The following is a 275,075-nucleotide window of genomic DNA, read 5'->3' as shown; positions in this document are numbered from 1 at the left end:
CACACTGCTCCCTGTAGATATTACCACACACTGCTCCCTGTATATATTACCACACACACTGCTCCCTGTAGATATTACCACACACTGCTCCCTGTAGATATTACCACACACACAGCCCCCCTGTAGAGATTACCACACACACTGCTCCCTGTAGATATTATCACACACACTGCTCCCTGTAGATATTACCACACACTGCTCCCTGTATATATTACCACACACACTGCTCCCTGTAGATATTACCACACACACTGCTCCCTGTAGATATTACCACACACACTGCTCCCTGTAGATATTACCACACACTGCTCCCTGTAGATATTACCACACACTGCTCCCTGTAGATATTACCATACACACTGCTCCCTGTAGATATTACCACACACTGCTCCCTGTAGATATTACCACACACACACTGCTCCCTGTAGATATTACCACACACTGCTCCCTGTAGATATTACCACACACACACTGCTCCCTGTAGATATTACCACACTGCTCCCTGTAGATATTACCACACACGCTGCTCCCTGTATATATTACCACACACACAATGCTCCCTGTAGATATTACCACACACTGCTCTCTGTAGATATTACCACACACACTGCTCCCTGTAGATATTACCACACACACTGCTCCCTGTAGATATTACCACACACGCTGCTCCCTGTACATATTACCACACACACACTGCTCCCTGTAGATATTACCACACACTGCTCTCTGTAGATATTACCACACACACTGCTCCCTGTAGATATTACCACACACTGCTCCCTGTAGATATTACCACACACACTGCTCCCTGTAGATATTACCACACACACACTGCTCCCTGTAGATATTACCACATACTGCTCCCTGTAGATATTACCACACACACACACTGCTCCCTGTAGATATTACCACACACACTGCTCCCTGTAGATATTACCACACACACTGCTCCCTGTAGAGATTACCACACACACTGCTCCCTGTAGATATTACCACACACACTGCTCCCTGTAGATATTACCACACACACTGCTCCTTGTAGATATTACCAGACACACTGCTCCCTGTAGATATTACCACACACACTGCTCTCTGTAGATATTACCACACACACTGCTCCCTGTAGATATTACCACACTGCTCCCTGTAGATATTACCACACACACTGCTCTCTGTAGATATTACCACACACACTGCTCTCTGTAGATATTACCACACACACTGCTCCCTGTATATATTACCACAGACACTGCTCCTTGTAGATATTACCACGCACTGCTCCCTGTAGATATTACCACACACTGCTCCCTGTAGATATTACCACACACACTGCTCCCTGTAGATATTACCACACACACTGCTCCCTGTATATATTACCACAGACACTGCTCCTTGTAGATATTACCACACACTGCTCCCTGTAAATATTACCACACACTGCTCCCTGTAGATATTACCACACACACAGCCCCCCTGTAGATATTACCACACACACTGCTCCCTGTAGATATTACCACACACACACTGCACCCTGTAGATATTACCACACACACTGCCCCCTGTAGATATTACCACACACACTGCCCCCTGTAGATATTACCACACACACTGCTCCCTGTAGATATTACCACACACACTGCTCCCTGTAGATATTACTACACACTTCTCCCTGTAGATATTACCACACACTGCTCCCTGTAGATATTACCACACACTGCTCCCTGTAGATATTACCACACACACACAGCTCCCTGTAGATATTACCACACACTGCTCCCTGTAGCTATTACCACACACACTGCTCCCTGTAGATATTACCACACACGCTGCTCCCTGTAGATATTACTACACACTGCTCCCTGTAGATATTACCACACACTGCTCCCTGTATATATTACCACACACACTGCTCCCTGTAGATATTACCACACACTGCTCCCTGTAGATATTACCACACACTGCTCCCCTGTAGATATTACCACACACACCTCCCTGTATATATTACCACAGACACACTGCTCCCTGTAGATATTACCACATACACACTGCTCCCTGTACATATTACCACACACTGCTCCCTGTATATATTACCACACACACTGCTCCCTGTATATATTACCACACACTGCCCCCTGTAGATAATACCACACACACTGCTCCCTGTATATATTACCACACACACTGCTCCCTGTAGATATTACCACACACTGCTCCCTGTATATATTACCACACACACTGCTCCCTGTAGATATTACCACACACACTGCTCTCTGTAGATATTACCACACACACTGCTCCCTGTATATATTACCACAGACACTGCTCCCTGTACATATTACCACACACTGCTCCCTGTAGATATTACCACACACACTGCTCCCTGTAGATATTACCACACACACAGCCCCCCTGTAGATATTACCACACACTGCTCCCTGTAGATATTACCACACACACACACTGCTCCCTGTAGATATTACCACACACTGCTCCCTGTAGATATTACCACACACTGCTCCCTGTAGATATTACCACACACACTGCTCCCTGTAGATATTACCACACACTGCTCCCTGTAGATATTACCACACACTGCTCCCTGTAGATATTACCACACACTGCTCCCTGTAGATATTACCACACACACACTGCTCCCTGTAGATATTACCACACACACTGCTCCCTGTAGATATTACCACACACACTGCTCCCTGTAGATATTACCACACACACTGCTCCCTGTAGATATCACCACACACACTGCTCCCTGTAGATATTACCACACACGCTGCCCCCTGTAGATATTACCACACACACTGCTCTCTGTAGATATTACCACACACACTGCTCCCTGTAGATATTACCACACTGCTCCCTGTAGATATTACCACACACACTGCTCCCTGTAGATATTACCACACACACTGCTCCCTGTAGATATTACCACACACACTGCTCCCTGTAGATATTACCACACTGCTCCCTGTAGATATTACCACACACACTGCTCTCTGTAGATACTACCACACACACTGCTCCTCTGTAGATATTACCACACACACTGCTCCCTGTAGATATTACCACACTGCTCCCTGTAGATATTACCACACACACTGCTCTCTGTAGATATTACCACACACACTGCTCCCTGTATATATTACCACACACACTGCTCCCTGTATATATTACCACAGACACTGCTCCCTGTAGATATTACCACACACTGCTCCCTGTAGATATTACCACACACACACACTGCTCCCTGTATATATTACCACACACAGCCCACTATAGATAGGGCCACACACAGCCCCCCCTGTAGATATTACAACACACTGCTCCCTGTAGATATTACCACACACACTGCTCCCTGTAGATATTACCACACACACACTGCTCCCTGTATATATTACCACACACACTGCTCCCTGTAGATATTACCACACACACTGCTCCCTGTAGATATTACCACACACACTGCTCCCTTTAGATATTACCACACTGCTCCCTGTAGATATTACCACACACACAGCCCCCCTGTAGATATTACCACACACACACACTGCTCCCTGTAGATATTACCACACACACAGCCCCCCTGAAGATATTACCACACACACACTGCTCCCTGTATATATTACCACACACACTGCTCCCTGTAGATATTACCACACACTGCTCCCTGTAGATACTACCACACACACTGCTCCCTGTAGATATTACCACACACACTGCTCCCTGTATATATTACCACACACACTGCTCCCTGTAGATATTACCACACACAGCCCCCCCTGTAGATATTACCACACACTGCTCCCTGTAGATATTACCACACACACTGCTTCCTGTAGATATTACCACACACACTGCTTCCTGTAGATATTACCACACACACTGCTCCCTGTAGATATTACCACACACACTGCTCCCTGTAGATATTACCACACACACTGCTCCCTGTAGATATTACCACACACTGCTCCCTGTAGATATTACCACACACACACTGCTCCCTGTATATATTACCACACGCACTGCTCCCTGTAGATATTACCACACACACTGCTCCCTGTAGATATTACCACACACACACTGCTCCCTGTAGATATTACCACACACACTGCTCCCTGTAGAGATTACCACACACACTGCTCCCTGTAGATATTACCACACACACTGCTCCCTGTAGATATTACCACACACTGCTCCCTGTAGATATTACCACACACTGCTCCCTGTAGATATTACCACACACACTGCTCCCTGTAGATATTACCACTCACAGCCCACTATAGATAGGGTCACACACAGCCCCCCCTGTAGATATTACCACACACACTGCTCCCTGTAGATATTACCACACACTGCTCCCTGTAGATATTACCACACACACTGCTCCCTGTAGATATTACCACACTGCTCCCTGTAGATATTACCACACACACAGACCCCTGTAGATATTACCACACACACACTGCTCCCTGTAGATATTACCACACACACTGCTCCCTGTAGATATTACCACACACACACTGCTCCCTGTAGATATTACCACACACACACACTGCTCCCTGTAGATATTACCACACACTGCTCCCTGTAGATATTACCACACACACTGCTCCCTGTAGATATTACCACACACACTGCTCCCTGTAGATATTACCACACACTGCTCTCTGTAGATATTACCACACACAGCCCCCCCCTGTAGATATTACCACACACTGCTCCCTGTAGATATTACCACACACTGCTCCCTGTAGATATTACCACACACACTGCTCCCTGTAGATATTACCACACACTGCTCCCTGTAGATATTACCACACACTGCTCCCTGTAGATATTACCACACACTGCTCCCTGTAGATATTACCACACACACACTGCTCCCTGTAGATATTACCACACACACTGCTCCCTGTAGATATTACCACACACACTGCTCCCTGTAGATATTACCACACACACTGCTCCCTGTAAATATTACCACACACTGCTCCCTGTAGATATTACCACACACACACTGCACCCTGTAGATATTACCACACACACTGCCCCCTGTAGATATTACCACACACACTGCTCCCTGTAGATATTACCACACACACTGCCCCCTGTAGATATTACCACACACACTGCTCCCTGTAGATATTACCACACACACTGCTCCCTGTAGATATTACTACACACTTCTCCCTGTAGATATTACCACACACTGCTCCCTGTAGATATTACCACACACTGCTCCCTGTAGATATTGCCACACACACTGCTCCCTGTAGATATTACCACACACACTGCTCCCTGTACATATTACCACACACTGCTCCCTGTAGATATTACCACACACTGCTCTCTGTAGATATTACCACACACACTGCTCCCTGTAGATATTACCACACACACTGTTCCCTGTACATATTACCACACACTGCTCCCTGTAGATATTACCACACACACACACTGCTCCCTGTATATATTACCACACACGCTGCTCCCTGTAGATATTACCACACACTGCTCCCTGTAGATATTACCACACACTGCTCCCTGTAGCTATTACCACACACACTGCTCCCTGTAGATATTACCACACACTGCTCCCTGTAGATATTACCACACACTGCTCCCTGTAGATATTACCACACACTGCTCCCTGTAGATATTACCACACACACTGCTCCCTGTACATATTACCACACACTGCTCCCTGTAGATATTACCATACACTGCTCCCTGTAGATATTACCACACACACTGCTCGCTGTACATATTACCACACACTGCTCCCTGTAGATATTACCACACACACTGCTCCCTGTAGATATTACCACACACACACTGCTCCCTGTAGATATTACCACACACACTGCCCCCTGTAGATATTACCACATACACTGCTCCCTGTAGATATTACCACACACACTGCTCCCTGTAAATATTACCACACACTGCTCCCTGTAGATATTACCACACACACTGCTCCCTGTAGATATTACCACACACACACTGCTCCCTGTAGATATTACCACACACACTGCCCCCTGTAGATATTACCACACACACTGCTCCCTGTAGATATTACCACACACACTGTTCCCTGTAGATATTACCACACACTGCTCCCTGTAGATATTACTACACACTGCTCCCTGTAGATATTACCACACACTGCTCCCTGTAGATATTACCACACACACTGCTCCCTGTAGATATTACCACACACACTGCTCCCTGTAGATATTACCACACACACTGCTCCCTGTAGATATTACCACACACACTGCTCCCTGTAGAGATTACCACACACTGCTCCCTGTAGATATTACCACACACACTGCTCCCTGTAAATATTACCACACACTGCTCCCTGTAGATATTACCACACACACAGCCCCCCTGTAGATATTACCACACACACTGCTCCCTGTAGATATTACCACACACACACTGCACCCTGTAGATATTACCACACACACTGCCCCCTGTAGATATTACCACACACACTGCCCCCTGTAGATATTACCACACACACTGCTCCCTGTAGATATTACCACACACTGCTCCCTGTAGATATTACCACACACTGCTCCCTGTAGATATTACCACACACTGCTCCCTGTAGATATTACCACACACTGCTCTCTGTAGATATTACCACACACTACTCCCTGTACATATTACCACACACACTGCTCCCTGTATATATTACCACACACTGCTCCCTGTAGATATTACCATACACTGCTCCCTGTAGATATTACCACACACACTGCTCGCTGTACATATTACCACACACTGCTCCCTGTAGATATTACCACACACACTGCTCCCTGTAAATATTACCACACACTGCTCCCTGTAGATATTACCACACACACTGCTCCCTGTAGATATTACCACACACACACTGCTCCCTGTAGATATTACCACACACACTGCCCCCTGTAGATATTACCACATACACTGCTCCCTGTAGATATTACCACACACACTGCTCCCTGTAAATATTACCACACACTGCTCCCTGTAGATATTACCACACACACTGCTCCCTGTAGATATTACCACACACACACTGCTCCCTGTAGATATTACCACACACACTGCCCCCTGTAGATATTACCACACACACTGCTCCCTGTAGATATTACCACACACACTGTTCCCTGTAGATATTACCACACACACTGCTCCCTGTAGATATTACCACACACTGCTCCCTGTAGATATTACCACACACTGCTCCCTGTAGATATTACCACACACCCTGCTCCCTGTAGATATTACCACACACACTGCTCCCTGTAGATATTACCACACACACTGCTCCCTGTAGAGATTACCACACACTGCTCCCTGTAGATATTACCACACACACTGCTCCCTGTAAATATTACCACACACTGCTCCCTGTAGATATTACCACACACACAGCCCCCCTGTAGATATTACCACACACACTGCTCCCTGTAGATATTACCACACACACACTGCACCCTGTAGATATTACCACACACACTGCCCCCTGTAGATATTACCACACACACTGCCCCCTGTAGATATTACCACACACACTGCTCCCTGTAGATATTACCACACACACTGCTCCCTGTAGATATTACTACACAATTCTCCCTGTAGATATTACCACACACTGCTCCCTGTAGATATTACCACACACTGCTCCCTGTAGATATTACCACACACACTGCTCCCTGTAGATATTACCACACACTGCTCCCTGTAGCTATTACCACACACACTGCTCCCTGTATATATTACCACACACACTGCTCCCTGTAGATATTACCACACACTGCTCCCTGTAGATATTACCACACACTGCTCCCTGTAGATATTACCACACACACCTCCCTGTATATATTACCACAGACACACTGCTCCCTGTAGATATTACCACATACACACTGCTCCCTGTAGATATTACCACACACACTGCTCCCTGTAGATATTACCACACACACTGCTCCCTGTAGATATTACCACACACACTGCTCCCTGTAGATATTACCACACACACTGCTCCCTGTAGATATTACCACACACTGCTCCCTGTAGATATTACCACACACTGCTCCCTGTAGATATTACCATACACACTGCTCCCAGTAGATATTACCACACACTGCTCCCTGTAGATATTACCACACACACTGCTCCCTGTAGATAATACCACACACTGCTCCCTGTAGATATTACCACACACACTGCTCCCTGTAGATATTACCACACACTGCTCCCTGTAGATATTACCACACACACTGCTCCCTGTAGATATTACCACACACTGCTCCCTGTAGATATTACCACACACACACTGCTCCCTGTAGATATTACCACACACACTGCTCCCTGTATATATCACCACACACACACTGCTCCCTGTAGATATTACCACACACTGCTCTCTGTAGATATTACCACACACGCTGCTCCCTGTAGATATTACCACACACGCTGCTCCCTGTACATATTACCACACACACACTGCTCCCTGTAGATATTACCACACACTGCTCTCTGTAGATATTACCACACACACTGCTCCCTGTACATATTACCACACACTGCTCCCTGTAGATATTACCACACACACTGCTCCCTGTAGATATTACCACACACGCTGCTCCCTGTACATATTACCACACACACACTGCTCCCTGTAGATATTACCACATACTGCTCCCTGTAGATATTACCACACACACACTGCTCCCTGTAGATATTACCACACACACTGCTCCCTGTAGAGATTACCACACACACTGCTCCCTGTAGATATTACCACACACACTGCTCCCTGTAGATATTACCACACACACTGCTCCTTGTAGATATTACCAGACACACTGCTCCCTGTAGATATTACCACACACTGCTCCCTGTAGATATTACCACACACACTGCTCCTTGTAGATATTACCAGACACACTGCTCCCTGTAGATATTACCACACACTGCTCTCTGTAGATATTACCAGACACACTGCTCCCTGTAGATATTACCACACACTGCTCCCTGTAGATATTACCACACACACTGCTCTCTGTAGATATTACCACACACACTGCTCCCTGTAGATATTACCACACACTGCTCCCTGTAGATATTACCACAGACACTGCTCCCTGTAGATATTACCACACACACTGCTCTCTGTAGATATTACCACACACACTGCTCCCTGTAGATATTACCACACACTGCTCCCTGCAGATATTACCACACACACTGCTCCCTGTAGATATTACCACACACACTGCTCCCTGTAGATATTACCACACACACTGCTCCCTGGAGTTATTACCACACACTGCTCCCTGTAGATATTACCACACACACTGCTCCCTGTAGATATTACCACACACACTGCCCCCTGTAGATATTACCACACACACTGCTCCCTGTAGATATTACCACACACACTGCTCCCTGTAGAGATTACCACACACTGCTCCCTGTAGATATTACCACACTGCTCCCTGTAGATATTACCACACACACTGCTCCCTGTAGATATTACCACACACACTGCTCCCTGTAGATATTACCACACACACTGCTCCCTGTAGATATTACCACACACACTGCTCCCTGTAGATATTACCACACACACTGCTCCCTGTAGATATTACCACACACTGCTCCCTGTAGATATTACCACACACACTGCTCCCTGTAGATATTACCACACACACTGCTCTCTGTAGATATTACCACACACACTGCTCTCTGTAGATATTACCACACACACTGCTCCCTGTATATATTACCACAGACACTGCTCCTTGTAGATATTACCACACACTGCTCCCTGTAGATATTACCACACACTGCTCCCTGTAGATATTACCACACACACTGCTCCCTGTAGATATTACCACACTGCTCCCTGTAGATATTACCACACACTGCTCCCTGTATATATTACCACACACACTGCTCCCTGTATATATTACCACACTGCCCCCTGTAGATAATACCACACACACTGCTCCCTGTAGATATTACCACACACGCTGCTCCCTGTACATATTACCACACACACACTGCTCCCTGTAGATATTACCACATACTGCTCCCTGTAGATATTACCACACACACACTGCTCCCTGTAGATATTACCACACACACTGCTCCCTGTAGATATTACCACACACACTGCTCCCTGTAGAGATTACCACACACACTGCTCCCTGTAGATATTACCACACACACTGCTCCCTGTAGATATTACCACACACACTGCTCCTTGTAGATATTACCAGACATACTGCTCCCTGTAGATATTACCACACACTGCTCCCTGTAGATATTACCACACACACTGCTCCTTGTAGATATTACCAGACACACTGCTCCCTGTAGATATTACCACACACTGCTCTCTGTAGATATTACCAGACACACTGCTCCCTGTAGATATTACCACACACTGCTCCCTGTAGATATTACCACACACTGCTCCCTGTAGATATTACCACACACTGCTCCCTGTAGATATTACCACACACACTGCTCTCTGTAGATATTACCACACACACTGCTCCCTGTAGATATTACCACAGACACTGCTCCCTGTAGATATTACCACACACACTGCTCTCTGTAGATATTACCACACACACTGCTCCCTGTAGATATTACCACACACTGCTCCCTGTAGATATTACCACAGACACTGCTCCCTGTAGATATTACCACACACACTGCTCTCTGTAGATATTACCACACACACTGCTCCCTGTAGATATTACCACACACTGCTCCCTGTAGATATTACCACACACACTGCTCCCTGTAGATATTACCACACACTGCTCCCTGTAGATATTACCACACACACTGCTCCCTGGAGTTATTACCACACACTGCTCCCTGTAGATATTACCACACACACTGCTCCCTGTAGATATTACCACACACACTGCCCCCTGTAGATATTACCACACACACTGCTCCCTGTAGATATTACCACACACACTGCTCCCTGTAGAGATTACCACACACTGCTCCCTGTAGATATTACCACACTGCTCCCTGTAGATATTACCACACACACTGCTCCCTGTAGATATTACCACACACACTGCTCCCTGTAGATATTACCACACACACTGCTCCCTGTAGATATTACCACACACACTGCTCCCTGTAGATATTACCACACACACTGCTCCCTGTAGATATTACCACACACTGCTCCCTGTAGATATTACCACACACACTGCTCCCTGTAGATATTACCACACACACTGCTCTCTGTAGATATTACCACACACACTGCTCTCTGTAGATATTACCACACACACTGCTCCCTGTATATATTACCACAGACACTGCTCCTTGTAGATATTACCACACACTGCTCCCTGTAGATATTACCACACACTGCTCCCTGTAGATATTACCACACACACTGCTCCCTGTAGATATTACCACACTGCTCCCTGTAGATATTACCACACACTGCTCCCTGTACATATTACCACACACTGCTCCCTGTATATATTACCACACACACTGCTCCCTGTATATATTACCACACACTGCCCCCTGTAGATAATACCACACACTGCTCTCTGTAGATATTACCACACACAGCCCCCCCTGTAGATATTACCACACACTGCTCCCTGTAGATATTACCACACACTGCTCCCTGTAGATATTACCATACACTGCTCCCTGTAGATATTACCACACACACTGCTCCCTGTACATATTACCACACACTGCTCCCTGTAGATATTACCACACACACTGCTCCCTGTAGATATTACCACACACACTGCTCCCTGTAGATATTACCACACACTGCTCTCTGTAGATATTACCACACACAGCCCCCCCTGTAGATATTACCACACACTGCTCCCTGTAGATATTACCACACACTGCTCCCTGTAGATATTACCACACACACTGCTCCCTGTAGATATTACCACACACTGCTCCCTGTAGATATTACCACACACTGCTCCCTGTAGATATTACCACACACTGCTCCCTGTAGATCTTACCACACACACACTGCTCCCTGTAGATATTACCACACACACTGCTCCCTGTAGATATTACCACACACACTGCTCCCTGTAGATATCACCACACACTGCTCCCTGTAGATATTACCACACACGCTGCCCCCTGTAGATATTACCACACACACTGCTCTCTGTAGATATTACCACACACACTGCTCCCTGTAGATATTACCACACTGCTCCCTGTAGATATTACCACACACACTGCTCCCTGTAGATATTACCACACACACTGCTCCCTGTAGATATTACCACACACACTGCTCCCTGTAGATATTACCACACACACTGCTCCCTGTAGATATTACCACACACACTGCTCCCTCGAGTTATTACCACACACTGCTCCCTGTAGATATTACCACAAACACTGCTCCCTGTAGATATTACCACACACACTGCTCTCTGTAGATATTACCACACACACTGCTCTCTGTAGATATTACCACACACACTGCTCCCTGTAGATATTACCACACTGCTCCCTGTAGATATTACCACACACACTTCTCTCTGTAGATATTACCACACACACTGCTCCCTGTATATATTACCACAGACACTGCTCCCTGTAGATATTACCACACACTGCTCCCTGTAGATATTACCACACACACACACACACACACTGCTCCCTGTATATATTACCACACACAGCCCACTATAGATAGGGCCACACACAGCCCCCCCTGTAGATATTACCACACACTGCTCCCTGTAGATATTACCACACACACACTGCTCCCTGTATATATTACCACACACACTGCTCCCTGTAGATATTACCACACACACTGCTCCCTGTAGATATTACCACACACTGCTCCCTGTAGATATTACCACACACACTGCTCCCTGTAGATAATACCACACACTGCTCCCTGTAGATATTACCACACACACTGCTCCCTGTAGATATTACCACACACTGCTCCCTGTAGATATTACCACACACTGCTCCCTGTAGATATTACCACACACACTGCTCTCTGTAGATATTACCACACACACTGCTCCCTGTATATATTACCACAGACACTGCTCCCTGTAGATATTACCACACACTGCTCCCTGTAGATATTACCATACACTGCTCCCTGTAGATATTACCACACACACTGCTCGCTGTACATATTACCACACACTGCTCCCTGTAGATATTACCACACACACTGCTCCCTGTAAATATTACCACACACTGCTCCCTGTAGATATTACCACACACACTGCTCCCTGTAGATATTACCACACACACACTGCTCCCTGTAGATATTACCACACACACTGCCCCATGTAGATATTACCACATACACTGCTCCCTGTAGATATTACCACACACACTGCTCCCTGTAGATATTACCACACACACTGCTCCCTGTAGATATTACCACACACACACTGCTCCCTGTAGATATTACCACACACACTGCCCCCCTGTAGATATTACCACACACACTGCCCCCTGTAGATATTACCACACACACTGCTCCCTGTAGATATTACCACACACACTGCCCCCTGTAGATATTACCACACACACTGCTCCCTGTAGATATTACCACACACACTGCTCCCTGTAGAGATTACCACACACTGCTCCCTGTAGATATTACCACACACTGCTCCCTGTAGATATTACCACACACTGCTCCCTGTAGATATTACCGCACACACTGATCCCTGTAGATATTACCACACACTGCTCCCTGTAGATATTACCACACACTGCTCCCTGTAGATATTACCACACACTGCTCCCTGTAGATATTACCACACACACTGCTCCCTGTAGATATTACCACACACACTGCTCCCTGTAAATATTACCACACACTGCTCCCTGTAGATATTACCACACACACACTGCACCCTGTAGATATTACCACACACACTGCCCCCTGTAGATATTACCACACACACTGCCCCCTGTAGATATTACCACACACACTGCTCCCTGTAGATATTACCACACACACTGCTCCCTGTAGATATTACTACACACTTCTCCCTGTAGATATTACCACACACTGCTCCCTGTAGATATTACCACACACTGCTCACTGTAGATATTACCACACACACTGCTCCCTGTAGATATTACCACACACTGCTCCCTGTAGATATTACCACACACACACACTGCTCCCTGTATATATTACCACACACGCTGCTCCCTGTAGATATTACCACACACGCTGCTCCCTGTAGATATTACCACACACTGCTCCCTGTAGATATTACCACACACTGCTCCCTGTAGCTATTACCACACACACTGCTCCCTGTAGATATTACCACACACTGCTCCCTGTAGATATTACCACACACTGCTCCCTGTAGATATTACCACACACTGCTCACTGTAGATATTACCACACACACTGCTCCCTGTACATATTACCACACACTGCTCCCTGTAGATATTACCACACACTGCTCCCTGTAGATATTACCATACACTGCTCCCTGTAGATATTACCACACACACTGCTCGCTGTACATATTACCACACACTGCTCCCTGTAGATATTACCACACACACTGCTCCCTGTAGATATTACCACACACACACTGCTCCCTGTAGATATTAGCACACACACTGCCCCCTGTAGATATTACCACATACACTGCTCCCTGTAGATATTACCACACACACTGCTCCCTGTAAATATTACCACACACTGCTCCCTGTAGATATTACCACACACACTGCTCCCTGTAGATATTACCACACACACACTGCTCCCTGTAGATATTACCACACACACTGCCCCCTGTAGATATTACCACACACACTGCTCCCTTTAGATATTACCACACACACTGCTCCCTGTAGATATTACCACACACACTGCTCCCTGTAGATATTACTACACACTGCTCCCTGTAGATATTACCACACACTGCTCCCTGTAGATATTACCACACACACTGCTAACTGTAGATATTACCACACACACTGCTCCCTGTAGATATTACCACACACACTGCTCCCTGTAGATATTACCACACACACTGCTCCCTGTAGAGATTACCACACACTGCTCCCTGTAGATATTACCACACACTGCTCCCTGTAAATATTACCACACTGCTCCCTGTAGATATTACCACACACACAGCCCCCCTGTAGATATTACCACACACACTGCTCCCTGTAGATATTACCACACACACACTGCACCCTGTAGATATTACCACACACACTGCCCCCTGTAGATATTACCACACACACTGGCCCCTGTAGATATTACCACACACACTGCTCCCTGTAGATATTACCACACACACTGCTCCCTGTAGATATTACTACACACTTCTCCCTGTAGATATTACCACACACTGCTCCCTGTAGATATTACCACACACTGCTCCCTGTAGATATTACCACACACACACTGCTCCCTGTAGATATTACCACACACTGCTCCCTGTAGCTATTACCACACACACTGCTCCCTGTAGATATTACCACACACGCTGCTCCCTGTAGATATTACTACACACTGCTCCCTGTAGATATTACCACACACTGCTCCCTGTATATATTACCACACACACTGCTCCCTGTAGATATTACCACACACTGCTCCCTGTAGATATTACCACACACACTGCTCCCTGTAGATATTACCACACACTGCTCCCTGTAGATATTACCACACACACTGCTCCCTGTAGATATTACCACACACACTGCTCCCTGTAGATATTACCACACACACTGCTCCCTGTAGATATTACCACACACGCTGCTCCCTGTACATATTACCACACACACACTGCTCCCTGTAGATATTACCACATACTGCTCCCTGTAGATATTACCACACACACTGCTCCCTGTAGATATTACCACACACTGCTCCCTGTAGATATTACCACACACACTGCTCCCTGTAGATATTACCACACACTGCTCCCTGTAGATATTACCACACACACTGCTCCCTGTAGATATTACCACACACACTGCTCCCTGTAGATATTACCACACACACTGCTCCCTGTAGATATTACCACACACACTGCTCCCTGTAGATATTACCACACACACTGCTCCCTGTAGAGATTACCACACACACTGCTCCCTGTAGATATTACCACACACACTGCTCCCTGTAGATATTACCACACACGCTGCTCCTTGTAGATATTACCAGACACACTGCTCCCTGTAGATATTACCACACACACTGCTCTCTGTAGATATTACCACACACACTGCTCCCTGTAGATATTACCACACACTGCTCCCTGTAGATATTACCACACACACTGCTCTCTGTAGATATTACCACACACACTGCTCTCTGTAGATATTACCACACACACTGCTCCCTGTAGATATTACCACACACTGCTCCCTGTAGATATTACCACACACTGCTCCCTGTAGATATTACCACACACTGCTCCCTGTAGATATTACCACACACACTGCTCCCTGTAGATATTACCACACTGCTCCCTGTAGATATTACCACACACTGCTCCCTGTACATATTACCACACACTGCTCCCTGTATATATTACCACACACACTGCTCCCTGTATATATTACCACACACTGCCCCCTGTAGATAATACCACACACACTGCTCCCTGTATATATTACCACACACACTGCTCCCTGTAGATATTACCACACACTGCTCCCTGTATATATTACCACACACACTGCTCCCTGTAGATATTACCACACACACTGCTCTCTGTAGATATTACCACACACACTGCTCCCTGTATATATTACCACAGACACTGCTCCCTGTACATATTACCACACACTGCTCCCTGTAGATATTACCACACACACTGCTCCCTGTAGATATTACCACACACTGCTCCCTGTATATATTACCACACACACTACTCCCTGTACATATTACCACACACACTGCTCCCTGTATATATTACCACACACTGCTCCCTGTAGATATTACCATACACTGCTCCCTGTAGATATTACCACACACACTGCTCGCTGTACATATTACCACACACTGCTCCCTGTAGATATTACCACACACACTGCTCCCTGTAAATATTACCACACACTGCTCCCTGTAGATATTACCACACACACTGCTCCCTGTAGATATTACCACACACACACTGCTCCCTGTAGATATTACCACACACACTGCCCCCTGTAGATATTACCACATACACTGCTCCCTGTAGATATTACCACACACACTGCTCCCTGTAAATATTACCACACACTGCTCCCTGTAGATATTACCACACACACTGCTCCCTGTAGATATTACCACACACACACTGCTCCCTGTAGATATTACCACACACACTGCCCCCTGTAGATATTACCACACACACTGCTCCCTGTAGATATTACCACACACACTGTTCCCTGTAGATATTACCACACACACTGCTCCCTGTAGATATTACCACACACTGCTCCCTGTAGATATTACCACACACTGCTCCCTGTAGATATTACCACACACACTGCTCCCTGTAGATATTACCACACACACTGCTCCCTGTAGATATTACCACACACACTGCTCCCTGTAGAGATTACCACACACTGCTCCCTGTAGATATTACCACACACACTGCTCCCTGTAAATATTACCACACACTGCTCCCTGTAGATATTACCACACACACAGCCCCCCTGTAGATATTACCACACACACTGCTCCCTGTAGATATTACCACACACACACTGCACCCTGTAGATATTACCACTCACACTGCCCCCTGTAGATATTACCACACACACTGCCCCCTGTAGATATTACCACACACACTGCTCCCTGTAGATATTACCACACACACTGCTCCCTGTAGATATTACTACACAATTCTCCCTGTAGATATTACCACACACTGCTCCCTGTAGATATTACCACACACTGCTCCCTGTAGATATTACCACACACACTGCTCCCTGTAGATATTACCACACACTGCTCCCTGTAGCTATTACCACACACACTGCTCCCTGTATATATTACCACACACACTGCTCCCTGTAGATATTACCACACACTGCTCCCTGTAGATATTACCACACACTGCTCCCTGTAGATATTACCACACACACCTCCCTGTATATATTACCACAGACACACTGCTCCCTGTAGATATTACCACATACACACTGCTCCCTGTAGATATTACCACACACACTGCTCCCTGTAGATATTACCACACACACTGCTCCCTGTAGATATTACCACACACACTGCTCCCTGTAGATATTACCACACACTGCTCCCTGTAGATATTACCATACACACTGCTCCCTGTAGATATTACCACACACTGCTCCCTGTAGATATTACCACACACACTGCTCCCTGTAGATAATACCACACACTGCTCCCTGTAGATATTACCACACACACTGCTCCCTGTAGATATTACCACACACTGCTCCCTGTAGATATTACCACACACACTGCTCCCTGTAGATATTACCACACACTGCTCCCTGTAGATATTACCACACACACACTGCTCCCTGTAGATATTACCACACACACTGCTCCCTGTATATATCACCACACACACACTGCTCCCTGTAGATATTACCACACACTGCTCTCTGTAGATATTACCACACACGCTGCTCCCTGTAGATATTACCACACACGCTGCTCCCTGTACATATTACCACACACACACTGCTCCCTGTAGATATTACCACACACTGCTCTCTGTAGATATTACCACACACACTGCTCCCTGTAGATATTACCACACACTGCTCCCTGTAGATATTACCACACACACTGCTCCCTGTAGATATTACCACACACGCTGCTCCCTGTACATATTACCACACACACACTGCTCCCTGTAGATATTACCACATACTGCTCCCTGTAGATATTACCACACACACACTGCTCCCTGTAGATATTACCACACACACTGCTCCCTGTAGAGATTACCACACACACTGCTCCCTGTAGATATTACCACACACACTGCTCCCTGTAGATATTACCACACACACTGCTCCTTGTAGATATTACCAGACACACTGCTCCCTGTAGATATTACCACACACTGCTCCCTGTAGATATTACCACACACACTGCTCCTTGTAGATATTACCAGACACACTGCTCCCTGTAGATATTACCACACACTGCTCTCTGTAGATATTACCAGACACACTGCTCCCTGTAGATATTACCACACACTGCTCCCTGTAGATATTACCACACACACTGCTCTCTGTAGATATTACCACACACACTGCTCCCTGTAGATATTACCACACACTGCTCCCTGTAGATATTACCACACACTGCTCTCTGTAGATATTACCACACACGCTGCTCCCTGTAGATATTACCACACACGCTGCTCCCTGTACATATTACCACACACACACTGCTCCCTGTAGATATTACCACACACTGCTCTCTGTAGATATTACCACACACACTGCTCCCTGTAGATATTACCACACACTGCTCCCTGTAGATATTACCACACACACTGCTCCCTGTAGATATTACCACACACGCTGCTCCCTGTACATATTACCACACACACACTGCTCCCTGTAGATATTACCACATACTGCTCCCTGTAGATATTACCACACACACACTGCTCCCTGTAGATATTACCACACACACTGCTCCCTGTAGAGATTACCACACACACTGCTCCCTGTAGATATTACCACACACACTGCTCCCTGTAGATATTACCACACACACTGCTCCTTGTAGATATTACCAGACACACTGCTCCCTGTAGATATTACCACACACTGCTCCCTGTAGATATTACCACACACACTGCTCCTTGTAGATATTACCAGACACACTGCTCCCTGTAGATATTACCACACACTGCTCTCTGTAGATATTACCAGACACACTGCTCCCTGTAGATATTACCACACACTGCTCCCTGTAGATATTACCACACACACTGCTCTCTGTAGATATTACCACACACACTGCTCCCTGTAGATATTACCACACACTGCTCCCTGTAGATATTACCACAGACACTGCTCCCTGTAGATATTACCACACACACTGCTCTCTGTAGATATCACCACACACACTGCTCCCTGTAGATATTACCACACACTGCTCCCTGTAGATATTACCACACACACTGCTCCCTGTAGATATTACCACACACACTGCTCCCTGTAGATATTACCACACACACTGCTCCCTGGAGTTATTACCACACACTGCTCCCTGTAGATATTACCACACACACTGCTCCCTGTAGATATTACCACACACACTGCCCCCTGTAGATATTACCACACACACTGCTCCCTGTAGATATTACCACACACACTGCTCCCTGTAGAGATTACCACACACTGCTCCCTGTAGATATTACCACACTGCTCCCTGTAGATATTACCACACACACTGCTCCCTGTAGATATTACCACACACACTGCTCCCTGTAGATATTACCACACACACTGCTCCCTGTAGATATTACCACACACACTGCTCCCTGTAGATATTACCACACACTGCTCCCTGTAGATATTACCACACACACTGCTCCCTGTAGATATTACCACACACACTGCTCTCTGTAGATATTACCACACACACTGCTCTCTGTAGATATTACCACACACACTGCTCCCTGTATATATTACCACAGACACTGCTCCTTGTAGATATTACCACACACTGCTCCCTGTAGATATTACCACACACTGCTCCCTGTAGATATTACCACACACACTGCTCCCTGTAGATATTACCACACTGCTCCCTGTAGATATTACCACACACTGCTCCCTGTATATATTACCACACACACTGCTCCCTGTATATATTACCACACTGCCCCCTGTAGATAATACCACACACACTGCTCCCTGTAGATATTACCACACACGCTGCTCCCTGTAGATATTACCACACACACACTGCTCCCTGTAGATATTACCACATACTGCTCCCTGTAGATATTACCACACACACACTGCTCCCTGTAGATATTACCACACACACTGCTCCCTGTAGATATTACCACACACACTGCTCCCTGTAGAGATTACCACACACACTGCTCCCTGTAGATATTACCACACACACTGCTCCCTGTAGATATTACCACACACACTGCTCCTTGTAGATATTACCAGACATACTGCTCCCTGTAGATATTACCACACACTGCTCCCTGTAGATATTACCACACACACTGCTCCTTGTAGATATTACCAGACACACTGCTCCCTGTAGATATTACCACACACTGCTCTCTGTAGATATTACCAGACACACTGCTCCCTGTAGATATTACCACACACTGCTCCCTGTAGATATTACCACAACTGCTCCCTGTAGATATTACCACACACTGCTCCCTGTAGATATTACCACACACACTGCTCTCTGTAGATATTACCACACACACTGCTCCCTGTAGATATTACCACAGACACTGCTCCCTGTAGATATTACCACACACACTGCTCTCTGTAGATATTACCACACACACTGCTCCCTGTAGATATTACCACACACTGCTCCCTGTAGATATTACCACAGACACTGCTCCCTGTAGATATTACCACACACACTGCTCCCTGTAGATATTACCACACACACTGCTCCCTGTAGAGATTACCACACACTGCTCCCTGTAGATATTACCACACTGCTCCCTGTAGATATTACCACACACACTGCTCCCTGTAGATATTACCACACACACTGCTCCCTGTAGATATTACCACACACACTGCTCCCTGTAGATATTACCACACACACTGCTCCCTGTAGATATTACCACACACACTGCTCCCTGTAGATATTACCACACACTGCTCCCTGTAGATATTACCACACACACTGCTCCCTGTAGATTTTACCACACACACTGCTCTCTGTAGATATTACCACACACACTGCTCTCTGTAGATATTACCACACACACTGCTCCCTGTAGATATTACCACACACTGCTCCCTGTAGATATTACCACACACACTGCTCCCTGTAGATATTACCACACACTGCTCCCTGTAGATATTACCACACACACTGCTCCCTGGAGTTATTACCACACACTGCTCCCTGTAGATATTACCACACACACTGCTCCCTGTAGATATTACCACACACACTGCCCCCTGTAGATATTACCACACACACTGCTCCCTGTAGATATTACCACACACACTGCTCCCTGTAGAGATTACCACACACTGCTCCCTGTAGATATTACCACACTGCTCCCTGTAGATATTACCACACACACTGCTCCCTGTAGATATTACCACACACACTGCTCCCTGTAGATATTACCACACACACTGCTCCCTGTAGATATTACCACACACACTGCTCCCTGTAGATATTACCACACACACTGCTCCCTGTAGATATTACCACACACTGCTCCCTGTAGATATTACCACACACACTGCTCCCTGTAGATATTACCACACACACTGCTCTCTGTAGATATTACCACACACACTGCTCTCTGTAGATATTACCACACACACTGCTCCCTGTATATATTACCACAGACACTGCTCCTTGTAGATATTACCACACACTGCTCCCTGTAGATATTACCACACACTGCTCCCTGTAGATATTACCACACACACTGCTCCCTGTAGATATTACCACACTGCTCCCTGTAGATATTACCACACACTGCTCCCTGTACATATTACCACACACTGCCCCCTGTAGATAATACCACACACTGCTCTCTGTAGATATTACCACACACAGCCCCCCCTGTAGATATTACCACACACACTGCTCCCTGTAGATATTACCACACACTGCTCCCTGTAGATATTACCACAGACACTGCTCCCTGTAGATATTACCACACACACTGCTCTCTGTAGATATTACCACACACACTGCTCCCTGTAGATATTACCACACACTGCTCCCTGTAGATATTACCACACACACTGCTCCCTGTAGATATTACCACACACACTGCTCCCTGTAGATATTACCACACACACTGCTCCCTGGAGTTATTACCACACACTGCTCCCTGTAGATATTACCACACACACTGCTCCCTGTAGATATTACCACACACACTGCCCCCTGTAGATATTACCACACACACTGCTCCCTGTAGATATTACCACACACACTGCTCCCTGTAGAGATTACCACACACTGCTCCCTGTAGATATTACCACACTGCTCCCTGTAGATATTACCACACACACTGCTCCCTGTAGATATTACCACACACACTGCTCCCTGTAGATATTACCACACACACTGCTCCCTGTAGATATTACCACACACACTGCTCCCTGTAGATATTACCACACACTGCTCCCTGTAGATATTACCACACACACTGCTCCCTGTAGATATTACCACACACACTGCTCTCTGTAGATATTACCACACACACTGCTCTCTGTAGATATTACCACACACACTGCTCCCTGTATATATTACCACAGACACTGCTCCTTGTAGATATTACCACACACTGCTCCCTGTAGATATTACCACACACTGCTCCCTGTAGATATTACCACACACACTGCTCCCTGTAGATATTACCACACTGCTCCCTGTAGATATTACCACACACTGCTCCCTGTATATATTACCACACACACTGCTCCCTGTATATATTACCACACTGCCCCCTGTAGATAATACCACACACACTGCTCCCTGTAGATATTACCACACACGCTGCTCCCTGTACATATTACCACACACACACTGCTCCCTGTAGATATTACCACATACTGCTCCCTGTAGATATTACCACACACACACTGCTCCCTGTAGATATTACCACACACACTGCTCCCTGTAGATATTACCACACACACTGCTCCCTGTAGAGATTACCACACACACTGCTCCCTGTAGATATTACCACACACACTGCTCCCTGTAGATATTACCACACACACTGCTCCTTGTAGATATTACCAGACATACTGCTCCCTGTAGATATTACCACACACTGCTCCCTGTAGATATTACCACACACACTGCTCCTTGTAGATATTACCAGACACACTGCTCCCTGTAGATATTACCACACACTGCTCTCTGTAGATATTACCAGACACACTGCTCCCTGTAGATATTACCACACACTGCTCCCTGTAGATATTACCACAACTGCTCCCTGTAGATATTACCACACACTGCTCCCTGTAGATATTACCACACACACTGCTCTCTGTAGATATTACCACACACACTGCTCCCTGTAGATATTACCACAGACACTGCTCCCTGTAGATATTACCACACACACTGCTCTCTGTAGATATTACCACACACACTGCTCCCTGTAGATATTACCACACACTGCTCCCTGTAGATATTACCACAGACACTGCTCCCTGTAGATATTACCACACACACTGCTCCCTGTAGATATTACCACACACACTGCTCCCTGTAGAGATTACCACACACTGCTCCCTGTAGATATTACCACACTGCTCCCTGTAGATATTACCACACACACTGCTCCCTGTAGATATTACCACACACACTGCTCCCTGTAGATATTACCACACACACTGCTCCCTGTAGATATTACCACACACACTGCTCCCTGTAGATATTACCACACACACTGCTCCCTGTAGATATTACCACACACTGCTCCCTGTAGATATTACCACACACACTGCTCCCTGTAGATATTACCACACACACTGCTCTCTGTAGATATTACCACACACACTGCTCTCTGTAGATATTACCACACACACTGCTCCCTGTAGATATTACCACACACTGCTCCCTGTAGATATTACCACACACACTGCTCCCTGTAGATATTACCACACACTGCTCCCTGTAGATATTACCACACACACTGCTCCCTGGAGTTATTACCACACACTGCTCCCTGTAGATATTACCACACACACTGCTCCCTGTAGATATTACCACACACACTGCCCCCTGTAGATATTACCACACACACTGCTCCCTGTAGATATTACCACACACACTGCTCCCTGTAGAGATTACCACACACTGCTCCCTGTAGATATTACCACACTGCTCCCTGTAGATATTACCACACACACTGCTCCCTGTAGATATTACCACACACACTGCTCCCTGTAGATATTACCACACACACTGCTCCCTGTAGATATTACCACACACACTGCTCCCTGTAGATATTACCACACACACTGCTCCCTGTAGATATTACCACACACACTGCTCCCTGTAGATATTACCACACACTGCTCCCTGTAGATATTACCACACACACTGCTCCCTGTAGATATTACCACACACACTGCTCTCTGTAGATATTACCACACACACTGCTCTCTGTAGATATTACCACACACACTGCTCCCTGTATATATTACCACAGACACTGCTCCTTGTAGATATTACCACACACTGCTCCATGTAGATATTACCACACACTGCTCCCTGTAGATATTACCACACACACTGCTCCCTGTAGATATTACCACACTGCTCCCTGTAGATATTACCACACACTGCTCCCTGTACATATTACCACACACTGCTCCCTGTATATATTACCACACACACTGCTCCCTGTATATATTACCACACACTGCCCCCTGTAGATAATACCACACACTGCTCTCTGTAGATATTACCACACACAGCCCCCCCTGTAGATATTACCACACACTGCTCCCTGTAGATATTACCACACACTGCTCCCTGTAGATATTACCATACACTGCTCCCTGTAGATATTACCACACACACTGCTCCCTGTACATATTACCACACACTGCTCCCTGTAGATATTACCACACACACTGCTCCCTGTAGATATTACCACACACACTGCTCCCTGTAGATATTACCACACACTGCTCTCTGTAGATATTACCACACACAGCCCCCCCTGTAGATATTACCACACACTGCTCCCTGTAGATATTACCACACACTGCTCCCTGTAGATATTACCACACACACTGCTCCCTGTAGATATTACCACACACTGCTCCCTGTAGATATTACCACACACTGCTCCCTGTAGATATTACCACACACTGCTCCCTGTAGATCTTACCACACACACACTGCTCCCTGTAGATATTACCACACACACTGCTCCCTGTAGATATTACCACACACACTGCTCCCTGTAGATATCACCACACACTGCTCCCTGTAGATATTACCACACACGCTGCCCCCTGTAGATATTACCACACACACTGCTCTCTGTAGATATTACCACACACACTGCTCCCTGTAGATATTACCACACTGCTCCCTGTAGATATTACCACACACACTGCTCCCTGTAGATATTACCACACACACTGCTCCCTGTAGATATTACCACACACACTGCTCCCTGTAGATATTACCACACACACTGCTCCCTGGAGTTATTACCACACACTGCTCCCTGTAGATATTACCACAAACACTGCTCCCTGTAGATATTACCACACACACTGCTCTCTGTAGATATTACCACACACACTGCTCTCTGTAGATATTACCACACACACTGCTCCCTGTAGATATTACCACACTGCTCCCTGTAGATATTACCACACACACTGCTCTCTGTAGATATTACCACACACACTGCTCCCTGTATATATTACCACAGACACTGCTCCCTGTAGATATTACCACACACTGCTCCCTGTAGATATTACCACACACACACACACACACTGCTCCCTGTATATATTACCACACACAGCCCACTATAGATAGGGCCACACACAGCCCCCCCTGTAGATATTACCACACACTGCTCCCTGTAGATATTACCACACACACACTGCTCCCTGTATATATTACCACACACACTGCTCCCTGTAGATATTACCACACACACTGCTCCCTGTAGATATTACCACACACTGCTCCCTGTAGATATTACCACACACACTGCTCCCTGTAGATAATACCACACACTGCTCCCTGTAGATATTACCACACACACTGCTCCCTGTAGATATTACCACACACTGCTCCCTGTAGATATTACCACACACTGCTCCCTGTAGATATTACCACACACACTGCTCTCTGTAGATATTACCACACACACTGCTCCCTGTATATATTACCACAGACACTGCTCCCTGTAGATATTACCACACACTGCTCCCTGTAGATATTACCATACACTGCTCCCTGTAGATATTACCACACACACTGCTCGCTGTACATATTACCACACACTGCTCCCTGTAGATATTACCACACACACTGCTCCCTGTAAATATTACCACACACTGCTCCCTGTAGATATTACCACACACACTGCTCCCTGTAGATATTACCACACACACACTGCTCCCTGTAGATATTACCACACACACTGCCCCCTGTAGATATTACCACATACACTGCTCCCTGTAGATATTACCACACACACTGCTCCCTGTAGATATTACCACACACACTGCTCCCTGTAGATATTACCACACACACACTGCTCCCTGTAGATATTACCACACACACTGCCCCCTGTAGATATTACCACACACACTGCCCCCTGTAGATATTACCACACACACTGCTCCCTGTAGATATTACCACACACACTGCCCCCTGTAGATATTACCACACACACTGCTCCCTGTAGATATTACCACACACACTGCTCCCTGTAGAGATTACCACACACTGCTCCCTGTAGATATTACCACACACTGCTCCCTGTAGATATTACCACACACTGCTCCCTGTAGATATTACCGCACACACTGATCCCTGTAGATATTACCACACACTGCTCCCTGTAGATATTACCACACACTGCTCCCTGTAGATATTACCACACACTGCTCCCTGTAGATATTACCACACACACTGCTCCCTGTAGATATTACCACACACACTGCTCCCTGTAAATATTACCACACACTGCTCCCTGTAGATATTACCACACACACACTGCACCCTGTAGATATTACCACACACACTGCCCCCTGTAGATATTACCACACACACTGCCCCCTGTAGATATTACCACACACACTGCTCCCTGTAGATATTACCACACACACTGCTCCCTGTAGATATTACCACACACTGCTCCCTGTAGATATTACCACACACACTGCTCCCTGTAGATATTACCACACACACTGCTCCCTGTAGATATTACCACACACACTGCTCCCTGTAGATATTACCACACACGCTGCTCCCTGTACATATTACCACACACACACTGCTCCCTGTAGATATTACCACATACTGCTCCCTGTAGATATTACCACACACACTGCTCCCTGTAGATATTACCACACACTGCTCCCTGTAGATATTACCACACACACTGCTCCCTGTAGATATTACCACACACTGCTCCCTGTAGATATTACTACACACTTCTCCCTGTAGATATTACCACACACTGCTCCCTGTAGATATTACCACACACTGCTCCCTGTAGATATTACCACACACTGCTCCCTGTAGATATTACCACACACACTGCTCCCTGTAGATATTACCACACACTGCTCCCTGTAGATATTACCACACACACACACTGCTCCCTGTATATATTACCACACACGCTGCTCCCTGTAGATATTACCACACACGCTGCTCCCTGTAGATATTACCACACACTGCTCCCTGTAGATATTACCACACACTGCTCCCTGTAGCTATTACCACACACACTGCTCCCTGTAGATATTACCACACACTGCTCCCTGTAGATATTACCACACACTGCTCCCTGTAGATATTACCACACACTGCTCACTGTAGATATTACCACACACACTGCTCCCTGTACATATTACCACACACTGCTCCCTGTAGATATTACCACACACTGCTCCCTGTAGATATTACCATACACTGCTCCCTGTAGATATTACCACACACACTGCTCGCTGTACATATTACCACACACTGCTCCCTGTAGATATTACCACACACACTGCTCCCTGTAAATATTACCACACACTGCTCCCTGTAGATATTACCACACACACTGCTCCCTGTAGATATTACCACACACACACTGCTCCCTGTAGATATTACCACACACACTGCCCCCTGTAGATATTACCACATACACTGCTCCCTGTAGATATTACCACACACACTGCTCCCTGTAAATATTACCACACACTGCTCCCTGTAGATATTACCACACACACTGCTCCCTGTAGATATTACCACACACACACTGCTCCCTGTAGATATTACCACACACACTGCCCCCTGTAGATATTACCACACACACTGCTCCCTTTAGATATTACCACACACACTGCTCCCTGTAGATATTACCACACACACTGCTCCCTGTAGATATTACTACACACTGCTCCCTGTAGATATTACCACACACTGCTCCCTGTAGATATTACCACACACACTGCTAACTGTAGATATTACCACACACACTGCTCCCTGTAGATATTACCACACACACTGCTCCCTGTAGATATTACCACACACACTGCTCCCTGTAGAGATTACCACACACTGCTCCCTGTAGATATTACCACACACTGCTCCCTGTAAATATTACCACACTGCTCCCTGTAGATATTACCACACACACAGCCCCCCTGTAGATATTACCACACACACTGCTCCCTGTAGATATTACCACACACACACTGCACCCTGTAGATATTACCACACACACTGCCCCCTGTAGATATTACCACACACACTGGCCCCTGTAGATATTACCACACACACTGCTCCCTGTAGATATTACCACACACACTGCTCCCTGTAGATATTACTACACACTTCTCCCTGTAGATATTACCACACACTGCTCCCTGTAGATATTACCACACACTGCTCCCTGTAGATATTACCACACACACACTGCTCCCTGTAGATATTACCACACACTGCTCCCTGTATATATTACCACACACACTGCTCCCTGTAGATATTACCACACACTGCTCCCTGTAGATATTACCACACACACTGCTCCCTGTAGATATTACCACACACTGCTCCCTGTAGATATTACCACACACACTGCTCCCTGTAGATATTACCACACACACTGCTCCCTGTAGATATTACCACACACACACTGCTCCCTGTAGATATTACCACATACTGCTCCCTGTAGATATTACCACACACACTGCTCCCTGTACATATTACCACACACACACTGCTCCCTGTAGATATTACCACATACTGCTCCCTGTAGATATTACCACACACACTGCTCCCTGTAGATATTACCACACACTGCTCCCTGTAGATATTACCACACACACTGCTCCCTGTAGATATTACCACACACTGCTCCCTGTAGATATTACCACACACACTGCTCCCTGTAGATATTACCACACACACTGCTCCCTGTAGATATTACCACACACACTGCTCCCTGTAGATATTACCACACACACTGCTCCCTGTAGATATTACCACACACACTGCTCCCTGTAGATATTACCACACACACTGCTCCCTGTAGAGATTACCACACACACTGCTCCCTGTAGATATTACCACACACACTGCTCCCTGTAGATATTACCACACACGCTGCTCCTTGTAGATATTACCAGACACACTGCTCCCTGTAGATATTACCACACACACTGCTCTCTGTAGATATTACCACACACACTGCTCCCTGTAGATATTACCACACACTGCTCCCTGTAGATATTACCACACACACTGCTCTCTGTAGATATTACCACACACACTGCTCTCTGTAGATATTACCACACACACTGCTCCCTGTAGATATTACCACACACTGCTCCCTGTAGATATTACCACACACTGCTCCCTGTAGATATTACCACACACTGCTCCCTGTAGATATTACCACACACACTGCTCCCTGTAGATATTACCACACTGCTCCCTGTAGATATTACCACACACTGCTCCCTGTACATATTACCACACACTGCTCCCTGTATATATTACCACACACACTGCTCCCTGTATATATTACCACACACTGCCCCCTGTAGATAATACCACACACACTGCTCCCTGTATATATTACCACACACACTGCTCCCTGTAGATATTACCACACACTGCTCCCTGTATATATTACCACACACACTGCTCCCTGTAGATATTACCACACACACTGCTCTCTGTAGATATTACCACACACACTGCTCCCTGTATATATTACCACAGACACTGCTCCCTGTACATATTACCACACACTGCTCCCTGTAGATATTACCACACACACTGCCCCCTGTAGATATTACCACACACACTGCTCCCTGTAGATATTACCACACACACTGCTCCCTGTAGATATTACCACACACTGCTCTCTGTAGATATTACCACACACACTGCTCCCTGTAGATATTACCACACACTGCTCCCTGTAGATATTACTACACACTGCTCCCTGTAGATATTACCACACACTGCTCCCTGTAGATATTACCACACACACTGCTCCCTGTAGATATTACCACACACTGCTCCCTGTAGATATTACCACACACTGCTCCCTGTAGATATTACCACACACTGCTCCCTGTAGATCTTACCACACACACACTGCTCCCTGTAGATATTACCACACACACTGCTCCCTGTAGATATTACCACACACACTGCTCCCTGTAGATATTACCACACACACTGCTCCCTGTAGATATCACCACACACACTGCTCCCTGTAGATATTACCACACACGCTGCCCCCTGTAGATATTACCACACACACTGCTCTCTGTAGATATTACCACACACACTGCTCCCTGTAGATATTACCACACTGCTCCCTGTAGATATTACCACACACACTGCTCCCTGTAGATATTACCACACACACTGCTCCCTGTAGATATTACCACACACACTGCTCCCTGTAGATATTACCACACTGCTCCCTGTAGATATTACCACACACACTGCTCTCTGTAGATATTACCACACACACTGCTCTCTGTAGATATTACCACACACACTGCTCCCTGTAGATATTACCACACTGCTCCCTGTAGATATTACCACACACACTGCTCTCTGTAGATATTACCACACACACTGCTCCCTGTATATATTACCACAGACACTGCTCCCTGTAGATATTACCACACACTGCTCCCTGTAGATATTACCACACACACACACTGCTCCCTGTATATATTACCACACACAGCCCACTATAGATAGGGCCACACACAGCCCCCCTGTAGATATTACCACACACTGCTCCCTGTAGATATTACCACACACACTGCTCCCTGTAGATATTACCACACACACACTGCTCCCTGTATATATTACCACACACACTGCTCCCTGTAGATATTACCACACACACTGCTCCCTGTAGATATTACCACACACACTGCTCCCTTTAGATATTACCACACTGCTCCCTGTAGATATTACCACACACACAGCCCCCCTGTAGATATTACCACACACACACACTGCTCCCTGTAGATATTACCACACACACAGCCCCCCTGTAGATATTACCACACACACACTGCTCCCTGTATATATTACCACACACACTGCTCCCTGTAGATATTACCACACACTGCTCCCTGTAGATACTACCACACACACTGCTCCCTGTAGATATTACCGCACACACTGCTCCCTGTATATATTACCACACACACTGCTCCCTGTAGATATTACCACACACAGCCCCCCCTGTAGATATTACCACACACACTGCTCCCTGTAGATATTACCACACACTGCTCCCTGTAGATATTACCACACACACTGCTCCCTGTAGATATTACCACACACACTGCTCCCTGTAGATATTACCATACACACTGCTCCCTGTAGATATTACCACACACTACTCCCTGTATATATTACCACACACACACTGCTCCCTGTAGATATTACCACACACACTGCTCCCTGTAGATATTACCACACACACTGCTCCCTGTATATATTACCACACACACTGCTCCCTGTAGATATTACCACACACACTGCTCCCTGTAGATATTACCACACACTGCTCCCTGTAGATATTACCAAACACACTGCTCCCTGTAGATATTACCACACACACTGCTCCCTGTAGATATTACCACACACTGCTCCCTGTAGATATTAACACACACTGCTCCCTGTAGATATTACCACAGACACTGCTCCCTGTACATATTACCACACACACTGCTCCCTGTAGATATTACCACACACACTGCTCCCTGTAGATATTACCACACACTGCTCCCTGTAGATATTACCACACACACACTGCTCCCTGTAGATATTACCACACTGCTCCCTGTAGATATTACCACACACGCTGCTCCCTGTATATATTACCACACACACACTGCTCCCTGTAGATATTACCACACACTGCTCTCTGTAGATATTACCACACACGCTGCTCCCTGTAGATATTACCACACACGCTGCTCCCTGTACATATTACCACACACACACTGCTCCCTGTAGATATTACCACACACTGCTCTCTGTAGATATTACCACACACACTGCTCCCTGTAGATATTACCACACACTGCTCCCTGTAGATATTACCACACACACTGCTCCCTGTAGATATTACCACACACGCTGCTCCCTGTACATATTACCACACACACACTGCTCCCTGTAGATATTACCACACACACTGCTCCCTGTAGATATTACCACACACACACTGCTCCCTGTAGATATTACCACACACACTGCTCCCTGTAGATATTACCACACACACTGCTCCCTGTAGAGATTACCACACACACTGCTCCCTGTAGATATTACCACACACACTGCTCCCTGTATATATTACCACACACTGCTCCCTGTAGATATTACCACACACTGCTCCCTGTAGATATTACCACACACACTGCTCCCTGTAGATATTACCACACACACTGCTCCCTGTAGATATTACCACACTGCTCCCTGTAGATATTACCACACACTGCTCCCTGTACATATTACCACACACTGCTCCCTGTATATATTACCACACACACTGCTCCATGTACATATTACCACACACTGCCCCCTGTAGATAATACCACACACACTGCTCCCTGTATATATTACCACACACACTGCTCCCTGTAGATATTACCACACACTGCTCCCTGTATATATTACCACACACACTGCTCCCTGTAGATATTACCACACACACTGCTCTCTGTAGATATTACCACACACACTGCTCCCTGTATATATTACCACAGACACTGCTCCCTGTACATATTACCACACACTGCTCCCTGTAGATATTACCACACACACTGCTCCCTGTAGATATTACCACACACACTGCTCCCTGTAGATATTACCACACACTGCTCTCTGTAGATATTACCACACACAGCCCCCCCTGTAGATATTACCACACACTGCTCCCTGTAGATATTACCACACACTGCTCCCTGTAGATATTACCACACACACTGCTCCCTGTAGATATTACCACACACTGCTCCCTGTAGATATTACCACACACTGCTCCCTGTAGATATTACCACACACACACTGCTCCCTGTAGATATTACCACACACACTGCTCCCTGTAGATATTACCACACACACTGCTCCCTGTAGATATTACCACACACACTGCTCCCTGTAGATATCACCACACACACTGCTCCCTGTAGATATTACCACACACGCTGCCCCCTGTAGATATTACCACACACGCTGCTCTCTGTAGATATTACCACACACACTGCTCCCTGTAGATATTACCACACTGCTCCCTGTAGATATTACCACACACACTGCTCCCTGTAGATATTACCACACACACTGCTCCCTGTAGATATTACCACACACACTGCTCCCTGTAGATATTACCACACACACTGCTCCCTGTAGATATTACCACACACACTGCTCCCTGGAGTTATTACCACACACTGCTCCCTGTAGATATTACCACACACACTGCTCCCTGTAGATATTACCACACACACTGCTCTCTGTAGATATTACCACACACACTGCTCTCTGTAGATATTACCACACACACTGCTCCCTGTAGATATTACCACACTGCTCCCTGTAGATATTACCACACACACTGCTCTCTGTAGATATTACCACACACTGCTCCCTGTATATATTACCACAGACACTGCTCCCTGTAGATATTACCACACACTGCTCCCTGTAGATATTACCACACACACACACTGCTCCCTGTATATATTACCACACACAGCCCACTATAGATAGGGCCACACACAGCCCCCCCTGTAGATATTACCACACACTGCTCCCTGTAGATATTACCACACACACTGCTCCCTGTAGATATTACCACACACACTGCTCCCTGTATATATTACCACACACACTGCTCCCTGTAGATATTACCACACACACTGCTCCCTGTAGATATTACCACACACTGCTCCCTGTAGATATTACCACACACACTGCTCCCTGTAGATAATACCACACACTGCTCCCTGTAGATATTACCACACACACTGCTCCCTGTAGATATTACCACACACTGCTCCCTGTAGATATTACCACACACTGCTCCCTGTAGATATTACCACACACACTGCTCTCTGTAGATATTACCACACACACTGCTCCCTGTAGATATTACCACACACACTGCTCCCTGTAGATATTACCACACACACACTGCTCCCTGTAAATATTACCACACACACTGCTCCCTGCAGATATTACCACACACACTGCTCCCTGTAGATATTACCACACACACTGCTCCCTGTAGATATTACCACACACTGCTCCCTGTAGATATTACCACACACTGCTCCCTGTAGATATTACCATACACTGCTCCCTGTAGATATTACCACACACACTGCTCGCTGTACATATTACCACACACTGCTCCCTGTAGATATTACCACACACACTGCTCCCTGTAAATATTACCACACACTGCTCCCTGTAGATATTACCACACACACTGCTCCCTGTAGATATTACCACACACACTGCTCCCTGTAGATATTACCACACACACTGCCCCCTGTAGATATTACCACACACACTGCTCCCTGTAGATATTACCACACACACTGCTCCCTGTAGATATTACCACACACTGCTCCCTGTAGATATTACCACACACACACTGCTCCCTGTAGATATTACCACACACACTGCCCCCTGTAGATATTACCACACACACTGCCCCCTGTAGATATTACCACACACACTGCTCCCTGTAGATATTACCACACACACTGCCCCCTGTAGATATTACCACACACACTGCTCCCTGTAGATATTACCACACACACTGCTCCCTGTAGAGATTACCACACACTGCTCCCTGTAGATATTACCACACACTGCTCCCTGTAGATATTACCACACACTGCTCCCTGTAGATATTACCACACACTGCTCCCTGTAGATATTACCACACACACTGCTCCCTGTAGATATTACCACACACACTGCTCCCTGTAAATATTACCACACACTGCTCCCTGTAGATATTACCACACACACACTGCACCCTGTAGATATTACCACACACACTGCCCCCTGTAGATATTACCACACACACTGCCCCCTGTAGATATTACCACACACACACTGCTCCCTGTAGATATTACCACACTGCTCCCTGTAGATATTACCACACACGCTGCTCCCTGTATATATTACCACACACACACTGCTCCCTGTAGATATTACCACACACTGCTCTCTGTAGATATTACCACACACGCTGCTCCCTGTAGATATTACCACACACGCTGCTCCCTGTACATATTACCACACACACACTGCTCCCTGTAGATATTACCACACACTGCTCTCTGTAGATATTACCACACACACTGCTCCCTGTAGATATTACCACACACTGCTCCCTGTAGATATTACCACACACACTGCTCCCTGTAGATATTACCACACACGCTGCTCCCTGTACATATTACCACACACACACTGCTCCCTGTAGATATTACCACATACTGCTCCCTGTAGATATTACCACACACACACTGCTCCCTGTAGATATTACCACACACACTGCTCCCTGTAGATATTACCACACACACTGCTCCCTGTAGAGATTACCACACACACTGCTCCCTGTAGATATTACCACACACACTGCTCCCTGTAGATATTACCACACACACTGCTCCTTGTAGATATTACCAGACACACTGCTCCCTGTAGATATTACCACACACACTGCTCTCTGTAGATATTACCACACACACTGCTCCCTGTAGATATTACCACACACTGCTCCCTGTAGATATTACCACACACACTGCTCTCTGTAGATATTACCACACACACTGCTCTCTGTAGATATTACCACACACACTGCTCCCTGTATATATTACCACAGACACTGCTCCTTGTAGATATTACCACACACTGCTCCCTGTAGATATTACCACACACTGCTCCCTGTAGATATTACCACACACACTGCTCCCTGTAGATATTACCACACTGCTCCCTGTAGATATTACCACACACTGCTCCCTGTACATATTACCACACACTGCTCCCTGTATATATTACCACACACACTGCTCCATGTACATATTACCACACACTGCCCCCTGTAGATAATACCACACACACTGCTCCCTGTATATATTACCACACACACTGCTCCCTGTAGATATTACCACACACTGCTCCCTGTATATATTACCACACACACTGCTCCCTGTAGATATTACCACACACACTGCTCTCTGTAGATATTACCACACACACTGCTCCCTGTATATATTACCACAGACACTGCTCCCTGTACATATTACCACACACTGCTCCCTGTAGATATTACCACACACACTGCTCCCTGTAGATATTACCACACACACTGCTCCCTGTAGATATTACCACACACTGCTCTCTGTAGATATTACCACACACAGCCCCCCCCTGTAGATATTACCACACACTGCTCCCTGTAGATATTACCACACACTGCTCCCTGTAGATATTACCACACACACTGCTCCCTGTAGATATTACCACACACTGCTCCCTGTAGATATTACCACACACTGCTCCCTGTAGATATTACCACACACACACTGCTCCCTGTAGATATTACCACACACACTGCTCCCTGTAGATATTACCACACACACTGCTCCCTGTAGATATTACCACACACACTGCTCCCTGTAGATATCACCACACACACTGCTCCCTGTAGATATTACCACACACGCTGCCCCCTGTAGATATTACCACACACGCTGCTCTCTGTAGATATTACCACACACACTGCTCCCTGTAGATATTACCACACTGCTCCCTGTAGATATTACCACACACACTGCTCCCTGTAGATATTACCACACACACTGCTCCCTGTAGATATTACCACACACACTGCTCCCTGGAGTTATTACCACACACTGCTCCCTGTAGATATTACCACACACACTGCTCCCTGTAGATATTACCACACACACTGCTCTCTGTAGATATTACCACACACACTGCTCTCTGTAGATATTACCACACACACTGCTCCCTGTAGATATTACCACACTGCTCCCTGTAGATATTACCACACACACTGCTCTCTGTAGATATTACCACACACTGCTCCCTGTATATATTACCACAGACACTGCTCCCTGTAGATATTACCACACACTGCTCCCTGTAGATATTACCACACACACACACTGCTCCCTGTATATATTACCACACACAGCCCACTATAGATAGGGCCACACACAGCCCCCCCTGTAGATATTACCACACACTGCTCCCTGTAGATATTACCACACACACTGCTCCCTGTAGATATTACCACACACACTGCTCCCTGTATATATTACCACACACACTGCTCCCTGTAGATATTACCACACCCACTGCTCCCTGTAGATATTACCACACACTGCTCCCTGTAGATATTACTACACACACTGCTCCCTGTAGATAATACCACACACTGCTCCCTGTAGATATTACCACACACACTGCTCCCTGTAGATATTACCACACACTGCTCCCTGTAGATATTACCACACACTGCTCCCTGTAGATATTACCACACACACTGCTCTCTGTAGATATTACCACACACACTGCTCCCTGTAGATATTACCACACACACTGCTCCCTGTAGATATTACCACACACACACTGCTCCCTGTAGATATTACCACACACACTGCTCCCTGTAGATATTACCACACACTGCTCCCTGTAGATATTACCACACACTGCTCCCTGTAGATATTACCATACACTGCTCCCTGTAGATATTACCACACACACTGCTCGCTGTACATATTACCACACACTGCTCCCTGTAGATATTACCACACACACTGCTCCCTGTAAATATTACCACACACTGCTCCCTGTAGATATTACCACACACACTGCTCCCTGTAGATATTACCACACACACACTGCTCCCTGTAGATATTACCACACACACTGCCCCCTGTAGATATTACCACATACACTGCTCCCTGTAGATATTACCACACACACACACTGCTCCCTGTATATATTACCACACACAGCCCACTATAGATAGGGCCACACACAGCCCCCCCTGTAGATATTACCACACACTGCTCCCTGTAGATATTACCACACACACTGCTCCCTGTAGATATTACCACACACACTGCTCCCTGTATATATTACCACACACACTGCTCCCTGTAGATATTACCACACCCACTGCTCCCTGTAGATATTACCACACACTGCTCCCTGTAGATATTACTACACACACTGCTCCCTGTAGATAATACCACACACTGCTCCCTGTAGATATTACCACACACACTGCTCCCTGTAGATATTACCACACACTGCTCCCTGTAGATATTACCACACACTGCTCCCTGTAGATATTACCACACACACTGCTCTCTGTAGATATTACCACACACACTGCTCCCTGTAGATATTACCACACACACTGCTCCCTGTAGATATTACCACACACACACTGCTCCCTGTAGATATTACCACACACACTGCTCCCTGTAGATATTACCACACACTGCTCCCTGTAGATATTACCACACACTGCTCCCTGTAGATATTACCATACACTGCTCCCTGTAGATATTACCACACACACTGCTCGCTGTACATATTACCACACACTGCTCCCTGTAGATATTACCACACACACTGCTCCCTGTAAATATTACCACACACTGCTCCCTGTAGATATTACCACACACACTGCTCCCTGTAGATATTACCACACACACACTGCTCCCTGTAGATATTACCACACACACTGCCCCCTGTAGATATTACCACATACACTGCTCCCTGTAGATATTACCACACACACTGCTCCCTGTAGATATTACCACACACACTGCTCCCTGTAGATATTACCACACACTGCTCCCTGTAGATATTACCACACACACACTGCTCCCTGTAGATATTACCACACACACTGCCCCCTGTAGATATTACCACACACACTGCCCCCTGTAGATATTACCACACACACTGCTCCCTGTAGATATTACCACACACACTGCCCCCTGTAGATATTACCACACACACTGCTCCCTGTAGATATTACCACACACACTGCTCCCTGTAGAGATTACCACACACTGCTCCCTGTAGATATTACCACACACTGCTCCCTGTAGATATTACCACACACTGCTCCCTGTAGATATTACCACACACTGCTCCCTGTAGATATTACCACACACACTGCTCCCTGTAGATATTACCACACACACTGCTCCCTGTAAATATTACCACACACTGCTCCCTGTAGATATTACCACACACACACTGCACCCTGTAGATATTACCACACACACTGCCCCCTGTAGATATTACCACACACACTGCCCCCTGTAGATATTACCACACACACTGCTCCCTGTAGATATTACCACACACACTGCTCCCTGTAGATATTACTACACACTTCTCCCTGTAGATATTACCACACACTGCTCCCTGTAGATATTACCACACACTGCTCCCTGTAGATATTACCACACACACTGCTCCCTGTATATATTACCACACACTGCTCCCTGTATATATTACCACAGACACTGCTCCCTGTACATATTACCACACACTGCTCCCTGTAGATATTACCACACACACTGCTCCCTGTAGATATTACCACACACACAGCCCCCCTGTAGATATTACCACACACTGCTCCCTGTAGATATTACCACACACACACACTGCTCCCTGTAGATATTACCACACACTGCTCCCTGTAGATATTACCACACACTGCTCCCTGTAGATATTACCACACACACTGCTTCCTGTAGATATTACCACACACACTGCTCCCTGTAGATATTACCACACACACACTGCTTCCTGTAGATATTACCACACACACTGCTCCCTGTAGATATTACCACACACTGCTCCCTGTAGATATTACCACACACACTGCTCCCTGTAGATATTACCAGACACTGCTCCCTGTATATATTACCACACACACTGCTCCCTGTAGATATTACCACACACACTGCTCGCTGTAGATATTACCACACACTGCTCCCTGTAGATATTACCACACACACTGCTCCTTGTAGATATTACCACACACACTGCTCGCTGTAGATATTACCACACACACTGCTCCCTGTAGATATTACCACACACACTGTTCCCTGTAGATATTACCACACACTGCTCCCTGTAGATATTACCACACACACTGCTCCCTGTAGATATTACCACACACACTGCTCCCTGTAGATAATACCACACACTGCTCCCTGTAGATATTACCACACACACTGCTCCCTGTAGATATTACCACACACTGCTCCCTGTAGATATTACCACACACTGCTCCCTGTAGATATTACCACACACACTGCTCCCTGTAGATATTACCACACACACTGCTCCCTGTAGATATTACCACACACACTGCTCCCTGTAGATATTACCACACACACTGCTCCCTGTAGCGAATGCCACACACTGCTCCCTGTAGGGAATGCCACACACTGCCCCTTGTAGATAGGGCCACACACAGCCCCCCTGTAGATAGGGCCACACACAGCCCCCCTGTAGATAGGGCCACACACAGCCCCCCTGTAGATAGGGCCACACACAGCCCCCCTGTAGATAGGGCCACACACAGCCCCCCTGTAGATAGGGCCACACACAGCCCCCCTGTAGATAGGGCCACACACAGCCCCCCTGTAGATAGGGCCACACACAGCCCCCCTGTAGATAGGGCCACACACAGCCCCCCTGTAGATAGGGCCACACACAGCCCCCCTGTAGATAGGGCCACACACAGCCCCCCTGTAGATAGGGCCACACACAGCCCCCCTGTAGATAGGGCCACACACAGCCCCCTTGTAGATAGGGCCACACACAGCCCCCCTGTAGATAGGGCCACACACAGCCCACCTGTACATAGGGCCACACACAGCCCCCCTGTAGATAGCGCCACACACAGCCACCCTGTAGATAGCGCCACACACAGCCACCTTGTAGATAGGGCCACACACAGCCCACCTGTACATAGCGCCACACACAGCCCCCTGTAGATAGCGAGACCAAAAGAGAAAATAAATGCTGAGAAACAAAGAAGTAATGAAAATACAAAAATATTTTATTAACATATAATAAGACATGTAAAAAGAATCCATAAACCCACAGTAAAAACACGGATCCTTGACTGGAGCATTAACCAAACCATGTATCTATATATGAACGGTTAGTGAGACACATGTGTATCCCTTGATGGAAAATAATATGACATGAGTGTGTGAGCGTCTTTGAGAGTATAGTCTATTAAAGTAAATAGGTCAGCTATGTGCATATGTGAATGCAAAGTACTGTAGACTAAATAGAATCACACCCTATAGTCAAAAAATAAGTTAGCAGTACTATGGTACAATAAACGTAACAACACACATGTCATTTATAAATGCAATGGGATCAAACATGCAGAGATTCCGTAATAAGGTAAGTAAAGTACACAAAATAGATGAGGTCTCACATACCCATAATGAATGAACAGAATGAATGCAGCCAAGGTCCACCCCAACGCGCGTTTCGGCGCTAATGCCACACACTGCTCCCTGTAGGGAATGCCACACACTGCTCCCTGTAGGGAATGCCACACATTGCTCCCTGTAGGGAATGCCACACACTGCCCCTTGTAGATAGTGCCACACAGCCCCCCTGTAGATAGCGCCACACACAGCCCCCTGTAGATAGCGCCACACTCAGTGCCCCTTGTAGATGGCGCTCAACACTGCCCCTGTAGATAGCGCCACACACAGCCCCCCTGTAGATAGCGCCAAAAACAACCCTACTGTAGATAGCGCCACACACAGCCCCCTGTAGATAGGGCCACATACAGCCCCCCTGTAGATAGGGCCACATACAGCCCCCCTGTAGATAGGGCCACATACAGCCCCCCTGTAGATAGGGCCACATACAGCCCCCCTGTAGATAGGGCCACATACAGCCCCCCTGTAGATAGGGCCACATACAGCCCCCCTGTAGATAGGGCCACATACAGCCCCCCTGTAGATAGGGCCACATACAGCCCCCCTGTAGATAGGGCCACACACATCGCACCTGTAGATAGGGACACACACATCGCACCTGTAGATAGGGACACACACAGCCTACTTGTAGATAGCGCCACACACAGCCCACCTGTAGATAGCGCCACACACAGCCCCCCTGTAGATAGTGCCACACACAGCCCCCTGTAGATCGCGCCACAAACAGTCCTACTGTGGATAGCGCCACAAACAGCCCCCCTGTAGATAGCACCACACCCCCCCCTTGTAGAAAGCACCACACCCCCTTGTAGATTGCTCCACACACAGCCCTCCTGTAGATTGCGCCACACACAGCCCTTCAGTAGATTGCGCCACACACAGCCCCCTTGTAGGGAGAGCCACACACATCACCTTGTGGATAATGCCACACACATCCCCTTGTAGATAACGCCACATACCCCCCTTGTAGATAGCGCCACAAACATCCCCTTGTAGAAAGCGCCACACCCCCCTTGTACATAGTGCCACAAAGGGCCGGCCAGAACGGTGTGCCATTGCACTGGGTGCATCACTCTAGCAGGTGGAAGGGGGCGCTGCACTGGCTACCTTTCCCCTGCTTGTTTCAGAAGCGCCCGCGCCCGGTGACTCAGCATCCGCCTTTCCGCCCATAGCAGTCATAGCGGCGACACCGGGAATGAGGACGCCCATGCTGCCAGTCGGGATCGGCCCCCCATGGCCGGCGGCACCACTAGCAGCTGCTACAGCTGTAGCAACGCCACATTCAATAGTGTCTGCGTGATCAGTACACAGGTACTATTAAATACTATAGCAAAGCAGGAAGGTATCTCCCAGCTCTGCTATCTGCTAGCGCCACTGTGTGGCTGGGGATTCCGCTCCTGGATGAAGCGCTTGATGTAACTGTCCATATATGGACAGTGACATCAGGGGCAACTCCTGAAGCGTAATCCCCGTCCACAGCGTTGCCGATGCAGTGACCGGGGATTCCACTTCAGTAGAGGCCCTTGACGTCACTGTCCATAAATAGACAGAGTCATCAAGCGCTCCGTCCAGGAGCGGAATCTCCAGCCACAGGGGGATTCCGCTCTTTCAGGGAGCTACAGTAGCGCTATGTACAGGAAGGGGGGGGGGGTTCTATCATCTACAATGGGGCTGTGTGGCACTATCTACAGGGGAATCTGTGAGTGGTGGGCTGATGGTCATTTAAGTGAGAGTGGCAGGCTGATGGTCTTCAAGTGGTTTTCACCTCTGACCTCCAATTAAAGTTAATAGGAGGCAGAAAATACCTGTGGCGTTCGTTTGGAGCTTTCTTTGCCTACGTCTTTTCCGTTAGCTTCAACGGCTTAAAAAAAAAGTCAAACAACGCTGTCAATTTAAAATCTGCGTTAAAATTCCTGAAGGAATTTTGGGGGGAGTATGGCACTGTCTACATTGGGAGGTGGGGGGCTGTATGGCACTGTCTACAAGGGGGAGGTGAGGGGCTGTATGGCACAATCTACAGGGGGCACTATCTACAAGGGGGGCTGTGTGTGTGCCAGCGAGGGGAGGGGGGCATTATAAAATTCCTGAAGGAATTTTGAGGAAGATATTTTCTGCCTTACAAAAAACGCTGTGTGAACATATTCTCAGTGTAGTGCTTGTTTTTAGCTGTTTTCTGTCTTTCTCGAAACAATTTTTGGTAGGGGTGCCCTGAGGAAATTTTATTTCTCCAGTGGTGCCTCGAGTCCGAAAAGGTTGGGAAACTCTGCACTAGGCTACAGGATCACGCCGGCCTACGCAAGGATCCCGTCGCGGAGCAGCTCAGTTCCTCTTGGGAACGGGGCCTAGAGGAGTACAATTTTTTTGTGTTTGGGGCACTGTCTACAAGGAGCAGGTGGGGGGTTGGGGGGAGTATGGCACTGTCTACATCGGGAGGTGGGGGGCTGTATGGCACTGTCTACAAGGGGGAGGTGAGGGGCTGTATGGCACTGTCTACATGGGGGAGGTGGGGGACTATATGGCATGATCTACAAGGGGGAGTTGCGGCTCTGTATAGCACTGTCTACATGGGGGAGGTGGGGGGTTGTATGTCACGATCTACAAGGGGGAGGTGGGGGAATGAACAGCACTGTCTACAAGGGGGAGGTGGTGGGCTGTATGACACTGTCAACAAGGAGGGGTGGCGGATTATGGCACAGTCTACAGGGAGGCTGTATGGCACAATCTACAGGGGGCACTATCTACAAGGGGGGCTGTGTGTGTGCCAGCGAGGGGAGGGGGGCATTATACTGTGTGAAGGCCACTAAGCAGACATTATTCTGTGTAAGGGCACTACAGGGGGAAATCTACTGTGTATGGCACTTAGGGGGCAAAACACTGTGTGGGCACAATTAGAGGACAAAATACTGTGTCCTTAAAGGGGTAATAATATATTATATTATTAAATATTATTATTATTTTTGGGGCGTGGCCAGCAAGCAGCATGGATAGTCGTATCTGAGCTGAGCTCCCGGGGACCGTAACTTCTCCTGCTGATTATCCTGTCATCCTGGCTGGTAAATCTTTTTACTGGGACCAGACAAACTCTGGGCATACCTCTCCCCCTCGCAGGCTACCCAGGGACATTCTTCGGTGACTTCGTCGGCCCTGCGGACGGAAACAGTGCACGACGGCCTGGTGTTCTGCTGCAGCCTGCACTCGACGCACTTCCACTTGATATTAACCCAGCCTAGGAGACAACGAAGGACTTGCATCCACTTGCATCGGAGGTACACTGTTTATGCCCGACATCTCTTGCTTCTCCCAGGTGTCTTTTGGTCCTCTCTGTCAGACTCCGTGGTCCTGGTTGCATGGGCTTCTGTTCCTCGTGGCGGCTGGTGGTTAATGGCGGCCTGTCTGTGTCTGCAAGGCACGCATGGTGAAACATTCTTTATCTGTCTCCCCTGACAGCCGGTGAAGGTACAGACCTCAGGCTCAGTTGGGGACGACAGTTTTTATTTCTCTCAGGGGAGACCCTGAGATTCCATTGTTACCAGTATCTGGGTGGTGAGTTGCGGCCTAACGGAGCCATTTTGCATATATGCCTGTTATACATCTATGTCACTGATTTGGCTCACCTGCTCACTATACATTCTGGGACTGCCTGCCTACCCGGTCCTTTGTCTATAGAGCTTACTTACCATATATAACTTCATACCAGTGTGCCATACTCTGTTAAAAGGAGACTGTATCTGCTGCCTTACTTTTCCTGCTACACTATTGGTGGGGTGAGACCTACCTATTTCAGCTATACTGTGCACCATGCGTAAATCTAAACCTCAGTCTGCAGTGGATAAGCTAAAAGATTTTGCTCGTACTGATCAGGACGAAGATAATTCCTCTCCACGTAAAACGAGATCTACTCACCTCAAAAATAAAGAGGACGATGCCCGACCGAGTGGCGGCATGGATTCCGACACGGAGACTAAACCTACGTTACGTCAGGTTTCATTGCAACTTCTATCGGCCATTGATGCTTGCAAAACTTCTTTAACAGGCCAGATTGATGAGATAAACCTTGATGTCAGTTTGCTCCGTCACAACATGCAGAACCTGAAAGGCTGTATGAGAGAGATGGAGGGGCGACTTTCTCAAGTAGAGGACAGGATTGGTCCTCTTGCTACTACCCTGGCTGCTACTACACGGAAGGCGGATGCTTGTCAATCCAAAACGGATGACCTTGAAAATAGACTGCGTCGTAATAATTTACGTATAATTGGCTTACCGGAAAAATCTGAGGGCAAAACTCCTGAACCGTTTATTGAACAATGGCTCAAGAGTAACTTAGAGGCGCCAGCCTTTTCCACTTGCTTTGTGGTTGAGAGGGCACATCGTGTTCCGGCTAAGCCGCCGCCTCAAGGTGCAGCCCCTCGGCTATTCCTGGTTGGGATTCTAAATTACAGAGATCGAGACACGTCTTTGCGTCAGTCCAGGTTGAAAGCTCCATTCAAATTCAACAATTCCACTATTTCCATATTTCCTGACTTTTGTGCAGACCTCTAGAAGCAGCGCGCCACCTTTATGGAGCTCAAAAGAAAGTTTAAGGAGTGAAACATTCCATACTCAATGGCATACCCTGCTCGTCTCCGAATTGCCTATGATGACAAAGTGGTCTTCTTGCATAGCCCGGCGAGAGAGTGGCTCCAGATGCATCCTCCGGTGGCTTGAGTGACTCTTCAGCATTCACCTGTGGGCCCTTCGAGAATGCTCCGTTGATCAGCCTGACATTCTTCACATGATGAACGTTACTGGGTGATATGTTGTATATTTTATGATGTTATACCGTACCTTATGTCGCTATATCTACCATTGGCTATTCAGGTCAGTTGATCCAGAGGGGGATCTCTCTCCTTTCTATATATTGTTCTCATCTGATTCACTGGTAAAAAACAAACAAAAAGACCCAGAACATTTTTCTTATATGCTTACTGATGCCAGGATGGATGCCTGACCAAGACGTAGTCGAGTATTCCCCATTCTAATTTTTCTACCCCAAATGTCTGCCCTACCTATGGTTCTTGGTGGGGACATTTCTGGGTTCTTTTCCTCGGTTACTTTGTTATGTTTGATTGTTGTTCATGTGTATGTCTATGCCACTGACTCTGATAACTCTGTCCATACCTTTTTCTGCTCATCCATTGTATGCTGCTGTACTGCCCAGGACTGGCAATTGATCCTTGATGACGGGCCTCGGTGTTCCCTCATATTAGGCGATCCCGTCCCCCCCTAATCTGTTTACAGGAGACTCACCTCATTAGTGAAAGATCTAGTTACCTTAAGAAACCTTGGATACAATGGGCGTGCCACTCCTTTCACACTTTTTATTCTAGAGGGGTTTCCCTGCTGATACATCGCACTGTACGATGGAATCCAATACAGACGCGAAGAGACCCAGCTGGAGATTTCGTTTTTGTTTATGCTGAAATAGACACGAAGCCATATGTTATTCTGTGTATATATAATCCACCACAGGCTAACACCTCCGTCCTTCAGGCAGCTATTGCTTTTGTACATCAAATTAGGTAATGTCTCCGGCTATAGACCGTTTCTCACAAGATCCCGCCCATAATTTAACACCCACTACTCCTTTGTGTCAGCTGATAGAAGGTTTGGGCTGGATTGATCTATGAAGACATTGTCACCCACAGGTTCTGGAATACACTTGTCATTCTCCTGGGAGACAGGCTCTCTCCAGGATTGATCTATGAAGACATTGTCACCCACAGGTTCTGGAATACACTTGTCATTCTCCTGGGAGACAGGCTCTCTCCAGGATTGATCTATGAAGACATTGTCACCCACAGGTTCTGGAATACACTTGTCATTCTCCGGGGAGACAGGCTCTCTCCAGGATTGATCTATGAAGACATTGTCACCCACAGGTTCTGGAATACACTTGTCATTCTCCTGGGAGACAGGCTCTCTCCAGGATTGATCTATGAAGACATTGTCACCCACAGGTTCTGGAATACACTTGTCATTCTCCTGGGAGACAGGCCCTCTCCAGGATTGATCTATGAAGACATTGTCACCCACAGGTTCTGGAATACACTTGTCATTCTCCTGGGAGACAGGCTCTCTCCAGGATTGATCTATGAAGACATTGTCACCCACAGGTTCTGGAATACACTTGTCATTCTCCTGGGAGACAGGCTCTCTCCAGGATTGATCTATGAAGACATTGTCACCCACAGGTTCTGGAATACACTTGTCATTCTCCTGGGAGATAGGCTCTCTCCAGGATTGATCTATGAAGACATTGTCACCCACAGGTTCTGGAATACACTTGTCATTCTCCTGGGAGACAGGCTCTCTCCAGGATTGATCTATGAAGACATTGTCACCCACAGGTTCTGGAATACACTTGTCATTCTCCTGGGAGACAGGCTCTCTCCAGGATTGATCTATGAAGACATTGTCACCCACAGGTTCTGGAATACACTTGTCATTCTCCTGGGAGACAGACTCTCTCCAGGATTGATCTATGAAGACATTGTCACCCACAGGTTCTGGAATACACTTGTCATTCTCCTGGGAGACAGGCTCTCTCCAGGATTGATCTATGAAGACATTGTCACCCACAGGTTCTGGAATACACTTGTCATTCTCCTGGGAGACAGGCTCTCTCCAGGATTGATCTATGAAGACATTGTCACCCACAGGTTCTGGAATACACTTGTCATTCTCCTGGGAGACAGGCTCTCTCCAGGATTGATCTTTGAAGACATTGTCACCCACAGGTTCTGGAATACACTTGTCATTCTCCTGGGAGACAGGCTCTCTCCAGGATTGATCTATGAAGACATTGTCACCCACAGGTTCTGGAATACACTTGTCATTCTCCTGGGAGACAGGTTCTCTCCAGGATTGATTATGATTTTGGTTCTCCTGCCTTATCTCTTTATGTGTCCTCCATATCACTCTCTCCCAGGGGGATTTCGGACCACAGTGCGATACTGGTCAGGTCGGAATTTCCTGGACAGCGATTGTTACCTACTTGGAAGTTGCATCCTTTCTGGTTGACACTTATTGGACCCTCTGATCGCATCCCAGACCAAATTATACAATGTTTACAAGTACATGATGCACCTATTTCTCATACCCTGAAGTGGGATACCTTTAAGGCGTACTTGCGTGGTTGTTTGCGATCTACAATTTCTTGTATTATAAAGTCCACGGCTCACTCTGAGAGGGAGGCGGGGGAATGTGTGGCCTCCGCAGAGTTGCTGTATATTTCGGATCCCACGGACGCACACAAGGCTAGTTGGTTACATTTCACTCGTTTATATAAACATGTGCTTCACCTTAAGACTAAGCGCAAATTGTTTTATTACACGTCAATATTATTTTGAGATGGAGAATCAATCCAGTCAGTTATTGGCCCACTTAATTAGACACAATAACTCCTCCAATTCAGGATAATGAGGGTGGTCTATTAACAGAGGGGGATGCCATTGCTACCAGATTTAGAAAGGACTATACCATTTTATATAGTTCCACCTCTAATCATACCATCGCAGACGTTGTAGTTTATCTGAGGGATCTGACTTTTCCTACTCTCTCTTCATCGCAGGTTACATTGCTTGACTCCCCTATGATGATGGCGGAACTTCAAGAGGCTATTCAGGAAATGTCTCTCCATAAATCCCCAGGTCCTGATGGGCTCCCTATTGAAGGTTATAGGAGGTATCGGGAACATATGGGCCCCATGTTGTTAGATACTCTTAACCAGGCTTTACTCAGCCACTCACTTCCCTCTACATTTGATGATGCTTCTATTATTGTGCTACTGAAGCCGGATAAAGACCCTGTTGATTGTGGTTCTTATAGACCAATTTCCCTAGTTAACGTGGACTATAAAATCCTACCTAAGATCCTGGCAAAGCGACTGAATCAAGTTGTTCTAACAATGATTCACCCTGACCAAACTGAATTCATGCGCGGTAAATCTACTACTATAAACATTACACGTGTACAGACTCTTATGCAGATGGGTAGAATGCGTCATTTGCCTTGGGCTGTCGCTTCATTAGATACTATGAAGGCGTTCGACTCTGTTGAGTGCTCCTTCCTTCTGGCCGGCCTTCACAGCTTTGGTCCTACATTTATCTCATGGATCCAACTTCTCTATAAATCCCCTATGGCTATTGTGGTGGTCAATGGCATCCCCTCTGATTCTTCTCCTCTGGCACGGGGTACGCGGCAGGGATGTCCCCTCTCACCGGTTTTATTTGCTATTGCCATTGAAGCTATAGCTATTAGATTGAGATCCACCCCTATGGTAACTGGTGTGCAGTGGGAGGGAGGGTCTGCTGTGGTGGGCCTGTACGCTGACGAGAAGGTCCTTTTCCTGCGCAGCCCTCATGAGTCTTTTGGTCACGGTGTCCGCTTGTTAGATGCCTTTTTGCCATTCTCTGGGCTTAGGGTTAATTGGCAGAAGTGCCCCATTTCCTACATAAGGAGATCGGCGCTGTAATGTCGGTGACAGTAATGCTTTATATTTAGAAAAACGATCTATATTTACCACGTTAGGAGCGATTTTACATTTATGCTAATGAGGTTGTTAATGCCCAAGTGGACGTGTTTTTACTTTAGAACAAGTGGGCGTTGTACAGAGGAGTGTATCACGCTGACCAATCACTGACCAATCAGCATCATGCACTCCTCTCCATTCATTTAGTCAGTGCATAGTGACACTGCGTTGTTCACGATCTGCTGTCTTATACTGACACATTAACGTTACTGAAGTGTTTAGACAGTGAATAGACATTCCTTCCAGCCAGGACGCGATGTCTATTCACAATCCCGACACTTCGGTAACGTTTACAGCAGAGCAAAGCGTAATCTCCCTGTAACCTGTCATTTACAGCGAGATCTCGCGAGATTACACTTTGCTCTGCTGTAAGTACCACAGAAACGTTACCGAAGTGTCGGGATTGTGAATAGACATGGCGTCCTGGCTGGAAGGAATGTCTATTCACTGTCTAAACACTTCAGTAACGTTAATGTGTAAGTGACTGAGCCCAGGCTAAGTGTAGAATCCCCAGTCAGAGGGTTGCCGACGCTCTGGCCGGGTATTCCGCTCCCGGAGGAGTGAATGGCAGAGCAGGGAGCGGAGAGTTTCCTGCTCCGCCACAGTATTCAGTAGTACCTGCGTCCTGAGGATGCAAATACAATTGAAAATGGCCGGGACAGTTATTTGCCGGGACTGTCTCTGTAAATTTGGGACAGTCCCGGCAAATTCAGGACTGTTGGCAACTATGAGAATATGGCGACACTAAATAACATTGTTTTCTAACAAAAAGTTATTTCTATGTAAATATCGCACATCATGAAAAAAACCATAGAAATTTGGTATCGTCCGGCAGAATGTAATCCTCGCACCGCGGGACCGGCAGAAAAATAAACAAGAAATAGATCTGAGGGCACAACTAAACCCGTCCTGGTGATGAAGGGGTTAACCTGCGGTGCGGATTATAGACACGCAGGATATCGCATTTATACCGCGGATTCGCTGCGCATTTGTTGCAGAATTTCCCCATTAAGTGAAATGGAAAGTCAAGTTCTGCAACAACCGCCATTGTTCCCAGAATCCTCTGCGGCTCCACCGCGTGTTCACAGCAACGCTGCAGGTTACACATATATAAAAAAGAAGGCGTCATGTGACCCCTGCAGCCAATCACAGGCCGGAGAGGTCACATGTCATTATAGGGGTCACCTGGACACAGCCGGAAGAGCAGGGGCGTGTTGCTATGGTAACGCTGGGAGAGGTGGGGATCGGCCTTGTTGTATTTCCGGAGTAGATATTCGGGGGGATTATACGTCCACCATTTGGGGTGAATATTCGGGTGATTTCCTTGCGTGTTGTGGGTCGTATTCACTGCGTGTGAACATTCCCTTAAACCGCACGGTGAACGACATTAACAAGAAATGTATAAAAGTCAGTGAATAAGTTGTAAGTCCCGAATATTATGTCATTACAAAACACGTCCCACAAACCATCCGACCACTACAAAGACCAGAAATAACCACTTACCCCAAAGAGGCCGGCACTGGAGGGGTTAAATCCGGGCTAGGAGTCCAGTGGGCGGGGTCACTCAATGATTGACAACAGAGAGAACACCCGACCAGCGCTGCTCTTTACCTCATCACGTAACAGCGGAAGGACCTGTGATGACGTCACCACCAAGTGACAGGAAAAGGCGGAGCCTATTAGTGGAGAGAGGCGGAGGTGGAAGGACCTGGGATATCAAGGTCACGTGACCGCGGCATCAGGGGCGGGGAGCTTAGACGTTTGAGCGATGTATGAAGGACCTGTGTGATGATCAAGTGACATGTGGGGTCCTGAGCATCATATGATCGATGAAGGAGTGATCGGTGCTAAACAGTGCAAAATATAATGTGTTGTGGTAAAAGGACCTGTGATGACATCACCACCACGTGACTGGGACGGGTGGAGCTTATCATTTGAGAAAAGTGGTGGAGACCTATGAAGCTGATCACGTGACATGTGGGGGGCGGAGCTCTGTGAGTGGTCCGGTCTCCTGTGCTATGTTGAGAAGCGTTCATGATTACGTCACATGAGGGGTGGGGCTATGCCTCCTCTCCAGTTATAAGCTCCGCCTCTCTTCTCCCGGTCACATGGTGGTGACGTCATTACTGGTCCTTCAGCTGTTGCCGTGTATGATGTAGAGAGCAGCGCTGGTCGGGTGTACGTGACTTCCGGTCACCGCTGTTGTTTAGTGTTCTCTCTGTTATCAGTCAGGAGATTTCCCATGATGCAGTAGTAAGGTTACATGAGGTCATTTCTGTCCGGTTTTGGTGCGTTTTTGTCTGGCACAGTGTTGGTAATTATTATTATTTATTTTAAGTGGTGTAAATATAAAATACAGGAGGGATTAACCCCTTGGTGACATCAGATCTATAGTATTATGCTGTACGTGCGCCGTCACACTAGAAGGAGCGGAGCCTGCACCGTACACGGCTACTGACAGCCGCCTGCAACCGCCAAGATCAGAGACAGCGCAATCCCGGCCGCTTAACCCCTCGTGATTAATAGCGATGGCGGCGTCTGATCAGTTAGAGATCGCGGCTTCCTCTGTCCTCCGAAGAAACTGCGCGATGCCGACCGGTTATATAAACCCCCCTCACACCGCGCAATTACCGGAAATATAAACCCCCTCACACCGCGCAATCACCGGAAATATAAAACCGCTCACACCGCGCAATCACCGGAAATATAAACCCCTCACACCGCGCAATCACCGGAAATATAAACCCCCCCCCACATCGCGCAATCACCGGAAATATAAACCCCCCACACCGAGCAATCACCGGAAATATAAACCCCCTCACACCGCGCAATCACCGGAAATATAAACCCCCCACACCGCCCAATCACCGGAAATATAAACCCCCCCCCACACCGCGCAATCACCGGAAATATAAACCCCTCACACCGCGCAATCACCAGAAATATAAAACCTTCACACCGCGCAATCACCGGAAATATAAACCCCCCACACCGCGCAATCACCGGAAATATAAACCCCCCACACCGCGCAATCACCGGAAATATAAACCCCCTCACACCGCGCAATCACCGGAAATATAAACCCCTCACACCGCGCAATCACCGGAAATATAAACCCCTCACACCGCGCAATCACCGGAAATATAAACCCCCTCACACCGCGCAATCACCGGAAATATAAACCCCTCACACCGCGCAATCACCGGAAATATAAACCCCCCACACCGCGCAATCACCGGAAATATAAACCCCTTACACCGCGCAATCACCGGAAATATAAACCCCTCACACCGCGCAATCACCGGAAATATAAACCCCTCACACCGCGCAATCACCGGAAATATAAACCCCTCACACCGCGCAATCACCGGAAATATAAACCCCCTCACACCGCGCAATCACCGGAAATATAAACCCCTCACACCGCGCAATCACCGGAAATATAAACCCCCCACACCGCGCAATCACCGGAAATATAAAACCCCCCACACCGCGCAATCACCGGAAATATAAACCCCTCACACCGCGCAATCACCGGAAATATAAACCCCCCACACCGCGCAATCACCGGAAATATAAACCCCCCCCACACCGTGCAATCACCGGAAATATAAACCTCTCACACCGCGCAATCACCGGAAATATAAACCCCTCACACCGTGCAATCACCGGAAATATAAACCCCTCACAGCGCGCAATCACCGGAAATATAAACCCCTCACACCGCGCAATCACCGGAAATATAAAACCCCCTCACACCGCGCAATCACCGGAAATATAAACCCCCCACACCGCGCAATCACCGGAAATATAAAACCCCTCACACCGCGCAATCACCGGAAATATAAAACCCCTCACACCGCGCAATCACCGGAAATATAAACCCCTCACACCGCGCAATCACCGGAGATATAAAACCCCCCACACCGCGCAATCACCGGAAATATAAACCCCCCCACACCGCGCAATCACCGGAAATATAAAACCCCTCACACCGCGCAATCACCGGAAATATAAACCCCTCACACCGCTCAATCACCGGAAATATAAACCCCCTCACACCGCACAATCACCGGAAATATAAACCCCCTCACACCGCGCAATCACCGGAAATATAAAACCCCCCACACCGCGCAATCACCGGAAATATAAACCCCCTCACACCGCGCAATCACCGGAAATATAAACCCCTCACACCGCGCAATCACCGGAAATATAAAACCCCTCACACCGTGCAATCACCGGAAATATAAAACCCCTCACACCGTGCAATCACCGGAAATATAAACCCCTCACACCGCACAATCACCGGAAATATAAACCCCCTCACACCGCACAATCACCGGAAATATAAACCCCTCACACCGCGCAATCACCGGAAATATAAACCCCCTCCCACCGCGCAATCACCGGAAATATAAAACCCCTCACACCGCGCAATCACCGGAAATATAAACCCCCTCCCACCGCACAATCACCGGAAATATAAACCCCTCACACCGCGCAATCACCGGAAATATAAACCCCTCACACCGCGCAATCACCGGAAATATAAAACCCCTCACACCGCGCAATCACCGGAAATATAAACCCCCCACACCGCGCAATCACCGGAAATATAAAACCCCCACACCGAGCAATCACCGGAAATATAAACCCCTCACACCGCGCAATCACCGGAAATATAAACCCCCTCACACCGCGCAATCACCGGAAATATAAACCCCCCACACCGCGCAATCACCGGAAATATAAACCCCTCACACCGCGCAATCACCGGAAATATAAAACCCCCCACACCGCGCAATCACCGGAAATATAAACCCCTCACACCTCGCAATCACCGGAAATATAAACCCCTCACACCGCGCAATCACCGGAAATATAAAACCCCCCACACCGCGCAATCACCGGAAATATAAACCCCTCACACCGCGCAATCACCGGAAATATAAACCCCTCACACCGCGCAATCACCGGAAATATAAAACCCCCCACACCGCGCAATCACCGGAAATATAAACCCCTCACACCGCGCAATCACCGGAAATATAAACCCCCTCACACCTCGCAATCACCGGAAATATAAACCCCTCACACCGCGCAATCACCGGAAATATAAACCCCTCACACCGCGCAATCACCGGAAATATAAAACCCCTCACACCGCGCAATCACCGGAAATATAAACCCCCCACACCGCGCAATCACTGGAAATATAAAACCCCTCACACCGCGCAATCACCGGAAATATAAAACCCCCCACACCGCGCAATCACCGGAAATATAAAACCCCCTCACACCTCGCAATCACCGGAAATATAAAACCCCTCACACCGCGCAATCACCGGAAATATAAACCCCCCCACACCGCGCAATCACCGGAAATATAAAACCCCTCACACCGCGCAATCACCGGAAATATAAACCCCCTCCCACCGCGCAATCACCGGAAATATAAAACCCCTCACACCGCGCAATCACCGGAAATATAAACCCCCTCACACCGCACAATCACCGGAAATATAAACCCCTCACACCGCGCAATCACCGGAAATATAAACCCCTCACACCGCGCAATCACCGGAAATATAAAAACCCCTCACACCGCGCAATCACCGGAAATATAAACCCCTCACACCGCACAATCACCGGAAATATAAAACCCCCCCACACCGCGCAATCACTGGAAATATAAACCCCTCACACCGCACAATCACCGGAAATATAAACCCCCTCACACCGCACAATCACCGGAAATATAAAACCCCCCCACACCGCGCAATCACTGGAAATATAAACCCCTCACACCGCGCAATCACCGGAAATATAAACCCCTCACACCGCACAATCACCGGAAATATAAAACCCCCCCACACCGCGCAATCACTGGAAATATAAACCCCTCACACCGCACAATCACCGGAAATATAAACCCCCTCACACCGCACAATCACCGGAAATATAAACCCCCTCACACCGCGCAATCACCGGAAATATAAACCCCTCACACCGCGCAATCACCGGAAATATAAACCCCTCACACCGCGCAATCACCGGAAATATAAACCCCTCACACCGCGCAATCACCGGAAATATAAACCCCTCACACCGCGCAATCACCGGAAATATAAAACCCCCCACACCGCGCAATCACCGAAAATATAAAACCCCTCGCACCGTGCAATCACCGGAAATATAAACCCCCTCACACCGCACAATCACCGGAAATATAAACCCCTCACACCGCGCAATCACCGGAAATATAAAACCCTCACACCGCGCAATCACCGGAAATATAAAACCCTCACACCGCGCAATCACCGGAAATATAAACCCCTCCACACCGCGCAATCACCGGAAATATAAACCCCTCACACCCCGCAATCACCAGAAATATAAACCCTTCACACCGCGCAATCACCTGAAATATAAACCCCTCACACCGCGCAAACACCGGAGATATAAAACCCCCCACACCGCGCAATCACCGGAAATATAAACCCCTCACACCGCGCAATCACCGGAAATATAAAACCCCTCACACCGCGCAATCACCGGAAATATAAAACCCCTCACACCGCGCAATCACCGGAAATATAAAACCCCTCACACCGCGCAATCACCGGAAATATAAAACCCCTCACACCGCGCAATCACCGGAAATATAAAACCCCTCACACCGCGCAATCACCGGAAATATAAAACCCCTCACACCGCGCAATCACCGGAAATATAACACCCCTCACACCGCGGAATCACCGGAAATATAAACCCCTCACACCGCGCAATCACCGGAAATATAACCCCCCTCACACCGCGCAATCACCGGAAATATAAACCCGTCACACCGCGCAATCACCGGAAATATAAACCCCTCACACCGCGCAATCACCGGAAATATAAAACCACACACACCGCGCAATCACCGGAAATATAAACCCCCTCACACCGCGCAATCACAGGAAATATAAAACCCCTCACACCGCGCAATCACCGGAAATATAAAACCCCCCACACCGCGCAATCACCGGAAATATAACACCCCTCACACCGCGGAATCACCGGAAATATAACCCCCTCACACCGCGCAATCACCGGAAATATAAACCCCGCACACCGCGCAATCACCGGAAATATAAACCCCCCACACCGCACAATCACCGGAAATATAAACCCCTCACACCGCGCAATCACCGGAAATATAAAACCCCCTCACACCGCACAATCACCGGAAATATAAACCCCTCACACCGCGCAATCACCGGAAATATAAACCCCCCCCCACACCGCACAATCACCGGAAATATAAACCCCTCACACCGCGCAATCACCGGAAATATAAACCCCCCCCCACACCCCGCAATCACCGGAAATATAAAACCCCTCACACCGCGCAATCACCGGAACTATAAACCCCCCCCCCCCACACACACCGCAATCACCGGAAATATAAAACCCCTCACACCGCGCAATCACCGGAAATATAAACCCCCCACACCGCGCAATCACCGGAAATATAAAACCCCCACACCGCGCAATCACCGGAAATATAAAACCCCTCACACCGCGCAATCACCGGAAATATAAAACCCCTCACACCGTGCAATCACCGGAAATATAAAACCCCTCACACCGCGCAATCACCAGAAATATAAAACCCCTCACACCGCGCAATCACTGGAAATATAAACCCCTCACACCGCGCAATCACCGGAAATATAAAACCTCTCACACCGCGCAATCACCGGAAATATAACCCCCCCACACCCCGCAATCACCGGAAATATAAACCCCTCACACCGCGCAATCACCGGAAATATAACCCCCCCACACCCCGCAATCACCGGAAATATAAAACCCCTCACACCGCGCAATCACCGCAAATATAAAACCCCCCACACCCCGCAATCACCGGAAATATAAACCCCTCACACCGCGCAATCACCGGAAATATAAACCCCCCACACCGCACAATCACCGGAAATATAAAACCCCTCACACCGCGCAATCACCAGAAATATAAAACCACTCACACCCCACAATCACCGGAAATATAAACCCCCTCACACCGCGCAATCACCGAAAATATAAAACCCCTCACACCGCGCAATCACCGGAAATATAATCCACTCACACCGCGCAATCAAAGTAAATATAAACCCCTCACTCCGCGCAATCACCGGAAATATAAACCCCTCACACCGCGCAATCACCGGAAATATAAACCCCTCACACCGCGCAATCACCGGAAATATAAACTCCCTCACACCGCGCAATCACCGGAAATATAAACCCCTCACACCGCGCAATCACCGGAAATATAAACTCCCTCACACCGCGCAATCACCGGAAATATAAAACCCCTCACACCGCGCAATCACCGGAAATATAAACCCCACACACCGCGCAATCACCGGAAATATAAAACCCCCTCACACCACGCAATCACCGGAAATATAAAACCCCCTCACACAGCGCAATCACCGGAAATATAAAACCCCTCACACCGCGCAATCACCGGAAATATAAAACACAACACACCGTGCAATTACCGGAAATATAAAACCCCTCACACAGCGCAATCACCGGAAATATAAAACCCCTCACACCGCGCAATCACCGGAAATATAAAACACAACACACCGTGCAATCACCGGAAATATAAACCCCTCACACCGCGCAATCACCGGAAATATAAAACCCCTCACACCGCGCAATCACCGGAAATATAACCCCCGCACACCGCGCAATCACCGGAAATATAAACCCCCTCACACAGCGCAATCACCGGAAATATAAAACCCCTCACACCGCGCAATCACCGGAAATATAAAACCCCTCACACCGCGCAATCACCGGAAATATAAACCACCCACACCGCGCAATCACCGGAAATATAAAACCCCTCACACCGCGCAATCACTGGAAATATAAAACCCCCTCACACAGCGCAATCACCGGAAATATAAAACCCCTCACACCGCGCAATCACCGGAAATATAAAACACAACACACCGTGCAATTACCGGAAATATAAAACCCCTCACACCGCGCAATCACCGGAAATATAAAACCACCCACACCGCGCAATCACCGGAAATATAAAACCCCCTCACACAGCGCAATCACCGGAAATATAAAACCCCTCACACCGCGCAATCACCGGAAATATAAAACACAACACACCGTGCAATTACCGGAAATATAAAACCCCTCACACCGCGCAATCACCGGAAATATAAAACCCCTCACACCGCGCAATCACTGGAAATATAAAACCCCTCACACCGCGCAATCACCGGAAATATAAAACCCTTCACACCGCGCAATCACCGGAAATATAAAACCCCTCACACCGCGCAATCACCGGAAATATAAACCCCCTCACACCGCGCAATCACCGGAAATATAAAACCCCTCACACCGCGCAATCACCGGAAATATAAACCCCCCACACCGCGCAATCACCGGAAATATAAAACCCCTCACACCGCGCAATCACCGGAAATATAAACCCCCTCACACTGCGCAAACACCGGAAATATAACCCCCTCACACTGCGCAATCACCGGAAATATAAAACCCCCCACACCGCGCAATCACCGGAAATATAAACCCCCCCCACACTGCGCAATCACCGGAAATATTAACCGCTCAGACCGCGCAATCACCGGAAATATAAACCCCCCAACACCGCGCAATCACCGGAAATATAAACCCCTCACACCGCGCAATCACCGGAAATATAAAACCACACACACACCGCAATCACAGGAAATATAAAACCCCTCACACCGCGCAATCACCGGAAATATAAAACCACACACACCGCGCAATCACAGGAAATATAAAACCCCTCACACCGCGCAATCACCAGAAATATAAACCCCTCACACCGCGCAATCACCGGAAATATAAAACCCTCCACACCGCGCAATCACCGGAAATATAAAACCCCCACACCGCGCAATCACCGGAAATATAAAACCCCTCACACCGCGCAATCACCGGAAATATAACCCCTCACAACGCGCAATCACCGGAAATATAAAACCTTCACACCACGCAATCACTGGAAACATAAACCCCCTCACACCGCGCAATCACCGGAAATATAAACCCCCCACACCGCGCAATCACCGGAAATATAAAACCCCCCACACACCGCGCAATCACCAGAAATATAAAACCCCCCCACACCGCGCAATCACCGGAAATATAACACCCCTCACACCGCGCAATCACCGGAAATATAACCCCCTCACACCGCGCAATCACCGGAAATATAAACCCCCCACACCGCGCAATCACCGGAAATATAAAACCCCCCCACACCGTGCAATCACCGGAAATATAAACCCCTCACACCGCGCAATCACCAGAAATATAAAACTCCTCACACCGCGCAATCACCGGAAATATAAACCACCCACACCGCGCAATCACCGGAAATATAAAACCCCTCACACCGCGCAATCACCGGAAATCTAAACCCCTCACACCGCGCAATCACCGGAAATATAAACCCCTCACACCGCGCAATCACCGGAAATATAAAACCCCTCACACAGCGCAATCACCGGAAATATGACCCCTCACACCGCGCAATCACCGGAAATATGACACCACACACACCGCGCAATCACAGGAAATATAAAACCCCTCACACCGCGCAATCACCAGAAATATAAACCCCTCACACCGCGCAATCACCGGAAATATAAAACCCTCCACACCGCGCAATCACCGGAAATATAAAACCCCTCACACCGCGCAATCACCGGAAATATAACCCCTCACAACGCGCAATCACCGGAAATATAAAACCTTCACACCGCGCAATCACCGGAAACATAAACCCCCTCACACCGCGCAATCACCGGAAATATAAACCCCCCACATCGCGCAATCACCGGAAATATAAAACCCCCCACACACCGCGCAATCACCAGAAATATAAAACCCCCCACACCGCGCAATCACCGGAAATATAACACCCCTCACACCGCGCAATCACCGGAAATATAACCCCCTCACACCGCGTAATCACCGGAATTATAAAACCCCTCACACCGCGCAATCACCGGAAATATAAAACCCCTCACACCGCGCAATCACCGGAAATATAAACCCCCCCACACCGCACAATCACCGGAAATATAAACCCCCCCACACCGCACAATCACCGGAAATATAAACCGCTCACACCGCGCAATCACCGGAAATATAAAACCGCTCACACCGCGCAATCACCGGAAATATAAAACCCCTCACACCGCGCAATCACCGGAAATATAAACCCCCCACACCGCGCAATCACCGGAAATATAAAACTCCTCACAGCGCGCAATCACCGGAAATATAAAACCCCTCACACCGCGCAATCACCGGAAATATAAAACCCCTCACACCGCGCAATCACCGGAAATATAAACCCCTCACACCGCGCAATCACCGGAAATATAAAACCCCTCACACCGTGCAATTACCGGAAATATAAAACCCCCCCACACCGTGCAATCACCGGAAATATAAACCTCCCCAACACCGCGTAATCACCGGAAATATAAAACTCCCTCACAACGCGCTATCACCGGAATTATAAACCACTCACACCGCGCAATCACCGGAAATATAAACCCCTCACACCGCGCAATCACCGGAAATATAAAACCCCCCACACCGCGCAATCACCGGAAATATAAAACCCTCCACACCGTGCAATCACCGGAAATATAAACCCCCCCACACCGCGCAATCACCGGAAATATAAAACTCCTCACACAGCGCAATCACCGGAAATATAAACCACCCACACCGCGCAATCACCGGAAATATAAAACACCTCACACCGCGCAATCACCGGAAATATAAACCCCTCACACCGCGCAATCACCGGAAATATAAACTCCTCACACCGCTCAATCACCGGAAATATAAAACCCCTCACACCGCGCAATCACCGGAAATATAAACCTCCCCAACACCGCGTAATCACCGGAAATATAAAACTCCCTCACACCGCGCAATCACCGGAATTATAAACCACTCACACCGCGCAATCACCGGAAATATAAACCCCTCACACCGCGCAATCACCGGAAATATAAAACCCCTCACACAGCGCAATCACCGGAAATATGACCCCTCACACCGCGCAATCACCGGAAATATGACACCCCTCACACCGCGCAATCACCGGAAATATAAAACCCCCCACACCGCGCAATCACCGGAAATATAAAACCCCCCACACCGCGCAATCACCGGAAATATATAACCCCCCCACACCGCGCAATCACCGGAAATATAAAACCCCTCACACCGCGCAATCACCGGAAATATAAACCCCTCACACCGCGCAATTACCGGAAATATAAAACCCTCACACCGCGCAATCACCGGAAATATAAACCTTTCACACCGCGCAATCACCGGAAATATAAACCCCTCACACCGAGCAATCACCGGAAATATAAACCCCTTACACCGCGCAATCACCGGAAATATAAAACCCCTCTCACCGCGCAATCACCGTAAATATAAACCCGTCACACCGCGCAATCACCGGAAATATAAACCCCTCACACCCCGCAGTCACAGGAAATATAAACCCCCTCACACTGCACAATCACCGGAAATATAAAACCCCTCACACCGCGCAATCACCGGAAATATAAAACCCCTAACACCGCGCAATCACCGGAAATATAAACCCCCCCACACCGCGCAATCACCGGAAATATAAACCCCCTCACACCGCGCAATCACCGGAAATATAAAACCCCTCACACCGCGCAATCACCGGAAATATAAACCCCCTCACACCGCGCAATCACCGGAAATATAAACCCCCTCACACCGCGCAATCACCGGAAATATAAACCCCCTCACACCGCGCAATCACCGGAAATATAAAACCCCTCACACCGCGCAATCACCGGAAATATAAAACCCCTCACACCGCGCAATCACCGGAAATATAAACCCCCTCACACCGCGCAATCACCGGAAATATAAACCCCCTCACACCGCGCAATCACCGGAAATATAAACCCCCTCACACCGCGCAATCACCGGAAATATAAAACCCCTCACACCGCGCAATCACCGGAAATATAAAACCCCTCACACCGCGCAATCACCGGAAATATAAAACTCCTCACACCGCGCAATCACCGGAAATATAAAACGTTCTGTCTCACATAATAGCGACGCAAAACTGTTTTCTTTTTTGAACAAATTTTTCTTTCCTTGTCGAAGATAAATCTCAAAATTTGGTGTCGTCGTAATCGTATTGACCCGGAGAATAAAGGTAACAAGTCATTTTCACCGCATGGTGAACGCCGCAAAAACTAAACCTAAAAATCAATAGGATTCACTGCGTTTTCCTCTATTCCAGCCCACAATTGTTTCCTCTTTCCCAGCACATTATAGGGGACAATAAAGGGGTTTTCCACGATCGGACAACTGATGACCTTCACCAGATAGGTCATCAGTATATGATCTGTGGGGGTCCGACACCCGGACTCCGCACCGATCATCTGCTCCAGCTGCCTCCGGGCACCAGAAGTCCATGCTGAAAGCAGATGCTCCGGTCACGGAATAGAGCGGTCGTGCTGCTGTGTTAAAGTGAATAGGAGCAGAGCATTTAGTTCTGCAGAACGGCCGCTGTGCAGTGGTCGGAGCCATTTGCTTCCGGCTCCAACTACTGCATACCGTTCAAAACATCCGGCAGCCGGAGCAGCTGATCTGTTCGGGGTCCGGGTGTCGGACCCCCACCATCATATACTGATGACCTATCCAGTGGAGGTCATCCGTTGTCTGATCGTGGAAAACCCCTTTTAACATTACTTCACGTCCAGCACAAGACATGTTCTCATACGGCTATGCCAACGGAAAAACAAAAAAGTTCTGGCTTTTGGAAGGAGGGAGGAAAAATTTGAATTGGCTGCGTGTCCAAGGGGTTAAGTACATAAGAAGAGACAAACATTAATGAATGACAGACTGGTCCAGAGGGAGAGAGACCCTGCCCTCGTAGACTGCACTCTACAAGAGAAGGAGAGACCCTGCCCGTGTAGACTGCACTCTACAAGAGAAGGAGAGACCCTGCCCGCGTAGCCTGCACTCTACAAGAGAAGGAGAGACCCTGCCCACATAGACTGCACTCTACAAGAGAAGGAGAGACCCTGCCCGTGTAGACTGCACTCTACAAGAGAAGGAGAGACCCTGCCCGCGTAGCCTGCACTCTACAAGAGAAGGAGAGACCCTGCCCACATAGACTGCACTCTACAAGAGAAGGAGAGACCCTACCCGCGTATACTGCACTCTACAAGAGAAGGAGAGACCCTGCCCGCGTAGACTGCACTCTACAAGAGAAGGAGAGACCCTGCCCGCGTAGACTGCACTCTACAAGAGAAGGAGAGACCCTGGCCACATAGACTGCACGCTACAAGAGAAGGAGAGACCCTACCCGCGTAGACTGTACTTTACAATAGGAGAGAGACCTTGCCCGCGTAGACTGCACTCTACAAGAGAAGGAGAGACCCTGCCCACATAGACTGCACTTTACAAGAGGAGAGACCCTGCCCGCGTAGACTGCACTCTACAAGAGAAGGAGAGACCCTGCCCACATAGACTGCACTCTACAAGAGAAGGAGAGATCCTGCCCACATAGACTACACTCTACAAGAGAAGGAGAGACCCTGCCCTCGTAGACTATACTCTACAAGAGAAGGAGAGACCCTGCCCGTGTAGACTGCACTCTACAAGAGAAGGAGAGATCCTGCCCACATAGACTACACTCTACAAGAGAAGGAGAGACCCTGCCCGTGTAGACTACATTCTACAAGAGAAGGAGAGACCCTGCCCGTGTAGACTGCACTCTACAAGAGAAGGAGAGACCCTGCCCGTGTAGACTGCACTCTACAAGAGAAGGAGAGATCCTGCCCACATAGACTACACTCTACAAGAGAAGGAGAGACCCTGCCCACATAGACTGCACTCTACAAGAGAAGGAGAGATCCTGCCCGTGTAGACTGCACTCTACAAGAGAAGGAGAGATCCTGCCCACATAGACTACACTCTACAAGAGAAGGAGAGACCCTGCCCACATAGACTGCACTCTACAAGAGAAGGAGAGATCCTGCCCGTGTAGACTGCACTCTACAAGAGAAGGAGAGATCCTGCCCGTGTAGACTGCACTCTACAAGAGGAGAGACCCTGCCCACATAGACTGCACTCTACAAGAGAAGGAGAGAACCTTCCCACATAGACTGCACTATACAAGAGGAGAGACCCTGCCCGCGTAGACTGCACTCTACAAGAGAAGGAGGGAACCTGCCCACATAGACTACACTCTACAAGAGAAGGAGAGACCTTGCCCACATAGACTGCACTCTACAATAGGAGAGACCCTGCCCGCATAGACACTACAAGAGGAGACAGTAGGTGAGGGTAGAAGCTGGTCATCCGGTGGAGTAGTGGCAGCCGGTTATTTTAGGGTGTAAGCTTTTCTGAAGAGGGGGTGTTCAGGTTACTAGTGAAGGTTTGGATAGTGGGAGAGATCTGATGAGTTGGGCTAAAGAGGTCAGAATGTGGGGGAAGCACGGGAGAAATCTAGATGATGATGTGAGGAACAGATAAAATGAGAACAAAGAAGGTCTTGTGAGGACCGGAGATTATGTGTGGGAAGGTATCAGGAGATTAGGGCAGAGATGTATGGAGGGGATGGTTTGTTGACATCCTTGCATGTCATTTTTAATATGTATAACTTAATTTAGTAGGCAATGGGTGGCCAGTGACCGCAGAGGTGGAATGAGGGGACAAGGTAGATTTATCCTTGCAGCTGAGTTGAGTATGGGTAGGAGGGGTGCAATAGTGTTAGATGGGAAGCCACAGAGAAGGATGTTGGAGTAGTCTAGACAGTAGATGATGAGGGCATATATACTGGCATGTTTGTCTGTTCGAGGAAAGACTGACTTCAAGAGGTTTTTGAGGTGGAGACAGCAAGAAGTGGTAAGCGCTTGGCTGTGCTATTTGAAATTAAGGGTTATCCCAATGCAGCGGACCTGTGAGACCGGGAAATGTGTGGAGCCATTAACTGTGATTTGATAGTTCTGGTAAGGGGGTTGAGTGAAATGGGGAAAAGATGATTCCGTTTTCTCCATGTTAATCTTAAGGAAGTGGGAGGTGAAAGAGGAGATAACTGTTAGACACTCTAGATAACAGGGAGGTAACATCAAGACCAGAGGCACTGGCGTAGCTATAGGGGTCGCAGCGGTCGCAATTGCGACCGGGCCCCGAAGCCAGGGGGCCCACGGCCCCCCGCACCACATCAATAAAAAGTTACTATAGTAACTCGGGCCGCGGGCCCCTGTTACTATAGTAACATACTTTACTTACCTTCCTGGTTCCGGATCGCAGCGGAGGTCCTGACGTCAAGCGCTGTGCGCAGCGCATGACGTCACAGCGCTATGCCGCCGCGCACAGCATCGAGACTACAGAACTCCCGCCGCGGCCGAAGAGGAAGGTAAGGTTAGCCCTGACTGGCGGGGTCTGACTCCCGGGACCCGCCTATCAGCTGTTTTGAAGGGGCCGCAGCACTCGTACGAGAGCTGCTCCCCTTCATTCCTGTCACTTCATTCCGGTCACACTGTGAAACGGTGTCGGCGATTCACAGTGTGGGCGAGTAGTGAAATGAAGGGGAAGCAGCTCTCGTACGAGTGCTGCGGCCCCTTCAAAACAGATGATTGGCGGGACCCGGGAGACACATCAGCTATTGATGGCCTATCCTGTGGATAGGCCATCAATGTTTAGGGACTGCACAACCCCTAAGCCTACGATGTAGCAGGCTTAGGGGGCCCATGAGACAGGATCACAGATTGTGTGATCCTGTCTGCTGGGCCCTGTATCTAAGCCAATCACATGGTAGGCTTAGATACATGGCCCATGCGTGATCCTGTCTGCTGGGCCCTGTATCTAAGCCTACCACACTGTAGGTTTAGATACAGGGCCCCAGCACACAGTAATCTTATACTGTATAAGATTACTGTCTGCTGGACCCTGTAACTAAGCCTACCTTGTGGTAGGCTTAGATACAGGGTCCCCCAGACAGTATCACACATGGGCCCTGTATCTAAGCCTTAGGGTATGTGCACAGACACTAATTACGTCCGTAATTGACGGACGTATTTCGGCCGCAAGTACCGAACACAGTGCAGTGAGCCGGGCTCCTAGCATTATAGTTATGTACGACGCTAGGAGTCCCTGGCTCGCTGCAGGACAACTGTCCCATACTGTAAACATGTTTTCAGTACGGGACAGTTGTCCGGCAGCGAGGCAGGGACTCCTAGCGTCGTACATAAGTACGACGCTAGGAGCCCGGCTCCCTGCACTGTGTTCGGTCCGGTACTTGCGGCCGAAATACGTCTGTCAATTACGGACGTAATTAGTGTGTGTGCACATACCCTAACACATGTGTTACTAATCATTTTTTGTGTGTTTTCTTACAGGTTCGGTCGTTGGACTACGGCGGATTCCAGGACTACTTCGATGACAGCTTTTTTTTTTATTAATAAAATGGTTAATGAGAGTTGTGTGTGTTTTTTTTTTTATTTCAATAAAATATTTTTTCTATGTCTTTGTGTTTTTTTTTTAAACTATATTACTACCGCCTTAGTAATGGCCGCCGGCTGATTGACAGCGTCCATTGCTAAGGCGGGACTTAGTGTTAGCTGCTGCAGAGGCTAACACTAACCCCCTTTATTACCCCGGTACCCACCGCCACCAGGGGTGCTGGGAAGAGCCGGGTACGATCCAGTACCTGACCATCTGCAGTGATGGTCGGCCACTGGGGTGGCCGCAGGCTGGTATTATCAGGAGGGGAAAGGCCAAAAACAGTGGCCCTTCCCATCCTGGTAATGCTGCCTGCTGCTGCTTTATTGTATCTGGCTGGTTATGAAAATGGGGGGGACCCCACGTAATTTAAAAAAATAAATTAAAAAAAATTATTGGAAAGAACGATGTCGGGTCCCCCCCAATTTTCATAACCAGCCAGATACAACACAGCAGCAGCAGGCAGCATTACAAGGGTGGGAAGGGCCACTGTTTTTGGCCTTCCCAAGCCTAATACTACCAGCCTGCGGCCACCCCGGTGCCTGCCCGTCACTACAGATGGTCGGGTACTGGTTTGTACCCGGCTCTTCCCAGTACCCCTGGTGGCGGTGGGTACCGGGGTAATAATGGAGGTTAGTGTAGCCTCTGCACTGGCTAACATTAAGCCTCGCCTTAGTAATGGAGATTGTCAATCAGCCAGCGGCCATTACTAAGGCGGTGATAATAAAGTTTAAAAAGATACAAGCACATAGAAAAAATATTTTATTGAAATAAAAAAACACAACCCTCATTAACCATTTTATTGAGAATAAAAGAAACGCCGTCATTGAAGTCCTCGTATCCGAAGTCCAACAACCGAACCTGTAAAAAAAAAACAAACACACAAAAATAATCAGTAACACATAAAGAAACAAAATTATTATTCTTACCTATCCTGGGTCCAGCGCTGGAGCCGCAATGTCAGCGAGCTGGGCCCTGTATCTAATCCTATCATGTGTGATACAGTCTGCTGAGCTGTGTATCTAATCCAATCATGTATGATACTGTCTGCTGGGCCCTATATCTAATCCGATCATGTGTGATACTGTCTGCTGAGCCACTGTATCTAATCCTATCATGTGTGATACTGTCTGCTGAGCCACTGTATCTAATCCTATCATGTGTGGTACTGTCTGCTGAGCCACTGTATCTAATCCTATCATGTGTGATACTGTCTGCTGAGCCACTGTATCTAATCCTATCATGTGTGGTACTGTCTGCTGAGCCACTGTATCTAATCCTATCATGTGTGATACTGTCTGCTGGGCCACTGTATCTAATCCTATCATGTGTGATACTGTCTGCTGAGCTGTGTATCTAATCCTATCATGTGTGATACTGCCTTCTGAGCCACTGTATCTAATCCTATCATGTGTGATACTGTCTGCTCAGCCACTGTATCTAATCCTATCCATAGTTTATAGGGTCGTAGTGCTATAGATATGCTATGCTGTCTCATATACACACTTTTTTTGGGGGCGGACACATATGTATTGGGGCTATTTCCCGGACATTTTAAGCCCTGAGGGTATGTTCACACGGCAGCGTCCGTTACGGCTGAAATTACTGTGCTGTTTTCAGGAGAAAACAGCACCGTAATTTCAGCCGTAATGGCATGTGCAGGCGTCTTTTGCTGCGTCCATTACGGAAGTAATTGAAGCTGGTTTTCCATGGAGTCCATGGAAAACGGCTCCATTTACGTCTGAAGAAGTGACAGGCACTTTTTTACGCGCCGCCTTTTGACAGCGGCGCGTAAAAAAAAATGACCGTCGGCACAGAACATCGTAAGACCCATTCAAATGAGTGGGCAGATGTTTGCCGACGCTTTTGAGCCGCATTTTCGGACGTAATTCAATGCTAAAACGCCCGAATTACGTCCGTAAATAGTGTGTGTGAACCCAGCCTTAGTGACGCCCCGGCTGCTAGTGCTGCATTGTTGGGTCACTTAGGAGACCCAGCGATGCAGCTGAAAGCGGACCGTCGGCCATGAGAAGTTTGCGGGGGGGGGGGGCCCAGTAAGAATTTTTGCATCGGGGCCCATGAGCCTCTAGCTACGCCCCTGACCAGAGGTAAATTTGACCAAAGATTTAGATGGAGAAAAGTAAGGGATCCAGAACACTGAGACCCATGAGGGAGCGATAGTAAATCTTTAGTTGGTAAGGTATGAGGAGATCCAGGAGAGGGCCAAGTCTGTGATGTCAAGGGACTAGAGAATTTGTATCAGGAGGGTGTGATCGACTGTGCCGAAGGTGGTGGACAGGTCTAGAAGGAGGAGCACAGAGTAATGTAGAAGCAGAGGACAGGTCTAGAAGGAGGAGCACAGAGTAATGTAGAAGCAGAGGACAGGTCTAGAAGAAGGAGGAGCACAGAGTAATGTAGAAGCAGAGGACAGGTCTAGAAGGAGGAGCACAGAGCAATGTAGAAGCAGAGGACAGGTCTAGAAGGAGAAGCACAGAGTAATGTAGAAGCAGAGGACAGGTCTAGAAGGAGGAGCACAGAGCAATGTAGAAGCAGAGGACAGGTCTAGAAGAAGGAGGAGCACAGAGTAATGTAGAAGCAGAGGACAGGTCTAGAAGGAGAGGCACAGAGTAATGTAGAAGCAGAGGACAGGTCTAGAAGGAGGAGCACAGAGTAATGTAGAAGCAGAGGACAGGTCTAGAAGAAGGAGGAGCACAGAGTAATGTAGAAGCAGAGGACAGGTCTAGAAGGAGAGGCACAGAGTAATGTAGAAGCAGAGGACAGGTCTAGAAGGAGGAGCACAGAGTAATGTAGAAGCAGAGGACAGGTCTAGAAGGAGGAGCACAGAGTAATGTAGAAGCAGAGGACAGGTCTAGAAGGAGGAGCACAGAGTAATGTAGAAGCAGAGGACAGGTCTAGAAGGAGGAGCACAGAGTAATGTAGAAGCAGAGGACAGGTCTAGAAGGAGCACAGAATAATGAAGAAGTGGGGGAACAGGTTTAAAAGGAAAAGCACCAAGTAATGTAGACGATGGAGGACAGGTCACGCTTTACAGAAGTCTGTGTGTAAGATGTGACTGCTAAGTGATAAGATGATGCAGAGATCCTGCACACCCAGCACAATACATGCTGCTACCTCACACTAAACTACCAGGACATACACACTGTATTGGTGGGACGTACTGCGCATGCACACTGGTCTGGCGGGACCTTCCGCGCCTGCGCACTGGTCTGGCGGGACCTTCCGCGCCTGCGCACTGGTCTGGCGGGACCTTCCGCGCCTGCCCACTGGTCTGGCGGGACCTTCCGCGCCTGCCCACTGGTCTGGCGGGACCTTCCGCTCCTGCCCACTGGTCTGGCGGGACCTTCCGCACATGCTCGCAGGACTGGCGGGACCTTCCGCACATGCTCGCAGGACTGGCGGGACCTTCTGCACATTCACACGTGACCGCTGGTTCCCATTAACCATGGTTAGTATCTGTCTTTCAGATGTGAATAAAGTTACTATCCGGTAAAATAATCTACAAGGAAAAGGGGAATACTATAATAATTAAGAATTTTAGATGTCTCTGAAGATCCAGGATCTCTGAGGTAACTTCTAATATCTGTAAAAACTTATATTAGGGGTGTATTCATTCATAAAGGGCATCTGTCACATTGACCACCAGTCTGATCTGTTGGCAGCAAATTATATAGCAGGAGGACCTGAGCAGATTGTGTCTCTCCATTCACTTCTATAGGAGCTACGGAAACCGCCTAACAAGGCCACCCAGAGGTGGAGCCGCATCTATCAGACATTTCTGGCATATCCTGGGGAGAAATGTCCGTGTTGGGAATACCCCTTTATTCCATGTGGTGACGGCTCTGAGAAGATGTTTCTCTCAATGATCAATAAGTGAGGTTCTGTATGTCACACATGATGTCCCCTGTATGATCTCCATCTTCTCCTTTCTTCATAAAGACGTCTGCAGTACTAGATCCTCCAGTTCCTCCAGTTTTCTCATCTTCTCCTCCACAACGTTCCTTCTCCTGAATGACCCACCAAGGATGGACAAGGACAGGAATGAGATGAGCAGAAGAATATTAGACTTCACCTTGGAGATCATCTACTTGCTGAGCGGAGAGGTAAACTTTTCTACATTATAGAACAAGTCCCACATAGGGAAGGGACAATACATAATAGGAAGAATCCAGTGTCCTGTATAACAGCGTCCAGACCTTCCAAGTGACGTCAAGAAGCTGAAGGTCAGCCACCAATATGGTCAGTTATGTGTCATGTCACCAATGCAGCAATAGTAATGTTGTAGAGCAATGAGAATGACCAGGAACCAGGAGGATCAGGATGACATCTATATAGAAACATAGGAGATGACGGCAGGAGGAGAGCACATGGTCCATCTAGTCCCCCCAATATTATTTCCTTTTTAGTTTTGGCCTCGTTCTATTTTCTCAATGTCTTTTTGTAGGTGAGGTCTCCAGTATTACAGATGTGGGGTCACTAGAGGTCTATACAGCGGGGTCACAATCTCCCTCTTTCTACTGAGGGGGGAATACTGTGTTCAGTTGTCTAAGTGTCTCTCTCCATACACAGGAGTACACAATAGTGAAGAAGACATCGGGTGACTGTACGACTCCCATCATCCATGAGTCAGGAGGATGGAGCAGTAGTCCCATCACAGAGCCTCCCCCTCACTCCCGGATACATGAGAAGAAGATCTTAGAACTGATCTACAAGATGACGGAGCTGCTGACTGGAGAGGTGACACTGCTGGGAATGCTGGGAAATTCTCCAGTAACAGCACTGGAGGTGTCTGGGTAATGACTGTATCATTGTGTGTGTCAGGTTCCTATAAGGAGTCAGGATGTCACTGTCTATCTCTCCATGGAGGAGTGGGAGTATCTAGAAGGACACAAGGATCTGTACGAGGAGGTCATGATGGAGGACTACCGGCCGCGCACATCACAAGGTGAGAAGAGACAGATATATATTGCCATTACTGTGGGCACAGGCTGGACTGGCGGTCATGTTGAGGCCTTAATACCGTCATGTGCAGCACATATACACGTGTGTACAATGACATGTAATGTAGGAGCTCCACAATTTCGGCTCCTTTTACATCACATTAGATCCCTACATTTCGTGCTGCCGGCTGCTCATAACTCTGCATTACAGGTCACATTACATTGTACAGCGCTGGCGGCCGTTCTGGATACGGGAGCCATGAAGACGAGCAGGACGCGCTGTCTCCTAATGCAGAGTTATGGGCAGCCGGCAGGGTGGACTATGGGCAGTCGTGCTGTAGTCAGAAGTAAACCTGGTAATACAAGTCATGTAGAAAGACGATTATCGGCACACTCCGGCAGTATAATAGTTTCCTATATAATGTCCGTATAATCGGAGGTTCTCTTTAATATTACAAGTTATGGGCACTAGATTCTGGAGATGGGACGCTGATCCAGGGATTTATTCTGATTTCCAGATTTGGAGTCGGGGAGGAGTTTTCCCCTAATTAGACAATTGTCATCCACCTCATGGGGTTTTATCTTCCTCTGGATCAACACGGTCGGATTATAGGTTGGTCTTGATGGACTTGTGTCTTTCTTCATCCTTAGTAACTGTAACACAGAATGTATGAAGCTAAATTTACCTCTAATATAAAGTACAACGTGTTCTGAAAAAACAATCTCACAATGTCTTGGATAAGTAAAATCTTATTCCCACTTCTGATACGTCTCCACATGGCGTAAACACGGCGGAACGTCCAAAACTCATTTTTGGCGCGACGTGTAGATGAGATTTGTTAAAATCTCACCCTCATTGCTACTACTGTAATACGCTGCAGATTTTCTCGCAATTAAATACTTTGCAGAAAATCTGCATCTTATCAGCCCCGTGTGCACATACCCTTAAAGTGACACGTCAGATTTGAGAAATGGTTCTCTTAAACAGGTCAAAAATAGGCCATGGATTCCACTCCCAGAGGAGTCCCTGACATCACTGTCCATATATGGACAGAGACGTCAGGGGCTCCCTCTAGAAGCACAATTTCCAGCCAAGTTGACGGCAACGCTCTGGCAAATGATTCCGCTCCTAGAGGGAGCTTCAGTGGCGCTATCTACAGGGGATGAGGTGCTATCTGCAGGGGTTTGGCATACGTTTGATTAAACTAAGGGGGAGATGTGCCGGCACTTGTGGAGAGAGCCGGCGGACAGGAAAGTACAACCCTGTTCCATTCTGCCAATATTTATTTATGTGACACCTGCCCAGGGCATCAGGAGTTGGAAAGTATATAGCCATGTCGTGAAGGGGTTAATTAATATGTATAGAAAATATTGCCTACAGAGGTGTACACAGCCTTTAAGAGGCTAATAAGCAAGTGACACCCAGACCATTTTTGGTTGCAGGTAACTAAATAGAGGCGTCCTGTGTCCCGCCACGTTCATGTGTATCCGCGTCCACAGAGGGCAGATACAGGTAAATACTATGGTGGAGCAGGGAGCCAGTTACGCCCCGCCGTTCGCTCTGGTAGGGCACAGTCTACTTTAGGCCTGTGGCTTACAAGGTGCAGGAACATCGACACCGGTAGTGAGGACCTCAACATTGTAATTCCGGCTCTGATCAGTAAACATAGAAGTGTAGAGAGAAGTGTCTGATATATAGCCAGATATACAGTAGTCATGTATTCAGTCACTGTGTGTTTCCTACAGATGGATCCAGTAGGAGAAATCCACCAGAGAGATGTCCCAGTCCTCTGTATTCCCAGGACTGTCCAGAGGAAAATCCCAATGTCCCAGAGAATCATCAGGTAGATGAAGCTGAGCCGTATACCAGATCTATTTAGGGGGTGCGGAGCTTTTCGGTCCTGCGGTCATTAGGGATGTCACGATACCAGAATTTGGACTCCGATACCGATACTTCGTGTAGTATTGCGATTTCGATATCAAAACGATACTTTACAAGCAGTAATAAAAAAATAATAAAAAAGTTCTTCCGTTTTCTGATGTGAGACGCGAGGCGTGATGATGAATGTAACCTCCATGTACCTCATTAATAGTAATTAACCCCATCATGTTTCTCAGTCATAATGGGTTAATGTGTGAGGTACATGATGGGGTTAATTACTATTACTGAGGTACATGGAGGTTAAATTCATCATCACGCCTCGTGCCTCACAATAATAAGTGACAGAAATATATACTGATAGTACACAGGCATATATCTATATACTGATAGTACACAGGCATATATCTATATACTGATAGTACACAGGCATATATCTATATACTGATAGTACACAGGCATATATCTATATACTGATAGTACACAGGTATATATCTATATACTGATAGTACACAGGCATATATCTATATACTGATAGCACACAGGCATATATCTATATACTGATAGTACACAGGCATATATCTATATACTGATAGTACACAGCCATATATCTATATACTGATAGTACACAGCCATATATCTATATACTGATAGTACACAGGTATATATCTATATACTGATAGCACACAGGCATATATCTATATACTGATAGTACACAGGTATATATCTATATACTGATAGTACACAGCCATATATCTATATACTGATAGTACACAGCCATATATCTATATACTGATAGTACACAGGTATATATCTATATACTGATAGCACACAGGCATATATCTATATACTGATAGCACACAGGCATATATCTATACACTGATAGAACACAGGCATATATTAGTACACAGCCATATATCTATATACTGATAGCACACAGGCATATATCTATATACTGATAGTACACAGGCATATATCTATATACTGATAGCACACAGCCATATATCTATATACTGATAGTACACAGGCGTATATCTATATACTGATAGCACACAGGCGTATATCTATACACTGATAGTACACAGGCGTATATCTATATACTGATAGTACACAGGTATATATCTGTATACTGATAGCACTCAGCCATATATCTATATACTGATAGTACACAGGCATATATCTATATACTGATAGTACACAGGCATATATCTATATACTGATAGCACTCAGCCATATATCTATATACTGATAGTACACAGGCATATATCTATATACTGATAGTACACAGGCATATATCTATACACTGATAGCACACAGGCATATATCTATATACTGATAGTACACAGGCATATATCTATACACTGATAGTACACAGGCAGATATCTATATACTGATAGTACACAGGCATATATCTATATACTGATAGCTCACAGGCATATATCTATATACTGATAGTACACAGGCATATATCTATATACTGATAGCACACAGCCATATATCTATATACTGATAGTACACAGGCGTATATCTATATACTGATAGCACACAGGCGTATATCTATACACTGATAGTACACAGGCGTATATCTATATACTGATAGTACACAGGCGTATATCTATATACTGATAGTACACAGGTATATATCTATATACTGATAGTACACAGGTATATATCTATATACTGATAGTACACAGGCATATATCTATATACTGATAGTACACAGGCATATATCTATATACTGATAGCACACAGGTATATATCTATATACTGATAGCACACAGGCATATATCTATATACTGATAGTACACAGGCATATATCTATATACTGATAGCACACAGGCATATATCTATATACTGATAGTACACAGGCATATATCTATATACTGATAGCACACAGGCATATATCTATATACTGATAGTACACAGGCATATATCTATATACTGATAGTACACAGGCATATATCTATACACTGATAGTACACAGGCATATATCTATACACTGATAGTACACATGCATATATCTATATACTGATAGTACACAGGCATATATCTATATACTGATAGCACACAGGCAGATATCTATATACTGATAGTACACAGGCAGATATCTATATACTGATAGTACACAGGCAGATATCTATATACTGATAGTACACAGGCGTATATCTATATACTGATAGTACACAGGCGTATATCTATATACTGATAGTACACAGGCGTATATCTATACACTGATAGCACACAGGCGTATATCTATACACTGATAGCACACAGGCGTATATCTATACACTGATAGTACACAGGCGTATATCTATACACTGATAGTACACAGGCATATATCTATATACTGATAGTACACAGCCATATATCTATATACTGATAGTACACAGGCATATATCTATATACTGATAGTACACAGGCATATATCTATACACTGATAGTACACAGGCATATATCTATATACTGATAGTACACAGGCATATATCTATATACAGATAGTACACAGGCATATATCTATACACTGATAGTACACAGGCATATATCTATACACTGATAGTACACAGGCGTATATCTATACACTGATAGTACACAGGCGTATATCTATATACTGATAGTATACAGGCGTATATCTATATACTGATAGTACACAGGCGTATATCTATATACTGATAGTACACAGGCATATATCTATATACTGATAGTACACAGGCATATATCTATATACTGATAGTACACAGGCATATATCTATACACTGATAGTACACAGGCATATATCTATATACTGATAGTACACAGGCATATATCTATATACAGATAGTACACAGGCATATATCTATACACTGATAGTACACAGGCATATATCTATACACTGATAGTACACAGGCGTATATCTATACACTGATAGTACACAGGCGTATATCTATATACTGATAGTATACAGGCGTATATCTATATACTGATAGTACACAGGCGTATATCTATATACTGATAGTACACAGGCATATATCTATATACTGATAGTACACAGGCATATATCTATATACTGATAGCACACAGGCATATATCTATATACTGATAGTACACAGGCATATATCTATATACTGATAGTACACAGGCATATATCTATACACTGATAGTACACAGGCATATATCTATACACTGATAGTACACAGGCATATATCTATACACTGATAGTACACAGGCGTATATCTATACACTGATAGTACACAGGCGTATATCTATATACTGATAGTATACAGGCGTATATCTATATACTGATAGTACACAGGCGTATATCTATATACTGATAGTACACAGGCATATATCTATACACTGATAGCACACAGCCATATATCTATATACTGATAGTACACAGCCATATATCTATATACTGATAGTACACAGGCATATATCTATATACTGATAGTACACAGGCATATATCTATACACTGATAGCACACAGGCATATATCTATATACTGATAGTACACAGGCGTATATCTATATACTGATAGTATACAGGCGTATATCTATATACTGATAGTACACAGGCGTATATCTATATACTGATAGTACACAGGCATATATCTATACACTGATAGCACACAGGCGTATATCTATATACTGATAGTACACAGCCATATATCTATATACTGATAGCACACAGGCATATATCTATATACTGATAGTACACAGGCATATATCTATATACTGATAGAACACAGGCATATATTAGTACACAGCCATATATCTATATACTGATAGCACACAGGCATATATCTATATACTGATAGTACACAGGCATATATCTATATACTGATAGTACACAGGCATATATCTATATACTAATAGTACACAGGCATATATCTATATACTGATAGTACACAGGCATATATCTATATACTGATAGTACACAGGCATATATCTATATACTGATAGTACACAGGCATATATCTATACACTGATAATACACAGGCATATATCTATATACTGATAGTACACAGGCATATATCTATATACTGATAGTACACAGGCATATATCTATATACTGATAGTACACAGGGATATATCTATATACTGATAGCACACAGGCATATATCTATATACTGATAGTACACAGGCATATATCTATATACTGATAGCACACAGGCATATATCTATATACTGATAGTACACAGGCATATATCTATACATTGATAATACACAGGCATATATCTATATACTGATAGTACACAGGCATATATCTATATACTGATAGTACACAGGCATATATCTACATACTGATAGTACACAGGCATATATCTATACACTGATAGTACACAGGCATATATCTATATACTGATAGTACACAGGCATATATCTATACACTGATAGTACACAGGCATATATCTATATACTGATAGCACACAGGCATATATCTATATACTGATAGCACACAGGCATAAATCTATATACTGATAGCACACAGGCATATATCTATATACTGATAGCACACAGGCATATATCTATATACTGATAGTACACAGGCATATATCTATATACTGATAGCACACAGGCACATATCTATATACAGATAGCACACAGGCATATATCTATATACTGATAGTACACAGGCATATATCTATATACTGATAGTACACAGGCATATATCTATACACTGATAGTACACAGGCATATATCTATATACTGATAGTACACAGGCATATATCTATACACTGATAGCACACAGGCATATATCTATATACTGATAGTACACAGGCGTATATCTATATACTGATAGTATACAGGCGTATATCTATATACTGATAGTACACAGGCGTATATCTATATACTGATAGTACACAGGCATATATCTATACACTGATAGCACACAGGCGTATATCTATATACTGATAGTACACAGCCATATATCTATATACTGATAGCACACAGGCATATATCTATATACTGATAGTACACAGGCATATATCTATATACTGATAGAACACAGGCATATATTAGTACACAGCCATATATCTATATACTGATAGCACACAGGCATATATCTATATACTGATAGTACACAGGCATATATCTATATACTGATAGTACACAGGCATATATCTATATACTAATAGTACACAGGCATATATCTATATACTGATAGTACACAGGCATATATCTATATACTGATAGTACACAGGCATATATCTATATACTGATAGTACACAGGCATATATCTATACACTGATAATACACAGGCATATATCTATATACTGATAGTACACAGGCATATATCTATATACTGATAGTACACAGGCATATATCTATATACTGATAGTACACAGGGATATATCTATATACTGATAGCACACAGGCATATATCTATATACTGATAGTACACAGGCATATATCTATATACTGATAGCACACAGGCATATATCTATATACTGATAGTACACAGGCATATATCTATACATTGATAATACACAGGCATATATCTATATACTGATAGTACACAGGCATATATCTATATACTGATAGTACACAGGCATATATCTACATACTGATAGTACACAGGCATATATCTATACACTGATAGTACACAGGCATATATCTATATACTGATAGTACACAGGCATATATCTATACACTGATAGTACACAGGCATATATCTATATACTGATAGCACACAGGCATATATCTATATACTGATAGCACACAGGCATAAATCTATATACTGATAGCACACAGGCATATATCTATATACTGATAGCACACAGGCATATATCTATATACTGATAGTACACAGGCATATATCTATATACTGATAGCACACAGGCACATATCTATATACAGATAGCACACAGGCATATATCTATATACTGATAGTACACAGGCATATATCTATATACTGATAGTACACAGGCATATATCTATACACTGATAGTACACAGGCATATATCTATATACTGATAGTACACAGGCATATATCTATATACTGATAGCACACAGCCATATATCTATATACTGATAGTACACAGGCATATATCTATATACTGATAGCACACAGGCATACATCTATATACTGATAGTACACAGGCATATATCTATATACTGATAGTACACAGGCATATATCTATATACTGATAGTACACAGGCATATATCTATATACTGATAGTACACAGGCATATATCTATATACTGATAGTACACAGGCATATATCTATATACTGACAGTACACAGGCATATATCTATACACTGATAGCACACAGGCATATATCTATACACTGATAGTACACAGGCCTATATCTATATACTGATAGTACACAGGCATATATCTATATACTGATAGTACACAGGCATATATCTATATACTGATAGTACACAGGCATATATCTATATACTGATAGTACACAGGCATATATCTATATACTGATAGTACACAGGCATATATCTATATACTGACAGTACACAGGCATATATCTATACACTGATAGCACACAGGCATATATCTATACACTGATAGTACACAGGCCTATATCTATATACTGATAGTACACAGGCCTATATCTATACACTGATAGTACACAGGCATATATCTATATACTGATAGTACACAGGCATATATCTATATACTGATAGTACACAGGCATATATCTATATACTGATAGTACACAGGCATATATCTATATACTGATAGTACACAGGCATATATCTATATACTGACAGTACACAGGCATATATCTATACACTGATAGCACACAGGCATATATCTATACACTGATAGTACACAGGCCTATATCTATATACTGATAGTACACAGGCATATATCTATATACTGATAGTACACAGGCATATATCTATATACTGATAGTACACAGCCATATATCTATATACTGATAGTACACAGGCATATATCTATATACTGATAGTACACAGGCATATATCTATACACTGATAGTACACAGGCATATATCTATATACTGATAGCACACAGGCATATATCTATATACTGATAGTACACAGGCATATATCTATATACTGATAGCACACAGGCATATATCTATATACTGATAGCACACAGGCATATATCTATATACTGATAGCACACAGGCATATATCTATATACTGATAGTACACAGGCATATATCTATACACTGATAATACACAGGCATATATCTATATACTGATAGTACACAGGCATATATCTATATACTGATAGTACACAGGCATATATCTATATACTGATAGTACACAGGCATATATCTATATACTGATAGTACACAGGCATATATCTATATACTGATAGTACACAGGTATATATCTATATACTGATAGTACACAGGCATATATCTATATACTGATAGCACACAGGCATATATCTATATACTGATAGTACACAGGCATATATCTATATACTGATAGTACACAGCCATATATCTATATACTGATAGTACACAGCCATATATCTATATACTGATAGTACACAGGTATATATCTATATACTGATAGCACACAGGCATATATCTATATACTGATAGCACACAGGCATATATCTATACACTGATAGAACACAGGCATATATTAGTACACAGCCATATATCTATATACTGATAGCACACAGGCATATATCTATATACTGATAGTACACAGGCATATATCTATATACTGATAGCACACAGCCATATATCTATATACTGATAGTACACAGGCGTATATCTATATACTGATAGCACACAGGCGTATATCTATACACTGATAGTACACAGGCGTATATCTATATACTGATAGTACACAGGTATATATCTGTATACTGATAGCACTCAGCCATATATCTATATACTGATAGTACACAGGCATATATCTATATACTGATAGTACACAGGCATATATCTATATACTGATAGTACACAGGCATATATCTATACACTGATAGCACACAGGCATATATCTATATACTGATAGTACACAGGCATATATCTATACACTGATAGTACACAGGCAGATATCTATATACTGATAGTACACAGGCATATATCTATATACTGATAGCTCACAGGCATATATCTATATACTGATAGTACACAGGCGTATATCTATATACTGATAGTACACAGGCATATATCTATATACTGATAGCACACAGCCATATATCTATATACTGATAGTACACAGGCGTATATCTATATACTGATAGCACACAGGCGTATATCTATACACTGATAGTACACAGGCGTATATCTATATACTGATAGTACACAGGCGTATATCTATATACTGATAGTACACAGGTATATATCTATATACTGATAGTACACAGGTATATATCTATATACTGATAGTACACAGGCATATATCTATATACTGATAGTACACAGGCATATATCTATATACTGATAGCACACAGGTATATATCTATATACTGATAGCACACAGGCATATATCTATATACTGATAGTACACAGGCATATATCTATATACTGATAGCACACAGGCATATATCTATATACTGATAGTACACAGGCATATATCTATATACTGATAGCACACAGGCATATATCTATATACTGATAGTACACAGGCATATATCTATATACTGATAGTACACAGGCATATATCTATACACTGATAGTACACAGGCATATATCTATACACTGATAGTACACATGCATATATCTATATACTGATAGTACACAGGCATATATCTATATACTGATAGCACACAGGCAGATATCTATATACTGATAGTACACAGGCAGATATCTATATACTGATAGTACACAGGCAGATATCTATATACTGATAGTACACAGGCGTATATCTATATACTGATAGTACACAGGCGTATATCTATACACTGATAGCACACAGGCGTATATCTATACACTGATAGCACACAGGCGTATATCTATACACTGATAGTACACAGGCGTATATCTATACACTGATAGTACACAGGCATATATCTATATACTGATAGTACACAGGCATATATCTATATACTGATAGTACACAGCCATATATCTATATACTGATAGTACACAGGCATATATCTATATACTGATAGTACACAGGCATATATCTATACACTGATAGTACACAGGCATATATCTATATACTGATAGTACACAGGCATATATCTATATACAGATAGTACACAGGCATATATCTATACACTGATAGTACACAGGCATATATCTATACACTGATAGTACACAGGCGTATATCTATACACTGATAGTACACAGGCGTATATCTATATACTGATAGTATACAGGCGTATATCTATATACTGATAGTACACAGGCGTATATCTATATACTGATAGTACACAGGCATATATCTATACACTGATAGCACACAGCCATATATCTATATACTGATAGTACACAGCCATATATCTATATACTGATAGTACACAGGCATATATCTATATACTGATAGTACACAGGCATATATCTATACACTGATAGCACACAGGCATATATCTATATACTGATAGTACACAGGCGTATATCTATATACTGATAGTATACAGGCGTATATCTATATACTGATAGTACACAGGCGTATATCTATATACTGATAGTACACAGGCATATATCTATACACTGATAGCACACAGGCGTATATCTATATACTGATAGTACACAGCCATATATCTATATACTGATAGCACACAGGCATATATCTATATACTGATAGTACACAGGCATATATCTATATACTGATAGAACACAGGCATATATTAGTACACAGCCATATATCTATATACTGATAGCACACAGGCATATATCTATATACTGATAGTACACAGGCATATATCTATATACTGATAGTACACAGGCATATATCTATATACTAATAGTACACAGGCATATATCTATATACTGATAGTACACAGGCATATATCTATATACTGATAGTACACAGGCATATATCTATATACTGATAGTACACAGGCATATATCTATACACTGATAATACACAGGCATATATCTATATACTGATAGTACACAGGCATATATCTATATACTGATAGTACACAGGCATATATCTATATACTGATAGTACACAGGGATATATCTATATACTGATAGCACACAGGCATATATCTATATACTGATAGTACACAGGCATATATCTATATACTGATAGCACACAGGCATATATCTATATACTGATAGTACACAGGCATATATCTATACATTGATAATACACAGGCATATATCTATATACTGATAGTACACAGGCATATATCTATATACTGATAGTACACAGGCATATATCTACATACTGATAGTACACAGGCATATATCTATATACTGATAGTACACAGGCATATATCTATATACTGATAGTACACAGGCGTATATCTATATACTGATAGCACACAGGCATAAATCTATATACTGATAGCACACAGGCATATATCTATATACTGATAGCACACAGGCATATATCTATATACTGATAGTACACAGGCATATATCTATATACTGATAGCACACAGGCATATATCTATATACTGATAGTACACAGGCATATATCTATACACTGATAGTACACAGGCATATATCTATATACTGATAGTACACAGGCATATATCTATATACTGATAGCACACAGCCATATATCTATATACTGATAGTACACAGGCATATATCTATATACTGATAGCACACAGGCATACATCTATATACTGATAGTACACAGGCATATATCTATATACTGATAGTACACAGGCATATATCTATATACTGATAGTACACAGGCATATATCTATATACTGATAGTACACAGGCATATATCTATATACTGATAGTACACAGGCATATATCTATATACTGATAGTACACAGGCATATATCTATATACTGACAGTACACAGGCATATATCTATACACTGATAGCACACAGGCATATATCTATACACTGATAGTACACAGGCCTATATCTATATACTGATAGTACACAGGCATACATCTATATACTGATAGTACACAGGCATATATCTATATACTGATAGTACACAGGCATATATCTATATACTGATAGTACACAGGCATATATCTATATACTGATAGTACACAGGCATATATCTATATACTGATAGTACACAGGCATATATCTATATACTGATAGTACACAGGCATATATCTATACACTGATAGTACACAGGCATATATCTATATACTGATAGCACACAGGCATATATCTATATACTGATAGTACACAGGCATATATCTATATACTGATAGTACACAGGCATATATCTATATACTGATAGTACACAGGCATATATCTATACACTGATAGTACAGAGGCGTATATCTATATACTGATATCACACAGGCATATATCTATATACTGATAGCACACAGGCAGATATCTATATACTGATAGTACACAGGCAGATATCTATATACTGATAGTACACAGGCAGATATCTATATACTGATAGTACACAGGCATATATCTATATACTGATAGTACACAGGCGTATATCTATATACTGATAGTACACAGGCATATATCTATATACTGATAGTACACAGGCATATATCTATACACTGATAGCACACAGGCCTATATCTATACACTGATAGTACACAGGCCTATATCTATATACTGATAGCACACAGGCATATATCTATATACTGATAGCACACAGGCATATATCTATATACTGATAGTACACAGGCATATATCTATACACTGATAATACACAGGCATATATCTATATACTGATAGTACACAGGCATATATCTATATACTGATAGTACACAGGCATATATCTATATACTGATAGTACACAGGCATATATCTATATACTGATAGTACACAGGCATATATCTATATACTGATAGTACACAGGTATATATCTATATACTGATAGTACACAGGCATATATCTATATACTGATAGCACACAGGCATATATCTATATACTGATAGTACACAGGCATATATCTATATACTGATAGTACACAGCCATATATCTATATACTGATAGTACACAGCCATATATCTATATACTGATAGTACACAGGTATATATCTATATACTGATAGCACACAGGCATATATCTATATACTGATAGCACACAGGCATATATCTATATACTGATAGCACACAGGCATATATCTATACACTGATAGAACACAGGCATATATTAGTACACAGCCATATATCTATATACTGATAGCACACAGGCATATATCTATATACTGATAGTACACAGGCATATATCTATATACTGATAGCACACAGCCATATATCTATATACTGATAGTACACAGGCGTATATCTATATACTGATAGCACACAGGCGTATATCTATACACTGATAGTACACAGGCGTATATCTATATACTGATAGTACACAGGTGTATATCTGTATACTGATAGCACTCAGCCATATATCTATATACTGATAGTACACAGGCATATATCTATATACTGATAGTACACAGGCATATATCTATATACTGATAGCACTCAGCCATATATCTATATACTGATAGTACACAGGCATATATCTATATACTGATAGTACACAGGCATATATCTATACACTGATAGCACACAGGCATATATCTATATACTGATAGTACACAGGCATATATCTATACACTGATAGTACACAGGCAGATATCTATATACTGATAGTACACAGGCATATATCTATATACTGATAGCTCACAGGCATATATCTATATACTGATAGTACACAGGCATATATCTATATACTGATAGCACACAGCCATATATCTATATACTGATAGTACACAGGCGTATATCTATATACTGATAGCACACAGGCGTATATCTATACACTGATAGTACACAGGCGTATATCTATATACTGATAGTACACAGGCGTATATCTATATACTGATAGTACACAGGTATATATCTATATACTGATAGTACACAGGTATATATCTATATACTGATAGTACACAGGCATATATCTATATACTGATAGTACACAGGCATATATCTATATACTGATAGCACACAGGTATATATCTATATACTGATAGCACACAGGCATATATCTATATACTGATAGTACACAGGCATATATCTATATACTGATAGCACACAGGCATATATCTATATACTGATAGTACACAGGCATATATCTATATACTGATAGCACACAGGCATATATCTATATACTGATAGTACACAGGCATATATCTATATACTGATAGTACACAGGCATATATCTATACACTGATAGTACACAGGCATATATCTATACACTGATAGTACACATGCATATATCTATATACTGATAGTACACAGGCATATATCTATATACTGATAGCACACAGGCAGATATCTATATACTGATAGTACACAGGCAGATATCTATATACTGATAGTACACAGGCAGATATCTATATACTGATAGTACACAGGCGTATATCTATATACTGATAGTACACAGGCGTATATCTATATACTGATAGTACACAGGCGTATATCTATACACTGATAGCACACAGGCGTATATCTATACACTGATAGCACACAGGCGTATATCTATACACTGATAGTACACAGGCGTATATCTATACACTGATAGTACACAGGCATATATCTATATACTGATAGTACACAGCCATATATCTATATACTGATAGTACACAGGCATATATCTATATACTGATAGTACACAGGCATATATCTATATACAGATAGTACACAGGCATATATCTATACACTGATAGTACACAGGCATATATCTATATACTGATAGCACACAGGCATATATCTATATACTGATAGCACACAGGCATATATCTATACACTGATAGTACACAGGCATATATCTATATACTGATAGCACACAGGCAGATATCTATATACTGATAGTACACAGGCAGATATCTATATACTGATAGTACACAGGCAGATATCTATATACTGATAGTACACAGGCGTATATCTATATACTGATAGTACACAGGCGTATATCTATATACTGATAGTACACAGGCGTATATCTATACACTGATAGCACACAGGCGTATATCTATACACTGATAGCACACAGGCGTATATCTATACACTGATAGTACACAGGCGTATATCTATACACTGATAGTACACAGGCATATATCTATATACTGATAGTACACAGCCATATATCTATATACTGATAGTACACAGGCATATATCTATATACTGATAGTACACAGGCATATATCTATATACAGATAGTACACAGGCATATATCTATACACTGATAGTACACAGGCATATATCTATATACTGATAGCACACAGGCATATATCTATATACTGATAGCACACAGGCATATATCTATACACTGATAGTACACAGGCATATATCTATATACTGATAGCACACAGGCATATATCTATATACTGACAGTACACAGGCATATATCTATATACTGATAATACACAGGCATATATCTATACACTGATAGTACACAGGCGTATATCTATACACTGATAGTACACAGGCGTATATCTATATACTGATAGTATACAGGCGTATATCTATATACTGATAGTACACAGGCGTATATCTATATACTGATAGTACACAGGCATATATCTATACACTGATAGCACACAGCCATATATCTATATACTGATAGTACACAGGCGTATATCTATATACTGATAGTATACAGGCGTATATCTATATACTGATAGTACACAGGCGTATATCTATATACTGATAGTACACAGGCATATATCTATACACTGATAGCACACAGGCGTATATCTATATACTGATAGTACACAGCCATATATCTATATACTGATAGCACACAGGCATATATCTATATACTGATAGTACACAGGCATATATCTATATACTGATAGAACACAGGCATATATTAGTACACAGCCATATATCTATATACTGATAGCACACAGGCATATATCTATATACTGATAGTACACAGGCATATATCTATATACTGATAGTACACAGGCATATATCTATATACTAATAGTACACAGGCATATATCTATATACTGATAGTACACAGGCATATATCTATATACTGATAGTACACAGGCATATATCTATATACTGATAGTACACAGGCATATATCTATACACTGATAATACACAGGCATATATCTATATACTGATAGTACACAGGCATATATCTATATACTGATAGTACACAGGCATATATCTATATACTGATAGTACACAGGGATATATCTATATACTGATAGCACACAGGCATATATCTATATACTGATAGTACACAGGCATATATCTATATACTGATAGCACACAGGCATATATCTATATACTGATAGTACACAGGCATATATCTATACATTGATAATACACAGGCATATATCTATATACTGATAGTACACAGGCATATATCTATATACTGATAGTACACAGGCATATATCTACATACTGATAGTACACAGGCATATATCTATACACTGATAGTACACAGGCATATATCTATATACTGATAGTACACAGGCATATATCTATACACTGATAGTACACAGGCATATATCTATATACTGATAGCACACAGGCATATATCTATATACTGATAGCACACAGGCATAAATCTATATACTGATAGCACACAGGCATATATCTATATACTGATAGCACACAGGCATATATCTATATACTGATAGTACACAGGCATATATCTATATACTGATAGCACACAGGCATATATCTATATACTGATAGTACACAGGCATATATCTATACACTGATAGTACACAGGCATATATCTATATACTGATAGTACACAGGCATATATCTATATACTGATAGCACACAGCCATATATCTATATACTGATAGTACACAGGCATATATCTATATACTGATAGCACACAGGCATACATCTATATACTGATAGTACACAGGCATATATCTATATACTGATAGTACACAGGCATATATCTATATACTGATAGTACACAGGCATATATCTATATACTGATAGTACACAGGCATATATCTATATACTGATAGTACACAGGCATATATCTATATACTGATAGTACACAGGCATATATCTATACACTGACAGTACACAGGCATATATCTATACACTGATAGCACACAGGCATATATCTATACACTGATAGTACACAGGCCTATATCTATATACTGATAGTACACAGGCATATATCTATATACTGATAGTACACAGGCATATATCTATATACTGATAGTACACAGGCATATATCTATATACTGATAGTACACAGGCATATATCTATATACTGATAGTACACAGGCATATATCTATATACTGACAGTACACAGGCATATATCTATATACTGATAGTACACAGGCATATATCTATATACTGATAGTACACAGGCATATATCTATACACTGATAGTACACAGGCATATATCTATACACTGATAGCACACAGGCATATATCTATATACTGATAGTACACAGGCATATATCTATATACTGATAGTACACAGGCATATATCTATATACTGATAGTACACAGGCATATATCTATATACTGATAGTACACAGGCATATATCTATACACTGATAGCACACAGGCATATATCTATACACTGATAGTACACAGGCCTATATCTATATACTGATAGCACACAGGCATATATCTATATACTGATAGCACACAGGCATATATCTATATACTGATAGTACACAGGCATATATCTATACACTGATAATACACAGGCATATATCTATATACTGATAGTACACAGGCATATATCTATATACTGATAGTACACAGGCATATATCTATACACTGATAATACACAGGCATATATCTATATACTGATAGTACACAGGCATATATCTATATACTGATAGTACACAGGCATATATCTATACACTGATAGCACACAGGCATATATCTATACACTGATAGTACACAGGCCTATATCTATATACTGATAGTACACAGGCATATATCTATATACTGATAGCACACAGGCATATATCTATATACTGATAGCACACAGGCATATATCTATATACTGATAGTACACAGGCATATATCTATATACTGATAGTACACAGGCATATATCTATACACTGATAATACACAGGCTTATATCTATATACTGATAGTACACAGGCATATATCTATATACTGATAGCACACAGGCATATATCTATACACTGATAATACACAGGCTTATATCTATATACTGATAGTACACAGGCATATATCTATACACTGATAATACACAGGCTTATATCTATATACTGATAGTACACAGGCATATATCTATATACTGATAGTACACAGGCTTATATCTATATACTGATAGTACACAGGCATATATCTATATACTGATAGTACACAGGCATACATGTATATACTGATAGTACACAGGCATACATGTATATACTGATAGTACACAGGCATATATCTATATACTGATAGTACACAGGCATATATCTATATACTGATAGTACACAGGCATATATCTATATACTGATAGTACACAGGCATATATCTATATACTGATAGTACACAGGCATATATCTATAAACTGATAGTACACAGGCATATATCTATATACTGATAGTACACAGGCATATATCTATATACTGATAGTACACAGGCAGATATCTATATACTGATAGTACACAGGCATATATATACATACCAGTATATTAGCCTGTGCACTGATAGTACACAGGCAGCTGTTAGGACATACCTCAATATGCCCTAACAACAGGAAATATGGTAGGACAGCCCTGGGGTCCTTCAATGGACCCTGGGCTGTCTGCCCATATATGGTATGTCCCTCAATCGCGTCACAGGGATTCCTGCGATGCGATCCAAGGGGCATCTCCCTTTCTCCTGAATGCTGCAGTCCGCTGTGATCGCAGCATTCAGGGGAATAGCGGCAGAGATGAGAGGTTTCTCTGATCTCCGCCGTTATAGAGCGGGGCTGCGGATGCGTAATACAACCATTGCCCCGCTCCTGACATAAGTCAGAGCGCGGTCAGCATGAGGTGATGCGGCCGGCGCTGCACTATAATAAGCGGCGGTGCAGGCACTGAAGACAGAACATGGGGGTGTTTTGCAGCGCGCCCGCCATGTTCTGTCTTCAGTGCCGGCAATCATTAGTGCAGCGCTGGCCGCAACGCATCATCCTGACCCCGCGCACTCGTCATGACTCAGGAGCGGGGCAATGACTATCACACAGCCGCAGCCCCGCTCTCATACATTCATGTGTTACTATACTGAGCTGTGCGGCCGCAGAGCTAAGTATCGAAATACATGACATAACGGTATCTAAACAGTATGGAAGTTTCGAGGCATCGTGCATCCCTAACGGTCATAGATGTGGTCATAGATTTTGGTGGTTTCTTATGTTGATCTGTTAGATTCTTCGCACTCTCTGCTGTATTGTACTGAATTGTTACATATGTGAAATCAGGGGGAAGATCTGACTATTATTAAAACAGAGGATGAAGAAGAAGAGCGAGTGAGGGTCGATCAACCGTGTAAGAGTGAACCGGAGGAGGAAATTCCAGGAGGTGTTACCAGAGGTCAGTAATAATGAATTTAGAAAGTGAACTCCGTGGTTTATTAAGCAGGACCTGCTGTGTTTTTTTAACCACATTCCTCCCCTTATACTTGGCGTCCTCCAGATTCCAACGCTGTCATTTTCTTTTTTGCCCCCCTCCATGTTGTTCCACTACAGCCCTTACTCCGTTTTGCACCTAACATATGCGTGTTGTAATTAAAGGTACAAAGAGGAGACACCATCTCTCCTCAGTAGGCGTTGCCTCACTTTTTGTTGTGACGCTGTCCAATCAGAGCGGACCGCTTCACAGCGATGCAGAAAACCTGCTGATTTTGTGAAATTTCCTGCAGGTCTTTTGCATCGCTGTGAGGCTGTCCACTATGATTAGATAGCGTCACAGCAATGAGCGAGTCAACATCTACTGAGGAGAGAAAAGGTCTTCTCCTTTCTGTTCTCTTTAAGGTGGGGTTCCTCCTTAGTTCTACATTACAGTAACACGTCAGACAATGTGTTATACATAGTGCAGGACCTGAGGGAGCTGTGACTGCACATAGAAGTTCTCTACAAGGTGTTCTATGAATCCGGTCATGCACTAGGCTTAGCATCAGATTTTGGGGGGCAGCGGCTGCGATTAACAGCTGCACTCTAGGCCGAGATCTAGGAAAGCTCAGTTCAACCACTTACAGAGAATGTGTCATCAGAAAATGATCTATTGTTTAAATCAATTTTCGTTTAAACATATTTTTTATGATTTTTTGGTGCGTTTTTTTTATATTATTTTTTTGTCTTTATCTAATCTTGCAGTTTGCCCTCTGGCCAATGAGTCTCATAGTAGACTGCTCCTTACAGTTCTCAGCAGTCATCTCATTATCATCACAGGCAGGATTACACTGACAGGTAACATCTATATATGTAGATAACAAAGAATCCACCATTCATAATAGACTGACCCTTCCTGTTCTGTAGAGATCATTTCTCAGCACTCATCTCCTTATCATCACAGGCAGGATTACACTGACAGGTAACATCTATATATAGATAATACAGAATCCACCATTCATAATGGACTGACCCTTCCTGTTCTGTAGAGATCATTTCTCAGCAGTCATCTCATTATCATCACAGGCAGGATTACACTGACAGGTAACATCTATATATAGATAATACAGAATCCACCATTCATAATGGACTGACCCTTCCTGTTCTGTATAGATCACTTCTCATCACACCTCTCATTATCATCACAGGCAGGATTACACTGACAGGTAACATCTATATATGTAGATAACAAAGAATCCACCATTCATAATAGACTGACCCTTCCTGTTCTGTAGAGATCATTTCTCAGCACTCATCTCATTATCATCACAGGCAGGATTACACTGACAGGTAACATCTATATATAGATAATACAGAATCCACCATTCATAATGGACTGATCCTTCCTGTTCTGTATAGATCATTTCTCAGCAGTCATCTCATTATCATCACAGGCAGGATTACACTGACAAGTAACATCTATATATAGATAATACAGAATCCACCATTCATAATAGACTGATCCTCCCTGTTCTGTAGAGAACATTTCTCAGCACTCATCTCATTATCGTCACAGACAGGATTACACTGACAGGTAACATCTATATATAGATAATACAGAATCCACCATTCATAATGGACTGACCCTTCCTGTTCTGTATAGATCACTTCTCATCACACCTCTCATTATCATCACAGGCAGGATTACACTGACAGGTAACATCTATATATGTAGATAACAAAGAATCCACCATTCATAATAGACTGACCCTTCCTGTTCTGTAGAGATCATTTCTCAGCACTCATCTCATTATCATCACAGGCAGGATTACACTGACAGGTAACATCTATATATAGATAATACAGAATCCACAATTCATAATGGACTGACCCTTCCTGTTCTGTATAGATCACTTCTCATCACACCTCTCATTATCATCACAGGCAGGATTACACTGACAGGTAACGTGTGTATATATAGATAACACAGGATCCACCATTCATAATGTACCATCTCATTATCATTACAGGCAGGGTTACACTGACAGGTTACACCTATATATATATATATATATATATATATATATATATATATATATACTATAGAACAGGGTATAGGAGCGGCACTGTGTAGATAGCCAAGAAACGGTTGGTGCTAGCTTCAAAAATTAAGGAGTGACGTACTCCTCATACATATATCCAAGAAAAGAGACTAGAAGCAGCACTCAGCAAAAAATGTGAATTTATTCACCCAACACAGCCCTGTGTTAGACAACATATAGGCTAAAACGGCCAGAAAGATATAACTGACAATAGCTGGACGCAATAGTACAATCATGTAGAGGCTGAAAAAGCTAGCACATACCCTGGGACATGATAAGGAGTGCAGGAGATCAAAAAAGTGGATGGATGAATGAACGCCTCGACGCGCGTTTCGCCCTGTAGACCGGCTTCGTCAGAGTTATATCTTTCTGGCCATTTGAGCCTATATGTTGTCTTTGGATGCTTCTAGCTTCACTTTTCATGTATTGCTATATATTTTGTAGGCAATGATAGACCTTATTGTCTATCTCTGCATATTGTCATAATCAGCTGGTAGCTCTATACTACGTGTGGGCCTTATTACCTTATACCCATGGGTTTATAATTCTGTCATATGAACTATCTGAGCGTGGTTTGGTCATCCTTGTATGGTTGACTCTGTTTGTCTATGGTCTATGCCATCTGACCCTGCTGTATATATCTCCGTGTATGATGTATCCCATCTTTTATTCCATTATATGTTATTGGTGATTATATTTAATAAAGATTTTTTGTACTTTTGTATATCATTCAGTATACTATTTCTTTAAGGGCTATGTCCCTTCATGGTTCGCTTCTAGGTTGTCTACTTGCAATAAGGGACCCCAGCATACACCATTTTTTGGTGTGAGGTTTTGTTTAGGTTGTCTCAAATTGAAGAATAGGCCAATGTTTTTGCAGTATTTAGAAAATCTGAGGAGAGCATATATCAAAATTGCCTATGCATCTAATTTGGGGTGATAATGGAGCATTTATCTTCCCTCTTCCATAAAGTAACTCACCTCTAGTGATGGCTCTAGCTCTGGCATAAGCTCTATGTAGGGACTTTTTAGGGTACCCACGTGCGCAAAATTTGTCAAAGTTTGTCACATTCAGATTGGAAGGACTTCTCATCGGAGCAGTTTCTTTTCGCTCTGAGATACTGTCCTATGGGAATACCCTTTTTCAGGGCCGGAGGGTGGAAACTTTCCCAATGTAGGAAATTGTTGGTAGCAGTAGTCTTCTGATAGATGTCGGTGTGCACACTGCCACCAGGGTCCAGCGAGATTTTGAGATCCAGGAAATAAATTTCTTTCTCGTGTATTTCGTAAGTGAATTTCATGCCTATGTCATTGATGTTGAGAATCTCCATAAAGTCCAAGAAAAGTGATTTGTCCCCATCCCAAAAAATAAGAATATCATCAATGTATCGACCCCAGAATAAAATGTGACAGGTAAAAAAACATAAATCATCCGTGAAAACAAAACTATCTTCCCACCACCGTAAAAAAAGATTAGCATATGTGGGTGCACAAACTGTGCCCGTGGCACTGCCTTTTATTTGATGGTAAAATTCGCCATCGAACATAAAATTATTGTGGGATAAAATAATTTTAAGTAGTCAAATAATGAATCCATTGTGTGCTTGGAACTGAGTGCCCTTCGTGCTCAAAAAATATTGAACAGCAGTTAAACCAAGATCGTGTCTAATGTTAGTGTATAGAGATTCAACATCAATGCTGGCTATTAAGGTGGTGGCTGTAACAGAAATCCCCTGGATCCTGGTGACAGTGTCCTTAGTATCTCTAAGATAGGGGGCAAGGCTGTGACAAAGGATGAGAGCATCTCATCTACTTATAACTAATCCCTTGCGTGAGGTTATCGTTCCCCGAAACGATAGGTCTGCCTGGTATTGGACGAGATGTTTTATGAACCTTAGGCAAGGCGTAGAATGTTGAAAGGGTTGGATTAGGATTAAACATTCTTTTAAACTCATCCTGTGTGATGAGAAACTGTGATTTTGCCTCCGAAAGTAAGGAATGTAATTCACTAGTGAACTGTTCGGTAGGATTTTTTGCAAGAATGGTATAAGTGGACACATGATCTAAAAGTCTGTGGACCATAGATGTGTAATCATCCCTATCCATAACGACAGTGTTACCCCCCTTGTCAGATGGCTTAACAATGATGGATTCATTCTTAGAGAGTTCATCCAATGCAACCTGCTCCATATGACTGAGGTTACCAAAGACTTTGGATTTAGCGTATTTTAACCCTCGTAGATCTGCACTGACAATCCTGACAAATATGTCGATGTGGCCATATTGGGAGAACGGTGGTTTCATGTGTGACTTTGGTCGCAAAGACGAGAAAGGACCCGTGGCCATAGTAGCTCCAAATTCATTTTCATTAAGAAGTGCTTCGAGGTCAGTAAGAGTCCTCAATTCATTGGGAGTATTTGGAGTGTTCGGAGAAGGGTTAACTTTAAAATGTTTAAGTAGAGCTAACTTCCGTGCAAATAAATGTAGACCTTTGGTCCAAGTGAATTCGTCATAGCCAGGGGTGGGAGGGTATGAAAGGCCTTTCTGTAGAAGCGCCATCTGATATGGGTTCAGTTGGAAAGAAGATAAATTATATATCTGCATTCTGTCATTTTTAGTCATCAGGTCCCCTGACTTCAAGTCCCTCAACTCACCTGATTCCAACCCAAATTGGGTGGTCCTAAAAAAGGAAACAGAGTATTTAGAGTAGATGGACTCTTCCCAGTGCCACTTGACACTGTAATGCTTGCTCCCAATGGTCCAGTGTTCTTCCCCGCTGTGAAGGGGGTGGTAACCGTATTGGTCGTGAACATAGTGGGTAAAGCATAGGAGGAGGAAGAAGAGGGAGCCGACATGGGTACTCTGGATGGATTTTCTTGGCCAGGTTGTATAGGGCATATTTGTTTATTTACTTTAAGAGGTAAAAAGGTTCTTTTTGGAGGATTATATCTCCTGTTATTGGTTTTTCGCTTTGTCCCCAGTCTCTTATCCTCAAGGGATGGCCTAGGGTCATCTGTACCGGAGATATCAGATTCAGAGTAGTCAGTAGATCTAATTTCACGATGGATAACAGGGTGTGTGTGTTTACGGAATGAATACGCTTGTCCCGTTTCAAAGTCTTTGCGGTCTCGTATATATTTACGGTGTTGCGTTCCTTCATTTCTCTTTGCAGGCTTTCCATATTTCTTTGTAGTTTGATTTCACAGTTGTTATATTCGGATGTGGTACTGAAGATTTTAATATCCTCAATTTCCTTTTGCAACTGGAGGTTAATTTGATCAAAGGCACTTTTTTCAAAGTCCAAGGGGTAGTGAAGCATGCGTAGAGAATTATCGGTTAGAAGGTCTTCCCACCCTTTAAGGATGTGCGCCGACTTTTTGTGCGCAGGCGCGCCCTCCTGGATTTCTGATTGGTGCAGTCCATTGGCCATTCTGATTGGCCTTACGACCCGCTCGTCTCACTATTGACGGCCGGTCTGTTTAGCCTCTTTTCATTGGGTCCCTGCGGACCGACGCCCACTGTCATGGCGGACCGAGGCTTTAAAAGGGTGTGGATCCACAATACGCCGTCAGTAGCCCCATATGAACCCCTGAGGACGCTACGTTCGTAGCGAAACATGTCGGGGGGGCTTCTCGCTATGTTTTATACGCAATGTCTCACTGACTGTCAGCCGCTGCTATGATCTTGTTTTGCAATTTCAGCGTACTGCAGACGCTGTCTAAACACTGACCCATTACACTGGACTGACTGTTTGCATCTCAGCACGCAGATCTTCTACTGCCAGTGAGCATTGGCTCGTTTTTAAACGAGTGTCGTTTTGTCTTTGATCATTTACTTATTTAATCATACCCAATAAAAGTTATATTTTATCTTATTGAATACTCCTGTATCTGGCTGGAAACAAGGGCAACCCTTCTCTATTTTGCCTAACCGCAGATTAGTTTCACTTTGTTACAGTGTTGTGCCTGCCAGCCAGCGGGGTCTCCCTTTCCCTTTTTTGCTATAAAAACCACATCAAAAACCTCTTGATTACACTTGATTTTGCGTGTTTGTGTGTGTGTGTGTGGGGGGGGGGGGGGTGCTTGCCGCTGATTCTTCAAAAGAGCTGATAAGCGGCTATGAAGTATCAGCGGCGCGCGTTAACACTCCGCTCTGCCCCACACACAGCTCTGCAGGCACGAGAAAAGTGTTAAAGGGATCGTCCAGTAAAACATGGCGCCGCACCTGTCCTCAGGTCGGGTGTGGTATTACAGCTCTGTCCTATTCACTTCAATGGAGGTGAACTGCAATACCAGACACAACCTGAGGACAGGTGCGGCGCTGTGTCTCCAATCCGGACACCCCTTCTGTCCTGAGATGACCCGACGGGGGAGGAGGGTGTCAGAGCCACCCACCGCCATCACTGCAGACAGAACCACAACTACGGCATGAGGGCAGGGCACTGTCTCTTGTTATGGACAGATTTATAGTCACGTGAACCCCGTCTGATGAACCGGTAACCTAGGTCCGATCACATGACAGAGGGGGATCACCAAAAACCCTGTGAACCCTCAGCCCATCAATCCAGCCCTTTCCTGGTTATATCTGCTTCTGGGAAAGCTGGGTGACCACCATTACCCCTCCTACTGGAGTGTGAGAGGTTCATTAGTCACATCCCCAAACATACTCCAGTAGGAGGGGTAATTGTCGTCACCCAGCTTTCCCAGACCCCTGAACGGTAAATCTCTCTAGTTGTGCTGAGACTGTTTGGGAATGTGACAGGGGTCTGGGAAAGCTGGGTGACCACACTAACACCGGGCATATTATCACCCAGCATTCCCAGGACAGTTACATCATGTGTCCTTTATACAGAGTCTCCTGCACGACTACAGGGGGGGCCGTCGGGTGTGGGGGGGGTCACGAGAGCGGGGGTCTGTGAGATAGAGAGTGGGACAGACACACACATCTTACATGCAGTGCAGCTGGTCTTCATGATGGCGCCTGCTCTCTCCCTGCAAACAGCTGCTCTGCTGTGTGACTCTGACCTGCGTCTGCGCAGTACAGAGCCAGAGAGCAGATACAATGGACGGGAGCCGTTCATTGACTCCTATGCACTGTAGCTGCCGTATTCCATCTTTGTACGTGTCGTTAATCAACACATACAGAGATGAAAAAAAAAATGGCAGTCCCCATAGAGACGTAAAAGAAAGAAAAAAATAAAAAGTACAACACAAATAAATACAATTTATTTTAATGACCTACTAAAAGCAATATTATATAAAAAATTAAATTTTCCGTGACACCTTAAGGACGCAGCCTAGATTTTTCAAATCTGACATATTTCATTTTATGTGGTAATAACGTCGGAATGCTTAAACCTACCCAAGCGATTCTGAGATTGTTTTCTTGTGACACATTGGGCTTTATGTTCGTGGTAAAATTTGGACGATATATTCAGTCTTCATTTGTGAAAAATTGCAAAATTTTGAGAAAATTTACAAGAAATAGCATTTTTCAGAATTTAAATGCATCTGCTTGTAAAACAGACGGTTATACCACCCAAAATAGTTACTAGTTCACATTTCCCATATGTCTACTTTAGATTGGCATTGTTTTTTGAACATTCTGTTATTTTTCTTGGACGTTACAAGGCTTAGAACATAAACAGCAATTTCTCATATTCTTAAGAAAATTTCAAAAGCCTTTTTTTGAAGGTACCAGTTCAGTGCTGAAGTGGATTTGAGGGGCCTATGTATTAGAAACCCCCATAAAACACCCCATTTTAAAAACTAGACCCTTCAAAGTATTCAAATCAGCATTTAGAAGTTTTTTAACCCTTCAGGCATTTCACAGGAATTAAAGCAAAGTGGAAATGAAATTTGCAAATTTAATTTTTTCAGCTGAATTTCAATTTTATTCAATTTTTTTCTGTAACAAAGAAGGTTTTACCAGAGAAACACTACTAAATATGTATTGTCCAGATTCTGCAGTTTTTAGAAATGTCCCACATGTGTCTCTAGTGCGCTCGTGGACTAAAACACAAGCCATAGAAGCAAAGAAGCACCTAGTGCATTTTGAGGCCTCTTTTTTATTAGAATATATTTTAGGCAGCATGCCAGGTTTGGAGAGGTGTTGAGGTGCCAAAACAGTAGGAATCCCCAAAAAGTGACCCCATTTCGGAAACTACACCCCTCAAGGAATTAATTTATGGTTGTTGTTACCATTTTGACCGCACAGTTTTTACACAGCACATATTTGAATTGGGCTGTGAAATTAAAAAAATGAAATTTTTTCCAATAAGATGTCATTTTTGATAAAAATTTCTTATTTTCACAGGGAACAAAATACCCCATTTTGTTGCCCAATTTGTCCTGAATGCAGCAATACCCCATTTGTGGTGATAAACTGCCGTTTGGGCCCATGGGAGGGCTCAGAAGGAAAGGAGCGCTGTGTGTTCTTTGGAGTACAGATTTTGCTGGATTGGTTTTCGGGTGCCATGTCGCATTTGCAGAGCCCCAGAGGTATCAAAGCAATGGAAACCCACCAGAAGTGACCCCATTTTGGAAACTACACCCCTCAAGGAATTCATTTATGGGTGTTGTGACCATTTTGACCCCATAGTTTTTTCACAGAACTTATTTGAATTGGACTGGGAATTCAAACAAAATTAATTTTTTCCAATAATATGTAGTTTTGGGTGAAAATGTCTTATTTTCACAAGAAATAAAATACCCCATTTTGTTGCCCAATTTGTCCTGAGTGCGGCAATGCCCAATTTGTGGTGATAAACTGACGTTTGGGCCCATGCGAGGCATCAGAAGGAAAGGACCACCATTTGGCCTACTGAAGCTTTTCTGGTGCTAAGTCATGTATGCAGAAGCCCCTGAGGCACCAGTACAGTTGAAACCCCCGAGAAGTGACCCCATTTTAAAAACGACACCCCTTAAGACTAGAGGTGTAGTGAGCATTTTGACCCCACAGGTACTGTGTAAAAGATAATGCGCAGCAGATGGTGCAGAGTGAGATTTGCAATTTTATATATATATATATATATGGCATGTCAGTGTCCGATGTAGTGTGCCCAGCATGCGCCACCGGAGATATACACCCCATAAGATGTAATGTGGGTTCTCCTGGGTACGGCAATACCCTACATGTGGCTGTTATCAGCTGCCTGGGCACACAGCAGGGCTCAGAAGGGAAAGACGAGGGGGGATAAGCTGTGCGGAGTGCATCAGGGTAAGTAAAACTGGGGTAGATTAAAAATCAAGGGATGTATGATCAATTTTAAAACAATCTTTTATACAGAGCTCTGGTTTTTCAGGACACGTGTCACATTGATATATTGTGTCCCTCCTTATCGCCCTCTTATAGCAGACTCTGCACCCCTTTTGACTCTTTCCCTTTCCACCGGTTTTGGAACTTCTCCTGGAAAGTGTTGCCCTGGTACGATGTGTGTGGGCCCGCTTCCAGAAGTACTGGGTGCCCCCCCTTCCTGGTCCCTAAAGATTAGTTTCTTGATAACCACCTCTTGAAATTCCAGGAAAGTTCCCGTCTGGCCTGTACATCGACGTAGCACGTAACGCATTGTACAATGCCATCTGTATGATGTGCCCGGCCAGCTTCTTATACCACACCGCATGGCGCTGTAGGGCTTCAGGACTTGATTTGACAAGTCCATCCCTCCCAAGTACCTACTGTAGTCCAGGATGCAGTCTGGTTTGGGGGTGGCCTTTCCTTCATGTATCCTAAATCTGTAGGTATACCCTGATTCACTCTCGCAGCTCATACATCTTCACGCCATACCTTGCCCTCTTATCCGGCAGGTACTCGCGGAATTGAACCCTCCCTTTAAAATGTACCAGGGACTCATCAATAGAAATACAATTCTCGGGGGTGAATGCTGGGAAAACCGGGCACTGGCACGGTCTAATAGGGGTCTCCGTTTATACAAACGGTCAAAACTGGGGTCATCTCGGGGTGGGCACGGCTCATTATCAGTATAATGTAAGAAGCAAAGTATTGCCTAATTTATTTATTTTTTTAGGTTCCAGTTCAGTTCTGAAGTTGCTTTGAGGGGCCCATATATTAGAAACCCCCATCAAACACCCCATTTTAGAAACTAGACCCCTCAAAGTATTCACAACAGCATTTAGAAAGTTTATGAACCCTTTAGGTGTTTCACAGGAATTTAGAGCAAAGTAGAGGTGAAATTTACATATTTATTTTTGTCAGAAAATCCTTTTTATGCAATTTTTTTTCTATAACACAAAAGGTTTTACCAGAGAAACGCAACTCAAAATGTATTGCCCAGATTCTGCAGTTTTGAGAAATATCCCACATGTGGCCCTAGTGCGGTAATGTACTGAAGCACCGGCCTCCGAAGCAAAGGAAGACCTAGTGGATTTTGAGGCCTCTTTTTTATTAGGCACCATGTCCGGTTTGAAGAGGTCTTGTGGTGCCAAAACAGTGGAAACCCCCCAAAAGTGACCCCAATTTTGAAACTAGACCCCTTGAGGAATTCATTGTAGTTTTCTTGGGGTGCATGCGGCTTTTTGATCAGTTTTTATTCTATTTTTAGGTGGCGTGGTGACTAAAAACAGCAATTCTACTATTGTTTTGTTATTCTATTTTTTTTACAGCGTTCACCGTGCGCTATAAATGACATTCACTTTATTCTGCGGGGCGATACGATTACGGCGATACCGGATGTTTATAGTTTTTTTTATGTATTATGGCGTTTGCACAATAAAATACGTTTTGGAAAAAATCATTCCCTTTTTGTGTTACCTTATTCTAAGAGCCAGAACTTCTTTATTTTTCCATCAATAAAGCCGTGCGAGGACTTATTTTTTGCGTAACGAACTGTAGTTTCGATCAGGACCATTTTTCGGTACATGCGACTTTTTGATCTCTTTTTCTTCAATTTTTTGCGAGGTGAAGTGACCAAACAATTGTGATTGTGGTACGGTCTATTATTATTTTATTTTACGGCGTTCACCGTGCGGGATAAATAACGAAATCATTTTGTAGTTCAGGCCGTTACGGACGCGGCGATACCAATTATGTATAGTTTGTTTGTTTATATATTTTTATTAATAATAAATGACTGATAAGGGAAAAGGGGGGATTTTTACTTTTAATACTTTTTAAAACTTTTATTTTCTTATTTTTACACATCTTTTTTTAACTATTTTTTAACTTTATTACTTTGTCCCACTAGGGGACTTGAGGGCAGGAGGCCCTGATCGCAATTCTAATACACTGCACTACATGCGTAGTGCAGTGTATTAGAACTGTCAGCTACTCACTGACAGCAAGCATAGTGGGTCCTGACGTTGTCAGGAACCACTAGGCTTCCGTCTATGGCATAGCCGGACGCCATTGTTTGGTGTCCGGTTGCCATAGTCACCATCGCCGGCCGCTATCGTGTAGCAGGCCGGCGATGGCGGATTAACCCCTAAGAAGCCGCGATCGCTATTGAACGCGGCTTCTGAGGGGTTAATCGGCGGGGAAGCTTCGCGATCGGTCCCGGCACATTGAGCAGTGATAGTCTGCTGTCGGAAACAGCAGCTATCACAGCTCATGAACGCGCCCCGCGTGAACGGCGCCGTGTTTACTCCATGACCTACTATTAGGTCACTGAGCACGAACGCTACAGTTAGCATGACCTAATAGTAGGTCATGGAGCGTTAAGGCGTTAAAGAACTGCAACAGTGTGTATATATGTATGTGTATATATGTATGTATGTGTATGTGTGTGTATGTATGTGGATATATGTATGTGTGTGTATGTATGTGTATATATGTATGTATGTGTGTGTATATATGTATGTGTATGTATGTATGTGTGTGTGTGTGTGTGTGTATATATGTATGTGTGTATGTATGTGTATATATGTGTATGTATGTATGTGTATGTATGTGTATGTATGTATGTGTATATATGTATGTGTGCATGTATGTGTGTATGTATGTGTATATATGTATGTGTGTATGTATGTGTATATATGTATGTGTGTATGTATGTGTATATATGTATGTGTGTATATATATATGTGTATATATTTATATATATATATAACATACGCACACACACACATAAATAACGGGTAAATCTATTTTAAAAAATTACAAAATTGTTTATTTTTCAATTTTTTTTGTGATTTTTCTGCTCATAATAAAATTGTAAAATATGGAATTAATTAAACTAATCTAGAAAATGAAAGCCTCATAAGTCTTGTAAAAATCAAAGTTAAAATAGTTGTGATATTCAAAGCGGTTGCAAAGTTATTATCGTCTAAAGAAGTGCAAATCAGAAACGGAAAATGTGACCTGGACGCAGGGGCATCAATGACCCCTGGTCATGAAAGGGTTAATTATGTACCGAAAATACAATTGACAAAATCTACAATCAATATATATATAAAGTATTTTTCGGACTATAAGGCGCAGTTTTTAGCAAGAATAAATCTTGCTAACAAGTCCCTGCGTGTTATAGTCGGCAGTGCCGGGCCCCCTGACCGCTCCTTACTTAACCCCTTCCCGACCCGTGATGTGCCAGCACATCATCAGGCGGGGGAGGGGATGATGTATGGAGCGGGCTCACGCGCTGAGCCTGCCCCATACACTGCAGGTGTCAGCTTCTGACACGCTGCACTACCGGCTAGGAACAGAGATGGCGCTGTTTAACTAGTTAAATACTGTGGTCAATAGCGACCGCAGCATTTATATTGGTTTTCCTACGAAGGACATTTATGACATATCCACAGGTGTAATATCTCTAGAACGGGGCCCCCTAAGCCCCATTCCATCTTACCCGGCTCCGCGGTCTTCCGGCCACTTCACTTCCTGGTTACATGTTCGAGGTACGCAAACAGCGTAACTCTCTGAGCTACGCAGTTTCCGCAACTCCCATAGAACTGAATAGTAGTTACGGCTACAGAGTAGCACGCTACGCTGCTTCTATAACGGACATTCACTACTATGGGAGTTCCGGAAACAGCGTAGCTCAGCGAGTTACGCTGTTTCCGTAACTCATCCATGTATTGCAGTGTATTGTACCAGCGATCTAATGATCACTGGTTCAAGTCCCCTAGGGGAACTAATAAAATGTGTGTAAAAAAAAATAATCTAAAGTTAAAAAAAAACATTTCCCATTTTCCCCAAGCACAATGTAAAAATAAAAAAATAATAATAAAATTGGTATCGCTGCATCTGTAAAAGTCCGGAACTATTACAACATGGCATTATTTGACTCACACAGTGAACGGTGTAAAAATGTTTTATTTAAAACCCCCGACTGTCTGTATTCTTCTACCATATTACGTTATAAATGGCCGCTCTGTTGTAACGGTTCACTGGGATACGCTTCTTGTGATGTCATCTAGAATGTGGGCAGATTCTATTTCTCTGAGCGTGACGTCCTCTAGAGAATCTGAGCGTGATGTCATGTGAAGGGCGGGGCCTGTGATCTGCATGTGTTCCGTTTGCACATAATGGCCCTCAGGTTGTGACATCATCAAGTTTATAAATTGGGGTCACACATTGACCGCGGTGTCAGTTTCTCTTGCTGGCTCTCATCATGGACGTGTCTCATATGAAGAAGAGGAGGATGGTGATGTTTCCAATGATGAGTGTTGTAGAGAAGATGGAGGTTGGCGGACGCCAATTTCCGGAGGACGTGGAGATGGAGGAGGAGGATGAGAAGATGGAGGCTGGCGGACGCCAGTTTCCAGAGGACGTGGAGATGGAGGAGGAGGATGAGAAGATGGAGGCTGGCGGACGCCAGTTTCCAGAGGACGTGGAGATGGAGGATGGGAAGATGGAGGTTGGCGGACGCCAATTTCCAGCTCCTGATGTGGAGATGGACGACCTTTCGGGGGCTACGGTTAACATCAGGGCCTCCAACCCCCGAAAGAGAAAGTGGCCATTTTAGTAACATCTGCCACTTGGGGCCCATTTACCATCAGGGCCTCCAACCCCCGGGAGAGATAGCGGCCATCTTATTTCCATCTGCCGCTCGGGGCCCATTTACCATCTTTAGGTGAGGTAAGTGCCGTCCACTGATGATCTTCTCACCTCACGACTCTTCTACAGCCGCCTGGACACTGAATTTCTGATTTGTTTTGCAGTTGTCACCCCAATATTGTGGTCTTTACCACCTAAACCATCAGAAATTCCCATGAAGACTCCTCCAGTGATGAGCAGACGTGAGATCCGGTAAGTCTGACGTCTTCCGCTCGTCTTCATCTTCTCCTTGTGGTGAAGGTTTTGTGAATTTTTTTGCTTATTTGTATTTTTTCCTTTTCTAGGATCCGACTTTGAAAAATATGAAAAACGTTTCCGGTTTCTTCTGATCCAGGATCGAGCTGTGTAAGGGTGGACTGGCGGCCATATCCACGGGTGAAGAAGGACCCTCCCCCTCTTCATCTCACCGATCATCGCATGTTAAAGGGCCGGAGCCACAGAAAACCGCACAGAAATTCTACCAGATTCTATAATAAACAGATTTATTTTTACCATTTTTAGTGTTTTCATTTCTAGATTGGGGAATTTATCCAGGGAACCTGTGTTCTATGGGGGTCCGAAGGTTATAGGTGTAATACTCTGCAGAATATATCACTCTGTATCTGTCAGGAGGTGGAGAGGACAGAGCAATGTTCTGCAGATCTGTAGAGAGGTCAGTGGTGTAATAATCTGCAGAATATATCACACTGTATCTGTCAGTAGAGGACAGAGCAATGTTCTGCAGATCTCTAGACAGGTCAGTGGTGTAATAATCTGCAGAATATATCACTCTGTATCTGTCAGGAGGTGGAGAGGACAGAGCAATGTTCTGCAGATCTCTAGAGAGGTCAGTGGTGTAATACTCTGCAGAATATATCACTCTGTATCTGTCAGGAGGTGGAGAGGACAGAGCAATGTTCTGCAGATCTGTAGAAAGGTCAGTGGTGTAATAATCTGCAGAATATATCACTCTGTATCTGTCAGTAGAGGACAGAGCAATGTTCTGCAGATCTGTAGAGAGGTCAGTGGTGTAATAATCTGCAGAATATATCACTCTGTATCTGTCAGGAGGTGGAGAGGACAGAGCAATGTTCTGCAGATCTGTAGAGAGGTCAGTGGTGTAATAATCTGCAGAATATATCACTCTGTATCTGTCAGGAGGTAGAGGAGCGATGTTCTGCAGATCTGTAGAGAGGTCAGTGGTGTAATAATCTGCAGAATATATCACTATGTATCTGTCAGTAGAGGACAGAGCAATGTTCTGCAGATCTGTAGACAGGTCAGTGGTGTAATAATCTGCAGAATATATCACTATGTATCTGTCAGGAGGTGGAGAGGACAGAGCAATGTTCTGCAGATCTGTAGAGAGGTCAGTGGTGTAATAATCTGCAGAATATATCACTATGTATCTGTCAGTAGAGGACAGAGCAATGTTCTGCAGATATCTAGACAGGTCAGTGGTGTAATAATCTGCAGAATATATCACTATGTATCTGTCAGTAGAGGACAGAGCAATGTTCTGCAGATCTGTAGACAGGTCAGTGGTGTAATAATCTGCAGAATATATCACTCTGTATCTGTCAGTAGAGGACAGAGCAATGTTCTGCAGATCTGTAGAGAGGTCAGTGGTGTAATACTCTGCAGAATATATCACTATGTATCTGTCAGTAGAGGACAGAGCAATGTTCTGCAGATCTCTAGAGAGGTCAGTGGTGTAATAATCTGCAGAATATATCACTATGTATCTGTCAGTAGAGGACAGAGCAATGTTCTGCAGATCTGTAGAGAGGTCAGTGGTGTAATAATCTGCAGAATATATCACTCTGTATCTGTCAGTAGAGGACAGAGCAATGTTCTGCAGATCTGTAGAGAGGTCAGTGGTGTAATAATCTGCAGAATATATCACTCTGTATCTGTCAGTAGAGGACAGAGCAATGTTCTGCAGATCTGTAGAGAGGTCAGTGGTGTAATAATCTGCAGAATATATCACTCTGTATCTGTCAGTAGAGGACAGAGCAATGTTCTGCAGATCTGTAGACAGGTCAGTGGTGTAATAATCTGCAGAATATATCACTCTGTATCTGTCAGGAGGTGGAGAGGACAGAGCAATGTTCTGCAGATCTGTAGAGAGGTCAGTGGTGTAATAATCTGCAGAATATATCACTCTGTATCTGTCAGTAGAGGACAGAGCAATGTTCTGCAGATCTGTAGAGAGGTCAGTGGTGTAATACTCTGCAGAATATATCACTATGTATCTGTCAGTAGAGGACAGAGCAATGTTCTGCAGATCTCTAGAGAGGTCAGTGGTGTAATAATCTGCAGAATATATCACTCTGTATCTGTCAGGAGGTGGAGAGGACAGAGCAATGTTCTGCAGATCTGTAGAGAGGTCAGTGGTGTAATAATCTGCAGAATATATCACTATGTATCTGTCAGTAGAGGACAGAGCAATGTTCTGCAGATCTGTAGAGAGGTCAGTGGTGTAATAATCTGCAGAATATATCACTATGTATCTGTCAGTAGAGGACAGAGCAATGTTCTGCAGATCTGTAGAGAGGTCAGTGGTGTAATAATCTGCAGAATATATCACTCTGTATCTATCAGTAGAGGACAGAGCAATGTTCTGCAGATCTGTAGAGAGGTCAGTGGTGTAATAATCTGCAGAATATATCACTCTGTATCTGTCAGGAGGTGGAGAGGACAGAGCAATGTTCTGCAGGTCTCTAGAGAGGTCAGTGGTGTAATAATCTGCAGAATATATCACTCTGTATCTGTCAGGAGGTGGAGAGGACAGAGCAATGTTCTGCAGATCTGTAGAGAGGTCAGTGGTGTAATAATCTGCAGAATATATCACTCTGTATCTGTCTGGAGGCTTTTTGGAATTTTTCTTGAAAATATAAACAATTGCTGGTAAATTTATACATTTTCTAACGACATAAAACAGAAGGACAGATAAAGTAATGCCAACAAGGGACAATATATTACCCCCCCCCCATAAAAAGTGGGGGTGAAATGTCCGAATGTTTCTCTTATTCTGCAGATATAATTTTATTCCTTTATTTCACTAACACAGCAGATGATAACAGAGAATCACAGCTCAATATTTATTACCCCGATTCTGCAGTGTTTAGTGATATGACATATGTGGCCCTAGTGTGCCATGTGACTTATTGGACTCTTTGCGGAGCAACTCACGCGGCGGCAGAAACGGGAGAACAAATATGAAAGACCCCCAGTTTGTGCAAAGTGAAATTGAGCTGGGCAGCATAAAGCAGCCGTCAGCTGAGTGGACCCCCCTATAAGAGCAGGGGGCCCCGGCATTTGCCCGATTCGACCATGTGTGGACGCTGGCCCTGGTCTGTGTCCTGAGAACGTAGATGCAGTTGACACCGGGACATGCCAGCGGCCGATCGGGACACCACCTGGAATCTGGGAGTGTTCGGAGGTATGGAGACCCTCCCCAAATGACCCCATTTTGGATTCTACACCCCTCAGGGCGAGCATTTAGGGCTGCAGTGAGCATTTTGACACCACAGGTGTTACATCGATTGTATTAGAATTGAGCAGTGGAAATAAAGTCGTTTTAGCTCAAAATTTATTTATATTTAAAAAGAAAGAAACGATAACAAGGAGTACATCAGGGTATATGTAATATGTGAGGAGTATATCAGGGTATATGTAATATGTGAGGAGTATATCAGGGTATATGTAATATGTGAGGAGTACATCAGGGTATATGTAATATGTGAGGAGTACATCAGGGTATATGTAATCTGTGAGGAGTACAGCAGGATATATGTAATATGTGAGGAGTACATCAGGGTATATGTAATCTGTGAGGAGTACATCAGGGTATATGTAATCTATGAGGAGTACATCAGGGTATATGTAATATGTGAGGAGTACATCAGGGTATATGTAATCTGTGAGGAGTACATCAGGGTATATGTAATATGTGAGGAGTACATCAGGGTATATGTAATCTGTGAGGAGTACATCAGGGTATATGTAATATGTGAGGAGTACATCAGGATATATGTAATCTGTGAGGAGTACATCAGGGTATATGTAATCTGTGAGGAGTACATCAGGGTATATGTAATCTGTGAGGAGTACATCAGGGTATATGTAATCTGTGAGGAGTACATCAGGGTATATGTAATCTGTGAGGAGTACATCAGGGTATATGTAATATGTGAGGAGTACATCAGGGTATATGTAATATGGGAGGAGTACATCAGGGTATATGTAATATGTGAGGAGTACATCAGGGTATATGTAATATGTGAGGAGTACATCAGGGTATATGTAATATGTGAGGAGTACATCAGGGTATATGTAATATGTGAGGAGTACATCAGGGTATATGTAAGCTGTGAGGAGTACATCAGGGTATATGTAATATGTGAGGAGCACATCAGGGTATATGTAATATGTGAGGAGTATATCAGGGAATATGTAATCTGTGAGGAGTACATCAGGATATATGTAATATGTGAGGAATACATCAGGGTATATGTAATATGTGAGGAGTACATCAGGATATATGTAATATGTGAGGAATACATCAGGGTATATGTAATATGTGAGGAGTACATCAGGATATATGTAATCTGTGAGGAGTACATCAGGGTATATGTAATATGTGAGGAGTACATCAGGATATATGTAAAATGGGAGGAGTACATTAGGGTATATGTTATCTGTGAGGAGTACTTTAGGGTATATGTAATCTGTGAGGAGTACATCAGTGTATATGTAATATATGAGGAGTACATCAGGGTATATGTAATATGTGAGGAGTACATCAGGGTATATGTAATATGTGAGGAGTACATCAGGGTATATGTAATCTGTGAGGAGTACATCAGGGTATATGTAATATGTGAGGAGTACATCAGGGTATATGTAATCTGTGAGGAGTACATCAGGATATATGTAATATGTGAGGAGTACGATGTGAGGAGCACATCAGGGTATATGTAATATGTAAGGAGTACATCAGGGTATATGTAAGATGTGAGGAGTACATCAGGATATATGTAATATGTGAGGAGTACATCAGGATATATGTAATATGTGAGGAGCACATCAGGGTATATGTAATCTGTGAGGAGTACATCAGGTTATATGTAATATGTGAGGAGTACATCAGGATATATGTAATATGTGAGGAGTACATCAGGGTATATGTAATCTGTGAGGAATACATCAGGGTATATGTAATATGTGAGGAGTACATCAGGGTATATGTAATATGTGAGGAGTACATCAGGGTATATGTAATCTGTGAGGAGTACATCAGGGTATATGTAATCTGTGAGGAGTACATCAGGGTATATGTAATATGTGAGGAGTACATCAGGGTATATGTAATATGTGAGGAGTACATCAGGGTATATGTAATATGGGAGGAGTACATCAGGGTATATGTAATATGTGAGGAGCACATCAGGGTATATGTAATATGTGAGGAGTATATCAGGGAATATGTAATCTGTGAGGAGTACATCAGGGTATATGTAATATGTGAGGAGTACATCAGGCTATATGTAAGATGTGAGGAGTATATCAGGGTATATGTAATATGTGAGGAGTACATTAGGGTATATGTAATCTGTGAGGAGTACATCAGGATATATGTAATCTGTGAGGAGTACATCAGGGTATATGTAATATGTGAGGAGTACATCAGGGTATATGTAATATGTGAGGAGCCCATCAGGCTATATGTAATCTGTGCTGAGTACATCAGGGTATATGTAAACTGGGCGGAGTACATCAGGATATGTAATCTGCGTAGTACATTAGGGTATATGTAATCTGAGCGGAGTACATCAGGGTATATGTAAACTGTGCGGAGTACATCAGGGTATATGTAAAATGGGCGGAGTACATCAGGATATATGTAATCTGTGAGGAGTACATCAGGGTATATGTAAACTGTGTGGAGTACATCAGGGTATATGTAAGCTGTGCGGAGTATATCAGGGTATATGTAATATGTGAGGAGTACATCAGGATATATGTTATCTATGAGGAGTACATCAGGGTATATGTAATCTGTGACGAGTACATCAGGGTATATGTAAACTGTGAGGAGTACATCAGGAGATATGTTATCTATGAGGATTACATCCGGGTATATGTAATCTGTGAAAAGTACATCAGGGTATTTGTAAATTGTGAGGAGTACATCAGGATATATGTAATCTGTGAGGAGTACATCAGGATATATGTAATCTGTGAGGAGTACATCAGGATATATGTAATACGTGAGGAGTACATCAGGGTATATGTAAGCTGGGTTGAGTACATCAGGGTATATGTAAGCCGTGAGGAGTACATCAGGGTATATGTAATCTGAGCGGAGTACATCAGGGTATATGTAAGCAGGACGGAGTACATCAGAGTATATGTAAACTGTGAGGAGTACATCAGGATATATGTAATCTGTGCTGAGTACATCAGGGTATATGTAAACTGGGCGGAGTACATCAGGATATGTAATCTGCGTAGTACATTAGAGTATATGTAATCTGAGCGGAGTACATCAGGGTATATGTAAGCTGGACAGAGTACATCAGGGTATATGTAAGCTGTGCGGAGTACATCAGGGTATATGTAAGATGGGCGGAGTACATCAGGATATATGTAATCTGTGAGGAGTACATCAGGGTATATGTAAACTGTGAGGAGTACATCAGGGTATATGTAAGCTGTGCGGAGTATATCAGGGTATATGTAGTATGTGAGGAGTACATCAGGGTAAATGTAATCTGTGACAAGTACATCAGGGTATATGTAAACTGTGAGGAGTACATCAGGATATATGTTATCTATGAGGATTACATCAGGGTATTTGTAAATTGTGAGGAGTACATCAGGGTATATGTAATCTGTGAGTAGTACATCAGGGTATATGTAATCTGTGAGGAGTACATCAGGGTATATGTAATCTGTGAGGAGTACATCAGGGTATATGTAAACTGTGAGGAGTACATCAGGATATATGTAATCTGTGAGGAGTACATCAGGATATATGTAATATGTGAGGAGTACATCAGGGTATATGTAAACTGGGTTGAGTACATCAGGGTATATATAAGCTGTGAGGAGTACATCAGGGTATATGTAAGCTGTGAGGAGTACATCAGGGTATATGTAAGGTGTGAGGAGTACATCAGGGTATATGTAATATGTGAGGAGTACATCAGGATATATGTAATCTGAGGAGTACATCAGGGTATATGTAATCTGTGAGGAGTACATCAGGGTATGTGTAATCTGTGAGGAGTACATCAGGGTATATGTAATCTGTTAGTAGTACATCAGGGTATATGTAAGATGTGAGGAGTACATCAGGGTATATGTAATATGTGAGGAGTACATCTGGGTATATGTAATCTGTGAGGAGTATATCAGGTTATATGTAAAATGTGAGGAGTACATCAGGGTATATGTAATATGTGAGGTGTACATCAGGGTATATGTAATCTGTGAGGAGTACATCAGGGTATATGTAATATGTGAGGAGTACATCAGGGTATATGTAATCTGTGAGGAGTACATCAGGGTATATGTAATCTGTGAGGGGTACATCAGGGTATATGTAATATGTGAGGGGTACATCAGGGTATATGTAATATGTGAGGAGTACATCAGGATATATGTAATATGTGAGGAGTACATCAGGATATATGTAATCTGTGAGTAGTACATCAGGGTATATGTAATCTGTGAGTAGTACATCAGGATATATGTAAAATGTGAGGAGAACATCAGGGTATATGTAATATGTGAGTAGTACATCAGTGTATATGTAATTTGTGTGGAGTACATCAGGGTATATGTAAGATGTGAGGAGTACATCAGGGTATATGTAATATGTGAGGAGTACATCAGGGTATATGTAATCTGTGAGGAGTACATCAGGGTATATGTAATATGTGAGGAGTACATCAGGGTATATGTAATCTGAGGAGTACATCAGGGTATATGTAATATGTGAGGAGTACATCAGAGTATATGTAATCAATGAGGAGTACATCAAGATATATGTAATCTGTGTGGAGTACATCAGGGTATATGTAATCTGTGAGGAGTACATCAGGGTATATGTAATCTGTGAGGAGTACATCAGTGTATATGTAATCTGTGAGGAGTACATCAGGGTTTATGTAATATGTGAGGAGTACATCAGGGTATATGTAAGGAGTACATCAGGATATATGCAATCTGTGAGGAGTACTTCAGGATATATGTAATCTGTGAGGAGTACATCAGGGTATATGTAAGCTGTGAGGAGTACATTAGGGTATATGTAAATTGTGAGGAGTACATCAGGGTATATGTAATCTGTGAGTAGTACATCAGGGTATATGTAATCTGTGAGGAGTACATCAGGATATATGTAATCTGTGTGGAGTACATCAGGGTATATGTAATCTGTGAGGAGTACATCAGGGTATATGTAATCTGTGAGGAGTACATCAGTGTATATGTAATCTGTGAGGAGTACATCAGGGTATATGTAATATGTGAGGAGTAAATCAGGGTATATGTAAGGAGTACATCAGGATATATGCAATCTGTGAGGAGTACATCAGGATATATGTAATCTGCGGAGTACATCAGGGTATATGTAATCTGTGAGGAGTACATCAGGGTATATGTAAATTGTGAGGAGTACATCAGGATATATGTAAGATGTGAGGAGAACATCAGGGTATATGTAATCTGTGAGGAGTACATCAGGGTATATGTAATCTGTGAGGAGTACATCAGGGTATATGTAATTTGTGTGGAGTACATCAGGGTATATGTAAGATGTGAGGAGTACATCAGGGTATATGTAATATGTGAGGAGTACATCAGGGTATATGTAATCTGTGAGGAGTACATCAGGGTATATGTAATATGTGAGGAGTACATCAGGGTATATGTAATCTGAGGAGTACATCAGGGTATATGTAATATGTGAGGAGTACATCAGAGTATATGTAATCAATGAGGAGTACATCAGGATATATGTAATCTGTGTGGAGTACATCAGGGTATATGTAATCTGTGAGGAGTACATCAGGGTATATGTAATCTGTGAGGAGTACATCAGTGTATATGTAATCTGTGAGGAGTACATCAGGGTATATGTAATATGTGAGGAGTACATCAGGGTATATGTAAGGAGTACATCAGGATATATGCAATCTGTGAGTAGTACATCAGGATATATGTAATCTGTGAGGAGTACATCAGGGTATATGTAAGCTGGGAGGAGTACATCAGGGTATATGTAAATTGTGAGGAGTACATCAGGGTATATGTAATCTGTGAGTAGTACATCAGGGTATATGTAATCTGTGAGGAGTACATCAGGGTATATGTAATCTGTGAGGAGTACATCAGGGTATATGTAAACTGTGAGGAGTACATCAGGATATATGTAATCTGTGAGGAGTACATCAGGATATATGTAATATGTGAGGAGTACATCAGGGTATATGTATTATGTGAGGAGTACATCAGGGTATATGTAATATGTGAGGAGTACATCAAGGTATATGTAATATGTGAGGAGTACATCAGGGTATATGTAATATGTGAGGAGTACATCAAGGTATATGTAATCTGTGAGGAGTACATCAGGATATATGTAATATGTGAGGAGTACATCAGGGTATATGTAATATGTGAGGAGTACATCAGTGTATATGTAATCTGTGAGGAGTACATCAGGGTATATGTAATATGTGAGGAGTACATCAGGGTATATGTAATCTGTGAGGAGTACATCAGGGTATATGTAATATGTGAGGAGTACATCAGGGTATATGTAATATGTGAGGAGTACATCAGGGTATATGTAAGCTGTGATGAGTACATCAGGGTATATGTAAATTGTGAGGAGTACATCAGGGTATATGTAATCTGTGAGTAGTACATCAGGGTATATGTAATCTGTGAAGAGTACATCAGGGTATATGTAATCTGTGAGGAGTACATCAGGGTATATGTAAACTGTGAGGAGTACATCAGGATATATGTAATCTGTGAGGAGTACATCAGGATATATGTAATCTGTGAGGAGTACATCAGGGTATATGTAAACTGGGTTGAGTACATCAGGGTATATGTAAGCTGTGAGGAGTACATCAGGGTATATGTAAGCTGTGAGGAGTACATCAGGGTATATGTAAGCTGTGAGGAGTACATCAGGGTATATGTAAGGTGTGAGGAGTACATCAGGGTATATGTAATCTGTGAGGAGTACATCAGGGTATATGTAATTTGTGTGGAGTACATCAGGGTATATGTAAGATGTGAGGAGTACATCAGGGTATATGTAATATGTGAGGAGTACATCAGGGTATATGTAATATGTGAGGAGTACATCAGGGTATATGTAATCTGTGAGGAGTACATCAGGGTGTATGTAATATGTGAGGAGTACATCAGGGTATATGTAATCTGAGGAGTACATCAGGGTATATGTAATATGTGAGGAGTACATCAGAGTATATGTAATCAATGAGGAGTACATCAGGATATATGTAATCTGTGTGGAGTACATCAGGGTATATGTAATCTGTGAGGAGTACATCAGGGTATATGTAATCTGTGAGGAGTACATCAGTGTATATGTAATCTGTGAGGAGTACATCAGGATATATGTAATATGTGAGGAGTACATCAGGGTATATGTAATATGTGAGGAGTACATCAGGGTATATGTAATCTGTGAGGAGTACATCAGGGTATATGTAATCTGTGAGGAGTACATCAGGGTATATGTAATATGTGAGGAGTACATCAGGGTATATGGAATATGTGAGGAGTACATCAGGGTATATGTAATCTGTGAGGAGTACATCAGGGTATATGTAATATGTGAGGAGTACATCAGGATATATGTAAACTGTGAGGAGTACATCAGGGTATATGTAATCTGTGAGGAGTACATCAGGGTATATGTAATCTGAGCGGGGTACATCAGGGTATATGTAATCTGTGAGGAGTACATCAGGATATATGTAAACTATGCGGAGTACATCAGGGCATATGTAATCACTTTGCGGGGCCGTCGATTGTGTTCTAACCACTTAGAAGCCGCAAACGCTATTGAACGCGGCTTCTAAGGAGTTAATCGGCGGGGACCCTGGGGAAGGAGATGTGACAACTGCTGTTTGTGACAGCAGTTGTCATTGCTCACAGATGGGATGGGGGCGGAATGGCAGTTTTTACCAGGACGTACTATTACTTAAATAGCGAGATCTCGCTATAAATCACAGGTTACAGGGAGATTACGCTTGCTCTGCTGTAAGTACCACAGATACGTTAACGAAGTGTCGGGATTGTGAATAGACATCCCTTCCTGGCTGGGCTGTCTAAACAGGCTATGTTCACACGGAGTATTTTGGGGGAGGAATATCTGCCTCAAAATTCCGTTTGGAACTTTGAGGCAGATATTCCTCTCCCTGCACGCCGATTTTCGCGGCGATTATCGCGCCGTTTTTCGCCCGCGGCCATTGAGCGCCGCGGGCATAAAACAGCGAGAAATACGCTTTCTCCTGCCTCCCATTGAAGTCAATGGGAGGTCAGAGGCGGAAGCGCCCGAAGATAGGGCATGTCGCTTCTTTTTCCCGCGAGGCAGTTTTACTGCTCGCGGGAAAAAGACGTCGACGCCTCCCATTGAAATCAATGGGAGGCGTTCTCGGGCCGTTTTTGCCGAGTTTTGCGACGCGGTTTCTGCGTAAAAAAACTCTGCAAAATACCCCGTGTGAACATAGCCTAAGACAGCACATAGTGAACAACGCAGTGTTAGGGTATGTTCACACGGCAGTGTCCGTAACGGCTGAAATTACGGGGCTGTTTTCAGGAGAAAACAGCTCCGTAATTTCAGCCGACATGGCATGTTGAGGCGCTTTTTCGCGGCGTCAATTACGGACGTAAATGAAGCTGTTTTTCCATGGAGTCAATGGAAAACGGCTTCATTTACGTCTGAAGAAGTGACAGGCACTTCTTTGACGCGGGCGTCTATTTACGCGCCATCTTTTGACAGCGACGCGTAAATTTACGCCTCGTGGGAATAGACCAACGTAAAACCCATTGCTTTCAATGGGCAGATGTTTGCCGATGCTATCGAGCCGCATTTTCGGATGTAAATCGAGGCGGAAAACGCCCGAATTACGTCCGTAAATAAGCTGTGTGAACATACCCTTACTATGCGGTGACTAAATGAATGGAGAGAAGTGCATGATGCTGATTGGTCAGCGTCATACACTCCTCTTTACAACGCCCACTTGGTCTAATGGAAAAACACGCCCAGTTGGGCATTAAGAAACTTATTAGCATAAAGCTAAAATCGCTCCTAACGTGGTAAATATAGAACGTTTTCTAAATAAAAAGCATTACTGTCACCGACATTACAGCGCCGATCACATCATGTAGGAGATAGGGCACTTATAATGTGGTGACAGAGCCTCTTTACTTATATAGGAGATAGGGCACTTATAATGTGGTGACAGTGTCTCTTTACTTATATAGGAGATAGGGCACTTATAATGTGGTGACAGAGTCTCATTACTTATATAGGAGATAGGACACTTATAATGTGGTGACAGAGCCTCTTTACTTATATAGGAGATAGGACACTTATAATGTGGTCACAGTGCCTCTTTACTTATATAGGAGATAGGACACTTATAATGTGGTGACAGAGTCTCTTTACTTATATAGGAGATAGGGCACTTATAATGTGGTGACAGCCTCTTTACTTATATAGGAGATAGGGCACTTATAATGTGGTGACAGAGTCTCATTACTTATATAGGAGATAGGGCACTTATAATGTGGTGACAGAGTCTCTTTACTTATATAGGAGATAGGACACTTATAATGTGGTGACAGAGCCTCTTTACTTATATAGGAGATAGGGCACTTATAATGTGGTGACAGAGCCTCTTTACTTATATAGGAGATAGGACACTTATAATGTGGTGACAGAGCCTCTTTACTTATATAGGAGATAGGGCACTTATAATGTGGTGACAGAGTCTCTTTACTTATATAGGAGATAGGACACTTATAATGTGGTGACAGAGTCTCTTTACTTATATAGGAGATAGGACACTTATAATGTGGTGACAGAGCCTCTTTACTTATATAGGAGATAGGACACTTATAATGTGGTGACAGAGCCTCTTTACTTATATAGGAGATAGGACACTTATAATGTGGTGACAGAGTCTCATTACTTATATAGGAGATAGGGCACTTATAATGTGGTGACAGAGTCTCTTTACTTATATAGGAGATAGGACACTTATAATGTGGTGACAGAGCCTCTTTACTTATATAGGAGATAGGACACTTATAATGTGGTGACAGAGCCTCTTTACTTATATAGGAGATAGGGCACTTATAATGTGGTGACAGTGTCTCTTTACTTATATAGGAGATAGGACACTTATAATGTGGTGACAGAGCCTCTTTACTTATATAGGAGATAGGACACTTATAATGTGGTGACAGAGCCTCTTTACTTATATAGGAGATAGGACACTTATAATGTGGTGACAGAGCCTCTTTACTTATATAGGAGATAGGGCACTTATAATGTGGTGACAGAGCCTCTTTACTTATATAGGAGATAGGGCACTTATAATGTGGTGACAGCCGCTTTACTTATATAGGAGATAGGGCACTTATAATGTGGTGACAGAGCCTCTTTACTTATATAGGAGATAGGACACTTATAATGTGGTGACAGAGTCTCTTTACTTATATAGGAGATAGGACACTTATAATGTGGTGACAGAGCCTCTTTACTTATGTAGGAGATAGGACACTTATAATGTGGTGACAGAGCCTCTTTACTTATATAGGAGATAGGGCAGTTATAATGTGGTGACAGCCTCTTTACTTATATAGGAGATAGGACACTTATAATGTGGTGACAGAGTCTCTTTACTTATATAGGAGATAGGACACTTATAATGTGGTGACAGAGCCTCTTTACTTATATAGGAGATAGGGCACTTATAATGTGGTGACAGAGCCTCTTTACTTATATAGGAGATAGGGCACTTATAATGTGGTGACAGAGTCTCTTTACTTATATAGGAGATAGGACACTTATAATGTGGTGACAGAGCCTCTTTACTTATATAGGAGATAGGGCACTTATAATGTGGTGACAGTCTCTTTACTTATATAGGAGATAGGGCACTTATAATGTGGTGACAGAGTCTCTTTACTTATATAAGAGATAGGACACTTATAATGTGGTGACAGCCTCTTTACTTATATAGGAGATAGGACACTTATAATGTGGTGACAGAGCCTCTTTACTTATATAGGAGATAGGACACTTATAATGTGGTGACAGAGTCTCTTTACTTATATAGGAGATAGGGCACTTATAATGTGGTGACAGAGCCTCTTTACTTATATAGGAGATAGGGCACTTATAATGTAGTGACAGAGCCTCATTACTTATATAGGAGATAGGACACTTATAATGTGGTGACAGAGCCTCTTTACTTATATAGAAGATAGGGCACTTATAATGTGGTGACAGTCTCTTTACTTATATAGGAGATAGGACACTTATAATGTGGTGACAGAGCCTCTTTACTTATATAGGAGATAGGGCACTTATAGTGTGGTGACAGAGCCTCTTTACTTATATAGGAGATAGGACACTTATAATGTGGTGACAGAGCCCCTTTACTTATATAGGAGATAGGGCACTTATAATGTGGTGACAGAGCCTCATTACTTATATAGGAGATAGGGCACTTATAATGTGGTGACAGCCTCTTTACTTATATAGGAGATAGGACACTTATAATGTGGTGACAGAGCCTCTTTACTTATATAGGAGATAGGGCACTTATAGTGTGGTGACAGAGCCTCTTTACTTATATAGGAGATAGGACACTTATAATGTGGTGACAGCCTCTTTACTTATATAGGAGATAGGACACTTATAATGTGGTGACAGAGCCTCTTTACTTATATAGGAGATAGGACACTTATAATGTGGTGACAGAGCCTCTTTACTTATATAGGAGACAGGGCACTTATAATGTGGTGACAGAGCCTCTTTACTTATATAGGAGATAGGACACTTATAATGTGGTGACAGAGTCTAATTACTTATATAGGAGATAGGACACTTATAATGTGGTGACAGAGCCTCTTTACTTATATAGGAGATAGGGCACTTATAAGGTGGTGACAGAGTCTCTTTACTTATATAGGAAACAGGACACTTATAATGTGGTGACAGAGCCTCTTTACTTATATAGGAGATAGGACACTTATAATGTGGTGACAGAGTCTCTTTACTTATATAGGAGATAGGGCACTTATAATGTGGTGACAGAGCCTCTTTACTTATATAGGAGATAGGGCACTTATAATGTGGTGACAGAGTCTCTTTACTTATATAGGAGATAGGACACTTATAATGTGGAGACAGAACCTCTTTACTTATATAGGAGATAGGGCACTTATAATGTGGTGACAGAGTCTCTTTACTTATATAGGAGATAGGGCACTTATAATGTGGTGACAGAGTCTCTTTACTTATATAGGAGATAGGACACTTATAATGTGGTGACAGAGCCTCTTTACTTATATAGGAGATAGGGCACTTATAATGTGGTGACAGAGTCTCTTTACTTATATAGGAGATAGGACACTTATAATGTGGAGACAGAACCTCTTTACTTATATAGGAGATAGGACACTTATAATGTGGTGACAGAGCCTCTTTACTTATATAGGAGATAGGACACTTATAATGTGGTGACAGAGCCTCTTTACTTATATAGGAGATAGGGCACTTATAATGTGGTGACAGAGCCTCTTTACTTATATAGGAGATAGGACACTTATAATGTGGTGACAGCCTCTTTATTTATATAGGAGATAGGACACTTATAATGCGGTGACAGAGCCTCTTTACTTATATAGGAGATAGGACACTTATAATGTGGTGACAGAGTCTCTTTACTTATATAGGAGATAGGGCACTTATAATGTGGTGACAGAGTCTCTTTACTTATATAGGAGATAGGACACTTATAATGTGGTGACAGAGCCTCTTTACTTATATAGGAGATAGGGCACTTATAATGTGGTGACAGAGCCTCTTTACTTATATAGGAGATAGGGCACTTATAATGTGGTGACAGCCTCTTTACTTATATAGGAGATAGGACACTTATAATGTGGTGACAGAGTCTCTTTACTTATATAGGAGATAGGGCACTTATAATGTGGTGACAGAGTCTCTTTACTTATATAGGAGATAGGACACTTATAATGTGGTGACAGAGCCTCTTTACTTATATAGGAGATAGGGCACTTATAATGTGGTGACAGCCTCTTTACTTATATAGGAGATAGGGCACTTATAATGTGGTGACAAAGTCTCTTTACTTATATAGGAGATAGGACACTTATAGTGTGGTGACAGAGCCTCTTTACTTATATAGGAGATAGGACACTTATAATGTGGTGACAGAGCCTCTTTACTTATATAGGAGATAGGGCACTTATAATGTGGTGACAGAGCCTCTTTACTTATATAGGAGATAGGACACTTATAATGTGGTGACAGAGCCTCTTTACTTATATAGGAGATAGGGCACTTATAATGTGGTGACAGAGTCTCTTTACTTATATAGGAGATAGGACACTTATAATGTGGTGACAGCCTCTTTACTTATATAGGAGATAGGGCACTTATAACGTGGTGACAGAGCCTCTTTACTTATATAGGAGATAGGGCACTTATAATGTGGTGACAGAGTCTCTTTACTTATATAGGAAACAGGACACTTATAATGTGGTGACAGAGCCTCTTTACTTATATAGGAGATAGGACACTTATAATGTGGTGACAGAGCCTCTTTACTTATATAGGAGATAGGGCACTTATAATGTGGTGACAGCCTCTTTACTTATATAGGAGATAGGACACTTATAATGTGGTGACAGAGTCTCATTACTTATATAGGAGATAGGGCACTTATAGTGTGGTGACAGCCTCTTTACTTATATAGGAGATAGGGCACTTATAACGTGGTGACAGAGCCTCTTTACTTATATAGGAGATAGGGCACTTATAATGTGGTGACAGTGTCTCTTTACTTATATAGGAGATAGGGCACTTATAATGTGGTGACAGAGTCTCATTACTTATATAGGAGATAGGACACTTATAATGTGGTGACAGAGCCTCTTTACTTATATAGGAGATAGGACACTTATAATGTGGTGACAGAGCCTCTTTACTTATATAGGAGATAGGACACTTATAATGTGGTGACAGAGTCTCATTACTTATATAGGAGATAGGGCACTTATAATGTGGTGACAGAGTCTCTTTACTTATATAGGAGATAGGACACTTATAATGTGGTGACAGAGCCTCTTTACTTATATAGGAGATAGGGCACTTATAATGTGGTGACAGTGTCTCTTTACTTATATAGGAGATAGGGCACTTATAATGTGGTGACAGAGTCTCATTACTTATATAGGAGATAGGACACTTATAATGTGGTGACAGCCTCTTTACTTATATAGGAGATAGGACACTTATAATGTGGTGACAGAGCCTCTTTACTTATATAGGAGATAGGACACTTATAATGTGGTGACAGAGTCTCTTTACTTATATAGGAGATAGGGCACTTATAATGTGGTGACAGAGCCTCTTTACTTATATAGGAGATAGGGCACTTATAATGTAGTGACAGAGCCTCATTACTTATATAGGAGATAGGACACTTATAATGTGGTGACAGCCTCTTTACTTATATAGGAGATAGGACACTTATAATGTGGTGACAGAGCCTCTTTACTTATATAGAAGATAGGGCACTTATAATGTGGTGACAGCCACTTTACTTATATAGGAGATAGGACACTTATAATGTGGTGACAGAGCCTCTTAACTTATATAGGAGATAGGGCACTTATAGTGTGGTGACAGAGCCTCTTTACTTATATAGGAGATAGGACACTTATAATGTGGTGACAGAGCCCCTTTACTTATATAGGAGATAGGGCACTTATAATGTGGTGACAGAGCCTCATTACTTATATAGGAGATAGGGCACTTATAATGTGGTGACAGCCTCTTTACTTATATAGGAGATAGGACACTTATAATGTGGTGACAGAGCCTCTTTACTTATATAGGAGATAGGGCACTTATAGTGTGGTGACAGAGCCTCTTTACTTATATAGGAGATAGGACACTTATAATGTGGTGACAGCCTCTTTACTTATATAGGAGATGGGACACTTATAATGTGGTGACAGAGCCTCTTTACTTATATAGGAGATAGGACACTTATAATGTGGTGACAGAGTCTCTTTACTTATATAGGAGATAGGACACTTATAATGTGGTGACAGAGTCTCTTTACTTATATAGGAGATAGGGCACTTATAATGTGGTGACAGAGTCTCTTTACTTATATAGGAGATAGGACACTTATAATGTGGTGACAGAGCCTCTTTACTTATATAGGAGATAGGGCACTTATAATGTGGTGACAGCCTCTTTACTTATATAGGAGATAGGACACTTATAATGTGGTGACAGAGTCTCTTTACTTATATAGGAGATAGGGCACTTATAATGTGGTGACAGAGTCTCTTTACTTATATAGGAGATAGGACACTTATAATGTGGTGACAGAGCCTCTTTACTTATATAGGAGATAGGGCACTTATAATGTGGTGACAGCCTCTTTACTTATATAGGAGATAGGGCACTTATAATGTGGTGACAAAGTCTCTTTACTTATATAGGAGATAGGACACTTATAGTGTGGTGACAGAGCCTCTTTACTTATATAGGAGATAGGACACTTATAATGTGGTGACAGAGCCTCTTTACTTATATAGGAGATAGGGCACTTATAATGTGGTGACAGAGCCTCTTTACTTATATAGGAGATAGGGCACTTATAATGTGGTGACAGAGCCTCTTTACTTATATAGGAGATAGGACACTTATAATGTGGTGACAGAGTCTCTTTACTTATATAGGAGATAGGACACTTATAATGTGGTGACAGAGCCTCTTTACTTATATAGGAGATAGGGCACTTATAATGTGGTGACAGAGTCTCTTTACTTATATAGGAGATAGGACACTTATAATGTGGTGACAGCCTCTTTACTTATATAGGAGATAGGGCACTTATAACGTGGTGACAGAGCCTCTTTACTTATATAGGAGATAGGGCACTTATAATGTGGTGACAGAGTCTCTTTACTTATATAGGAAACAGGACACTTATAATGTGGTGACAGAGCCTCTTTACTTATATAGGAGATAGGACACTTATAATGTGGTGACAGAGCCTCTTTACTTATATAGGAGATAGGGCACTTATAATGTGGTGACAGCCTCTTTACTTATATAGGAGATAGGACACTTATAATGTGGTGACAGAGTCTCATTACTTATATAGGAGATAGGGCACTTATAATGTGGTGACAGCCTCTTTACTTATATAGGAGATAGGACACTTATAATGTGGTGACAGAGCCTCTTTACTTATATAGGAGATAGGGCACTTATAATGTGGTGACAGAGCCTCTTTACTTATATAGGAGATAGGGCAGTTATAATGTGGTGACAGCCTCTTTACTTATATAGGAGATAGGACACTTATAATGTGGTGACAGAGCCTCTTTACTTATATAGGAGATAGGGCACTTATAATGTGGTGACAGAGCCTCTTTACTTATATAGGAGATAGGGCACTTATAATGTGGTGACAGAGTCTCTTTACTTATATAGGAGATAGGACACTTATAATGTGGTGACAGAGCCTCTTTACTTATATAGGAGATAGGGCACTTATAATGTGGTGACAGTCTCTTTACTTATATAGGAGATAGGGCACTTATAATGTGGTGACAGAGTCTCTTTACTTATATAAGAGATAGGACACTTATAATGTGGTGACAGCCTCTTTACTTATATAGGAGATAGGACACTTATAATGTGGTGACAGAGCCTCTTTACTTATATAGGAGATAGGACACTTATAATGTGGTGACAGAGTCTCTTTACTTATATAGGAGATAGGACACTTATAATGTGGTGACAGAGCCTCTTTACTTATAGGAGATAGGACACTTATAATGTGGTGACAGAGCCTCTTTACTTATATAGGAGATAGGGCACTTATAATGTAGTGACAGAGCCTCATTACTTATATAGGAGATAGGACACTTATAATGTGGTGACAGAGCCTCTTTACTTATATAGAAGATAGGGCACTTATAATGTGGTGACAGCCTCTTTACTTATATAGGAGATAGGACACTTATAATGTGGTGACAGAGCCTCTTTACTTATATAGGAGATAGGGCACTTATAGTGTGGTGACAGAGCCCCTTTACTTATATAGGAGATAGGGCACTTATAATGTGGTGACAGAGCCTCATTACTTATATAGGAGATAGGGCACTTATAATGTGGTGACAGCCTCTTTACTTATATAGGAGATAGGACACTTATAATGTGGTGACAGAGCCTCTTTACTTATATAGGAGATAGGGCACTTATAGTGTGGTGACAGAGCCTCTTTACTTATATAGGAGATAGGACACTTATAATGTGGTGACAGCCTCTTTACTTATATAGGAGATAGGACACTTATAATGTGGTGACAGAGCCTCTTTACTTATATAGGAGATAGGACACTTATAATGTGGTGACAGAGCCTCTTTACTTATATAGGAGACAGGGCACTTATAATGTGGTGACAGAGCCTCTTTACTTATATAGGAGATAGGACACTTATAATGTGGTGACAGAGTCTAATTACTTATATAGGAGATAGGACACTTATAATGTGGTGACAGAGCCTCTTTACTTATATAGGAGATAGGGCACTTATAAGGTGGTGACAGAGTCTCTTTACTTATATAGGAAACAGGACACTTATAATGTGGTGACAGAGCCTCTTTACTTATATAGGAGATAGGACACTTATAATGTGGTGACAGAGTCTCTTTACTTATATAGGAGATAGGGCACTTATAATGTGGTGACAGAGCCTCTTTACTTATATAGGAGATAGGGCACTTATAATGTGGTGACAGAGTCTCTTTACTTATATAGGAGATAGGACACTTATAATGTGGTGACAGAGTCTCTTTACTTATATGGGAGATAGGACACTTATAATGTGGTGACAGAGTCTCTTTACTTATATAGGAGATAGGACACTTATAATGTGGTGACAGAGCCTCTTTACTTATATAGGAGATAGGACACTTATAATGTGGTGACAGAGCCTCTTTACTTATATAGGAGATAGGGCACTTATAATGTGGTGACAGAGCCTCTTTACTTATATAGGAGATAGGGCACTTATAATGTGGTGACAGCCTCTTTACTTATATAGGAGATAGGACACTTATAATGTGGTGACAGCCTCTTTATTTATATAGGAGATAGGACACTTATAATGCGGTGACAGAGCCTCTTTACTTATATAGGAGATAGGACACTTATAATGTGGTGACAGAGTCTCTTTACTTATATAGGAGATAGGGCACTTATAATGTGGTGACAGAGTCTCTTTACTTATATAGGAGATAGGACACTTATAATGTGGTGACAGAGCCTCTTTACTTATATAGGAGATAGGGCACTTATAATGTGGTGACAGAGCCTCTTTACTTATATAGGAGATAGGGCACTTATAATGTGGTGACAGCCTCTTTACTTATATAGGAGATAGGACACTTATAATGTGGTGACAGAGTCTCTTTACTTATATAGGAGATAGGGCACTTATAATGTGGTGACAGAGTCTCTTTACTTATATAGGAGATAGGACACTTATAATGTGGTGACAGAGCCTCTTTACTTATATAGGAGATAGGGCACTTATAATGTGGTGACAGCCTCTTTACTTATATAGGAGATAGGGCACTTATAATGTGGTGACAAAGTCTCTTTACTTATATAGGAGATAGGACACTTATAGTGTGGTGACAGAGCCTCTTTACTTATATAGGAGATAGGACACTTATAATGTGGTGACAGAGCCTCTTTACTTATATAGGAGATAGGGCACTTATAATGTGGTGACAGAGCCTCTTTACTTATATAGGAGATAGGACACTTATAATGTGGTGACAGAGCCTCTTTACTTATATAGGAGATAGGGCACTTATAATGTGGTGACAGAGTCTCTTTACTTATATAGGAGATAGGACACTTATAATGTGGTGACAGCCTCTTTACTTATATAGGAGATAGGGCACTTATAACGTGGTGACAGAGCCTCTTTACTTATATAGGAGATAGGGCACTTATAATGTGGTGACAGCCTCTTTACTTATATAGGAAACAGGACACTTATAATGTGGTGACAGAGCCTCTTTACTTATATAGGAGATAGGGCACTTATAATGTGGTGACAGCCTCTTTACTTATATAGGAGATAGGACACTTATAATGTGGTGACAGAGTCTCATTACTTATATAGGAGATAGGGCACTTATAGTGTGGTGACAGCCTCTTTACTTATATAGGAGATAGGGCACTTATAACGTGGTGACAGAGCCTCTTTACTTATATAGGAGATAGGGCACTTATAATGTGGTGACAGAGCCTCTTTACTTATATAGGAGATAGGACACTTATAATGTGGTGACAGAGCCTCTTTACTTATATAGGAGATAGGGCACTTATAATGTGGTGACAGAGTCTCTTTACTTATATAGGAGATAGGACACTTATAATGTGGTGACAGAGCCTCTTTACTTATATAGGAGATAGGACACTTATAATGTGGTGACAGAGCCTCTTTACTTATATAGGAGATAGGACACTTATAATGTGGTGACAGAGCCTCTTTACTTATATAGGAGATAGGGCACTTATAATGTGGTGACAGAGCCTCTTTACTTATATAGGAGATAGGACACTTATAATGTGGTGACAGAGCCTCTTTACTTATATAGGAGATAGGGCACTTATAATGTGGTGACAGAGTCTCTTTACTTATATAGGAGATAGGACACTTATAATGTGGTGACAGAGCCTCTTTACTTATATAGGAGATAGGACACTTATAATGTGGTGACAGAGTCTCTTTACTTATATAGGAGATAGGACACTTATAATGTGGTGACAGAGCCTCTTTACTTATATAGGAGATAGGACACTTATAATGTGGTGACAGAGCCTCTTTACTTATATAGGAGATAGGGCACTTATAATGTGGTGACAGAGCCTCTTTACTTATATAGGAGATAGGACACTTATAATGTGGTGACAGAGCCTCTTTACTTATATAGGAGATAGGACACTTATAATGTGGTGACAGAGCCTCTTTACTTATATAGGAGATAGGACACTTATAATGTGGTGACAGAGCCTCTTTACTTATATAGGAGATAGGACACTTATAATGTGGTGACAGAGGCTCTTTACTTATATAGGAGATAGGGCACTTATAATGTGGAGACAGAGCCTCTTTACTTATATAGGAGATAGGGCACTTATAATGTAGTGACAGAGCCTCTTTACTTATATAGGAGATAGGACACTTATAATGTGGAGACAGAGCCTCTTTACTTATATAGGAGATAGGACACTTATAATGTGGAGACAGAGCCTCTTTACTTATATAGGAGATAGGACACTTATAATGTGGTGACAGAGCCTCTTTACTTATATAGGAGATAGGACACTTATAATGTGGTGACAGAGTCTCTTTACTTATATAGGAGATAGGACATTTATAATGTGGTGACAGCCTCTTTACTTATATAGGAGATAGGGCACTTATAATGTGGAGACAGAGCCTCTTTACTTATATAGGAGATAGGGCACTTATAATGTAGTGACAGAGCCTCTTTACTTATATAGGAGATAGGACACTTATAATGAGGTGACAGAGCCTCTTTACTTATATAGGAGATAGGGCACTTATAATGTGGAGACAGAGCCTCTTTACTTATATAGGAGATAGGGCAGTTATAATGTGGTGACAGAGCCTCTTTACTTATATAGGAGATAGGACACTTATAATGTGGTGACAGAGCCTCTTTACTTATATAGGAGATAGGACACTTATAATGTGGTGACAGCCTCTTTACTTATATAGGAGATAGGGCACTTATAATGAGTTGACAGAGCCTCTTTACTTATATAGGAGATAGGACACTTATAATGTGGTGACAGAGCCTCTTTACTTATATAGGAGATAGGACACTTATAATGTGGAGACAGAGCCTCTTTACTTATATAGGAGATAGGACACTTATAATGTGGAGACAGAGCCTCTTTACTTATATAGGAGATAGGGCACTTATAATGTGGTGACAGAGCCTCTTTACTTATATAGGAGATAGGACACTTATAATGTGGTGACAGCCTCTTTACTTATATAGGAGATAGGACACTTATAACGTGGTGACAGAGCCTCTTTACTTATATGGGAGATAGGGCACTTATAATGTGGTGACAGAGCCTCTTTACTTATATAGGAGATAGGACACTTATAATGTGGTGACAGAGCCTCTTTACTTATATAGGAGATAGGGCACTTATAATGTGGTGACAGAGCCTCTTTACTTATATGGGAGATAGGACACTTATAATGTGGTGACAGAGTCTCTTTACTTATATAGGAGATAGGACACTTATAATGTGGTGACAGCCTCTTTACTTATATAGGAGATAGGACACTTATAATGTGGTGACAGAGTCTCTTTACTTATATAGGAGATAGGACACTTATAATGTGGTGACAGAGTCTCTTTACTTATATAGGAGATAGCGCACTTATAATGTGGTGACAGAGCCTCTTTACTTATATAGGAGATAGGGCACTTATAATGTGGTGACAGAGTCTCTTTACCTATATAGGAGATAGGGCACTTATAATGTGGTGACAGTCTCTTTACTTATATGGGAGATAGGGCACTTATAATGTGGTGACAGAGTCTCTTTACTTATATAGGAGATAGGACACTTATAATGTGGTGACAGAGTCTCTTTACTTATATAGGAGATAGGACACTTATAATGTGGTGACAGAGCCTCTTTACTTATATAGGAGATAGGACACTTATAATGTGGTGACAGAGCCTCTTTACTTATATAGGAGATAGGGCACTTATAATGTGGTGACAGAGCCTCTTTACTTATATAGGAGATAGGACACTTATAATGTGGTGACAGAGCCTCTTTACTTATATAGGAGATAGGACACTTATAATGTGGTGACAGAGCCTCTTTACTTATATGGGAGATAGGGCACTTATAATGTGGTGACAGAGTCTCTTTACTTATATAGGAGATAGGACACTTATAATGTGGAGACAGAGCCTCTTTACTTATATAGGAGATAGGACACTTATAATGTGGTGACAGAGTCTCTTTACTTATATAGGAGATAGGACACTTATAATGTGGTGACAGAGCCTCTTTACTTATATAGGAGATAGGACACTTATAATGTGGTGACAGAGCCTCTTTACTTATATAGGAGATAGGGCACGTATAATGGCGTCCGGCTATGCCATCGACGGAAGCCTAGTGGGTCCTGACGAAGTCAGGACCCACTATTCTTGCTGTCAGTGAGTAGCTGACCACTCCAATACACTGCACTACGCATGTAGTGCAGTGTATTAGAATAGCGATCAGGGCCTCCTGCCCTCAAGTCCCCTAGTGGGACAAAGTAATAAAGTAAAAAAAAGATGTGTAAAAATAAGAAAATAAAAGTTTTAAAAGTATTAAAAGTAAAAATCCCCCCTTTTCCCTTATCAGTCCTTTATTATTAATAAAAATATATAAACAAACAAATAAACTATACATAATTGGTATCGCCGCGTCCGTAACGGCCTGAACTACAAAATTATTTAGTTATTTATCCCGCGCGGTGAACGCCGTAAAAGAAAATAATAATAGACCGTACCACAATCACAATTGTTTGGTCACTTCACATCCCAAAAAATGGAATAAAAAGAGATCAAAAAGTCGCATGTACCTAAAAATGCTCCTGATCGAAACTACAGTTCGTTACGCAAAAAATAAGTCCTCGCACGGCTTTCTTGATGGAAAAATAAAAAAGTTCTGGCTCTTAGAATAAGGTAACACAAAAAGGGAATGGTTTTTTCCAAAACGTATTTTATTGTGCAAACGCCATAATACATAAAAAACCTATAAACATCTGGTGTCACCGTAATCGTATCGCCCCGCAGAATAAAGTCAATGTGTCATTTATAGCGCACGGTGAACGCTGTAAAAAAAATAGAATAAAAACTGATCAAACAGCCGCATGCACCCCATGAAAACTGCAATGAATTCCTCAAGGGGTCTAGTTTCCAAAATGGGGTCACTTTTGGGGGGTTTCCACTGTTTTGGCACCACAAGACCTCTTCAAACCGGACATGGTGCCTAATAAAAAGGAGGCCTCAAAATCCACTAGGTCTTCCTTTGCTTCTGAGGCCGGTGCTTCAGTCCATTACCGCACTAGAGCCACATGTGGGATATTTCTCAAAACTGCAGAATCTGGGCAATACATTTTGAGTTGCGTTTCTCTGGTAAAACCTTTTGTGTTATAGAAAAAAAATTGCATAAAAAGGATTTTCTGACAAAAATAAATATGTAAATTTCACCTCTACTTTGCTCTAAATTCCTGTGAAACACCTAAAGGGTTCATAAACTTTCTAAATGCTGTTGTGAATACTTTGAGGGGTCTAGTTTCTAAAATGGGGTGTTTCATAGGGGTGTCTAATATATGGGCCCCTCAAAGCAACTTCAGAAATGAAGTGGAACCTAAAAAAAAAAAAAAAATAAGGCAATAATTTGCTTCTCCTGATGAGCATGGCCTACTCCAAGACGAACCCAGTTTTGCCCGTTTGTATAAACGGAGACCCCTATTAGACCGTGTCAGTGTCCGGTTTTCCCAAGCATACACCCCCGAGAAGTGTATTTCTATTGAGGAGTCCTTGGTACATTTTAAAGGGAGGCTTCAATTCCGCGAGTACCTGCCGAGTAAGAGGGCAAGGTATGGCGTGAAGATGTATAAGCGGTGCGAGAGTGCATCAGGGTATACCTACAAATTTAGGATATATGAAGGGAAGGACACCAGTATTCAGCCCCCAGAATGCCCTCCCCCCCCTTACTGGGAGTTAATGCAAAAATTGTGTGGGATTTGGTGCACCCACTGCTAGACCAGGGTTACCACCTCTACCTGGATAATTTTTATACCAGCGTCCCTCTCTTCAACTGCCTCGCTTCCAGAAGTCATGCGGCACCGCTAGAAGAAATCTGAGAGGCCTCCCTAAGACTCTGCTTGGGCAAACACTCAGAGGGGGTGAGAGCAGGGCACAATCTAGCAGCAACATATTGTGTGTCAAGTACAAGGACAAGAGAGATGTCACACCAGTACCCATGTACCTGTACGAGGTACCAGTACAAAGACCCCTAAACCAGACTGCATCCTGGACTACAGTAGGTACATGGGAGGGGTGGACTTGTTAGATCAAGCCCTGAAGCCCTACAGCGCCATGCGGTGTGGTATAAGAAGCTGGCCGTGCACATCATACAGATGGCATTGTACAATGTGTACGTGTTACGTCGATGTACAGGCCAGAGGGGAACTTTCCTAAAATTTCAAGAGGTGGTTATCAAGAAACTAATTTTTAGGGACCAAGAAGGGGGGGGGCACCCAGTACTTCTGGAAGCATGGCCACACGCATCATACCAGGGCAACACTTTCCAGGAGAAGTTCCCCAAACTGGCAAGAAAGGAAAAAGTGAAAATAGGTACAAAGTCTGCTATAAGAGGGGGATAAGGAAGGACACAATATATCAATGTGACACGTGTCCCGAAAAACTAAGGCTCCATATGAAAGAGTGCTTCAAAATTTATCATACATCCTGTAAAGGATTTGCCAGACACAGGTTCTGTGTCGACGCCCGTGGGCAATCAGTCTGCACCTGCTCCTATGTCTGTGAGACTGACTCCATCTTCCACCACTCAGGATGTCAGGCTTAGGAGTGGGAGAGCCTATCACAGCCTGGCCAGACGGAGCTAGTTCCCGCCCACTGTCTATTTATAGCTGCCTTTCCTGTTCCTCCTTTGCCTGTGATTCTTCTATGCTTGTTTCCTGGCTTGCTGCTGCTGCTGCTTGTACTACTGATCCTCTGCTTGTTATTGACCTTGGCTTTCTGACAACTCTCCTGCTCAGCGTTTTGTACCTTGCTCACTCCTTGTTTGACTCGGCTCGTTCACCACTCTTGTTGCTCACGGTGTCTCCGTGGGCAGCTGCCCCGTTTCCCTATCTTCTGTGTACCCCTGTCTGTTTTGTCTGTCTTGCACTTACTGAGCGTAGGGACCGTCGCCCAGTTGTACCCTGTCGCTTAGGACGGGTCGTTGCAAGTAGGCAGGGACTGAGTGGCGGGTAGATTAGGGCTCACCTGTCTGTCTCCCTACCTTGTCATTACACATCCCTTGATTTTTAATCTACCCCAGTTTTACTTACCCTGATGCACTCCGCACAGCTTATCCCCCCTTTCCCCTCTGAGCCCTGCTGCATGCCCAGGCAGCTGATAACAGCCACATGTAGGGTATTGCCATACCCGTGGGAACACACATTACAGTTTATAGGGTGTATGTCTCCGGTCAAAATGCTCACTACACCTCTAAATGAATGCCTTAAGGGGTGTAGTTTTTAAAATGGGGTCACTTCTTGGAGGTTTCAACTGTACTGTTACCTCAGGGGCTTCTGCATACATGACTTCGCACCAGAAAATCCCCAGTAGGCCAAATGGTGGTCCTTTCCTTCTGAGCCCTCCCATGGTCCCAAACGTCAGTTTATCACCACAAATTGGGCATTGCCGCACTCAGGACAAATTGGGCAACAAAATGGGGTATTTTATTTCTTGTGAAAATAAGAAATTTTCAGCCAAAACTACATATTATTGGAAAAAATAAATTTTGTTTGAATTCCCAGCCCAATTCAAATAAGTTATGTGAAAAAACTATGGGGTCAAAATGGTCACAACCCCAATAAATGAATTCCTTGAGGGGGTAGTTTCCAAAATGGGGTCACTTCTGGTGGGTTTCCATTGCTTTGATACCTCTGGGGCTCTGCAAATGCGACATGGCACCCGAAAACCAATCCAGCAAAATCTGGACTCCAAAGAACAAATAGTGCTCCTTTCCTTCTAAGCCCCCCTATGGGCCCAAACGGCAGTTTAGCACCACAAATGGGGTATTGCTGCACTCAGGACAAATTGGGCAACAAAATGGAGTGTTTTATTTCTTGTGAAAATAAGAAATTTTTAGCTAAAACTACATATTATTGGAAAATATATATTTTTTTTAAATTCCCAGCCCAATTCAAATAAGTTCTGTGAAGAAACTATGGGGTCTAAATGGTCACATTACCCATCAATTAATTCCTTGAGGGGTGTAGTTTCCAAAATGGGGTCACTTCTGGTGGGTTTCCATTGCTTTGATACCTCTGGGGCTCTGCAAATGCGACATTGCACCCGAAAACCAATCCAGCAAAATCTGCACTCCAAAGAACACACAGCGCTCCTTCCCTTCTGAGGCCACCCATGGGCCCAAACGGCAGTTTATCACCACAAATGGGTTATTGCTGCACTCAGGACAAATTGGGCAACAAAATGGGGTATTTTGTTCCTTGTGAAAATAAGAAATGTTGATGAAAAATGACATCTTATTGGAAAAAATGTATTTTTTTTTCATTTCACAGCCCAATTCAAATACGTGCTGTGTAAAAACTGTGGGGTCAAAATGGTAACAACAACCATAAATTAATTCCTTGAGGGGTGTAGTTTCCGAAATGGGGTCACTTCTGGTGGGTTTTCATTGCTTTGATATCTCTGGGGCTCTGCAAATGCGACATGGCACCCGAAAACCAATCCAGCAAAATCTGGACTCCAAAGAACAAATAGTGCTCCTTTCCTTCTAAGCCCCCCTATGGGCCCAAACGGCAGTTTATCACCACAAATGGGGTATTGCTGCACTCAGGACAAATTGGGCAACAAAATGGGGTATTTTGTTCCCTGTGAAAATAAGAAATTTTGATAAAAAATGACATCTTATTGGAAAAAATTACATTTTTTTAATTTCATAGCCCAATTCAAATACGTGCTGTGTAAAAACTGTGGGGTCAAAATGGTAACAACAACCATAAATGAATTCCTTGAGGGGTTTAGTTTCCGAAATGGGGTCACTTTTTGGGGATTCCTACTGTTTTGGCACCTCAACACCTCTTCAAACCTGGCATGCTGCCTAAAATATATTCTAATAAAAAAGAGGCCTCAAAATGCACTAGGCGCTTCTTTGCTTCTGGGGCTTGTGTTTCAGTCCACGAGCGCACTAGAGACACATGTGGGACATTTCTAAAAACTGCAGAATCTGGCAAAAACATATTTAGTATTGTTTTTCTGGTAAAAACTTCTGTGTTACAGAATTTTTTTTTATACAATTGAAATTCAGCAAGAAAAATTTAATTTGCAAATTTCACCTCTACTTTTCTTGAATTTCTGTGAAATGCCTGAAGGGTTAAATAAACTTTCTAAATGCTGTTTTGAATACTTTGATGAGTCTAGTTTTCAAAATGGGGTGTTTTATGGGGGTTTCTAATACATAGGCCTCTCAAAGCCACTTCGGAACTGAACAGGTACCTTAAAAAAGGGCTTTTGAAATTTTCTTAAAAATATGAGAAATTGCTGTTTATGTTCTAAGCCTTGTAACGTCCAAGAAAAATAAAAGAATGTTCAAAAAACTATGCCAATCTAAAGTAGACATATGGGAAATGTGAGCTAGTAACTATTTTGGGTGGTATAACTGTCTGTTTTACAAGCAGATGCATTTATATTTTGAAAAATGCTATTTTTTATAAATTTTCTCTAAATTTTGCAATTTTTCACCAATAAACACTGAATATATCGTCCAAATTTTGCCACTAACATAAAGCCCAATGTGTCACGAGAAAACAATCTCAGAATCGCTTGGATAGGTTTAAGCATTCCGACGTTATTACCACATAAAGTGAAATATGTCAGATTTCAAAAATGCGTCCTTAAGGGGTTAATAATGTAATTCCCCCCAAAAAATTTAGTTCAGGGACATTGGGGGTCCATTGATAGCAGTGGGATTTTGTACTGGAAAATGTAATTCCAGGACTTGATCACCCACAAATAAATAAAATCATAAAGAGTAAAATTTGTTTCAAGGTCTGAAAAAATATGCTCTATGACCTTTCCCAAAAGAAATCCTCCCTACTTGGAAATCCCACAAACTAAAAAGAAAATATAAATAAATCGACTCCCTAAAAAGACCCACACCCCCTTTTTTTTTTTTGTGTTAATATTAGTAATTGTAATCTGTGTGATCTGGTTTTGAAAGAGGGGTAGTTTCAAAGGCCTGGTTTTGATAGACACATGGGGAGTAAAAGCGGGTATCCCTACTCCTTCCCTGCTTACTACATACCCGGCACCTTTTTTGGAGATATTTTTGGGTCTCGGTGAAAGGGACGGGGTGTAAAAAGTGGCGCTCTGAAAGTCTGCGCACATATTCAGACTCGCAGGTATAGTGGAATCAAAACTCCTGCTCCTGGTACTGAAAAAAAGTGAGCGTTACTTAGGCCTTTTTAAAAAGAACAAAACTGTTATACGTAGTAATCTGAATTAAGGAGATTGGCACCTTTTTGTACTAGGCATATTTTTTCTTCACCGGGTAAGGTTGAAGCACCTGGTCTGAAAGATCTACACCCCCAATAAATTTGTTTCATTTTTACCCCATATCTGGCTCGTTTGGAGGGGATGAATTGACAAAAAGAAATACGGCCTTTAAAGCTCATAAGTGATTCATCTACAGATAAATCCCTTAGAAGGGCGATTAATGGCATTAATTTATTAAGCCAATCACAGCCTGGGTCATTTCTTGGGGGGACTTGGGAATTATTGGTAAAATACATGAACCGCATTAGGGCTTCATAGCGGTTTCTGGACATCACTGCTACAAATACAGGGATAGCGTGGACAGCACTAGAAGTCCAGTAGGACCGGACAGATGTTTTTGTTTTTTTAACCAAACCCAAATTGAGAGTAATGCCTAAAAATATTTTAATTTCTGGGACACTTGTGCCATTCCACATTCTTAAGTAAATAGATGCAGACTTTTGCAGAACAAATTAAATAGCATAAAGATTAGTCTGCTGGACAATTAATTGTAGGACTGTATCACATACGTATAAATAAAAAAAATCATAGGCTGTAATATTTGCAACATCGACATTAATTCCTGGAGTCGCTTCCATTTGGGGTACTTGGGGAGAAAACTATAGTGCGGGATCCCACATTGCAGGAGGGACTGCAACACTCAGCCCTGCACTTGACACCTCGACCTCGACGGCTGTATCTACCACCATAGGGCTATGGGGTCCAGTGGTAGAATTGGAATCGCCACTGTCGGAAAAAGGTTCCGCTTCTGAAGCGGTGTCGGTCTCTCAGAACTGTCGAAGCATAGTGAGGCTTGCTCCGCACGGTACATTCTCTGAGACATTATGTGTGGGTACATACACAAGCTCTATACGTCCTAATATAACCTAAAGTAAGCCTAAGAATAACACTAAGGCCGAGTTCCTACACGTAGCGGAAATTCCGCAGCATTTTCAGTAGCAGCAAAGTAGGTGAGATTTACCAAATCTCATGCCCACGCTGCGGAAAAAAACCTGCAGTGTAAACGTCAATAAATTTACCTGCGGTGCAGAATTTAATTCCGCAGCATGTCAAATTATTCTGAGTTATTGTTGATTTTCCATTGCGAGTATTCCCATTCAATTCAATGAGGATTCAAAACCCGCAACAGAAAGCCAAGTTTTGCGGCGTAATCGTAAAGATCGCACTTCCGGAAAAAAAAAACATACTTACCCAAAATGCCCTCCTTCCTCCTGGGATGACGTTGCGTCCCATATGACCCCTGCAGCCAATCACAGGCTGCAGCATCACAGTTCTTGCAATGTCATCCAGGGAGGCTGGAGCGGACATCAGAGGAGGGAGGGTGTAAGTATGAACGGCTTTTTTCCGCAGCGAATATTCCGTTAGAAAAACTGCACCACAATGTAGTGCGATTTTGGGACTAAATATACTGCGGGTTCTAGGTTGGACACGCTGCGTGATTTTTACGTAGCGTATCCGCCCCTGTGGGTACCCAGCTTAAAACTTTTTTTTTTCTTTTTTTTTGTTTTGCTTGTTTCGTTTTTGTTTTTTATAACAGACGTAAAAATAAAATAAAGCCCTAACCCTAATAAAGCCCTGATCTAGCCTTACAGCTAGTACTGCTATTACAGCCCTAAATCCTAACCTTAATCTATTATATATATATATATATATATATATATATATATATATATATATATATATATATTAGGTAGAAAAAAGTTGCACTTCTTGACCGTCATCCACACGGTCCTGAATTGGATACACAAACGAGGAAATAGACGCAGCACTCCAAAAGTAGTTGCAAATATAGTGGTTTATTCACCCATGTACAGAAATAGCTACGTTTCAGTCCTCTCAGCAGGACCTTTGTCAAGCTTGACAAAGGTCCTGCTGAGAGGACTGAAACGTAGCTATTTCTGTACATGGGTGAATAAACCACTATCTTTGCAACTACTTTTGGAGTGCTGCGTCTATTTCCTCGTTTGTATATATATATGTATATATATATATATATATATATATATATATACGTATGTATATATATAATTAGGTGATCGGGGTGTTTTTTTCGTAGTGCACACTGATCTACTTTTGATAGTTCATTGTACGACCGCAAAATAATTCCCAACAGTTGCCGGGTTCCTCGATCAGCACGGGGGGGGGGGGGGGTCTATGGCTCTTCTTGTAGGGACAGTCCATCAGCATTTTGGTGTTGGCTTCCCCGTTTGTATTGGATGGAGAAGCTGTAAGGTTGTAAGGACAGGCTCCACCGCAGTAATCGTCCATTGTCCCCTGACCCTCGGTTCAGCCATGTGAGGGGATTGTGATCCGTTACAATTGTAAAGTCTCTGTCATAAAGGTATGGCTGTAATTTTGAGAGCCCATACGATGGCAGGGCACTGTCTTTCAATAGTGGCACAGGCAACTTCCCGATCTAGTAGTTTACGACTGATGAAAGCAACTGGATGTTCAAGCCCAGCCGCGTTTATCTGGCTAAGAACTGCTCCAATACCGTAGGTGGATGCATCTGTCTGCACAAGGAACCTGTGCTTGTAGTCTGGTGCGGCCAAGACAGGGGCAGTGGTGAGAGCCGTCTTTAATGCTATAAAGGCTTCCTCACAGGCAGGTGTCCACTTCACCATACTAGGCATGTTTTTGCGGGTCAGGTCATTTAGGGGCATTGCCAGGGAACTGAAATCGGAAACTCATTTTCGGTAGTAACTGGCGGTCCTCAAAAAGGCCAGTACTTGTTTCTTATTTTTAGAGGTAGGCCAGTTGCTAATGGCTTCCACCTTGGCAGGCTCAGGTCTTAGGTTCCCCCTCCTACTCTGTGCCCCAGATATTGCACCTCAGCCATACCCAACTGGCATTTATCAGGGCGAATTGTCAGTCCTGCTGCAAGAACATGGTCTAACACTATGCCTAAGTGTTTAAGATGTTCCTCCCATGATGTGCTGAAAATGGCAATATCATCCAAGTATGCACAGGCAAAGTCCTGACATTGTTCTAACAGCCGGTCTACCGATCTTTGGAAGGTTGCTGGGGCATTTTTCACCCCAAAGGGCATTCCCAGGAACTCAAGAGTCCAAAGGGGGTAATAAATGCAGATCGCTTCCGGGTGTCCTCTTTTAGGGGTATCTGCCAGTACCCCTTGCTCAAGTCTTATGTAGTTACAAATTAAACACTGGCCAGCCGATCCAACAGATCATCAATCTGGGGCATAGGGTACTCGTCACATTTGGTGGCATCATTTAGGCTCCGGTAATCTACGCAGAATCGCGTTGTGCCATCCTTTTTGGGAACCAGTATCAGAGGGGAGGCCCAGGGGCTCTGAGATGGCCTAATAATCCCAAGTTGTTTCATGTCCGCCAGTTCATTCTTGATCATGTCCCGAACGGCCTCAGGAACTCGGTAGCGGGCCTGCTGGATCGGGCGTTGTCCTGGAGTTTCCACGTGGTGGTTAGTGAGTGTTGTCCGTCCGGCGCTGAGGAAAACACGGAAGCCCTCGGTCCCAGCAAGCCGAGAATATCACCCTTTTGGATATTCAACAGATGGGGTCCCAGGGGCACTTGGTCCAGAGTACCCCCAGCTCGAGCCAGATATAGAAAGTCCGGGAGGGAGTTGTCTCCTTCCTTATCACTAGGGGGATAGCAAATGGCCAAAACAGGTAGGGACCGGTCGTGGTAATCTTTCAGCATGTTGATGTGGACAGTCTCTTGTCGCCGGCCACTAGGGTTCATGGCAATGACGTAATAAGTGTCATTACATTTTCGGATAACTCGGTAAGGGCCATCCCATGTTGCTTGAAGCTTGTTGGCAGGGGCAGCGATAATCATGAGCACTTGTTGCCCTTCAATAAATTCACGGGTCCTTGCTTTCCGATCATACCAGGTCTTCTGGCTATACTGGGCCCCTTGCAGGCGTTCTTTAGCCAAGGTCACTAGTCGGGTAAGGCGTTCTCAAAATTCCAGAACATAAGGAATGACAGGTACTCCAGTGTCGGTGATATCTCCCTCCCAGTATTCCTTTAGAAGGGTGAGGACCCCACGGACCCTTCGACCATAGAGCAGTTCGAAAGGGGAAAATCCGGTTGACTCTTGGGTAGGCAAACAGGAGATGTGGCAGGTATTGCTCCCAGTCCCGTTCAGTGTCTGCAAAGGCACGTAGCAAATTTTTAGGGTTCCATTAAAATGGTCACACAGTCCATTGGTTCGGGGTGGTATGGGGTGGTGCGAATGGCTCGGACGCCGCAGGAACTGGACCAAGTCTGACGTGAACTGGATCCCTTGATCTGATAGTATTTCACTGGGAAATCCTACTCGGGTGAAGACGGTAACAAGAGCCTCTGCTACCTTTATGGCTGTAATGCTGGACAGAGCCACGGCCTCAGGATACCGGTGGCATAATCCATCACCGTCAGGATATACTGTTTCCCTGTTCTGCTGGGGTGCACTAGAGTTCCTATTATATCTACAGCTAAAAGCTGAAATGGCTCCTCAATGATTGGCAGGGGTTGCATGGGTACCTTGTGACGGGCGCCTGGATGTCGCATCCATTGGCACAAATCACAGGTACGGCAGTATTGAACTATCGATTGCGAAATGCCAGGCCAGTAAAAGTTGTGGGTGAGTCTTTTCTCTGTCCGTTTCCTACCTTTATGTCTCAATAAGGGGATGTCATGAGCCAGTTGGAGTAGTTGCAGCCTATACTTTTGAGGGACAATGAGTTGCTTGGTAGTCACTTCAGGGATGATCCCACCCCGGGCCTCTACTAAACGATAATACAATCCCTTATCTCTGGTGATCCTATCCCCATTCTTTCCCTCCTGCCCAGTTTCTGCCCTTAGTTTAATAGCTGCCAAGGTCGGATCATCTTCTATTTCTTGCCTAAACTCTTCTCGGTCCCAAAAGTCCCCCAATGTAGAATCAGTTGATGCAGCTCTTACCAGTTCGGTTGGGGGTCCTGGAGGCTGCTCCACAGTCAATTCCGAAACTCTCTGTGCTTGGGCAGCTTGGTGTCGGGTGACGGCTCCCACAAAATGGCACTGTAATTCCCCAATGTCATTCCCAAGGAGAACATCCACAAGGAGTCCCCCCATAACACCAATCCAGAGTCTTTCCCCGTAACCATAATTCAAATGTACAGCAGCCTTCTGGATATATTTGCGAGTACACCCTACAAGTTCGATGGGTATTCCTGGGCCTTGATCGATTGCCTCTGGCCGAACAACACGGGGGTCAGCAATGGTCAGGAATGCCCCAGTGTCATCCTGCAGATGGCGCTGCCTTTGCTCTGGGTAACTTTGCGTAAGGGGTTGAATGCTATACATGCCAGAGGGTGTCTCCATGGTGCAGGGTTCAGCAGTCCACTCTGGTGGGGGTGGTGGTAACTCTTCCTCAGGCAGGATGGAGTGCACAAGATGCCGAGGGCGAGGGGGAAAAGATCGGAGCTCCCTTCGATTTCTTGAGGGGCACCTGGACTGTAAAGGGCCCGGCTGACCCCACCTATAACATTTACTTTCTGAGAACCTTCCATATCGTGGTCAGAATTGTGGGGTCCCCGGATTGTTTGGCCTGGTTGTCATCGGCCTGCGGATGGGTTGAGGGGCATATATGACAGGAGGTGCCCGGGGGGCTGGGTTCGGCTGAGGTTTATTGTCCAGCAGACTCCTCCACTGAGGTTTGATGGTTAGTGCCTCATCAGCCAGGGCTGCAGCTCTATTCAATGTTGATGGCTCCCATTCCCGGAACCATTTCCGTATTTCCTGGGGGCACTTGGCTTAAAACTGGAACCCATGCAGAATATCTTCCACAGTGAATCCACTTCCAGCCATCTCCGACACGCCTGGGACATTTTATGGGCATACATCCTAAAAGATCCTCCAGTAGTACAGGGAAGGTCTCAGAATTGGGCCCGATGTGAGTCTGGCATGACTACATAGTAATACAAAATAGTTTGTTTCACAATGTTTTAGTCCCGGTTCCACTGTGCGTCTAGGGTCCGGTATGCTTCTGCGGCTCCACCTTCAAGGAGCCCCACTAAAAAACGCATCCAATCAGAGGTGGGTACATCCAGCAGGGCGCTCTGATGTTCAAAGTCCTAGAAAAACCCTTCCACATCCCCAGTTACCTCATAAAATGTCTTGAAGTACTTCTGGGTGACCCGTAAAGGTTCCTGGATTCTCTGGTTCTCACCCCAGGTAATATTCTAGCCTCTTTCAGCCTCCATTGCAGCTTGTCTCTGTTTTTTGCCATGCGAGCAGCTTCCAACTATTACTCCGGAGTAACGACTGGTCCCAGATCTGCCATTTCCTCCTCTTACCACACCAACCATTGGCTCTTAGTGGTAAGAGCCCCTGTCTCTGGAGCATGTCCATTAGCCACCTGGGAGGAGGTGATCTGGCTAGCACTCACCAGTAGATCAATTAATGGCTTTTTAGATAGTCACTGGTAGTTCAGTCCAAGTTCTCGGGCTCGTTCTTGGAGACTAAGGACGGTCCAGTTACGGAACTCATTCGCTGGGTGGTTCTCCATGGGGCTGCGCTCTGTTGATCCCGCTTCTGACACCAGTTGTCATGGGGTTCGTTAGGTTAATATACGATCAACAGAGCCAGTGAAGACAGGGCAACTCCAACAGGATTTATTGTATCCAATGCTGACAGACCAGGTCGCCCTTCACGCAGGGACAGCACACAGTCCACAAAATCAGGTAAATACAGGAAACTCCTCAGAGCGCTGGCATCAGCTTCAGCTCTCATTAAAGTCTACATCCAGGAGATCCCTCTCTTCCCCACGTCAAGCCCTTATATACCCCTCAGGGGGAGGAACATCTTGGCAGTTTCTAGTCACCATTATTTGTTATAATGACTTTAGTTTGTATTTCTACTGTCTGTATGTGAGTTGTGGTCTTTTGTACTACCGTATTATGTGTATTGTCCAACTATTGTCTGCCACAGCAAGGATGAGAACACAGGTGGGGGAGGTAATTGGATCTGCTTGGTTTGCTGCTCTGCACACTAGCTGAGTGATGGTGGTGCCTCCTGATGATCCCCTGTGGGGACTGGACAATGAGGACACTTTATGTCTTATGGCTGCGCGACCTGTGGTACCTGATTACAAAATGCATCCCTGAGGGCTCACAATAAACCACACAAAATGCATCATCACAACACATATAGCTTTTGAGGCAGGTTTTTTTAACTGAAGCCAGGTATTGATTCAAAGGTCTTTGCTTAAACTTCTCCCTCCTGCTTGATCCACTTCTGGCTTTGGCTCAAAAGAATGCATGTGTGTTTCCAGCCTAATATGAACGTCATACATGTGTCAACTTTGTGTCAACTTTTGTGTTTTGTAACAAAATCACACAATACATTTTTAATCCTTACAGAAATTCCCAGTACGAATTCTGAGGGAAACTTCATGTTATCGATTAATTATAAAGTAGAAGATGAAGAGATCATGCAGCAGTCTTCAGGAGAAAACCTCATTACCCTTAATGTACAGCCAGGACTTCAAAGTACAGATCTGTTACATAATTCCACTAATCATGAGGAATCTTCTCCTGACCAACCACAGATAGTTGCAACAAGTACAGGTCAAAGAGTGGGTAAAAGGTTTCAATGTTGTAAACCGTTCACAAAATGTTCTCGTCATTTTACAAACAGAAGAATTAACGCGGGAGGTAAGCTGTATTCATGCTCAGAATGTGGGAAAATTTTTACAGATAAATCACATCTTGTTTTACATGTCCACTATGTGAGAAATGTTTTTCACAAATATCAGATCTTGTTAGACATGAGAGAATTCACACAGGGGAGAAGCCATACTCATGTTCAGAATGTGGGAAATGTTTTACACAAAAATCAAGTCTTGCTAAACATGTGAGAATTCACACAGGAGAGAAGCCATATTCATGTTCAGAATGTGGGAAATGTTTTAAAGATAGTTCAAGTCTTGTTAGACATGGAAGAATTCACACAGGAGAGAAGCCACATTCATGTTCAGAATGTGGAAAATGTTTTGCTACTAAAGACAAACTTAGGGATCATCAGAGAACTCACACAGGAGAGAAGCCTTATTCATGTTCAGAATGTGGGAAATGTTATACAGATAAATCAAGTCTTGTTATTCATGAGAGAATTCACACAGGAGAGAAACCGTATTCATGTTCAGAATGCAGGAAATGTTTTATAGATGAATCACGTCTTGTTAAACATGAGAGAAGTCACATGGGGAAAAGCCATGTTCATGTTCAGAATGTGGGAAATGTTTTAATAGTATAGGCAAACTTGGGGCTCATCAGAGAAGTCACACAGTGGAAAAGTCGTTTTGATGTTCAGGAGAATCCAGAGTGACAGTAAGGACAATGTGAGTTTTTGTTTTTAAAATAAATGGACATTTTTATATTTGACTTTCATTAAAACAGTATAACAAGATATAGGTGATGGAATTGAACAAAAAAACACTAACAAATTAACTTTGCAGTTAGAAAAAAAAAATGCAAAAGATTTTTTATTTTTTTTGTAAATATCAGAAGTGTATTATCACTACCTTAAACACCTACAATTAGAATCAGGTGTGGAGCACGAAATCACGCACATATGCGGTGGCGAATGGATATATGATTTTTCTGGTAATACCACAGTATTTACCTGCTACATCGTGTACACATTCGTCACTTATGTAAGTAATGTTGCGGCTGGCGATTTCATTTGTTCTTACCCTCAGGTAAGATTCACTTCTGGGAAAGATTTGTAGCAGAAATTTGTGAAACTGAAAACCATTCCATACAGGGTTGTTTCTGCAGCATGCACATGGATACTAGAAAGCCCCATTCAAATAAATGGGACAGCAGCAGACATTTCTGAAACACTACTATTTGTGACCTGGAGTTTGACTCATTCCTTCATTTATATTTTACATGTCTTTTTAATACACTCTTGGATTTGGCTAAAAAAGCTGCAAGTGTGATTACAGCCTTAGAGAGGATCTAGGAGGAATGTGTCTCATTTAAACCTTTGACATTTGGTTTGCCCTTTGTTATTGAAATGTGTGGTATCACCATGCCAGAATGCTCTGAGGCCTTCAGAAAGGTTATGGATGTCTATAATTCAGGAACGGGAAGATGGCCAAAATATTAGATGTCAATCATTCCACTGTCCAGAAAACCATCTACATGTGGAGATTTCAGACAACTGCCAATTGGTCCAGGCCAGTCTGTCTCCGTAAGATCAGCCTGAGAGCAGAACACAAGATGCTGAAATAAGTTACTGAGAACCCCATAATTTCTTTAAAGAAAACTACATGTGGGTGTGCCAAAAGAAAACCTTAGCTATCCAGAAAAAAACATCAGGGAAAGAGTGAAGTTTGCTCATGAACCCCTTGGAAAAAAGCATGCAACTGTCTGCTATGGAAAGAAGAATCAAAAATGTATTTGTCCCCTGTATCAGAAGACATGTTTGGCATAAATTATAGACTGCATTTCACCAGAAAAATAACGAAATAACATACAACTTGTTATGGTTTGGGACTGCTAAACCGTATCAGGACCTGGGCAGCTCCTCATCCTAGAATCCACTATGAATTCTACATTGGCAGAGTGCCACGAACCTGGCTGGGAGGATGGGATTCCATTTTGTCAGCTTTTAGTGGCGCTTAAAAGCACCGAGGCGTCGATACTAACAGACCCCCCGGTTTTCATCAGGGACCGACGCAAGGCTGTTTGGACTTCTCTGCGGGGAATCTGCAAATTGGGTGCCTTAAAAGAAGTAGCCTTGAATCGTGCAGATGTTACCACAGATGCAGCTCATGATCAGGATATAATAGCGTGGTCAGGATCACAGGCACAGATGCAGAGGTCAGAGATACAAGCAGAGTCGTAACACAGGAAGTTAGATCAGGTATAGTACAATGCTGGAGCTAGGTAGAAATGACCTGATACTCTGGCACCTGTTGGTGCTCAGAGAGAGGCATATATGGGCTGTCCTATAGTTAGGCGTCATGAATTGGGAACTGCGGGCCCAAGAGAAAAGTCTGGGCTTAGAAGGCACCATGGCTTTACCAGGAGGAGGATTTGGCAGCATCACTGATGTAGCTGCCAGGACAATCCTTTTGGGGTCAACTATAAACTCTGGCTCATAATGTACATCCATTGACGTTCTTGGAACCTGCGCAATAAGTGATGGGTAGATTGAACTGTGAGAATAACCACGACCATCTGGCTTGACGAGGGTTCAGATGTCGATTAGAGTGTAGGTACAGGAGATGCTTATGATCGGTATAATTCGTAACAGGATGTGAGGCTCCTTCCAGTAGGTGCCTCCATTCCTCTAAAACAAGCTTGATGGCTAGGAGTTCTTTGTTCCCGATCCCATAATTCTTCTCCGTGGGAGAGAAACTTCTGGAAAAGAACCCACAGGAGTGCATTCTTTCCGAGACCTGCCGTTGGGACAGAACACCTCCCACAGCGAAGGAGGAGGCATCCACTTCCAGGAAGAAGGGAAGAGACGAATCAGGCTGGTTGAGGATTGGAGCAGAGAGGAACTCTGCTGTCAACTGATTTAATCCTTGATTGGCCTCTGGAGTCCACAGTTTGGGATCGGCCGACTTACGGGTGAGGGCTGCAATCGGGGCTATCAAGGAGGAGAATCCCTGAATAAATCGCCGGTAATAGTTGGCCAACCTCTGAACGGCCTTTAGCCTACTGGGTTGCGGCCAGTCTTGAATAGCCTCTACCTTGACTGGATCCATCTTGAGTCTGGTGCCCGACTAAATGTATCCCAGAAATGGAACAGAGGATTGCTCGAAGAGACACTTCTCCAGTTTACAATAAAGCGGATTGTCTCTCAGTTGGGTTAGGACATGGCAAACGTGGTTGCGGTGATCCGAAAGTGAACGGGAAAAGATCAAGATGTCGTCCAGATAAAGGACAATGAAGTGGTACAGCATGTCACAGAAAATCTTATTTATTAAACTCTGGAACACTGCGGGTGCATTACTCAGGCCGAAGGGCATGACTAAGTACTCGTAATGGCCATTCCTGGTGTTAAAGGCCATCTTCCATTCATCGCCAGGCTTGATGCGGATGAGATTGTAAGCGCCTCGCAGATCGAGCTTAGTGAACACTGTTGAACCACGTATCCGGTCAAATGCAGATACTTATCCTATAACATGTCATAATGACATGTCATAAGTTTTTATTGGTGGGGGTCCGAGCATGGAGACCCCTACCAATCTTTAAAACGAAGCGGCAGAAGTGCTCGTGTGATCGCTCAGCTGCTTCGTTTCTGTTTGGCTTTTTCCGGAAAGCTGATGTATCGGAGTACGAGCTCATAGACTTTCTATTGAGCCCGTACTCAGATACATTGTTTTCCGGAAAAAGAGGAACAGAAATGCAGCGGCTGAGCGCTCACACGAGCGCTTCTGCCACTTCATTTTAGCGATTGGTGGGGGTCTAAGTGCTCGGACCCCCCAATCAAAACTTATGACATGTCAGAAGTTTGTTGAACATTTAGTTACCCTTTAAAGTAGGCTTTGGATCATGGCAATACAAGTAAACCCACCAAGGACTGGCCAAAAAAAAAAGAAATGGAGGATTCTTGAATGGCCAAGTGAATGCCTAGTTCTAAATGTTAGCAAGATGCTGGGGGGGGGGGGTGAAAACTAGTTTTGCATGCTCCCCATGAAAGAGTAGGAAACAAAATCTCCCATATAAGAGACTACTAAACCGTAAAGCCTCATTTACATTTGCATATTTTGGTCAGTATTTTGCATCAGTATTTGTAAGGCATAACTAGTACTAGGTCCAAAGCATGGAAGACATGCAAATCTTTCCATTATACTTTTCTCTGCTTAAGTTCCGTCCCCAGTTTTGGCTTACAAATACTGATGCCAAATGGTAGCCAAAATACAGTGTGAATGAGGCCTTATAAAGGGGCAGAACCAGGTAATTGAGCCATAGAAGGAAGTGGCATATCTGTGAGGTATTTTTTTAAATCTTTTTATACTGTATGAATGAACATTAAATATTGATGCACATGTCAAAATATGTAAAGAAAAAAAGATTACATGGGGTGTCCTTACGTGACTGAAGTCGGAGACACTGCAGGCTCCGTACACGTGTACTTGTGAAGGGTATGATGATTGTGAGTAAGCCCAAAACGACATTAGCGTTTTACCTTACACTTGAAAAAACTTTGTAGTTGTGTTACCATCCACAGAGCAGGTTTTTACATGAACTACCGTTCCTATTCTGACACAGCCGCAATGATCTCCCATCTGACACTAAACCTTATGTGTAACGTGTTGTTAGAATTTTATTTTTTTTAATAAAGTGCTTGTTTTATTCTCCGTGTTTGTTGAATTAGGTTTCATCAATGTACCTAGAAAGGGTTGTCTGTCTGTCTCTGTTTACAAAGCAATGATGTCACATCACATGGTGAAGATTGGCTGCCTTGGAGACAAGACATGGTGCCATCACGCCTCATAATCATAGGGAAGCAGGAAGCTGCAATGTGCGAATAGAGCAGAATAAAGGAGTATTTCCAACGCAGGATGTGCCATAAATTGCTGGTAGATGGAGGTGGTACCCGCACCTATGTGGAAAATAGGGGTCCCCTGACCTGCCTGATGAGTCGACTGCTGCATCATGGCGGAGAATTATTGGAGAAGTGGCTGTGCATGGGCATATACTAGATCCTCAGATACTCAAATCTGGATGTTTCCATCTGAGGAAGTCTGCAACCATGTTTTCTGATCCTTTTAGATGGACAAATGAGAAGAACTGATTTTACCTTGGCCCAGATGACATACAGTTAGGTCCAGAATTATTTGGCCAGTGACACAATCCTCATAATTTGGGCTCTACATGCCACCACATTGGATTTGAAATGAAACAACTGAGATGCAATTGAACTGTAGACTTTCATGTTTAATTCAAGGGGTTGAACAAAAATATCCTGTGAAACGTTTAGGAATTGCAACCATTTTTATTACACAGTGAAGAGTACATCAGGGTATATGTAATATGTAGGAGTATATCAGGATATATGTAATCTGTGAGGAGTACATCAGGATATATGTAATCTGTGAGGAGTATATCAGGGTATATGTAAGATGAGGAGTACATCAGGGTATATGTAATCTGTGAGGAGTACATCAGGGTATATGTAATATGTGAGGAGTACATCAGGATATATGTAATCTGTGAAGAGTACATCAGGGTATATGTAATCTGTGAGGAGTACATCAGGGTATATGTAATCTGTGAGGAGTACATCAGGGTATATGTAATATGTGAAGAGTACATCAGGGTATATGTAAAATGTGAGGAGTACATCAGGATATATGTAATCTGTGAGGAGTATATCAGGGTATATGTAATCTGTGAGGAGTATATCAGGGTATATGTAATCTGAGGAGTACATCAGGGTATATGTAATCTGTGAGGAGTACATCAGGGTATATGTAATATGTGAGGAGTACATCAGGATATATGTAATCTGAGGAGTACATCAGGGTATATGTAATATGTGAGGAGTATATCAGGGTATATGTAATATGTGAGGAGTACATCAGGATATATGTAATCTGTGAAGAGTACATCAGGGTATATGTAATATGTGAGGAGTACATAAGGGTATATGTAATATGTGAGGAGTACATCAGGGTATATGTAAAATGTGAGGAGTACATCAGGATATATGTAATCTGTGAGGAGTATATCAGGGTATATGTAATCTGAGGAGTACATCAGGGTATATGTAATCTGTGAGGAGTACATCAGGGTATATGTAATATGTGAGGAGTACATCAGGATATATGTAATCTGTGAAGAGTACATCAGGATATATGTAATCTGTGAAGAGTACATCAGGGTATATGTAATATGTGAGGAGTACATCAGGATATATGTAATCTGTGAGGAGTACATCAGGGTATATGTAAAATGTGAGGAGTACATCAGGGTATATGTAAAATGTGCGGAGTACATCAGGGTATATGTAATATGTGAGGAGTACATCAGGGTATATGTAATCTGTGAGGAGTACATCAGGGTATATGTAATCTGTGAGGAGTACATCAGGATATATGTAATCTGTGAGGAGTACATCAGGGTATATGTAATATGTGAGGAGTACATCAGGGTATATGTAATATGTGAGGAGTACATCAGGGTATATGTAATCTGTGAGGAGTACATCAGGATATATGTAATCTGTGAGGAGTACATCAGGGTATATGTAATATGTGAGGAGTACATCAGGGTATATGTAATATGTGAGGAGTACATCAGGGTATATGTAATCTGTGAGGAGTACATCAGGATATATGTAATCTGTGAGGAGTACATCAGGGTATATGTAATATGTGAGGAGTACATCAGGGTATATGTAATATGTGAGGAGTACATCAGGGTATATGTAATCTGTGAGGAGTACATCAGGATATATGTAATCTCTGAGGCGTACATCAGGGTATATGTAATATGTGAGTAGTACATCAGGGTATGTGTAATATGTGAGGAGTACATCAGGGTATATGTAATCTGAGGAGTACATCAGGGTATATGTAATATGTGAGGAGTACATCAGGGTATATGTAAAATGTGCAGAGTACATCAGGGTATATGTAATATGTGAGGAGAACATCAGGGTATATGTAATCTGTGAGGAGTACATCAGGATATATGTAATATGTGAGGAGTACATCAGGGTATATGTAATATGTGAGGAGTACATCAGGGTATATGTAAAATGTGCAGAGTACATCAGGGTATATGTAATCTGTGAGGAGTACATCAGGGTATATGTATTCTGTGAGGAGTACATCAGGGTATATGTAATATGTGAGGAGTACATCAGGGTATATGTAATATGTGAGGAGTACATCAGGGTATATGTAATCTGTGAGGAGTACATCAGAATATATGTAATCTGTGAGGAGTACATCAGGGTATATGTAATATGTGAGGAGTACATCAGGGTATATGTAATCTGAGGAGTACATCAGGGTATATGTAATCTGAGGAGTACATCAGGATATATGTAATCTGTGAGGAGTACATCAGGGTATAGGTAATCTGTGAGGAGTACATCAGGGTATAGGTAATCTGTGAGGAGTACATTAGGGTATATGTAATGTGTGAGGAAACATCAGGATATATGTAATCTGTGAGGAGTACATCAGGATATATATATAATCTGTGAGGATTACATCAGGGTATATGTAAGCTGTGCGGAGAACATTAGGGTATATGTAATCTGTGCGGAGTATATTAGGGTACATGTAATCTGTGCGGAGTACATCAGGGTAGTATAATAAGAGGGTATAATAATGGGGTAAATAATACATATCCATACATGTGTGTTATGCTGTAAAACAATCCTTTCTGAAAAGGCCAGTTTTACACTAATAAATAATGTCCTTTCTGATCACCCTTTTGGTCGACACTTTGCACCTCTGTAGTTTGGGGAATTTTGCTGGGAAAGTGTTGTCCTGGTATAATACGGGCGACCTCACTTCCAGCAGATATGTTTGGGCCCTTCTCTTCCTGGTTCCCAAATATTAGAAGGAAAGTTCCCCTCGGGCCTGCTCATCTGCTTATTTTTATCATCCTCGACTAAGGCCCTTATGCACACGCCCGTAGCCATTTGCACGGCCATGATTTTCGGGTCGTTGGGCCGCATATTGTCACCCGCGAGCCGCCCGGAAATCGTGGCCATGTACATGGTCGCGTCCATTATTTTCTATGAACCTCGACCGCAGAACACGGCTGTAATAAGACATGGAGCCTGGACCGCAGAAAGAACGGACATATCTTATTACAGCCGTGTTCTGCGGTCCAGTCTCCTGGGCCATGCACGGACCGTGGAAAACACGGTCATGTGCACGGGCCCATAGAAATTAATGGTGCCGCAAGACTCCCGTGGATTTTAGGGGGCATTGCGGCCGCATAAGCACGTTCCACTTAGGCCCCATGCCATATATGGCATCGCCATACCTGGGGTAACCAGCTTAGCAGTTTATGAGATGTGTGTCTTCTGTGGCACAAACTGGGCACAACATATTGTTCACTAAAATGGCATATCAGCGGAAAATTGCAATTTTCACTTTTCACCATCCGCTGCGCATTAATTACTAATGGAAAAACACCTGTGGGGGCAAAATGCTCACTACACCCCTTAAAATGCCTTAAAGGGTGCAGTTTCCAAAATATGGGTAACTACTTGGGCGTTTGTTTTACTATTTGACCTCAGAGCCCTGCAATTGTGGGCCAATGCTGTGAAAATCACCACAATGGACCTCAAATGCGCATGTTGCTCTTCACTTCTGAGCTCTGTCATATGTCCAGGCAAATGTTTAATGCCTTGAGGGGTGTAGTTTCCAAAATGGGGTCACTTCTTGGGGGCTTCCACTGTACTCTGGTACCTTAGGGTTTTGCAAATGCAGCATGGCACCCAAAAACCAATCCAGCAAAAATCTGCATGCCAAATAGCGCTCCTGCCTTTCTGAGCCCCGCCCTGTGTCCAAACAGCAGTTTATGACCACATATGGGGTATTTCCGTACTCTGGAGAAATTGCTTTGATATGTGCCCTGTATGTCTCACACCTGCAGCAGCGATCAGCATTAGGAAGAGCCAGGAGTTCCTGCGGCACCGTTCTGTGGTCTGTGATGGCCCGGGAGTGGACCGCTCCAGTCACCTGACCTCACAGTGACACGAGGTCAGATGACTCAGGTCCAGTGTTCCCTATAAGGTGCGCGGCTGCCCACATTCCGCGATCTGCACGCTCACTAAACTTTAAAGCCCGCCTCACGGGTGGTGGGCTGATGCAGTGACATTGCGAGCACTGGAGGGGGCACCGGTGCTAGTGACAGACACATTCACTTGTATGTGCGTCCTCAGGACGCACATACAAATGTATACTATAGGCAGCAGGCAGGGCCGGCCTTAGGGATGTGCGAGCGCACAGGGCGCTGCACCCTCCCAGCATGTAGGGGGTGCCACTGGGCTCTGCCTCTACTCTGTGCTCTGCTCTTAGTTACATACACGTAAATAAGAGCCAAGAAGCAGAGGAAGCTCCGCCCAGAGCCCATCCTGTCCGAAGCCTGTGATCCTGTCCGAAGCCTGTGATCCTGTCAGCAAGGAGAGATGGTGAGTATCTATGTGTGTATATACAATGTGTGTCTCTGTGTGTATATAGTATGTGTCTCAGAGACTACCATATTAATACAATACAATTAATAAAGTCTATTCGCATATGAGGTTACTGTGGTTGCACCATTGAAGTTTTTGCTAGGGTGGAGATACTCGCAGGCTTTACATCCTCCACATTTAAAAGAATGTTAGTTTTACCCAGCCATGTGTTTGATGCGGCAGGTGTTGAAAGATGACTTTTAACTAGCCTGTCCCTTAAAATCCATCCCCCGACGATATGTGACAGAAGGATATTTCATAACTTTTTCACTGACATCTGGGTCTAAGCCGAGGATGCCCCAATAGTTTCTCAAAATTTCAAGCGCGTTATAAGATTGTAATTCTATAAACTCCTAATGCATGATAGCAATGGGCTAGGTAATGTCACTATCGGACACCCTCCCACATTTAATGCAAAGGCAACTCCATAATAGATATTTATATATAGAAAAATCAGAGTACGAAGCCAGGTATATATAAAATATAACAAATTGTATTATTTACACATATAAAACAAACATTTAAAAAGGTACATAATGAAATGGAGAGACTCTATAATATTGTATAATACAAGTAAACAGGCTATCCACGTGTATATAGCAATAAATATTGCACTGTATTCCTTACACTGAGGAGATATGAGATGGGAGGTGTGTTGTCCTATAAACAGCTAATCCCTCATGTGAACACCCATAAAGTAATATACATAATAGTCCTAGGGGCAGTTTTTCAGAAGGGAGAGCTTGAATATCATAAATAGGTATGGAGAACCTTACCCATGTCAGTATTCCTGGAAGGCTGGATAGCAAGTATTAAACCCAACACGCGTTTCGCGATGTCTGCTTCCTCAGGGGATGTATAGTGTCTTGTTGCAGTCTTGGTTTTAAATAGTGCAATGCCCAGGTGTTTTCTGTTTATTCAGCGTCCATAGAATAGCGGCGCATGTCCACCGACGCAACCGGAAGTGAGGCATGCCCCACTTCCGGCCTCCAGCTCCGTAGCGCACATCCGGGTTCCTGACGTGTACCAGGAATACCAGACATGCACATTGCGCTATGGGAGGTGGAAACGGAGCAAGCAACACACCCGGTCACGTGCACTTGGAGTGCGCACCTCATAGGACAACTGGGACAAGGAGAATCGCAAGTAACATGTTGCTAAACTAATGACGTAGCAAACCCCACCCATTCAATATATCCCCAAGGACCAAATGATAGCCAATGAGTATTGCGTGTATTGCCAAGGATTGTGATAGATGCGTGAATGTTGACATTCAGAAGAGGGGGAGAGAAATAATCTCCCAGAGAATGCTTATATACAACTCGATGACTAGTGGGAAAATATAGTGAACATAATACAACATTAATTATATTAGACCTCGTGAGACAAGTTTGGTTACACTAATTAGTGAGGTCACTGTGTAAAATTTAGGGGAATATAGATGTGGATGTGATTACACATCACACATATATCCCACGGCAAAGAAATATGCAAAAGAGACCACAGTTAGGGTCATTTCATAAAAAACAACAACATGTGACATAAAACACTTCTCAAAAGGAAACTAAAAAAAAGAGGAAGACATAGCAGGGTATCAATATTGAGCTACGTCACTGTACACGAAATTTATTGGCATTTTCTCAGTCCGTATTATAGGGGGTCATCTGGGTCCAAAGCTCATATTTCCTATATACAGGCACTCAGACTGAAGAGAGATGGTACATCAGATACCTAATAAAAAAATATTGTTTAGTACAAGACACAAAAACAATTGTAGGGTTAAAAAACGTGCTGATGGTAGGGTGGTTACACTTATTTAAAGAGAAGGGGGCAGAGCTTGACAGCGAGCAGAGAAGGTGGCTTGATCCGGAGCTACTGCTGCAACCCGACTTACCCGAACTCATAGCGAGATAGGACACGGCAGTATGGTGAGGACCATCAAAGATAAGGGCAAAGACCCCTCAATCACCCCCAAACCGGGGAAAAACCAAGCCAATTTGGACAAGTTTTTGAAGAAAACTCTAGAGCGCTCTCCGACGCGTACATCCAAGATGGCGCCGGAAGCACAGGAGATCAATCGGAGGCTGGGGGTGAGTCTACTTATGTCCCTGTGTCAAGAGGATTCATTAAAAGAGTTATTTTTAAAGCCCTGGGCCCCTTAGCCTTAGATTTGGCAGATATAAAAGCAGTCTTGCGACATATAGGGGACAGGGTGCACATGCTTGAGTCCACACATACGGAGGAGGTCAAATTTGGAGAGGCTGTACAAAAGACTTATACATATACAACATGACCACATTAACATGGCTTTATTGCTTTATTGCAAGCTGAAGATCGGGAAAACAAGTTGCCGCAAGAATATTAGGATTCGCGGCCTTCCGGAATCCATTTCACATGAGGTTTTGCCTAAAGTTGCTCGGGAGATTTTTGTTTCTATATTGGGAGAGGATAGAGCTGCATCAATTCACATTGAACATATACATCGGGCCTTGAGAGCTAAACCACGTTTGCAAGATCCACCTCGAGATGTAATCTGTGGTCTACTTAGCTATGTGGATACAGCTGCACTTCTGAAGCAAGCAAGGGCTTCAGAAGGAGTTTGTTATGAGGGAACCCCTATTCTTCTTTTCCAAGATTTGCTGTCCTCAACTCTTGCCAAACGTAGCATATTGAAGCCGCTGTTAGATATGTTGCGGGCTAACAACATCCCGTTTCATTGGCTGTATTCTTTTGGAGTGGCAAACATTAAGCAGGATAAGCAAATTGTGATTAGGAAACCAGAGGATCTTCGTGCTGCTTGGCATTTACTTGGATTACAACCTATAGACATTCCATCATGGCTTCCTTTAGCTCAACCTCTGAGGATACCTGCTCTACGTGAGACTGATCCCTGGACAAGGGTGTCTGGACATCGCTCGCCGTGAGGAAAGAAAAGCACTCCCATGACCCAAAGAGTGGATTCGACCTGAGGACTCTTGGTCGCTCCGTAGTAAATATATATCTACATAACTCCTTGCACTAATTGATGACTTCCCGTTCAGTTTCCTTACTCCTGTATGGGCTTTGGGGAGATTTATAGTCATAACTGCATTGTTATAAGTTGACTACGGATTGTTTTATGGTCCTCACATTTGATTGTATAATGTATTATAAGTGTACTTGAAGTGTCTTATTGGTATTACACTTGAAATATAAAAAGCTGCTTGGGTGGGGTTTGGGTTGTTATGCCTTGAGGTTAATCTCATGTATTCTATAGTGACCCCCCAACTTGTATGTGTATTTCTCCTTTCTTTAGGGTGATGCTGCTTGTTCCTCTAGATGCTGGAATTACACCCTTTTCCATAGCTTTTGTTTTATTCCTTTATGGAATACGGTTATTTACTATTCTATTACTTTTTTGTTATTTTTGTAATGTCATGTGGTCTGAAAAGATATTGAGGTGGATTTTTGGGGGCTATGGCGGAACTTAAGATTGTATCGCATAATGTGAGGGGTCTGAATGTGCCACATTGTAACGTTCCCCGCCTTCCCCACGGCCTCTGCTCCGGTTCCGGCGTCCTCGATTACCACATGTTCATCCCGAGCTCCACTTACCCGATCCGGACGCTCTGCTGGCTCTGGACAGCGTCAGGTAAGTGCATCCCTTACCTCCCTCCGCGGCCGTCATCCTCGATGTGCGGCTGCAGTCACTAGAGGGCGCGCGCGCTGACTCGTCCTGTCATAAAGGGTCAGCGCGCGCCTTAATTAATAAGACTTCCTATTTAAGGTTCCTCCTTCCCTGCATCCATGCTTGTTCAACCAAGTTCCCCGTGAGTTTCCCTGTGCCCTGGTTCCCTGTTTCCGTCCCTTCTGCCTTTTGTCTGGATTTCCCGTTACTGACCTCTGCCTGAACTTGACCATCCTTGTCTGCCGCCTGCCTTGACCTATTGCTTCCATACCCGTTACGACGTCTGCTGCCTGCCTTGACCTATTGCTGCCATACCCGTTACGACGTCTGCTGCCTGTCCTAACTTCTGCCTATCCATCCGACCGCCTCTACCCACTGTGTCAAGTGTTGCCTGGGTTCCAAACACCATCTCCCAGGCGACACCGAGGAGCCACGAACAACCCGGTGAGAACCGCTATTGGTTGAACAAGCCATGGATCCCCTTGACACAGCCCTGATTGACACGGCTGATATGGCTCAGGAGCTTTCCAGACAACGAGTCCGCCAAGATCAGCTGTTTCAGCTACTGCAGAATGTGTCCACTCGTTTGAACGAACTAGCGCCTCCGATACCACCACCGCAAGCTACTGTCTACAGTCCGGGACTACATTTACCTACGCCTGCCCACTATGAGGGAGACCCCAAGACCTGCAGGGGATTTTTTAAACAGTGCACCATCCACTTTGAAGTCATGGCGCATCATTTTTCCTCAGACCAGGCTAAGGTGGCCTACATCCTGTCCCTGCTGTCTGGTGAAGCGCTGGCTTGGGCATTTCCCTTGTGGGAGAGAAACGACCCCATCATGTACAACATTCAGAACTTTCTCTCCACGTTTAAAAGGGTGTTTGAAGAACCAGGTCGAGCCTCTTCTGCAGCTTCCTCTCTACTCAAGCTCCGGCAAGGAACCTCCACTGTAGACCAATACACCATTCAGTTTCGCACCCTGGCTACTGAACTCCAGTGGAATAATGAGGCTTTGGTATCTACCTTCTGGGAGGGTCTGGCGGGCCGAATCGAGGATGAACTTGCTGGCCGAGACCTTCCACTGTCCTTGGATGACTTGATTACTCTTGCCAATCGTATAGATATACGTTTCCGTGAGAGACAACAAGAATCTGCTCGAAGCAATCGGACATCACGGTTGGCACCAACCTTCCAAAGACCTTTTCTGGCCTCATCTTCATATCGGTCGGACAAACCCATGCAGGTGGAGAGAACAAGACTCAAGCATGAGGAGCGTCAGAAAAGACGCAAGTTGAATTTATGTTTGTATTGTGGTGGTAAAACGCACTTCCTTAGAGACTGTCCAGTGAGGCCGGAAAACTCCAATGCCTAGGGCAAGTAGGAGAGGCTACACTAGGTGGAAAACCTTCCTCTCAGAAGATGACCATACCAGCGAAGCGGTCCTTTGCAGAAACCACTTTCTGCATTCAAGCCTTCCTAGATTCCGGATCCGCTGGGAATTTTCTGTGCCAGTCCTTGGTAAATCGCTACCAAATCCCAGTGCAAAAACTAACAAAACCGTTGTCCATTGCTTCTGTAGATGGGAGGCTTCTACAGGAAACTATCTCGTCACCGAACCCATTCTCCTGTTAACTGGGGCACTGCACCAGGAACGTATCTCCTTCTATGTTTTAAAGAACTCTAAACTCTTTGCTACTAGGTCTACCGTGGTTGCAGAAGCACTCTCCTGTTATTGACTGGACTGGAGGTCAAATTACCAGCTGGAGTGACTTCTATCACCAACATTGTCTACAATCTATTCGCCCACCCATGCCTCAGTCTACAGAACCTAACTCAGCAGGACTTCCTACTCCATACAAAAGCTTCTCGGATGTTTTCTGTAAACAACAAGCTAAATCGCTGCCTCCTCACAGGCCATATACCTGGTCCCCAACTCGACGCCTCCCAGAGGCAGAGTCTACCCTCTGTCTTTGCCCGAGACGGAGACCATGTCTCTGTATATCCAAGAAAATCTGGAGAGAGGATTCATCCGTAAGTCCTCCTCTCCTGCTGGCGCAGGGTTTTTCTTTGAGGGAAAAAAAGACGGCTCCTTGCGTCCTTGTATTGATTACCGAGGATTGAATAATATCACGTTGAAGAACAAGTACCCGTTACCATTGATCTCGGCACTCTTTGACCGCCTACAGAGGGCGAAAATCTTCACCAAACTAGACCTTTGTGGAGCTTATAACCTCATCCGCATCCGCGAGGGTGACGAATGGAAAACCGCCTTCAACACTTGTGATGGGCATTTTGAATACCTTGTCATGCCCTTTGGACTTTGTAATGCTCCTGTAGTTTTCCAGGCTTTTGTTAATGACATATTTCGAGATCTGTTGTACAGCTGTGTGGTGGTATACCTAGATGACATTTTAATCTTTTCTCCCAATATTCAAACTTATCGTGTGCATGTGCGCCAAGTGTTACAGCGGCTGCGTGAGAACACTCTGTTTGCCAAGCTAGAGAAATGCCTCTTCGAGAGAACCAGCCTGCCTTTCTTGGGGTATGTCATTTCCGACCAGGGACTTCAAATGGATCCAGCCAAGCTATCTTCTATTCTCAACTGGCCTCGTCCACAAGGACTCAAAGCGGTCCAACGCCTGCTGGGATTTGCAAATTATTACCCCACCAGATTATTCCTCATTTCTCCTCTATGATAGCTCCTATTTCTGCTCTGACCAAAAAAGGGGTTAATGCTAAAGACTGGACCACGGAGGCTGAAACTGCATTCCAAGCTCTTAAAGTTGCCTTCTCTTCTGCTTCAGTCCTACATAGACCGGATTCCACCAAACCCTTTGTTCTAAAGGTCGATGCTTCATCTGTGGGAGTCGGAGCTATCCTTTCACAAAAGACTTGTGGAGGGAGACTGGTGGCCTGCGTTTTTCTCCAAATCGTTCACATCCGCTGAAAAAAATTATGGAATTGGAGATAAAGAACTTTTAGCTATTAAATTGGCCCTGGAGGAATGGAGACATTTGCTTGAGGGTGCACGGCATCCCATCATCATTTACACAGATCATAAGAACCTCCTATACTTACAGACTGCTCAACGCCTAAACTCTCGTCAAGCTCGGTTGGCATTATTCTTCTCCAGATTCGATTTTCAGCTTCACTACAGACCCGCTGGAAAGAATACCAAGGCTGACGCTTTATCTCGATGTTTTGACCCCACAGACCAATAGCCCAGCCCACAGTTTATTATAGATCCTAAACGTATTGTGAATGCTGCTCCAGCTGAAGTGGTACACATTCCTCGATTAAAGACCTACGTACCCCCTAAACAAAGGGATTGTGTTCTTCATTGGGGTCATGCCTCAATTTGATTGGCCGTCAGTACTGGTGGCCTTCCATGTCCCAAGACACTAAAGACTTTGTTTCAGCCTGCTCCACCTGCTCTCAAAATAAAGTCTCCCATTCAAGACCTGCTGGCCTTTTGCACCCTCTGCCCGTGCCTGACTCTCCCTGGTCGCACATTGCCATGGACTTCATCACTGATCTGCCTAGTTCTGCTGGGTGTACAGTGATCTGGTTTGTAGTGGATCGCTTTTCTAAGATGGCGCACTTCGTACCTCTCTCAGGCCTTCCGTCATCTTCCCGACTGGCAACGCTGTTTATCAAGCACATCTTTCGCCTGCATGGTCTTCCTAAGCATATTGTTTCTGCCAGAGGAGTTCAGTTCACATCAAAGTTCTGGATAGCCTTGTGAAAACTGCTGGAGGTCAAACTAGACTTCTCTTCCGCGTACCATCCTCAATCCAATGGTCAAGTAGAGCGGATAAACCAAATACTTGAACGTTTCCTCAGGAATTTCGTGTTTCCGCAACAAGACGACTGGGCAAGTCTGCTTCCATGGGCCGAATTTGCCTACAACAACCATACGGGGGAATCTATCCGCTCTTCTCCCTTCTTCTTGGTGTTTGGCCAGCATCCAGGAATTCCCCTACCAGTCTCTGCACCTTCTGAGGTTCCAGCTGCTAACACGGTCCACCGCGACTTTGTATGGATATGGCAAAAGGCCAAGGACTCCATCCAGAAAGCCGTAGCCAGGTTTTAGAGAGACACGGATAAAAGAGGCAGGTTTCCCGCCGCAGCTCCTTCCTAGGGATAAAGTCTGGCTGTCCACCCGGTACATACGTCTGAAGACCCCTTGTTACAATCTAGCTCCTCGGTTTCTGGGCCCCTATGAAATAACAAAACAAATCAATCCAGTAACTTTCAGACTTCGCCTTCCTCAGTCTCTGAAAATCTCTAATTCCTTCCATATTTCTCTGCTGAAACCCACTATACTCAACCGTTTTTCAAAGAAAATTCCTGTCCATCCTCCGCTGGCAGGATAATGCCAAATTTGAAATTCAAGAGATCCTGGATGTCAAAAGTTCACGGGGGAGATTATGGTACCTAGTGGACTGGAAAGATTATGGTCCTGAGGAGAGGTCATGGGAGCCCGTGGAGAATATCAACGCCCAAGCTCTTATCAAGGTCTTTGAGCGAAGGTTTCCAAGCAAGCCTAAAAAGAGGGGGCGTAAATGGGGGGTACTGTAATGGCTGCCGCACCGTTCCCCACCTTCCCCACGGCCTCTGCTCCGGCGTCCTCCATTACCACATGCTCATCCCGAGCTCCACTTACCCGATCCAAACGCTCTGCTGGCTCTGGATGGCGTCAGGTAAGTGCAGCCCTTACCTCCCTCCGCGGCCGTCATCCTCAATGAGCGGCTGCAGTCACTAGAGGGCGCGCGCGCTGACTTGTCCTGTCTTAAAGGGCCAGCGCGCGCCTTAATTCCTAAGACTTCCTATTTAAGGTTCCTCCTTCCCTGAATCCATGCTTGTTGAACGAAGTTCCCCATGATTTTCCCTGTGCCCTGGTTCCCTGTTTCCGTCCCTTCTGCCTTTTTGTCTGGATTTCCCGTTACTGACCTCTGCCTGAACTTCACCATCCTTGTCTGCCGCCTGCCTTGACCTATTGCTATCCATACCGGTTACGACGCCTGCCTTGACCTATTGCTGCCATACCCGTTATGACGTCTGCTGCCTGTCCTGACTTCTGCCTATCCATCCGACCACCTCTACCCGCTGTGCCAAGCGTTGCCTGGGTTCCAAGCACCATCTCCCAGACGACACAGAGGATCCACGAACAAACAGGTGAGAACCGTTATACACAGAAGCATAGTCAAGTTATTAGAATGTTGAAAAAGCAGACTGCAAACGTGGTCCCCTTACAAGAAACCCATTTCAATCGTACAAAACTCCCTACTCTTCCTACCAGAGATTTTAATTTATGGTTCCATTGCCCTTATCAGTCTGCAGCTCGAGGTGTTAGCATAGCTATACATAAATGCATTCCATTTTCGTTGTTAACGCAATTGGAAGACTCGGATGTTAGATACTTATTTATAAAAGGGAAAATATGTAATGATGTATACCTTCGTATAATTTTTATTTCATAGCTATCTAAAAACAGGGGTAAAATCACCACTGTGAAAAGCCCAACCGTGTATTTAAAAACGTATTAAACAGAATACTCCCAGTCCTAGTTCGTTTGCGAACCCTTAATGACTGGGTATGTAAACAGAGATATCAAAATATGGAATCAGCGTATAACATTGGTAAAGCAGTGGTTTGGACCCTCGTTCACACAGGAGCCTGCGTTAACCGCACCAGATTCTTCCAATGTACAGATGCACAACAATGCCACTGCCCCCTACGCAAAATTCCCTCACTTCACCCGACCCTACGCGTTTCTATACTTATCATCAGGGGTCTGTCAGTCTGGCCAGGATGCCAGCGATATATCTTCAGCAGCAGATATTCTACTGCACAACACGGAAGCATGCACGCATAGATGTCAGCGGCATGCTTCACTCTGGGACTCTGAGTCACTATGAACTGAATACTCCGCCCCCTGGCTCCGGCAGCATACATCAAACAGCCAATCACACTGGCCCAGCACATCCATGATGCTCAACCATGTGACTCCCGGCTGTCAGCTGACATACCCGGAAGTAACAATGTAAACAACACAGAGCATGCAGACTCAATGGGAGGCTGTAGAAGTATCTATTTACTACACAAAGCCTCATGCTATTCAAGGATGGAGTATAACACTATAAGGTTGGATATATGTTGCGGATCAGCTCAGGGCCGCAATTGGACTACCACGATAGGAGCACCTACCCTGAAAATACATAATATATGGATAGAAGAACGACGTAATTGTAAACCTCACTTAAACCATTTGACACACTCCTGGACTCAATTGCCATACCTGCTACTTATTGATTGATATATTTCAAGTGACTACACTGGGACTAGGAATGCATTACCATACCCCCACCCAGAGGACCAAAAAAGCCCTATGACTTGATATGGATTGTGTATTAAATAAAACAGGTATAATTTGTTTGCTCGTTTAAACCTTCAGGATGTACGCAAGCCAGTCTGTAGATCCATTGGGCCTCTTTACGCAGAATTAGGTTATCCCAATCCCCCCCGTTTAGGAGGACGTACCAATTCAATTGCCTGAAATTTTAAACATTCTTCCCTGCCTTGATGTTTTGCATGCACATGTTTTGATATGGAAGTATCTCTTTCATTTGTAACATCTCCAACATGTTCCCTAATCCGGCGCCGAAACTGCCGTATCGTCTTGCCCACGTAATTCAGTGGGCACGGACATGTGATTAAATAGACAACTCCAGCCGTTTTGCAGTTCACAAAATCTCGGATATCATACTCAACCTTGGTGGTAACACTTTTGAATTTTTTTCCACTTTGAATGAAATCACAGGCTCTACAACTACCACATCTGTGTGTACCCGGTATCTGCCTGTCTAACCAAGTACCCTTTTGGATTATTGGATCAAAACAACTCTGCATCACCCTATCCCTGATGTTTTTACCTCTACGGAACGTGACTGAAGGCCATTGTGTTATCTGATCCGCCAAGTCCGCATCGGCTCCTAGGATACGCCAATACCTCTTGAGGATTTCCATGATCTCAGATTGTTTGGAGTCAAAAGTACCTATGAGCCTAGTGACCCTTTCCTCTTGACGTTGTCTAGGGACTAAAAGGCTCTGCCTATCTGCATCCCTCGCTCCCTCATAGGCCTTTCTAATTACCCCCTTAGGGAATCCCCTCTCCTTCAATCTGTTTGTGAGGTCATGTGCCTGTGACTCAAAATCGTCCATTGAACTACAATTTCGGCGTACTCTCATGAATTGGCCTCTGGGAATCCCACGTTTGAGGGGATAAGGGTGACAACTGTTCCATTGTAGGAAACTATTGGTTGCGGTCTCCTTTCGGTGTACTTTAGTACGTATTGTGCCTTCCTTAGTTTTAATTATCTTAAGATCTAAAAAAGATAATTCCTGATCACTGATTTCACATGTGAACCTGAGCCCTAGATCGTTTGTATTAAGGGCTGCCACAAAATTATTGAATTCCTCCACTGTGGAATTCCAGAGCAACAACACGTCATCAATATATCTAATCCAGATACCTATTGATGAAGTCCATTTGACAAATGTATCCCCAAAGACAACTGTCTCTTCCCACCAACCAAGAGACAAGTTTGCATAAGTTGGAGCAGTGGGACTCCCCATTGCTGTACCACGTTGCTGATGAAAAATACGGTCTTCAAAGATAAAAACATTCCTTTCTAACACAAAGTGTAATAATTGCAAAATAAGCTGGTTATGAGCCACATATTGAGTGCCCCTAGATTTTAGAAAGTATTCCACTGCTTCACAGCCAAGTCTATGTGGAATGGAGGAATACAAAGCCTCCACATCCAAACTCGCCAGAAATTTATTTTGTTCCAAAGTGATACCCTCAATTTGTTTTAAAACATCCATGGTATCCCGTACATATGATGTGAGACCTAGCACAAACGGACGCAGCACCTGGTCTATATATGTACTCACATTCTGGGTAAGATTATTAATACCTGATACAATGGGTCTACCACGTAGGGGAGGATAGCCCTTGTGGATTTTTGGCAGGCTATAAAAGCATGCCATAATAGGAAATTGAGGAAATAGAAAGTTGAATTCGCTAGCACTGATCAAAGACCTGCTCTTTGCATCCCGCAGGATACCTAAAAGCTCCTTCTTGAACACTGCTGTGGGGTTATCTTTTAGAATGGTGTAACAGTCAGGATTGAGCAAAATGTCCTCACACATTTTCTTATAGTCTTCTCGACTCATGACCACAATGTTCCCACCCTTATCGGATGCTTTTAGAATGATATTACGTCTTTTTTCCAAAGTGGTAAGAGCTACACGTTCAGACCAAGACAGATTGTTATCAATGCCCCTCATATCCTGACTCAAAGCTTTGATCTCTTCACCCACCAAATCTACGAACAGATCTACGTTGGTAAAATCTCCCAATGGCGGCAACTTCCTACTTCTAGTTCTTAGATTAGTAAAAGGACCCAGTCCTGGGGTTCTACTTGATTCTTCAAGTAACCCTTCCAGTGCTTCTAGTCCTTCTAAATCAGATTCCTCTAGACCCATTTCCAGACATTTTTTCCTGTTGTAATGTTTGAAAAACTTAATCCATTTTAATTTACGAGCAAACAAATTCAAATCCTTGATCCAGGTAAATGAACCAAATTTTACTGTGGGGACAAATGAAAGTCCCTTCTCTAAAAGCATGATCTCAGATGGACTCAGAATATGTTCCGATAAATTAATTATTTGTAACTTATCCGTTCCTATTCCCTTTATAAATCCTTTTGTCCCCTCAGCATGTAGCGGGAAATGGGGGGATTGTTGGATAAAAAATTATTACTGCCACTGTTGGAAGAAGCTCTGGCTCGGCCTCTATTCCTACCTCTGGCACCTCCCCTAAATTTTTGTCTACCTTTTTGTCTACCACCACCAGTCCCAGAGAATGGGCCTACTCTTTCAGAGTCTGTTGTTTCACTCTCAGATGTAGAGGGGTCAGATTCTCTTTGACCCCTATTTCCCTGCTGCTGATGTTGTTGTTGCTGCTGATTAACAAAATCATAAGCTTTTTTCTCCCTAAATTCCTGCAGATCACTCTGGAACTGGAAGTGCTTACGCTCTTTTAGATGACAAGTAAACCTCTCTAAGGATTGTTGCAAGGTTTTATCCTTTTTATCAAAACCTGGGGTATCAACCAGAGTCTTGACTGTCTCAATCTCTTTTTTCAGTTCCACACTGATGTGATCAAATTGAATAATCTCTTCCTCAACCAAAATTTGCATAAATCTCAGTGAACTCCCTGTAATCTCCTGCTCCCACCTCTCTTTAATGTTAGGTGTCTTTAATCTGGGGGCTGGGGTAATAGGGACTCTGAGGCCTCTAGGCACTATTTTGTTCTTAAGATAGTTCTCTAGACTCTGGATTTCCCACCAACTTCTTGTATAATCCTTGTGTAATCTAGTGAGGTTTTTAAAAGTGGATTTAAGGGACACACCCTGCGTTGTATACGTCAGTTCACACTCAGAGAAGACGCTTTTTGCCTCACTGATCCATCCTTCTGTATTTAGGTCAGAGAGTGCAAAGGCTGCCATACCCAGATATATTAAATTGTATAATGAACTGTACTAATTTGTAATAATTCACTGTATTTTAACGATATATATTGTGCTCCCACAAATATGAACATTTGAAAATTCACTGAAGTGATAAATGAGTAAAATGTATAATTTTTATTTCATAGCTATCTAAAAACAGGGGTACAATCACCACTGTGAAAAGCCCAACCGTGTATTTAAAAACGTATTAAACAGAATACTCCCAGTCCTAGTTCGTTTGCGAACCCTTAATGACTGGGTATGTAAACAGAGATATCAAAATATGGAATCAGCGTATAACATTGGTAAAGCAGTGGTTTGGACCCTCGTTCACACAGGAGCCTGCGTTAACCGCACCAGATTCTTCCAATGTACAGATGCACAACAATGCCACTGCCCCCTACGCAAAATTCCCTCACTTCACGCGACCCTACGCGTTTCTATACTTATCATCAGGGGTCTGTCAGTCTGGCCAGGATGCCAGCGATATATCTTCAGCAGCAGATATTCTACTGCACAACACGGAAGCATGCACGCATAGATGTCAGCGGCATGCTTCACTCTGGGACTCTGAGTCACTATGAACTGAATACTCCGCCCCCTGGCTCCGGCAGCATACATCAAACAGCCAATCACACTGGCCCAGCACATCCATGATGCTCAACCATGTGACTCCCGGCTGTCAGCTGACATACCCGGAAGTAACAATGTAAACAACACAGAGCATGCAGACTCAATGGGAGGCTGTAGAAGTATCTATTTACTACACAAAGCCTCATGCTATTCAAGGATGGAGTATAACACTATAAGGTTGGATATATGTTGCGGATCAGCTCAGGGCCGCAATTGGACTACCACGATAGGAGCACCTACCCTGAAAATACATAATATATGGATAGAAGAACGACGTAATTGTAAACCTCACTTAAAACATTTGACACACTCCCGGACTCAATTGCCATACCTGCTACTTATTGATTGATATATTTCAAGTGACTACACTGGGACTAGGAATGCATTACCATACCCCCACCCAGAGGACCAAAAAAGCCCTATGACTTGATATGGATTGTGTATTAAATAAAACAGGTATAATTTGTTTGCTCGTTTAAACCTTCAGGATGTACGCAAGCCAGTCTGTAGATCCATTGGGCCTCTTTACGCAGAATGAGGTTATCCCAATCCCCTCCCCGTTTGGGAGGACGTACCAATTCAATTGCCTGAAATTTTAAACATTCTGCCCTGCCTTGATGTTTTGCATGCACATGTTTTGATATGGAAGTATCTCTTTCATTTGTAACATCTCCAACATGTTCCCTAATCCGGCGCCGAAACTGCCGTATCGTCTTGCCCACGTAATTCAGTGGGCACGGACATGTGATTAAATAGACAACTCCAGCCGTTTTGCAGTTCACAAAATCTCGGATATCATACTCAACCTTGGTGGTAACACTTTTGAATTTTTTTCCACTTTGAATGAAATCACAGGCTCTACAACTACCACATCTGTGTGTACCCGGTATCTGCCTGTCTAACCAAGTACCCTTTTGGATTATTGGATCAAAACAACTCTGCATCACCCTATCCCTGATGTTTTTACCTCTACGGAACGTGACTGAAGGCCATTGTGTTATCTGATCCGCCAAGTCCGCAATTATACATTTTACTCATTTATCACTTCAGTGAATTTTCAAATGTTCATATTTGTGGGAGCACAATATATATCGTTAAAATACAGTGATGTATACCTTCGCTAATCTATATTCTCCTAATGTTGGCTTATTCGGACTCTGAACATGTTACGTGATTTTTCTGAAGGGATTTTGGTGGTGGGGGAGACCTGAATTTACCCCTTAATCTGATTTTAGACACCACGGGATCACAGCATGCCTTGTATAAGACGCTAGCACACTTGAACAAGGCTTTGAATTCCCTGCACTTGACAGATGTCTGGAGACTGCTGCATCCGTTAGATAAGGATTATTCTTATTTCTCACCCACCCACAATACATATCACAGATTAGATTATATTTTTCTTTCGCAGCAGTATACTTCACTAGTCCGTTCTGCGGATATAGGCCATATTTTATTATGAGACCTTGCCCCGATTTTAGTGTCTATAAGTTTAGTAGGTATTCCTAAGGGAGATTGGTGTTGGAGACTTAATGACACTCTTATAGCGGATAAGACTAATGCCCAGATTATTGAAAACCATTTATCTCAATATTTCACTCATAATGTTTCAGATTCTATTTCGAATCCGATTGTGTGGGAGGCTCATAAATCGGTGATCAGAGGTGAGCTTATTTCCCTGGGAACGCATGTAAAGAAAAAGACCAATGCTGTACTAAATTCTTTATTTTCTCAGATTGCCCTTTTGGAGGGAGTACACAAGAAGACAGTAGCCATCTCTTCATTAGCGGAATTGACTAGTCTTAGAGATAAGGTGAAAGACATTCTTAATGTTAAATCCGCCCACCTCATCCAAATTTCAAAATATAAGCAATATGCTCATGGTGACAAGGGGAATAAAATGATGACGGCCTTAATTCGCAAACAACAAGCGAAGACTTTTATCCCAAAGATTAAAAAGAGACAGGGGGAATGGTTTCAGACACTGCTCATATTGCAGAGGCGCTGGTGCACTCCTGTTCCAGAGAGGTCCCAAGGGCAAGTAAATGGTATGTGGTTACTTTTCCAAGCTCTTCTCTTCCGCAGAACGCAACTACTCGCATCAAATTGGCCCTGGAGGAGTGGAGACATCTACTAGAGTGCACAGCTCATCCAATCTTGATTTTTACGGACCACAAGAATCTGACCTACCTCCAGACGGCCCAACGGTTGAACCCTCGTCAGGCCAGGTGGTCACTGTTCTTTGCAAGGTTCCAGTTTGAGCTTCATTATCGCCCGGCCGACAATAATGTGATGGCCGATGCCTTGTCCAGGTCTTTCGAGACAGAAGACACCATTGAGAGTCCACAGAACATTATCGATCCATCTTGCATTGTCTCGGTCAACCCCCTGCAAATTGGGGACATTCCTCCTGGGAGGACTTTTGTGCACCTGGCTGATCGTGGAAGAATCCTCCGCTGGGGTCACTCTAGACTGGCAGGTCATGCAGGGTTACGCAAGACCCGGGATTTGATTGCTCGTCATTTCTGGTGGTCCACTCTGCCCAAAGATATTGTGGACTTCGTTTCTTCCTGTGCTGTATGTGCAGCCAACAAGGCCACCCACTCCAGAGCTGCTGGCCTGCTCCAGCCATTGCCTGTGCCCAATGCTCCCTGGCAGCATATAGCGATGGACTTTATCACGGACCTGCCTCTCTCTGCTGGTGGTGGACCGATTTTCGAAGATGGCCCACTTTGTTCCTCTTACCGGTCTTCCTTCTGCTCCTCAGTTGGCCAAGTTATTTATCCAACACATCTTCCGCCTGCACGGCTTGCCGCAGCATATTGTGTCTGATCGGGGGGTTCAGTTCACCTCGAGGTTCTGGAGAGCCCTCTGCGGACTTCTTGGCGTGAAGTTGGACTTTTCTTCTGCCTACCATCCTCAGTCTAATTGTCAGGTCGAGAGGATCAACCAGATTTTGGAGAACTACATACACCACTTCATCTCCAAGTAGCATGATGACTCGGTGAAGCTGCTCCCGTGGGCGGAGTTCTCCTACAATAACCACACCAGCGAGTCTACTAGGAATACACCGTTCTGCATTGTCTACGACCAACACCCACGAATTCCTCTCCCGGTGCCTGATACTTCCAAGGTACCTGCAGCTGATTCCACGTTTAGAGACTTTTTGAAGATCTGGCAGCAGACTCGATCCTCCATCCTAATGGCAGTGGAACCGCATGAAACAGAAGGCTGACACAAGGCGAAGAGAGCCTCCTCGGTTTCTTCCTGGCACTAAGGTCTGGCTGTCATCCAGGAATATCCGACTGAGGGTGCCGTCATGTAAATTTTCCCCAGGTTCCTCGGACCATTCGAGGTTCTGCAGCAGATCAATCCTGTCGCCTACAAGCTCCGGCTGCCTCCTACCCTCAGGATTCCCAACGCCTTCCATGTCTCCCTCCTGAAACCTGTGATCCTGAACCGCTATTCCAAGACTCCCCTTTTTATTTGGTGGATTGGAGGGGGTTTAGTCCTGAAGAGAGGTCCTGGGAGCCAGAGGAGAACCTCAATGCCCCTACTCTTCTGAAGTTTCTCTCTCGCTCTGGTCCCAATAAGAGGGGGGATACTGTTATGTCCGTGGCTGCGGGCTGTCAGCTCCAACCTCCCGTTGACAGCCGCAGCCACGAGTCGGCAAGTGCTGGCCCCAGCCTCCTCAGGAGACGCCAGTGCTCGGATCCACTCACATCTGCCGAACCCCGTAGGGTGCGCGCGCACGCTCGTGCCCGCTCTTAAACAGTCCCTGTCCCTGTATCTATACTTGTTTCCAGTTCCTGTACCTAGCAATCCATACATTCCAGGTTTAGCACCGAGCCGTGCCAAAGTCATGCTGCGCTACATCCACGTCTGACCTGCTCCACCTTTCCTGACGTCTGCCTGCTACCTAAGTCCCAGCCAAGCCTGCCCTGCTGCTGTCTGAGCTGCCACAGGTACCTATAGACCTATAGACTCTCACCTGCTCTCTGTTGGCCAGCTGCCTTACTGCCAAGGCGGTACGGCCGAGTGGGTTCACAGACCCTTCGTGACAGTTAGACTTACCTGTCTCCAAGCACTTCGCTGAAATGAACCATACGGAGAAACAGTTAAAATTCAGGATAATTGACCACATCCCACCCCTAGGTTGAGGTGGTGACAAAGTGGCTTTTTAAAAAAAAAAAGGGAACTCGAATGGATATTCAGGCTGAATACTCTTAGACCCTTAGAGATAGCTCCGATTCCTGGCATTAACCCCTTCGATGCAGCAATCCATTGTGATCGTTGCATCCTAGGGATTTGTAACAAATCGGCAGCCTTGCCAAGCGATCGCTAGGCTGGCGACTGCTACTATGGCAACAGGAGCCGTAACAATGGCCTCCTGTCTACCATTACGGAAGCTGATTAGGCCCCGCCCAGAGGCGGAGCCTGATTGGCTTGCTGTCAGTGAACAACTGACAGTTCCAATACATTGCACTACATAGGTAGTGCAATGTATTAGAACATCAAACAAACAGTTGGACCTTCAAGTCCCCTAGTGGGACTAAAGAAAAGTGTAACAAAAAAAAGTTTCAATAAAAGTTGTAAAAAATACAATAAAAGTTTCAAGTAATAAAATAAAACACAATCTCCCCCTTTTTCCCTTATCAAGTCATTTATTATTGAAAAAAATAAATAAACAATACATATTTGGTATCGCTGCGACCGTAATGACCTAAACTATAAATATATTATGTTATTTATCCAGCGCAGTGAATGCCGTAAAAAAAACAACTAAAAAATAATGGCAGAAAAAAATACAAAAAAATTAAAGTTATGTCTCTCACAACATGGCGACAGAAAAAAATACATTCTCTTTCCAAAAGTAATTTTATTGTGCAAAAAGTTATAAAAAAGTTCTATAAATTAGGTATCGCCGGAATCATACTGACCCGCAGAATAAAGGTAACATGTCGTTTATAACGCATGTTGAACACTGTATAAAAAAAACCCTAAAAAACGATGCCAGAATTGCTGTTTTTTTTGTCACGTTGCCTCCCAAAAAAAGGATAACAAGTGACCAATAAGTTTCATGTACCCCAATATGGTACCAATAACAACTACAGCTCGTTCCGCAAAAAAAAAAAAGCCCTCATACCACTACGTCTATGAAAAAATAAAATAATTTAAGGCTCCAATAAGTCAGGAAAGAAAAATATCCAGTTGTGCAGCCCGAGGGGAAAATTTCTTCTGTTTCAAAAGGCGATGTATCAAGGCACTAAAATTAGGGAACCAGGAAGGGGAGGGCCCAAATATATCCGCTGGAAGCGAGGGCGCACGTATTATACCAGGACAACACTTTCCCGGCAAAATTTTTTTTTTTACCTTATTATTATACTACCTGACTATGCCCCTGATATACTCTGCCCAGCTCACATATGCCCCAGATTATAAACGGAAACACCAGTAAAACTCCAAACAAACTATTACCAAGCAAAATCCACGCTCCAAAAGCCAAATGGCGCTCCCACCCATCTGAGCCCTACAGTGTGCCCAAACAGCTGTTTACTTCCACATATATGGCATCGCCGTAACCGGGAGAACCCTTTTAACAATTTTTGGGTGTGTGTCCCCAGTGGCACAAGCTGGGCACGACATATTTGCCATGGAATTGGCATATCTAGGGAAAAAATGTAATTTGCACCTTCCGCAGCGCAATCATTTATGGAAAAGACACGTGGGGTGAAAATGCTCACTACGCCCCTTAATAAATGCCTTGAGGGGTGCAGTTTCCAAAATGGGGTCACTAGTCAGGGGTTTCTTTTATTATTTCACATCAAAGCCTCTGCAATTTTGAACCAATACTTTATATGTTGCCAAATTAGGCCTCAATTTTACATGGTACGCTTTCACTCCTGAGCCCTGTCGAATGTCCAGGCAAAAGATTAGGGCCACATGTAGGGCGTTTCTAAAACCGGGAAACACAGCATAATTATAGAGCTGTCTTGTTATGGTGGCACAAGCTGGGCACCACATATTGGCGTATCTAAGGAAAAATTCCCATTTTCACTATCCCACATCGAGTGCACACGAATTTCTGCAAAACACCTGTGGGGTTAACATGCTTACTACACCCCTAGGTGAATACCTTGAGGGTGTTGTTTCCACAATGGGGTCACTTCTGGGAGGTTTCCACTGTTTTGGTCCCACAGGGACATTGCAAATGTGCCCAAACAGCAGTTTATGACCACGTGTGGGGTATTGCCGAGAGAAGCTGCTTTACAAATGTTGGGGTACTTTTCTTTTTTTTTATTTGTTGAGAAAATGAACAATTTGGAACTAAAGCTACGTCTTATTGAAGAAAAATGATTTTTTATTTTCACTGCCCAATTCTAATAAAATCTATGAAACACCTGTGGGGTCAAAATGCTCACTACACCCCTAGATGGATTCCTCAAGGTGTGTAGTTTTCTCAATGGAGTCACTTTTTTGGTGTTTTCACTGTTTTGGTCCCTGACCTGGCCTCCGCAAACCATTCCTGCTAAATTTGAGCTCCAAAAGCCAAATGGCGCTCTTTATCTTCTAAGCCCTGTTGTGTCTCCAAACAGCCGTTTATTACCACATGTGGGGTATTGTTTTACTCGGGAGAAACTGCTTTACAAATGTAGCTGTGCTTTTTCTTATTTAGTCCTTGTGGAAATTAGAAAAAATTAGCTAAACCTACATTTTCTTTGAAAGAATGTAGATTTTCATGGCCCACTTTCAATAATTTCTGCAAAAAACCTGCGGGGTCAAAATGCTCACTATACCCCTAGATAATTTCCTCAAGGGGTGTAGTTTCCCAAATGGGGTCACTTTTGGTGGATTTCCACTGTTTTGGCACCACAAGAGCCCTTCAAACCCGACATTGTGCCTAAAATATATTCTAATAAAAAGGAGGCCCCAAAATCCTCTAGGTGCTCCTTTGCTTCTGAGGCCAGTGCTTCAGTCCATTACCACACTAGGGCCACATGTGGGATATTTCTAAAAACTGCAGAATCTGGGCAATAAATATTGAGTTGCGTTTGTCTGGTAAAACCTAGTAAAAATAGATTAAAAATGAATTTCTGCAAAAAAAAAATTTGAACATTTCCCCTCTATGTTTCTTTTATTCCTGTGAAACGTTTAAAGGGTTAAGAAACTTTCTAAATGCTGTTTTGAATACTTTGAGGGGTGAAGTTTTTAAAATAGGGTGATTTATGGGGGTTTCTAATATAGAAAGCCCTAAAAGCCGCTTGACAACTGAACGGGCCCCTGTAAAAATAGCCTTTTGAAATTTTCTTGAAAATGTGAGAAATTGCTGCTAAAGTTCTAAGCCTTGTGATGTCATAGAAAAATAAAAGGATGTTCAAAAAACGATGCCAATCTAAAGTAGACATATGGGGGATGTTAGTTAGCAACAATTTTGTGTGGTATAACGGCCTGTCTTACAAGCAGATACATTTAAATTTAGAAAAATGCTAATTTTTGGCATTTTTCACGAAATTTTGGTGTTTTTCATTAATAAATATCGAATTTATCGACCAAATTTTTCCACTATCATAAAGTACAATAAGTCACGAGAAAACAATCTCAGAATCACTTTGATAGGTAAAAGCATTCCCAAGTCATTACCACATAAAGTGACACATATCAGATTTGAAAAAATGGGTCTGGTCCTGAAGGCCAAAATAAGCTTTTTCCTCAAGGGGTTCATAATTCACGGTGGGTGTTAAAAGCACGATCCGGGTGTCTCAGACTAGCGCTGACACCTGGATCGCGCTGTTAACCCCTGCCTCTGGTCCCGGAGACATGACCGGGACCTAATTGGTTCAGATCCTGGTCATGTGATCGTAGGGAAAGTTTGTTGTAGCAACGAACTGGAAAGTTTGTTGCTACAACAAACTTTCCCGGGGACCGATTGGAGGTGCTGCAATCGGTTAAAAGGCAAAACCGGGGGCCATACAACAGCCCCCGGGTCTGCCATGCACAGCAGCTTATGAGAACCAGCCGGAGGCCGGTCCTCATAAGCTTCCTGTCAGTGTGACTCTCAGCGTCACACTGACAGTTTATAATACGTTATACTACCTAGGTAGTGTAATGTATTATAGCAGCGATCAGTGCTGCCAGGCTTGAAGTAAAAAATAAAGTAATAAAAATGTTTTATAAAAGTGTAAAAACAAGTTATAAAAGTTACAAAACAGAAAATGCTTTTTTTTCCTATAAGAAGACTTTTATTATAGGAAAAAAATGAAAATGTTAAAAAAAAGTACACATATTTGGTATCACCGCGTTCACAACGACCCCAACTATAAAACTATAATGTTATTTTTCCCGCACAGTGAACAGCGCAAAAAAATAATTAAAAAACAATGTCAGAATCACAATTTTTTTGGTCATCAACCCTCCAAAAATATAGAATAAAAAGTGATCAAAAATTTGCATGTACCCTAAAATAGTACCAATAAAAACGACAACCTGTCCCGCAAAAAACAAGCCCTTACACAGCTTTTTGACTGAAAAATAAAAAAGTTATGGCTCTCAGAATATGGCGACACAAAAAATAATTTTATCGAAAAGTGATTTTATTGCGCAAATGCCACAAAACATAAAAAAACTATATACATCTGGTATCGGCGTAATCGTATCAATCCGCAGAATAAAGTAAAATGTCATTTATAGCGCGCGGTGAAAAGTGTAAAAAAAAAAAGACAAAAAACATTGTCAGAATTTGTTTTTTTGTCACTTTGATTGCCAAAAAAAATCTAATAAAAAGTGATAAAAAAAGCCCTCGCACGGCTCCGGTGAAGAAAAAAAGTTCTGTCTCTCAGAATATAGCGACAGAAATTGTGCAGTGTCCAAAAGCAGATAAGATCGGGCGCCATTTATCAGTGCGACATTGGCCACATATCTGCGGATTATTATTTATTTATTTGATGTACTCTGCCCAATTTACACATACCCCCACATCATAAACTGAAATACCAGCAAAACCCAAAACAGAACAGTTACCAAGAAAACTCTGCGCTCCGAAAGCCAAATGGCGCTCCCTCCCTTCTGAGCCCCACAGCGTGCCCAAACACCAGTTTACGTCCACATATATGATATTTTATATCCGGGAGAACCCGCTCAACATTGTATGAGGTATTTGTCTTCAGTGGCACAAACTGGGCACAAGATATTGTGCATTAAAATGGCATATCAGTGGAAAATTTAAATTTTCACTTTGCACCATCCGCTGCGCATTAACGCCTTCGCGCACCACGACTTAATAGCATGTTGTGGTGCGGGGGGTTATATATGGAGCGGGCTCATGCGCTGCGCTCGCTCCATATTCTGCAGGTGTCCACTGTGTATTACAGCTGACACCCGGGACTAATGGACAGGAACAGCGATCGCGCTGTTACAGGAGTCTGTATAAATGATGATATACTGCAATACATTAGTACTGCAGTGTATTGTACCAGCGACCTAATGATCGCTCGTTCCAGTCCCCTAAAGGGACTTTTGGGAGGTTTCCACTGTTTTGGTACCTCAGGGGCTTTGCAAATGCGACATGACACCCGAAAACCATTCCAGCTACATTTGAGCTCCAAAAGCCAAATATTGTTCCTTCCCTTCTGAGTCCTGCCGTGGGTCCAAACAGCAGTTTATTACCACATCTGGCGTATTGCTGTAATCAGGACAAATTGCTTTAAAAATTTTAGGGTGATTTTTCTCCTTTATTCATTGTAAAAATTAAAAATTTCTATGTTTTTTAGAAAAAAGTAGATTTTCAATTTCACGGCCTAATTCCACTAAATTCAGCAAAAAAAACTGTGGGGTCAAAATGCTAACTATACCCCTAGAAAAATTCCTTGAGGGGTGTAGTCTACAAAATGGGGTCACTTTTGGGGGGTTTCCACCGTTTTGCTCCCTCCAGGGCGTTGCAAACGCGACATGGCACTGAAAACCAATCCAGCACAATCTGCGCTTCACAATCCGAATGGCGCTCCTTCCCTTCTGAGCTCTGCCGTGGGTCCAAACAGCAGTTTAGTACCACATATGGGGTATTGCTAAAATTGGGAGAAGTAGCTTTACAAGTTTTGGGGTGCTTTTTATTCTTTATGCCTTGCAAATATTTTTTTTTTATATATTTTTTCAGAAAGTAATTTTCACTTTCACATTCAAACTCCAATAAATATAGCAGAAGACCTGTGGGGTCAAGATGCTAACTATACCCCTAGATAAATTCCTTGAGGTGTGCAATTTCCAATACCGTGTCACTTTTGGGGGATTTCCACTGTTTTGGCACTACAAGACCTCTTCAAACCCGACATGGTGCCTAAAATATATTCTAAAAAAAGGAGGCCACAAAATCCACTGGGTGCTCCTTTGCTTCTGAGGGTGGTATTTCAGTGCATTATCACACTTGGGCCACATGTGGGATATTTCTAAAAACTGCAGAATCTGGGCAATAAATATTGTGTTGCGTTTCTCTGGTAAAACCTTCTGTGTTACAGAAAAAAAATGTATTACAAATGAATTGCAGCAAAAAAAATAAAATTTGTCAATTTCCCCTCTACATTGCTTTAATTCCTGCGAAACGCCTAAAGGGTTAAGAAACTTTCTGAATGCTGTTTTGAATACTTTGAGGGGTGCAGTTTTTAATATGGGGTGATTTATTGGGTCTATCTAATACAAAAGGCCCTCAAAGCCACTTCAGAACTGAACTGGTCCTTGAAAAATAGCCTTTTGAAATTTTCTTGAAAATGTGAGAAATTGCTGGTAAAGTTCTAAGCCTTGTAACGGCCTAGAAAAATAAAATAATGTTTAAAAAACTATGCAAATATAAAGTAGACATATGGAATATGGGAAATAGTAACTATTTTGTGTGGTATTACTATCTGTTTTACAAGCAGATACATTTAAAATGAGAAAAATCATAATTTTTGCAAATTTTCTCTAAATTTGTGTTTTTCAAAAATAAACAATGAATTTATTGACCTAATTTTTCCACTAATATAAAGTACAATATGTCACGAGAAAACAATCTCAGAATCGCTTGGATAGGCAAAAGCATTCCAGAGTTATTACCGCATAAAGTGACACGTCAGATTTGAAAAAATGGGGCTGGTCCTGAAGGCCAAAATGAGCTCGGTCTTGAAAGGGTTAAACACTGTATACACTGTACTGCTATACACACTGCTATAACAGAGGGCTCTCTGCGCAGATGCCTCATGCTCACTGAGGGTATGTTGACACGCAGTGACCAAAAACGTCTGAAAATACTGAGCTGTTTTCAGGCGAAAACAGCTCCTGATTTTCAGACGTTTTTGTAGCAACTCGCATCCCAAGAAGTGACATGCATTTATTTTTCGTGGGCGTCTTTTTAAGCGCCGTATTTTGACAGCCACGCGTAACATTACACCGCGTGGGAACAGAGCACCGTAAAACCCATTGAAAGCAATGGGCAGATGATTGTAGGCGTTTTTTCAGGCGTAATGCGAGGCGTAAAACGCCCGAATTACATCTGAAAACACTGCGTGTGAACATACCCTGAGGTTGTTATGTTGTAACCACGGTAACCACTAATGTATCACCTGTTCCTACTTGTTAACTCAGGTTGAATCACTGATTGTATTACCACACTGGTTTATATATACCGTTAAGATTGTTGGTCATTGCTTGACAAAGATCCCATAGCGACGGATCGAAACATTGCCTGCCTGGGGTGAATAAACACACCACCTTTTCTCACCAATTTTCTTGGAGTGCTGCCTCTTCTTTTTGGGGGGGATTATATATATATATATATATATATACACACACACACACACACACATATATTATATATACACACACGGTGCAGGTTTAAGCTTCCTACACAAGCAATTGGGCAGCTGAATTTTGGGTGCCCGTCCGTCAAAGACTGCCAGGGACCCCGGAGAGAAGATCCCGGTGGTTTTCACCACTTCTGTCTTCTCTGTACTCATGTACACATTTATAGAGTAGAGGTTGCTTCCGCTATTGGTCCCGGTGGTCATGTGACTGGTCACATGATTGCCGAGATGCGGGTAGTAGGAGCCTGCTGCAGGGTCTAGCTAGACCCAGCACAGCCGTATCAGTGACCATAGTCAGTGTAACACGGCTGATCTCCCCTTCTGTGCACAACCAGTTACAGAGGAAAAGTATAGTGTAATAAAAATAAAATGTAATAAAAATTCCCCAAATGTCTTTTCTTACCTTTGAGGGAAAGGCCATTAAAATAAAAAGGTAAAAAAATAGATAATCACACATATCAGCCCCCCCCCCCCCCACCCCAATCATTGCCATTGACACAATTACATTTACGGTAGATAATGACGATCACAAATAAAAAGTCTAGTTTTCTCTTCAAGATATAAGCCTAAAAATGCTGAAAAAGCAAAAGCATTAATAATAGAAAACGTCAAAGACCAACAAATAAAAATATTGTAGCCGTTTAACTGAGAATCAAATCAGAGACATCAGTCAGCTGAATAAGGGTCCGACACACCGCCTAATGGAATGCTTTGTTTTATAATAGGGGACATCTCAAATAAAAGAGGCGTGCAGCAGCAAGGTCATCAAATTCACCTTAACCCCTTAACGCTCCAGGACGTACTATTATGTCATGGTAAGTGCATCATTCCCGCTCCATGACATAATAGTATGTCATGGATGAAACATGGTGCCGTTCGCGCGGGGCGCGTTTATGAGCTGTGATAGCTGCTGTTTCCGACAGCAGGCTATCACAGCTCAGTGTGCAGGGACCAATCGCGGTGGTCCCCGCAGATTGACCCCTCAGAAGCCGCGTTCAATAGCGATCGCGGCTTCTTAGAGGTTAAACCGCCATCGACGGCCCGCTACATGATAGCGGCCAGCGATGGTGGCTATGGCAACCAGAGTCCTAACAATGGACTCCGGCTACGCCATCGACGGAAGCCTAGTAGGTCCTGACATAGTGAGTAGCTGACAGCTCTAATACACTACACTACGCATGTAATGCAGTGTATTAGAATAGCGATCAGGGCCTCCTGCCCCCAAGTCCCCTAGTGGGACAAAGTAAAAAAAAGTAAAAAAAAAGTTGTGTAAAAATAAGAAAATAAAAGTTTTAAGAGTAATAAAAGTAAAAATCCCCCCTTTTCTCTTATCAGTCCTTTATTATTAAAATAAATAAACAAATAAACTATACATAATTGGTATCGCCGCGTCCGTAACGGCCTGAACTACAAAATTATTTCGTTATTTATCCCGCACGGTGAACGCCATAAAAGAAAATAATAAACCGTACCAGAATCATAATTGTTTGGTCACTTCACCTCCCAAAAAATGGAATAAAATTAGTTCAAAAAGTCGCATGTACCTAAAAATGGTCCTGATCGAAACTACAGTTCGTTACGCAAAAAATAAGTCCTCGCACGGCTTTATTGATGGAAAAATAAAGAAGTTCTGGCTCTTAGAATAAGGTAACACAAAAAGTGAATGATTTTTTATAAAAAGTATTTTATTGTGCAAACGCCATAAGACATAAAAAACCTATAAACATCTGGTGTCACCGTAATCGTATCGCCCCGCAGAATAAAGTGAATGTCATTTATAGCGCACGGTGAACGCTGTAAAAAAAATAGAATACAAAAACAATAGTAGAATTGCAGTTTTTTAGTCACCACGCCACTTAAAAATAGAACAAAAACTGATCAAAAAGCCGCATGCACCCCAAGAAAACTACAATGGATTCCTCAAGGGGTCTAGTTTCAAAAATGGGGTCACTTTTTGGGGGTTTCCACTGTTTTGGCACCACAAGACCTCTTCAAACCGGACATGGTGCCTAATAAAAAAGAGGCCTCAAAATCCACTAGGTGGTCCTATGCTTCGGAGGCCGGTGCTTCAGTCCATTACCGCCCGAGGGCCACATATTGGATATTTCTCAAAACGGCAGAATCTGGGCAATAAGTATTGAGTTGCGTTTCTCTGGTAAATCCTTTTGTGTTCTAGAAAAAAATGGTATAAAAAGGATTTTCTGACAAAAATAAATAAATATGTAAATTTCACCTCTACTTTGCTCTAAATTCCTGTGAAACACCTAAAGGGTTCATAAACTTTCTAAATGCTGTTGTGAATACTTTGAGGGGTCTAGTTTCTAAAATGGGGTGCTTGATAGGGGTTTCTAATATATGGGCCCCTCAAAGCAACTTCAGAACTGAACTGGAACCCCAAAAAATAAATAAATTAGGCAATTCTTCGCTTCTTACATTATACTGATAATGAGCCGTGCCCACCCCGAGATGACCCCAGTTTTAAATGTTTGTATAAACTGAGACCCCTATTAGACCATTTCAGTGCCCGGTTTTCCCAAGCATACACCCCAAGAAGTGTATTTCTATTGATGAGTCCTTGGTACATTTTAAAGGGAGGGTTCAATTCCGCCAGTACCTGCCGGGTAAGAGGGCAAGGTATGGCGTGAAGATGTATAAGCTGTGCGCGAGTGCATCAGGGTATACCTACAGATTTAGGATATATGAAGGGAAGGACACCAGTATTCAGCCCCCAGAATGCCCCCCCCCCCCTTACTGGGAGTTAATACAAAAATTGTGTGGGATTTGGTGCACTCACTGCTGGACCAGGGTTACCACCTCTACCTGGATAATTTTTATACCAGCGTCCCACTCTTCAAGTGCCTCGCTTCCAGAAGTACTGCGGCATGCGGCACTGCTAGAAGAAATCTGAGAGGCCTCCCTAAGACTCTGCAGGGCAAACACTCAGAAGGGGTGAGAGCAGGGCACAATCTAGCAGCAACATATTGTGTCACGTACAAGGACAAGAGAGATGTCACACCAGTACCCATGTACCTGTACGAGGTACCAGTACAGAGACCCCCAAACCAGACTACATCCTGGACTATAATAGGTACTTGGGAGGGGTGGACTTATCAGATCATGTCCTGAAGCCCTACAGCGCCATACGGTGTGGTATAAGAAGCTGGCCGTGCACATCATACAGATGGCATTGTACAATGCGTACGTGCTACGTCGATGTGCAGGCCAGACGGGAAATTTCCTGGAATTTCAAGAGGTGGTTATCAAGAAACTAATCTTTAGGGACCAAGAAGGGGGATACCCAGTACTTCTGGAAGCGAGGCCACACGCATCGTACCAGGGCAACACTTTCCAGGAGAAGTTCCCCAAACTGGCAAGAAAGGAAAAAGTCAAGAGGTACAAAGTCTGATATAAGAGGGGGATAAGGAAGGACACAATATATCAATGTGACGAGTGCCCCGAAAAACCAGGGCTCTGTATGAAAGTGTTTTAAAATGTATCATACATCCCTTGATTTTTAATCTACCCCAGTTTTACTTACCCTGATGAACTCCGCACATCTTATCCCCCCTCGTCTTTCCCCTCTGGGCCCTGCTGTGTGTCCAGGCAGCTGATAACAGCCACATTGAGGGTATTGCCATACCCAGGAGAACCCACATTACAGTTTATGGGGTGTAGGCTTCCGGTCAAAATGCTCACTAAACCTCTAGATGAATGCCTTAAGGGGTGTAGTTTTTAAAACGGGGTCACTTCTTGGGGGTTTCAACTGTACTGGTACCTCAGGGGCTTCTGCATACATGACTTAGCACCAGAAAATCCCCAGTAGGCCAAATGGTGGTCCTTTCCTTCTGAGCCCCCGATGGGCCAAACGGCAGTTTATCACCACAACTGGGATATTGCCGCACTCAGAACAAATTGGGCAACAAAATGGGGTATTTTATTCCTTGTGAAAATTTTACATTTTTAGCCGAAACGACATATCATTGGAAAAAATTACATTTTTGTTAATTCACAGCCCAATTCAAATAAATTCTGTGAAAAAATGGTGTGGTCTAAATTGTCACAACACTCATAAATGAATTCCTTGAGGGGTGTAGTTTCCAAAATGGGGTCACTTCTGGTGGGTTTCCATTGCTTTGATACCTCTGGGGCTCTGCAAATGCGACATGGCACCGAAAACCAATCCAGCAAAATCTGCACTCCAAAGAACACACAGCACTCCTTCCCTTCTGAGGCCTCCCACGGGCCTAAACGGAAGTTTATAGCCACAAATGGGGTATTGCTGCACTCAGGAGAAATTGGGCAACAAAATGGGGTATTTTCTTCCCTGTGAAAATAAGAAATGTTGAAGAAAAATGACATTTTATTGGAAAAAATTTAATTTTTTAAATTTCACAGCCCAATTCGTGCTGTGTAAAAACTGTGGGATCAAAATCGGAACAACAACCATAAATTAATTCCTTGAGGAGTGTAGTTTCCAAAATGGGGTCACTTTTGGGAAATTCCTACTGTTTTGGCACCTCAACACCTCTTCAAACCTGGCATGCTGCCTAAAATATATTCTAATAAAAAAGGAGGCCCCAAAATGCACTAGGTGCTTCTTTGCTTCTGGGGCTTGTGTTTTAGTCCACGAGCGCACTACCGTAGAGCCACATGTGGGACATTTCTAAAAACTGCAGAATCTGGACAATACATATTTATTAGTGTTTCTCTGGTAAAACCTTCTGTGTTACAGAATTTTTTTTAATAAAATTGAAATTCAGCAAGAAAAATGAAATTTGCAAATTTCACATCCACTATGATTTAATTCCTGTGAAATGCATAAAGGGTAAAAAAAACTTCTAAATGCTGTTTTGAATACAATGAGGGGTCTAGTTTGTAAAATGGGGTGTTTTATGGGGGTTTCTAATACATAAGCCCCTCAAAGCCACTTCGGAACTGAGCAAGTACCTTAAAAAAAAGTAACTATTTTGGGTGGTATAACCATCTGTTTTACAAGCAGATGCATTTAAATTCAGAAAAAAAATTTTTTTTCTAAATTTTCTCTAAATTTTGCAATTTTTCACAAATAAACACTGAATATATCGACCAAATTTTACCACTAACATGAAGCCCAATGTGTCACGAGAAAACAGTCTCAGAATCGATTGGATAGGTTTAAGCATTCCGACGTTATTACCACATAAATTGTAATTTGTCAGATTTGAAAAATGGGCTCTGAGCCTAAAGGCCCAAACTAGGCTTTAATCGTACCAACAACGGAATGTAATGGAGTTTTCTGCTGAAAGCACCTGCTCTAGCACTACAAACACTGATGAGCATTAACCCCTTTGCGACATTTTACGTATCCATACGCCAAAGTCGGGTAGGCGAAGTATGGAGCGGGCTCAACAGAGACCGCAGCATTTAAATAGTTAGAAAGAGGGGGGCGACCCCCTCTAACAGCTTATCGCGCCCCCGCAACACAATCATGGGAGGACGATGGTTGCTACGGCTGCCTGGGGGCCTAATGAAGGCCCCCAGGTCGGCCATCTTTGTACACCTATTAAGACCTGCCTCCGGCAGGGCTTAATAGTTGTATTGCAGTACATCGTAATTCTGACAGTCATTAGTATTGGGGTATGTTCACACGGCCAAATTTCAGACGTATACGAGGCGTATTTTGCCTCGTTTTACGTCTGGAAATACGTCTCAAATACGTTGGCAAACATCTGCCCATTCATTTGAGTTTGCCGACGTACTGTGCAGACGACCTGTTATTTACGCGTCGTCGTTTGACAGCTGTCAAAAGACGACGCGCAAAAATACAGCCTCGTCAAAAGAAGTGCAGGACACTTCTTTGGACGTTTTTGGAGCGGTTTTCTCATAGACTCCAATGAAAACAGCTCCAAAAACGGACGTAAAAAACGCCGCGAAAACGGCGTGAAAACGCTGCGAAAAATGCGAGTTGGTAAAAAAGCGTCTGAAAAGCAGGGTCTGTTTTCCCTTGAAAACAGCTCTGGATTTTCAGACATTTTTGTTGACTACGTGTGAACATACCCTTGCAGTATATCGTGAAAGTGATCTAGCGATCGCTGGTTGAAGCCCCCTAGGGGCACTAATAAAAAAAAAAGTAAAAATGAGTTAAAGTTTTTTTTTATGTAAAAAAAATATATGTATATTAAAAGTAAAAAAAAAAACCTTTTCCCATTTTTCCCCTAGAGCATAGTAAAGAAAGAAATAAACATAATTGTTATCGCCGCGTCCGTAAAGGTCTGAAATATTACAATATATCTCTATTTAACCCGCATGGTGAACGCCGTAAAAATAAATAATTGTAAAACGCCAGAATCTCTATTTTTTGGTCCCCTAATCTCCCACAAAAAATGAAATAAAAAGTGATCATTTACACACTGAATGGTATTATTAAAAACGACAGCTTATCCCGCAAAAAATAAGCCCTCATACCACTTAATCGACGTTAAAATAAAAAAGTTGTGGCTCTCGGAATTTGGCGAAGCAAAATAAATTCTCTTTTTTACACTTAGGTTTTTACTTGTAAAAGTAGTAAAATATAGAAAAAACTATATATATTTGGTATCGCTGTAGTCGTATTGACCCGCAGAATAAAGTTATCATGTTGCTTTAATTGCACAGTGAATTCCGTAAAAACGGCGTGCAAAAAACCATGGAGGAATCGCTGTTTTTTTCATTTTCTACCCCACAAATAATTTTTTTCCCGTTTCCTAGTACATTATATGGTAAAATAAATGGTGCTACAAAAAACTACAACTCGTCCCGCAAAAATCAAGCCCTTATAGTACTATATCGATGGATAAATAAAGGCGTTATGGCATCTGGAATGTGGGGAGGAAAAAAACAAAATGAAAATCTGAAAAAGGGCTGCGGCGGGAAGGGGTTAACGAAAGGACCTCGAATATATATATTAGGGAATTGTTGATAATATGGTATTTAACCCCTTCCCGCTGCAGCCATTTTTCAGATTTCGTTTTTTCCTCCCCACCTTTCATAACCCATAACCTTTTTATTTTCCCATCAATATATCCGTACAATGGCTTGTATATTGCAGGACAAGTGCTTGATTTTCACACCACCATTTCACTGGCATTTGCGGGGTGGAATAGGAAAATAACAGCAATTCCTCAATCTTTTGGGGGGTTTCATTTTTACGGCATACACCGTGCGGTAAAAGCGGAATGTTTACTTTATTCTACCAGTAAATACGATTACGGCGACACCAAATTTATATAGTTTTATGGTATTTATATCGGTTTTTTTTGTTTTACTACTTTTACAAGGAAAAAAACTGATTGTTACAAATATAATATGAAATCTGTCGCCATATTCGGAAATCCATAACTTTTTTTTCCGTCGATTGATCGGTATGAGGGCTTATTTTGTAGTTTCTATTAGTACCACCTTGGGGTACATGAGACTTTTTGTTAAATTTTATGTGGGAGATGAAGTGACCAAAAAAACAGCGATTCTGGCGCTTACATTTTTTCAACGTTCACCTTGCGGGTTACATACACGATGTTCCTAATTATTATGCACATTACAGGGGGCCGCCCCTATTTCTAACCTCTGAAATGCCGCGGTCGCTATGACCGTGGCGTTTAAGGCGTTAAACAAGCGACATCGCGCTCGAGATAGATACAGCCGACACGCTCGTTCAATGGAGCTCCATACTCCACCATGCAATGTGCACCGTATATACACGGCGGATGTCGGGAAGAGGTTAACCCTTAATGGAAATGTGTCGCGAATTAAACCTTTTTTTTTAAAGTAAGTTACTTATTTCTATTATATTTTTTACGTTTTTTGCTGTATTTTTTTTTCTTCCACATGGTGGAAAGTATTAAAAATTAAATAATAATTTGACATGTTTTCCTATGTTGGCCACCAGAGGGAGCACTTCCCAGAATTACAGCAAGGTGAATAAGGCAAAGCAACCTGACTCACAGCTGCCGTAAATGTGGGAGGGAATCTCACCCCCTCTCATACAAGCCAGGAAAAGGTGTCTTCAAATTGCTAAGCAGTGTCCGGCTGCCATTTTGGGTGTGATTGTCCAAATGGCAGAAGCTATAGGACACACCAAATGGCTAAGGGTATGTTCACACGCTTACGAAACAGAGGGAAAACAGCTCCTGATTTTCAGCCATTTTTTAATCAAACTCACGTTTTTGGCGCTGTTTTTTACAATAGTTTTTGGAGCGGTTTTTCTATAAAGTCAATGAAAAACCGCTTAACCCCTTCAGGACCCAGCCTGTTTTGGCCTTCAGGACCCAGCCAATTTTTTAAAATCTGACATGTGTTACTTTATGTGGTAATAACATTGGAATGCTTTTACCTATCCAAGCGATTCTGAGATTGTTTTCTCGTGACATGTTGTACTTTATGTTAGTGAAAAAATGTTGTCGATAATTTTGGTATTTATTTCTGAAAAACACCACAATTTAGAAAAAATTTCCAAAAATTAGCATTTTTCTAAATTTAAACGTATCTGCTTGTAAAACAGATAGTAATACCACACAAAATAGTTACTAATTACCATCCCCCCATATGTCTACTTTAGATTGGCATCATTTTTTGAACGTCCTTTTATTTTTCTAGGCCGTTACAAGGCTTAGAACTTTAGCAGCAATTTCTCATATTTTAACCCCTTCCCCCTGCTTGCATTCTGGGCCCTAATGTCCAAGCCATTTTTTACATTTTTCCATTGTCACATTCGAAGAGCTGTAACTTTTTTATTTTTGCGTCGGCATAGCTGTATAAGGTCTTGTTTTTTGCGGGACGACTTGCAGTTTTTATTGGTACAATTTGAGAGTAGATGCGACTTTTGATCACTTTTTAGTCAGGATTAACAGAAAACAGCAATTTTTCCATTGTTTTTTATTTTATTTTTTACGGCGTTCACAGTGCGGGTTAAATAATGTAACAGCTTTATAGTCGGGGTCGTTACGGACGCGGCGATACCAAATATGTCTAACTTTTTTGCTTTATTGTATTTTTTTTTAATAGTAAAGCATTTTGTAAGGGGAAAAAGTGGGTTTTTCATTTTTTTTTTCACTTTTTTTTAAAATTAACTTTATTAAACTTTTTTTACTTTTATACTAGTCCCACTAGGGGACTTCACTATCCTCCGATCGCTATTGTAATACACTGCAATACTTTTGTAAGCAGTGTATTACTGCCTGTCCGTTTAAAACGGACAGGCATCTGCTAGGTCATGCCTGCGGCATTATCTAGCAGGCATTCGCTCCAGGCAGACCTGGGGGCCTTTATTAGACCCCCGGCTGCCATAGAAGACACTGACACTCGGCGATTTTATCGCCGGGTGTCGGTGGGAGAGAGAGGGAGCTCCCTCCCTCTCTCCAAAACCATTCAGATGCGGTGCACGCTATTGTGCACCGCATCTGAAGGGTTAAACGGGTGAGATGGATACGAATATCGATCTCACCCGGCAAAGCCTCTGGCAGCTGAGAGCAGGGAGATTTGACGGCTCCCTGCTCTGTTTACTTTATTCTACATAGAATGGCGGCGCTGTAGAATAAAGCCCATTAATGACCGCCGTGAAAAGGCTTATCGGCGGTCATTAAGGGGTTAAAGAAAATTTCAAAAGGCTATTTTTTCAGGAACCAGTTCAGTTCTGAGGTGGCTTTGAGGGCCTTATATATTAGAAAATCCCCAGAAGTCACCCCATTTTGAAAACTGCACCCCTCAAGGTATTCGAATCAGCATCAACAAAGTGTTTTAACCCTTTAGGCGTTTCACAGGAATTAAAGCAATGTAGAGGTGAAATTTACAAATTTAATTTTTTTTGCCGAAATTCATTTCTAATAAAAAAAAAATTGTAACACAGAAGGTTTTACCAGAGAAATGCAACTCAATATTTATTGCCCAGATTCTGAAGTTTTTAGAAATATCCCACATGTGGCCCTAGTGTGATAAAGGACTGAAGCACAGGCCTCAGAAGCAAAGGAGCACCTAGTGGATTTTGGGCCTCCTTTTTTTTTTAGAATATATTTTAGGCACCTTGTCAGGTTTGAAGAGGTCTTGTGGTGCCAAAACAGTGGAAACACCCCAAAAGTTACCCCATTTGGGAAACTTCACCCCTCAAGGAATTTATCTAGGTGTATAGTTAGCATTTTGACCGCACAGGTTTTTCCGCTAAATTTATCAGAATTAGTCTGTAAAAATGAAAATCGACTTTTTTCTGAAAAAACATAGAAATTTTTAATATTTACAAGAGATAATAAAGAAAATGCACCCCAACATTTGTAAAGCATTGTCTCCCGATTACGGCAATATCCCATATGTGGTAATAAACTGCTGATTGGACCCACAGCAAGGCTCAGAAGAAAAGGAGCGCCATTTGGATTTTGGAGCATGGATTTTGCTGAATTGGTTTTCGGTTCCATGTCGCGTTTGCAACACCCTGGAGGGACCAAAAAAGGGGAAACCCTCCAAAAGTGACCCCATTTTGGAAACTACACCTCTCAAGGAATTTATCTAGGGGTATAGTTAGCATTTTGACCACACAGGTTTTTTGCAGAATTTAGTGGAATTAGGCAGTGAAAATGAAAATCAACTTTTTTTCTGAAAAAGCATAGAAATTTTTAATTTTTACAAGGAATAAAGAACCACAACATATGTAAAGCATTTTCTCCTGATTACGGCAATACCCCATATGTGGTAATAAACTGCTGATTGGACCCATGGCAGCGCTCAGAAGGGAAGTAGCGCCATTTGGATTTTGGAGCACGGATTTTGCTGCATTGTTTTTCGGTGCCATGCCGCCTTTGCAACACCCTGGAGGGACCAAAACAGTGGAAGCCCCCCAAGTTACCCCATTTTGGAAACTACACCCCTCAAGGAATTTTTATAGGGGTATAGTGAGCATTTAGACTCCACGGGTCTTTTGCAGAATTTATTAGAATTAGGCGGAGAGAATTAATATCACAATTTTTTTCCACTAAAAGGTTGCATTTTCTCATTTTCAAAAGGGATAAAGGAGAAATAAACAACCAATTTTTATAAAGCAATTTCTCCCGGATACGGAAATACCCCACATGGAGTCATACATTTTTTTCATTAGAAATGAATTAACCCTTTAAGGACTGATCCATTTTTTGCTTTCTTATTTTAGTTTTTCACTACCCGCCTTCCAAGAGCCATAACTTTTTTCTTTTTCCGTCAGTAGAGAGATGTGAGGGCTTATTTCTTGCGGGAGGAGCTGTAGTTTCTACTGACACTATTTAAAGTGCCATAAAAAGTACTGGGAAACTGAAAAAAAAATTGTTAAATATAGGAATATAGGAAAAAAATCTGATTCCATTTTTTTGGGTTTTCGTTTTTACAGCTTTCGCCGTGCAGTAAAAATGAAAACGACAGCGATTTTGGCGATTTAAATTATTTAAGTTTTTTACGGTGTTCACCGTGCGAGTTAAATGATGGTATATTGTAATAGTTCGGCCTTTTACGGACGTAGCGATATCAATTCGGTTTATTTTTTTACATTACTTTTGAAGAAAAATGGGTAAATCAGGGTAAATGCAATATGTGAGGAGTACATCTGGATATATGTAATATGTGAGGAGTACATCAGGGTATATGTAATATGTGAGGAGTACATCAGGGTATATGTAATATGTGCGGAGTACATCAGGGTATATGTAATCTGTGAGGAGTACATCAGGGTATATGTAATATGTGAGGAGTACATCAGGGTATATGTAATATGTGAGGAGTACATCTGGATATATGTAAGCTGTGAGGAGTACATCAGGGTATATGTAATATGTGAGGAGTACATCAGGGTATATGTAATCTGTGAGGAGTACATCAGGATATATGTAATCTGTGAGAAGTACATCAGGGTATATGTAATATGTGAGGAGTACATCAGGATATATGTAATATGTGAGGAGTACATCAGGGTATATGTAATCTGTGAGGAGTACATCAGGGTATATGTAATCTGTGAGGAGTACATCAGGGTATATGTAAGATGTGAGGAGTACATCAGGATATATGTAATATGTGAGGAGTACATCAGGATATATGTATTCTGTGAGGAGTACATCAGGGTATATGTAATCCGTGAGGAGTATATCAGGGTATATGTAAGATGTGAGGAGTACATCAGGGTATATGTAATATGTGAGGAGTACATCAGGGTATATGTAATATGTGAGGAGTACATCAGGGTATATGTAAGATGTGAGGAGTACATCAGGATATATGTAATCTGTGAGGAGTACATCAGGGTATATGTAATCTGTGTGGAGTACATCAGGGTATATGTAATCTGTGAGGAGTACATCAGGGTATATGTAATCTGTGAGGAGTACATCACGGTATATGTAATATGTGAGGAGTACATCAGGGTATATGTAATATGTGAGGAGTACATCAGGGTATATGTAAAATGTGAGGAGTACATCAGTGTATATGTAATCTGTGAGGAGTACATCAGGGTATATGTAGTCTGTGAGGAGTACATCAGGGTATATGTAATATGTGAGGAGTACATCAGGGTATATGTAATCTGTGAGGAGTACATCAGGGTATATGTAATCTGTGAGGAGTACATCAGGGTATATGTAAGATGTGAGGAGTACATCAGGATATATGTAATCTGTGAGGAGTACATCAGGGTATATGTAATCTGTGAGGAGTACATCAGGGTATATGTAATATGTGAGGAGTACATCAGGGTATATGTAATATGTGAGGAGTACATCAGGGTATATGTAATATGTGAGGAGTACATCAGGATATATGTAATCTGTGAGGAGTACATCAGGGTATATGTAAGATGTGAGGAGTACATCAGTGTATATGTAATCTGTGAGGAGTACATCAGGGTATATGTAAGATGTGAGGAGTACATCAGTGTATATGTAATCTGTGAGGAGTACATCAGTGTATATGTAATCTGTGAGGAGTACATCAGGGTATATGTAAGATGTGAGGAGTACATCAGGGTAAATGTAATCTGTGAGGAGTACATCAGGGTATATGTAATATGTGAGGAGTACATCAGGATATATGTAATCTGTGAGGAGTACATCAGGGTATATGTAAGCTGTGAGGAGTACATCAGGGTATATGTAATATGTGAGGAGTACATCAGGGTATATGTAATCTGTGAGGAGTACATCAGGGTATATGTAATCTGTGAGGAGTACATCAGGATATATGTAATCTGTGAGGAGTACATCAGGGTATATGTAAGATGTGAGGAGTACATCAGTGTATATGTAATCTGTGAGGAGTACATCAGTGTATATGTAATCTGTGAGGAGTACATCAGGGTATATGTAAGATGTGAGGAGTACATCAGGGTAAATGTAATCTGTGAGGAGTACATCAGGGTATATGTAATATGTGAGGAGTACATCAGGATATATGTAATCTGTGAGGAGTACATCAGGGTATATGTAAGCTGTGAGGAGTACATCAGGGTATATGTAATATGTGAGGAGTACATCAGGGTATATGTAATCTGTGAGGAGTACATCAGGGTATATGTAATCTGTGAGGAGTACATCAGGGTATATGTAATCTGTGAGGAGTACATCGGTATATGTAATCTGTGAGGAGTACATCAGGGTATATGTAATCTGTGAGGAGTACATCAGGGTATATGTAATCTGTGAGGAGTACATCAGGGTATATGTAATCTGTGAGGAGTACATCAGGGTATATGTAATCTGTGAGGAGTACATCAGGGTATATGTAATCTGTGAGGAGTACATCAGGGTATATGTAAGATGTGAGGAGTACATTAGGGTATATGTAATATGTGAGGAGTACATCAGGGTATATGTAATCGGTGAGGAGTACATCAGGGTATATGTAATCTGTGAGGAGTACATCAGGGTATATGTAATCTGTGAGGAGTACATCAGGGTATATGTAATATGTGAGGAGTACATCAGGGTATATGTAATATGTGCGGAGTACATCAGGGTATATGTAATATGTGAGGAGTACATCAGGGTATATGTAATATGTGAGGAGTACATCAGGGTATATGTAATATGTGCGGTGTACATCAGGGTATATGTAAGCTGTGAGGAGTACATCAGGGTATATGTAAGATGTGAGGAGTACATCAGTGTATATGTAATCTGTGAGGAGCACATCAGGGTATATGTAATCTGTGAGGAGTACATCAGTGTATATGTAATCTGTGAGGAGTACATAAGTGTATATGTAATCTGTGAGGAGTACATCAGGGTATATGTAAGATGTGAGGAGTACATCAGGGGATATGTAATCTGTGAGGAGTACATCAGGGTATATGTAATCTGTGAGGAGTACATCAGGGTATATGTAATCTGTGAGGAGTACATCAGGGTATATGTAATCTGTGAGGAGTACATCAGGGTATATGTAATCTGTGAGGAGTACATCAGGGTATATGTAATCTGTGAGGAGTACATCAGGGTATATGTAATCTGTGAGGAGTACATCAGGGTATATGTAATCTGTGAGGAGTACATCAGGGTATATGTAATCTGTGAGGAGTACATCAGGGTATATGTAAGATGTGAGGAGTACTGTAATGGCAGGAAGGAGGTGAAGGGAAGGTGAGCCCTAATCTACCCACCGCCCTGTCCCTGCCTACTTGCAACGACCCGCCCTAGGCGACGGGGTACAACTGGGCGGCGGTCCCTACGCTGTCTAAGTGCACGGGAGAACAAACAGGGAACACGCAAGGGAAGGGGCAGTAGCCCACGGAACGCCGCGAGGAAACGGAGCGGTGAAGAGTTGTCAGGACCAGGATGAAGTGGAGTATACCCAAGTGAGCACGGAGGAGGAAGCAAGCCGGAGGCAAAGCAAAGCGGGTTAAGCAGAACAGCAGCAAGGCAGAAGCACGGCAGAAGCAGGCTGGAGCAAGCAGCAGTGGGGCCAGGAATCCAAAAGAATTACAAGCACTGAGGAGGAGAACACAGCAGGTAATAAAGGACAGGGGGCGGAGCTAACTCCGACTGACCAGGCCGCGATAGGCTCTCCCACTTCTGAGCCTGCCACCCTGGTTGGTCGGAGATGGTGTCAGTCGAACAGGTCTGGCCTCAGGTGTGGATTAATTAATCCCAGGAGTATACCTAGACGTAGTACCTGGCAGATCCCTAACAGTACTCCCCCTTTTATGAGGGGCCACCGGACCCTTACTAAGAGGACCCGGTTTAGTAGGGAAGAGAAGGTGGAACCTCCTGATCAATACCCCAGCGTGAACATCACGGGCAGGTACCCAAGTCCTCTCCTCCGGCCCGTACCCTCTCCAATGGACCAGGTACTGGAGGGAGCCCTGGACCATCCTACTGTCCATAATCTTTGCCACCTCGAATTCCACCCCCTCAGGGGTGAGAACGGGAACAGGAGGTTTCCTCGAGGGGAACCAGGACGGGGAGCAGCGTTTAAGGAGGGAGGCATGGAAGACGTCATGTATGCGAAAGGATGGGGGCAGCTCCAGACGGAAGGATACAGGGTTGAGGACTTCAATGATCTTATAAGGCCCAATAAATCGGGGAGCAAACTTCCTGGACGGGACCTTAAGGCGCAAGTTCCTGGACGACAACCAGACCAAATCCCCGACGACAAACCGGGGGTTAGCAGAACGTCTACTATCCGCCTGAATCTTTTGTGCGCTCTGGGACACCTCTAGGTTCTTCTGAACCTGGGCCCAGACAGTGCACAGTTCCCGATGAACATCCTCTACCTCAGGATTATTGGAGCAACCAGGGGAAACGGAGGAGAACCTTGGGTTAAACCCGAAATTACAGAAAAACGGGGAGACCCCTGACGAGTTACTGACCCGGTTATTCAGGGAAAATTCAGCAAGGGGAAGGAATGAGACCCAATCGAATTGACAGTCAGAGATGAAACACCTTAAATATTGTTCCAGGGACTGGTTAGTCCTCTCCGTTTGGCCATTAGTTTCGGGATGGAAGGAGGAGGAGAAGGACAGATCAATCTCCAACTTTTTACAAAAGGCTCTCCAAAATAAGGAAACAAATTGTACCCCTCTGTCAGAAATTATATTGACTGGGGCCCCATGGAGACGCAGGATGTGTTTCACAAACAAAGAAGCTAACGTCTTGGCGTTAGGTAGCTTCTTAAGGGGCACAAAGTGGCACATCTTGCTGAAGCGGTCTACTACCACCCACACCACCGACTTGCCCTGAGATGAAGGCAAATCGGTGATAAAATCCATGGAGATATGGGTCCAAGGTCTCTGGGGAATGGGCAAGGAACGTAGTAGGCCCGCAGGTCGGGACCTAGGGGTTTTGGACCTAGCGCAAACCTCACAAGCGGCGACGTAAGCCCTAACGTCTTTAGGCAACCCAGGCCACCAATAGTTTCTGGTAATGAGGTGTTTGGTGCCCAAGATGCCAGGATGACCAGATAGAGCGGAGTCATGGTTTTCCCTGAGTACCCTTAGCCGGTATTGCAGGGGAACAAACAGTTTGTCCCCAGGGACGTTCCCGGGAGCTGCACCCTGATCAGCCGCGATATCAGAAGCTAAATCAGAATCCGTGGCAGAAACGATTATACCAGGGGGTAAAATACAAGCAGGATCCTTCTCGGAAGGAGGATTGGCAATGAAACTACGTGACAGGGCATCAGCCTTAATATTCTTGGACCCAGCCCTATAGGTAACCAAGAAATTAAATCTGGTAAAGAATAGTGCCCACCGAGCTTGTCTAGGATTAAGCCTCCGGGCCGATTCTAGAAAAACCAGATTCTTGTGATCCGTAAGGACCGTTACCTGGTGTCTGGCCCCCTCCAGGAAGTGCCGCCACTCTTTAAAAGCCCATTTAATGGCTAGAAGTTCGCGGTTGCCAATATCATAGTTACTCTCCGTGGGCGAAAACTTCCTAGAGAAGTAAGCACAGGGGCGGAGATGGGTGAGGGAGCTGGTACCCTGGGACAAGACGCCCCCACTCCCACCTCGGATGCGTCAACCTCCACAATAAATGGCTCCTCTTGGTTGGGCTGAATCAGCACGGGGGCCAAGATAAAGCACTTCTTGAGGGTCTCAAAGGCCTGGACGGCCTCAGGGGACCAATGGAGGACATCAGCACCCTTGCGAGTAAGGTCTGTAAGAGGCTTAGCGACGACCGAGAAGTTGGCAATAAATCTCCTGTAATAGTTGGCGAACCCTAAAAAACACTGCAACGCCTTAAGGGAGGCAGGTTGGACCCATTCCGCCACAGCCTGAACCTTGGCAGGGTCCATGCAGAATTCATGAGGAGTGAGGATTTGCCCTAAAAATGGTATCTGCTGTACCCCAAAGACACATTTTTCAGTCTAAGCAAACAGATTATTCTCCCGAAGGACCTGGAGCACCTTCCTGACATGCTCCACGTGGGAGGACCAGTCCTTGGAAAACACCAGTATGTCATCAAGGTACACAACAAGAAAATTACCCAGGTAATCTCTCAGGATTTCATTAATAAAATTCTGGAAGACCGCAGGGGCATTACACAACCCAAAGGGCATGACCAGGTATTCGAAATGACCCTCGGGTGTGTTGAACGCAGTTTTCCACTCATCCCCCTGTTTGATGCGGATAAGGTTATATGCCCCCCGTAGATCGAACTTAGAAAACCATTGGGCTCCCTGAACCTGATTAAAAAGATCCGGAATCAAAGGAAGTGGGTACTGGTTCCTTACGGTGACCTTATTCAGGTTACGATAATCAATGCACGGCCTAAGACCACCATCCTTCTTCCCCACAAAGAAGAAGCCAGCACCTACAGGAGAAGTCGAGGGGCGAATGAAACCCTTGGCCAGGCATTCTTGGATATACACCCTCATAGCTTCACGTTCAGGACATGAAAGATTAAATATCCTACCCTTAGGAAGCTTGGCACCAGGCACCAAATCGATGGCGCAATCGTAATCTCTATGGGGGGGCAACACCTCGGAGGCCTCCTTAGAAAACACATCGGCGAAGTCCTGAACAAACTCAGGAAGCATGTTTACCTCCTCCCGGGGAGAAATAGAGTTAACAGAAAGACATGACATAAGACATTCACTACCCCATTTGGTGAGATCCCCAGTATTCCAATCAAACGTGGGATTATGCAACTGCAACCAGGGAAGACCTAATACCAGATCAGACGATAATCCCTGCATCACCAGTACAGAGCACTGCTCCAAATGCATGGAGCCAACCAGGAGTTCAAAAACAGGAGTATGCTGAGTAAAATAACCATTAGCAAGGGGAGTTGAGTCGATACCTACTACAGGGATAGGATAAGGTAAATCAATAAAAGGCATTTTTAGAGACATAGCAAATTCCACAGACATGATATTAGCAGATGAGCCAGAATCCACGAAGGCACTGCCAGTGGCAGACCGGCCAGCAAACGAGACCTGAAAGGGAAGCAAAATTTTATTGCGTTTCACATTAACGGGAAATACCTGTGCGCCCAAGTGACCTCCCCGATGATCACTTAGGCGCAGAAGTTTTCCGGCTTTTTATTCTTGCGCCTGGGACAGGTGTTCAGAAGATGCTTGTCGTCCCCACAGTAGAAGCAGAGACCATTCATTCTGCAAAACTCCCTACGTTGTCGAGGGGACATGGAGGCCCCGAGTTGCATAGGTACCTCCGAGTCCTCCGTGGAGAGGCGAGGAGACGGGACCTCGGGGGGAATCGCAGAAAAGTCAGAGGGGAGCACATTGAAGCGTTCAAGCTGACGTTCCCTGAGACGTCGGTCAAGTCGTACTGCTAGGGCCATAACCTGGTCAAGGGAGTCAGAAGAGGGGTAACTAACCAGCAGATCCTTCAGGGCGTCAGATAATCCTAACCTAAACTGGCACCTTAGGGCCGGATCGTTCCACCGAGAAGCTACGCACCACTTTCTAAAATCAGAACAGTACTCCTCAACCGGTCTCCTACCCTGACGTAAGGTCACCAGCTGACTCTCGGCTAAAGCAGTCCTGTCAGTCTCATCGTAAATGAGTCCGAGGGCAGAGAAAAAGCGATCAACAGAGGAAAGTTCAGGGGCGTCAGGAGCCAAGGAGAAGGCCCACTCTTGGGGCCCTTCCTGGAGTCGGGATATGATGATACCCACCCGCTGGTTCTCGGAACCTGAGGAGTGGGGTTTAAGGCGGAAATACAGTCTGCAACTCTCCCGGAAGGAGAGAAACGTCTTACGGTCTCCTGAGAACCGGTCAGGTAACTTGACGTCGGGTTCTAGAGGTGAGGTGAGGGGAACTACTATGGCAGCGTCACCCTGGTTGACCCTCTGGGCCAGGGCCTGGACCTGTAGGGAGAGGCCCTGCATCTGCTGGGTCAGGGTCTCAAGGGGGTCCATGATAGCGTCAGCGTAGGGGAAATGGTAGACTAGGTAAGTGGCTTGTAATTATGTAATGGCAGGAAGGAGGTGAAGGAAAGGTGAGCCCTAATCTACCCACCGCCCTGTCCCTGCCTACTTGCAACGACCCGCCCTAGGCGACGGGGTACAACTGGGCGGCGGTCCCTACGCTGTCTAAGTGCACAGGAGAACAAACAGGGAACACGCAAGGGAAGGGGCAGTAGCCCACGGAACTCCGCGAGGAAACGGAGCGGTGAAGAGTTGTCAGGACCAGGATGAAGTGGAGTATACCCAAGTGAGCACGGAGGAGGAAGCAAGCCGGAGGCAAAGCAAGCGGGTTAAGCAGAACAGCAGCAAGGCAGAAGCACGGCAGAAGCAGGCTGGAGCAAGCAGCAGTGGGGCCAGGAATCCAAAAGAATTACAAGCACTGAGGAGGAGAACACAGCAGGTAATAAAGGACAGGGGGCGGAGCTAACTCCGACTGACCAGGCCGCGATAGGCTCTCCCACTTCTGAGCCTGCCACCCTGGTTGGTGGGAGATGGTGTCAGTCGAACAGGTCTGGCCTCAGGTGTGGATTGATTAATCCCAGGAGTATACCTAGACGTAGTACCTGGCAGATCCCTAACAAGTACATTCGGGTATATGTAATATGTGAGGAGTACATCAGGGTATATGTAATCGGTGAGGAGTACATCAGGGTATATGTAATCTGTGAGGAGTACATCAGGGTATATGTAATCTGTGAGGAGTACATCAGGGTATATGTAAGATGTGAGGAGTACATCAGTGTATATGTAATCTGTGAGGAGTACATCAGGGTATATGTAGTCTGTGAGGGGTACATCAGGGTATATATAAGATGTGAGGAGTACATCAGGGTATATGTAAGATGTGAGGAGTACATCAGGGTATATGTAATCTGTGAGGGGTACATCAGGGTATATATAAGATGTGAAGAGTACATCAGGGTATATGTAAGATGTGAGGAGTACATCAGGGTATATGTAATATGTGCGGAGTACATCAGGGTATATGTAATATGTAAAGAGTACATTAGGGTATATGTAATATGTGAGGAGTACATCAGGGTATATGTAATATGTGCGGTGTACATCAGGGTATATGTAAGCTGTGAGGAGTACATCAGGGTATATGTAAGATGTGAGGAGTACATCAGTATATGTAATCTGAGGAGTACATCAGGGTATATGTAATATGTGAGGAGTACATCAGGGTATATGTAATGAGTACATCAGGATATAGGTAATATGTGAGAAGTATATCAGGGTATATGTAATATGTGAGGAGTACATCAGGGTATATGTAATATGTGAGGAGAACATCAGGGTATATGTAAGCTGTGAGGATTACATCAGGGTATATGTAAGCTGTGAGGAGTACATCAGGGTATATGTAAACTGTGAGGAGTACATCAGGGTATATGTAATCTGTGAGGAGTACATCAGGGTATATGTAATATGTGAGGAGTACATCAGGGTATATGTAAGATGTGAGGAGTACATCAGGGTATATGTAATATGTGAGGAGTACATCAGGGTATATGTAAGATGTGAGGAGTACATCAGGGTATATGTAATATGTGAGGAGTACATCAGGGTATATGTAATATGTGAGGAGTACATCAGGGTATATGTAAGATGTGAAGAGTACATCAGGGTATATGTAATATGTGAGGAGTACATCAGGGTATATGTAAGATGTGAGGAGTACATCAGGGTATATGTAATATGTGAGGAGTACATCAGGGTATATGTAAGATGTGAGGAGTACATCAGGGTATATGTAATATGTGAGGAGTACATCAGGGTATATGTAATCTGTGCAGAGAACATCAGGGCATAATAAGAGGGTATAATAATGCGGTAAATAAATAATAATTCATAGATGAGAAAACTTCACAGTAGGGGAGACTTAGATGTGGGCTTGAATAGCACCCTGGAAAACGAAACTCTAGCAGCTCTAGAGGAGTTATTACAAGAACAAATTTCCCCTCAACAAGGTGGGTTTCCAACCTCGATAGTCCCTAGGTCAACAAGGTTTCCCCCCATGTCCCTGTGTCCACAAGTGGAGATTTTCACTAAACTTGTGATGGAGGACTTCCAACAAATTTCAATTATTAAACAGTATGACAATTTGACAGCAAATCAAAGGTCAGCTTTGAAACAACTACAATCTTATAAAGATGTGGTATATAAACCAGCGGACAAGGGGGGGAACATTGTGATCTGGCCAACTAACCTCTATGAGAGGGAGGCTTTCCGTCAGCTGAGGGATAAACGGACATATGAGAAACTCATATAATCCGATGAGTACCTACTCCTCTGAATTGGGTAAAATATTGAATAGAGCCTTGGAGAAAGGGATAATCCCAAAAAAGGTGTTTGATGGCCTTATGGTCCAATACCCTAGAATTCCTACTTTCTATCTGCTACCCAAGGTTCACAAAAACGCATTTGAACCCCCGGGGAGACCTATAGTTTCGGGGATAGAGGGCCTATGTGACCCGATATGCAGGTTTATTGATTTTTACCAAAAACCCTTGGTTGAAACGTTGCCCTCTCACATAAAGGACACAACTGACATGCTTACAAGAATTGATGGGATAATATTGGAGTCGGATATGCTGTTGGTAACGGCTGATGTCGAGTCACTATACACAAGCATTCGACACCAAGACGGGGTGAAGGCGGTCCGCTTCTTCTTGGAGATGAGCAACTGGGACAGCCAGATGAGAGATTTGATTATTGAACTTTTAGAATTTATTCTTACCCACAATCTCTTCGTGTTCAAGTATACCTTCTATGTACAAAAGCAGGGCACTGCGATGGGTGCGGCGTGTGCTCCGGCATATGCGAACCTGTTTCTCGGTTTCTGGGAGAGACAGGTTCTGCAGGGTGACGGCGCCCACACCGCTGACCATGTGCAGTGCTGGTTGCGCTACATAGATGATGTACTTATCATTTGGCAAGGTACGGAACAACAGCTGATTGAGTTCATGGAGGTACTGAATGTGAATACATTCAATATCAAATGGACATATACCTGTGATAGATATAGAGTGGATTTTTTTGGATGTGACAATTGAGGCTGATACAGAGGGAGTATTACAGACTGATGTCTATAGAAAGGAGACGTCGGTCAATTCCCTTCTGCACGCTACCTCAGCACATCCACATTCCACTACTAGGGCTGTCCCAGTTGGTCAATTTCTGAGAATGAAGCGGATCTGCTCTTCTGAGGATAAATTTGAAGAGCAATCACAGGACCTCAAAGAGAGATTTCTAGCCAGGGGATATAGCCACAGATGCATCAAGCAGGGATACAGTCGTGCCAAAAATACGGAACGAAAGAACCTGTTACATTCGACAGGTATAAAAAAGAAAGATCAGAAGGATAATAAAATTAGATTCATCTCCACTTTTAACAACCAGTGGCAAATGCGATCAGTTCTGGAGAAACATTGGCCGATTTTACATACAGAACCTGCATTCTCAAAGGCTTTACCAACTAATCCTCAGATGACGGCTAGAAGGAATAAAAATCTGAGAGACTTATTGGTGAAGAGCCATTATGTACCATTACAATCTAATCCTTTCTCTACACGAGGCCCTATTCAGGGGTGTTACCCCTGTGGTGACTGTGTGGCATGTGCCAACATAGCGCGGACAACCTCTTTTAATTCCGTTAAAAACAAACGTCATTTTAAAATCCTGCATTATATATCATGCAGCACAACCCATGTTATTTACTACGCAACATGTGGATGCCCAAAGGTCTACGTTGGCTTAACATCTAGACAACTCAGGGTCCGGATTCGTGAACATGTGAGGGATATCCTGGCTGCGAAGGATGTCAGCGATTTAACACTTTTGAAGACGATCCCGAAACATTTTAAATTACACCATGGATGTGACCCCAAAACCTTTTTGGCGTGGGGCATAGACATGGTACATTGTGGTGTTAGAGGGGGAAATGCGAATAAGATCTTGGCACAAAAGGAGTGCAGATGGATCACTACCCTTGGAACTATGACCCCCCTAGGTCTTAATGAGAAATTGAGCTTCTCTGCTTTTCTATAAAATATAAATAATGGTAGCCTCGTCCATTGCAAATAAAATATTTTAGGCGATTTTAATTTATACTATATACATGTCCTACCTTGGTTTGCTATTAACTGCATATTCTTGTGTCCAGGTTTAGATTCTGTTGAACTTTTTCCAATGTGAGGTGTTCTTCCGGACGGCTGTGACGTTATTGGAAACATCTGGAAAATAAATATTCGATTTATCACAGATTGATATAGTGATGAGAGAACGAACATTCAGTCCTTATACTAAAATATGTCTGAAACAAATATCTTGTATGTTACTTCATGATGCTACTCTTTTGAATATTATTGTAACAATTTCCCCTCCCCCCCCCCTTTTTTTGTTCTTAATTATTGATTTAATATGTGCTTTTTCTGTACACTATAGAGATATACTCTGTATTTTATAATAAACAGTATAATTTCACTTTTTCACCCCCCCCCTTTTTCTTTTCACTTAGTCACGATTCACGATTTACGTTTATTCCACATATTTGCTGTATTTAATATTTATATATATATTTATTTCACTGACTTATTGTCACTTTATATCTTAACTCATTTTTTCGTTATAATTTTTATAACGATTTATGATGTGATTATTATGAGTAATATTTTCACTTTTTTTCACTGTTCTGCATATATTCTTATTATTTTTTGAATATACCTAGTTTTGTCCATTTTCATATCACTTTTTCACATTTTTACATTGTACACTTTATGTTTGCGTTATGTTTCGCTGATATATATAATTTGCCCTGGGGCATCTCGTTTTTTTACATGTATCATAAGGGGTATATACCGTGTGAGTTTTTCCAGAGGAGTAGCATCGATCACTAATAGAGATAGAGACATACGTAGTTGTAAGATACTTACCTCACTTTGGGGCTGCGCATGCTGCAGGGATGTCGGGTCTGTCCCTCGGTCTCCTCTCTTCAATACGCCGTCTGTGCGCTTGCGCCATCTCCATGGAGACGCGTCTTTGGAGACGCGCGGGCGCAACAGCGGTGTGACGACAGGCGATCGAGGTATTGTGACCTTTGACACAATCTCGCGCATGCGCCGTGGACCAATGAGGAGTGAATCTACACGGAACGTTCAATCTAGTATGATGAGGGACAATATATAAGGAGGACAGGATATAGTTTAGATTATACCCCCTGAGGAAGCTAGAACAGCGAAACGCGCGTTGGGGTGTTATTCTTTGTTACGTGGACCACGTGGATCGCAGGCTCACCATTACATTTATGGGTAAGATCTGATTTATTGGCTCCTTCTGTTTTTTTCCAGATTGGCAATCTTTTCACCACTGGGTACATTCACGGTATATTCCCTTTGGATATATGGCACCGGGGATTTCCTCGGAGTACTTTATTTAGACGGCCAAGTGATACGCTCATTATATGTGGAGACATGACTGTGTGATTTTGTAGCATGATGGGCAGCAGATTATATTGATAATGCACTATTGCAGCTTACTTACTGACGTCATGGGTTTTTTGTATACTACTTTTGTCTATCACATATATGCCCTTGTGTTATGTATACCATGTCCCTTTGGTAAGGTATAGCATTTATACCATTCCTGCGATTCAATATACTGTGGAGTGATCCATATATAACTTTCCTTTTTTTAGAAACCTCGCTTTGTTTTTAAATACGTATGTTATATGGTGATATATTTATATGCAATAACATTTATTTTTTACATTATGTGTAGCCTTGTGACTCTTGGTTCTCAATTTCTTTATATGATGTAGTGGAGTCCTGCTACTCTTTGATTTGACATTTTGGGGGTACTGTGTACATATATGTTGGTCGTACCTAACCGCTTACTCTCTCCTGTGAGACATTTATTCATAATAGATGTGTGGCCGGTGTCGCACTGATAAATGGTGTCGGATCTTATCCGCTTTTAGAAAACACTGCACATTTTGCATCGCCATAATCTGAGAGCCAGAACTTCTTTCTTTTTTCACCACCGGAGCCGCGTGAGGGCTTATTTGTTGCGGGACAATCTGTACTTTTCATTGGTACCATTTTGGGGTACATGCAATTTTTTTGATCACTTTTTATTACATTTTTTTGCAAGCCGGGTGACCAAAAACAAGCAATTCTGAGAATGTTTTTTAGTTTATTTTTTGCGGCGTTCACCGTGCACTATAAATGACCATTATATTTTATTCTGCGGGTCGGTACGATTACGGCGATACCAGATGTATATAGGGTTTTTATGTTTTGCAGCGTTTGCGCAATAAAATCACTTTTTTATAAAATAATTTATTTTCTGTTTCACCATATTCTGAGAGCCATAACTTTTTTATTTTTCCGTCAAAAAAGCTGTGTAATGGATTGTTTTTTGCGGGACGGGTTGTAGTTTTTATCGGTATTATTTTCGGGTACATCCGACTTTTTGATCACTTTTTATTCTCTATTTTGGGAGGGGTGGTGACCAAAAAATAGCGATTCTGGTGTAGTTTTTTATTGATTTTTTTTGGGGTGTTCATCGTGCGGGAAAAATAACATTATAGTTTTATAGTTGGGGTCGTTACGAACGCGGTGATAACAGATATGTGTACTTTTTTTAACGGGTTCATTTTTTTTCTATAATAAAAGTCTTATTATAGGCAAAAAAAGCATTTAGTGTTTATAGAACTTCTAACTTTTATTTTTACACTTTTTTTAAAACCTTTTTATTATCTTTTTTTTACTTTTTTCACTTGTCCCACTAGGGGACACTTAGACTTGCAGCTCTGATCGCTGCTAGAGTACATTACACTACACACGTAGTGTGATGTACTCTAACTGTCATTGTGACGTGACAGTCACACTGACAGGAAGCCTCAGAGGAGCGGCCGGAGGCTGCTCCTCCGAGGCTTCCGTACATGGCAACCCGGAGGTCATTGTCTGACCTCCGATTGCCGTGACAAGCATCGGTAGCCCCCACGATCACTTCGTGGGGGCTGCTGATGTGCTTCAAACCACTTAAATGCGGCGACGGCAATCCGTCGCCGCATTTATGGGGTTAATTGCCGAAATCAGCGGCGATGGTCCGCTTACCGGCAAGGCTGGAGTGTCAGCTGTCGGGGACAGCTGACTTCCCGGTTCCCGGACACTGTCCGTTAGGACAGTGTGCGCCGGGAACTACTCCGCAATAGTACGTCTGGATGCGGGAACTAACCCCTCTGCAGGACGTACTATTGCGGAGCAGCGCGTGAAGAGGTTAAAAAAACGTCCCAAGAAGTGATATGCACTTCTTTTGGCGGGCGTCTTTTTACGGGCGTCTTTTTACGTGCTACGTACATACACACTCAGCAATGCTACTTATACACACACACACACACACACACACACTCAGCTCTGCTGCACAGACACACACTCAGCTCTGCTGCACAGACACACACTCAGCGCTACTACACAGACACACACTCAGCACTGCTACTTATACACACACACACACACACACACACACACACACACACACACACGCACAGACACACACTCAGCTCTGCTGCACAGACACACACTCAGCTCTGCTGCACAGACACACACTCAGCGCTACTACACAGACACACACTCAGCACTGCTACATACAGACACACACTGTAATGACCGGGGGTAGGGAAACAGACAAGTGAGCCCTAATCTACCCGCCACTCAGTCCCTGCCTACTTGCAACGACCCGCCCTAGGCGACAGGTTACAACTGGGCGACGGTCCCTACGCTCAATAAGTGCACGACAGACAGACAAGGGAACACAGAAGCTAAGGGAAATGGGGCCGTTGCCCACGGAAACGCCGTGAGCAACAAGAGTGGTGAACGAGCCGAGTCAAACCAGGAGTGTACGAGGTACCAAACGCAGAGCAGGAGAGTAGTGAACAAGCCGAGTCAACCAGGAGTGTACGAGGTACCAAACGCAGAGCAGGAGAGTAGTCAGTAAGCCAGGGTCAATATGAAGCAAGGACAAATAGTTCAAGAAGCTGCAGCAGGGCAAGGAAACCAAACGAGAAGAATCACAAGCAAGGAGGAACAGGAAAGGCAGGTATAAATAGACAGAGGGCGGGAGCTAGCTCCGTCTGGCCAGGCTGTGATAGGATGGCAGGCTTAGGAGTGGGAGAGCCTGAGTGGTGGAAGATGGAGTCAGTCTCACAGACATAGAAGCAGGTGCAGACTGATTACCTATGGGCGATGATACAGAAGCTGTGCCTGGCAGATCCTTTACACACACACTCAGCACTGCTACATACGGACACACACAGACGTGCTACATACATACACACAGTCAGCACTACTACATACATACACACACAAACACTCAGCACTATTACACAGACACACTCAGCTCTGCTACACAGACACTCAGCTCTGCTACACAAACACACTCAGCTCTGCTACACAGACACACTCAGCTCTGTTACACAGACACACTCAGCTCTGCTACACAGACACATACTTAGCTCTACTACACAGACACACACAGTCAGCACGGCTACATACAGAAACACACACACTCAGTACTGCTACATACAGACACACACAGCACTGCTACATACATACACACGGTCAGCACTGTTACATACATCGACACTCAACACTGCTACACACACACAAACACACACTCAGAACTCCTACATACATACACATACACACTCAGCTCTGCTACACAGACACTCACTCAGCTCTGCTACACAGACACACACACTCAGCTCTACTACACAGACACACACACTCAGCTCTACTACATCTGACAAGCTTAGCTCCGCACACCGTCCACACTGACAATACATCTAGCGCCAGGGGGGGGGGCCGGGGGTCCGCCAGGGGGGGGTAGTCGGGGGTCACGAGAGCGGGTGTCTGTGAGAGGGGGACAGACAGAGACACACACTCAGCTATACTACATCTGACAAGCTTAGCTTCGCACACTGTCCACACTGACAATACATCTAGCGACAAGGGGGCAGGGGCCCTACGGGGGGCCGTCGGAGGTCACGAGAGCGGGGGTCTGTGAGAGAAAGGGATAGACAGACACACACACACACACACACCTTACATGCAGTGCAGCCGGTCTTCATAATGGCGCCTGCTATCTCCCTACAAACAGCTTCTCTGCTGTGTGACTCTGACCTGCGTCTGTGCAGTACAGAGCCAGATAGCAGAGGCAATGGACAGGAGCCGTTCATTGTGTCCTAAGCATTGTGCTGCCGTATTCCATCTCTGTATGTGTCGTTAATCAACACATACAGAGATGGAAAAAAAAATCGGCAGAGAAATTATAGAAGTAAAAGTATGAATACATTAAAAAGTAGAAAGTGACAACACAAATAAATAATTTATTTCTTTACATTATATTAAAAGCAATATAATAATAATAATAATAAATAAAAATCATGACACCTTCCCTATAAAATGTTGGCCTTAACCTGCCTATTGTAGGTCTTTAGGGCCAAGCATTTTTGGATTTTTCATCCTCACATTCCAAGAGTCATATTATTTTCATTTTTCCATCAATGTAGGAGCGCCTGTTTTTGTGTGGCAAGTTGTATTTTTCAATGCCACTATTTGGGGGTACATAACATTTTTTCATTAGCTTTTCATTTTGGGACGAAAGAAAGAAAAACCCCCACAATTCCACCATTTGTTTTTGATTTATTTTTTTTACCATACATCAAAATGTTACTTTATTCAATGTGTCTGCATGATTATGGTAATACCAAATATAAATTTTTTTATGTTTTATTACTTTTACACAATAAAAACATGTTTTATGGAAAAAAAAGTCATTTTTGTGTTGATGCATTCCGAAATACATAACTTTTTATATTTTTCATAGATAGAACTGTATGAGGGCTTGTTTTTTGCGGGATGAGTTGTAGTTTTCATTGGTACCATTTTGGAGTACATATAATTTCTTGACTAATTTTTATTTAAAAAAAATTGTGGAACAATTTTTTAAAAATTTTATTTTTAATTAAAATAGTCTTTTTTTAAAACGGCTTACCGCCTGCACCACGTAAATTAACAAGCTAATAGACTGGTCCCCGCACCTGCAGCCTGTCAATTTACGCGCTGTATTTAATAGAACAGCGTGCTTCTGCACACAATGCCATTTGCAGGATCGGGGTGTCACACTGCCAGCTCCATCCTGTACTGTGAATTTATCAGTTCCCGGTCACAAAAACCCTAAACACAGTTTGTAGTGATTTACATGGGGAAACGGCAGGGAACACACAGATCATGTGTCCTCTGCTAACCTGTGCCACCACAGTAAGGGCAGATACAGACGGACGTTGCGTTTTTGCGCGCGCAAACAACGCAGCGTTTTGCGCGCGCAAAAACCATTTGACAGCTCCGTGTGTCATCCGTGTATGATGCGCGGCTGCGTGATTTTCGCGCAGCCGCCATCATAGAGATGAGGCTAGTCGACGCCCGTCACTGTCCAAGGTGCTGAAAGAGCTAACTGATCGGCAGTAACTCTTTGAGCACCCTCGACAGTGAATGCCGAACACAATATACAGCAACCTGTTAAAAAAAAAAGAAAAAGTTGGTACTTACCCGAGAACTTCCCGGCCGTTGCCTTGGTGACGCGTCCTTGGTGACACGCCTCTCTTGACATCGGGCCCCACCTCCCTGGATGGCGCGGCAGTCCATGTGACCGCTGCATCCTGTGCTTGGCCTGTGATTGGTTGGAGCTGTCACTTGGACTGAATTGTCATCCCGGGAGGTCAGACTGGAGGAAGAAGCCGGGAGTTATCGGTAAGTGAGAACTTCGTTTTTTTTACAGGTTCATGTTTATTGGGATCGGTAGTCACTGTCCATGGTGCTGAAACAGTTTAACTCTTTCAGCACCCTGGACAGTGACTATCTCCTGACGTCGCGTACCGGAAATTTTTTTGCCGGGTTCATCTCAAAGACACTCCATTTGGATGTTTGAAATTCATCCTTTTGACAGCTGGTGCGCTGTTTCAGTCGGTTCGCACGTAAGTGTTTCCGTGCGACCTGCGTGGTTTTCACGCACCCATTGACTTCAATGGGTGCGTGAAATACGCGGAGATATTGAACCGGTCGCGTTTTTTGCGCAGCAGTCAAACGCTGCGCAAAAAGCACGGACTGTCTGTACTGCCCCATAGACTTGTATTGGTCTTTGCGTGGCGCGTGAAAACCACGCGGCCCGCACGGACCGAATACACGTTCGTGTGAATCCCCCCTAAAAATAATAATAATAATAAATCATAAAAACAGTAAACCATAACTATACGTTTAGCAGCAATTTCCCACATTTTCAATAACATTTCAAAAGTCTATTTTTAGGGAACAGTTCAGTCCTGACGAGGCTTTGAGGGGCTTATATATTAGAAACCCCCATAAATCACCCTATTTCAAAACCGCATTTACAACGCTTTCTAACCCTTTAGGCGTTTCACAGGAACTAAAGCAAAGTGGAGGTGAAATTTACTAATTCAATTATTTTTGCAGAAATTCAATTTGAATCCATTTTATTTTTGTAACACAGCAAGTGATAACAGAGAAACACAACTCAATATTTATTGTCCAGATTCTGCGGTTTTTAGAAATATCCCATATGTGGCCCTAGTGTGCTACTAGACTCAAACACAGGCCTCAGAAACAAAGGAGTACATACTGGGCTTTTGGGCCTTCATTTTACACTCAACATTGCAATTGCAACACCAAGTAGGACAAGCCATAAGGTTATGCAAATCGAGGAAGTAGTAGGTGTCGAAGATCTGCAAATTATCACATTTTCAAGTACCTACATAGCTCCAATGTGTGGCATGTGGGACGGGCATGAACGCCAGATTGAGAGCAAAGTTTTTCAGCCACATGAAACCTCAAAAATCGGATCAAGTGTTATTTGATGATTGTGCAATGTCTCCTGTTCATTGACGTGCCCGTTATCGCCACTTGTCGCAAACGGAGAGAGACAGAATCCTTGAACTTCAGACATTGGTTTATCACTCCTGCAGATCGCTACGCACCTAGGCCGAGATGTCAGCACTGTTCAACGTTGAGTGTCCCGGAGGTTAGGAGAAAAACAACGAACGGGAATGACAGAAAGAGGTGCGCGGATGCGAATATATGCACGAACCGATCGTCTGATTGGAAGAATGGCGCATAACGATTGACTCTGTATTGCAAGTGAAATTGGACATCACATCAAAAAGCCTAGGGCCGCAACCAGTGTCGACACAAACCATCAAAAGGCATTTGAACGACATTGGGCTATGAGCCAGACGTGCCATTGACTACACACCACTGCTCTCAAAGGCTATCATGGTGCACAGCAAGACGGCAATGGAGGATGGAATGGAGGTCTATCCTCTTCAGCGATGAGTCCTGCTTTTGTCTCGGGCACAATGATAGCCGGAAATTGGTCTGAAAACCACGTAGGCAATGCCATGAAGAGGCCTTCACAAGGGAACGTGACACCGGCCCTACTCCCGGGATTATGGTGTGGGGTGGCATAATGTACAGTAGCCTGACCCCTCTAGTCTTCATTTCAGGTACACGAACAGTTCGGCGTTACATTCATTTGGTTGTGGAGCAATTTCTCCAAAGTGTCCCAGAAGCCAGTTTTCAACAGAACAATGCCAGGCTGCATGTTGCTCATGCTACTGTGAGCAGCCTGTGTGGCCTAAACGTGCTACCATGGCCTGCAGCGTCTTTTGGACTTGTCTCCCATCTAGCACCTCTGGGACGTCATTGGACAGCAAATGCAAGGGAGCTGCCAACAGCCAATCTTGATAATTTGCGTGCTCAAGTGCATTCAGCGTGGCATAACAGCTATTAATAACCTCATTGATAGAATGCCAAGGCATGTACGTACGTGTATTTCTGCACTTGGCGCTCATAATCGGCACAGAATAAATCAAGGCGTTTGGAATATTTTGTTTCCATTTTTTTATCATTTGCATATTATTAACATGTCGATCGATCCTGTGATTTCCACAATTCCAAAACGTTTCCTCCTTGGTGTTGCAATTTTAATGTTGAGGAATCGGATATAGGTGTAACCCGTCAGTGTAATCCTGCCTGTGATGATACTGAGAGGACTGCTGAGAAGTGATCTCTAAAGAACAGGAAGGATCAGTCTCTTATAAATGGTGGATCCTGTGTTATCTATATATAGGTGTAACCCGTCAGTGTAATCCTGCCTGTGATGATACTGAGAGGACTGCTGAGAAGCGATCTCTAAAGAACAGGAAGGATCAGTCTCTTATAAATGGTGGATCCTGTGTTATCTATATATAGGGGTTATCTGTCAGTGTAATCCTGCCTGCGATGATAAAGAGATGACTGCTGAGAAGTGATCTCTAAAGAACAGGAAGGATCAGTCTCTTATAAATGGTGGATCCTGTGTTATCTATATATAGGGGTTACCTGTCAGTGTAATCCTGCCTGAGATGATAATGAGGTGACTGCTGAGAAGCGATTTCTACAATATTGTCACAATACCAGAATTTGGACTTCGATACCGATACTTCGTGTAGAATTACAATTTGAGATACCAAAACGATACTTTGCTAACAATAATAATAAAATAAAAAAACCCCCAAAAATAAAAAGTCCTTCCACTTTCTGATTTGAGGCTCATGGTCTTATGAATTTTGAACCTCCATTAATGTAATTAATCCCATTATGTAGCTCACAGTCATAATGGGCAACATTGAGTTAATGTGTGAGAGAAGGTGTATGGGCAGCACAGTAGAACAAAAACCTCCAGGGCATAAGGGTGCCGGCCTCCAGGGATCCGACTTGTAAATCCCCAATGGTATACAAATGTAAGGAGAAAGAGGCAGCCTGTCCTGCAAGAAACCTGTGATCCTGTCAGCAAGGAGAGATGGTGAGAATCTATGTGTGTCTGTGTGTGTGTATGTGTGTGTATATGTTACAGTGTGTGTGTGTGTGTGTGTGTATGTATATTTATATATATATATATATATGTGTCTGTGTGTCTACATATTTACCTGTAAGTATATATTCCAGATGTGTGAATGTATAATTGCCTGTATGTCTAAATATCTGTCTCTATGTATGCACAGTATATATGTTCCAGTATGTGCGTGTCTATATATGTGGTTCATATTTGGTTTGTGTAGGGGGCGGCAACAGGGAGTCCCGCACAGGGTGCCATCCAACCTAAGACCAGTCCTGATCATGTGATATCTATATATAGGTGTTACCTGTCAGTGTAATCCTGTCTGTAATGATAATGAGATGTCTGCTGAGAATTGATCTCTACAGAACAGGAAGGATCAGTCTATTATAAGACTCAGTGGCCAGAGGGAAAAATGCAAGATTTTAGGATTATTTTGAAATAAAGATGACTTAAAAGAAAACAAATCTTAAAAATATTTTTAACATAAAAACTTGATTTAAACAATAGGTAATTTTCTGAGTAAGTGGTTAAACGGAGTTTCCTCAGATCCCGGCTGTTAATCACAGCTGGTGCCTCCAAAATCTGATACTAAGCCTAGTGCATGACCGGATTCATAGATCACCTTGTAGAGAACTTCTATGTGCAGTCACAGCTCCCTCAGGTCCTGCACTATGTATAATACAGTGTCTGACGTGTTACTGTAATGTAGAACTAAGGAGGAACCCCACCTTAACAAACCTCCCAATTCACTTTCTAAATTCATTATCACTTACCTCTGGTAACACCTCCTGGAATTTCCTCCTCCACTTCACTGTTATATGGTTGATCGCCCCTCACCCGCTCTTCTTCTTCTTCATCCTCCACTTTAATATCAGTCAGATCTTCCCCCTGATTTCACATATGTAACAATTCAGTACAATACAGCAGAGAGTGCGAAGAATCTAACAGATCAACATAAGAAATCACCAAAATCTATGACCACATCTATGACCGCAGGACCAAAAAGCTCCGCACCCCCTATATAGATCTGGTATACGGCTCAGCTTCATCTACCTGATGATTCTCTGGGACATTGTGATTTTCCTCTGGACAGTCCTGGGAATACAGAGGACTGGGACATCTCTCTGGTGGATTTCTCCTACTGGATCCATCTGTAGGAAACACACAGTGACTGAATACATGACTACTGTATATCTGTCTATATATCAGACACTTCTCTCTACACTTCTATGTTTACTGATCAGAGCCGGAATTACAATGTTGAGGTCCTCACTACCGGTGTCGATGTTCCTGCACCTTGTAAGCCGCCGGCCTAAAGGAGACTGTGCCCTACCAGAGCGAACGGCGGGGCGTAACTGGCTCCCTGCTCCACCATAGTATTTACCTGTATCTGCCTTCTATGGACACAGTTACACATGAAAGTGGCGGGACACAGGGGCCTCTATTTTGAGAGTGCCCTGCAACCCAAAAAAATTGTCAGTGTGTCAAATGCTTATTAGCCTCTTAAAGGCTGTGTACACCTTTATAGACAATATTTCTATATGCTTTTATTAACCCCTTCACAACGGCCATACAGCAATATTCGTTCAAACCGCTGATGCCCCGGGCAGTTGTCATATAAATAAACATTGGCAGAATGGAAAGGGGTTTAATGTGTGCAGCGCTGCACTTTCCTGTCTGCCGGCTCTCTCCACAAGTGCCGGCACATCTCCCCCTTAGTTTAATCAAACTTATATGCCAAACCCCTGCAGATAGCACCCCAGCACCTGTAGATAGCGCCACTGAAGCTCCCACTAGGAGCAGAATGCTTTGCCAGAGCGTTGCCGTCAACTTGGCTAGGAATTGTGATCCTAGAGGGAGCCCCTGACGTCTCTGTCCATATATGGACAGTCACGACAGGGACTCCTCTGGGAGTGGAATCCACGGCCTATTTTTGACCTGTTTAAGACAGAACCATTTCTCAAGTCTGACGTGTCACTTTAAAGAGGCTCTGTCACCAGATTTTCAAACCCCTATCTCGTATTGCAGCAGATCGGCGCTGCAATGTAGATTACAGTAACGTTTTTTTTTCTTTCAAAAACGAGCATTTTTGGCCAAGTTATGACCATTTTTATATTTATGCAAATGAGCCTTTCTTAAGTACAACTGGGCGTGTTTAAAGTTAAGTCCAAGTCGGCGTGTATTGTGTGCGTACATCTGGGTGTGTTTACTTCTTTTACTAGCTGGGCGTTGTGAATGGAAGTGGATGATGCTGATTCGTCAGCATCATACACTTCCATTCACAACGCCCAGCTAGTAAAACAAGTAAAAACGCCCCGATGTACACACATAATACACGCCCAGTTAGACTTAACTTTAAACACGCCCAGTTGTACTTAAGAAAGGCTCATTTGCATAAATATAAAAATGGTCATAACTTGGCCAAAAATGCTCGTTTAAAAAAAAACAAAAAAAACGTTACTGTTATCTACATTGCAGCGCCGATCTGCTGTAATAGGAGATAGGGGTTTGAAAATCTGGTGACAGAGCCTCTTTAAGGGTATGTGCACATGGGGCGGATAAGATGTAGATTTTCTGTTCTCCACATAGAGGTGGGACCCCCATATATCAGACATTTATGGCATATCTCTCAGATGAGAAGAGTAAAATGAAGACATTCCCCCCCCCCAGACAATGAAGACCTGACTCCTGACAACCTGACACATGGCGGATACTGGGGAGACACTGCTGACATCGCACAAGACGTGGTGCACACTATGCAGTCAGTGTTTTGATATGAACTGTGAGGTTCTGCAGCAGCTGAGGTGACATTATATATAAAGGGCACATGCAGTGTGATCTCTTATCATCATGTTATAGCGCAGGTGGAGCAGAGCAGAGTGATACATTGTTTTGTGGGATAAGATTCAGTATAAACTTGTATTTTACTCATTTAACCCCTTCCTGAACAGGACATTTACCGACATAGGGAACACCTGACACCCTGGGCTGGAAACCTGCAAAGGCTGGAAACCTGAGAGAACTGTGATTAAGGCCATTTATATACTTAGATTCTGTGGTCAACAGCGACTGCAGAAACTAAGCTGTAAGAAAGACGGGGGTCCTCCCTGACAGCTCATCGTCCCCACGCGACACGATGGACGGTTGTCATGGCAGCATGGGGGGCAATGAAGGTCCGCCATCTTTCTGCTCCTACAAACCCCTTAATATTAATCACGATATATTGCGATACATTAGTGTTACAGTGATTTGTACCGGAGATCTAATCATCACTAGTTCAAGTCCCCCAGAACAGGAATACATTTTTTTAGAAAAAACAGTAAAATAAAGTTTTCATTTATGAATAAAAATAATTTAAAATGTAAAAAAAACCTCCACAAACCCTTTTCCCATTTTTTCTCTAAAGTAACGTAAAAAACATAAACATAACTGGTATCACCGCATCCGTAAGAGTCAGAACGATTACAATATAATGTTATTTACCCGCACGGTGAACACCGTAAAAACATAAACATAACTGGTATCACCGCATCCGTAAGAGTCAGAACGATTACAATATAATGTTATTTACCCGCACGGTGAACACCGTAAAAACATAAACATAACTGGTATCACCGCATCCGTAAGAGTCAGAACGATTACAATATAATGTTATTTACCCGCACGGTGAACACCGTAAAAACATAAACATAACTGGTATCACCGCATCCGTAAGAGTCAGAACGATTACAATATAATGTTATTTACCCGCACGGTGAACACCGTAAAAAACATAAACATAACTGGTATCACCGCATCCGTAAGAGTCAGAACGATTACAATATAATGTTATTTACCCGCACGGTGAACACCGTAAAAACATAAACATAACTGGTATCACCGCATCCGTAAGAGTCAGAACGATTACAATATAATGTTATTTACCCGCACGGTGAACACCGTAAAAAACATAAACATAACTGGTATCACCGCATCCGTAAGAGTCAGAACGATTACAATATAATGTTATTTACCCGCACGGTGAACACCGTAAAAACATAAACATAACTGGTATCACCGCATCCGTAAGAGTCAGAACGATTACAATATAATGTTATTTACCCGCACGGTGAACACCGTAAAAACATAAACATAACTGGTATCACCGCATCCGTAAGAGTCAGAACGATTACAATATAATGTTATTTACCCGCACGGTGAACACCGTAAAAAACATGAACATAACTGGTATCACCGCATCCGTAAGAGTCAGAACGATTACAATATAATGTTATTTACCCGCACGGTGAACACCGTAAAAACATAAACATAACTGGTATCACCGCATCCGTAAGAGTCAGAACGATTACAATATAATGTTATTTACCCGCACGGTGAACACCGTAAAAACATAAACATAACTGGTATCACCGCATCCGTAAGAGTCAGAACGATTACAATATAATGTTATTTACCCGCACGGTGAACACCGTAAAAACATAAACATAACTGGTATCACCGCATCCGTAAGAGTCAGAACGATTACAATATAATGTTATTTACCCGCACGGTGAACACCGTAAAAACATAAACATAACTGGTATCACCGCATCCGTAAGAGTCAGAACGATTACAATATAATGTTATTTACCCGCACGGTGAACACCGTAAAAACATAAACATAACTGGTATCACCGCATCCGTAAGAGTCAGAACGATTACAATATAATGTTATTTACCCGCACGGTGAACACCGTAAAAAACATAAACATAACTGGTATCACCGCATCCGTAAGAGTCAGAACGATTACAATATAATGTTATTTACCCGCACGGTGAACACCGTAAAAACATAAACATAACTGGTATCACCGCATCCGTAAGAGTCAGAACGATTACAATATAATGTTATTTACCCGCACGGTGAACACCGTAAAAACATAAACATAACTGGTATCACCGCATCCGTAAGAGTCAGAACGATTACAATATAATGTTATTTACCCGCACGGTGAACACCGTAAAAACATAAACATAACTGGTATCACCGCATCCGTAAGAGTCAGAACGATTACAATATAATGTTATTTACCCGCACGGTGAACACCGTAAAAACATAAACATAACTGGTATCACCGCATCCGTAAGAGTCAGAACGATTACAATATAATGTTATTTACCCGCACGGTGAACACCGTAAAAACATAAACATAACTGGTATCACCGCATCCGTAAGAGTCAGAACGATTACAATATAATGTTATTTACCCGCACGGTGAACACCGTAAAAAACATTTTTAAAAAATAAAAAAAGACTAGCAGCTCTAAAAGTATAAATAAAAAATAAATAAAATTATCAAAAACTGCAGCTCGTCCCACAAAAAATAAGCCCTCACTCCGCTACATCGACGGAAAAATAAAAAAAGTTCTGGTTCTGATTATACATAGTTGCGAACTTTTTAAAAAAAATTTCAAGGACAATTAGCGTGTGTTCTTCGGTGGGTGTCTTATGGGACGTGGTTTATCTCATGGGTGTGGCTAATGGGGCGTGGTTTTCTTCCCAGAATTTCTGCATCCAAATAAACAAACAAAAACGTCTGCACTAGTTTGGCTGACAACCACTATGGTGGCCGGTATCTCTCTGGTTATCTGGTTTTTACAGGCAGGTGATGTCTCACTTTATCACTAGGGCGAGGTGATATGTGCTGACCACTACTGGCAGCGTAAATACCAGCGCAGATAGTGTCACACTGTAGATGGTGTGCTTCTTTTAGATGGTGCTCCACACAGCCCCCCTGTAGATAGGGCCACACACAGCCCCCCTGTAGATAGGGCCACACACAGCCCCCCTGTAGATAGGGCCACACACAGCCCCCCTGTAGATAGGGCCACACACAGCCTACTTGTAGATAGCGCCACACACAGCCCCCGTGTAGATGGCGCTCCACACTGCCCCCTGCAGATAGCGCCACACACAGCCCCCTGTAGATCGCGCCACAAACAGTCCTACTGTGGATAGCGCCACACACAACCCCCCTTGTAGAAAGCACCATACCCCCTTTTAGATTGCGCCACACACAGCCCTCCTGTAGATTGCGCCACACACAGCCCTCCAGTAGATTGCGCCACATACAGCCCTCCAGTAGATTGCGCCACATACAGCCCCCTTGTAGAGAGAGCCACACACATCACCTTGTGGATAATGCCACACACATCCCCTTGTAGATAGCACCACACCCCCCTTGTACATAGTGCCTCAAAGGGACGGCCAGAACGGTGTGCCATTGCACTGGGTGCATCACTCCAGCAGGTGGAAGGGGGCGCTGCGCTGGCTACCTTTCCCCTGCTAGTTTCAGAAGCGCCCGGGCCCGGCGACTCAGCATCCGCCTTTCCGCCCGTAGCAGCCATAGCGGCTACATCGGGCATGGGGACGCCCATGCTGCCAGTCGGGATGGGCCCCCCATGGCCGGCGGCACCGCTAGCAGCTGCTACGGCTGTAGCAACGCCACATTCAATAGTGTCTGCGTCATTAGTACACAGGTACTATTGAATACTATAGCAAAGCAGGAAGGTATCTCCCAGCTCTGCTATCTGCTAGCGCCACTGTGTGGTTGGGGATTCCGCTCCTGGATTGAGCGCTTGATGTCTCTGTCCATATATGGACAGTGACAACTCCTGAAGCGGAATCCCCGTCCACAGCGTTGCTGATGCGGTGACCGGGGATTCCACTTCAGTAGAGGCCCATGACGTCACTGTCCATAAATAGACAGTCATCAAGCGCTCCGTCCAGGAGCTGAATCTTCGGCCACAGGGGGATTCCGCTCTTTCAGGGAGCTACAGTAGCGCTATGTACAGGAAGGGGGGGGGGGGTTTCTATCATCTACAAGGGGGCTCTGTGGCACTATCTACAATGGGGCTGTGTGGCACTATCTACAGGAGAATCTGTGAGTGGTGGGCTGATTGTCATTTTACTGTGAGTGGGGGGCTAATGGTCATTTTACTGTGAGTGGGGGGCTGTTGGTCTTCAAGTGGTTTTCACCGCTGACCTCCAATTAAAGTTAATAGGAGGCAGAAAATACCTGTGGCGTTCGTTTGGAGCTTTTTTTGCCTACGTCTTTTCCGTTAGCTTCAACGGCTTAAAGAATCACGCAAAAAAAAAAGTCAAACAACGCTGTCAATTCAAAATCTGCCTTAAAATTCCTGAAGGAATTTTGAGGAAGATATTTTCTACCTTACAAAAAACGCTGTGTGAACATATTCTAAGTGTAGTGCTTGTTTTTAGCTGTTTTCTGTCTTTCTCGAAACAATTTTTGGTAGGGGTGCCCTGAGGAAATTTTATTTTTCCAGTGGTGCCTCGAGTCCGAAAAGGTTGGGAAACTCTGCACTAGGCTACAGGATCACGCCGGCCTACGCAAGGATCCCGTCGCGGAGCAGCTCAGTTCGTCTTGGGAACGGGGCCTAGAGGATTACAATTTTTTTGTGTTTGGGGCACTGTCTACATGGGGAGGTGGGTGGGCTGTATGGCACTGTCTACAAGGGGGAGGTGAGGGGCTGTATGGCACTGTCTACATGGGGGAGGTGGGGGGCTATATGGCATGATCTACAAGGGGGAGTTGCGGCTCTGTATGGCGCTGTCTACATGGGGGAGGTGGGGGGCGTTGTATGCCACGATCTACAAGGGGGAGGTGGGGGAATGAACAGCACTGTCTACAAGGGGGAGGTGGTGGGCTGTATGACACTGTCTACAAGGAGGGGTGGGCGATTATGGCACAGTCTACAGGGAGGCTGTATGGCACAGTCTACAGGGGGCACTATCTACAAGGGGGGCTGTGTGTGTGCCAGCCAGGGGAGGGGGGCATTATACTGTGTGGAGGCCACTAAGCGGACATTATTCTGTGTAAGGGCACTACAGGGGGAAATATACTGTGTATAGCACTTAGGGCGCAAAACACTGTGTGGGCAAAATTAGAGGATAAAATACTGTGTCCTTAAAGGGGTAATAATATATTATATTATTAAATATTATTATTATTTTTGGGGCGTGGCCAGCAAGCAGCATGGATAGTCGTATCTGAGCTGAGCTCCCGGGGACCGTAACCTCTCCTGCTGATTATCCTGTCATCCTGGCTGGTAAATCTTTTTACTGGGACCAGACAAACTCTGGGCATACCTCTACCCCTCGCAGGCTACCCGGGGACATTCTTCGGTGACTTTGTTGGCCCTGCGGACGGAAACAGTGCACGACGGCCTGGTGTTCTGCTGCAGCCTGCACTCGACGCACTTCCACTTGATATTAACCCAGCCTAGGAGACAACGAAGGACTTGCATCCACTTGCATCGGAGGTACACTGTTTATGCCCGACATCTCTTGCTTCTCCCAGGTGTCTTTTGGTCCTCTCTGTCAGACTCCGTGGTCCTGGTTGCATGGGCTTCTGTTCCTCGTGGCGGCTGGTGGTTAATGACGGCCTGTCTGTGTCTGCAAGGCACGCATGGTGAAACATTCTTTATCTGTCTCCCCTGACAGCCGGTGAAGGTACAGAACTCAGGCTCAGTTGGGGACGACAGTTTTGATTTCTCTCAGGGGAGACCCTGAGATTCCATTGTTACCAGTATCTGGGTGGTGAGTTGCGGCCTAACGGAGCCATTTTGCATATATGCATGTTATACATCTATGTCACTGATTTGGCTCACCTGCTCACTATACTTTCTGGGACTGCCTGCCTACCCGGTTCTTTGTCTATAGAGCTTACTTACCATATATAACTTCCTACCAGTGTGCCATACTCTGTTAAAAGGAGACTGTATCTGCTGCCTTACTTTTCCTGCTACACTATTGGTGGGGTGCGACCTACCTATTTCAGCTATACTGTGCACCATGCGTAAATCTAAACCTCAGTCTGCAGTGGATAAGCTAAAAGATTTTGCTCGTACTGATCAGGACGAAGATAATTCCTCTCCACGTAAAACGAGATCTACTCACCTCAAAAATAAAGAGGACGATGCCCGACCGAGTGGCGGCATGGATTCCGACACTGAGCCTAAACCTACGTTACGTCAGGTTTCATTGCAACTTCTATCGGCCATTGATGCTTGCAAAACTTCTTTAACAGGCCAGATTGATGAGATAAACCTTGATGTCAGTTTGCTCCGTCACAACATGCAGAACCTGAAAGGCTGTATGAGAGAGATGGAGGGGCGACTTTCTCAAGTAGAGGACAGGATTGGTCCTCTTGCTACTACCCTGGCTGCTACTACACGGAAGGCGGATGCTTGTCAATCCAAAACTGATGACCTTGAAAATAGACTGCGTCGTAATAATTTACGTATAATTGGCTTACCGGAAAAATCTGAGGGCAAAACTCCTGAACCGTTTATTGAACAATGGCTCAAGAGTAACTTAGAGGCGTCAGCCTTTTCCCCTTGCTTTGTGGTTGAGAGGGCACATCGTGTTCCGGCTAAGCCGCCGCCTCAAGGTGCAGCCCCTCGGCAATTCCTGGTTGGGATTCTAAATTACAGAGATCGAGACACGTCTTTGCGTCAGTCCAGGTTGAAAGCTCCATTAAAATTCAACAATTCCACTATTTCCATATTCCCTGACTTTTCTGCAGACCTCCAGAAGCAGCGCGCCACCTTTATGGAGCTCAAAAGAAAGTTTAAGGAGTGAAACATTCCATACTCAATGGCATACCCTGCTCGTCTCCGAATTGCCTATGATGACAAAGTGGTCTTCTTGCATAGCCCGGCGAGAGAGTGGCTCCAGATGCATCCTCCGGTGGCTTGAGTGACTCTTCAGCATTCACCTGTGGGCCCTTCGAGAATGCTCCGTTGATCAGCCTGACATTCTTCACATGATGAACGTTACTGGGTGATATGTTGTATATTTTATGATGTTGTACCGTACCTTATGTCGCTATATCTACCATTGGCTATTCAGGTCAGTTGATCCAGAGGGGGATCTCTCTCCTTTCTATATATTGTTCTCATCTGATTCACTGGTAAAAAACAAACAAAAAGACCCAGAACATTTTTCTTATATGTTTACTGATGCCAGGATGGATGCCTGACCAAGACGTAGTCAAGTATTCCCCATTCTACCTTTTCTACCCCAAATGTCTGCCCTACCTATGGTTCTTGGTGGGGACATTTCTGGGTTATTTTCCTAGGTTACTTTGTTATGTTTGATTGTTGTTCATGTGTATGTCTATGCCACTGACTCTGATAACTCTGTCCATACCTTTTTCTGCTCATCCATTGTATGCTGCTGTACTGCCCAGGACTGGCAATTGATCCTCTCTAAAGTATTGATGACTGACGACGGGCCTCGGGGTTCCCTCATATTAGGCGATCCCGTCCCCACCTAATCTGTTTACAGGAGACTCACCTCATTAGTGAAAGATCTAGTTCTCTTAAGAAACCTTGGATACAATGGGCGTGCCACTCCTTTCACACTTTTTATTCTAGAGGGGTTTCCCTGCTGATACATCGCACTGTACGATGGAATCCAATACAGACGCGAAGAGACCCAGCTGGAGGTTTCGTTTTTGTTTATGCTGAAATAGACACTAAGCCATATGTTATTCTGTGTATATATAATCCACCACAGGCTAACACCTCCGTCCTTCAGGCAGCTATTGCTTTTGCACATCAAATTAGGTAATGTCTCCGGCTATAGACCGTTTCTCACAAGATCCCGCCCATAATTTAACACCCACTACTCCTTTGTGTCAGCTGATAGAAGGTTTGGGCTGGATTGATCTATGAAGACATTGTCACCCACAGGTTCTGGAATACACTTGTCATTCTCCTGGGAGACAGGCTCTCTCCAGGATTGATCTATGAAGACATTGTCACCCACAGGTTCTGGAATACACTTGTCATTCTCCTGGGAGACAGACTCTCTCCAGGATTGATCTATGAAGACATTGTCACCCACAGGTTCTGGAATACACTTGTTATTCTCCTGGGAGACAGGCTCTCTCCAGGATTGATCTATGAAGACATTGTCACCCACAGGTTCTGGAATACACTTGTCATTCTCCTGGGAGACAGGCTCTCTCCAGGATTGATCTATGAAGACATTGTCACCCACAGGTTCTGGAATACACTTGTCATTCTCCTGGGAGACAGGCTCTCTCCAGGATTGATCTATGAAGACATGGTCACCCACAGGTTCTGGAATACACTTGTCATTCTCCTGGGAGACAGACTCTCTCCAGGATTGATCTATGAAGACATTGTCACCCACAGGTTCTGGAATACACTTGTCATTCTCTTGGGAGACAGGCTCTCTCCAGGATTGATCTATGAAGACATTGTCACCCACAGGTTCTGGAATACACTTGTCATTCTCCTGGGAGACAGACTCTCTCCAGGATTGATCTATGAAGACATTGTCACCCACAGGTTCTGGAATACACTTGTCATTCTCCTGGGAGACAGGCTCTCTCCAGGATTGATCTATGAAGACATTGTCACCCACAGGTTCTGGAATACACTTGTCATTCTCCTGGGAGACAGGCTCTCTCCAGGATTGATCTATGAAGACATTGTCACCCACAGGTTCTGGAATACACTTGTCATTCTCCTGGGAGACAGGCTCTCTCCAGGATTGATCTATGAAGACATTGTCACCCACAGGTTCTGGAATACACTTGTCATTCTCCTGGGAGACAGGCTCTCTCCAGGATTGATCTATGAAGACATTGTCACCCACAGGTTCTGGAATACACTTGTCATTCTCCTGGGAGACAGGCTCTCTCCAGGATTGATCTATGAAGACATTGTCACCCACAGGTTTTGGAATACACTTGTCATTCTCCTGGGAGACAGGCTCTCTCCAGGATTGATCTATGAAGACATTGTCACCCACAGGTTCTGGAATACACTTGTCATTCTCCTGGGAGACAGGCTCTCTCCAGGATTGATCTATGAAGACATTGTCACCCACAGGTTCTGGAATACACTTGTCATTCTCCTGGGAGACAGGCTCTCTCCAGGATTGATCTATGAAGACATTGTCACCCACAGGTTCTGGAATACACTTGTCATTCTCCCGGGAGACAGGCTCTCTCCAGGATTGATCTATGAAGACATTGTCACCCACAGGTTCTGGAATACACTTGTCATTCTCCTGGGAGACAGGCTCTCTCCAGGATTGATCTATGAAGACATTGTCACCCACAGGTTCTGGAATACACTTGTCATTCTCCCGGGAGACAGGCTCTCTCCAGGATTGATCTATGAAGACATTGTCACCCACAGGTTCTGGAATACACTTGTCATTCTCCCGGGAGACAGGCTCTCTCCAGGATTGATCTATGAAGACATTGTCACCCACAGGTTCTGGAATACACTTGTCATTCTCCTGGGAGACAGGCTCTCTCCAGGATTGGTCTATGAAGACATTGTCACCCACAGGTTCTGGAATACACTTGTCATTCTCCTGGGAGACAGGCTCTCTCCAGGATTGATCTATGAAGACATTGTCACCCACAGGTTCTGGAATACACTTGTCATTCTCCTGGGAGACAGGCTCTCTCCAGGATTGATCTATGAAGACATTGTCACCCACAGGTTCTGGAATACACTTGTCATTCTCCTGGGAGACAGACTCTCTCCAGGATTGATCTATGAAGACACTGTCACCCACAGGTTCTGGAATACACTTGTCATTCTCCTGGGAGACAGGCTCTCTCCAGGATTGATCTATGAAGACATTGTCACCCACAGGTTCTGGAATACACTTGTCATTCTCCTGGGAGATAGGCTCTCTCCAGGATTGATCTATGAAGACATTGTCACCCACAGGTTCTGGAATACACTTGTCATTCTCCTGGGAGACAGGCTCTCTCCAGGATTGATCTATGAAGACATTGTCACCCACAGGTTCTGGAATACACTTGTCATTCTCCTGGGAGACAGGCTCTCTCCAGGATTGATCTATGAAGACATTGTCACCCACAGGTTCTGGAATACACTTGTCATTCTCCTGGGAGACAGGCTCTCTCCAGGATTGATCTATGAAGACATTGTCACCCACAGGTTCTGGAATACACTTGTCATTCTCCTGGGAGACAGGCTCTCTCCAGGATTGGTCTATGAAGACATTGTCACCCACAGGTTCTGGAATACACTTGTCATTCTCCTGGGAGACAGGCTCTCTCCAGGATTGATCTATGAAGACATTGTCACCCACAGGTTCTGGAATACACTTGTCATTCTCCTGGGAGACAGGCTCTCTCCAGGATTGGTCTATGAAGACATTGTCACCCACAGGTTCTGGAATACACTTGTCATTCTCCTGGGAGACAGGCTCTCTCCAGGATTGATTATGTTTTTGGTTCTCCTGCTTTATGTGTCCTCCATATCACTCTCTCCCAGGGGGATTTCGGACCACAGTGCGATACTGGTCAGGTTGGTTACATTTCACTCGTTTATATAAACATGTGCTTCACCTTAAGACTAAGCGCAAATTGTTTTATTACACGTCAATATTATTTTGAGATGGAGAATCAATCCAGTCAGTTATTGGCCCACTTAATTAGACACAATAACTCCTCCAATTCAGGATAATGAGGGTGGTCTATTAACAGAGGGGGATGCCATTGCTACCAGATTTAGAAAGGACTATACCATTTTATATAGTTCCACCTCTAATCATACCATCGCAGACGTTGTAGTTTATCTGAGGGATCTGACTTTTCCTACTCTCTCTTCATCGCAGGTTACATTGCTTGACTCCCCTATGATGATGGCGGAACTTCAAGAGGCTATTCGGGAAATGTCTCTCCATAAATCCCCAGGTCCTGATGGGCTCCCTATTGAAGGTTATAGGAGGTATCGGGAACATATGGGCCCCATGTTGTTAGATACTCTTAACCAGGCTTTACTCAGCCACTCACTTCCCTCTACATTTGATGATGCTTCTATCATTGTGCTACTGAAGCCGGATAAAGACCCTGTTGATTGTGGTTCTTATAGACCAATTTCCCTAGTTAACGTGGACTATAAAATCCTACCTAAGATCCTGGCAAAGCGACTGAATCAAGTTGTTCTCACAATTATTCACCCTGACCAAACTGAATTCATGCGCGGTAAATCTACATCTATAAACATTACACGTGTACAGACACTTATGCAGATGGGTAGAATGCGTCATTTGCCTTGGGCTGTCGCTTCATTAGATACTATGAAGGCGTTCGACTCTGTTGAGTGCTCCTTCCTTCTGGCCGGCCTTCACAGCTTTGGTCATACATTTATCTCATGGATCCAACTTCTCTATAAATCCCTTATGGCTATTGTGGTGGTCAATGGCATCCCCTCGGATTCTTCTCCTCTGGCACGGGGTACGCGGCAGGGATGTCCCCTCTCACCGGTTTTATTTGCTATTGCCATTGAAGCTATAGCTATTAGATTGAGATCCACCCCTATGGTAACTGGTGTGCAGTGGGAGGGAGGGTCTGCTGTGGTGGGCCTGTACGCTGACGAGAAGGTCCTTTTCCTGCGCAGCCCTCATGAGTCTTTTGGTCACGGTGTCCGCTTGCTAGATGCCTTTTTGACATTTTCTGGGCTTAGGGTTAATTGGCAGAAGTGCCCCATTTCCTACATCAGGAGATCGGCGCTGTAATGTCGGTGACTAATGCTTTATATTTAGAAAAACGATCATATTTACCACGTTAGGAGCGATTTTACATTTATGCTAATGAGTTTCTTAATGCCCAAGTGGGCGTGTTTTTACTTTAGACCAAGTGGGCGTTGTACAGAGGAGTGTATGACGCTGACCAATCAGTGACCAATCAGCGTCATGCACTTCTCCCCATTCATTTAGTCAGTGCATAGTGACACTGCGTTGTTCACGATCCGCTGTCTTATACTGACACATTAACGTTACTGAAGTGTTTAGACAGTGAATAGACATTCCTTCCAGCCAGGACGCGATGTCTATTCACAATCCCGACACTTCATTAACGTTTACAGCAGAGCAAAGCGTAATCTCCCTGTAACCGGTCATTAACAGCGAGATCTCGCGAGATTACACTTTGCTCTGCTGTAAGTACCACAGAAACGTTACTGAAGTGTCGGGATTGTGAATAGACATGGCGTCCTGGCTGGAAGGAATGTCTATTCACTGTCTAAACACTTCAGTAACGTTAATGTGTCAGTGACTGAGCCCAGGCTAAGTGTAGAATCCCCAGTCAGAGGGTTGCCGACGCTCTGGCCGGGTATTCCGCTCCCGGAGGAGTGAATGGCAGAGCAGGGAGCGGAGAGTTTCCTGCTCCGCCACAGTATTCAGTAGTACCTGCGTCCTGAGGATGCAAATACAATTGAAAATGGCCGGGACAGTTATTTGCCGGGACTGTCTCTGTAAATTTGGGACAGTCCCGGCAAATTCAGGACTGTTGGCCACTATGAGAATATGGCGACACTAAATAACATTGTTTTCTAACAAAAAGTTATTTCTATGTAAATATCGCACATCATGAAAAAAACGATAGAAATTTGGTATCGTCCGGCAGAATGTAATCCTCGCACCGCGGGACCGGCAGAAAAATAAACAAGAAATAGATCTGAGGGAACAACTAAACCCGTCCTGGTGATTAAGGGGTTAACCTGCGGTGCGGATTATAGACACGCAGGATATCGCATTTATACCGCGGATTCGCTGCGCATTTGTTGCAGAATTTCCCCATTAAGTGCAATGGAAAGTCAAGTTCCGCAACAACCGCCATTGTTCCCAGAATCCTCTGCGGCTCCACCGCGTGTTCACAGCAACGCTGCAGGTTACACATATATAAAAAAAGAAGGCGTCATGTGACCCCTGCAGCCAATCACAGGCCGGAGAGGTCACATGTCATTATAGGGGTCACCTGGACACAGCCGGAAGAGCAGGGACGTGTTGCTATGGTAACGCTGGGAGAGGTGGGGATCGGCCTTGTTGTATTTCTGGAGTAGATATTCGGGGGGATTATACGTCCACCATTTGGGGTGAATATTCGGGTGATTTCCTTGCGTGTTGTGGGTCGTATTCGCTGCGTGTGAACATTCCCTTAAACCGCACGGTGAACGACATTAACAAGAAACGTATAAAAGTCAGTGAATAAGTTGTAAGTCCCGAATATTATGTCATTACAAAACACGACTCGTCCCACAAACCATCCGACCACTACAAAGACCAGAAATAACCACTTACCCCAAAGAGGCCGGCACTGGAGGGGTTAAATCGGGCTAGGAGTCCAGTGGGCGGGGTCACTCAATAATTGACAACAGAGAGAACACCCGACCAGCGCTGCTCTTTACCTCATCACGTAACAGCGGAAGGACCTGTGATGACGTCACCACCAAGTGACAGGAAAAGGCGGAGCCTATTAGCGGAGAGAGGCGGAGGTGGAAGGACCTGGGATATCAAGGTCACGTGACCGCGGCATCAGGGGCGGGGAGCTTAGACGTTTGAGCGATGTATGAAGGACCTGTGTGATGATCAAGTGACATGAGGGGTCCTGAGCATCATATGATCGATGAAGGAGTGATCGGTCATAACAGTGCAAAATATAATGTGTTGTGGTAAAAGGACCTGTGATGACATCACCACCACGTGACTGGGACGGGTGGAGCTTATCATTTGAGAAAAGTGGTGGAGGAAAGACCTATGAAGCTGATCACGTGACATGTGGGGGGCGGAGCTCTGTGAGTGGTCCTGTCTCCTGTGCTATGTTGAGAAGCGTTCATAATTACGTCACATGAGGGGTGGGGCTATGCCTCCTCTCCAGTTATAAGCTCCGCCTCTCTTCTCCCGGTCACATGGTGGTGACGTCATTACTGGTCCTTCAGCTGTTGCCGTGTATGATGTAGGGAGCAGCGCTGGTCGGGTGTACGTGACTTCCGGTCACCGCTGTTGTTTAGTGTTCTCTCTGTTATCAGTCAGGAGATTTCCCATGATGCAGTAGTAAGGTTACATGAGGTCATTTCTGTCCGGTTTTGGTGCGTTTTTGTCTGGCACAGTGTTGGTAATTATTATTATTTATTTTAAGTGGTGTAAATATAAAATACAGGAGGGATTAACCCCTTGGTGACATCAGATCTATAGTATTATGCTGTACGTGCGCCGTCACACTAGAAGGAGCGGAGCCTGCACCGTACACGGCTACTGACAGCCGCCGGCAACCGCCAAGATCAGAGACCGCGCAATCCTGGCCGCTTAACCCCTCGTGATTAATAGCGATGGCGGCGTCTGATCAGTTAGAGATCGCGGCTTCCTCTGTCCTCCGAAGAAACTGCGCGATGCCGACCGGTTATATAAAACCCCCTCACACCGCGCAATTACCGGAAATATAAACCCCCTCACACCGCGCAATCACCGGAAATATAAAACCCCCCACACCGCGCAATCACCGGAAATATAAACCCCTCACACCGCGCAATCACCTGAAATATAAACCCCTCACACCGCGCAATCACCTGAAATATAAACCCCTCACACCGCGCAATCACCGGTTATATAAACCCCTCACACCGCATAATTACCGGAAATATAAACCCCTCACACCGCGCAATCACCGGAAATATAAACCCCTCACACCGCGCAATCACCGGAAATATAAAACCCCTCCCACCGCGCAATCACCGGAAATATAAACCCCTCACACCGCGCAATCACCGGAAATATAAACCCCTCACACACCGCGCAATCACCGGAAATATAAACCCCCTCACACCGCGCAATCACCGGAAATATAAACCCCTCACACCGCGCAATCACCGGAAATATAAAACCCCTCACACCGCGCAATCACCGGAAATATAAACCCCTCACACCACGCAATCACCGGAAATATAAAACCCCTCACACCGCGCAATCACCGGAAATATAAAACCCCTCACACCGCGCAATCACCGGAAATATAAAACCCCTCACACCGCGCAATCACCGGAAATATAAACCCCTCATACCGCGCAATCACCGGAAATATAAACCCATCACACCGCGCAATCACCGGAAATATAAACCCCTCATACCGCGCAATCACCGGAAATATAAACCCCCCACACCGCGCAATCACCGGAAATATAAACCCCTCACACCGCGCAATCACCGGAAATATAAACCCCTCACACCGCGCAATCACCGGAAATATAAACCCCTCACACCGCACAATCCCCGGAAATATAAAACCCCTCACACCGCACAATCACCGGAAATATAACCCCCTCACACCACGCAATCACCGGAAATATAAACCCCTCACACCGCGCAATCACCGGAAATATAACCCCCTCACACCGCGCAATCACCGGAAATATAAACCCCTCACACCGCGCAATCAGCGGAAATATAAACCCCTCACACCGTGAAATCACCGGAAATATAAACCCCCCCACACCGTGCAATTACCGGAAATATAAAACCCCTCACACCGCGCAATCACCGGAAATATAAACCCCTCACACCACGCAATCACCGGAAATATAAACCCCTCACACCGCGCAATCACCGGAAATATAAACCCCTCACACACCGCGCAATCACCGGAAATATAAACCCCCTCACACCGCGCAATCACTGGAAATATAAACCCCTCACACCGCGCAATCACCGGAAATATAAACCCCTCCACACCGCGCAATCACCGGAAATATAAACCCCTCACACCGCGCAATCACCGGAAATATAAAACCTCTCACACCGCGCAATCACCGGAAATATAAACCCCTCACACCGCACAATCACCAGAAATATAAATCCCCTCACACCGCGCAATCCCTGGAAATATAAAACCCCTCACACCGCGCAATCACCTGAAATATAAACCCCTCACACCGCGCAATCAGCGGAAATATAAACCCCTCACACCGCGCAATCACCGGAAATATAAACCCCCCACACCGCGCAATCACCGGAAATATAAACCCCTCACACCGCGCAATCACCGGAAATATAAACCCCTCACACCGCGCAATCACCGGAAATATAAACCCCTCACACCGCGCAATCACTGGAAATATAAAACCCCTCACACCGCGCAATCACCGGAAATATAAACCCCCTCACACCGCGCAATCACCGGAAACATAAACCCCCTCACACCGCGCAATCACTGGAAATATAAACCCCTCACACCGCGCAATCACCGGAAATATAAAACCCCTCACACCGCGCAATCACCGGAAATATAAAACTCCCTCACACTGCACAATCACCGGGCATATAAACCCCTCACACCGCGCAATCACTGGAAATATAAACCCCCACACTGCGCAATCACCGGAAATATAAACCCCTCACACCGTGCAATCACCGGAAATATAAACCCCTCACACCGCGCAATCGCCGGAAATATAAACCCCCCGCACCGCGCAATCACCGGAAATATAAACCCCCTCACACCGCGCAATCACCGGAAATATAAAACCCCTCACACCGCGCAATCACCGGAAATATAAACCCCCTCACACCGCGCAATCACCGGAAATATAAACCCCCTCACACCGCGCAATCACCGGAAATATAAACCCCCCACACCGCGCAATCACCGGAATTATAAAACCCCTCACACCGCGCAATCACCGGAAATATAAACCCCCCCACACCGCGCAATCACCGGAAATATAAACCCCGCACACCGCGCAATCACCGGAAATATAAAACCCCTCACACCGCGCAATCACCGGAAATATAAATCCCCTCACACCGCGCAATCACCGGAAATATAAAACCTCTCACACCGCGCAATCACCGGAAATATAAACCCCTCACACCGCACAATCACCAGAAATATAAATCCCCTCACACCGCGCAATCCCTGGAAATATAAAACCCCTCACACCGCGCAATCACCGGAAATATAAACCCCCTCACACCGCGCAATCACCTGAAATATAAACCCCTCACACCGCGCAATCACCGTAAATATAAACCCCTCACACCGCGCAATCACCGGAAATATAAACCCCTCACACCGCGCAATCACCGGAAATATAAAACCCCCCACACCGCGCAATCACCGGAAATATAAACCCCTCACACCGCGCAATCACTGGAAATATAAAACGTCTCACACCGCGCAATCACTGGAAATATAAACCCCCTCACACCGCGCAATCACCGGAAATATAAAACCCCTCACACCGCGCAATCACCGGAAATATAAACCCCCTCACACCGCGCAATCACCGGAAATATAAACCCCCTCACACCGCGCAATCACCGGAAATATAAACCCCCCACACCGCGCAATCACCGGAATTATAAAACCCCTCACACCGCGCAATCACCGGAAATATAAACCCCCCCACACCGCGCAATCACCGGAAATATAAACCCCGCACACCGCGCAATCACCGGAAATATAAAACCCCTCACACCGCGCAATCACCGGAAATATAAATCCCCTCACACCGCGCAATCACCGGAAATATAAAACCCCTCACACCGCGCAATCACCGGAAATATAAACCCCCTCACACCGCGCAATCACCGGAAATATAAACCCCTCACACCGCGCAATCACCGGAAATATAAAACCCCCCCCACACCGCGCAATCACCGGAAATATAAACCCCTCACACCCCGCAATCACCGGAAATATAAAACCCCTCACACCGCGCAATCACCGGAACTATAAACCCACCCCCCCCCCACACCGCGCAATCACCGGAAATATAAAACCCCTCACACCGCGCAATCACCGGAAATATAAACCCCCCACACCGCGCAATCACCGGAAATATAAAACCCCTCACACCGCGCAATCACCGCAAATATAAAACCCCGCAATCACCGGAAATATAAACCCCTCACACCGCGCAATCACCGGAAATATAAACCCCCTCACACCGCGCAATCACCGGAAATATAAACCCCTCACACCGCGCAATCACCTGAAATATAAAACCCCTTACACCGCGCAATCACCGGAAATATAAACCCCTCACACCGCGCAATCACCGGAAATATAAACCCCCTCATACCGCGCAATCACCGGAAATATAACCCCCCCACACCGCGCAATCACCGGAAATATAAAACCCCTCACACCGCGCAATCACCGGAAATATAAAACCCCTCACACCGCGCAATCACCGGAAATATAAACCCCTCACACCGCGCAATCACCGGAAATATAACCCCCTCACACCACGCAATCACCGGAAATATAAACCCCTCACACCGCGCAATCACCGGAAATATAAAACCCTCACACCGCGCAATCACCGGAAATATAAAACCCCTCACACCGCGCAATCACCGGAAATATAAACCCCTCACACCGCGCAATCACCGGAAATATAAACCCCTCACACCGCGCAATCACCGGAAATATAAAACCCCCACACCACGCAATCACCGGAAATATAAAACCCCTCACACCGTGCAATCACCGGAAATATAAACCCCTCACACCGCGCAATCACCGGAAATATAAACCCCCCCACACCGTGCAATCACCGGAAATATAAAACCCCTCACACCGCACAATCACCGGAAATATAAACCCCTCACACCGCACAATCCCCGGAAATATAAAACCCCCACACCGCGCAATCACCGGAAATATAAACCCCCCACACCGCGCAATCACCGGAAATATAAAACCCCTCACACCGCGCAATCACCGGAAATATAAACCCCTCACACCACGCAATCACCGGAAATATAAAACCCCTCACACCGCGCAATCACCGGAAATATAAACCCCTCACACCGCACAATCACCGGAAATATAAACCCCTCACACCGCACAATCCCCGGAAATATAAAACCCCCACACCGCGCAATCACCGGAAATATAAACCCCCCACACCGCGCAATCACCGGAAATATAAACCCCCCACACCGCTCAATCACCGGAAATATAAACCCCCCACACCGCGCAATCACCGGAAATATAAACCCCTCACACCGCGCAATCACCGGAAATATAAAACCCCTCACACCGCGCAATCACCAGAAATATAAAACCTCTCACACCGCGCAATCACCGGAAATATAAAACCCCTCACACCGCGCAATCACCGGAAATATAATCCACTCACACCACGCAATCACCGGAAATATAAAACCCCTCACACCGCGCAATCACCGGAAATATAAACCCCTCACACCGCACAATCACCGGAAATATAAACCCCTCACACCGCACAATCCCCGGAAATATAAAACCCCCACACCGCGCAATCACCGGAAATATAAACCCCCCACACCGCGCAATCACCGGAAATATAAACCCCCCACACCGCTCAATCACCGGAAATATAAACCCCCCACACCGCGCAATCACCGGAAATATAAACCCCTCACACCGCGCAATCACCGGAAATATAAAACCCCTCACACCGCGCAATCACCAGAAATATAAAACCTCTCACACCGCGCAATCACCGGAAATATAAAACCCCTCACACCGCGCAATCACCGGAAATATAATCCACTCACACCGCGCAATCACCGTAAATATAAACCCCTCACACCGCGCAATCACCGGAAATATAAACCCCTCACACCGCGCAATCACCAGAAATATAAACTCCCTCACACCGCACAATCACCGGAAATATAAACCCCTCACACCCCGCAATCACTGGAAATATAAAACCCCCCACACCGTGCAATCACCGGAAATATAAACCCCTCACACCGCGCAATCACCGGAAATATGAAACCCCTCACACCGCGCAATCACCGGAAATATAAACCCCTCACACCGCGCAATCACCGGAAATATAAACCCCTCATACCGCGCAATCACCGGAAATATAAACCCATCACACCGCGCAATCACCGGAAATATAAACCCCTCATACCGCGCAATCACCGGAAATATAAACCCCCCACACCGCGCAATCACCGGAAATATAAACCCCTCACACCGCGCAATCACCGGAAATATAAACCCCTCACACCGCGCAATCACCGGAAATATAAACCCCTCACACCGCACAATCCCCGGAAATATAAAACCCCTCACACCGCACAATCACCGGAAATATAACCCCCTCACACCACGCAATCACCGGAAATATAAACCCCTCACACCGCGCAATCACCGGAAATATAACCCCCTCACACCGCGCAATCACCGGAAATATAAACCCCTCACACCGCGCAATCAGCGGAAATATAAACCCCTCACACCGTGAAATCACCGGAAATATAAACCCCCCCACACCGTGCAATTACCGGAAATATAAAACCCCTCACACCGCGCAATCACCGGAAATATAAACCCCTCACACCACGCAATCACCGGAAATATAAACCCCTCACACCGCGCAATCACCGGAAATATAAACCCCTCACACACCGCGCAATCACCGGAAATATAAACCCCCTCACACCGCGCAATCACTGGAAATATAAACCCCTCACACCGCGCAATCACCGGAAATATAAACCCCTCCACACCGCGCAATCACCGGAAATATAAACCCCTCACACCGCGCAATCACCGGAAATATAAAACCTCTCACACCGCGCAATCACCGGAAATATAAACCCCTCACACCGCACAATCACCAGAAATATAAATCCCCTCACACCGCGCAATCCCTGGAAATATAAAACCCCTCACACCGCGCAATCACCGGAAATATAAACCCCCTCACACCGCGCAATCACCTGAAATATAAACCCCTCACACCGCGCAATCAGCGGAAATATAAACCCCTCACACCGCGCAATCACCGGAAATATAAACCCCCCACACCGCGCAATCACCGGAAATATAAACCCCTCACACCGCGCAATCACCGGAAATATAAACCCCTCACACCGCGCAATCACCGGAAATATAAACCCCTCACACCGCGCAATCACCGGAAATATAAACCCCTCACACCGCGCAATCACCGGGCATATAAACCCCTCACACCGCGCAATCACTGGAAATATAAACCCCCACACTGCGCAATCACCGGAAATATAAACCCCCTCACACTGCACAATCACCGGAAATATAAAACCCCCACACCGCGCAATCACCGTAAATATAAACCCCTCACACCGCGCAATCACCGTAAATATAAACCCCTCACACCGCGCAATCACCGGAAATATAAACCCCTCACACCGCGCAATCACCGGAAATATAAAACCCCCCACACCGCGCAATCACCGGAAATATAAACCCCTCACACCGCGCAATCACTGGAAATATAAAACGTCTCACACCGCGCAATCACTGGAAATATAAACCCCCTCACACCGCGCAATCACCGGAAATATAAAACCCCTCACACCGCGCAATCACCGGAAATATAAACCCCCTCACACCGCGCAATCACCGGAAATATAAACCCCCTCACACCGCGCAATCACCGGAAATATAAACCCCCCACACCGCGCAATCACCGGAATTATAAAACCCCTCACACCGCGCAATCACCGGAAATATAAACCCCCCCACACCGCGCAATCACCGGAAATATAAACCCCGCACACCGCGCAATCACCGGAAATATAAAACCCCTCACACCGCGCAATCACCGGAAATATAAATCCCCTCACACCGCGCAATCACCGGAAATATAAAACCTCTCACACCGCGCAATCACCGGAAATATAAACCCCTCACACCGCACAATCACCAGAAATATAAATCCCCTCACACCGCGCAATCCCTGGAAATATAAAACCCCTCACACCGCGCAATCACCGGAAATATAAACCCCCTCACACCGCGCAATCACCTGAAATATAAACCCCTCACACCGCGCAATCAGCGGAAATATAAACCCCTCACACCGCGCAATCACCGGAAATATAAACCCCCCACACCGCGCAATCACCGGAAATATAAACCCCTCACACCGCGCAATCACCGGAAATATAAACCCCTCACACCGCGCAATCACCGGAAATATAAACCCCTCACACTGCGCAATCACCGGAAATATAAACCCCCTCACACTGCACAATCACCGGAAATATAAAACCCCCACACCGCGCAATCACCGTAAATATAAACCCCTCACACCGCGCAATCACCGTAAATATAAACCCCTCACACCGCGCAATCACCGGAAATATAAACCCCTCACACCGCGCAATCACCGGAAATATAAAACCCCCCACACCGCGCAATCACCGGAAATATAAACCCCTCACACCGCGCAATCACTGGAAATATAAAACGTCTCACACCGCGCAATCACTGGAAATATAAACCCCCTCACACCGCGCAATCACCGGAAATATAAAACCCCTCACACCGCGCAATCACCGGAAATATAAACCCCCTCACACCGCGCAATCACCGGAAATATAAACCCCCTCACACCGCGCAATCACCGGAAATATAAACCCCCCACACCGCGCAATCACCGGAATTATAAAACCCCTCACACCGCGCAATCACCGGAAATATAAACCCCCCCACACCGCGCAATCACCGGAAATATAAACCCCGCACACCGCGCAATCACCGGAAATATAAAACCCCTCACACCGCGCAATCACCGGAAATATAAATCCCCTCACACCGCGCAATCACCGGAAATATAAAACCCCTCACACCGCGCAATCACCGGAAATATAAACCCCCTCACACCGCGCAATCACCGGAAATATAAACCCCTCACACCGCGCAATCACCGGAAATATAAAACCCCCCCCACACCGCGCAATCACCGGAAATATAAACCCCTCACACCCCGCAATCACCGGAAATATAAAACCCCTCACACCGCGCAATCACCGGAACTATAAACCCACCCCCCCCCCACACCGCGCAATCACCGGAAATATAAAACCCCTCACACCGCGCAATCACCGGAAATATAAACCCCCCACACCGCGCAATCACCGGAAATATAAAACCCCTCACACCGCGCAATCACCGCAAATATAAAACCCCGCAATCACCGGAAATATAAACCCCTCACACCGCGCAATCACCGGAAATATAAACCCCCTCACACCGCGCAATCACCGGAAATATAAACCCCTCACACCGCGCAATCACCTGAAATATAAAACCCCTTACACCGCTCAATCACCGGAAATATAAAACCCTCACACCGCGCAATCACCGGAAATATAAAACCCCTCACACCGCGCAATCACCGGAAATATAAACCCCTCACACCGCGCAATCACCGGAAATATAAACCCCTCACACCGCGCAATCACCGGAAATATAAAACCCCCACACCACGCAATCACCGGAAATATAAAACCCCTCACACCGTGCAATCACCGGAAATATAAACCCCTCACACCGCGCAATCACCGGAAATATAAACCCCCCCACACCGTGCAATCACCGGAAATATAAAACCCCTCACACCGCACAATCACCGGAAATATAAACCCCTCACACCGCACAATCCCCGGAAATATAAAACCCCCACACCGCGCAATCACCGGAAATATAAACCCCCCACACCGCGCAATCACCGGAAATATAAAACCCCTCACACCGCGCAATCACCGGAAATATAAACCCCTCACACCACGCAATCACCGGAAATATAAAACCCCTCACACCGCGCAATCACCGGAAATATAAACCCCTCACACCGCACAATCACCGGAAATATAAACCCCTCACACCGCACAATCCCCGGAAATATAAAACCCCCACACCGCGCAATCACCGGAAATATAAACCCCCCACACCGCGCAATCACCGGAAATATAAACCCCCCACACCGCTCAATCACCGGAAATATAAACCCCCCACACCGCGCAATCACCGGAAATATAAACCCCTCACACCGCGCAATCACCGGAAATATAAAACCCCTCACACCGCGCAATCACCAGAAATATAAAACCTCTCACACCGCGCAATCACCGGAAATATAAAACCCCTCACACCGCGCAATCACCGGAAATATAATCCACTCACACCGCGCAATCACCGTAAATATAAACCCCTCACACCGCGCAATCACCGGAAATATAAACCCCTCACACCGCGCAATCACCAGAAATATAAACTCCCTCACACCGCACAATCACCGGAAATATAAACCCCTCACACCCCGCAATCACTGGAAATATAAAACCCCCCACACCGTGCAATCACCGGAAATATAAACCCCTCACACCGCGCAATCACCGGAAATATGAAACCCCTCACACCGCGCAATCACCGGAAATATAAACCCCTCACACCGCGCAATCACCGGAAATATAAACCCCTCATACCGCGCAATCACCGGAAATATAAACCCATCACACCGCGCAATCACCGGAAATATAAACCCCTCATACCGCGCAATCACCGGAAATATAAACCCCCCACACCGCGCAATCACCGGAAATATAAACCCCTCACACCGCGCAATCACCGGAAATATAAACCCCTCACACCGCGCAATCACCGGAAATATAAACCCCTCACACCGCACAATCCCCGGAAATATAAACCCCCTCACACCGCGCAATCACTGGAAATATAAACCCCTCACACCGCGCAATCACCGGAAATATAATCCACTCACACCGCGCAATCACCGTAAATATAAACCCCTCACACCGCGCAATCACCGGAAATATAAACCCCTCACACCGCGCAATCACCAGAAATATAAACTCCCTCACACCGCACAATCACCGGAAATATAAACCCCTCACACCCCGCAATCACTGGAAATATAAAACCCCCCACACCGTGCAATCACCGGAAATATAAACCCCTCACACCGCGCAATCACCGGAAATATGAAACCCCTCACACCGCGCAATCACCGGAAATATAAACCCCTCACACCGCGCAATCACCGGAAATATAAACCCCTCATACCGCGCAATCACCGGAAATATAAACCCATCACACCGCGCAATCACCGGAAATATAAACCCCTCATACCGCGCAATCACCGGAAATATAAACCCCCCACACCGCGCAATCACCGGAAATATAAACCCCTCACACCGCGCAATCACCGGAAATATAAACCCCTCACACCGCGCAATCACCGGAAATATAAACCCCTCACACCGCACAATCCCCGGAAATATAAAACCCCTCACACCGCACAATCACCGGAAATATAACCCCCTCACACCACGCAATCACCGGAAATATAAACCCCTCACACCGCGCAATCACCGGAAATATAACCCCCTCACACCGCGCAATCACCGGAAATATAAACCCCTCACACCGCGCAATCAGCGGAAATATAAACCCCTCACACCGTGAAATCACCGGAAATATAAACCCCCCCACACCGTGCAATTACCGGAAATATAAAACCCCTCACACCGCGCAATCACCGGAAATATAAACCCCTCACACCACGCAATCACCGGAAATATAAACCCCTCACACCGCGCAATCACCGGAAATATAAACCCCTCACACACCGCGCAATCACCGGAAATATAAACCCCCTCACACCGCGCAATCACTGGAAATATAAACCCCTCACACCGCGCAATCACCGGAAATATAAACCCCTCCACACCGCGCAATCACCGGAAATATAAACCCCTCACACCGCGCAATCACCGGAAATATAAAACCTCTCACACCGCGCAATCACCGGAAATATAAACCCCTCACACCGCACAATCACCAGAAATATAAATCCCCTCACACCGCGCAATCCCTGGAAATATAAAACCCCTCACACCGCGCAATCACCGGAAATATAAACCCCCTCACACCGCGCAATCACCTGAAATATAAACCCCTCACACCGCGCAATCAGCGGAAATATAAACCCCTCACACCGCGCAATCACCGGAAATATAAACCCCCCACACCGCGCAATCACCGGAAATATAAACCCCTCACACCGCGCAATCACCGGAAATATAAACCCCTCACACCGCGCAATCACCGGAAATATAAACCCCTCACACCGCGCAATCACCGGAAATATAAACCCCTCACACCGCGCAATCACCGGGCATATAAACCCCTCACACCGCGCAATCACTGGAAATATAAACCCCCACACTGCGCAATCACCGGAAATATAAACCCCCTCACACTGCACAATCACCGGAAATATAAAACCCCCACACCGCGCAATCACCGTAAATATAAACCCCTCACACCGCGCAATCACCGTAAATATAAACCCCTCACACCGCGCAATCACCGGAAATATAAACCCCTCACACCGCGCAATCACCGGAAATATAAAACCCCCCACACCGCGCAATCACCGGAAATATAAACCCCTCACACCGCGCAATCACTGGAAATATAAAACGTCTCACACCGCGCAATCACTGGAAATATAAACCCCCTCACACCGCGCAATCACCGGAAATATAAAACCCCTCACACCGCGCAATCACCGGAAATATAAACCCCCTCACACCGCGCAATCACCGGAAATATAAACCCCCTCACACCGCGCAATCACCGGAAATATAAACCCCCCACACCGCGCAATCACCGGAATTATAAAACCCCTCACACCGCGCAATCACCGGAAATATAAACCCCCCCACACCGCGCAATCACCGGAAATATAAACCCCGCACACCGCGCAATCACCGGAAATATAAAACCCCTCACACCGCGCAATCACCGGAAATATAAATCCCCTCACACCGCGCAATCACCGGAAATATAAAACCTCTCACACCGCGCAATCACCGGAAATATAAACCCCTCACACCGCACAATCACCAGAAATATAAATCCCCTCACACCGCGCAATCCCTGGAAATATAAAACCCCTCACACCGCGCAATCACCGGAAATATAAACCCCCTCACACCGCGCAATCACCTGAAATATAAACCCCTCACACCGCGCAATCAGCGGAAATATAAACCCCTCACACCGCGCAATCACCGGAAATATAAACCCCCCACACCGCGCAATCACCGGAAATATAAACCCCTCACACCGCGCAATCACCGGAAATATAAACCCCTCACACCGCGCAATCACCGGAAATATAAACCCCTCACACTGCGCAATCACCGGAAATATAAACCCCCTCACACTGCACAATCACCGGAAATATAAAACCCCCACACCGCGCAATCACCGTAAATATAAACCCCTCACACCGCGCAATCACCGTAAATATAAACCCCTCACACCGCGCAATCACCGGAAATATAAACCCCTCACACCGCGCAATCACCGGAAATATAAAACCCCCCACACCGCGCAATCACCGGAAATATAAACCCCTCACACCGCGCAATCACTGGAAATATAAAACGTCTCACACCGCGCAATCACTGGAAATATAAACCCCCTCACACCGCGCAATCACCGGAAATATAAAACCCCTCACACCGCGCAATCACCGGAAATATAAACCCCCTCACACCGCGCAATCACCGGAAATATAAACCCCCTCACACCGCGCAATCACCGGAAATATAAACCCCCCACACCGCGCAATCACCGGAATTATAAAACCCCTCACACCGCGCAATCACCGGAAATATAAACCCCCCCACACCGCGCAATCACCGGAAATATAAACCCCGCACACCGCGCAATCACCGGAAATATAAAACCCCTCACACCGCGCAATCACCGGAAATATAAATCCCCTCACACCGCGCAATCACCGGAAATATAAAACCCCTCACACCGCGCAATCACCGGAAATATAAACCCCCTCACACCGCGCAATCACCGGAAATATAAACCCCTCACACCGCGCAATCACCGGAAATATAAAACCCCCCCACACCGCGCAATCACCGGAAATATAAACCCCTCACACCCCGCAATCACCGGAAATATAAAACCCCTCACACCGCGCAATCACCGGAACTATAAACCCACCCCCCCCCACACCGCGCAATCACCGGAAATATAAAACCCCTCACACCGCGCAATCACCGGAAATATAAACCCCCCACACCGCGCAATCACCGGAAATATAAAACCCCTCACACCGCGCAATCACCGCAAATATAAAACCCCGCAATCACCGGAAATATAAACCCCTCACACCGCGCAATCACCGGAAATATAAACCCCCTCACACCGCGCAATCACCGGAAATATAAACCCCTCACACCGCGCAATCACCTGAAATATAAAACCCCTTACACCGCTCAATCACCGGAAATATAAAACCCTCACACCGCGCAATCACCGGAAATATAAAACCCCTCACACCGCGCAATCACCGGAAATATAAACCCCTCACACCGCGCAATCACCGGAAATATAAACCCCTCACACCGCGCAATCACCGGAAATATAAAACCCCCACACCACGCAATCACCGGAAATATAAAACCCCTCACACCGTGCAATCACCGGAAATATAAACCCCTCACACCGCGCAATCACCGGAAATATAAACCCCCCCACACCGTGCAATCACCGGAAATATAAAACCCCTCACACCGCACAATCACCGGAAATATAAACCCCTCACACCGCACAATCCCCGGAAATATAAAACCCCCACACCGCGCAATCACCGGAAATATAAACCCCCCACACCGCGCAATCACCGGAAATATAAAACCCCTCACACCGCGCAATCACCGGAAATATAAACCCCTCACACCACGCAATCACCGGAAATATAAAACCCCTCACACCGCGCAATCACCGGAAATATAAACCCCTCACACCGCACAATCACCGGAAATATAAACCCCTCACACCGCACAATCCCCGGAAATATAAAACCCCCACACCGCGCAATCACCGGAAATATAAACCCCCCACACCGCGCAATCACCGGAAATATAAACCCCCCACACCGCTCAATCACCGGAAATATAAACCCCCCACACCGCGCAATCACCGGAAATATAAACCCCTCACACCGCGCAATCACCGGAAATATAAAACCCCTCACACCGCGCAATCACCAGAAATATAAAACCTCTCACACCGCGCAATCACCGGAAATATAAAACCCCTCACACCGCGCAATCACCAGAAATATAATCCACTCACACCGCGCAATCACCGTAAATATAAACCCCTCACACCGCGCAATCACCGGAAATATAAACCCCTCACACCGCGCAATCACCAGAAATATAAACTCCCTCACACCGCACAATCACCGGAAATATAAACCCCTCACACCCCGCAATCACTGGAAATATAAAACCCCCCACACCGTGCAATCACCGGAAATATAAACCCCTCACACCGCGCAATCACCGGAAATATGAAACCCCTCACACCGCGCAATCACCGGAAATATAAACCCCTCACACCGCGCAATCACCGGAAATATAAACTCCCTCACACCGCGCAATCACCGGAAATATAAAACCCCTCACACCACGCAATCACCGGAAGTATAAACCCCCCACACCGCGCAATCACTGGAAATATAAAATCCCTCACACCGCGCAATCACCGGAAATATAAAACCCCCTCACACCACGCAATCACCGGAAATATAAAACCCCCTCACACAGCGCAATCACCGGAAATATAAAACACCTCACACCGCGCAATCACCGGAAATATAAAACACAACACACCGTGCAATTACCGGAAATATAAAACCCCTCACACCGCGCAATCACCGGAAATATAAAAACCCTCACACCGCGCAATCACCGGAAATATAAACCCCCCACACCGCGCAATCACCGGAAATATAAAACCCCTCACACCGCGCAATCACCGGAAATATAAAACCCCTCACACCGCGCAATCACCGGAAATATAAAACCCCCTCACACAGCGCAATCACCGGAAATATAAAACCCCTCACACCGCGCAATCACCGGAAATATAAAACACAACACACCGTGCAATTACCGGAAATATAAAACCCCTCACACCGCGCAATCACCGGAAATATAAAACCCCTCACACCGCGCAATCACCGGAAATATAAAACCCCTCACACCGCGCAATCACCGGAAATATAAAACCCTTCACACTGCGCAATCACTGGAAATATAAAACCCCTCACACCGCGCAATCACCGGAAATATAAACCCCCTCACACCGCGCAATCACCAGAAATATAAAACCCCTCACACCGCGCAATCACCGGAAATATAAACCCCCCACACCGCGCAATCACCGGAAATATAAAACCCCTCACACCGCGCAATCACCGGAAATATAAACCCCCTCACACTGCGCAAACACCGGAAATATAAACCCCTCACACCGCGCAATCACCGGAAATATAACCCCCTCACACCGCGTAATCACCGGAAATATAAAACCCCTCACACCGCGCAATCACCGGAAATATAAAACCCCTCACACCGCGCAATCACCGGAAATATAAACCCCCCCACACCGCGCAATCACCGGAAATATAAACCCCCCCACACCGCACAATCACCGGAAATATAAACCGCTCACACCGCGCAATCACCGGAAATATAAAACCGCTCACACCGCGCAATCACCGGAAATATAAAACCCCTCACACCGCGCAATCACCGGAAATATAAAACCCCTCACACCGCGCAATCACCGGAAATATAAACCCCCCACACCGCGCAATCACCGGAAATATAAAACCCCTCACACCGCGCAATCACCGGAAATATAAACCCCTCACACCGCGCAATCACCGGAAATATAAAACTCCTCACAACGCGCAATCACCGGAAATATAAAACTCCTCACAACGCGCTATCACCGGAAATATAAAACCCCTCGCACCGCGCAATCACCGGAAATATAAACCCCTCACACCGCGCAATCACCGGAAATATAAAACCCCTCACACCGTGCAATTACCGGAAATATAAAACCCCCCCACACCGTGCAATCACCGGAAATATAAACCCCTCACACCGCGCAATCACCGGAAATATAAAACCCCCCACACCGCGCAATCACCGGAAATATAAAACCCTCCACACCGTGCAATCACCGGAAATATAAAACCCCCCACACCGCGCAATCACCGGAAATATAAAACTCCTCACACCGCGCAATCACCGGAAATATAAACCACCCACACCGCGCAATTACCAGAAATATAAAACACCTCACACCGCGCAATCACCGGAAATATAAACCCCTCACACCGCGCAATCACCGGAAATATAAACCCCTCACACCGCGCAATCACCGGAAATATAAACCCCTCACACCGCTCAATCACCGGAAATATAAAACCCCTCACACCGCGCAATCACCGGAAATATAAACCTCCCCCACACCGCGTAATCACCGGAAATATAAAACTCCCTCACACCGCGCAATCACCGGAATTATAAACCACTCACACCGCGCAATCACCGGAAATATAAACCCCTCACACCGCGCAATCACCGGAAATATAAAACCCCTCACACAGTGCAATCACCGGAAATATGACCCCTCACACCGCGCAATCACCGGAAATATGACCCCACACACACCGCGCAATCACAGGAAATATAAAACCCCTCACACCGCGCAATCACCAGAAATATAAACCCCTCGCACCGCGCAATCACCGGAAATATAAAACCCTCCACACCGCGCAATCACCGGAAATATAAAACCCCCACACCGCGCAATCGCCGGAAATATAAAACCCCTCACACCGCGCAATCACCGGAAATATAACCCCTCACAACGCGCAATCACCGGAAATATAAAACCTTCACACCGCGCAATAACCGGAAACATAAACCCCCTCACACCGCGCAATCACCGGAAATATAAACCCCCCACATCGCGCAATCACCGGAAGTATAAAACCCCCCACACACCGCGCAATTACCAGAAATATAAAACCCCCCCACACCGCGCAATCACCGGAAATATAACACCCCTCACACCGCGCAATCACCGGAAATATAACCCCCTCACACCGCGTAATCACCGGAAATATAAAACCCCTCACACCGCGCAATCACCGGAAATATAAAACCCCTCACACCGCGCAATCACCGGAAATATAAACCCCCCACACCGCACAATCACCGGAAATATAAAACCCCTCACACCGCGCAATCACCGGAAATACACCGCGCAATCACCGGAAATATAAACCCCTCACCGCGCAATCACCGGAAATATAAACCCCTCACACCGCGCAATCTCCGGAAATATAAAACCCCTCACACCGCGCAATCACCGGAAATATAAACCCCTCACACCGCGCAATCACCGGAAATATAAACCCCCCACACCGCGCTATCACCAGAAATATAAACCCCTCACACCGCGCAATCACCGGAAATATAAAACCCCCCACACCGCGCAATCACCGGAAATATAAACCCCCCCACACCGCGCAATCACCGGAAATATAAAACCCCTCACACCGCGCAATCACCGGAAATATAAAACCCCTCACACCGCGCAATCACCGGAAATATAAAACCCTTCACACTGCGCAATCACCGGAAATATAAAACCCCTCACACCGCGCAATCACCGGAAATATAAACCCCCTCACACCGCGCAATCACCAGAAATATAAAACCCCTCACACCGCGCAATCACCGGAAATATAAACCCCCCACACCGCGCAATCACCGGAAATATAAAACCCCTCACACCGCGCAATCACCGGAAATATAAACCCCCTCACACTGCGCAAACACCGGAAATATAAACCCCTCACACCGCGCAATCACCGGAAATATAACCCCCTCACACCGCGTAATCACCGGAAATATAAAACCCCTCACACCGCGCAATCACCGGAAATATAAAACCCCTCACACCGCGCAATCACCGGAAATATAAACCCCCCCACACCGCGCAATCACCGGAGATATAAACCCCCCCCACACCGCACAATCACCGGAAATATAAACCGCTCACACCGCGCAATCACCGGAAATATAAAACCGCTCACACCGCGCAATCACCGGAAATATAAAACCCCTCACACCGCGCAATCACCGGAAATATAAAACCCCTCACACCGCGCAATCACCGGAAATATAAACCCCCCACACCGCGCAATCACCGGAAATATAAAACCCCTCACACCGCGCAATCACCGGAAATATAAACCCCTCACACCGCGCAATCACCGGAAATATAAAACTCCTCACAACGCGCAATCACCGGAAATATAAAACTCCTCACAACGCGCTATCACCGGAAATATAAAACCCCTCGCACCGCGCAATCACCGGAAATATAAACCCCTCACACCGCGCAATCACCGGAAATATAAAACCCCTCACACCGTGCAATTACCGGAAATATAAAACCCCCCCACACCGTGCAATCACCGGAAATATAAACCCCTCACACCGCGCAATCACCGGAAATATAAAACCCCCCACACCGCGCAATCACCGGAAATATAAAACCCTCCATACCGTGCAATCACCGGAAATATAAAACCCCCCACACCGCGCAATCACCGGAAATATAAAACTCCTCACACCGCGCAATCACCGGAAATATAAACCACCCACACCGCGCAATCACCGGAAATATAAAACACCTCACACCGCGCAATCACCGGAAATATAAACCCCTCACACCGCGCAATCACCGGAAATATAAACCCCTCACACCGCGCAATCACCGGAAATATAAACCCCTCACACCGCTCAATCACCGGAAATATAAAACCCCTCACACTGCGCAATCACCGGAAATATAAACCTCCCCCACACCGCGTAATCACCGGAAATATAAAACTCCCTCACACACCGCGCAATCACCGGAATTATAAACCACTCACACCGCGCAATCACCGGAAATATAAACCCCTCACACCGCGCAATCACCGGAAATATAAAACCCCTCACACAGTGCAATCACCGGAAATATGACCCCTCACACCGCGCAATCACCGGAAATATGACCCCACACACACCGCGCAATCACAGGAAATATAAAACCCCTCACACCGCGCAATCACCAGAAATATAAACCCCTCACACCGCGCAATCACCGGAAATATAAAACCCTCCACACCGCGCAATCACCGGAAATATAAAACCCCCACACCGCGCAATCGCCGGAAATATAAAACCCCTCACACCGCGCAATCACCGGAAATATAACCCCTCACAACGCGCAATCACCGGAAATATAAAACCTTCACACCGCGCAATAACCGGAAACATAAACCCCCTCACACCGCGCAATCACCGGAAATATAAACCCCCCACATCGCGCAATCACCGGAAATATAAAACCCCCCACACACCGCGCAATTACCAGAAATATAAAACCCCCCCACACCGCGCAATCACCGGAAATATAACACCCCTCACACCGCGCAATCACCGGAAATATAACCCCCTCACACCGCGTAATCACCGGAAATATAAAACCCCTCACACCGCGCAATCACCGGAAATATAAAACCCCTCACACCGCACAATCACCGGAAATATAAACCCCCCCACACCGCACAATCACCGGAAATATAAAACCCCTCACACCGCGCAATCACCGGAAATACACCGCGCAATCACCGGAAATATAAACCCCTCACCGCGCAATCACCGGAAATATAAACCCCTCACACCGCGCAATCACCGGAAATATAAAACCCCTCACACCGCGCAATCACCGGAAATATAAACCCCTCACACCGCGCAATCACCGGAAATATAAACCCCCCACACCACGCTATCACCAGAAATATAAACCCCTCACACCGCGCAATCACCGGAAATATAAAACCCCCCACACCGCGCAATCACCGGAAATATAAACCCCCCCACACCGCGCAATCACCGGAAATATAAAACCCCTCACACCGCGCAATCACCGGAAATATAAACCCCCCACACCGCGCAATCACCGAAAATATAAAACCTGTCACACCGCGCAATCACCGGAAATATAAACCCCTCCCACCGCGCAATCACCGGAAATATAAACCCCTCACACCGCGCAATCACCGGAAATATAACCCCCCCACACCGCGCAATCACCGGAAATATAAAACCCCTCACACCGCGCAATCACCGGAAATATAAACCCCTCACACCGCTCAATCACCGGAAATATAAACCCCCCACACCGCACAATCACCGGAAATATAAAACCCCTCACACCGCGCAATCACCGGAAATATAAAACCCCCCCACACTGTGCAATCACCGGAAATATAAACTCACACCGCGCAATCACCGGAAATATAAACCCCCTCACACCGCGCAATCACCAGAAATATAAAACTCCTCACACCGCGCAATCACCGGAAATATAAACCCCTCACACAGTGCAATCACTGGAAATATAACCCCCCCCCCCCCCACACTGCGCAATCACCGGAAATATAAACCCCTCACACCGCGCAATCACCGGAAATATAAACCCCCTCACACCGCACAATCACCGGAAATATAAACCCCTCACACCGCGCAATCACCAGAAATATAAACCCCCCCACACCGCACAATCACCGGAAATATAAAACCCTTCACACCGCGCAATCACCGGAAATATAAACCCCTCACACCGCGCAATCACCGGAAATATAAACCCCTCACACCGCGCAATCACCGGAAATATAAACCCCTCACACCGCGCAATCACCGGAAATATAAACCCCTCACACCGCGCAATCACCGGAACTATAAACCCCTCACACCGCGCAATCACCGGAAATATAAACCCCCCCCCCACACCACACAATCACCGGAGATATAAACCCCCCCCACACCGCGCAATCATCGGAAATATAAATCCCTCACACCGCGCAATCACCGGAAACATAAACCCCTCACACCGCGCAATCACCGGAAATATAAACCCCCCACACCGCGCAATCACCGGAAATATAAACCCCCCACACCGCGCAATCACCGGAAATATAAACCCCTCACACCGCGCAATCACCGGAAATATAAAACCCCTCACACCGCGCAATCACCGGAAATATAAACCCCTCACACCGCGCAATCACCGGAAATATAAACCCCTCACACCGCGCAATCACCGGAAATATAAATCCCCTCACACCGCGCAATCACCGGAAATATAAACCCCTTACACCGCGCAATCACCGGAAATATAAACCCCTCACACCGCGCAATCACCGGAAATATAAACCCCTCACACCGCGCAATCACCGGAAATATAAAACACCTCACACCGCGCAATCACCGGAAATATAAACCCCTCACACCGCGCAATCACCGGAAATATAAAACCCCCCCACACCGTGCAATCACCGGAAATATAAACCCCTCACACCGCGCAATCACCGGAAATATAAACCCCTCACACCGCGCAATCACCGGAAATATAAAACCCCCCCACACCGCGCAATCACCGGAAATATAAACCCCTCACACCGCGCAATCACCGGAAATATAAAACCACTCACACCGCGCAATCACCGGAAATATAAAACCCCTCACACCGCGCAATCACCGGAAATATAAAACCCCCCACACCGCGCAATCACCGGAAATATAAAACCCCTCACACCGCGCAATCACCGGAAATATAAACCCCCCCACACCGCGCAATCACCGGAAATATAAACCCCTCACACCGCGCAATCACCGGAAATATAAACCCCTCACACCGCGCAATCACCGGAAATATAAATCCCCTCACACCGCGCAATCACCGGAAATATAAACCCCTTACACCGCGCAATCACCGGAAATATAAACCCCTCACACCGCGCAATCACCGGAAATATAAACCCCTCACACCGCGCAATCACCGGAAATATAAAACACCTCACACCGCGCAATCACCGGAAATATAAACCCCTCACACCGCGCAATCACCGGAAATATAAAACCCCCCCACACCGTGCAATCACCGGAAATATAAACCCCTCACACCGCGCAATCACCGGAAATATAAACCCCTCACACCGCGCAATCACCGGAAATATAAAACCCCCCCCACACCGCACAATCACCGGAAATATAAACCCCTCACACCGCGCAATCACCGGAAATATAAAACCCCTCACACCGCGCAATCACCGGAAATATAAACCCCCCACACCGCGCAATCACCGGAAATATAAACCCCTCACACCGCGCAATCACCGGAAATATAAACCCCTCACACCGCGCAATCACCGGAAATATAAACCCCTCACACCGCGCAATCACCGGAAATATAAAACCCCCCCACACCACGCAATCACCGGAAATATAAACCCCTCACACCGCGCAATCATCAGAAATATAAAACCCCTCACACCGCGCAATCACCGGAAATATAAAACCCCTCACACCGTGCAATCACCGGAAATATAAACCCCCTCACACCGGAAATATAAAACCCCTCACACCGCGCAATCACCGGAAATATAAAACCCCTCACACCGCGCAATCACCGGAAATATAAAACCCCCCACACCGCGCAATCACCGGAAATATAAAACCCCTCACACCGCGCAATCATCAGAAATATAAAACCCCTCACACCGTGCAATCACCGGAAATATAAACCCCCTCACACCGGAAATATAAAACCCCTCACACCGCGCAATCACCGGAAATATAAAACCCCTCACACCGCGCAATCACCGGAAATATAAAACCCCCCACACCGCGCAATCACCGGAAATATAAAACCCCTCACACCGCGCAATCACCGGAAATATAAACCCCCCCACACCGCGCAATCACCGGAAATATAAACCCCTCACACCGCGCAATCACCGGAAATATAAACCCCTCACACCGCGCAATCACCGGAAATATAAATCCCCTCACACCGCGCAATCACCGGAAATATAAAACCCCCCACACCGCGCAATCACCGGAAATATAAACCCCCTCACACCGCGCAATCACCGGAAATATAAACCCCTCACACCGCGCAATCACCGGAAATATAAACCCCCCCCCCACACCGCGCAATCACCGGAAATATAAACCCCTCACACCCCGCAATCACCGGAAATATAAAACCCCTCACACCGCGCAATCACCGGAACTATAAACCCCCCCCCCACACCGCGCAATCACCGGAAATATAAAACCCCTCACACCGCGCAATCACCGGAAATATAAACCCCCCACACCGCGCAATCACCGGAAATATAAAACCCCTCACACCGCGCAATCACCGCAAATATAAAACCCCGCAATCACCGGAAATATAAACCCCTCACACCGCGCAATCACCGGAAATATAAACCCCCTCACACCGCGCAATCACCGGAAATATAAACCCCTCACACCGCGCAATCACCTGAAATATAAAACCCCTTACACCGCTCAATCACCGGAAATATAAAACCCTCACACCGCGCAATCACCGGAAATATAAAACCCCTCACACCGCGCAATCACCGGAAATATAAACCCCTCACACCGCGCAATCACCGGAAATATAAACCCCTCACACCGCGCTATCACCGGAAATATAAAACCCCCACACCACGCAATCACCGGAAATATAAAACCCCTCACACCGTGCAATCACCGGAAATGTAAACCCCTCACACCGCGCAATCACCGGAAATATAAACCCCCCCACACCGTGCAATCACCGGAAATATAAAACCCCTCACACCGCACAATCACCGGAAATATAAAACCCCCACACCGCGCAATCACCGGAAATATAAACCCCCCACACCGCGCAATCACCGGAAATATAAAACCCCTCACACCGCGCAATCACCGGAAATATAAACCCCTCACACCACGCAATCACCGGAAATATAAAACCCCTCACACCGCGCAATCACCGGAAATATAAACCCCTCACACCGCACAATCACCGGAAATATAAACCCCTCACACCGCACAATCCCCGGAAATATAAAACCCCCACACCGCGCAATCACCGGAAATATAAACCCCCCACACCGCGCAATCACCGGAAATATAAACCTCTCACACTGCGCAATCACCGGAAATATAAACCCCTCACACCGCGCAATCACCGGAAATATAAAACCCCTCACACAGTGCAATCACTGGAAATATAAACCCCTCACACCGCGCAATCACCGGAAATATAAAACCCCTCACACCGCGCAATCACCGGAAATATAAACCCCTCACACCGCGCAATGACCGGAAATATAAACCCCCCACACCGCGCAATCACCGGAAATATAAACCCCCCACACCGCGCAATCACCGGAAATATAAACCCCTCACACCGCGCAATCACCGGAAATATAAAACCCCTCACACCGCGCAATCACCAGAAATATAAAACCTCTCACACCGCGCAATCACCGGAAATATAATCCACTCACACCGCGCAATCACCGTAAATATAAACCCCTCACACCGCGCAATCACCGGAAATATAAACCCCTCACACCGCGCAATCACCAGAAATATAAACTCCCTCACACCGCGCAATCACCGGAAATATAAACCCCTCACACCGCGCAATCACCGGAAATATAAACCCCTCACACCGCGCAATCACCGGAAATATAAACTCCCTCACACCGCGCAATCACCGGAAATATAAAACCCCTCACACCACGCAATCACCGGAAGTATAAACCCCCCACACCGCGCAATCACTGGAAATATAAACCCCCTCACACAGCGCAATCACCGGAAATATAAAACACCTCACACCGCGCAATCACCGGAAATATAAAACACAACACACCGTGCAATTACCGGAAATATAAAACCCCTCACACCGCGCAATCACCGGAAATATAAAACCCCTCACACCGCGCAATCACCGGAAATATAAACCCCCCACACCGCGCAATCACCGGAAATATAAAACCCCTCACACCGCGCAATCACCGGAAATATAAAACCCCTCACACCGCGCAATCACCGGAAATATAAAACCCCCTCACACAGCGCAATCACCGGAAATATAAAACCCCTCACACCGCGCAATCACCGGAAATATAAAACACAACACACCGTGCAATTACCGGAAATATAAAACCCCTCACACCGCGCAATCACCGGAAATATAAAACCCCTCACACCGCGCAATCACCGGAAATATAAAACCCCTCACACCGCGCAATCACCGGAAATATAAAACCCTTCACACCGCGCAATCACCGGAAATATAAAACCCCTCACACCGCGCAATCACCGGAAATATAAACCCCCTCACACCGCGCAATCACCAGAAATATAAAACCCCTCACACCGCGCAATCACCGGAAATATAAACCCCCCACACCGCGCAATCACCGGAAATATAAAACCCCTCACACCGCGCAATCACCGGAAATATAAACCCCCTCACACTGCGCAAACACCGGAAATATAAACCCCTCACACCGCGCAATCACCGGAAATATAACCCCCTCACACCGCGTAATCACCGGAAATATAAAACCCCTCACACCGCGCAATCACCGGAAATATAAAACCCCTCACACCGCGCAATCACCGGAACTATAAACCCCCCCACACCGCGCAATCACCGGAAATATAAACCCCCCCACACCGCACAATCACCGGAAATATAAACCGCTCACACCGCGCAATCACCGGAAATATAAAACCGCTCACACCGCGCAATCACCGGAAATATAAAACCCCTCACACCGCGCAATCACCGGAAATATAAAACCCCTCACACCGCGCAATCACCGGAAATATAAACCCCCCACACCGCGCAATCACCGGAAATATAAAACCCCTCACACCGCGCAATCACCGGAAATATAAACCCCTCACACCGCGCAATCACCGGAAATATAAAACTCCTCACAACGCGCAATCACCGGAAATATAAAACTCCTCACAACGCGCTATCACCGGAAATATAAAACCCCTCACACCGCGCAATCACCGGAAATATAAACCCCTCACACCGCGCAATCACCGGAAATATAAAACCCCTCACACCGTGCAATTACCGGAAATATAAAACCCCCCCACACCGTGCAATCACCGGAAATATAAACCCCTCACACCGCGCAATCACCGGAAATATAAAACCCCCCACACCGCGCAATCACCGGAAATATAAAACCCTCCACACCGTGCAATCACCGGAAATATAAAACCCCCCACACCGCGGAATCACCGGAAATATAAAACTCCTCACACCGCGCAATCACCGGAAATATAAACCACCCACACCGCGCAATCACCGGAAATATAAAACACCTCACACCGCGCAATCACCGGAAATATAAACCCCTCACACCGCGCAATCACCGGAAATATAAACCCCTCACACCGCGCAATCACCGGAAATATAAACCCCTCACACCGCTCAATCACCGGAAATATAAAACCCCTCACACCGCGCAATCACCGGAAATATAAACCTCCCCCACACCGCGTAATCACCGGAAATATAAAACTCCCTCACACCGCGCAATCACCGGAATTATAAACCACTCACACCGCGCAATCACCGGAAATATAAACCCCTCACACCGTGCAATCACCGGAAATATAAAACCCCTCACACAGTGCAATCACCGGAAATATGACCCCTCACACCGCGCAATCACCGGAAATATGACCCCACACACACACAGCAATCACAGGAAATATAAAACCCCTCACACCGCGCAATCACCAGAAATATAAACCCCTCACACCGCGCAATCACCGGAAATATAAAACCCTCCACACCGCGCAATCACCGGAAATATAAAACCCCCACACCGCGCAATCGCCGGAAATATAAAACCCCTCACACCGCGCAATCACCGGAAATATAACCCCTCACAACGCGCAATCACCGGAAATATAAAACCTTCACACCGCGCAATAACCGGAAACATAAACCCCCTCACACCGCGCAATCACCGGAAATATAAACCCCCCACATCGCGCAATCACCGGAAATATAAAACCCCCCACACACCGCGCAATTACCAGAAATATAAAACCCCCCCACACCGCGCAATCACCGGAAATATAACACCCCTCACACCGCGCAATCACCGGAAATATAACCCCCTCACACCGCGTAATCACCGGAAATATAAAACCCCTCACACCGCGCAATCACCGGAAATATAAAACCCCTCACACCGCGCAATCACCGGAAATATAAACCCCCCCACACCGCGCAATCACCGGAAATATAAACCCCCCCACACCGCACAATCACCGGAAATATAAACCGCTCACACTGCGCAATCACCGGAAATATAAAACCGCTCACACCGCACAATCACCGGAAATATAAAACCCCTCACACCGCGCAATCATCGTAAATATAAACCCCCCACACCGCGCAATCACCGGAAATATAAAACTCCTCACAGCGCGCAATCACCGGAAATATAAAACCCCTCACACCGCGCAATCACCGGAAATATAAGCCCCTCACACCGCGCAATCACCGGAAATATAAACCCCTCACACCGCGCAATCACCGGAAATATAAACCCCTCACACCGCGCAATCACCGGAACTATAAACCCCTCACACCGCGCAATCACCGGAAATATAAACCCCCCCCCACACCACACAATCACCGGAGATATAAACCCCCCCCACACCGCGCAATCATCGGAAATATAAATCCCTCACACCGCGCAATCACCGGAAACATAAACCCCTCACACCGCGCAATCACCGGAAATATAAACCCCCCACACCGCGCAATCACCGGAAATATAAACCCCCCACACCGCGCAATCACCGGAAATATAAACCCCTCACACCGCGCAATCACCGGAAATATAAAACCCCTCACACCGCGCAATCACCGGAAATATAAACCCCTCACACCGCGCAATCACCGGAAATATAAACCCCTCACACCGCGCAATCACCGGAAATATAAATCCCCTCACACCGCGCAATCACCGGAAATATAAACCCCTTACACCGCGCAATCACCGGAAATATAAACCCCTCACACCGCGCAATCACCGGAAATATAAACCCCTCACACCGCGCAATCACCGGAAATATAAAACACCTCACACCGCGCAATCACCGGAAATATAAACCCCTCACACCGCGCAATCACCGGAAATATAAAACCCCCCCACACCGTGCAATCACCGGAAATATAAACCCCTCACACCGCGCAATCACCGGAAATATAAACCCCTCACACCGCGCAATCACCGGAAATATAAAACCCCCCCACACCGCGCAATCACCGGAAATATAAACCCCTCACACCGCGCAATCACCGGAAATATAAAACCACTCACACCGCGCAATCACCGGAAATATAAAACCCCTCACACCGCGCAATCACCGGAAATATAAAACCCCCCACACCGCGCAATCACCGGAAATATAAAACCCCTCACACCGCGCAATCACCGGAAATATAAACCCCCCCACACCGCGCAATCACCGGAAATATAAACCCCTCACACCGCGCAATCACCGGAAATATAAACCCCTCACACCGCGCAATCACCGGAAATATAAATCCCCTCACACCGCGCAATCACCGGAAATATAAACCCCTTACACCGCGCAATCACCGGAAATATAAACCCCTCACACCGCGCAATCACCGGAAATATAAACCCCTCACACCGCGCAATCACCGGAAATATAAAACACCTCACACCGCGCAATCACCGGAAATATAAACCCCTCACACCGCGCAATCACCGGAAATATAAAACCCCCCCACACCGTGCAATCACCGGAAATATAAACCCCTCACACCGCGCAATCACCGGAAATATAAACCCCTCACACCGCGCAATCACCGGAAATATAAAACCCCCCCCACACCGCACAATCACCGGAAATATAAACCCCTCACACCGCGCAATCACCGGAAATATAAAACCCCTCACACCGCGCAATCACCGGAAATATAAACCCCCCACACCGCGCAATCACCGGAAATATAAACCCCTCACACCGCGCAATCACCGGAAATATAAACCCCTCACACCGCGCAATCACCGGAAATATAAACCCCTCACACCGCGCAATCACCGGAAATATAAAACCCCCCCACACCACGCAATCACCGGAAATATAAACCCCTCACACCGCGCAATCATCAGAAATATAAAACCCCTCACACCGCGCAATCACCGGAAATATAAAACCCCTCACACCGTGCAATCACCGGAAATATAAACCCCCTCACACCGGAAATATAAAACCCCTCACACCGCGCAATCACCGGAAATATAAAACCCCTCACACCGCGCAATCACCGGAAATATAAAACCCCCCACACCGCGCAATCACCGGAAATATAAAACCCCTCACACCGCGCAATCATCAGAAATATAAAACCCCTCACACCGTGCAATCACCGGAAATATAAACCCCCTCACACCGGAAATATAAAACCCCTCACACCGCGCAATCACCGGAAATATAAAACCCCTCACACCGCGCAATCACCGGAAATATAAAACACCGCGCAATCACCGGAAATATAAAACCCCTCACACCGCGCAATCACCGGAAATATAAACCCCCCCCACACCGCGCAATCACCGGAAATATAAACCCCTCACACCGCGCAATCACCGGAAATATAAACCCCTCACACCGCGCAATCACCGGAAATATAAATCCCCTCACACCGCGCAATCACCGGAAATATAAAACCCCCCACACCGCGCAATCACCGGAAATATAAACCCCCTCACACCGCGCAATCACCGGAAATATAAACCCCTCACACCGCGCAATCACCGGAAATATAAACCCCCCCCCCACACCGCGCAATCACCGGAAATATAAACCCCTCACACCCCGCAATCACCGGAAATATAAAACCCCTCACACCGCGCAATCACCGGAACTATAAACCCCCCCCCCACACCGCGCAATCACCGGAAATATAAAACCCCTCACACCGCGCAATCACCGGAAATATAAACCCCCCACACCGCGCAATCACCGGAAATATAAAACCCCTCACACCGCGCAATCACCGCAAATATAAAACCCCGCAATCACCGGAAATATAAACCCCTCACACCGCGCAATCACCGGAAATATAAACCCCCTCACACCGCGCAATCACCGGAAATATAAACCCCTCACACCGCGCAATCACCTGAAATATAAAACCCCTTACACCGCTCAATCACCGGAAATATAAAACCCTCACACCGCGCAATCACCGGAAATATAAAACCCCTCACACCGCGCAATCACCGGAAATATAAACCCCTCACACCGCGCAATCACCGGAAATATAAACCCCTCACACCGCGCTATCACCGGAAATATAAAACCCCCACACCACGCAATCACCGGAAATATAAAACCCCTCACACCGTGCAATCACCGGAAATATAAACCCCTCACACCGCGCAATCACCGGAAATATAAACCCCCCCACACCGTGCAATCACCGGAAATATAAAACCCCTCACACCGCACAATCACCGGAAATATAAAACCCCCACACCGCGCAATCACCGGAAATATAAACCCCCCACACCGCGCAATCACCGGAAATATAAAACCCCTCACACCGCGCAATCACCGGAAATATAAACCCCTCACACCACGCAATCACCGGAAATATAAAACCCCTCACACCGCGCAATCACCGGAAATATAAACCCCTCACACCGCACAATCACCGGAAATATAAACCCCTCACACCGCACAATCCCCGGAAATATAAAACCCCCACACCGCGCAATCACCGGAAATATAAACCCCCCACACCGCGCAATCACCGGAAATATAAACCTCTCACACTGCGCAATCACCGGAAATATAAACCCCTCACACCGCGCAATCACCGGAAATATAAAACCCCTCACACAGTGCAATCACTGGAAATATAAACCCCTCACACCGCGCAATCACCGGAAATATAAAACCCCTCACACCGCGCAATCACCGGAAATATAAACCCCTCACACCGCGCAATGACCGGAAATATAAACCCCCCACACCGCGCAATCACCGGAAATATAAACCCCCCACACCGCGCAATCACCGGAAATATAAACCCCTCACACCGCGCAATCACCGGAAATATAAAACCCCTCACACCGCGCAATCACCAGAAATATAAAACCTCTCACACCGCGCAATCACCGGAAATATAATCCACTCACACCGCGCAATCACCGTAAATATAAACCCCTCACACCGCGCAATCACCGGAAATATAAACCCCTCACACCGCGCAATCACCAGAAATATAAACTCCCTCACACCGCGCAATCACCGGAAATATAAACCCCTCACACCGCGCAATCACCGGAAATATAAACCCCTCACACCGCGCAATCACCGGAAATATAAACTCCCTCACACCGCGCAATCACCGGAAATATAAAACCCCTCACACCACGCAATCACCGGAAGTATAAACCCCCCACACCGCGCAATCACTGGAAATATAAACCCCCTCACACAGCGCAATCACCGGAAATATAAAACACCTCACACCGCGCAATCACCGGAAATATAAAACACAACACACCGTGCAATTACCGGAAATATAAAACCCCTCACACCGCGCAATCACCGGAAATATAAAACCCCTCACACCGCGCAATCACCGGAAATATAAACCCCCCACACCGCGCAATCACCGGAAATATAAAACCCCTCACACCGCGCAATCACCGGAAATATAAAACCCCTCACACCGCGCAATCACCGGAAATATAAAACCCCCTCACACAGCGCAATCACCGGAAATATAAAACCCCTCACACCGCGCAATCACCGGAAATATAAAACACAACACACCGTGCAATTACCGGAAATATAAAACCCCTCACACCGCGCAATCACCGGAAATATAAAACCCCTCACACCGCGCAATCACCGGAAATATAAAACCCCTCACACCGCGCAATCACCGGAAATATAAAACCCTTCACACCGCGCAATCACCGGAAATATAAAACCCCTCACACCGCGCAATCACCGGAAATATAAACCCCCTCACACCGCGCAATCACCAGAAATATAAAACCCCTCACACCGCGCAATCACCGGAAATATAAACCCCCCACACCGCGCAATCACCGGAAATATAAAACCCCTCACACCGCGCAATCACCGGAAATATAAACCCCCTCACACTGCGCAAACACCGGAAATATAAACCCCTCACACCGCGCAATCACCGGAAATATAACCCCCTCACACCGCGTAATCACCGGAAATATAAAACCCCTCACACCGCGCAATCACCGGAAATATAAAACCCCTCACACCGCGCAATCACCGGAACTATAAACCCCCCCACACCGCGCAATCACCGGAAATATAAACCCCCCCACACCGCACAATCACCGGAAATATAAACCGCTCACACCGCGCAATCACCGGAAATATAAAACCGCTCACACCGCGCAATCACCGGAAATATAAAACCCCTCACACCGCGCAATCACCGGAAATATAAAACCCCTCACACCGCGCAATCACCGGAAATATAAACCCCCCACACCGCGCAATCACCGGAAATATAAAACCCCTCACACCGCGCAATCACCGGAAATATAAACCCCTCACACCGCGCAATCACCGGAAATATAAAACTCCTCACAACGCGCAATCACCGGAAATATAAAACTCCTCACAACGCGCTATCACCGGAAATATAAAACCCCTCACACCGCGCAATCACCGGAAATATAAACCCCTCACACCGCGCAATCACCGGAAATATAAAACCCCTCACACCGTGCAATTACCGGAAATATAAAACCCCCCCACACCGTGCAATCACCGGAAATATAAACCCCTCACACCGCGCAATCACCGGAAATATAAAACCCCCCACACCGCGCAATCACCGGAAATATAAAACCCTCCACACCGTGCAATCACCGGAAATATAAAACCCCCCACACCGCGGAATCACCGGAAATATAAAACTCCTCACACCGCGCAATCACCGGAAATATAAACCACCCACACCGCGCAATCACCGGAAATATAAAACACCTCACACCGCGCAATCACCGGAAATATAAACCCCTCACACCGCGCAATCACCGGAAATATAAACCCCTCACACCGCGCAATCACCGGAAATATAAACCCCTCACACCGCTCAATCACCGGAAATATAAAACCCCTCACACCGCGCAATCACCGGAAATATAAACCTCCCCCACACCGCGTAATCACCGGAAATATAAAACTCCCTCACACCGCGCAATCACCGGAATTATAAACCACTCACACCGCGCAATCACCGGAAATATAAACCCCTCACACCGTGCAATCACCGGAAATATAAAACCCCTCACACAGTGCAATCACCGGAAATATGACCCCTCACACCGCGCAATCACCGGAAATATGACCCCACACACACACAGCAATCACAGGAAATATAAAACCCCTCACACCGCGCAATCACCAGAAATATAAACCCCTCACACCGCGCAATCACCGGAAATATAAAACCCTCCACACCGCGCAATCACCGGAAATATAAAACCCCCACACCGCGCAATCGCCGGAAATATAAAACCCCTCACACCGCGCAATCACCGGAAATATAACCCCTCACAACGCGCAATCACCGGAAATATAAAACCTTCACACCGCGCAATAACCGGAAACATAAACCCCCTCACACCGCGCAATCACCGGAAATATAAACCCCCCACATCGCGCAATCACCGGAAATATAAAACCCCCCACACACCGCGCAATTACCAGAAATATAAAACCCCCCCACACCGCGCAATCACCGGAAATATAACACCCCTCACACCGCGCAATCACCGGAAATATAACCCCCTCACACCGCGTAATCACCGGAAATATAAAACCCCTCACACCGCGCAATCACCGGAAATATAAAACCCCTCACACCGCGCAATCACCGGAAATATAAACCCCCCCACACCGCGCAATCACCGGAAATATAAACCCCCCCACACCGCACAATCACCGGAAATATAAACCGCTCACACTGCGCAATCACCGGAAATATAAAACCGCTCACACCGCACAATCACCGGAAATATAAAACCCCTCACACCGCGCAATCATCGTAAATATAAACCCCCCACACCGCGCAATCACCGGAAATATAAAACTCCTCACAGCGCGCAATCACCGGAAATATAAAACCCCTCACACCGCGCAATCACCGGAAATATAAGCCCCTCACACCGCGCAATCACCGGAAATATAAAACTCCTCACAACGCGCTATTACTGGAAATATAAAACTCCTCACAACGCGCTATCACCGGAAATATAAAACCCCTCACACCGCGCAATCACCGGAAATATAAACCCCTCACACCGCGCAATCACCGGAAATATAAAACCCCTCACACCGTGCAATTACCGGAAATATAAAACCCCCCCACACTGTGCAATCACCGGAAATATAAACCCCTCACACCGCGCAATCACCGGAAATATAAAACCCCCCACACCGCGCAATTACCGGAAATATAAAACCCTCCACACCGTGCAATCACCGGAAATAATAACCCCCCCACACCGCGCAATCACCGGAAATATAAAACTCCTCACACCGCGCAATCACCGGAAATATAAACCACCCACACCGCGCAATCACCGGAAATATAAAACACCTCACACCGCGCAATCACCGGAAATATAAACCCCTCACACCGCGCAATCATCGGAAATATAAACCCCTCACACCGCTCAATCACCGGAAATATAAAACCCCTCACAACGCGCAATCACCGGAAATATAAACCTCCCCAACACCGCGTAATCACCGGAAATATAAAACTCCCTCACACCGCGCAATCACCGGAATTATAAACCACTCACACCGCGCAATCACCGGAAATATAAACCCCTCACACCGCGCAATCACCGGAAATATAAAACCCCTCACACAGCGCAATCACCGGAAATATGACCCCTCACACCACGCAATCACCGGAAATATGACACCCCTCACACCGCGCAATCACCGGAAATATAAAACCCCCCACACCGCGCAATCACCGGAAATATAAAACCCCCCACACCGCGCAATCACTGGAAATATATAACCCCCCCACACCGCGCAATCACCGGAAATATAAAACCCCTCACACCGCGCAATCACCGGAAATATAAACCCCTCACACCGCGCAATCACCGGAAATATAAAACCCTCACACCGCACAATCACCGGAAATATAAAATCCCTCACACCGCGCAATCACCGGAAATATAAAACCCCTCACACCGCGCAATCACCGGAAATATAAACCCCTCACACCGCGCAATCACCGGAAATATAAAACCCCTCACACCGCGCAATCACCGGAAATATAAACCCGTCACACCGCGCAATCACCGGAAATATAAACCCCTCACACCCCGCAATCACAGGAAATATAAACCCCCTCACACTGCACAATCACCGGAAATATAAAATCCCTCACACCGCGCAATCACCGGAAATATAAAACCCCTAACACCGCGCAATCACCGGAAATATAAAACCCCTCACGCAGCGCAATCACCGGAAATATAAAACTCCTCACACCGCGCAATCATCAGAAATATAAAACTCCTCACACCGCGCAATCACCGGAAATATAAAACCCCTCACACCGCACAATCTCCGGAAATATAAACCCCTCACACCGCGCAATCACCAGAAATATAAAACGTTCTGTCTCACAAAATAGCGACGCAAAACGGTTTTCTTTTTTTAACAAATTTTTCTTTCCTTGTCGAAGATAAATCTCAAAATTTGGTGTCGTCGTAATCGTATTGACCCGGAGAATAAAGGTAACAAGTCATTTTCACCGCATGGTGAACGCCGCAAAAACTAAACCTAAAAATCAATAGGATTCACTGCGTTTTCCGCTATTCCAGCCCACAATTGTTTCCTCTTTCCCAGCACATTATAGGGGACAATAAAGGGGTTTTCCACGATCGGACAACTGATGACCTTCACCAGATAGGTCATCAGTATATGATCTGTGGAGGTCCGACACCCGGACTCCGCACCGATCATCTGCTCCAGCTGCCTCCGGGCACCAGAAGTCCATGCTGAAAGCAGATGCTCCGGTCACGGAATAGAGCGGTCGTGCTGCTGTGTTAAAGTGAATAGGAGCAGAGCATTTAGTTCTGCAGAACGGCCGCTGTGCAGTGGTCGGAGCCATTTGCTTCCGACTCCAACTACTGCATACCGTTCAAAACATCCGGCAGCCGGAGCAGCTGATCTGTTCGGGGTCCGGGTGTCGGACCCCCACCATCATATACTGATGACCTATCCAGTGGAGGTCATCCGTTGTCTGATCGTGGAAAACCCCTTTTAAAATTACTTCACGTCCAGCACAAGACATGTTCTCATACGGCTATGCCAACGGAAAAACAAAAAAGTTCTGGCTTTTGAATTTGAATTGGCTGTGTGTCCAAGGGGTTAAGTACATAAGAAGAGACAAACATTAATGAATGACAGACTGGTCCAGAGGGAGAGAGACCCTGCCCTCGTAGACTGCACTCTACAAGAGAAGGAGAGACCCTGCCCGTGTAGACTGCACTCTACAAGAGAAGGAGAGACCCTGCCCGCGTAGCCTGCACTCTACAAGAGAAGGAGAGACCCTGCCCACATAGACTGCACTCTACAAGAGAAGGAGAGACCCTGCCCGTGTAGACTGCACTCTACAAGAGAAGGAGAGACCCTGCCCGCGTAGCCTGCACTCTACAAGAGAAGGAGAGACCCTGCCCACATAGACTGCACTCTACAAGAGAAGGAGAGACCCTACCCGCGTATACTGCACTCTACAAGAGAAGGAGAGACCCTGCCCGCGTAGACTGCACTCTACAAGAGAAGGAGAGACCCTGCCCGCGTAGACTGCACTCTACAAGAGAAGGAGAGACCCTGGCCACATAGACTGCACGCTACAAGAGAAGGAGAGACCCTACCCGCGTAGACTGTACTTTACAATAGGAGAGAGACCTTGCCCGCGTAGACTGCACTCTACAAGAGAAGGAGAGACCCTGCCCACATAGACTGCACTTTACAAGAGGAGAGACCCTGCACGCGTAGACTGCACTCTACAAGAGAAGGAGAGACCCTGCCCACATAGACTGCACTCTACAAGAGAAGGAGAGATCCTGCCCACATAGACTACACTCTACAAGAGAAGGAGAGACCCTGCCCTCGTAGACTATACTCTACAAGAGAAGGAGAGACCCTGCCCGTGTAGACTGCACTCTACAAGAGAAGGAGAGATCCTGCCCACATAGACTACACTCTACAAGAGAAGGAGAGACCCTGCCCGTGTAGACTACATTCTACAAGAGAAGGAGAGACCCTGCCCGTGTAGACTGCACTCTACAAGAGAAGGAGAGACCCTGCCCGTGTAGACTGCACTCTACAAGCGAAGGAGAGATCCTGCCCACATAGACTACACTCTACAAGAGAAGGAGAGACCCTGCCCACATAGACTGCACTCTACAAGAGAAGGAGAGATCCTGCCCGTGTAGACTGCACTCTACAAGAGAAGGAGAGATCCTGCCCACATAGACTACACTCTACAAGAGAAGGAGAGACCCTGCCCACATAGACTGCACTCTACAAGAGAAGGAGAGATCCTGCCCGTGTAGACTGCACTCTACAAGAGAAGGAGAGATCCTGCCCGTGTAGACTGCACTCTACAAGAGGAGAGACCCTGCCCACATAGACTGCACTCTACAAGAGAAGGAGAGAACCTTCCCACATAGACTGCACTATACAAGAGGAGAGACCCTGCCCGCGTAGACTGCACTCTACAAGAGAAGGAGAGAACCTGCCCACATAGACTACACTCTACAAGAGAAGGAGAGACCTTGCCCACATAGACTGCACTCTACAATAGGAGAGACCCTGCCCGCATAGACACTACAAGAGGAGACAGTAGGTGAGGGTAGAAGCTGGTCATCCGGTGGAGTAGTGGCAGCCGGTTATTTTAGGGTGTAAGCTTTTCTGAAGAGGGGGTATTCAGGTTACTAGTGAAGGTTTGGATAGTGGGAGAGATCTGATGAGTTGGGCTAAAGAGGTCAGAATGTGGGGGAAGCACGGGAGAAATCTAGATGATGATGTGAGGAACAGATAAAATGAGAACAAAGAAGGTCTTGTGAGGACCGGAGATTATGTGTGGGAAGGTATCAGGAGATTAGGGCAGAGATGTATGGAGGGGATGGTTTGTTGACATCCTTGCATGTCATTTTTAATATGTATAACTTAATTTAGTAGGCAATGGGTGGCCAGTGACCGCAGAGGTGGAATGAGGGGACAAGGTAGATTTATCCTTGCAGCTGAGTTGAGAATGGGTAGGAGGGGTGCAATAGTGTTAGATGGGAAGCCACAGAGAAGGATGTTGGAGTAGTCTAGACAGTAGATGATGAGGGCATATATACTGGCATGTTTGTCTGTTCGAGGAAAGACTGACTTCAAGAGGTTTTTGAGGTGGAGACAGCAAGAAGTGGTAAGCGCTTGGCTGTGCTATTTGAAATTAAGGGTTATCCCAATGCAGCGGACCTGTGAGACCGGGAAATGTGTGGAGCCATTAACTGTGATTTGATAGTTCTGGTAAGGGGGTTGAGTGAAATGGGGAAAAGATGATTCCGTTTTCTCCATGTTAATCTTAAGGAAGTGGGAGGTGAAAGAGGAGATAACTGTTAGACATTCTAGATAACAGGGAGGTAACATCAAGACCAGAGGCACTGGCGTAGCTATAGGGGTCGCAGCGGTCGCAATTGCGACCGGGCCCCGAAGCCAGGGGGGACAACGGCCCCCCGCACCACATCAATAAAAAGTTACTATAGTAACTCGGGCCGCGGGCCCCTGTTACTATAGTAACATACTTTACTTACCTTCCTGGTTCCGGATCGCAGCGGAGGTCCTGACGTCAAGCGCTGTGCGCAGCGCATGACGTCACAGCGCTATGCCGCCGCGCAGAGCATCGAGACTACAGAACTCCCGCCGCGGCCGAAGAGGAAGGTAAGGTTAGCCCTGACTGGCGGGGTCTGACTCCCGGGACCCGCCAATCAGCTGTTTTGAAGGGGCCGCAGCACTCGTACGAGAGCTGCTCCCCTTCATTCCTGTCACTTCATTCCTGTCACACTGTGAAACGGTGTCGGCGATTCACAGTGTGGGCGAGTAGTGAAATGAAGGGGAAGCAGCTCTCGTACGAGTGCTGCGGCCCGTTCAAAACAGATGATTGGCGGGACCCGGGAGACACATCAGCTATTGATGGCCTATCCTGTGGATAGGCCATCAATGTTTAGGGACTGCACAACCCCTAAGCCTACGATGTAGCAGGCTTAGGGGGCCCATTAGACAGGATCACAGATTGTGTGATCCTGTCTGCTGGGCCCTGTATCTAAGCCAATCACATGGTAGGCTTAGATACATGGCCCATGCGTGATCCTGTCTGCTGGGCCCTGTATCTAAGCCTACCACACTGTAGGTTTAGATACAGGGCCCCAGCACACAGTAATCTTATACTGTATAAGATTACTGTCTGCTGGACCCTGTAACTAAGCCTACCTTGTGGTAGGCTTAGATACAGGGTCCCACAGACAGTATCACACATGGGCCCTGTATCTAAGCCTTAGGGTATGTGCACAGACACTAATTACGTCCGTAATTGACGGACGTATTTCGGCCGCAAGTACCGAACACAGTGCAGTGAGCCGGGCTCCTAGCATTATAGTTATGTACGACGCTAGGAGTCCCTGGCTCGCTGCAGGACAACTGTCCCATACTGTAAACATGTTTTCAGTACGGGACAGTTGTCCGGCAGCGAGGCAGGGACTCCTAGCGTCGTACATAAGTACGACGCTAGGAGCCCGGCTCCCTGCACTGTGTTCGGTCCGGTACTTGCGGCCGAAATACGTCCGTCAATTACGGACGTAATTAGTGTGTGTGCACATACCCTAACACATGTGTTACTAATCATTTTTTGTGTGTTTTCTTACAGGTTCGGTCGTTGGACTACGGCGGATTCCAGGACTACTTCGATGACAGCTTTTTTTTTATTAATAAAATGGTTAATGAGGGTTGTGTGTGTTTTTTTTTTTATTTCAATAAAATATTTTTTCTATGTCTTTGTGTTTTTTTTTTAAACTATATTACTACCGCCTTAGTAATGGCCGCCGGCTGATTGACAGCATCCATTGCTAAGGCGGGACTTAGTGTTAGCTGCTGCAGAGGCTAACACTAACCCCCTTTATTACCCCGGTACCCACCGCCACCAGGGGTGCTGGGAAGAGCCGGGTACGATCCAGTACCTGACCATCTGTAGTGATGGTCGGCCACTGGGGTGGCCGCAGGCTGGTATTATCAGGAGGGGAAAGGCCAAAAACAGTGGCCCTTCCCATCCTGGTAATGCTGCCTGCTGCTGCTTTATTGTATCTGGCTGGTTATGAAAATGGGGGGGACCCCACGTCATTTAAAAAAATAAATTAAAAAAAATTATTGGAAAGAACGATGTCGGGTCCCCCCCAATTTTCATAACCAGCCAGATACAACACAGCAGCAGCAGGCAGCATTACAAGGGTGGGAAGGGCCACTGTTTTTGGCCTTCCCCAGCCTAATACTACCAGCCTGCGGCCACCCCGGTGCCTGCCCGTCACTACAGATGGTCGGGTACTGGTTTGTACCCGGCTCTTCCCAGTACCCCTGGTGGCGGTGGGTACCGGGGTAATAATGGAGGTTAGTGTAGCCTCTGCACCGGCTAACATTAAGCCTCGCCTTAGTAATGGAGATTGTCAATCAGC

At 44.7% G+C, this 275,075-nt stretch overlaps 1 protein-coding gene and 1 long non-coding RNA gene across 7 annotated transcripts; one reads left to right on the top strand and one right to left on the bottom strand.

Moving 5' to 3' along the window:
* Nucleotides 1–53,737: 53,737 nt before the first annotated feature.
* On the top strand, nucleotides 53,738–207,179 carry LOC142669038 (oocyte zinc finger protein XlCOF7.1-like). Of its 6 annotated transcripts, XM_075847098.1 has the most exons (9): nucleotides 53,738–53,927; nucleotides 73,190–73,353; nucleotides 73,820–73,987; nucleotides 74,072–74,195; nucleotides 75,937–76,034; nucleotides 94,502–94,613; nucleotides 95,396–95,488; nucleotides 147,889–148,182; nucleotides 206,962–207,179. In XM_075847098.1, exons 2-9 carry the CDS (start codon nucleotides 73,276–73,278, stop codon nucleotides 206,991–206,993), a joined length of 999 nt encoding a protein of 332 aa, XP_075703213.1. In that variant the 5' UTR covers nucleotides 53,738–53,927; nucleotides 73,190–73,275; the 3' UTR covers nucleotides 206,994–207,179. The 6 variants fall into 6 exon arrangements, with proteins under 6 accessions (XP_075703213.1, XP_075703211.1, XP_075703210.1 ...); XM_075847096.1 differs by lacking the exon at nucleotides 206,962–207,179 and having other exon boundaries at nucleotides 53,738–53,871; nucleotides 147,889–148,903; XM_075847095.1 differs by lacking the exon at nucleotides 206,962–207,179 and having other exon boundaries at nucleotides 147,889–148,903.
* Nucleotides 158,170–233,059, bottom strand: LOC142669040 (uncharacterized). Its single transcript, XR_012851768.1, has 5 exons — nucleotides 232,918–233,059; nucleotides 217,803–217,900; nucleotides 217,523–217,637; nucleotides 206,926–207,031; nucleotides 158,170–159,427 (listed from the first exon to the last, which is right to left on the bottom strand). It is a non-coding gene; the product is annotated as an uncharacterized LOC142669040 (long non-coding RNA).
* Between the last annotated feature and the right edge of the window lie 42,016 nt (nucleotides 233,060–275,075).

This window comes from Rhinoderma darwinii, assembly GCF_050947455.1.
Source record: "Rhinoderma darwinii isolate aRhiDar2 chromosome 1 unlocalized genomic scaffold, aRhiDar2.hap1 SUPER_1_unloc_13, whole genome shotgun sequence".
In the NCBI taxonomy this organism is placed as follows: Eukaryota; Metazoa; Chordata; class Amphibia; order Anura; family Rhinodermatidae; genus Rhinoderma; species Rhinoderma darwinii.
Note: the sequence above shows the minus strand (reverse complement) of the source record. Positions and strands in the feature narration are given on the sequence as shown.

What these genes read in the sequence shown, in the direction of transcription:
- LOC142669038 (XM_075847096.1), top strand. Translation starts at nt 73,276, where the DNA reads ATGGACAAGGACAGGAATGAGATGAGCAGAAGAATATTAGACTTCACC. An exon ending in CGGAGCTGCTGACTGGAGAG is followed by an intron (nt 73,988 to 74,071) that starts GTGACACTGCTG and finishes TGTGTGTGTCAG; the next exon opens with GTTCCTATAAGGAGTCAGGA. An exon ending in CCGGCCGCGCACATCACAAG is followed by an intron (nt 74,196 to 75,936) that starts GTGAGAAGAGAC and finishes TGTTTCCTACAG; the next exon opens with ATGGATCCAGTAGGAGAAAT.